Raw genomic sequence first — 235,988 nt, 5'->3', positions numbered from 1 at the left:
GAGGGTGGCAGAGTGTGTCTGCTTTTAGAGGCTCTGTTGGCTCGAGTGAAGCCAAACTGGACGCAAATCATCTGGAGCACCATCCAGAGGGGTGGGCATGTGGGTGGATGGGAAGGCAGAGCAGATAAAACGAATCCTAAAAAGCTCCTGGCAGCCGAATAAAAACAGCCCCAAAGGCTGTCTGTCATGGCATGGTGTTCAAGCGTTGGCCCCATCTTTCTGTTTTCTGACTTTGTTCGTGTCCTGGTTTCACACAGCTTTCATCTCCCCGCTCGCCGGCTTTCATACGAGCCCGTGTAATCACGACTGACACAAAGAGAAAGAAGACCTGAATCTGCAAACGTTACACACGTAATCATTTCCTCTGGATTCACTCTATCTTTCAGCTTATCTGCCAGTTTAACAAGCTTGCTTTTTCTGCACAATTGTTTCTCTTACTTACCACTACCACCATGCAACCTAAATTTACTGTTTCTTATCATTTACGGTATACCATTAAGTCACCTGTCTTATTTCCTGGCTCCTCTGCATACCTTAATTGTTGGCTTTATTATATCACATTCACAGTATTTAACAGCATGTGGAGCAGGATCCGTCTTCCACAGTGTCTCTCTGCATCTGCAGACTGAAGAAGTTGACGCCTTCTCTTAAAATCAATCAAGAAACAAATAAAACCTCATAGACTTCTGGAGAAGTGCATGATGGCTCCTATTTAACTTTTATATTAACAGCATGAAGAGAGGAGGGTGTGCAGAGGCCTCTTTCCATGTTTTGTAGCTGCGTTTGCATTTAATGGTGCCTTGGATAAGTACCAGTTTTAGTCATCTTATACCCACAAATTCTATGTGTTTGATTTAAATTTATTGTGAAAAACCAACATTAAGTTTCAGATAATTGTTTTGTGAAAGAAAATTGATGCATGAATTAAAAAAAGGTCTGAATGGTCTGCATTTTTATTCAGCCCTCTTTGCACTAATACATGCAACAAACTGCCCAAAGAGGTCACCTTATTATTGAACAACTGCAAACCTTTTAAGAACATGGCCATCCCACCTAAACTGACAGGCTGGGAAAGGAGAGTAAGTAGTCCCATGGTAACTCTGGAGGAGCTGCAGATTTCCACAGGTCAGGCAAGAGAATGTGTTGACAGACTCCCTATTGCTCATGCACTCCATAAATTTGGTCTTAAATTGAGAGCTGCAAAAACATTGCTGAGGAATTAGGTCTATTTGTAATTTACTAAAAACCGTGCAGGGACCACAAAAAACATGTAGCTTAAGGTTTTCAGGTCAGAGACCATCACACAGAGAGAGCATCATGCAGTGGGAATGTTTTTCTTCAGCAGGGACAGGGAAGATGCTGATGGTAAGACGGATTACAGGGCAATACCGTTAGAGGCTGCAAAGGGTTTTGCACTGGGGTGGGAGTTCTCCTTCTAGCAGGATAACAACCCTAAACACACAGCCAGAGCTACAACAGAATGGTTTATATCAAAGCATATTCGTGTGTTAGAATGGCCTAGCCACATTCCAGCCTAATTCCAACTGAAATTATTTTATTAGCCTTTGATCATTATAATAATGTTGAAACCATTAATAATTTACATTCCACTAAACATTTATGCCTTACATTGTGTTGCACTAAGTTTCATGAATACTTTTGTGAGGCATGCTTAGGTTGTAGTCACACCAGGAAAGTCCTTTGGTCCACTTGTTTGGTCCGGGCCAAAAGCGAACTTTATTTTTTTCAATTGGTGCGGTTTGTTTTCACATTGTACTTTTTACAAGTGAACTATTACTTGTAAACAAAGCCACGCGGGACAGAGCACAGACCCGGAAATGTAGGAAAACAGCTGTAGACGTGCTGCGTTCAGCACCTCTGTTCTCCATATTTGTGCCGTTACTAAAGCTGCAATATTATTGTGAGGCTGAAGAGAAGCTCATTCAACACAGACTTTGAAACGGTCCATTTATAATGTTGGGACATCGTCGGAGAATGTGTGCTGAACGCCGACGTTCTCTACGCGCCTTGTCCCACAACAAGCCAGTAGTGTTGCTAAGCAACACACAGCTTATCAGGTATGATTACCTTACAACACACACCTTTGCTAGCGGCTACGGTGGCTTTTTATGTCCAAAGAGATGTACGCTTTTTGTAGTTGATTCGGATCGGGGCCGGTTTGTATTCAGACCATAAGCGAACCGCACCAGAGTCCGTTTGGAAGCGGACCGAGACCACCTCCGGTTGTTTGGTCCGGACCAGGGTTCGCTTGAGTGTATTCACATCTGCACAAAAGGTCCGGACCAAGGGGGGAAACGAACTCTGGTCCTTTTAAAGCGGACCAAAAGTGGCAAGTGTGAATGACCCTTAATGTCCAATTCATTTGGGCTCCAGATGAATTATTTTGTCATCCCTGATTAAAATTCAAGTTTATTTACTCTGTGGTCATTCTTCAGACATTTATACCTACCAATGAGTCAACAGTATGAATTGATGTCAAAAGATGCTCTTTATCCAATCTATAGACAATAGGTATAGATCTTAGTGTCTAGATGACCCAAAAAGATCCAAACCTGAATTAGGGATGCTGAGTACCAATGCTTGCCACACTTTTCAGATTTGTATTTATATTTTTGTTTTTGTTGATCTATCACATAAAATCCAAAGGCTGTAATGTAGGTCTGAATAAATCAGTGTACAAACCTCTTACAGATAGTTTACATAAAGTCATTTTTGCCATCTCTCTGCATTCTTCTAAATTCAGTTCTAAAATTGTGATTGCATCATCTCTCACCTATCAGTTCTCCAGGCATGAAATCACCACAACAGCTGGCCTGTCAGAAGGTGTCATCTTTTGCAGAAGAAAACAGAGGAAAAACTGGCTGCAGGGGCTTTCAGACAACCCTCCTGGCGCTCAGTTGCACCTCTGTTGCTCTGCAATGAACTGCTCATCTCCAGATGGGGCTGACTCCTTCGCCTATTAAAGATTAATAGGTGAGTCTGGCATCTCGTCCCTGACCTTCAGTGCTGTGAGCAGGGCTGGTGCTTTTAAAAGGATGGTAAGTGGGGACTTGAGAGGGCAGGAAGTTGACAAATGACTTCGACAGTTGGCAGGTTGACCGAAGAGAGAATGCAATATCATTTTCAGTAATTTACCAGACCCCACAAAGTGACACAAGGCAGAGTTGCTCTGACAGCTGCTGCAGAGGCATTGCAGTGCAGAAGACCAGCACATAAAAAGTCAGAAAACAGCACATAAAGCAATTTCCCTTTTATTGGCTTGTGCAACAACAATAGACATTACCTAAATACACCTGTAGTCATACAACCCACTTATTGTTTTAAAGTAGAGCCACATTCACCTATTCACACTCACAAAGCCACACACATTCATACGCTGATTGGGAGGAAACTTGGGGTTAAGTGGCAGGAGAAGGCTGGTACTGAACCCGCAACCTTCGTATTGCAAGATGACTCTACCCACTGCAGCACAACAGTTAATAATAGTGTATAAAGATGTTTTTTTGTTTGGACAATTAAGAATAACAGACTTAATCTGTTTACATGCCAAAACTGACCAGAAAAGGGCAAGATAAATGGAGTGAAACAGCAGCTATAGAAGTCGGTGATTAAAAACGGCATCTAAGCAAAAACAGTACAGTGACGTGTAAGATCAGTTGTGACAGGCATGCCCTCCAGACAGAGCAGGCTGGTGTTTAAGAGAAGTGAAAATTAAAAAAAAAAAGTATCTGCAGAACATTTGATTGATGTGCAACGATTTACAGCACATTTGATACAGACTATTAGGGGTGTCTCATGTGAGATGAGTTTTATGTAACCACAGCATAAAAGGCTGGGGGAGGATTTACTGTAGGTGTTGTAAAAGAGGATCCAATCTCCTCTACTGACTGCAGCTCAGTCAGGTGGACAAAGTGTGTTCATCTGATTGGGAGCTTGTTGTTGTTGTGATTTCAAGCTTAGTTTTATTTTTGTTACCTGTTAATGCTGAGCTCCAGTTCCAGTCATAACTTTTTACCTTCTATATATTCTATATCATTTATTTAAACTGCACCAACAGTTTACACCAGTTTGAATTTCGAGTGAATCTTGTCTAATTCGCACCTGGTCAAGAATATACATACAGGCTTGAATAAAGTACACACAGTTTGGAGCCTTCCTTCATTTTTCAGTACAATTGGCAGTAAAACAGCCCCAAAGCATAATGCTACCACCACCATGCCTGACAGTTGCAAAAATCTTTTTAGGTTTGAAAGCCTCACCACAACTTCCCTAACATTCTTCTTGTCTTCTTGCGAAATTGCTCAATTTTTGTCTTACTTGATCATAAACCGTATCTCTTGAAAGCATCTGGTGTGTCCATGTGGACAGCTGAGATTTCTGTTGAACCCGAAGGTGTCAATTCTGGAGTAGGGCCTCTTTTTAGGTCTGTACCACCAGTTAAAAGCTGCTGTTAAACTTTCTGTATTGCCCACAGTGACACTGGTGTTTCAGATGTTTCTAAATTAATGGCAGGCTTAAACCATTGTAGTCTCTGGGTTGTTTCTGAACATAAAAACAATGTCCTTTATTTTGAGGGTGACTGTTTGGGTTTTCTTCCAGGTCTTGGCCAGGTGGGAGCACATTTGAATAACTTCTATACACATACAGTTGTTGTCAGTCCATCATCCATATTTGAGTGTGAAACTACCAGGATGTGACTATACACTGAAACTGACTGAAACTGAAGGGTGCCAAGAAGAAAGCCATCATTGAAAGGAACCCACAAAAAGTCCACAAGCCTATACAGCCAACATGTGCAAGAAGGTCCTCCAGTTAGATGAGTCTGAAATTAAGATGTTTAGGCCATCATGCAAAATGCTTTGTATGCAGGAAACCTAACACTGCACATCAACCTGAATACAACAATAAAGTTTGATGGTGAGGGATTATTTTCTTTAGCAGGGACAGGAAAGCTTGTCAGAGCTGATAAGAAGATGGATGGAGCTAAAGACAGGACAAACCTGTGCTGATCTGAGACTGGGGTGGAGGTTCACCTTCCAGAAAGACAATGACCCTAAACACACAGCCAGATATACAACAGAATGAATCTGAGCAGTGACTAAATTATTTTATACCAAGAACCATCTAAGTTAATACTACATTTGCCAAGAAACTCTTTCTTTATGGACTTTATAAAACTCCTGTACAGCAGAATTTGGACTTGCATTTTCTTAATTTTATGTTGGTAAAAATAACAGAAAGGTCCCAAGAAGTTTGAATTCAAAGCATGAAAGGTCCAAGGTTTCTCACCAGTGCCAGCTTCAAAATCCAATATGGCTGCCTGGCATATAAAACCTAAACATAGCTTAACTAACAAAAGAGCTGCTTGCATTTCTGACAATTTGTGTCCAATTTAATAAGTTGGGCACAATATTATATGACCTCTTTTTGTGATCATGTTGCTACAGCTTTGGAAGGTACAAAGATATTTGCTAATGTCAGGTTTCTGAACATAGAACTGGAGTATAGTTAAGTTTATCTTGCTATTATTCCCGGATCCAAGTTTGGGCTCTAGAAGTAAATAGAAGAAAGCATAAAAAGTTTAAAAACTTTGTAACCTTTTTCTTCCACTTTGCTCTACCTTATGTTGATCTATTTCATAAAATCACCTAAAATACAATGAAATTTGTGGTTGAGAAATTGTGAAAATGTTTAAGGGTTATGGAAGCTTCTGCAAGGCACTGTAAATCAGTAAAAGCCTGGAATAAACTCACACTCATGATGAATATATGTAAACTTCTAACCACAACTTCACAAACAGGTAATAACTTTAAATCAGACACCCATAAAAATCATTGTTGGAATTATTACATGTAATTATGTAAGCATAGAGAGGTGATAGAAAAATGCATCAACATTTCTTTAGGTGCAACCACAGAAGGAGGAGACAATGCAACAATCAAATGATGTGAACATAAAATCCAGAAACACTTTTAGGGCCCTTTAAACAACACTAGTTGTGTTTGATAAGTGTTGTGGACAGTGGCAGGATGTGGTTGCAAAGAGGTGGAAAGTCCAGGGTGAAAGCCAACAGTGGCCTGGGGACGAAGCACGCTATGTGCTCATGCTCCAGTAAGCTGCAGTTCACCAGAGGTTAAGTGGGTTTTTACATAACAGAAATATATGAACAGGCAGGGAAGGGTGGCAGCGCTATCCGACAGCTTCTCATGAATCCTGAACTCTCATATTGATTTTGAAGCCCACTTCCGGGCGACACACAGAGCAAAACAAACTCTGGTTGCTGCTTCTGAGATGAGGCTATGCACTGAGTAATCACTCGGAGAGACCCCTGGGACTGCAGGCAGACTCTCTGACTCTCTTGAGTCCATTTTACCGCTGGATACATGGTTCATGCCACTGACTAGGAGCTCTGCTTTAGTGCCCACACACGGCTCTCCAAGGAAGTGACCTCAATACATCCAATAACCCTGCTCACAGGAGTGCGGCTGCTGCAGAGGACTGGAGACGCACCGAGTTTCTAATCTTAGATACCACTAAGAGGAAAGGACGTTGTTTTAATTGGGCAAATGTCAGGGGGATGAATGATTGCAAGTTTTCACACCCTGCTGAGAGGAAACTGCAAAATTAGCTGCTTCTAAAGAAACAGAAATCATCATAACAAATATTTATCCAAACATACACTTCAAAATGTATTATTTATCTTTAAATGTATTAATTGACACAAAATGTTTCAGATAACATTAAAACTGTGCAATGGCAGTTAAATTGAATAAATAGGTGAGCCAGAAGATATGACAGATATGAGATATGAAATATCTTGTTTATGCAAATTTTTGGTCTCTCTGTTATTGTGATTGTTGAGGTAGCACTCTGAGCTGCAGGAGCTGATCTGCGCTGATTACTTGGGCCTCACCGGGTGTTGGCATGATTGTGTGAGATCTGCTCTTTGGCCACTGTGTCTGTTGTTTTCCACTAAGATGCTAATCATGCAGCATGTGCCGGAGGCATGATTAAATGTCACACACACCCCCCAACCCTTTCTGCTCCCACTCACTGTGAACAAACCTGGATCACAGCCTGAGGAGGGGTCTGCAGACATGATCCTTAACAGCTTAACAGAGCAACAGCTCCACCTACAGGTTTAGAATCAGAACCAGCTTTGTTTGCCAAAAATGTGTGCCTTTCAAGGGCTCACAGCGTTCAGACATTAAGTGTAAATATATATACTTTAGAGGAAATACAAATAAAGGACAAAAGGAACAGTATTTACATGTACAGTATGTGTACTTACAACCATTTTTCTTATAAGAAAGCAAGGCAAGTTGTAGTAGTGCCAATATGTTTTCTTTGCTTCACGGCAGAGTAGCTGACTACCCAGACTGTAAGGTGTTCATTGTGTTCATCAGAGATTAAGCCTGGGGGAAGGATATGTCTCTGTGGCGGCTGGTTTTTGCAAATACTTCTCTGTAGCAGTGACCTGAAGGTTAAAGTCTAAATAGTTAGTCCTAGACCTGCACAAGTCCTGGATGGAGGGAAGGTCAGCCTTGATGATTCTCTCTTCAGAGCAGATTTGTGAAGTGCACAACTAATAGTTATTTCTGCAGCACCTCCAGAGTTACCTTGTACCTCTTAGCTGCTTCTCTGATTAATGTTCTCCTTGCTTGGTCTGTCAGTTTTTTAGGATGAACTTGTCCTGGTAGGTCCCATACACTTTCCAGTCCAAAATGATGGATTCAGCTGTGCTCAGTGAGATGTTTACTATTGTTTTATAATGTAACACTGCTTTAAACTTGACCCGTCTACTGTGTGTCTTGGTCTCCATGATGCTCTTTCTTCACTTATCTTCTCTAAAAAACCTCTGAGGCCTTAAATGGCACACAAATGTACTCTATTTTCTGATTATGTCTTTTGAAGGCATTTGGCTGCACAAGGTTTTATTTTGGGGTAGCAGAGTACCTGGGACTGAATAAAAATGTACGTCAAACTTCTCAGATTTTTATTCTAAAAACATGTATACTTTTCTTTCTACTTTACAATCATGCTTCAGCGTACTTCTAGTAAATCAATAAAAGAAGATAAGTGCTATTCATAAAATTCAAATTTTGTTTTTCAGTGTTTCTATTTTATCCAAGACATGAAGAACCCATAAACATTCTGGGTGACCAGAAATCCCCTTCAAAAATGCAACCACTGGGTGCAGCAGTGGCGCCGTGGTAAAACGCGCAACCCATATGTGGAGGCTACAGTCCTCAACGCAGCCATCACAGGTTCGAGTCCCTGCCTGTGGACCTGTGCTGTATGTCTTCCTCTCTCTCTCCACCCTATTTCCTGTCCGTCAACTTTCAAAATAAAGGCCACTACTGCCACAAAATAAAAAAATGCAATCACTAAGCATCAACAGCAAGGTTGCATGTTTCTTTTATTACATTTTATGTCAAAAGCATAAGACAGAAACAAACTTTCCCCATCAGTATTACGTGTAATACAAATATTGGCACCATAAATAGGAAACAGTGTTGTTGGTCCTAATTTCAGGGTTACATAAGGTTGTATCAAATTTAACAGGAATTAAAATGGTTTCTCACAGCTGTAATGTCGTTTGCAGTACATTCATAGTCCCAACAAATTACTACAAGCTCGTTTTTTACGTCAAGGCACATAGGACAGCAGTAAAAAAAATTTTTTATTGACTTTTAAAAAATTATTTATTTTGCTGTAGGATTATTATTTAGAATAAGTTCATTGAAGGCATCCGTTTGCCAATTTGTAGCTGTATACAAAACATTTTGTACCCATCTACTTTACTATCATGTATAACAAAATTCTTTCCAAAGATTTTCAGGAAATATGAAGATAAATATGTTAAAAATGGGCAAATACTATGCATAACTCAATTCATCTGTGAAAATTTTCTGAACTTTATTTATATTACACCTTGTTTATATTGATTGTGATTCTGATCCCTGTTTGGGTTAGTAGACTTTTTTAATAAGCAGTTATGAAGCGTCTCCCAAACGGTTCAATTTCACCCAAAACAGCAAAAGTACAAAATGGCAGCATACTAAAGAGTGATTCTAACTGAAGTCAGGTCTGCCGTTAAAACGGAAGAAATTGTACTAAAAAAAAATGAAAGCTGAAACAAAAAATATAGATATTACAAATTTTTCCAAAGACCTGCCTGTTAGGTTAATTGATCACTCTAAATTGACCTTAGGTGTATGAATGAGTACATGGTTGTTTGTGTGTTACCCTTTGATGGACTGGCAACTTGTCCAGGGTGTACCCCGCCTCTCGCCCATAGACTGCTGGAGATAGGCACCAGCTTCCCCGCAACCCACTATGGAATAAGCGGTAGAAAATGACTGACTGACTGTAATTTTGTACTGTTGTTTTAAAACAAGAGCAATCTCTGAATGGTCGTTTCACTTTATATACAATAAAGAGCATCATGTTGCTGAAATTAAGGCATAATGCAAGTTCAATAAACAGTTTAACAGTTTAATAAAAATGCAGCCTGCTTTCTGGCTCCTTACCCAACAAGCCTGTCTTTGTTTTCTTTCCTCCAGCATGACCACGGTTCAATCAAGACAAACAACTTATATGGTTAATAGATTTTAAAATGCTGGAAGATTTTCAGAAAACAATAACAAACACCAGCAGTTAAACTCACCCAAAACATTATTATTTGAAATTGTCATTATTGTAACAAATTTTAAAATCATAATATATAGTTGTTGTTTTTTTTTTTCTCAATTGTCTGAGCTGATGGGATTTTTCATTATTTGCTTAAGGTAAAAACTTCTTCAAGATGCAGCATGTTGTCAACATTTCTTACAGATTATGTGAAAATACAGCATCTCCTCCTACAGCCCAAACAAACTCATTTTTTGTCAGTCAGACACTGTGCTTTTCCAGGTGCATATGTTGTTGTTGGTTTCTTTCCAGCACTGCCTTCAGTTCGCTTGCTTCAGGTCGATCTTCTGGGTTATTGCACAGGCAAGATTTGATTATTAGGCACTGAAATAAAAAATAAGGACAATGAAGCTCGTTTAGCAATGAGGCTCCACAACAGTTTTTATTATAAATGCACTTTGTTCATAAATCAGCAGAGATTTAAAAAGATAATAATGTACCTCGAGGGGAAACGCCTTGGAAAACTCTTTGGGAAACTTCTTGTTTCTTGTGTCTGTCCAAATCTAATAGTGACAATGTAGTTATGACATAACAGCATGAATTAGATCAGTTTGTTTTAAAGAATGATCTGTTTAAATTATTATTTCTATGTCACATGTTAAACATGTTTGAAGTAAGTGATTAATTTAGATTTTCTAAGTTGATGTCTTTATGAAAAAACTCACCATTGATCTTTCGTGGCCAGTTGAGATTTTCCAAAGGAGTTCAAAGAAGATCAGCCCCAAAGCAAACATGTCCACTCTACGATCATATCTGTTACTTGTCTGTTAAAACAATAAAAACGTTTTTGTAAAGACATGCACACTCACCTCAGAAGTCGATTTTAATTCACAGAACCGTGTTTTTATAGGACACTTCAAATGGCCTTTAGGATCACAGATTTTTTTTTAACATATCCATTTCATATCCAAAACTCTAGGACTCTACAGCCTTGTCACGGTGTTACTTTACAAGCTCACATCATGTGAGAGTGTTCCTTTAGTGAGATTTAGCAGGTTATTTAAGTTTTTCCCCTGAGCTGGTGTAAGTAGATTACAGGCTGATCAGACAGGTCTTCGTACTGTTGGGACCCACAGCCATGGTTACAACGTGAAAGGCCAGTACAGACTTTCCTGGAACTTTCAAAGTAAATTGCATTAACCTACTTCCGGCACAGCCAGGAAATGGGGTAACTGCGGACTTCATGTGACGTCACTGTCCAGATAAAAGCACCACTCTTCCTACATCCTGTCTCTTCCACACGGCCTCCAGAGGGACCGGATAGGGGGGACAGCGCGCTAATGTCGCTTTGCTGGCAAAAAGACATAAACTCTTCAAACTGGATCATATGCACAAGATAAGTACAAATGAATCACTGTCTGTGTATCCGGTAGATTCATTCATGAACGGGGTAATCAAGGTACAAGCATTGATTGACTGTTCTCTCTGAGATCTGCAGAAGCGAACTGTTTCCAGAGAGTTCCCGGCACGATGCAGAGTGCAGCAGTTTCCCACGGAGGACAACGGAGGCTGCATTACGGCAGTTAACGTGCAGTGTGGTCAGAGGACAGAACTGGACGCCAAGCCACGGTTAGCTGGAAGCTAACCCTTTGTTCTCAGAGCTTTCTTCAAACTTCGTTGTCGCCCGGACAACTCCTCAGCATGGTTCAGAGGTTAGGTTTGTGCAGAATAATAGAGAAGGATTTAGATTGAAATGATCTAAACGTTTTTCATTTTATGAGGTTTGGTTTTGTTTGTGTTGAACTCAGCTATCTGGGTGCTAGCAGAATATCTGCAGCACACGTGTTCAGGTTGTGTTCTTTGTTTGTGTGTTTTTAAAGTTAAGACACACTTTATTAAAGGGTGATTTTAAACACAGAAGATTGATCATAACACGCCGTCTGCGCTTAGGCATTTTAACCCTTTTATTGACGCTATTTTTAAAGGTGTGTGTTTGATTCTGGTGCTAAGCTATCAGCTTCCTTTGTTAGCTTCAACTGCTAACAGCTAAGAACACATGCTTGCCTGCTAGGGAATATTTAACAGAAAGGTTGTTAGTTTTCAAGCTAGTAAATAATAGTCCCTAAACATTATTTTACTATATTTAATAACTAAGTAAACACCATTAAGCACCATTTCTCCAGAAGGATTTGGCTCTTTTCCAAAATATTCCCTTAATAATATTTCTTTAAATATTATTTTAATAAATAAAGGCAGCTAATGAGACACCATTGAGAATTAGTCATCCAGAAGATTGGTTTTATTCAGCAGATCATTCTTTAAAACAATATTTTATTAAAATAATATTTTATCTGATCTTGCATTGTCAATAGTTGTCTAATTGTTGCTGATTATCGCCTAAGTTAGTTCCAAGACTAACTTAACTTCACTTCCAGATTCTTCAAGATAATCCTTGGTTCTCAAACATAAACATTGCATGGTAATGTTGCATCACTCTTTTGGTCATGGTTTTCAATCATCTTTAATCAACTTGTTTATATTGTACATAGCCCATTAATCTTCCCTATTCTTTAATTCTGCTTGGTAGTTTAGTTGGATTGTTTTAGCATAGTAAAGAGTTTGTTGATTGAAATATGTTTGACTTTGAGTTGACTTATTTTTGTTAATAAATTCTTGTATTTTAAAAAATTGTGTGAATTCATACCATATATGTGCAGAGTTTATGCTGTTCAATAATGTCAGAGCTCGTCTCACACCTTTCTATTTTGTCCTAATACCATCACCTTACTGGGCTGGTATTCACAGGACAACCCTTAACAGACCCAAATATTATTTGATAAAATATTAAATAATATTCTCAGATTCATAATCACAACAGTACCGAGACTCCGGATACCGGAACTTCACGCTCAGAACCGGAAAAGCAGCAAATTGGACCTTAAGTAAGGTGCTCCTTCTGTTCTACTGTAGCGGCTGTCTGGTGCTGATGAAGTTGGCGGATCACCAAGTTGACCTACCTCCCTTCCACTTTCACTCTTTAGATTAAAGCTAGCAATTAGAATTCAGATCATGGTGATAAAATGATTTTCCTGTCAGACTGTTGGAAACATATAAGCTCATTTTCCTAGTTTCTCAGTCAGTTTAATTATTGTAGTTTTGAGAGTAAATTTTTTATATTTCTTGCATTAATAAGTAGCTTGTATATTATAAGACATTTTGTTTAATCTGTTATTTCTTTTTGTTTCTTGCATTGTAGGTAATCAGTAATAAGTATATATCGGTTAACTGATTATAAAGTAGCAATTAGAATTCAGATCATGTTGATAAAATGATTTTCCTGTCACACTGTTGGAAACATACCGTCATGCTCAAAAAATTAGAATATACTTGAAAAGTTTATTTCAGTAACTCGGTCACTAAGTTAAACACAATATATAGATTAATTACACACTGACTGACGTTTTGAACATTTCTTTTAATTATGATGATTTTCCTCTTATAGCTAATGACACCATGACATTTAACATTCGAATATATCAGACTAATAAAATATTTTTTAATACAGAAGTGTGGGCTAAATGAAAAATATGTTTAATACCTGCCTAAAACTTATTTTCAAAAGTTATTTTTAATCTGACAAACGAGCCTCATCAGAATGCATATTTTAGTTTATTGAACATGACTGTAAGCTCCTAATTTTGAGTTTTCTCAATCAGTTTAATTATTGTAGTTTTGAGAGTTCCTTTTAAGATATTTCTTTTTTTAATAAGTAGCTTGTATATTAGAAGACTTTTTGTTTTGTCTGTTATTTCTTTGTTTTGTTTCTTACATTGTGGTTAAATGAATTAGATTCCTGATTTTACTGATTCCCTCCTCTACTCATGTTTAACATTTTAATTAATGTGTTACCTTTTTGTGTTGATTTTACATAAACTCTGCCAACTCATCATGTAGTTTTCATTTAGTGTGATAAATATAGCCGACTGGAAAGGAAAATGTTCACAATTCAGATTGATTTTAATAGTTAATAGGTGATTGATTTATGAAAATTTAATCTTGTTTAAAGTTGGATTAACTTCCATATGCTTAAAAAAATTCATAGAGGTTGTGATTATTTTCCTCTTATGTTATAATAAATTTCAGCCCTACAAACTAACTATTAGAACCGCCACAAGAATAACTTCAAGATGGGTAAACTTTGCAAAAAAGACAGAGTTAGATAAAAAATAGTAGTGATAAATGCTGCAATGTTCCTTTAACACTTGATAGATATATATAATAGCACTTTCCTGAACCTGTAAAATGAAACTATTATAAAACAATAAAACCAATGTTCTAGTAAGTTTTTAGCACATCATTTTACTAACTTGTTCAGGAGCCATGTAGGTTTTGGTTCCTGGTCCTTCTGTTCTGTCCATCAGGTTTTCACTTTTGTCAATAGTGACGAGACCAAAGTCCCCAATCTTCACCTTCCCATCTTTTCCAAACATTATGTTGGCAGGCTAAGCAGTGAAAAACAAATAAACGCATTGAATTGATTATCAAGCTTCCTGGATCAAACAAGTAATCTTGATGAAAACTGAAATAACTGTTGAGAAAAATGGGAAAAAAAACTGCATGCTGAAAAAAGGGCTAAAGACTCAACTGACCCTCTGACTGTAAAGTTTATAATCATTAGTCTTATAAAATTAACTAAAGTTTACAATAAATTACTGGCAGATATTTGTATGGTGGGCAGGGTTTAAATATGAAAGCTACAAAAACAAAAAGGAAGATATGAAGAAGGAAGGAAGGACAGAAAGAAGGAAGAAAGGAAGGAATGAAGTAAAGCTTTCTGTCAAACAAAGCCAGCTGTGTTAAAGCCCAAGCCTCACCTTAAGGTCTCTGTGAATGAGGTTGTTGGAATGAATGTATTCAACTCCATTGACTATTTGCTGTACAATAGGAAGACTTTCTGCTCCTCTCTGGGAGTGTTGTAGTTCCTTCTCATTCAGCTCATCAATCCATTGTCGGAGTGTTGCAGAGTCACATAATTCCAGCTTAATGAAAAGCTTGTGTCTACTTATGAAAGTTGCAAATACAGAAGGGGAAAATGTGTTATTGTTGTTAGTCTGTAAGAGGAATTAAGTTATTTGAAACTTAATTCTTGAATAAAACGTACTCTTTTGAATCCTCGATCCAACAGTTGTAGTATCTAACGATGTTTTCGTGTTGGAGATCTGATAACACCATCACTTCTCGCAAAGCTTTTCTAAATAATAATAATGATACAAATAAAATCACACTCAGTGTAAAAGTTTATTGTTCGTCCTGAAATGCATTTATTTCTGTTCTGGTGCCCAGAGTAGCACCGCATACTTACTCTGTCCCAGGAACGATCTTCACGGCATAATCTTTATCTAACAGTTTTTCCTTCACCATGTAAACAAGACCAAAACCTCCGCAACCAAGATCGTCAAGGATTATAAAATCTGATTTGAATCTGTAGACATTAGAGAATTGCTTAGGCACAAATAAATGCATTAAACTTAAATAATAATGAAATCTTCTGTTTTTAGTGCAATTAAATGTTTTTCAGTACCTTGGCTGGACTGATAGGGTATTTGCATTTGTAATTTTGGGGTTTTCCACATCATTCTAAAAAAAATAATAAAAACACTTGACTGTGTGTATATTAAACACAGAAAAGTATTAAAATAGAACAACAAAATGTAAATAATGTAAATACTACGTCTTCAGCCATTAGAAGCAATCCCTCCTCAGTGATTTGAAAAACAACCAAAAAACTGTTTAACTGCACCTAGATCTGTTCACTAGTGGAGCTTAAATATAAAGATTTTATTCCCTAAATTAAGAAACTGTACTTAGTACTTACATTTTTTATTACTAGTTTTTCCAACTTGTTAACACAGAAAATATGTGAGAAGCACACTTAAATAATTTCTCCTGCTCCATATTGTTGACTGGCAACATTCATGATAGCATGTATAGAGAAACAGCTTAGGTGTATGCAGTAAGAGCAGCTATCTGAAGGAAGAGTACATTAATGAAGTAACATCTACTTGACCTGCTATAGTATTTTTTTAATTTTAAACTTGGGCTGCATCATATCAGGAGAACATACCACAGACCAAATCTGTTATTAGCATGCAGAATTTGCATTCGTGGCCCTTGAAAGATAATAGCCCACCGATTATTGCATCCAAGCAGCTGTTTGCAATGGCAGTATTGCACACATTGATTCTGCAATAATTGCAATTAATAGCATGGTGTTAAACAAAGCTGCATAATATATCGAATCACAATTATACTGAACACAACATCCCATAATGACACATGGTAGTAGCAAGCTTCATGCTCTGGGAAGGTGTTTTTTTCAGTAAGTACAAGGAAGATGGTGGTGGGAAGTTGAATGGAGCTAAATACAGGGCAAAGGTGGAGGTGAATCCTGTTGGAGGCTACAAAATACTTGAGACAGGAGAGGTTCACCTTCCAGCAGGATGACCCTAAACATACAGCCAGAGCTACAATGAACTGGCTTAGATCAAAGCATATTGATGTGTTAAAAAGACCCTTGCAGTCGGCCTGAACTTGATACAAAAATAAAATATATGAACATCATCTACCTTGCTGTCGTAATCCGACTGTTCAAGAAGTGCAGACCACGCCAGCTTAGCTGCATTCTGTTTAGCTTCCTTGGCGCTCTTACCCTCAGCAACAGGGTATTCCTTCTTGTCAATTGTTAATTTGTAAAAAAATCTGCATTCCAGACAAAGGATGTTGGTATTTGCACATATGCTTAGTTTAGTATCAGTGAACATTTCAGGACTACAGTCACAGCCAAAACTGTTCCAGCTGAGAAGATGCTTACTGTGGATTATGAGGAGGTCCCCTTCTTTCTACTTTTATATAGTTTTGCGAGAGGCCTTTCCTTTGACAGTATATGTGGATAGGTGTACAATAGTCTTCTAACTTTGCACTATGACAGAGAGACAACATTTCATATTGGTGAAGGACACCTTAACTGAACAATGGACATTTATAAAATGATATTCACGATTTACTTACAAGATATCAGCTTCATTTTTATTTAATACTTCCTGGCAAGAGAAGAGCAGTTAATAGTCATTAAGGGACCTTAATGTATGTCATGTATGTTGTTTTTAATTCTCCCACACGGTTGTGTTGGGCAGAAAGAATGAATCTTACTGTATTCTTATCCTGGTTGAGACATACCAGAGCGTTTTGGGCTGCAACTTCTTTGGCTTTCTTCTTGGTGCAACCCACACCGCTGGGGTAGGTCTTGTCACCAAGGACAACTCTCAGAGTGAATCTGTGAGAAAAGAATTGTTAAATATTTTCTAAAAAGGTTTCTCCAAACCATTACAGTTTTCTAGAATTGTTAAAATGAGCGCACCTATAGTTACGATAACGTTTCTAATCTCTTAACCCAGCAGGATATCTACACCAAAGAACCAGCCAGATTGTGAACACAGCCATGGAGCTGGGAGCATACTCTCCCCCGTTCTGTTTTGAGAAACAGAAGATGACAAACTTGCAGAGCCCACTCTGAGCACTGCAGCTGTACATTAAGGCTACAGTTCCTGTTCGGCAAACTGATCCCCTGTTCATATGCCATGGTGGGAAGAACAGGGGACAATCACCCTCTAAGCACCAGCTTTCTCATTGGGTGGTTCATGCCACTGAGCTAGCATATACATCTGTGGGTTGTGCTGCCCCCATCCGTTGCCATTCTACCAGGAGCGTGACTACGTCCTGGGCAGCAATGAAGGGTGTCTCACTAACATCCTGGGCAACTCCGTGCATGTTTGCACATTTCTATTGCCTTATTGTGGGCCACAAGTCCAGACTGGCTTCAGCGGTCCTACCTCAGGGCTCTACCTCCTGAGCGGTGACTGTGCATCCTGTTTCTAGTGACATTGTTGGCAGAAGTCATTGACTTTGTTAACCGCTGATGTCAGTCAGGAAGGAATGAACCAGAACAGAGGTTAAGTAGTGATTATGGTTTTGTGAATTCCTGGATGACTACCAGTCACACCGGTCAGAATCAGAATTAGCACAAAAACAGGGAATTTGACTCTGGTACACTTTGCTTTAAGTGAAGGATGTAGCAGTAGTGTTCCTCTAAAAATGTATTCACACATATAAAACCACAATACAACATAGAAAGATATAAGATTTATTTGAACTGGTATCTTGGCCTCAGCATTAATGAGATGTTTCATTCTGGGTTGACTTTAAATGGCTGTTCTATGCATTTGTGGACATTTTTAGGGGTAAAAACTGGTCACAGATGATCCTAACAAAAAGAAGGGCTGTCAGGTAAGAAACTACAACATGATAAACACTGTATCTTTTAAATCTATCTTGTGTTATTTTAAATATAAAACTACTAAAACATTTGCAAAGGCATAGTACAAGTCAAAACAAACAAAAAAAGAAAAAGAAAATACAGCAGTGGACTAAATAAAGCGAGTCTTTTTGTAGGTTGCGTATGTGTAATCAAATGCTATTCTCTGCTTAAATTGATAATTAATTGCCTTTTAAAGATGATTGATGTTTTATTGTCCAACAATAACAAATAAAGTGAGTTGAATGTCATACCAAACTTTATTGTTAAACTGGGTGTGATTAAGACAGGAGCAGAAGGGTAGGAGCACATATTTTCTGTTAAAGATCATGGATCTTCTGCTTGTGTCTGCCCTTGCTGTTTACTGATTGGGTAAAATGCCCTAAAATCTAGTGGCTGAGCACTAATAAAACAGCCTCTTGATGATAAAATATGCATAAAACGCCACCACACCTTATTTGCGTCACTGCACATTGAGATTCACAGCGCATTTGCATGTTAAAAACGGCGCATCCTGTTATTTACAGATTAGTATGGCAAGCCAACTTTCACCACGCATCTGGTTAAAACGTCACACAAAAAACATTGTTTTATAAGTCAGGGCGACGTAAAATATGGCAAATTACATGCAAAAAACCCTTCACCCAATTACCTGTTGGGAACGCCTGTATCAGCTAAATAACTGAAACCACTCCTCCAAGCAATCACCTGAGGTGAACACCCATGCCACATTAACAAATAAACATTCACTTTGGCTCTTACAGTAACCGCTACCAACTGCGCCACCGTGCAGCCCTTCACATTTAGCCATGCACCGTCCATGACTGAATGTGAAGTGATGTCTGCATCTTATCACTTATTAAGGGTTCCATTTTGGGGAATATTTAAAAGGCCATAATACCCCGATCATGTCATCCCAGTCAGTCAGTTCCCCGTTTTGATTTTTTGTTTTTAAAGATAGCAAAAACAAAACTCTAAAAAATGTATATCTCATGGGTTCAAGCATGTGGTTACTACGTTTCATTCTATTGTGTAAAATATTAAAATTCAGCAATACTTCAGAATCTTATGTCAATGCACAATAACCTAACTTTCACCAGTTTTGTAAACCAGTTACACATTCATGTATTTTGTGTGACTGCAGGAAATAATAAAAAAAGAGAAGAAACTGCAGGTAGATTCAATAAATGTATTCAAGTCAAAACCTTGACATCCAGCAAACAGAAACATGTATAAACTTTGCACTGAAGAAAAACATGGCGTCTGCGTGGATTAAAAAAGCTATGCCTTGCAAAGCAGGCTTTACGTTTCCTGCACTGTAGTGTTCATCCAAGCAACATCACTGAGTAACCTTATCACATTAGGTCTAGATGAATCCCATATTTATATGAACTGAAGTCACATAAAAAGCAGTTATTAGCACAAAGAAGCGGTGTAGAATGGTCTTTATGGTGAAAAATAGGGGTCTCAATATTCTAGTTTTTAAAATGTGACTTTGGAAAGGTAGGTATTGGTCTCGAACGAACCCGCCTTGACTCCACCATTGGTTGTAATGTATCTGGTCATTTTGTACAGTATGCTGAAATTTTTGTTGTAAATTAGTCCTGTATAAATAAACAGAATTGATTTTCATATCCTCTTGTTACTGTACATTTTTTTAATGTCACTGCATGCATTACTTTCAGTCCATCCATATGCAATTCTCATTAATCACAACAAAATCGTATAAAGATGTTATCTTGAATCACATTCAGCAATTAAAGGAAACTGTCTAGGAGTCCTTGCAGTCTAAGGAATTTTCAGTCTCTAAACAAACATTTATTTGACATAAAATTTTTCAATCCCCACATGCTTGTCTAATTGGAAGCTATAAATGGAAGCCAACTTCAGCTTCATCGCTTTTTTCTAGGTCAAAAGAAGAGCCTCTGCAGAAGCCAACTGGTGAGTTTCGTGATCAAATGATCGTAATTTGATTGGCTAAAAGCCGCTCGACGACTCTTCTTGGATTTTTTGTGGCACGTGGCATCCAATGTTAAGATGCATTATCAGCCGCTTGACTCGATCTAGTGCTGATTGCTTTGGCATGAATCACCACAAGGTCAAAATATTTGCAGATGAATTTTTTCAGGCAAATTCTTGCAGGTGAAATTTTTTCTGGCAAATTTTAAGTACAAAAAAAAAATCACATAAATAATTGCACAGGATAAATATTCAGCTCTATAAATTCAATGTCTAAAAAATGTCTGATTCTAATGAGACTATTTTACTTCCATAGGGCAGGGCCCTGCTTGATTTAAGAAAACGTTTTTTTAGACACCGTCAAATAATGTCACAAAGCGGCGAAAAAAATGCGTTTTGTCAAGACATTGAATGCCATCGGGCATAAAAAGTCACGTTCAATGACCAGAAAAACACTGTTTTTTTCGGTGTTCAGTGGGTGCTCTTAAAAGGCTGCATTAAACAGCGATTTATTGGGATTTTCGAGGTAATTTCCACTATCCTGACTTATAAAAACGCGCTTTTTGGGTGACGTTTTAACCAGATGCATGCTAAAAGTGACGTTTTGTGGCACTGTTGGCTTGCCATGGCCTGGAACAACTTGTTAATATACTTGAACCTGCAAAATAAAAGTTTGTTTGAAAGCAAAATAAACTGAACCTGCAAAATAAAAGTTTGTTCAAGAGAAAAAACAATTTAACCTGAAAAATAGAAGTTTGCTCAAAAGAAACAAATTTGAATCTGAAAAATTATTTTGAACTTCCCCAAAAAAACTTTGAAAACTGGAAAAAAGTTTTGCAACTGAATCAAAAAGATGTGAAACTGGAAAAAAAAAAGTTCAAAACTACTTTTGAGATTCAAGTTTTTTTTTTGGCACTTGCTGAATTAATTTTTTTCGGCTTCAAACTTCTGGCCCTGTTTTGGCGTGGGGGGGTGGGGCCTCAGCTCACAGGCGTGTGGAATCATGACTGACAGCTCAACACAGCGGCTGAACAACATATTCCCAGCAGTTGCATTCAAGGACAGTGGGAACTGGAATTATCTGTAACACATCAACGATATTCTATATGTATGTTATTGGTTTTGAAAGATAACATGCTTCACCGATAGAAGTAGCTTACGTGAATACACGACACCAATCTTAAAGGATCTTGACAGATTTGCGCAGCATTTTAAGTCCGTGTTGGAGATGGGGTCATGCTTGTTTAATAGAATATGTGTCATGACATGACATTTTGTGTATGAAGCTACACCAGAGGGCTGTCACACAAAACTAGCCCTCTGGTGTAGCTTCAAACACCAAAAGTGTTCTTGCAATAAAATGACAACCAGCCTTTTTATTATTACCTGATCACTGCTCGTGCCCGCAGATGAAGATGAGGCCATGGCGACTAGAGCTCCGGTCGAATACTACTGCCGCTCAATCTGGTAGTTCTTCTGATTTATGTTGAGAGCATGGGAAATCTCCAACACGGACTTAAAATGCTGTAAAAATCTGTCAAGATCATATTTTCTCCTCTGGGATTTACGCTGTGTATTCATGTAAGCTGCTTCTATTGGTGAAGCATGTTATCTTTCAAAACTAATCACATACATATAGAATATCGTTGATGTGTTACAGATAATTCCAGTTCCCACGGTCCCTGAATGCAACAGCTAGGAATATGTTGTTCAGCAGCTGTGTTAAACTGTCAGTCATGATTCCACACCCCCTTGAGCTGAGGCCCCGCACCCCCACGCCAAAATAGTGCCAGACGTTTGAAGCAGAAAAAAATTAAATCTGCAAGTGTGAAGAAAAAAAAAACAAACACTTGAATCTGTAAAGTAGTTTTGAACTTCTTTTTTTTTTTTTCCAGTTTCATATCTTTTTTATTCAGTTGCAAAACTTTTTTCAAGTTTTCAAATTTGTTTGGGGAGGTTCAAAATTATTTTTCAGGTTCAAATTTTTTTTCTTTTGAATAAACAAACTTAAATTTTTCTGGTTCAAATTTTTTTCTTTTGAACAAACTTTATGGCCCCAATTTAGCTCCGTAGATTTTGATCCTGTTGGCTTGGCATACAATCGGGTAAAACACCCGTTAAGTTAACATGACATGAAAAGTATACTGACTAAATAAAGCAGGTATTTCTGAGCTAAAGATACACTATAATACACGTTTTATTATGAAGATTATGATGAATTGCCTTATAACAGCAAATTGACAGCATATAGTTCTATAACTATATAGATATTCTATATCAAAACACTCTTCTAAAGCTCCTCTAAATGAGAAAAAAACATGAACACTCACAATTTCATATGAGCAGCGCCCTCATTTCCAAGTTCCTCAAACGTTGGAATAAGGCCATGATCCTTTGCGTAAATGAATAATTTAGAAATGGCGTTTTCAGTATCCATTGTAATGACGCAGCAAATTATGACAAGTTTTAAAAAATGATTTAAAGATCAGCTCGCTGCTCTCTTCGTCTCCGAGCTCCGAGCTAAGGGTGACAGTATGGCTGACGGTTTAGTTATATTGCCTGCAGTAACAGCTGTTACGTCGATTCGCGTTTCCCCCATCAGATACGGTTTCCCCAGCGTCTCCTTGTTGCAGGCTCGGTACCGTCGCGATGTTCTCGCACCACAGGGGAACTACGGTAACCCTGAAAGCTCAAACATCGTGTTTCGGGGAAGTTGATCTACATTTGTTGAGCTAGTGTGTTGTTATTAGATTAACTAATATATCATCATTTTATAGATAGATAGATAGATAGATAGATAGATAGATAGATAGATAGATAGATAGATAGATAGATAGATAGATAGATAGATAGATAGATAGATAGATAGATAGATAGATAGATAGATAGATAGATAGATAGATAGATAGATAGATAGATAGATAGATAGATAGATAGATAGAGAGACTACAGATATCTATACTATTGTGATCCTATATGGTCCTATAAATGTACTATAAACCCCGTCAGATTTCCCCTGTATTAAACAGGGGAAACGCGAATCGACGTAACAGCGGCAAGTGCCACTAAAGCAGTGAACCGCTTCTTTCCATCAAGTAAATGTCACTTTATTACAGGTTTTACACGTGTTAATAAGCAATAATAACATAATTTCAAAACAAAAATGTACTAACAGGCAATAACAGTATTGAGTTGTCAATAATGATTAAATGTGCAATAAATCTTAATAAATAGGTGGTATACAGGATCCAATTCTGTACTTTGAGTAAGATGGGTGACACCAAGACTGAATTTTAACATTAGTGGTAGTCCATTTCATCATTTCAATGAGAACATATATACTCTTGGTGCATACTATCATGATTATTAAAGAACAGCTGGTTAAACTTTAGGATATGTAAAATAAATGTTGTGACCACATCAACAGATTACATGATTTCTTACTTTTTTTAGTGAACCAAATCATCCTCATAATGTTAAAATATTTTGTGGACTAAGCCCCTGATGATGAGAATGTCTGGCTCCGCTACCAGGCTAACGTTGATGTTCAGTAACCTTTTTCTCAGTAAAGAAAATGTAGAGATTCTTTGTTGATCCACCTGTAGCTGGCCTTTTGGGGCTTAAGTTTTTGGGGCTGTGTGTCACCAACAGCTTTGCACATCCAGAAATTGACATTTTTGCACATTCTTCTTTGCAAAATATATCAAGATCTGTTAGATTGGATGGTGAGCATCTGGTAACATCAGTTTTAAGATATTGCCAGAAATTCTGTACTGGATTTATGTCTGGACTTTGACTGGGCCTTTCTAAGACATGAATGTGCTTTGATCTAAACCATCCCATTGTGGCTCTGACTGCAATATTTATGACGTGATGTCGAAGGACAGCAGCTGAAATACCTCTAATCCGAGGAAGCACCTGGTTCAGCACAAGATTTCTCAAGGCTGAAGACTGCACAATTTTTGACAGCCTCAGATCTACGGCTACAACTCATGCATTTGGCACCGTTAGCACACCTGCATCCGTTAGTGACTCATCGTCTGCAGCCAGCAACATGGGAGAAGAGATGTTTGAAACAACTGAGATGTTACAATACAAACAGCTGGATGTTGTTTTGATATATTCCTTAAAGTTTATATATTGAGGAATAAATATGTTAAATTGAAACATTTTGAGATTTCATTATTAAATGAAATAACATTTATGACCACATAAACACACACAAATGTCCCGAAAACTAGCAACGTTGAGTACCGATGCCAATTCCCAGGCATCAGTACTCAACCGGGCATCGGTACCATACTGTTTCTAATGTGAAAGGTACCCATCCCTGATGATAGGGTTGTTATCCGACTGGAAGGTGAACCTCAAGCTCTGTCTCAAGACTTTGCCGTCCCTGACAAGTTTCCTTCCAGGATTGTCCTGTACTAAAGTCTATCTGTTATTTTGTATTCTCTCATCCTTCTTGCTCTCCTCTACACTCAAAAAAGCGATTCAAGCCCTTCTTTGAGCCAAAACATTTTATTTTGATTTACTCCACTTAAATGTTATGAGTGGTCAAACTAACAAAAATGAACTTGAAATGAATTGAAGGTGTGAAATACTGAACATGGTAAAATTGAGTGCCGTAAAAACCAACATGTGATTAATATCGCCTCGGTGAAAATTAGAAGCCGTGAATTTGGAGGTCATTAAAATAATAACATGGTAAATATTAATCTTATAAATATTAAGGTTATCAAATTTACCATTGCCTGTTTTCATTCACTGCCTTGATTTTAGCTCCTCCATTTTTACCACTTCAGTTTTATCATTCTGAGTTCAGTGTAATTTTTCATTTTTGACCGCGGAGTTTTGTTGTCCGTGACTAAAAATATCCCATGATTCATTGCGGTTAGAGCAGATTGGTCGAGCTTGGGCAACAATGGCGGATGACAGTGGCAAAAATTGAGTATAAAAATGAAATAATACTCTTTCAGTGACCTCAAATAAACTTTTAAGATGTTTTTAGGTGAGAATTTAGGTTTGTTGAAATCAAATATCAACTCGGTTTATTAATATTCCATTAATTTAAAAAAAGAGGATCGGCGTTTCTCGGCACCAGAAGTTGTCACTCGACCGGGCAGTTTTCCCTCTTCAGGAGAAGGCGCATGATTCCTGGCTCATCGTGTTGAACCTACCACTGGGTTTAACTGGAAGGGTGGGAACCCAAAAAATTTCATTGTGTTATTTCTTCTTTCCATGAAAATAAACTTTTGAAAAGATATACTCTTGTTTGTATTTTGGAATTTTTCAGTAACAGGCTACTGCCTAAACCGCGAACCCATGGTGTGCAACAGTGATTATTTGAGCTAAGTCCTTAATTTGTTTCTTTTGACAAAGAGTGACCACTCATAACCTGAACCCACTCACATTGGCAATTTTTGAGAGCGCTGTATACCGAGTTGTGGACCATAGAGAACTTACAGCAAATCGTTTATTGACCCATTTCCATACAAGGGCGAGCGATATCACTGACTCCTACTGAAAATTAAAAAGTACTCCGCTGTCGTGTCAAGGCTGCTGCCATATTCCCGTCTACCGAAAGTAACAAAACATTACACTGTGAACGCAATGAATGATGAGACTAAAGTGGTAAAAATCAAATGTCGCCGGGTCCAGGACTCAAACCCGAGACGGTCACTCTGAGGACTGTAGCCTCTGTACAGGTCCTTCTCAAAATATTAGCATATTGTAATAAAGTTCATTATTTTCCATAATGTAATGATGAAAATTTAATATTCATATATTTTAGATTCATTGGAAACTAACTGAAATATTTCAGGTCTTTTATTGTCTTAATACGGATGATTTTGGCATACAGCTCATGAAAACCCAAAATTCCTATCTCACAAAATTAGCATATTTCATCCGACCAATAAAAGAAAAGTGTTTTTAATACAAAAAACAGTCAACCTTCAAATAATCATGTACAGTTATGCACTCAATACTTGGTCGGGAATCCTTTGCAGAAATGACTGCTTCAATGCGGCGTGGCATGGAGGCAATCAGCCTGTGGCACTGCTGAGGTCTTATGGAGGCCCAGGATGCTTCGATAGCGGCCTTTAGCTCATCCAGAGTGTTGGGTCTTGAGTCTCTCAACGTTCTCTTCACAATATCCCACAGATTCTCTATGGGGTTCAGGTCAGGAGAGTTGGCAGGCCAATTGAGCACAGTGATACCATGGTGAGTAAACCATTTACCAGTGGTTTTGGCACTGTGAGCAGGTGCCAGGTCGTGCTGAAAAATGAAATCTTCATCTCCATAAAGCTTTTCAGCAGATGGAAGCATGAAGTGCTCCAAAATCTCCTGATAGCTAGCTGCATTGACCCTGCCCTTGATAAAACACAGTGGACCAACACCAGCAGCTGACACGGTACCCCAGACCATCACTGACTGTGGGTACTTGACACTGGACTTCTGGCATTTTGGCATTTCCTTCTCCCCAGTCTTCCTCCAGACTCTGGCACCTTGATTTCCGAATGACATGCAGAATTTGCTTTCATCCGAAAAAAGTACTTTGGACCACTGAGCAACAGTCCAGTGCTGCTTCTCTGTAGCCCGGGTCAGGCGCTTCTGCCGCTGTTTCTGGTTCAAAAGTGGCTTGACCTGGGGAATGCGGCACCTGTAGCCCATTTCCTGCACACGCCTGTGCACGGTGGCTCTGGATGTTTCTACTCCACACTCAGTCCACTGCTTCCGCAGGTCCTCCAAGGTCTGGAATCGGCCCTTCTCCACAATCTTCCTCAGGGTCTGGTCACCTCTTCTCGTTGTGCAGCGTTTTCTGCCACACCTTTTCCTTCCCACAGACTTCCCACTGAGGTGCCTTGATACAGCACTCTGGGAACAGCCTATTCGTTCAGAAATTTCTTTCTGTGTCTTACCCTCTTGCTTGAGGGTGTCAATAGTGGCCTTCTGGACAGCAGTCAGGTCGGCAGTCTTACCCATGATTGGGGTTTTGAGTGATGAACCAGGCTGGGAGTTTTAAAGGCCTCAGGAATCTTTTGCAGGTGTTTAGAGTTAACTCGTTGATTCAGATGATTAGGTTCATAGCTCGTTTAGAGACCCTTTTAATAATATGCTAATTTTGTGAGATAGGAATTTTGGGTTTTCATGAGCTGTATGCCAAAATCATCCGTATTAAGACAATAAAAGACCTGAAATATTTCAGTTAGTGTGCAATGAATCTAAAATATATGAATGTTAAATTTTCATCATGACATTATGGAAAATAATGAACTTTATCACAATATGCCAATATTTTGAGAAGGACCTGTATATGGCTGCGCGCTTAACCCCTACACCATCAGCAACGCGCGCTGTTTTAGTCACTTTTGAATGTTGGTGGTGCTTTCACACTCGTGGTAGCATGAGACAGACTCTACAACCCACACAAGTAGCTCAGGTAGTGCAGCTCATCCAGGATGGCACATCAATGCGAGCTGTGGCAAGAAGGTTTGCTGTGTCTGTCAGCGTAATGTCCAGAGCCTGGAGGCGCTACTACCATCACCATGTATACCCCTCCACCACGTTAAGGTGGTGAATATATATATATATGTATGTGTATATATATACGTATGTATACACTGCTCAAAAAAATAACACATCCTAGATCTGAATGAATGAAATATTCTCATTGAATACTTTGTTTTGTACAAAGATGAATGTGCTGACAACAAAATCACACAAAAATCATCAATAGAAATCAAATTTATTAACCAATGGAGGCCTGGATTTGGAGTCACACACAAAATTAAAGTGGAAAAACACACAACAGGCTGATCCAACTTTGATGTAATGTCCTTAAAACAAGTCAAAATGAGGTTCAATATTGTGTGTGGCCTCCATGTGCCTGTATAACCTCCCTACAAAGCCTGGGCATCCTGATGAGACGGTGGATGGTCTCCTGAGGGATCTCCTCCCAGACCTAGATTAGCATCCGCCAACTCCTGGACAGTCTGTGGTGCAACGTGACGTTCGTGGATGGAGCGAGACATGATGTCCCAGATGTGCTCAATCAGATTCAGTTCTGGGGAACGGGCGGGCCAGTCCATAGCTTCAATGTCTTCATCTTGCAGGAACTGCTGACACACTCCAGCCACATTGTCCAGCATTAGGAGGAACCCAGGGCCAACCGCACCAGCATCTGGTCTCACAAGGGGTCTGAGAATCTCATCTTGGTGCCTAATGGCAGTCAGACTACCTCTGGCGAGCACATGGAGCCAGAAAGAAATGCCACCCCACACCATTACTGACCCACTGCCAAACCGGTCATGCTGAAGGATGTTGCAGGCAGCAGATCGCTCTCCATGGTGTCTCCAGACTCTGTCACGTCTGTCACATGTGCTCAGTGTGAACCTGCTTTCATCTGTGAAGAGCACAGGGCGCCAGTGGTGAATTTGCCAATCCTGGTGTTCTCTGGCCAATGCCAAGCGTCCTGCACGGTGTTGGGCTGTGAGCACAACCCCCATTTGTGGACGTCGGGCCCTCATACCATCCTCATGGAGTCGGTTTCTAACCGTTTGTGCAGACACATGCACATTTGTGGCCTGCTGGAGGTCAATTTGCAGAGCTCTGGCAGTGCTCCTCCTGTTCCTCCTTGCACAAAGGCGGAGGTAGCGGTCCGGCTGCTGGGTTGTTGCCCTCCTACGGCCTCCTCCACATCTCCTGGTGTACTGGCCTGTCTCCTGGTAGTGCCTCCAGGCTCTGGACATTACGCTGACAGACACAGCAAACCTTCTTGCCACAGCTCGCATTGATGTGCCATCCTGGATGAGCTGCACTACCTGAGCTACTTGTGTGGGTTGTAGAGTCCGTCTCATGCTACCACGAGTGTGAAAGCACCACCAACATTCAAAAGTGACCAAAACATCAGCCAGAAAGCATAGGTACTGAGAAGTGGCATGTGGTCCCACACTTGCAGAACCACTCCTTTATTGAGTGTCTTGCTAATCGCCAAAGATTTCCCCCTGTTATCTATTCCATTTGCACAACAGGATGTGAAATTGATTGTCAATCAGTGTTGCTTCCTAAGTGGACAGTTTGATTTCACAGACGTTTGATTTACTTGGAGTTATATTGTGTTGTATAAGTGTTTCCTTTATTTTTTTGAGTAGTGTGTATATATATATATATATATATATATATATATATATATATATATATATATATATATATATATTTTTGTCAGGTTACAACTTCAAACATCAATTTACAGTACAGACCAAAGGTTTGGACACCTTCCCATTCAAAGAGTTTTCTTTATTTTCATGACTATGAATATTGTAGCTTCACACTGAAGGCATCAAAACTATGAATTAACACATGTGTAATTATATACTGAACAAAAAAGTGTGAAACAACTGAAAATATGTCTTATATTCTAGGTTCTTCAAAGTAGCCACCTTTTGCTTTGATTACTGTTCCACACACTCTTGGCATTCTGTTGATGAGCTTCAAGAGGTAGTCACCTGAAATGGTTTTCACTTCACAGGTGTGCCCTGTCAGGTTTAATACGTGGGATTTCAAGCCTTATAAATGGGCTTGGGACCATCAGTTGTGTTGTGCAGGAGGTGGATACAGTACACAGCTGATAGTCCTACTGAATAGACTGTTAGAATTTGTATTATGGCAAGAAAAAAACAGCTAGGTAAAGAAAACGAGTGGCCATCATTACTTTAAGGAATGAAGGTCAGTCAGTCCGAACAATTGGGAAAACTTTGAAAGTGTTCCCAAGTGCAGTCGCAAAAACCATCAAGCGCTACAAAGAATCTGGCTCACATGAGGACCGTCCCAGGAAAGGAAGACCAAGAGTCACCTCTGCTGGGGACGATAAGTTCATCCGAGTCACTAGCCTCAGAAATCACAGGTTAACAGCAGCTCAGATTAGACAACAGGTCAATGCCACACAGAGTTCTAGCAGCAGACGCATCTCTAGAACAACTGTTAAGAGGAGACTGTGTGAATCAGACCTTCATGGTAAAATAGCTGCTAGGAAACCACTGCTGAGGACAGGCAACAAGCAGAAGAGACTTGTTTGGGCTAAAGAACACAAGGAATGGACATTAGACCAGTGGAAATCTGTGCTTTGGTCTGATGAGTCCAAGTTTGAGATCTTTGGTTCCAACCACCGTGTCTTTGTGCGGCGCAGAAGAGGTGCACGGATGGACTCTACATGCCTGGTTCCCACCGTGAAGCATGGAGGAGGAGGTGTGATGGTGTGGGGGTGCTTTGCTAGTGACACTGTTGGGGATTTATTCAAAATTGAAGGCATAGTGAACCAGCATGGCTACCACAGCATCTTGCAGCAGCATGCTATTCCATCTGGTTTGTGTTTAGTTTGACCATCATTTATTTTTCAACAGGACAATGACCCCAAACACACCTCCAGGCTGTGTGACCAAGAAGGAGAGTGATGGGTGCTGCGCCAGATGACCTGGCCTCCACAGTCACCGGACCTGAACCCAATCAAGATGGTTTGGGGTGAGTTGGACCGCAGAGTGAAGGCAAAAGGGCCAACAAGTGCTAAACATCTCTGGGAACTCCTTCAAGACTGTTGGAAAACCATTTCAGGTGACTACCTCTTGAAGCTCATCAACAGAATGCCAAGAGTGTGCGGAGCAGTAATCAAAGCAAAAGGTGGCTACTTTGAAGAACTTGGAATATAAGACATATTTTCAGTTGTTTCACACTTTTTTGTTCAGTATATAATTCCACATGTGTTAATTCATAGTTTTGATGCCTTCAGTGTGAAGCTACAATATTCATAGTCATGAAAATAAAGAAAACTCTTTGAATGAGAAGGTGTGTCCAAATGTTTGGTCTGTACTGTATATATATATATATATATATATATATATATATATATGCACACCAAGCGTAACATTATAGCGTTAGCCGTAATGCTCCCCTTGTGGAGCATTACCCCTTCAAGAGTGCAATCAATGAGAATCAATGTTAAGGTTGCATATTTGTTTTTAGACTTTTATTACATTTTATGTCAAAAGCATAAGACAGTAACAGACTTTCCCCATCAGTATTACTTGTAATACAAATATCAGCAGTTAAATGGAAAACAGTGTTGTTGGTCCTAATATTAGGGTTACATATGACGATGCATCAGATTTAACAGGAATTAAAGTAGTTTCTCACACCTGTAATGTCGTTGATGTTTTTTATTATATTCATAGTCCCAACAAATTACTACAAGCTTGCTTTTTGTTTTTTTTGAGATTTTTTGCAGCACAAGTGGCCTTTATTTTTTCTGGTACTTGACAGTAGCTAGACAGGCAATGGGGGCACTGACAGAGGAGAAGACATGCACAGCAAATGTCGCCAGGGCCAGGTTTTGAACCTGGGACAGACTTGTCGAGGACTAAAGCCTCTGTATAAGAGTCGCACGCTTGACCCCGTACACCACCAGCACTGCACCACCAAGCTTACTTAATGTCAAGCCACATAGGACAGCAGTGAAAACAATTTTTTTATGAACTTTTAAAAAAAAATCTTTATTTTGCTGTAGGATTGTTATTTATAATAAATTCATTGAAGTTTGCCAATTTTGAGCTTTGGATCAGAATCACAGGTTGGTTGGGTTTGTAGACTTTTGTGATAAGCAGGTATGAAGCGTCTGCCGAACGGTTTAATTTCAACTAAAACAGCAAAAGTACAAAATGGCAGCATACTAAAAAGTGATTCTGACTGAAGTCAAGTCTGTCGTTAAAACAGAATAAATTGTATTAAGAAAAATAAAAGCTGAAATAAAAAATATAAGCATTACACATTTTTCATTGAATGTATTTTTGTACAAAGTTTAAAAACAAGAGCAACCTCTGAATGGTCGTTTCACTTTATATACAACAAAGAGCATTATGTTGCTGAACTTAATTAGGGCATAAGCAAGTTTCAGAGGGATAACAGTTTGATAAAAAATGCAGCCTGCTTTCTGGCTCCTTACCCAACAAGCCTGTCTTTGTTTTTTTCCTCCAGCATGACCATGGTTCAATCAAGACAAACAATTTATATTATCAAGAGATTTTAAAATGCTGAAAGATTTTCAGAAAAGAACAAGAACCTCATCTGTTAAAATAACCTAAAACGTAGAAGAAGCATGATTATTTTAAATTGTCATTATTGTAAGACACATTTTAAAATCATAATATATTGGGTTTTGTTTTCTCAATTGTCTGAGCTGATGTGATTTTTCATTATTTGCTTAAGGTAAAAACTTCTTCAAGATGCAGCATGTTGTCAACATTTCTTACAGATTATGTGAAAATACAGCATCTCCTCCTACAGCCCAAACAAACTCATTTTTTGTCAGTCAGACACTGTGCTTTTCCAGGTGCATATGTTGTTGTTGGTTTCTTTCCAGCACTGCCTTCAGTTTGCTTGCTTCAGGTCGATCTTCTGGGTTATTGCACAGGCAAGATTTGATTATTGGGAACTGAAATAAAAAATAAGGACAATGAAGCTCGTTTAGCAATGAGGCTCCACAACTGTTTTTATTATAAATGCATTTTGTTCATAAATCAGCAGAGATTTAAAAAGATAATAATGTACCTTGAGGGGAAACGCCTTGGAAAACTCTTTGGGAAACTTCTTGTTTCTTGTGTCTGTCCAAATCTAATAGTGACAATGTAGTTATGACATAACAGCATGAATTAGATCAGTTTGTTTTAAAGAATGATCTGTTTAAATTATTATTTCTATGTCACATGTTAAACATGTTTGAAGTAAGTGATTAATTTAGATTTTCTAAGTTGATGTCTTTATGAAAAAACTCACCATTGATCTTTCGTGGCCAGTTGAGATTTTCCAAAGGAGTTCAAAGAAGATCAGCCCCAAAGCAAACATGTCCACTCTACGATCATATCTGTTACTTGTCTGTTAAAACAATAAAAACGTTTTTGTAAAGACATGCACACTCACCTCAGAAGTCGATTTTAATTCACAGAACCGTGTTTTTATAGGACACTTCAAATGGCCTTTAGGATCACAGATTTTTTTTTAACATATCCATTTCATATCCAAAACTCTAGGACTCTACAGCCTTGTCACGGTGTTACTTTACAAGCTCACATCATGTGAGAGTGTTCCTTTAGTGAGATTTAGCAGGTTATTTAAGTTTTTCCCCTGAGCTGGTGTAAGTAGATTACAGGCTGATCAGACAGGTCTTCGTACCGAGACTCTTAGTACCGGAACTTCACACTCGGAACTGGAAAAGCAGCAAATTGGACCTTAAGTAAGGTGCTCCTTCTGTTCTGCTGTAGCGGCTGTCTGGTGCTGATGAAGTTGGCGGATCACCAAGTTGACCTACCTCCCTTCCACTTTCTCTCTTTAGATTAAAGCTAGCAATTAGAATTCAGATCATGGTGATAAAATGATTTTCCTGTCAGACTGTTGGAAACATATAAGCTCATTTTCCTAGTTTCTCAGTCAGTTTAATTATTGTAGTTTAGAGAGTTCATTTTAAATATTTCTTGCATTGATAAGTCGCCTATAATTATAAGACATTTTGTTTTGTCTGTTATTTCTGTATTTTGTTTCTCGCAATGCAGGTAATCAGTAATGAGTATATATCGGTTAATTGATTATAAATTTGATTCCTGATTTTAATGATTCCCTGCTCTACTCATTGTTTACATTTTAATTAATGTGTTACCTTTTTGTGTTAATTTTACATAAACTGAACCCTGTTTCATTTAGTGTGATAAATATAGCCGACTGGAAAGGAAAATATTCATAATTCAGATTGATTTTAATAGATTAAGAAACTAGATTCTGAAAATTAAATATATTTAAAAGTTGGATTAATATTTCTACATGTTCAATTACATTAACATATGTTGTGATTATTTTTCCTTGTATGTTATAAATAAAAAGTTCAGCCCTACCAGCTAACTATTAGAACCACCACTAGAGTAACTTCAAGATATGCAAACCTTACAAAAAATAGTAGTGATAAATGCTGCAATGTTCCTTTAACACTTGATAGATATATATAATAGCACTTTCCTGAACCTGTAAAATGAAACTATTATAAAACAATAAAACAAATGTTCTAGTAAGTTTTTAGCACATCATTTTACTAACTTGTTCAGGAGCCATGTAGGCTTTGGTTCCTGGTCCTTCTGTTCTGTCCATCAGGTTTTCACTTTTGTCAATAGTGACGAGACCAAAGTCCCCAATCTTCACCTTCCCATCTTTTCCAAACATTATGTTGGTAGGCTAAGCAGTGAAAAACAAATAAACGCATTGAATTGATTATCAAACTTCCTGAATCAAACAAGTAATCTTGATGAAAACTGAAATAACTGTTGAGAAAAATGGGAAAAAAAACTGCATGCTGAAAAAAGGGCTAAAGACTCAACTGACCCTCTGACTGTAAAGTTTATAATCATTAGTCTTGTAAAATTAACTAAAGTTTACAATAAATTACTGGCAGATATTTGTATGGTGGGCAGGGTTTAAATATGAAAGCTACAAAAACAAAAAGGAAGATATGAAGAAGGAAGGAAGGACAGAAAGAAGGAAGAAAGGAAGGAATGAAGTAAAGCTTTCTGTCAAACAAAGCCAGCTGTGTTAAAGCCCAAGCCTCACCTTAAGGTCTCTGTGAATGAGGTTGTTGGAATGAATGTATTCAACTCCATTGACTATTTGCTGTACAATAGGAAGACTTTCTGCTCCTCTCTGGGAGTGTTGTAGTTCCTTCTCATTCAGCTCATCAATCCATTGTCGGAGTGTTGCAGAGTCACATAATTCCATTTTAATGAAGAGGTACTGTCCACATTTGATACTTGCAGATAAAAAAGGGGGAAATGTGATATTGTTTTTAGTTTGTAAGAGGAATTAAGTCATTTGAGACCAGGGGAGAAAACACTTACTCTTTTAGTTTCTTTTGGAGTTTCTCTTGTTGCACTTCTGAATCCTCGATCCAACAGTGGTAGTATCTAACGATGTTTTCGTGTTGGAGATCTGATAACACCATCACTTCTCGCAAAGCTTTTCTAAATAATAATTATGATACAAATAAAATCACACTCAGTGTAAAGGTTTAATTGTTCGTCCTGAAATGCATTTATCAATATTTCTGTTCTGTTCTACCACATACTCACTGTGTTCCAGGAACGATCTTCATGGCATAATCCTTGCCCAACAGGTTTTCGTTTACCTTAAAGACACGACCAAAACCTCCCCCACCAAGATATTTAAGGATTTCAAACTCTGATGTGAATCTGTAGAAATTAAGGTTATTGCTTAGGAACAAAGAAATCCGATAAACATAAATAATAATTAAAACATTTTAGTGCAATTAAATGCTTCTCAATACCTTGACAGGGATGATGGGGTGTTCTTGTTTCTAATTTTGTTGTTTTCCACATAGTTCTGAGATAAAACAATAAAAACACTTTACTGTTTGTATATTATATTTAGAAAAGTCTTAACTCAGAACAATGGAATGTAATGACACATTAATGACAGGCAACAATCAAGATAGCATGCATAGATATTTTTAAACTTGGGCTCATCATATCGGGAAAACAGACAACAGACCAAATCTGTTATTAGCATGCAGAATTTGCATTCATGGCCCTTAAAAGATAATAGCCCATCCAAGCAGTTGTTTGAAATTGCAGTATTGCACACATTGATTTTGCAATTATGATTCGACATATTATGCCGAATTATTTAACACCACACTAGTTTTACACTATTGTGGCCGACAGGAGCTAACGCGCCGCAAACAGCTAGATGCGCTGCAAACACAAACGTTATGCAATCACATAAATGATGCAAACACAAAAAATAAATGCAACAAAAAAACATTGCAAAACAAAAATGCTGCAATCAGGATAGAGAAACAAGAACCTACTACCAGCAAAACAAATGCAAAGGAAAATGCTGCAAACTGCAAAAACAAAAGCAAGTTAAGAAAAGATGCAAACGCAGAAGTGCACCAGACCCCTAGACTGCTGATATCACAGACATACAAATGTTGCTGTTCTATAAAATTGTAAATAGATTACGACTACTTTTTAAAAAGATACGGAAAACCTACCTTTTCTTTCTTCCCTCCAAGTTTTGCCTCGCTCCGTGATGCCTCAGCAGACTCTCTTGAAGAAAAGAATGATAGAAATTATTGTTCGACAGCGTTCCCATTAAAACTCTACAAGCTGGTTTAATACAAGTTGATTGTGCAGAGTACAGACAAATCAATGATTTGCAGCAAACGGTGATCACAGCAATCTCAGTTTCAATCACAGAGAAGTTCCTGTAGGCAATTCAGGCTAAAACAGCAGCAGCTGCTGAAGAGCAAATTTCTATGTAACGCAACTGCCATACAAAGATTAGTCTAAGTTATTACTAATTTCTTAACCAAATCATTTTTGTGCTGATACACACATATGGGCTCACAGGAGCTGCCAATAACATTCTGTCATTTCTCAGATTTCTTGATGTCACCTAAAAACTACAACAACCACATATATTCTAATTAAGTCTTAATTAATCAGCACTGGGATATTCTTTAAGCACAGTGGATGCAGTTAGTAACGCTGTTATGTTCAGAAAACATTAAAAATGTAAAAAAACGTCTCAAAAAGACATGACAGGGTGTAAACATACCTTAAAGAACAAGCGTTTACCTGCTATATTCAGGTTACTTTAGATGAGTCAAAAATTTACTCTTCAATCAGCAATGATCTTAGTAGCTATTAGCTTTTTTTAGATGTAGCACTAGCGGCCTTTATTTGACGGTTTTAGAAGACAGGAAAGGAAGCAGAGGGAGAAGACAGGACCTAAATGACCCAGGCTGGGAATTAAACCCAGGTTAGGTGTGCTCCTATCTACATGAGGCACCTGTGCTCCCCAATGGCCCACACAGCACCCTAGTAGTCATCAGCATGGACCACCAGCAATTGAAGTAAGCTAATGACTGCTCATTAGTACTCCATACATCCACACAAAACATTTTACAGAAAACAAGGTGGCCTATCCTTTTAAGAGGACTTACTGTGATGAAGCATTTTCTCCAGGTCCAGTAGGTCTGGTAATCTAAAATCCACAAAAGATATTTTTCTTATTGTTACCATAAACTTAATAAGAACCATTTAGTTTTTTTCTTTTTGGAAATTTCAGCTGTGGTTTCTTTCAGTATCTCATTATTTACTATTAACTTTCAGTAACTACAGTAACTTGCAACCTTCAAACCACTTAATTCTTAATTCATGTAGTCACATTTCAACCCCAATTTTCAAAGTTTTTTTTGTAATGTCACGTTATAGACCAGCACAAAGTAGTGCATAATTATGATCTACACTGCCCGGCCACTTTATTAGGTACCTTGCTAGTACAGGGTTCGACCCCCCCTTTGCCTCAGAACTGCCTTAATCCTTCGTGGCATAGATTCAACAAGGTACTGGAAACATTATTCAGAGAGTTTGGTCCATATTCACATTGATGCTGCAGATTTGTCGGCTGCACATCCATGATGCGAATCTCCTGTTCCACCACATCCCAAAGGTGCTCTATTGGATTGAGATCTGGTGACTGTGGAGACCATTTGAGTCCAGTGAACTCATTGTCATGTTCAAGAAACCAGTCTGAGATGATTCGTGCTTTATGACATGGCGCGTCATCCTGCTGGACGTAACCATCAGAAGATGGTTACACTGTGGTCATAAAGGGATGAACATAGTCAGCAACAATACTCAGGTAGTCTGTGGCGTTGACATGATGCTCAATTGGTACTAAGGGACCCAAAATGTGCCAAGAAAATATCCCCCACACCATTACACCACCAGCAGCCTGAATCGTTGATACAAGGCAGGATGGATCCATGTTTTCCTGTTGTTGATGCCAAATTCTGACCTTACCATCCGAATATCGCAGCGGAAATCGAGACTCATCAGACCAGGCAACGTTTTTCCAATCTTCTATTGTCCAAATTTGGTGAGCCTGTGTGAATTGTAGCCTTAGTTCTTAGCCACCTGTTCTTAGCTGACAGGAGTGGCACCCGGTGTGGTCTTCTGCTGCTGTAGTTCATCTGCCTCAAGGTTCGACGTGTTGTGCGTTCAGAGATGCTCTTCTGCATGCCTTGGTTGTAACGAGTGGTTATTTGAGTTACTGTTGCCTTTCTATCAGCTCGAACCAGTCTGGCCATTCTTCTCTGACCTCTGGCATCAACAAGGCATTTGCGCCCACAGAACTGCCGCTCACTGGATATTTTCTCTTTTTTGGACCATTCTCTGTAAACCCTAGAGATGGTAGTGTGTGAAAATCCCAGAAGATCAGCAGTTTCTGAAATACTCAGACCAGCCAGTCTGGCACCAACAACCATGCCACATTCAAAGTCACTTAAATCACCTTTCTTCCCCATTCTGATGTTCGGTTTAAACTGCAGCAGATCATCTTGACCATGTCTACATGGCTAAACGCATTGAGTCGCTGCCATGTGATTGGCTGATTAGAAATTTGCGTTAACGAGCAGTTGGACAGGTGTACTTAATAAAGTGGCCGGTGAGTGTATAACTCAGGTAAGGCAACTTGTTGTCAGGACAATTTTAGTCATTCAAAGAGGAAATCTGGCATTTAGGGACATGTGGAAAGAAAAAAAGTCTGTAATTTGGCCCTAAAAAATTTGGTTTTCAAAAAGCAGTGTAGGGAACAAAACAAATGTCACAGGAGGTGTTCTGGTCAGATTATGACAAATATAAACATTTTTACCAACATGCAAAATGCTGTTCCTGGTAAATCTACAAATTATACTGAACACATCATCCCCACATGGTAGTGGCAGCATCATGCTGTGGGGAGGTTTTTCTTTAACGGGTACATGGAGGATGGTGGTGGGAAGTTGAATGGAACTAAATACAGGGCAAAGATGGAGGTGAATCCTGTTGAAGGCTACAAAATACTTGAGACTGGAGGAGAGGTTCACCTTCCAGCAGGATGACCCTAAACATACAGCCAGAGCTACAATGAACTGGCTTAGATCAAAGCATATTGATGTGTTAAAAAGACCCTTGGGCCACACCTATTTTCAATGTAATTGTTTTTTAAATAAAAAGTAATTCAAACGCTTTGACCTTCATTTCACTACAAATTGTGTAGGGAGAGTGTATTGCACTTTGATGTTGTAAGGGTAATGAATACTTTTGAGAGGCATGCACAATGTCTATTGCATTAGGGCTCCAGATGAACTATTTCGTCATCCCTGATTGTAAAATTCAAGCTTGATTATTTGTGGTCATTCTTCAGACATTTATACCTACCAATAATGACATATTTAGTGATTCAGACAAAGGGCCTGGCTCAGTGTTACAATGTTTTTAACAAAAAAAACTTAAGTAATGATATAAATAGACTACCTTTTTAGCTATTATACTTTTTAACTATGATGGAACAAACCTGGGCATTGGAGGGATTTGAGGGATCAGCAAACATTACAAAGTCACTTGTACTTGTTTCCATCCTCTGCTGTGATGGCTCACATGAGTCCCTGAAAGAGAGACACAAGTACGTACACGAGTGTAGTTAAAGTACTAAGCTCTACAATCTATCAGGCTATTTTTGTCGGGGAGTGCCTTACCGTGTGGCTGATTGTGATGATGATGCTCCATCTTCAGACACCGTGGATCTAACAGACACCTGAAATGCAAAGGAAGAGTGAAGAACAGTTTAATTTGCAGTCGGCCTGAACTTGATACAAAAAACAAATATATGAACATCATCTACCTTGCTGTCGTAATCCGACTGTTCAAGAAGTGCAGACCACGCCAGCTTAGCTGCATTCTGTTTAGCTTCCTTGGTGCTCTTACCCTCAGCAACAGGGTATTCCTTCTTGTCAATTGTTAATTTGTAAAAAAATCTGCATTCCAGACAAAGGATGTTGGTATTTGCACATATGCTTAGTTTAGTATCAGTGAACATTTCAGGACTACAGTCACAGCCAAAACTGTTCCAGCTGAGAAGATGCTTACTGTGGATTATGAGGAGGTCCCCTTCTTCCTTCTTCTATGTATGTATGACAGAGTTTTGTCTTCTGACAGTAGTGGTTGATAAGTCCAATGAAGTTTGTCCCCACACAGCTGTTGTCTTCTGAGTTTATACTCAGACTTTCTGTCTTTGTACTGTCACAGAAAGACAACATTTCACATCGGTGAAGAAACCTTAACGAAACAACAGGGGTGAGGGATAAAATCTGCTTCTCAAAGCATCGAGATGCTTTATTATCTGAATGTTAACCACCCAGACAGATTGTGGTGAACACAAAGCAGACAACAAGGTGGTCCTGAGAAAGAACTAGCACCTTGTCCACTACAGAGAAAATTCCTTGAAAAACAGCAGCCTGTGCAAAGTTAAGCTGAAATATGATTAAACATAACAAAATCCATCCATTGTCTATACTCCCTTATCCTGCAGGGTCCCAAGGGGATGGGGTTGTGGTGGGGACCATATTAGGGGTTTCCACCCCAAGGGGGAAGAAAAACAGCTGATGACACTGTTTTATTTTTGTACTGTTTTATTTTAATTAATTTTATCTGATGTATTTATTCTGTTTTTTGCTGAACTAAAAGTTATTGGGCTTTACATTATTAGTTCTGCATGGGGGTTTGGGGAAGTTGCATCATTGCCTTCAGAATCAACATGCACAAAGATTCCCACCCCTTTTAAACAATCCACTTATTTACTCACCTGACATCATTTAAGTTTTTATTTAACGTCTGATTTTGCTGAACTGCAGAATCTCCAACCTTTAAACAAAAATACAGTCATCAACAAAAAGGAATGTAAAATATCTAAATATTAGACAGTTATTTACACAGAAGTCTGGTTATTCAAACAGAAGACTAAAGTGGTCTCTGGTTTATAGCAATGTGTTGAAACCCAGAGTCTATTAGGTGTATCTGGAACTACATGAAGGAAGAGTAAGGAATTATAAAACGAGTATTCACGTGAACTGCTGCAATACTTCTCAGCAGGATATTAAATTGTCACAAAAATCACCAAAAAAAATCAGAGAAATAAAAACATAAAACAGAGCTTCACAACAACACCCCTGTATTACTGCGCTCTCTGACGCCCAATTAAGTTCACCAGAACTCTTGGATTCTCTACATATTTCTCGAGCATCCTCTAATTACACAAGATCAGGCATAAAATTATGACCACTAACTAGAGAAGTAAAAAAAATCACTGATAATGTATTCGTCACAACACCTATTAGTTGGTTGAAAATAGGTGGGAAGCAAGTGAATATTTAGTCCTTGAACTTGATGTGTTACAAGCAGACAAAATGGAAATAAGTAAGGACTTGAACAAGTTTGATATGGGTGATCTTCACCCATGTAATCTCCAAGCTTGTGTTTCTGGTATGCACTGGTCAGTTTCTATCTGAAGTAGTCGAAGGAAGGATCAGTCATGAACCAAAGACAGGGTCATGAGTTACCAAAGCTTACTGATGCAAATAACTAAAGTCAACTAAAGCTGGTTTAGATAGACATGTGTGATACAGTACATTACAGTTTGTAGCATATGGGGCAGCATAGCCCCAGACAAGTCAGGGTACCCATGCTGGTCATAACTTTTATGCCTGATTAGTAAAAAATCAACACAAAGTAGTTTATAGGTCTGAAGTGAAAACAAACTGTAACATTATAGATGCTCAGACATCTGACGTTTTGCAAATATATGCAATCTGACCAAAACCTGGGCAAAAACCCCTCATTATGACATTATGTTGAGCTGAAATAGTAATTTATTCCACAAGTTGTGCTTCTGAGACTGTCAGTACACTGTTTATGATCAGAAAATGTGTATTTAAATGAATATCCATACATGTCAACTACTACTTTTTAAGCTGATTCTTTTTCTGCTAGTTAGGAACTTAGTACACTTTTGCAATAATACAAATTTATCTGTTCCTGCATTAATATTTTAGCGCATTTTGGTTGCCTATGGGCTTTGTTTTGGAACAGTCTCTTCCTCAGAAAACATAAACATTAGGGTTTGGGAAGAAAATACCAGGATTTCTTTATTAATTGCTATCTAATAAGAGGTGGCAAACACAGGGCAGTTTTTCTCTGAGCCAAGCTCTCAATGCTGAGTCAGAGAACAGAGTTAGAGAATGATTTGTTTTTGTTTTGCCTTGACGCACCTGGAGTAGAGTAGTAGAGGAGAACAGAATCCAACTTGGCCAGCTAGATGACTTTTCATACTGCTTTACAATTGTGGCATTTTGCATTTCAAAGAAAGACGGACATTGATAATAACTTTGAACAATTCTTTGTGGTTACTTCGTGGAATCCCTGCTTATTTATATATAAATTTTTTTTGTGGCACTAGTGGCCTTTATTTAGTCAGTTGGTCGACAAGCAATGGGGATGGAGAGAGAGAGGTGGACATGCAGCAAAGGTCAACAGGCCAGGAGTCGAACCCATAACGGCTGCTTTGAGGTCCAAAGCATGTCTCGTGGTGCCGCACCGGGAATCCCTATTGTCCTCTAAGCTTGTTCTCTTCAGGTTGGAGGGGAGTTCCTGCCTCAAGTGGAGGAGTTTAAGTATCTCGGGGTCTTGTTCACAAGTGAGGGAAGAATGGAGCGGGAGATCGACAGACGGATCGGTGCGGCTGCCACAGTAATGGGGGCGCTGTGCCGGTCCGTTGTGGTGAAGAGAGAGCTGAGCCGAAAAGCAAAACTCAATTTACTGGTCGGTCTACGTTCCTACCCTCACCTATGGCCATGAACTTTGGGTCATGACCGAAAGAATGAGATCCCGGATACAAGCGGCTGAAATGAACTTCCTCCGTAGGGTGGCCGGGCACTCCCTTAGAGATAGGGTGAGGAGCTCGGCCATCCGGGAGGGGCTCGGAGTAGAGCCGCTGCTTCTCCACATCGAGAGGAGCCAGTTGAGGTGGCTCGGGCATCTATACCGGATGCCTCCTGGACGCCTTCCTCGGAAGGTGTTCCAGGCACGTCCCACCGGGAGGAAGCCCAGGGGACGGCCCAGGACACGCTGGAGGGACTATGTTTCTTGGCTGGCCTGGGAACGCCTTGGGCTCCACCCGGAGGAGCTGGAAGAGGTGTCTGGGGAGAGGGACGTCTGGGCGTCTCTGCTGAGTCTGCTGCCCCCGCGACCCGGTCCCGGATAAGCGGAAGACAACGAGTACGAGTTCTTTTTTTTATGTTGTTTTTTGTTTTTTTATGTAATGATTAAGATATAATTGTTACCGATAGGTTAATTACAGATTCCTTAAGTAAACAGTTACAATATAATTTTCACTTTCTATTGTAACAATTGTAATTCTGATAACAAATGTGTTTTTATAATATCAACGACATCAACAAGCTTCTGGCATAATTCTGGCAGGATATTTCACCACTTTTCTTGAGGGCCTAAAAGAAGGCATATGTTTTGGATTATTACCTTGCTAAAAGTCAAATTGACAAACAATTTTGAGTTTACTTGCAGAGCTGAAAAAAGTACTCGTATTGCAAAGAGGTGATGATGCCTTCCACTCTAGCAAGGTTCTCTAGGCATGTGGAAATGAAACAGGCCCATTACATCACATTTCTCCACCATACTTAACACTGGTAGTGTTCCATTAAACTGGTTAGTTTCCTAACACTTTTGGGTAGAGTGTGCAAATTTTCCAAATCGTTCTGTTTGGAGCAATCCCATACGGTTAAAGTTGTCTTGTTTTATCCTTTCCAAAACCAGTTCTGATTTGTCCTGCTGGAACAGACAAGTGTGTCCAAATTTCAACCATCTAACTGTTGATCAGAGGTGAAGTTAAATAATTTGGAGGTAGTCCTCATCCTTTACTATGCCATCTACTTTATTAAATGCAACTGCACAACACAGCATAATACTGCCACCACCATGACTGACAGCTTGATGTTCTTAGACATCAAACCGTTGGCAGTTTGGGTCAATCAGGATAATTTGATGTTCCACGACAGTGATCTCAAAAATCCATTAAAGCTGCTTTAAAAACGAATAAAAAACTGACCTCTTCCACACGGGTCCCTGCGAAACTGGACAGAGGGACACAGTGCTTATGTCTCTTTGCGGGCAAACAGACATAACTCTTCAAATTGGATCCAAGAGTGTCATACGATCACGCGGTCATATGCACTAAGTTAAGTAGGAATGAAATACTGTATGTGTATCCGGTAGTCATTCATGAACGAGGCTAATTAAGGTACGAGCGTGGCTTGACTTTCTCTCTGAGGTCTACAGAAGCAAACTGTATTCCAGAGAGTTCCCGGCAGAGACCCTGTCTCTACAACGGCAAGTGGAGCAGTTTTCCCGGTCCGAAGGAAGGACAACGGGACCGCATCACCATGGTTACAGCAGTAACGTACAGTTTGGCCGGCCGACAGAGCGAGCTGCCCACCCAACAGCTACGGAGGTTAGCTGCAAACTAACCCTTTGTTCACTGTGGATGCTTTCTTCAAACTTCGTCGCCCGTTAAACACGTTGAGAATTAGTCATCCAGAAGGATGGTTTTATTCAGCAGGTCATTCTTTAAAATATTATTTTATTACAATAATATTTTATCTGATCTTGCATTGTGAAGGGTTGTCTGAAGGTATGCAAATTATTGCCTAAGTGAGTTTCAAGACTAACTTAACTTCACTTCCACATCCTTCAAGATAATCCTTGGTTCTCAAACATAAATAACATTGCATGGTAATGTTGCATCACTCTTTTGGTCATGGTTTTCAACCTTCATTGATCAACTTATATTGTACATAGCCTATTAGTCTTCTTTATTCTTTAATTCTGCTTGGTAGTTTAGTTGGATTGTTTTAGCATAGAAAAGAGTTTGATTGAAATACGTTTGACTTTGAGTTGACTTATTTTTGTTAATAAATTCTTGTATTTTAAGAAATTGTTTGAATTCATTCCATGTGTTTGCAGAGTTTTGCTGTTCAATAATGTCAGAGCTTGGCTCATCCCTTTCAATTTTGTCCTAATACCACCGCCTTATTAGGCTGGTATTCACAGGACAACCCTTAACAGACCGAAATATTATTTAATAAAATATTTAATATATTCCTATTAAATATATTCATATTCATAATTACAACAGATGCATGTAAATTTATACTATATCAATACTTGCCTCCGTAGAATGATCAGCATTTATAATGTCATACACCGACTTAGCAGCTTCCTCCTTAGCTTCTCTCTTTGTTTTTCCCGAGGCTTCTGGGTATTCCTTGTCACCAACTCTAAACTTACACCATCTAATTAAAAAAGTATGTTTATGAATTTCAAATGGTAAATTCATAGTATAAATGAAAAGTGCACCAATGTGGTTGACTCACTGAGTTGCATTAAGGTGTCCAGGTCGTGCTCTCTCTACTGGTGTTACATTCACCCTGTTTCTTTGACCGTACTGATTAAGCCAACATATGTAGTTGATATTGGAATTACTAACAGGTGACAAAGATTCAGCTGAATTTCCTGCCTGTCAAGACAAGAGTTAATAGTCATTTAGGAATCTAAATGATTCTTTTGAATTCTCTCACGCAGTTTTGAGTAGCAGAAAAGTGGCACCTTACCGTGTCCTCATGCGGGTCCTTACGCAGACATTTCAGGGCATTTTGGGCAGCATTTAGCTTGGCATCCTGCTTGCTCTTTCCCACACCAACGGGATAGGGTTTGCCATCTAGGACAACTCTCTGAGTGAATCTTAAAAAAAATGGTCAAAGTTTAGACAAAATCTTTCTCTATGCCATTCATGTGTACACTACCTCTTTTATCCATTAGATGGAAATATTATTCAAAAGATTCATGACTGTGCAACGTTCATAACACACTAACTTTACACTTATTTCCTGTGAGAGTACAGGAAATAATAGACCAAGACAAAGTAGTGCATAGCGAAGTGGAGGAAAAACAAAACATGACACAGGAAATATTCTCTGATGTTCCCTGACAAACTTCTGAATCCTTCACAGAATGGCTGGATTTATACTGACATTAAATTACACACGATTAGGCGCTATTTACAAACTATCTGACTTCTGGAGGCAAGATTTTATTTAGGGGTAGTAGATTAAACTGGGTTAAATACATGTGGACACCACACTTTTTGATTTAATTGGTGAACACATTTCAAAACTATAAATAATTTTCATTCCACTTCACAATTACGCACTACTTTGTATTGGTCCATCTAAAAACAATGCAAATGTAACACACGGGGGTTTGTAGCAATACATACAAACGTTTTTCAGGGCACTGTACACTGAAAACCTCCACTGTCTGGCCTCTACTGATTTTGTGGGTTGGTCTTCTTTGATGGTGTAGTCAAAGGTTAAGTCTTTTTATATGAACTCACCTGGAATATGAGTTTATCCCACCAGGCTGCCTTTTGTGACTACAATACATGTCTGGAAGTAAGTGTTGCAGTGGGGACTTAGATAAGCAGAAGGTGAGTGAATGAACTCTTTTTGTTCATTGCATTATAATTAAAAAAGGACAACTGCTTGTTTTCGACTTTTCAACAGATGACAGTTTAATTGACTGGATATGACATAGTTATAAAGGTCCACTTGGATGATAAGTTTATTTTCTATAAACGTTTTCTATACCACGATGAGACAAGTTAAGTCACATAAAAATAGACAAAAACAACATTTATCTCTGAATGAATACAATTACACTACAATGAGTTATGATAAATTACCATATTAGAATGACTTGGACTGGCTGATTCCAGCAGTTCTGACTATCTTCCGCACTAAACTACACCGATTACCTGCTGGTAGACAGGCTTTAAATTACATCCTAAATGCTGCCTAAACGCCTCATTCCCCCAAAATATAATTATTAACACTTACTCTTTATTATGGTCGGGGCCCCTACTGCCAAGGTCCTCATAAAACAGCTTCAGACGGCCTTTCTGTGCATAGGTGTTGAGATTGGAAATGGGGTTTCCAGTGTCCATGAGGTCTATCATAGGCAGTAAACCGCTGCCTGGTTCTCTCTGTCTGTTCTCTGCTCCAGCGTCGGCCTATATTCGACATCAGTTTCGATTCAGCTGACTTTACTTTCAGAAGTTTCGATTCTGTCATCCGGCTACGTGGATTGATTTCACTAGAGGCACCGAAACTGAGCACTGCAGCCGTGAAAAACGGAACTTCTTTGAGTAGAGATGGATATATCTCCCAGTAATATGCATAAGGTTAGGGAATATATGATGTAGAAGTAAGAAAATATGTTTTTTCTATTTTCTTTTTTCCTTACATACCTAGATCTGGAAAAATGCTCAAATGTGTCAGGACGCAACTATTTGCCTTAAAATAAATATTGCTCCCCCTAAAACTCCAGTTTCTACAGAGTTTGCCTTATTCTCAGTACTATTAAACCAATAAGTCATTTACAAAGCCTATTTGATTGCATTTCCGGTGCCCTGTGGTTGAATGGAGACCAGACCAGAATATTAATTTGGGGACCCACCTCCAATTAAGCCGCCCTGCCCCTCCAACATTTCTGAAATAGAGGTAAAAGTTATAGTAAAATATAGTTCAATGCTCTATTAAATCAATTTTATACTTTTCCAGACTGAGTATGAACAAGGTGATGCACTTGGTACAAAAAATAACGACCAACTCCATAATTGCAGATGGTTTTATTCTCCAGTTTGGTCTTTAATTATAATAAGAAAGGTTGCGATGCAACATGTTAAAAACATTCAGACATTTTTTGGGTTAAAATTATCTTAAGCTAACATTTAAACAGCCAAAACATGATTTTTTTGTTCATGTAATTTATGTTGAAAGCCTCTCCTGATAAAACTGATAAATCCATTATTTCCCTCCTACACGTAAATTCCAGACACATAAAACTTAATAACAAAACACATTTTTTCATCATTGGTTCATGATTATCAGGGTAAATATTCCTCAAAATGCAAGAGCTTACTGATTTGATGTGAGAACATGTGAAACACTGAGGAAATGTAATCTGAACTTTAATGTTTAAATGTTAATTTGTATGACAAAATCATGAGCATGGTAAATTAATTTAATGGCACAGAAAATTACAAGATATGTAAGAAACTAAAAATTTTTTTAACTGAATTGTAAAATTTTCACCCACAGAAAATTCTCATAAAAATAATCTGAATGTGAAGTCACACAAAATGCTTAGGCAGGTATAATTACATTTACATAACAGTAAATTAGCTTAAAACGTATTTGAAATTTATATGGATATATTTATGACATGGAAATTCCCATCACTAAGCCTTGGTGCTATGCACAGATTAGGAGCATCATAAACACTTCTTGCAAAAAAAGTGTTAAAACTCAATTATATCTGGAGAGGTTCAAGCAGAGCAGGGGTGGGGATGTAAGCAGCGGTCAGCAGGGGTCATCTATCAGTCAGCCAATCAGAGACTGGCTCAGGTCTGCTTTTGCATGTCATTCATCTCACATTGTTGCCACTACAGCTCAAAACCGAAGCTTCACTGCAGAAATAATTACTATTGTTTGCAAAGAATATATACAATTAGTAATTTATGCAGTTTAGGACAAAGCATACACAGACTGCAGTGATAAAGAAAGCAAAACTATCATTTTGCATGGATTGTTTTGCAGCAAAAACACACCGGAGTGCCAATGAAAACACTTCAAACCCCATAGCAATGTGTAACGTCTTCATATTGTGAATTATTGGAGCTGACATGCCCTTTAAAACTGGCTGACTGATAGATAACCCCATTTATTGCTGCCCGCATCCCCACCCTCTGCTCTGCTCGAACCTCTTCAGATACAGGAACGTTTCCTTGCACATTTATTGCAAGAAGGGTTTCAGATGCCTGAATTTACATGGTTACAGGTTACTTTGCTCCTTTACAGCTGTTGATCTCTTTGCATCCACACTTTAATGAAAAGCATCTTCTTACCTGCTTTGACAGCCAATGCTCTAAAATAATCACGTTAAAAACCGCAACATAATAAAAGAGACCTACTGTTTAACCTGATAAATCTTTGTGCTATATGCTGAATGACCCAAACACAGATTAAAACCACAACAGAAATGGAAATATAACATATTCAGAAAAACAAAATAGAGTCAAATTAAAAGAAAGGAAGAATATTTAATTATATCTACCCAGACACAGAGCCAGCAGCAGGTATATATACACTCATCTACATAAATATTATTAATTTTGTTCTTTCATTCATTTATTCAAACCATTTTCCTGAGCACACTTATACAACCAACAACTTTGATGCATTTAAAAAAAGAACTGGCTGCACATGTTTGAATTTATTATGGATTATTTCCTCATATATACACACACAGGCATAGTTACACATGCAGACTCAAATATATACATACACCCTCATTAATACTAAGTTAAATGTCCCAAACAAGTTACACCTGCACCATTTGGTTTTGTAGCTATTAACAAGTTTCTCATATAACTACCTGGATATTTGACCCCATTTCTTATCAGAAATGAAGGTAATTTCAATTGGTTAGTTTTTTGGCACAGACCTGTTTTTAAGCATAGCCCAAAGATTGTCGCTAGGGTTGAGGACAGGCTTCTCCAGAAGCTTAGCGTTGGACCATCTTTATCTTTTTCCTTAGCCAGTTTTTATTTGTGTTTGGGGTCTTTTCTGGAAAATCCTAACCTGCCTAGTTGTTGATTTGAGGTGAAACTGAAGAATTTGGAGTTAGTCTTCCATTTTCATTATTACATCCACTTTGTAAAGTGCACAATTTCCCCTGGCAGCAAAATCAACCCTCAGCATGATGCTGCCACCTCCATGCTTGACAGCTGGTGCAGTGTTCTTTGGCCTGAAAGCCCCACCATGTCTCCTCCAAACAAACGTCTCGTCATTGTGGCCAAATAGCTAACTTTTTGCTCCATCTGACTACAAATGCTTTCTTAAGAAGGACTTTGGATCATCTATGTAGGAAGCTGCATATTTCAGTCAAGCTCAAACATTTTGGAGCAGATATGTGTTTCTGCCTCAGATCATGTTGATGCTAATCTTGCTTTACTGTAGACAAGGACACTGGTGTTCTAGCACTTTCCAGTTTACAATAGGCTTGTTTCCGTACATCCTGACCAATTTCAGAGGGTTGACTTTGGGCCCAACTCGACAATGATCCCAAACAAACATAAAAAACCTGTTTTTCATGTGTGAAAGGATAAAGAAGGCTTACAATAAGATTCTGGAATGACCTCAACTATATTGAAGATTTATGGACTTTGCTTAAAACCTGGTCTGTGCCAGGAAACCAACCAATTTAAATAAACTCAACTCTTTCTGCAAAGACGAGTGGTCAAATATCCAGGCAGAGTTTTACCAGAAGCCTGTTGATGCTTACAAAAACTGTGTGGCTGAGGGACAACTTTCTAAGAGACATTTAACTAAATATTAGCTATTATATTATATATTAGCTGGGTTTATGTATATATTTGAGTTTGTATGACTTTGACTCTGTTTGTTTGGATGAAAGAAAAACCGCAATAAATTCAAATTTTTGCCTCTAAATCTTGTTATTAAAAAAATCTGAAGTTGTGGTCATATTATCACTCCTCCCAGAAATGGTTCAAATTAATTATGAATCTCAAAATGCAAGACATTTCTGCAGATCCATGGTGTATGTAAACTTCTGACCTGCAATGTGTATAACATATAAAGGAGGTGCCAACATCTAAGGCACAAATGTGTCATATGTCTTTTTTACCACATTAAAATGATTTCACATGTATGTGATTTTGTTATAAAAGCAAATATTTAGACATTCAAGTTTAGATTTTAAATGTGCTTAAATAAAGTCAATAAGCTCAAGCATTAAGAAATATATTTTATCTTTTAAAAGCAGTTTCACTGCATGAGTTAAAAGGCTCTGAGTCCAACAGACTTGGGCGCTAAATTAATAATCGATCCTTGTGAAGGCTCCAAGTGTTCATGTGAAGTAATCAGACAGTTTTACTGTCACGCTGCTTGGTTTTCAGCTCTGCAAGTGATTTTTTGTACTCTTCTAAATCTGTTTTTATTTTACTTGCTTCCGGTCGTTCTTCTGCTTTATCACACAGCATTGACATAATCATGTGGCCCTGAAAGAAAAACATAACATCAATACTACATGGCACATTCAATGTATTATGTTCTCTTTTTTTTAAGTATTTTTTAAATCGTGTGTATTTGTAAGTGTATCTTTTGAGCCAGGTCTGAGATAAATTTCATTATGGTGACATAATGACAATAAAGAAACTTGAATACAGATATTAGGATTTATAAAGTTCCCATAAATTGAACTAAAAGGCTGTTGTGACCTTTTGCTAAACAGGGTTCCTACACATTTTTCATGCCCAAGTTCATCGAAAAACACCATCCACAAGTTTCTCACAATAGTTTACTGGGGTTTAGGCCCAGCCCTCCTGACAGAACTGGTTGAACTGGATCAGGTCTGTAGGGTGCCTTGGTGGCACACACCTTTCCACCTCTGAAGACTTCTTTTCTAAGGGACTGAGATCAGAGCTTTGTGATGGCCACTCCCAAAAAAAAAAAACTTTGCCCTTGTGTAAGTGATTTGATGGTATGGAAGGACATTTTGTATTCAAGCTTTAACTTTCTGGCTGATGACTTGAGAAGTTGCTTCAAGGTTTCCTCATACTAAAGCAACATCTTTCCTAATGATCCCTCCTGTAACAAAAACCACAACATGATGTGAGCTCTGGTCTTTTTGCTTCTGAATGTAACGATGGTCATTATGGTCAAACACTTCAAATTTCTATTGAAAATAAGATCTCTGTCTCTAAGTGTGTCTGCAAAATCTAATCTGTTTTTTTTGCATTGCTTTTGGAACAGAAAAGTATTTAATTGTTCCAGACTGTTTTGCCTTTAGTTTAGTAACGGACAAAACTCTAATCATGCTTTATAAATGCAGTGCTTTTCCATTGATGTGCCACAATACAACTTGACTTTAATATTGGTTGCATTTAGCAACCAATATTTTGGATTTTGAATTACTGTCTGAATGCCCACACCTTAAAAAAGGCCATTTCACTACTTTTTCGACTTTAGTCTACTTTAAATTCAGGTTGAAAATGTGGTTCTGTCATCCTTAACCCTCTTATGACCAGAATTACATAAAAACCACCAGGATTTATTTTGAATTAGGGCTGTAGAACTGAATGTTGCACCTTCAGGCATCAAGAAATTGTAGTATGAACCAGATTTAAGGAGGTCCATTGCTCTCCTCCTGATGTCATGTCTGATTTTTTTTCATTTTTGCATTATGTCACGCAAGGTTTGTTTGAAAAAAACATTCAGGAAGGAATTTGATCTTTCTTCCTTTTTTTGGTCTATCTCGATAGATAGATAGATAGATAGATAGATAGATAGATAGATAGATAGATAGATAGATAGATAGATAGATAGATAGATAGATAGATAGATAGATAGATAGATAGATAGATAGATAGATAGATAGATAGATAGATAGATAGATAGATAGATAGATAGATAGATAGATAGATAGATAGATAGATAGATAGATAGATAGATAGATAGATAGATAGATAGATAGATAGATAGATAGATAGATAGATAGATAGATAGATAGATAGATAGATAGATAGATAGATAGATAGATAGATAGATAGATAGATAGATAGATAGATAGATAGATAGATAGATAGATAGATAGATAGATAGATAGATAGATAGATAGATAGATAGATAGATAGATAGATAGATAGATAGATAGATAGATAGATAGATAGATAGATAGATAGATAGATAGATAGATAGATAGATAGATAGATAGATAGATAGATAGATAGATAGATAGATAGATAGATAGATAGATAGATAGATAGATAGATAGATAGATAGATAGATAGATAGATAGATAGATAGATAGATAGATAGATAGATAGATAGATAGATAGATAGATAGATAGATAGATAGATAGATAGATAGATAGATAGATAGATAGATAGATAGATAGATAGATAGATAGATAGATAGATAGATAGATAGATAGATAGATAGATAGATAGATAGATAGATAGATAGATAGATAGATAGATAGATAGATAGATAGATAGATAGATAGATAGATAGATAGATAGATAGATAGATAGATAGATAGATAGATAGATAGATAGATAGATAGATAGATAGATAGATAGATAGATAGATAGATAGATAGATAGATAGATAGATAGATAGATAGATAGATAGATAGATAGATAGATAGATAGATAGATAGATAGATAGATAGATAGATAGATAGATAGATAGATAGATAGATAGATAGATAGATAGATAGATAGATAGATAGATAGATAGATAGATAGATAGATAGATAGATAGATAGATAGATAGATAGATAGATAGATAGATAGATAGATAGATAGATAGATAGATAGATAGATAGATAGATAGATAGATAGATAGATAGATAGATAGATAGATAGATAGATAGATAGATAGATAGATAGATAGATAGATAGATAGATAGATAGATAGATAGATAGATAGATAGATAGATAGATAGATAGATAGATAGATAGATAGATAGATAGATAGATAGATAGATAGATAGATAGATAGATAGATAGATAGATAGATAGATAGATAGATAGATAGATAGATAGATAGATAGATAGATAGATAGATAGATAGATAGATAGATAGATAGATAGATAGATAGATAGATAGATAGATAGATAGATAGATAGATAGATAGATAGATAGATAGATAGATAGATAGATAGATAGATAGATAGATAGATAGATAGATAGAGACAATAGTGATTAGTACCTCTTGGGAAAAGTTATAAAGAAATCCTTGAGGAAGCTTCTGGTTTCTGACATCGTCCCAAATCTGTAATTCATGCAGTGATAAAAAAAGGACAGTTATTTATTTGGGTTGAAATTAACAAGCATGATCATTTTAAATAACAGCAAAAATCCCTCATAAATGATGCTCCCACTGCCTCTTTAATTAACAACAACTACAGCCTTCTTGGAGATGTAAACTGCTAATAAATAGAACATTTCTCCAAATATTTTCTCTGTAAGGTTTCATATTGTCCCAAACAGTGAATGGAAACATGTCATGTTATATTATAACAGTGTTATAATATTTTACAGTGTAAAACATTCATTTATAGATGAACAAATCCAAAGTTACAAAATATATATATTTTTTTATTTGACTTTGAAAATTATTGCCACACCTAAAATTCCTGCAAAATAAATGACCACAAAATAATTTATACTTCATTTTTTATGTTGATAAGAGTGTCTGGGAACTTTTATTTAATAATTATCAATGCATCATTTTCTCTTTCCCTAATGTTAAAATATGATGTGGCACAGAGACCCATTTCTCTGTAATGCTGTGGGCCTGTATCTCCTCCAAAGGACCTGGACAACTTATTCGACTGCATGGCATGCTGAAATCTTTAAAATACCAGAAGATTTTAAATAAAAACCTGATGAACTCTCCCAGAAACCTGAAAAAGGGTCATAATCTCCCAACCCATAGGTCCAGACCAACAAAGAAATTATTTAATAGATGCAAAAACAACCTTACCTCATTCTTCTCGTGGACAGTAGATATGTTCCAAAGGAGTTCAAAAACTATCAACCCCAAGGCAAATATGTCCACCTTTCGGTCATAAAGCATCCTGCCCCTCTGTTTTAAACAGCATTTAACACCATTAACAAAAAGGAGCTTCACCTACTGACACATTTCATGAAATATTGAAGTGAAATTGCTTCAGCTCTTCTCACCTGCTCAGGAGCCATGTAAGATGGAGTCCCTTTGTACCCTCTTCTCTCTTTCTGGTTGTCTTCATCATCTTCAATCTCAGACGTGACGAGACCAAAGTCTCCGATCTTCACTGTGGCGTTCCGGCTGAACATGATGTTAGCGGGCTAATATGCAGTTATATGAGACATGTACAAACGTAGTTCAGAATTTGCACAAATTTGGACCAAACTTTCACTGGATTTTATTGAGGAGTATCAGATTTCCCTCCTATTTTAGAACTAGGCAACACTTTATTTTGGCCTATCTCAGTGGTGTCCGCTTGTTGTATTTAGCCATGTTTAATATATTAATAAAAAAATAATCACTGGATATTTTACCAAATAGTAAATGGAATAAACTTGTATAGTGCTTTTCCAGTCATACTGAACACTCAAAGCGCTTTGTTCTACAGCTACATTCACCCAATCGCACTCACTAACCCACACATTTTCAACTTGAGGCAAAGTGCCTTGCCCAGGAGCACATCGTGGCAGAAAGAAGCTGGAATCGAACCCACAACTTTCAGATTGCATGATGACTACTCTTCCCACTGAGCCACAGTCGCCAAAAAGCAATGCAGAACATGTGGTTATTTACAAATACTTTGTGTTGTACCTTACATTTTCGATTGCAAGAAGATTTAGTTGTTAATGCTTTTTGTCTAATTAACACAAAAAGCCTCCATCTGCATCGACCACTTGCGCCAAAGAAGTATCCTTCTTTAAATCGCTGTTGGTGGGCCGCCCAAAATCAGTCCAGAAGCTGCAAATTGACCCAGGGCTGCACTTTAGAGACCCCTGGATTATCTCATAAAGTCAACTAAAGTCTGTGGCATGTGACAAAATATGAATAAAAGAGGTATGAATATTTTACAAGGTTCTGCATCACTGTATCTCTTTAGCTCCGTGTCGGCTGTAGTTTTAGGTTCAGGTGAAACCAACCATCTGCCTCACCTTCAGGTCTCTGTGGATTAGCTTTTTGGAGTGAATGTGCTCAACTCCGCTGACCATTTGCAGTGCAATGGTCAGACTTTCTTCTCTTCTCTTGAAGTCTCTCAGGGATTTTTTGGAGTTCTGGATGTTTTTCTCATCTATCCAAACCCTCAGTGTTTTAATCTCACATAACTCCATCTGAATGTAGAGGAACTTTGCAGACAAGTCAGCGGAAGACCTGCAGAGTATAAACAACAGAAAGGTGAAATGCCTGTTGTGTTCAATAAGTGAGAGAACTCCAGAGAGCAGAGGACTCACTGTGAAGCACTGCTGCTGTCAGTAGAAGTGTCCCACTGGTAGGCTGTGTCCTCCAGCCAACAGGAGTGGTATCGAACAATGTTACAGTGATTCAGGTCCGACAACACCTTCACCTCTTCCAGAGTTTTTCTAATCCAAAACAGTTCAATAAATAGGCTACATTTAGAAAACATTACTCCTTGATCTGTGTTTTTACAGCATATAATGTTTCTTTTTATTTTTGTTAGGAACAAATTCATTCTTAACTCACTCTCTGTAACGTACGACCTTTACAGCGTAATATTTTCCCTCCAGTTTATGTCTCGCCTTGAAAACACGACCAAAGGATCCTTTATCGAGTCGCTGTATGTTGTCATAGTCCGTTGTAAACCTGTTGAAACTAACAGCATTAGTAGTTAATATTGTTGAACTTCATGAGAACAAGTTTTATTCATTCCTATGTGATTTAAAAGAAGCAACGCATCCCGTTGTGTTGTTTTATTGCCTTTTGTCTTAAATTAAAATCATACATTTAAGAAACGCAAAGGTTTTAAATAAATTAGGACAAACTAACAACAAAAATAATTTTTACTAAGAAAATCCACAAATATGACCCAGTTAATTAATTTCAGAAGTAAAAATATGGCGACAGATGCCTGAGGAAATTAAAGAGGCTTCTCAACTGCTCTGTTTCCAAACTGAAATAATGATCCAACTAAAAATGAGCTTTAAAAATCTATATTTGGTTTCACAACTATGAATATTTTGAGAATTTTCTCCGCACATGTGAACCTACATATTGTCCAAAATGATACATCTAGGAAGCAGCAGCAAAGACATCCGTAGACAGCGGAAAATGACATTCATGGCCAAGATGAATGGAGATCAACTTCTGACCACAACTGAGATAAAATATTGTTTTAGCAAATTAAATTTCCATACCTTGAAACTGACTGGGTTGGTGTTTTTACATCCTGAGGTTTTCCCCTGTCGTTGTTTTTGAAATTTACCACATCCTTAATAAAGGTCATAATGAAGATTTGAGAATTTTGAACAAGAATCACAGAAACTGACATGATTACGGTCTTCTTTCTTTACCTCTTTGCTCTGCTCACAGACATTACGAAAATGTGCTGCAATTCTGGCAAGAAAAAATAAATTAACCAGGGACATGTGTTGAAAGAAAGTACAGTTTTACAGTAGGAATAATGGCTTACTTTATTTTAGGCTTCCCAATTGGACTTTTCACCTATGCAAAAAGCAGAGAAACAATAATTTTACTAAATGTACAACCTTTCAAAATCAATCATGTAGAAATTGAAAGAAAGTCCATCTTTATGTCTTAAAAACTCCTAACACAAAGCAAAACATAGGTCTGAGTAAAAAAAAAAAAAGAGTTAACCTGCAGAGAAATACCTATTTTAACTGCTGCAACACATTCTGCAAAGGAACAAAAGGAACATCCGAAATAAATGACAGACCTGATTTTTAGGAGGGTTAGATGAATCCCTAAAAACAATTGATTCGCTTGCGCTGGGTGCCATGAGGCCTGATTTTGTTTGACCAGAAACCCTAAAGGAATACAAAGAGCCACATGATCAACGGTATGTTTAACTTTATGTGTAACCATCTACTGTATGCCAGATGGTTACACTAAACATAACACTTTCATTATAAAGCACTTTCAAATTTCAAGCAAGGCTGATCAAAGTGCCGAACGTTAACATTAAAGAGAATAAAAAGCATGATACACACATAAGTATAAAAACAGTTGTTGATGTTTGACACAGGGTTGAAGGCCAAGAAGTAAAAATAGATTTAAAAACAGGCAATCAAGGAGGCTGCCTGATCTGGAGGGGCAAAGTGCTCCAACGTTTAGGACCTGCAACTGCAAAATCTGTCGCCTCTCAACTTAGATCATGTTTTTGGGATGTCCAAGAGCATCCACTGATCCACTGATCTAAGTGAAGGAGATGGGATGTACACATGCAGAAGTTCAGATAGGTGAGATGGCGCTCAACCGTTAAGAGACTTAAAAACACATAGAATGATTATAAAATTTAAAATGTATTGGAAGGCAATGAAAAGAGGCTAAAACTTGTGTAATGTGTTCTTGCATGTTTGTCCAGGTTAAAAATCAAGCAGCTGCACTCTGGACCAATCATAGGCGCCCAATTCCAGCCTGGCTGATTCCCAACTTACTGTGTTACAATAATCCAGTGTATAGATAATGAAAGCATGAATAACTGTTTCAAGATTGTTTTTGCACAGAATAAGCTTGAACTTTGGTAATCGTCTTAACTGAACAACACAACAACATCCCACTGCGTTAACCGGATTCTCAAGTTTTAACATGGGTCCATTTTTACACCTAAGTTTATAATGTTAGTTGTTTTTTTAAAGAAAAGAGAGATACATGGGTTGTGGCTGCCATCTGGTCTTAAATTACATGATTTCAGTCATTTTTGTTGAAATTCAAAAAGTGCCACCTTGTAAAGTCTGTAAGACAGCTCAGAAAAGGCTAGATAGAGTGTCCATCAGAATCAGAATCAGAATCAGAATCAGAAAAGCTTTATTGCCAAGTACGTTTTTGGACATACAAGGAATTTGTTTTGGCGTAGTCGGTGCAATACAGTACAATCATCATACTGTAGAGGAAAGTGGACCTGGCAATCGTGTGCATAACAGTGAAATTGAATGATCCGTTTTTGGAAAATAGTACCCAGTGGAAGGAGGTACAAGGAAAGCAAAAGAGAGCCATGTATGGAACCCCAAGGCAGAGCAGCTGAGGTAGAGACATAATCATTCATGGTGACACAAAAATGTCTTTCTGAAAGCTGGTAATAAAAGATTGTTATGCCTAAGCCGGTAATGCCTACCCAATGCTCCAGCCTTGAGATGTCCACATCACAGACTATAGTGTCAAAAGCAGCCATTTAATCCAATATCACTGACATCCATGTGTTGAGTGGTGAGTTTTAAACCACGACTAAAACTTCTCTAAACCAGAGGTTCAGCCAGGATTCAATTAAATGGAGTACAAACAAGTTTTTTAGTATCTTTGAAAAAATAGTAACTCCCTCACTGTATGCTTGTTGGAGGGGACTGCTTGGCTTGTGCGCTGTCATCAGACCCAGATACCTTAAAATACAAATAAAAGCAGTTACCAACACACAATAAAGTGCAATATTAATAGCTATAACAAAATAAAATGATTTAGTTTAAACAAACCTAGGATGTGCCCAGAAAACCTTTCAAATGGAGGAACGTAGGTGGCATCCTGTTTAGATGCCTGAACCACCCCACCTGACCACTTTTTAGACAGGGGAGCATTGGCTCTACTCCAAGCCCTCTCTGGATGACAGAGTTCCTCATCTTATCTATATTGCAACACATAAACTGGCTCACCTTATGGCTCAAATCTTACTACACTTCAACAGACCAGAGCAGTGCCCACTCTTATTACTGTCAAAGAAGCCGCAATCCTCACCCAACCATCATTTGTTACCAGCAGGCCAAGATATTTGAACTTCTCAGCTTGAGGCAGAGACTGAGTAAAACTTGGAGGTTCTCGATGGAGAACAACCACAGAAATTAGTAAACCGTGCCAACATTACAGAGACAGGTCTAGGTGTTTTTACTTTTCTACCTTTTTTGACAGCTTATGCATGCAATTATTTTGCTGTTGTATTTTCAGAGAAAATAAAGCTATTTAATTAAATACTGGTTATTTATATTACCCTTGTAGTGATTTTATGCAAGCATCCAATAATTTGAAAGGTTCTCCAAATCCATTTTCCTCAAAAGGCTTTCACTTTAGCCAGTCTGACATTTCACATGATAGTTGTTCACAATGACTTGGCAAAGGTGGGTAACAAAACGTGGAAAAGTAGTTCTCAAGGCGTCAAAAAATCAGAATAAAACCATGTGAAAAAGGAACTTAATGGTAAAAATGTCCAGATGAAAGGGCCTAAATAACTTGGACCTTTAATAAAACATTTCAAGCTAAATATTTTCCGTTTGGAGAAAGTGAAACATCTTTATACTTAAGAATCAACTGAACAACTAGTCAATTAGACTGTGGAGGCCATGGTCTTCCTCGTGCTTAAACAGATGCATCAAAATGTTAATGCATTTCAGTAAATCAATTCAAAAAGTGAAACTCATATTATAAAGATTACACTTTGAGTGGGCTAGTCAAGGGAGCAGTCTCTCCCCTCATAGCAGAACATCTGCATTGAAAAAGTATTTTATTGAAATTTATTTGGAGATGAATTTGGGGTTTTCATAAGCTATAAGCTTTAGACAACAAAACTAACACATATATGACTCTGTATGTAATAAACCAATCACAAATCAACTTTTCAGTGATATGTTAATTCATTAAGATGGACTAGAACTAAATCTCACATTGAAAACACTTAAGTGTCTCAGTACCTTGCTGTCCAAGTCTGACTGATCTTTTAGCGGATTCGGTTTGGCCTCCTTGACGCTTGAGACAACTTCCTCACTATGCAGACTTGATGTGAAGCTGTCTCGATCATCTCCAGTCTTCAGAACAAAAATACATGCAATAAGAAACAAACGTTTAAATCTAATCCATTCATCAGATATTTTAGATTGAGATAAACTATAACAAACTGATATTTAATTTCATACATCTAAAGTTTCATTGCCCATTATCTCATGATGCACCAGCCTTGCAGCTTCCTCCTTGGCTTCCTTCTTTGTTTTCCCAAAAGCAGCTGGATACTCCTTATGTCCAACAATAAACCTACAACACCTGATGTTACCAGTAGAAAAGAGTTTTATAAAACACGTGCTGCTGAATTCACACCTGTATGTCATTGGGTGATGTGAGGAGACCTACTGAGTTAAATTGTTGGATCCGAGCGTAGTTGTCTCAACAGTTCTTATGATAACCCGATTACTTTGCCCATATTCATTGAGCCAACACATGTAATTAGTTTTCAGCTGAACCCGGGATGGAGAAGCTTCTGCAACACTTCCTTTCTGTCAGGATAGAAAAAAAACAAACACTAGTATTTGACATCATTGCAAAAACAGTGCATTAAATAAATGATTCTTACAGAAACTGAAGGTTCGGCCAACAAGAGTTCCAAGGCATTTTTAGCAGCACTCTGTTTGGCTTCTTTCTTGTTCTTCCCCACACCTTCAGGGTAGGCCTTTCCATTAACAACAGCTTTTAAAGTAAACCTGCAAAAGGATCAAAAGAACTGCATTAGTTGCATTTAAAATGTGACCCAAGTGCAGGTGTGAAACTGCTAATTACAGGTAACCTCTAACAATAACCTCTAACAACCTCTGAGGCCTTCAGAGAACATCTGGATTTATACTGAGATTCAATTAGACACGTTTCACTTAATATTAAGTCACTTCACGGGGCACTAGCCTTTAATTCAGGCATCAGAGTAAAGGGGGCTAAATACAAATGCATTACTTTGAGCAAAACAGGCTGTACCTGTTACTCTACCCTACACATGCAGGTCTTTTGGTAAAGTTTACTGATTTGCATAAACAATTTAAAGAAGTGCTACGGTGATAACATACTTCCAGAGTCAGGTCTAAAGAAAATGGCAAAAACCTTTTAGCCAAATCAAATCCTACAGTTTCTAACAACTCACGTTTTAATGTTGTCGGGTCCAACAGATCCGACTTCCTCATAGTTCAGCGTCAGCCGCTCTTTCTGTGCATGTTCGTTCAGCTTAGCTACGTAGTTTGCAGAATCCATCTTGAATTAGAGATGCTTTTAAAGTGCAATAAAATATGACAAAACAGTTCTAGACGGCCTGTTAGCCTCGCCTGGTTTCATTTCAGCGCTGCTTTCACGGCCGAGGCGTAAGTTTCGATTTCAGCAGAGACGTCACCAGTGGTGGCTTCAGGGGAAGTCTGAAATATCAACTGCTGAGGAGTGTCATGCATTTATTATTTTTTAAAGAAAAATCTAACTTTTAAAGACAACCTTATGGTTTAAATTATTGAAATATTTGAATATCAGACTGAAGAGTGAATGTATTAAAAGTATTTTTAGGCCAAACTGAAGACATTTACAGACTGGTTTACATTATAATTTTTTTTTTAAATGTAATAAGCTTGCAGTTTTCGTAAATAATGAACGTTAAACCCATGGAGCTCAAATAAAGAAAAGAACTTCAAATCCCGTAATGTTTTACTAGAGTTCCAGTTGAAAGGACGTGTAGTTAAAAAAACAAAGGAAGGAATAAAGTAGGGTAATAAAGATGCAAGGCAGGAAAAAAAAAACAATCATTAAAGAAAAGTAATTTACTGACATGTCCAGTATAATAATATTTTGGACAAAGGATCACCGAAGGCAGAGATAAAAAAAAATGAAAACAAGCTAGAAAACTGGGACACTAAATTTTGCAGCCTTTTTCCAAGTAATTCAAGTTCAACAATTCAATTTCAATATTACATTACAAAAATCTAATTCAATTAACACAATTTTTTTTTATTATGACTGCTTTTGAAACACATGAAATACTTTTATACATCTTTTTAAAACATAAACTGTAAAACCGTATCTTTTTGTTACATTTCTGAAAAAAACTTAAGACCACAGAAAAAACAAGTGACAGCAGATTTAAACAAGAAATGAACCTTACTCAAATTCTCAGTGCAGTATCGTCTGATCCGGTTGCTCTATTAAACTCTGCAGATCCCAATTTTCAATATAGCTTTGTCCTTCTAACATCAAAAGTACTTTAAGGAAATAATATATCTTTTTTTTTTTCAAGAACGGAGTAACTGAATGTCATTTTTAATTAGGATCATTCGTGGTCTGCCGCTGTATCTCCTGGACAGTTGGAGCTCAGGTCCTCTTCATCTGCAGAAAGTGAATATATGCCTCAGCAAAGCACCATAAAACAGATATAAAGTACATGCATGATGTTATCAGCCTTACCATTAAATGCGGTGCCACACCACAAGCAGTAAAAATGGACTCCTCTTAAATAGGATGTAATGAATTGCAATTTATCAAAGGACTGTAAGAGAGAGAAACACATTAAATACAGTTTAATAGTAAAATTTAGCAGTAGACAAATTAACAACAGAGGGCTAGAGCATATATTTGATATCTTATTGATATAGTCAGTCAGTCATTTTCTTCTTCTATAGTGGGTCACAGGGAAGCTGGTGCCTATCTCCAGCAATCTATGGGCAGGAGGCATGGTACACCCTTGACAGGTCGCCAGTCCACAAACAACCAAGCACACACCCATTCACGCCTAAGGGCAATTTAGAGAGACCAATTAACCTAACAGTCATGTTTTTGGACTGTGGGAAGAAGCCGGAGTACCCAGATAGAACCCATGCATGCAAGGGGAGAACATGCAAGTTCCATGCAGAAAGACCCCCGGGCGGGAGTTGAACCCAGGACCTTCTTGCTGCAAGGCAACAGTGCTACCAACTTTGCCACTGTGCAGTCCATCCACAGTCCATCTTATTAATATACTGTTTAGTAATATTAATATTTATTTTATGACACTGGGATTTTCTACTGTTGGGAGAAATACAGATCCTAAACTAAATACTAACATTTAGCTCTGTAATTTCTTCCTCTTCGTCCTCTTCGTCCTCTTCTTCCGCAGGATCTTCCTCGTTGTCAGCGTCAACTTTGGGCCAATACCAGGGTTCTCTGGGAACACTTATACCCTGAGACAAAAAGATACATCAGGCGTTAGAAGCAAAGACACGCAAATCTTTATGATCACTTTAATTATGCCCATGAGTCTTATGAGTATCTTCTAAAAATATGAATTCCCCTTGATCTCTTTACATTTTTACACAGTACAGCCATAAACTTCATGGAGCTTATTCAGTCCCCTTCAATTTACGCCTAAATAAAATCTGATTATTGGTTCAAGGGCTGTAAAAACCTTTGCAAGGAACTTTATATTCAAATGGTTCCTACCTTCTGATTGTCAAGCTGCTCGCAAGATCGCTGACTCCTCCTCAAATCTCCTTCAATCTTACGCTCTTCTCTCTCTGTTCTGACTCTTGACCTGATGTGCATTGCAAACACAGATAATAAAACAGCTGTTATGGGAGGAGGGAGGCCCCTTAGAGGCATCTCAAATGCTCCTGCAAACTTCACCTAAAATCTTCCAAAGACTTGGCCTCGTTCTGCTGTTTGGCTCTCACTTTCTGCCGATAATGGTGGAGTTCCTCCTCAGCTTTTCTTTTCTTAACCTCTTCAAGACCAATACCCCCTCTGTCTGATGGATCAGCAACAGGAACGTTCATAAACAATAGATGGTACTGAACAGCAGAGTATGATATAAAAAATAAACAACTTACCTGCTTTTATAGTTAGAGGAATTGGATCAACCCTCCCTGCTCCTGAAGACACAAGACCGGAGCATTACATTTAATTTAAAAGCACAAAATGATTAAAACATGACTTATCCTTACCCTCTTTCCCAAGGCCTTGTCCAGCTTTATAACCCATCTTTTGAAGCAGTGCAAAACCCTTGTTCTCATTGCTGATGGAGCTCTGTAAAGCTGCTTCTCTGCTTTCCTTCTCCTGCTCCTTGTAGCTCTTCTGACGGTTCTGGATATTCTTCTCCTTTTGCGTTTCCTCCTTTTTGATTGCTTCCTTTGCCCTCCTCACCATGCTGACCCCTGGCTTCACATCTTGACTATAAACAGGAAGAACATAGAGAAAAGAAACCTTTTGCAGATAATTTGTCTATTAATATTTTAAATGAGTATGAGTGCTTACTCTCACTAGGCTCTGAGTCATGCCACATGCAGCAATTCGCTGGTTACTCTATAGTGAATGGGTGTCCAAGAGATGTCAAGTCAACGTTTATTTTTAAAGCACATTTAAAACAACAATCAGTTGATCAATGTGTTGCACGAGACATAAAATCACCAGACGCTGAATTTAACATCATATTCAGCTCGACTAAAAGAAAGTTTTTCTTCATTAAGCTAAAATACTTGGAATCAACTAACTTAAAATATATTATTATATACCTATATTGTTTTAGCTACTACTGTTTTGTTAAAGCTTGTTAAGATTACTGCTTTAAGTCAAGGTAATGTTTCTAAGTTTCATATTTATTAAGCTAATTTTAATTGCAATTTCTAAAACTCTTATTTATAGTACATATTTATAATTTGCTTACATTTTACTGAGGAATGCATCAGACATATAATCCTCCTCCTCGTCAGACATCGTGTATTGCAGAGGAAATGTAGTAAAATAAAAAATAAAAAATGGTTCTCAGCTTAAACAAATGCTCGCTGGAACATTTTGTTTGCTCCTTTCGTGTTTGGTTCGTTCGCAAAAAAAGTCCGACCAGCTACGAGGAAAGCTACGTGTCAATCGTTCCGTCATTTAAAACACATCATTAGATAAAATGTATCCATAGAATGCGTACAGGATTAACGTTTAATACAAAACACAATTTTCGAGACGTGTTTGTTTACTGAGCGAATGTTTACCACTTATGTTTGTTGTTTTCATGGTTTCTCACCGGAAGTACTTGTTTGCGACGCCGCCGTCGATAATTTGTCGTCATTCATCCTTGGTCATCGAAACACAGGTAGTATGTGTATTTTATTTCTGTTTAGATTATATTTTAGGAGGCTGATGTGTTTATAGGATAACCGAGCGTTGTACGAGACGTCAGAAACTGGCTTAAAGCCCTGGTCAGTGCGAGAGTGTCGTCAAAGTTCAGGTTGTTCCTGATGGGAGCCAGCTAGCTAGCTGAGGTTGCTACAAACAGCTACAACTGTCAGCTGCCGTCAAACACGAAACCGCCAAATGTTTATGGTACACTGCTTCAAGGTTTTACTTTCCCGAAGCACAGGCTGCATGTAAATATAGCTAACTGCCCAAGAAAACAGTAAACATTTCGAGCTCATATAACCGGCTTGTTTTGATTATATTCAGTTCAGAGTATTTATATGACGCCAAACCGAAACAAATCTCAAGACAAAAAGGTCGACTTCATGTTCAGATATATTTGTCCAAATTCAGTTCAAATAAATCTAGTTCAATCCGACATAATCTGGCCTGATTTTGTCTGGTTTGTAAAATAATTACAAACAGTCCACAATGAATCTAATTGTAATACAGTTCAAAGTCAGGAGGGTCATATAATACCAATTTGTAAAAAGTAATCTAAGGAAACCCAGCAGATTGCATCAAGTCATTGATTTTGTACCAATCCCTCATCCTAAGTAAGCATGTAGCAACAGAGGAGATAAACCATTCCCTTTAAACAGGAAGAAGCAGAACCTGATTTAAAATGAGTGTTCTTCAGCTCAAGGCTCAGCTCAAAGTGCTTTGCACTGGACAAGAACTACACTCAGCCAGCCGCACCCACTAACACACACGCATTCATACACCGAGGCACAGATCTGTCGGCAACTCGGGGTTAAGGGCCTTGCCCAGGGGCATATTGTCATGTAGCAGGAAGATGTTGGAGTCACACCAACAACTTTCAGATTCCCAGACGACTGCTCTTCCCATTGCTCCACAGTTGCCCCAATTCTTACAGTTATCTTTAAAAATCTGTTATTTTGATATAGCAAGAATGTAGAATCAACATGGTCTGCTGCTTAACAGACATGGTGCTCATAACTTCCCACCTGTAGTTTAAAAACAGTGTTACCTTGATAAAAGGAATGGATGGCTTCCCTGCAGCATCATGCTACCACTACCAAGATTGTTTTTTAGTTTTCACACCATGACTGTATATGTATTTTGCAACTGGAAAGATTTTCCAACAGATGAATTTGTTTTTCTTGTAAGTGTTGGAAAAGTATAGGAGCAGTCTTTCACAGCAATAAATCAGGAGGAGTGCAGCGCTGCTCTACTCTTCCCTTTGGAGGAAACTTCGGTCTCTCCAGGCTTTTCTCTGACACCTAATTAAAAGAACTTTTAACAGTTGAAATCGTGTGTTTGATCATTTTGGCAGTTTTGAAAACGTAATGTGTTAAAACCCTAGTCTACCCTTGGTGTCAGTAATGGTTTTGTATGTAAGAGGAATATTTTGGACATCACCAAGTAGCAATGAAGAGAAGCTAAATAATGTGACTCAATTACATTTTCACCAGAACTCTGCAGTGTTGTGGACAAACTGAAGACATTTCTATATATTTAAAACAAAGTAGGAAGAGAATTGGCATTTTGTATTGACAATGTACAGTTTCTAACAGACAAGGGTGTACAGTGCTGATCCTCGCCATGGAGCTGGCTCACAGTCTGCTGCTCAATGAGGACGCTTTGGCTCAGATCACTGAAGCAAAGAGACCAGTCTTCATCTTTGAATGGCTTCGCTTCCTCGATAAAGTGCTTGTGGCAGCAAATAAGGTGATTTGTCAATTTTAGTGTAGCTTTATTTAAGTAGTTGCCTTTTCAGACATTCGATGACCTTTATACTGTGCTTGAATGGCAGGTGGATGTGAAGGAGAAGCAGAAGAAGCTGGTGGAACAGTTAACAGGACTAATCAGCAGCGCCCCTGGACCACCAACCAGGAAACTGCTGGCTAAAAACCTTGCTACTCTTTACAGCATTGGCGATACCTTCACCGTTTTCCAGACGCTGGACAAATGCAACGACATCATTAAAAGCAAGGATGACACACCCGCGTACTTACCAACAAAACTGTAAGATCCCATTTAATCTTCTGTTGGCTAATTCTACACTAAATTGTCATATTTATAATATCCTTATAGCTTGTGAACATTTACATGGAGTTCTAACTTTTTCATTAATGCTTTTAAAAGTTCAAGCGTACACAGTTGACCCCTGTCGAAGGGTATTAGCAGTTAAGCCAAGCAATAATCTACCGATATATTTTGTTTTTAAGAGGGAGGATTAATAAGTGTTATGTTTTTTTTTTACATTAATAGAAGATTATAGCTACATTCGGCTTCAATGCTGCAGTTATTTTTTTTCCTGTGTGTTTGTTCATACAGTCTATTGTATTGGGATTATAAGTGAAAGACCAAGACAGAGTAGTGCATAATTGTGAAGCAGAAGTAAAATGAAACATGTGTTTTCTAATATAGCTGCAAGTCTTCTGGAGGTATGTCTCTTCCAGCTTTGTGCTTCTAGAGACACATTTTTGCTCAAGCTCAGTTGAATTGTATGTAGAGCATCTTTGAAAATCAATTTTCATCACACATTGTCATTTGGATTTAGGTTTGGACTTTGATTGGGCCATTCTAACAAGACTCAAGTCTTTTGAAATGTCTCAAGTTTTCTTCCAGTACTGTCCTGTATTTAGCTCCATCCATCTTCCCATCAGCTCTGACATGCTTTCCTGCACTTATTGAAGAAAAGCATTCCCACCACACTTCACAGTGGGGTTGGTGTGTTTTGGTATTATGGATTGCTAGTTTTTTGTTGCACATAGTGTTCTGCATGTAAGACAAAAATATCAATTTTGGTTTTTTCTGACCAGAGCATCTTCTTCCATATGTTTGCTATGTCCTCTGCATGGCTGATGGCAGACTGCAAACGGGACTTTTTATGCTGTTGTTTAAACAATGGCTTCATTCGTGTGAATTTCACATGTAGTGGTTGTCAGTAGAATTCCCCCCCTGAGCCGTGGTATCTGCAGCTCCTCCAGAGTTACTATGGCCCTCTTGGCTGGTTTTCTAAAATATGCTCTCCTTGCCAGGCCTGTCAGCGTTAGTGGTTATGTCTTTGTATATTTCAGTATGTGCCATATTTTTGCATTTTTTGAAAATTGATTGAACTATGCTGCATGAGATGTTAAAAGCCTCTGGATATTGTTTTAAAACTCAACCCTGCTTTAAACTTCTCCACAACGTTATCCCTGACCTGTCTGCTGTCTTCCTTACTAACAGAAGACTGTTGTTTGCGCTACATTTTATTTAGCCATATCATAGTAAAGGGGAATATACGGTATTCTGCATGTGAAACCATATACAGGGGTTGGACAATGAAACTGAAACACCTGTCATTTTAGTGTGGGAGGTTTCATGGCTAAATTGGACCAGCCTGGTAGCCAGTCTTCATTGATTGCACATTGCACCAGTAAGAGCAGAGTGTGAAGGTTCAATTAGCAGGGTAAGAGCACAGTTTTGCTCAAAATATTGAAATGCACACAACATTATGGGTGACATTCCAGAGTTCAAAAGAGGACAAATTGTTGGTGCACGTCTTGCTGGCACATCTGTGACCAAGACAGCAAGTCTTTGTGATGTATTAAGAGCCACGGTATCCAGGGTAATGTCAGCATACCACCAAGAAGGACGAACCACATCCAACAGGATTAACTGTGGACGCAAGAGGAAGCTGTCTGAAAGGGATGTTCGGGTGCTAACCCGGATAGTATCCAAAAAACATAAAACCACGGCTGCCCAAATCACGGCAGAATTAAATGTGCACCTCAACTCTCCTGTTTCCACCAGAACTGTCCGTTGGGAGCTCCACAGGGTCAATATACACGGCCTGGCTGCTATAACCAAACCTTTGGTCACTCATGCCAATGCCAAACGTCGGTTTCAATGGTGCAAGGAGCGCAAATCTTGGGCTGTGGACAATGTGAAACATGTATTGTTCTCTGATGAGTCCACCTTTACTGTTTTCCCCACATCCGGGAGAGTTACGGTGTGGAGAAGCCCCAAAGAAGCGTACCACCCAGACTGTTGCATGCCCAGAGTGAAGCATGGGGGTGGATCAGTGATGGTTTGGGCTGCCATATCATGGCATTCCCTTGGCCCAATACTTGTGCTAGATGGGCGCGTCACTGCCAAGGACTACCGAACCATTCTTGAGGACCATGTGCATCCAATGGTTCAAACATTGTATCCTGAAGGTGGTGCCGTGAATCAGGATGACAATGCACCAATACACACAGCAAGACTGGTGAAAGATTGGTTTGATGAACATGAAAGTGAAGTTGAACATCTCCCATGGCCTGCACAGTCACCAAATCTAAATATTATTGAGCCACTTTGGGGTGTTTTGGAGGAGCGAGTCAGGAAACGTTTTCCTCCACCAGTATCACGTAGTGACCTGGCCACTATCCTGCAAGAAGAATGGCTTAAAATCCCTCTGACCACTGTGCAGGACTTGTATATGTCATTCCCAAGACGAATTGACGCTGTATTGGCTGCAAAAGGAGGCCCTACATCCTACTAATAAATTATTGTGGTCTAAAACCAGGTGTTTCCGTTTCATTGTCCAACCCCTGTATGCTTTTCATTCACCTTGACAATTATGCACTACTTTGTGTTTTTGTATGACTTAAAATCCCAATTAAATACATTAAAGTTTTTGGTTGTAGTGTGGAAAGGTTCAAGGGCTTTTGCAAGACACTGTAGATTCAGAAAGATTTTAGAGTACGTAGGGAGGTGATGAAAATGTCACAGGACAAATTATAAATTAGGATTGGAGCTGTGGAGTTGAATGTGTCTTTGGGATCGCTGTGGTTATGTCAGCATCATCACCTTTCAGTTAGATAAAAGCCACTACAGATGCTGCCTAGGAGAAGATGAATTATGTCAGAAAAGGACAGACAAGAACGTTTACCTTCATGAGATAGTCCACACCATTTTTTTTTCTAATAATTCTCAGTTTTCATGATTTGGTTTTCATACTGTAATGTTATTGTTGATATTTTTCTCACAGTGCTGCAGTTGCCTGTGTTGGAGCATTTTATGAAAAGATGGGCCGGATGTTGGGAAGCTCATTTCCAGACACCATTAATAATCTACTGAAAGCGCTAAAGAGTGCAGAGGTATGACTTGGAAGTTGTTTTTACTGCGGCTTGGCGTCAACTGTGCATTACCGACAGGTTGGGGGGTCATTGTGATATATTTATTAGTTATTTTATTGCAACGTTATTGATGTAGTCCCAAGGGAGAGGAGAGATCCTGCTCAGCCTGCAGAAGGTGCTGAGTGGACTTGGTGGAGCTGCAGCTTCATGTCACAGAGACATCTACAAGAACGCCCGCTCCCTGCTCACAGACAGATCCATGGCTGTACGCTGTGCAGTAGCTAAGGTTGGTTTCTGAGAAACACTTCAGTGAAGGCCTGAAGGATTTAATAAATATGAGATTAGTGGCTGTATTCCAACAAAAAAAATAGTTTTATAACCCCAATTATATGAGGATTCTTTGTAACAACTGGAGAGGATTTAATTATTGTTATTTAAGCCAATATTAACATAACAGCCTCTAGAGAATTCTAGTAACTTATATTTTAACTTGTTCAATACGGCAAATTATTTCTTGTAAATTTCCTGTTAATGATATATTCCATATTCAGCTAAACCAACAACACTTCTGAATAATCTCTCATGTATAACACTTGGGCTCATGACCCATTTATCAACCAACCGTTGCATCCTAAATGCACAAATAAGAGCTGTTGGGGGGGTCTTTCCTCTCAGCAGCTGTTAGACTGTATAACCAGCACTTTTCCCAACAAACCATAACATAACAAATCTGAGCAGTATTATACAGGTCCTTCTCAAAATATTAGCATATTGTGATAAAGTTAATTATTTTCCATAATGTCATGATGAAAATTTAACATTCATATATTTTAGATTCATTGCACACTAACTGAAATATTTCAGGTCTTTTATTGTCTTAATACGGATGATTTTGGCATACAGCTCATGAAAACCCAAAATTCCTATCTCACAAAATTAGCATATCATTAAATGGGTCTCTAAACGAGCTATGAACCTAATCATCTGAATCAACGAGTTAACTCTAAACACCTGCAAAAGATTCCTGAGGCCTTTAAAACTCCCAGCCTGGTTCATCACTCAAAACCCCAATCATGGGTAAGACTGCCGACCTGACTGCTGTCCAGAAGGCCACTATTGACACCCTCAAGCAAGAGGGTAAGACACAGAAAGAAATTTCTGAACGAATAGGCTGTTCCCAGAGTGCTGTATCAAGGCACCTCAGTGGGAAGTCTGTGGGAAGGAAAAAGTGTGGCAGAAAACGCTGCACAACGAGAAGAGGTGACCGGACCCTGAGGAAGATTGTGGAGAAGGGCCGATTCCAGACCTTGGGGGACCTGCGGAAGCAGTGGACTGAGTCTGCAGTAGAAACATCCAGAGCCACCGTGCACAGGCGTGTGCAGGAAATGGGTTACAGGTGCCGCATTCCCCAGACCTGGGCTACAGAGAAGCAGCACTGGACTGTTGCTCAGTGGTCCAAAGTACTTTTTTCGGATGAAAGCAAATTCTGCATGTCATTCGGAAATCAAGGTGCCAGAGTCTGGAGGAAGACTGGGGAGAAGGAAATGCCAAAATGCCAGAAGTCCAGTGTCAAGTACCCACAGTCAGTGATGGTCTGGGGTGCCGTGTCAGCTGCTGGTGTTGGTCCACTGTGTTTTATCAAGGGCAGGGTCAATGCAGCTAGCTATCAGGAGATTTTGGAGCACTTCATGCTTCCATCTGCTGAAAAGATTTATGGAGATGAAGATTTCATTTTTCAGCAGGACCTGGCACCTGCTCACAGTGCCAAAACCACTAGTAAATGGTTTACTGACCATGGTATCACTGTGCTCAATTGGCCTGCCAACTCTCCTGACCTGAACCCCATAGAGAATCTGTGGGATATTGTGAAGAGAACGTTGAGAGACTCAAGACCCAACACTCTGGATGAGCTAAAGGCCGCTATCGAAGCATCCTGGGCCTCCATAAGACCTCAGCAGTGCCACAGGCTGATTGCCTCCATGCCACGCCGCATTGAAGCAGTCATTTCTGCAAAAGGATTCCTGACCAAGTATTGAGTGCATAACTGTACATGATTATTTGAAGGTTGACGTTTTTTGTGTTAAAAACACTTTTCTTTTATTGGTCGGATGAAATATGCTAATTTTGTGAGATAGGAATTTGGGGTTTTCATGAGCTGTATGCCACAATCATCCGTATTAAGACAATAAAAGACCTGAAATATTTCAGTTAGTGTGCAATGAATCTAAAATATATGAATGTTAAATTTTCATCATGACATTATGGAAAATAATTAACTTTATCACAATATGCTAATATTTTGAGAAGGACCTGTATTTCAGTTTATTTGCAATGTTTTTGTTGCTGCGGTAACTACTTTCCTGCAGTAGTTCTCTGCATAGGTGTGCCTGTGATCTTGTACAAGGCCCTTTTTTGCACAAAAATAAAATTCAGTTTAAACAAGTACACTTTATTTTAGAGCTGCACCGACCAGATATCTGATCTCCGGGTTTTGTAAAGCGTGGAGCTACCGATGCAGATTTTAGCCCAGTTCATTAAAACTACAACTTAAAGTGTTAATATTTCCTTTTAACCTTCTTGATGTGACCAATAATTAAATATTTGTATTAAGAGCAAAGGCTACACTGCTCCATGTGTAAAAACAAGCAGTTACAGTAATGTAGAGTTTTAAGGACAAATGACTACAGAGAAGACATTTAAGCTGCCTTTGGCGTTTAATATTAGCACTCAGCCGTTAGCATCGCTAACTCTAAACATCAGTTTCTGTGTGAATTCTCTGGAGAATGATGACCCTCACCTTAGCTCTGAGATTTCCAAAACGCTGCCAATATTTTCAAACGCAGCGTGTTTCATAATAGACAGAGGTGGAAAGCTCAAACGAATAAACCGAGTAACTTTGTTCTAATATGTTCAGCCTACCTGGTAACTATTGAAAGCAACTCCAGGTCCCTTGACCAGTTTGCCAAAACATCCTCAAGGCTGGTATGAATTAACGTGTGCTGGAATCCCCAAATAACAAATAAACAACTATTCTATTCTATTCTATTCTATTCTATTCTATTCTAGATTCTCTACGTAATGAATCAAATTACAAAGTAGCAGTAGCTTTCGTTCTTTGTTCCTGTCTGGTCAGTGTCTGCTGGAGCTGCAGAATGAGGCAGTTTTCATGTGGACAACAGAACTGGAAAATGTGGCCACTCTGTGTTTTAAAGCCTTGGAAGGCTCCAACTATGGTGTTCGGGTGGCAGTGGCCAAACTGCTGGGTACGGTCATGGCCACAGCCCTCATGCCCAAACAAGCTGCAGGTAGTTGAACTCGATTAACAGGACACTTTGTTTCTGCTATTTTTAGGTTAGACTGCCAAACTCGCTTTTTCAAACATAATTTGTGTCACTCACAGTGATGCGTCAGAATGTGAAGCGGGCTACACTGGATGAGGTGCTGGAGCTGATGGCCACGGGGTTCCTACGTGGTGGATCTGGCTTCCTAAAGAGCGGAGGGGAGATGTTAAAGGGGGGAGCCTCTGTCAGCAGGGAGGTGCGAGTGGGTGTCACACAGGTGAGAACTTGGTGGTTCTATCCATCCATCCATTCATCCATCCATCTTTTGTATTTATGGTTTTGAAAATGGGCTTAAAGGGACAGAAGGAAAGTCTGGAATTTGGAACTGAAATATGTATGGGGATATTCTGTTTTCTTCCAACTTATCTGTAGTCCTCTTCTCTCTCCTCAGGCTTACGTTGTGTTTGTGACCACACTGGGTGGTCAGTGGCTGGAGCGCAATTTCGCCAAATTTCTGTCCCACGTCCTGGACCTTGTGTCTCATCCACGGGCCACACAGACGCATGTCGAGGCTGTGTACTCGCGGCGCTGTGTGTCCTTCATGCTGCGCGCCACACTGGGGGGCTTGCTAGGAGAGAAAGCTCAGATTGCGGCCGGCAAAGAAATCTGCCAAGCCATCAGCAAACAAATGAGGGCTGTGGGTAAGGAGGATGGGGGGGAAATATCACGGTTCAGAGCATTACAGAGTAAGTACTCATCCATCATTTTCATATTTATTTCTCTCTGCGTTCAGAATCATTGCAATCATTGCATGTTTTGTTCTTGGGTGGACAGAGTTTGGCGTATTTTCCTTTTCTTTTTCTGGTTTGCCTTTCTGTCTTTGCTTCTTTAGGATACGTCTCATTTCTCTTTCCATCTCTTTTTAACCACAGGCAGCATCGTAATGTCAGTAATATCATTCATCAGCAACACAGCTTATCATTAATTCATTCCTCCATTATTTCATAGTCATCATGGCTGCTTGTCTGCTAGTTTATTCTGTCATTGCTTTATAATCCCTGAGGAGCAAATAACAATTTCTGATGGTAAACATCTGGCTTATATCAGCAAAAAAAAAAAAAAACACTGCATGTGCCTCTAAATTTACAGCAATACATTTTAACTACTGCAACATAGGTTTAGCTTCTCTCCTACACAGCATCCCATCCGTGTGTTTTATAAATCACCATTACACATTCGAAAGGATGATTCTTACTCTGATTTGCTATGAAACCTATAAACTCTTACAGGACATCATTCTGTTGTTCACTTTAGGACAGTTTTAACAGAGAAGTTCAGTTTGTTTCTCTCCAGACATGATTGTGGGCTCTTTGTTGTTCACTTTATACTTGCTGCCAAAGCTTTTCCAGCCAGTTTGATCTGTGAAACTTCTTGAAATAAAAATTCGACAAATGTTTGTGGCCAACTGGAAAAAAGCAATGAGAACTGGAGCCTGATGGGTTTCCAGGTGTCTCTTCTAAATTTGTTTCCCAGTGTATGAAGCACAGTTCTGCCACAGATCAAGAAGCAGCTTTAAATCTGACCCTTTAGACTTTTTTTCTTTGTGTGATCTCTCCTGATTGTTGTCTGTTTGGAGCTCAGAGGATTTCTAGACATTCAAAATTGCTCATTTTTGTTTTTGTTTTTGTTTGTGTCTTTGATGCTACGACTACAGATATTTAATGTTTCTGTGACAAAAATCCTCAGAGCTCCGAATTGTAACTCAGTCAGGCTTATAATATTTGGACAGTGACACAAATCAATTCAGTTTATTTATATAGCGCCAATTCACAACATGTCGTCTCGAAGCACTTCACAAAAGTCAGGTACATACATTCCAATTAATCCTAACCATTGAACAGTGCAGTCAGATTCAGTTATTTATTCAAATTGGTTAAAATGTTTTCTATCTAAGGAAACCCAGGAGATTGCATCGAGTCAGAGATTTGTAGCATTCACTCCTCCTGGATGAGCATGTAGAGACAGTGGACAGTCACTGGTGTTGCAGCAATCCCTCATACTGAGCATGCATGTAGCGACAGCGGAGAGGAAAAACTCCCTTTTAACAGGAAGAAACCTCCAGCAGAACCAGGCTCAGTGTGAGCGGCCATCTGCCACGACCGACTGGGTGTTTGAGAGAACAGAGCAGAGACACAAAGAGAACACAGAAACACTGATCCAGGAGTACTTTCTATGGGGAGGAAAAGTAAATGTTAATGGATGTAGCTCCTTTAGTCGTTTCACCTAGAAAGAAAGAACAGATAAACTCTGAGCCAGTTTTCAAGGTTAGAGTCTGAAAGAGAGCACATATAATTAGTTACAGTAAAAGCTCAGTCAATTGCTATATCTAGGAGAGAGAAAGGGTTAAACACTAAAAGACAGGGCTATGTGGATCATCGGTAGAGGGTGAGCATTAAGTTGTTGCCGGCAGAAGCTTTTACGATGCCCCTCTCCAGAAAGGTGTCACAGGTAGACACAGAGTCAGGCCAGGTGTAGCTTCTAGGAAGAGAAAAGAGAGAGAACATTTAGTTAAAAACTGAAATAACAGCAAATAATGCAGAATTGGAGAGTAGTGTGAGAATGTAGCGAAGAGGGTGAAAGTGGTCATTATGTCCTCCAGCAGCCTAAGCCTATAGCAGCATAACTACACAGATAGTTTCAGTTTATTTATTTATATAGCGCTTATTTACAACAATGTCGTCTCCAGGCACCCACAAAGGGTCCGGAACGACGCTGGGGAGGCCAGACCAAACCACCGAGTGCCAGAGCCCGGCCACCCCAGAACGGGCCACGTGTAGGGGCACTAAGTAAAATAATAAACTGATAAAGTTTGTCCATCTAGAGCTTACTGATGGCCATTGTTAAACTAAAAACGACAAGGATTGGGATACCTCTCTCTGTCTGACTGATTATAACCATTGGAAAAGAGAGGGGGTCATACAGGTAGCAGAAATGGAGGGTGTGTTTGCACCTCAACCTTAACTGAGCCGGTTTTGGCTAAACCTGACTCCCCCTTACTCCATCCAACAGGGAGGGAGGAAGGCGGAGGTAAAAAATAAGGAAGATAGCTCAGGATAACCTAAGCCACTCTAACTATAAGCTTTATCAAAAAGGAAAGTTTTAAGCCTAGCCTTAAAAGTAGACAGGGTGTCTGCCTCACAAACCAAAACCGGGAGCTGGTTCCACAGGAGAGTAGCCTGAAACTAAAGGATCTGCCTCCCATTCTATTTCTAGAGACTCTAGGAATATTTCTAGCTCAACTAGAATTAAAATCAAGTAAAAACTAAACATGAAAAATAATTATACCGTATCTATCAGTTGCAACTTGTTCAGTCATATTTAATAAATTAGAATCTGTTTTGATGAGGCTCGTTTGTCAGATTTAAAAGTACCTTTTGAAAATAACATTTAAGCACATACTTTTAATTAATCCTACATTTCTATATTAAAAATGTTTTTTATTTTTATCTAAATTAAATATTCTAATCTTAAATATTATGTTTTCATTACCTGTATGGAGAACATCATCATTATTAAAAGACATAAAGGCTTGAAAATATCAGTATGTGTGTAATTCATGTATATAATATTTTTAACTTGGTGAATTAAGTTACTAAAATAAACTTTTCAATAATATTCAGATTTATTGAATATGACTGTATAAACATAAAAAACCCCCAAAAAGACTGGATAATGGTGGTGCTTTACTATCAAGATGGTCTACACTGATGAAGATTCACTCACCTCAGCATGCTGAATGCTTGAAGTGTCTGACATTAGGGGAGTTTACCTCTTGGGAGCACTCATATCTTGTATGGAGAACATTGAACATTCATCCCAAGATGGTCAGACAAAAAAAAAAAGAAAGGATTATTGCTATCAAAAAGTAGCTGGTACACTGTAATTTTGTAGCCTTCACCCCCGGTACATGAATTATATATAAAATGGCGGAACATTATAAACTGGATGCATACTTTATATACGTATAAGAACATATTTCAAGGTCATCATGTTCTTATGTCTTTTCTTTACGTTTGATTCAGGTAAAAAGCATTTTATATATGCTAACATTAGTTAAGCCCACAATTATTAATACCTCTAATATATTTAATTATTTTCATTTAACCAAAACGACTGTTTCTAAATAATTCTTTTTTTTAAAATACAAAAACAATTAACATTTTCTTCCTATAAATCTTTATTTCCTACACCCTCTAATGCTGATATGATTATTTTAAGATTCAGACTCTATTTGATATTCAGTAATTTCCATAATCCTAAATATGCTTTATGTAGCTAAAATAAATTAGAATCTTAGTAAATCTAAGTACATCTGAAAATAAAATGTCAGTGTCCAAATATTTCCCGGGTCGAAAACCAAGTAATTGAAGAACCTAATCGCTGAATGTGTGACAGCAGTGTGTAGCCTAATGTGGTCGATTAGAACTACTTTTAAGCTGTTTTATTGCCCCTTTTGTGATATAAGGATTATGATTATCTTTATTAAATCAAAACCATTCAAGTTTTGCTGATTTTTAAGCCATTACATCCATCAGCGCTGCACACATTCTGAAGAAAATTACTGTTTTATGATATTTTATCAGTTAAGAATAAGCAGTATGTTTGAATTGCTTGTTTGTTTTTTCTGCTACGTTTGTCAAGAGGCAGTAGTGAACGACATCAGCGGTGAGAACAAGGCGGGAGCAGCTGACGTCTCTGCCAGTCAGCATGTTATGGTGTGCGCCCTGAAAGAACTGGGCAGTTTAGTTCAGAGCTTGAGTGCAACGGCTTCCCCGCTTATCCAGGAGCCTTCAATCGGTGAGACGCACACATAAACATAACATCCAACTCTTGTGTAACTTTGGATCGAGGATTTACACTAAATGTTCATGTTCCAGGACTTCTTGAAACTGTGACCTCAGTGCTGCTGCATCCAAGCATGGCAGCACGTCTGGCAGCCGCGTGGTGCCTGCGCTGTGTGGCCGTGGCTCTACCCTATCAGCTGTCTCCGCTGCTGGACCGCTGCGCAGAGAGAATCAACAACCTGAAGAGTTCTCCTGAGGCCGTGAGCGGCTACAGCTTTGCTATGGCAGCTCTGCTGGGAGGAGTACACCAGTGTCCACTGGGTATCCCTCACTCCAAGGGCAAGGTGTAAAAACAACCCTTTTATTTCTGTCATTTTAACTCCCTCAAGTGTCTTTAAATAAGGAGATGAATAATTACATGGTCTTTGCTCGATCTGTAGCTGGTGGTCAGCATAGCAGAAGATCTTCTGCGTACAGCAGCTCAGAATAGCCGACTGTCCCTGCAGCGCACACAGGCTGGATGGCTTCTGCTGGGGGCCCTCATGACTTTAGGTGAGTCTCATACAAAGGGTTTGAGCTGTTTACCAGCAGTTTCTCTTACCCGTTATCACTAATCTGTGTTTGAATACATTTATAGGTTCCTCACTCGTCCGCTACCATCTTCCAAAAATGCTGCTGCTGTGGAGGAACGTGTTTCCACGCTCCCAGAAGGAACTGGAGGCTGAAAAGGCCAGAGGGGACTCCTTCACGTGGCAGGTCACTCTGGAGGGCCGGGCTGGAGCCCTGTGTGGTAAAGACCTCTACTCCGTAAAGTTTTAACCTGCTCTATAATCTCTGCTTTCCTATATTCAACTTATAATTTCTTTCTGTGTCCTGCAGCCATGCGTAGCTTTGTGGCGCACTGTCCCGAGCTTCTCACTGAAGATGTCATCCGTAGACTCATGACTCCCATCGAATGTGCAATGACCATGATGTCACAGTGAGTTGGAAGTTTATTTACCAGTTGAAGATGTTGAAGGCAGAACCATGTGATGTTGAGTATTTGTTGCAATTCCTAAATGCCTTTTTCAGGGTCCCTGCCATCATTAAAGTCCATGGTGCTCACCTAAAAGCAAGTGCAGCAATGGTGAGACTCAGGTTGTATGACATCTTGGCCCTGTTGCCTCCTAAGACGTATGAAGGTAACACAGCTGCTGTTAAAAGATTTTTTGCAAATGTTGCAGGTTTTTGTTTTTTAAGAGCTGTTTTTAAATCTTTTTGTAGGCAGCTTTAATGCTCTCCTGAGGGAACTGGTGGCAGAGTTCACTTTGACCGACAACTCCGCCAACACCACCACCTCTCTGTTGCGCTCTCTGTGCCACTATGATGACAGCGTGCTCATGGGCTCCTGGCTACAGGAAACTGACCACAAGTCCATCGAGGATCAAGTTGGTTCAGATCCAGTATTCCTACAAAATCAATCATATATTACCTTGGAAAAGTATACCTTCCCTTTTTCATATCTGGTCTCAGCAAAACCATAAACCCTAAATATATGTTATTTAAGTAGTGCATAACTTATTTAGTAAGAAAATTATGCATAATTTTACAAATAAAAATTTGAAACTTGTGGTGTCCTTATGTATTTAACCCCTTTTAATCTCATACCCCAAAATAAAATCCAGTGTAATCAACTACCTTATTAAGTTGCCATACATGTGAACCTGTGTGATTTAATCTCAGTACTAATCCAGCTGTTCTCAGAAGGCCTCAGAGGTTTGTTGGAGAACATTCGTGAACAAACAGCATCTTGAAGACCAAGGAACACAGCATACGGGTCAGGGAGAAGGTTCTGGAAAATTTTAGAAATGGGATAGATTATAAAGAAATATCACAAGTTTTCAGCATCTCACAGAGCTCTGTTTTATCCATCTTCTGGGAACAAAGAGGATTGGAGAACTGATAAAATATCATAAGAAGTTCTGTTTAAGCCATGTAGGGAACACAGCAAACATGAGGAGGAAGGTCTGGGCAAATGAGACCAGAATTGAACCTTTTGGCCTCTGTGCAAAATGATGGTGGCAGCATTATGTTGCTGAAGGGCCAGGGAAACTGGACAGAAATTAATGGGAACAATGAATGGAGGTATATAAAGAGCAATTCTGGAAAGAAACTGTCAAGCATATTAATGTGTTTGAAGGGCCCAGTCAAAATGCAGAGGTAAAAAATTTTAAAATCTGAGGCAAAACTTGGAAATTGATGTTAAAAGATGCTTGAGCTATATTGCAATAAAATTTTTTTGTGAAAAATAATTGTGACACTGTTTGCCAATAGCTGCAGCCCAACAGCGCATCCGGCAGCGGCGCTCTGGAACATGACCCCTCGTCAATCTACCTGCGTGTCCCCGTCGGCGAGGCCATCCCAGGGCCTCTACCTCTGGGTGTGTCAGTCATCGATGCTTCAGTTGCTCTGTTTGGGGTGGTTTTCCCCCATGTCTCCTTCAAACACAGGTAAGCAGTTCTGCTGTTACGATGAACATTTGTAAATGGATTTTAACATGAAAACTGCATTAACTTTTGCTAGTATTGCCTTTCTTACTATTTAACTCTCTTTTTGTTTCTGTTTGTTTCTTTGCTTTGTGTATTTCAGGCTGCAGATGCTAGACCACTTTGCAGAGTGCATTAAGCAGGCCAAAGGAGTTCGACAGCAGGCAGTCCAGCTGAACATCTTTACTGCGGTGCTCAGTGCCCTCAAAGTAAGGAAACAGACAGTATGTCCTCTTGAAACAGGACCATTGATGTTATAGTTAAAACCTGTTACTTATTAAAGGGTTTGGCTGAGAACAAGAGCACTCTGGGCCCGGAGGAGGTCCGGAAGTCTGCTCTGGCTCTGGTGATGGGAGCGCTGGACAATCCCAATCCGATCCTGCGTTGTGCTGCCGGGGAAGCTTTGGGTAGGATGGCCCAGGTGGTGGGAGAGGCCACCTTCATCGCCAGAATGGCACAGACCAGCTTTGACAAGTAGGCATATTGTGTTTTTGTATTTTAATTTTTTAATTTGTCAAGGACTTAGAAATGTGGAGAAACAGAATCTGTTCACCAAAACATTTTTAGGTATTAGCTTAGAAATCTATTCATGAGAATGATCTTTGTTCTTGTCTTTTCTGATGTGACTGAAGGCTGAAGTCGGCTCGTGATGTGGTTTCAAGGACAGGCCATTCATTGGCTCTTGGCTGTCTACATCGATACGTTGGAGGGATCGGCTCTGGCCAGCACTTAAAAACCAGTGTTAGCATCCTGTTGGCTCTCGCTCAGGATGGATCTTCTCATGAAGTTCAGGTATTGGACAAAAACAGTGGATTTTAAAATCAGCATATAAATGTGTTCTTTTCTTTTGGGGCGGCGTGTGGTGTAGAGGTAGAGCGTCCACATATGCAAGCTATAGTCTTTGACCCAGCTGACCTTGGGACCTTTGCTACATGTATTCCCCTTTCTCTCTCTGCCCAATTCCTATCTGAATACTGCAAATTAAGGCCACTAATGCCACAAAAACCTAAAAAATCCCACAAATTTGGTCTGTATACACCTCTTTTCTCAGACCTGGGCTCTGCACTCTCTGGCTCTGATCGTGGATTCTAGCGGCCCCATGTACCGAGGTTACGTGGAGCCCACGCTCTCCCTGGTGCTCACCCTTCTGCTTACCGTGCCGCCATCTCACACAGAGGTTCACCAGTGTTTGGGCCGCTGCTTGGGAGCTCTGATCACTACTGTTGGCCCAGAATTGCAGGGTAAGTTTGGTCGATTAGGCTTTATTTCTACTATGCAACAACAACTGCTTCTATACTTGGGTCATATTTTCTTATGAAGCTGCATTTATTTGCCAGCAGGTGGCAGTGACAGAAATTTTAAACTTATGCAGGTCACCATTCTAAACTTTTTAAAAGGTTTTTAAAAAGAAATAGTTTTGATGGGTGTTTAATACACACTTCTCCTTTTTCTGGAGAAGTGTGAGATTGAGGACTGATGGGGAGAGAGTTTCTAAAGTCTTTCAAGTCTGTTGCATGTCAAAGAAAATCTGATCCAATGCAGAGTAGGCTAAGATTTGGGTGTGCTGTGTTAAAACCCCAACTGTGACCCATGAATTCCTGTTACCATAATAAATAAACACTTTAGCATCAGTGAATGTTCCCGATTTAACAGATTGTAAGACGATTATGGGGCGCTTTGCCCCTTTCTCCACTTTTAACCCCCCTATTGTACACTTGCCAATTCAGCGTTTCCTACTTCCCTTTTGCACCTCTAAACAAACCATGTTATGCCCATGTACTTATACCATTGTATATTAGTTTATTGTTCTGTGTAGTTGGGTTTTTTCATTAATTGTGAACATTAATAGTCAAAGAATTGCTCAAATTGTATATAGTTTGATATAATTATGTAAGATTCTCTAAAAACTTTGTATTTCACCCTGACCTACTGACTCTTATGAAGTATAAAAGATTGTGATCTTCTGCTGGTTGATATTATTTAACTCATGAAACCAGTTTTTCTAATGCTAGATAACTAATGCAAAGAACGTTAATTGAAAAAACATTTTGATTAGTCCTCGCCCGTCATCTGCAGTTTTCTGTGGCTTCTGGTTGTTAAAAACAGCTCCCGTCTGGTTTTCTAATTAATTGGGTTCTCAAGGAAATGGAGCAACTATTTCCACCATCCGCTCGTCCTGCCTGGTCGGTTGTGCCATAATGCAGGACCACTCCGACTCCCTGGTCCAAGCAGCCGCCATTTCGTGTTTGCAGCAGCTGCACATGTTCGCTCCTCGACACGTCAACCTGTCCAGCCTGGTGCCCTGCCTCTGTGTAAGTGAGATACAGGTTTTACATCACAGAAGAGTGCAGATTGCACTGATTTCAGTGGTGATTTCTCACTGTGCTGTGGGATTCCTTCAGGTGCATTTGTGCAGTTCACACTTGTTGCTGCGTCGTGCTGCCGTAGCGTGTCTTAGGCAGCTTGCCCAGAGGGAGGCTGCAGAGGTCTGTGAGTATGCCATGAGCCTGGCAAAGAAAGCAGGAGACGGCAAAGACAACACAACAATCAGTGAGCCTAAATCATGCGTTCGACAAGGTCAATTCTGTTTCATAATATTGGCTCACTGAGATACTAACTCATGCTGTATTGTCCTGATGTGTGGTTCAGACCTAAACATAACAGAAACTGGGTTGGAAGGCGTTCTGTTCGGCATGCTGGATCGAGAGACGGACAGGAAGTTGTGTTCTGACATCCATGACACTCTGGGTCACATGCTGTCATCTCTCGCTGTGGAAAAGCTTTCTCATTGGCTCAAACTCTGCAAAGACGTCCTCGCAGCAACAACAGGCAAGCTTACAAAAAACAAATTAAACTGTATCTTTTAAATCAGTGCCTTATTGAAAATGCCCATCTCCTCTCTCAGATGTAGGGGGGGCCGTGGTATTTGAGGTGGAGAAAGATGAGGAGGACTCTGAGAAAAAAGATGAGATGGACGACGACACCATGTTCACAGGCCTGGGGGACGATGACAAGTCCAAGCCATCTGTGGCGCCACGCTGGGTGACCCGGGTGTTTGCAGCAGACTGCTTGTGCCGCATCATCCTGTTGTGTGAGAATGTAGACAAGGCGCACTTTGACCTGGCAACAGCACGCTCTGCGCAAGCAAAGAACCCCAAAGGTACCATTTTACTGTGTCGCTGGTGTTTCCTAGCATCCTAATCTTTTTTTTATCCATACATTTTTTTTGCTTGAGTGTATATACAATAAATGGTCTTGCAGCCTGTGCGGAGCTCTACGGTCAGCTTGTAAAAAATTGCTGATCCACGTGTGTTTTGAATGAAGACTGAGCAATGCAAGAGATGAGTAAGTAGAACTGGGAGAGCGTTTCCACTGTGACAGATGGAGGACTGTAAAATATTACAGTCATTAATGTCTGTATTTTGATGGGATGTTTTTATGATAGACTAAAACAAAGTGGTGTGTAGTTGTGAACTAGAAGGAAAAGGGTGTTTATAAAAATCTGAACAATGTATTCGGCCCCATTGGAAAAGACTTTGTAGAACCACCTTTTGGAGCTACTACATCTTTAAGTCTTTTTGGGCAATGCAGAGGCTTTTATTGTAGGTCCTGCTGTATGTTCAGGGTTGTAGAAGGTGCTAAATTGTGAAAGCATAGAAATGACGTGGCATACCTGTTGTGTTACTAAATTCTCCTTCCTCACAGGAGACAGTCATAACAGCAGATAGATTTTCCCTTTCTTCTAGCAATACAAGAACCTGGAGAACAGCTGTTGCTGCAAACAGACTGGATAGACTGGTTCAGGCACTCACACACAGGACAGACATCCATTCAGAACACGCATATTTTTTGTAACTCGCTGCAATTGTACGAAAAATGCCCCTCGGTTGGAGCATGCATTCATTTTCAGCCTTAAAGACAGTATTGGGTTTGGTCTGCATTCACTCACTAAAATCATTCTTTCTTATGAAAAGGAAAATCTCAATATTATGAAATCAGACACTGGATTGTCAGAGGAGAAAATTAAAAGTCATTGTGTCATGAGATCTGTTTTCTTTGTTTCTTTGTTGACAGCTCATAGTTCGTGCTCCTGCATACGTTGTCAATAAATTGGTTTTTAAGTGGTTGTTGTTTCTTCCTCCGTGTCTGTCCATTCAGGAGATCTGTTGGTGCTCCATTTGTCCGACCTTATCCGTATGGCCTTCATGGCAGCCACAGATCACAGCAACCAGCTGAGGATGGCTGGCCTGCAGGCCCTGGAAGACATCATTAAAAAGTTTGCATCCGTATCAGAGCCTGAGTTCCCAGGGCACGTTATCTTGGAGCAATACCAGGCCAATGTGAGTCAGAAATGTATTCAGAAGTCCTCCATCAGTAAAATCTAAAAAAATAAGTTAAATGAGTAAAACTAGAATTCATGAAAGTTGTATGAACTTAGGTTGGAGCTGCCCTCAGACCTGCATTTTCACCTGATACACCGTCTGATATAACAGCGAAGGCATGCCAGGTGAGACACTGCTTTATTCAGAAATATTTGTTTTTCACATAATTTTCTTTATATTACTCTCACTAGAGCTCTGCCCCATAGAAGCAGCCTCACAGGGCACTTAATGGGATTGTGACCCTCCTCAAAGTGATTCACAAATCAGTTTGCAGCATTTTTAAGGGGTTTATGAGATCTGAATCCAACAGCTCCTCTTTTAAATGCTCCCATTTTTCCAGTTTTTTTTAATTTTATTTCCTTTGTGCCACATTGAGTCTGAGTCTAAACAAATATAAAGCTGGAGTGAAAAAGTTTCCGTACACTCAACATCAGCATGACTATCATGCAATGTTATCTGAAGAATTATTTTTAAGGTTGGAATAATAATGCAATACAAAACTTTTATATATTTCATAAAACAAGAATTAACAACTTTAACAGATAAATACATTTATTGTGAATGTTTTTAGCAGAATTGGTAGAACTTGTTTGGATTCCTTGAAATGGACCTGAATTTTAAGCATGGTTTGCACTATTTAATGCAGTTACATTCAAGGTTTGCGGCAGGCCATCCCAAAAGCCTGATTTGTTTGTTACGAAATCAATTTTGAAATGTCTTTGGGATCATAGTCCTTGTTGAACACCCAAATTGGTTTGAATCATCTCACCCAAACTGACCCTCAAAAGAAAGAAAATTGGTTATGGTGTAAAAAAAAAAAAAAAGAAAACAGATTCAAGCCTGCGATGACCTGGATACTTTTAGAACACCAACCTTACTGTCCACAATGAAACCAGTTTAAAACCACCATGGACTGACTGCATAAGACACCCTTAAGATCAACAGGAATTTGAAGATGTCCACATGGACGAGCCAAAGGACTGAAATAAAGATTGATGATTGGAAGAATATTTGGAGGCCCGAAGGTCGTAGCTGCTCAGGAGCAAGGAACAAAAAAGTAGGTACCGGTATGGAAAAATTAGCCAAGTGGAGTTCAGTAGGGCCAAATGGAGCCACTGGAAAAGGGGCATAAGGGACATTAACCGAATATTAGTGGGGGTGTTGGTTTATATGTGAGTCTGCATGTATAATTTTGATCCTATTAGAGAAACTCAGTCATCCCATTGTGGGCTTTAAAATTTATTGAAATTGTTTGAAGTATTCTTGCTCCACCCTGAGATAAGGAATACTTCAAATCCATCCTGAAAGGGACAAATTTACTATGACATTCTCTCAGATGGTAACTGTATTTAATTTTTTTACAAGCACAGTATGAGAACATATAGGGTCTCACACCTTGATTCTCTGTGTGTCTAAAGGTGTGTAGTACATGGATCGGTAGTGGTGTAGTCAGCGACCTCAATGACCTGCGGCGAGTCCACAACCTGCTTGTCTCATCGCTGGACAAGGTGCAGGCTGGGAAGGGCTCGTCCAGTCAGCTGTACAGTGAGAGTGCCACCACCATGGAGAAGCTGGCTGTGCTAAAGGCCTGGGCTGAGGTAAGTTTACAGAATTTTCTCATTTTTACACTGTACAAAATCTGATCGTGCTTGTTGTCTGTATTGGTCAGGTGTACGTGGTGGCAATGAAAATCAAGAAAGAGGCAGAGGCTAAACCTGCCAAACCGGTAGGAAGAGAAGATGAGGATGAGGACGAGGATGACCTGGGTGCGGATGTGCTTCCTCCAGATAGCCTCATTATCTTAGTGCAGCCAGAGCTGCCTTCTCTGAGCCGCCTCTGGCTGGCCATGCTGCGAGACTACGCGCTGCTTACTCTGCCTGCTGAGTTCTCCAGTCAGCTACCACCTGATGGTACAGGATGAATTATTTACCACAACAATTAATCTAAAATGTTCCATTTCAAACTTTTTTCTGTTTACTCTTCTGATTAAAGCTAATCCTAAAGCGTAATGTATGAGAACATCATAAGAAATGCTCTGGTCATCAGCAGGTCTTCATATTAATATCAGGTTCTTGTCCATGAATGAGAATATCATCAATAAGGCAATTTGTTTCAGTTATTCAGTTGAAAAAGTGAAACTCACCATTAGTGATATATTTCAGACTGCAGACTGGACAGTTGTCCAACAGACACTCATTGACACCCTCCATCCTCCATAAGGAGGATAAGCCACAAAAGGTAGTGTTTAAAGAAGCTAGCTGTTCAAACTGCTGTATCTAAGCTTATTAATGGAAAGTAAAGTGGAAGAAAAAGGTACACAAGTAGCCTTTAGAGGAATGTGAAGCAAAGTCCATCTAATAATTTATGGAGGTGTATCACGAAGACTTCCTTAACTCCTCAGCAGACGTACATGCTGATCCCATCTATGCCACACTTCATTGATAAAGTAATTCAAGCAAAAGTAGCCCTGACCAAGTATTGACTCAGGGCTGTATTCTGTAAAGTATTTGGACATACTTTTCAGTAGATCCACATTCATGTTCTAAAAAAACATTTTTTTTTTAATTGGTCTTATGTTGTATTCAATATTCTGAGAACATTAAGTTTGGGTTTTCGTTAGCTGCAAACCAGAATCATCAAATTCAGCAAAAATAGATGCTGCAATTATATCACTCTGTGGGGAATGAATCTTAATAAAATATAAGCTTAACCATTTTAGTTAAATTACTGAAATAAATTCACTTTTCAGTGATATTTTTATTTATTGAAATGCACCTATAAATACAATCTCAAACATATCAAATATTACAAGATTCACCTATTTACAACAGCTAAGCCAAAACAGGGCCATCACATGGTCAGTGTTACACATTAACCAACAATCTTGGAAGCCCTGGTTAGGATTTTTGTTTTAATTATATTATTAAAAGGGCTATACATGAAAAAACAAAAAAGAAATCTAAAAAAGAAAAACCTCTCACATCTGTAAAAGTATTTTGTTCCAAAAGATTAGAGGAGACAAACTGCTGTCACAACTAGATCAAGGGCATCACAAAATTGTTTGTTTGGTCACAAATTAAAATCATAAGTTGGTTTGTCCGAACCAACACTTTCCATTTGATATGTGTATTTTCTTAGGCGGCGCATTTTATACCCCAGAGACGATAGATACAGCAAGACTCCACTACCGTGGCTCTTGGGCCCCTGTGCTGCATGCGGTGGCTCTCTGGTTGAACAGCACTGGGTTTGGAGTTAACGATAATCAGGAGGATGTCTCATCGACTCCCTCCAAGGTTCCTAGCACCTTTCAGGGAGGGTCTTCCTCAACAAAAATGCTGGACGAGCCGGTTAAAGACAGAATGCATCTAATGCTGGGTAAGGAGTCTCACTCTGTCATATTCCGCTGTTTTTCGCAGCTAATTTACAGATGTTTGAAAAAATGAAAGTGAACAGAACTGTGAATGGTTAATAGAAAATGTCTGAACACAACTTGATTTTCATGTTCTGTCTCTCAGGTGTCAGTATAGAGTTTCTGTGCTTCCCACGGCCTGAGGAGCCCATTGAGCACGTGATGTCCTGCTTGCAGGCTCTGTCCACTCTGCTGGAAACTCCTTGTGCTAAGGCACATATGGCAGAAGACCAGGTATGCAATTGTTTTATACTGCTTTATTTTTATATTTATATCTTGAAATAGTTTTTGTGTGAATCTGCGTGCTTCGACTTACCTGTTCCGTTGCTGCTGGTACACCTAAATGTCCCCCCTTGTGAAAAAATAAAGGTTATTTCTATTGTATTCTAAAATCAAAGATGTTGCATTTAGTCTGTTTAACTGAGGCATAATTCATTCTTTCTGCTGAATTTAAGACCTTATTTTTCTTTTTAAATGTAAAATTTACATTTTCAAAATAAGTATGAGCCCATAAACTTCACTGTGTTTTATTGTTTTTTTTTTTTTTTTGTTATAGCCCACCATGAATAGTGAATATTTGTGAGGTGGAAGGATAATGGGAAACATAGTGTGAAAGTTTTTAGAAAAAGAAATATGAAAAAACGTGGCATGCATTTATGTTAACCGCCCCTCTGAGAAAATACATTTCAGAACCACCTTGCACTGCACTGACTGCTGCAAGTCTTGTTGCATGTCTCTACCGGATTTGACCATGTAGAGGGTAGAGTGCATTCTTGTTTGCAAAACCACGTACAAGTCAATCTGAATGAGAATCTGTAATTCAAATTAACTTTAATGGCCGAGGTCAACTTGATGCTACGTCTTCTCAGCATACAGATATTTAAATATTATTATTATTATTAAAACAACACATTTCAGGTCTTCCCACAGATTCTAAACCTGATTTGAGTCTGGATTTTGACTGGTCCACCCTAACACATGAAAATGTCCTGATCTAAACCATTTAGTTGCATCTCTGGCTGGATGTTAAGGGTTGTTGTCCTGCTGGAAGGTAAATCTCTTTTGCAACTTTTGACACGATGGCCCTGCATTTAGCTCCATTTATCTTCCCTTTTTACTCCTCCATTAAGGCCAGATTTGTAGAGTGCACAACTAATAGATTCTCCTAGTGGATCTCTGTAGCTCCTCCAGAGTTACTATTGTGGGCCTGGATTATATTGTGGGGAATCTGACTAAAGCTTGCTGAATACAAATTAATGGTTTTAGTTACTCTTTATGAAACTAAGTGGTTTGGAGTAAGTCAGATGAAGTGATTTACATTTTTGCATTTTAAACTGACATTTCTGATTAACTGTTCACTCACCCCTAATGTAGCTACTGGCAGTGGAGCTCCTGAATGTGCTCCACAGGCTGCTGCTGACGCGGGATCCTCTTGCAGTCCAGCTTCAGGTCACAACTGTTGTGCAGGAGACCATCAGAGCTGCACTGGACCATCTGCAACAACAAAGGGCCAACAGAGGTCAGGAATGCCCAGCATGAGTGTTTTTTGTTAACCAATGTCTGGAGTATCTGTGGGGTTTAATTTAGGTCACTGTTTTTTGTTTTGGTCAGGCAATGACGATGAAGGTGAGAAAGATTCTCTGACCACCCTGGGGGAAGGCGGGGACACAGGGGAGCTCGTACCTGGCAAGTCTCTGGTTTACGCAGCCATGGAGCTACTTGTGTTCATCCTGGTCCGCCACCTACCGCAGCTTAATTCACGAGTGAAGGAGTCACCCAGTCATGCTCCTCTGAGACCACAGAGACTGCCAGATGAAAGCGCACGCCTGGTGGCAAACACGGTTTCTATTCTGGCCGAGCTGCCTTCGCTGTGCTCTCCTGCTGGTGAGGCGGAAAGCAAACTGGACAACAAGTACAAATGCATCCTGAGGAAGTCCATTCTTACTTATTATTTTTGCCTTGACAGGAGCAACAACCATTCTTCCTACAGTGCTTTTCCTAATCACTGGGGTCCTAAAGGAAACGGCAATTAAAGCTGCTGACAGCTCTGTGCCTGTTCCTGTATCAGCCGCTCTGCAGGGCCTTAAGACCATCATCACGTCACGACTGACCCGGGAGGAGAGCATTCAGACACAGTGGACCACCCTCGTAAGGAGCACCCTGGCATCTGTGCTTGAGTACTCTCAGCCAGGTAAAGCGCATACATATCTATGTTTAATGGGATTTCTAATTTTTTTTCTGATCATGAAACAAAATGAAACGGTCCTTTTTATGCTCAGAATTTTACCTTCTGGTTTTCTTTATAGACGAGTCCCGATCTGACATGGATGAAGTCAGTATGTTGACAGCAATAACTCTGTTCCTGCTGTCGGCCAGTAGTGAGCTCGTTGGAGTGATCGTCCTGCAGAAGGGCTGCATGGACCGCTTCCGAAATGCTCTGAACTCTAGTGATCCCTGGGTAAGCAGCTGCACAAAAACAGGCAAAGTGGCAAATACAATGCCTTGCAACTGTATTTACACTCCTTGAACATTTTTACATTTTGCCACATTGCAACCACAAATTTAACATTTGTTATTTGAATTTAACGTGCTGGACAACAACTGTCTAGCACGTTAAATATTAATCTAGAAAAGTATGGGTTGCATTTGGATTTAGTCCAGAGACTGCTACAGTTCTTTTAGGGTATGTCTTTTCCAGCTTTGCACATCTAGAGATGGAAATGTTTGTCCATTCTTCTTTGTGAAATGTAGGGTCAGGTTGGATGGAGAATGTCTGTGAACATCGTTTCAGTCTTTTGGATCCTCTAACAGTTTTTCTTCCAGGATTACCCAGTATTTACCTCCATCCATCTGCACATCAACTCCGACCAGCTTCTCTGTCCCTGCTGAAGTAAAGCATCCCCACAGCATGATGCTGCCACCACCATGTATCACAGTGGGGATGGTTTGTTTAGGGTGATGTGCAGTGGTTTTAGTTTTCTCTGATCTGAACACCTCCTTCCACCATAGCCCTTTTCGCTGCTTCTCTGATTAATGGCCTCCTTGCCTGCCCTGTAAGTTTGGTTGAGTACTTTAGCTCTTGGATTATACGGAATCCAGAGGATGTATTGAACAGTGCTTTTTGAGATTTTCCAAGCTTGGGACACTGTTTTATAACCTAACCCTGATTTAAACTTCTCCATAACTTTATTCCTGACCTGCTTGCTATGTTCCATGGTTCTTATGATGCTGTCTGTTCACTAGTGTCCTTTAAGAAATATCTGACCCTTTATACTGGGATTAAATTACTGTAATGACTCTATTTACTAATTAGTTGACTTCTGAAGGAGATTAGTTGCACTATATTAGATTAGATGAGTTAAGGTGGATGAAAACAACTACACACGAAATTTGTTTTGCATTTTTATTTGTAAAAAAATATATTTTTCATTCCATTCTCTAATTATCCACAATTTTATTTAGGTTTATCATATAAAATTAAAGTAAAATACATAGAAGACTGTGTTTCAAACACAACAAAATGTGAAAGAAGTGTGAATACTTTTGCAAGGCACCGTATTAAATCCTAACACATTAACCTCAGATGAGTAAGTAATTTAACTCTTGTTGCCACAGGTTCAGGCCCGGTGTTACCAGTTGCTTCTATCAGTGTTTCAACACTCCAACCGAGCCTTGTCCACTCCTTACATCCACGCCCTTGCTCCACTCATGGTGGAGAAGCTAAAGGCGGTGGAACGCAGTAGGCCGGGAACTGCTGCTGAGCTGCAGGCTGTGCAAGAGGGCGTCAGGGTCCTAGAGAATCTGGTCAGCATGGGCGAGGAAAAGAACAGTGAGTATAGCTTTTTACCTAATGGACCTCTGAAGTGCCCTATGTAAGCATGTCTATATTTTATATGAAATCATTTAGCTTCAGTAGGTCTGCTAAAGAATTAGGCTCATTGCTTCTGAGTGTGTGCTTTCTAGAGCGTTCATGCATAGGATGCATTAAATTAAATTTGGAATCCCAGAGCCGGTTTACTGTAAGTTTATCATTGATTTTTACGTAACCTTACATCATTCTGTATATTCTATGTGAACTTTTATGACATCCTCTTCTAAATCTATGACGTCCAATTTGTTGATGGACCCACCTTTGCTAGTAGCTTTAACTATTCTGTAAACATCTTCCTCAAGGTTTAGGAGTGTGTTCATATTTAGATGAGAAAACCAGAACTGCAGCCTCCGCTCTAATTCATCCCAAAGGTGTTCAAGGTTAAGGTCAGGTCTCTGTGCAGGCCAGTCAAGTTTCTCCACATCAAGCGTTATAAACCTGCAGCCATGGAAGTGATTGGAACACTGGAACTCGTTGATTTGGTTTTGTGATTCCCCGCTGTTTTTTAAATTTGTTCTGATAGTTGAAACTGTTTATGGCCCAGCATTGTGTCCCTGATGTCCTCGTCTCTCTTCTCACATCCTGAGATTCAGCCATTGTTGACAAACCAAATCAACACATCAAAATGGCGCCTACAAATACACAATACTGCATTTGAAACCCCTCTTACGATGAATGACATCATGGACTCTTTAAATATAAGGATGTTGTAAATACAAATCTGGTGGTCTCTGCCAGAAAACTGAAAAAGGATCATCACTGGGTCTTTCAGAAGGTTAAACAACTAATGAAACAGTAGGTAATTTAACTTCCAGAAATTAGGCAAAAACTCTGGCACCAGATATATTGAAAAATTTGCAAACCACAGTAATCCCCAGTGAACACAGAATATGTGATTGGACAAACACGGTACAGTCTAAGCATAACTAAGGTTGTTTTGTTAGCTTAGTTTGCATCACAGTTAATACCGTATGGAATTGGTCTTTCAAACTTATTTGTGATTATTGTTATTGATGTTTAATTCATGTGTCTTTGCGTGTTCAACAGGAGTGCAGCTGTTGGCTCTTCTTGTTCCAACTCTCATCTCTTATCTTCTGGATGAGAATGCGATCTCCTCCGCTCCCCTAGTCTCTAGAAACCTGCACGATTTCGCCCTCCAGAACTTAATGCGAATCGGGCCCCTGTATCCAGCTGCCTTCAAGACAGTAATCAGTGCAGCACCTGAGCTTAAAACTCGTCTTGAGTCTGCCATACGAGCTAACCAGGCCAGCAGCAAAGCCACAGCAGCAGCGAGGCAAGCTCAGCCAACTGTGCAGGCTGCGCCAACTATTAAACTCAAGACGAGCTTCTTCTGAACACATCAGGATGTACCGTACTCTCTCAAAACAGTTTTTGCTTTTTTCTTTGTATTTCCCCTGATGACGATGTACTACGTACTGTCTGTCATTCATTACAGTTGGTTAAATGTATTTATTTATTCTTCATCTCATCTTTGTTTTAAAGTATTCTTAAGGTCTAAAAGGTAATTTGTAAATAGCATGAAAGAAGCCTTTGAATGTTCACTTTAGAAAGCTTGAATTAACATCTCAAATTTTTATTTGATGAATGTATTACATCCAGACTTGACTTTTTCCCCCATAAGTGATTAACCCCATTTAAAGGTGGAGGTTTAGCCGTGTTGTTTCTTTTGCGATTTTCACCACCATATGTTTGAAAGTTACTTTGTCTCACAAATTATAATTATTTTTATTTGTTAAATAGTGCAGGATGTGACCTTCAGGTCTGCTGATTTTATAAGTTATGTTTATTTAGTTTTAATTCTTATTATTTTTTACTCTAAACAGTGTCTTAACATTCCTCCTGGAAGTGATAGAATAAAATGAGAGATTACTTATCACTTTATCGAGCCAGTTTTGAGATTTTGAAGAATTGGTGGAAATATTTTATCTCTTTTGCTAATAAAAGGTGTAGGGGATATTTTGACATTAAATGTTTGCTTGAGATTGCATTAACCGTTTTGCCCATGAAGGAATTTGAACCCTCGCTAGTATTTACTGCTAATAATAATGCAAACATTAATTGTTTAAACAACTTTATCATATTTGAGGAGTTTGAATAAATTTTCTTTGACTCACTTCAGTTTCCTGAATTTGATGGACCTTACCTCATAATTATTATGGAAAACCAAATGTGCAACCATCCAATGAATAAATAAATTCTTATATTTAGATTTCTTATTTCAGTCTAAATTAACTGTAAAAATGATGTGAAATGTGCTAAGAAAAAGCTGAATTCATCATGTAACTATATAAATACTAAATATGAAAATATCAGTATTTATTTATTGTACTGGCAACAATGCTGCAGAGAAGCAATAAGTAATTTAAATGGTCATAGTAGCTTTTTAACAGATCATAATCTGATTGGTTAAACTGGACCACAGGTCTTCAGACCAATCATCTTGATTGCAGCAGTGTTAGTCCTGTGTGCTAACTTCAGTGGGAAAGGCTGACACGTAAAATACATTCATGATTTGCTACAGGGAACCATGAAAAAGCTAGCTGATTTGGAATTGTTTTGTGAATTAAATATTTTATTATTACATTTTTAAGTTAATATATATGTTCCATAAGTTGAATCACCAGCAGTCAATGGGCACGAGACAAGCTACTCAGTGACCCATTAACCTAACATGTATTTCTTTGGACTATGGGATGAAGCCTGCAATGTTCCCCATGCATGGGGAACATGGAAACTCTATGTCGAAAGGCTCTGCTCAGGAAAAGCCTTGAAAGTATTGTGAAGCAAAGCCCATTTATGATTTTGGGGAAGAGGCACATGGTGTGGACTGTGGCTGGAGTCACTGCTTAAAGAGCCACCACACACAAATCCAGGAACATGGGGTACAACTTTGGTATTTATGTGTTTTTAGTCACTCATGAAACAGAGGGCATTTCAGAAGCATCTTGCCTATGCTAAACTCATCTTAGTGGTCCAAAGTCCTATTTTCAGATAAAGTATATTTTTGATTTTCATTCTGAAGCATTTCAAGGATCCAGACTTGAGGAAGAGGCACATAATTCAAGTTGCCTAAGGTCCAGTGTGACGTTTCCACACTGATGATTTGGGAGGTCATGTAATCTGCTGGTGTTAGTCCACTGTATTTACACTAAAATCTATGCAGGTCTACGCAGCCATCTACTAGGATCCTGTAGAGCTCTTCATGCTTCCTTCTGCTAAAAAGCTTTATAGTGATGATGATTTAATTAAAACAATCGGGGCTTGTAAACACAACATCAGAGCAAACATCTCATCGCTTCAATGAGCCACACTAATGGAGTTTTTAATGAAAATGATTTTTTTTATTTTATTTATTTATTTATTGTGGCACTGTTGACTCTCAATATATGATCATGTTGAAAATATAAATACAGGTCCTTCTCAAAATATTAGCATATTGTTATAAAGTTCATTATTTTCCATAATGTCATGATGAAAATTTAACATTCATATATTTTAGATTCATTGCACACTAACTGAAATATTTCAGGTCTTTTATTGTCTTAATACGGATGATTTTGGCATACAGCTCATGAAAACCCAAAATTCCTATCTCACAAAATTAGCATATCATTAAAAGGGTCTCTAAACGAGCTATGAACCTAATCATCTGAATCAACGAGTTAACTCTAAACACCTGCAAAAGATTCCTGAGGCCTTTAAAACTCCCAGCCTGGTTCATCACTCAAAACCCCAATCATGGGTAAGACTGCCGACCTGACTGCTGTCCAGAAGGCCACTATTGACACCCTCAAGCAAGAGGGTAAGACACAGAAAGAAATTTCTGAACGAATAGGCTGTTCCCAGAGTGCTGTATCAAGGCACCTCAGTGGGAAGTCTGTGGGAAGGAAAAAGTGTGGCAGAAAACGCTGCACAACGAGAAGAGGTGACCGGACCCTGAGGAAGATTGTGGAGAAGGGCCGATTCCAGACCTTGGAGGACCTGCGGAAGCAGTGGACTGAGTCTGGAGTAGAAACATCCAGAGCCACCATGCACAGGCGTGTGCAGGAAATGGGCTACAGGTGCCGCATTCCCCAGGTCAAGCCACTTTTGAACCAGAAACAGCGGCAGAAGCGCCTGACCTGGGCTACAGAGAAGCAGCACTGGACTGTTGCTCAGTGGTCCAAAGTACTTTTTTCGGATGAAAGCAAATTCTGCATGTCATTCAGAAATCAAGGTGCCAGAGTCTGGGGGAAGACTGGGGAGAAGGAAATGCCAAAATGCCAGAAGTCCAGTGTCAAGAACCCACAGTCAGTGATGGTCTGGGGTGCCGTGTCAGCTGCTGGTGTTGGTCCACTGTGTTTTATCAAGGGCAGGGTCAATGCAGCTAGCTATCAGGAGATTTTGGAGCACTTCATGCTTCCATCTGCTGAAAAGCTTTATGGAGATGAAGATTTCATTTTTCAGCACGACCTGGCACCTGCTCACAGTGCCAAAACCACTGGTAAACGGTTTACTGACCATGGTATCAATGTGCTCAATTGGCCTGCCAACTCTCCTGACCTGAACCCCATAGAGAATCTGTGGGATATTGTGAAGAGAACGTTGAGAGACTCAAGACCCAACACTCTGGATGAGCTAAAGGCCGCTATCGAAGCATCCTGGGCCTCCATAAGACCTCAGCAGTGCCACAGGCTGATTGCCTCCATGCCACGCCGCATTGAAGCAGTCATTTCTGCAAAAGGATTTCCGACCAAGTATTGAGTGCATAACTGTACATGATTATTTGAAGGTTAACGTTTTTTGTATTAAAAACACTTTTCTTTTATTGGTCGGATGAAATATGCTAATATTGTGAGATAGGAATTTTGGGTTTTCATGAGCTGTATGCCAAAATCATCCGTATTAAGACAATAAAAGACCTGAAATATTTCAGTTATTGTGCAATGAATCTAAAATATATGAATGTTAAATTTTCATCATGACATTATGGAAAATAATGAACTTTATCACAATATGCTAATATTTTGAGAAGGACCTGTATAGGATTTAATCACTTCCTGTGAGTGAGCCCTCCGGATGGTCCGATGAACAAATCGAGCGTCAAAATTCAGTAGGTTGTGGGCGTGTCACTCCTGCTGACGTCACTTTCTGACAGCTAGCTGTCAGAAAGTGAGTTCAGTCCCCGAGTCGAGTAGACGGAGCGCTGTCGATAGTTTTTTATTTTTATTTTCTTTTGCTCCTCCTGTTGATATCTAAGCACATCGAGTCGGCAACAACGGATCGACCTCTCCACCGAGCCCGGCCATGGACGAACAGGCAGGGCCCGGCGTGTTCTTCAACAACAATAACAACTCTGTTTTAGCCGGCGGTGGGAAAGGACCGCTGCCCGATGGCGACGCTGGGGAGGCGGCCAGGGCTCAGTACAGCATCCCGGGGATCTTGCACTTCCTGCAGCACGAATGGGCCCGTTTCGAAGTAGAGAGAGCACAATGGGAGGTGGAGCGGGCCGAATTGCAGGTGAAAAACGCAACAGCTCATGTACACGTCACGTAGTTTTGTCACTGACGGTCAGTTGGCTGATTTGTGTGTTTTAACTCCCGCTGAGTTTCTCTGTTTGATTGTTCTGCTTATCAAGCTAGCTCGTTAGCTTTAGCTCAGTTAGCTACAGGAGCTGCAGCGCACCCCCCACCCCTCATCCAGCTGCACGACGGCTCTTTCCGACCTCTTTACCCTCCGTCCCAAATCTCTAAACCTGCCAGATATTTGGTAGATGTGCTTCAGAAATGACTAATATCGAACAAATGATATAGCGAGAACCGAGACGACAGCTATCCACGGTCAAACTAGTTGTGTAGCCACGCAGAACGGCTTTTTACCTTGTTATAGTCCAGCTAAATGTATAGCACGTCGCCCAAATGTTTTTTATAACTTAGTTCTTAGCGCAAAACACAAGAATAAAGGAAAGTAGTATACTTAATAATTTTTTAAATTTAATTCGGGGATGTATCTTACTGTTCTAGACAGTACGTAACCCTGCAAGAATTGGGAGTCAGGATTGTTTATCAAGCTAGCTTCCATGCTACTGCCACTCCTGAAGAGAGGACACTGTCCTGTCTGTCTTTTGTCCAACTTTTCTTGCATTGGATCCCTGTATTATTCACTGTGTATTTATACATTCATTAATGCTTAACAGATTTAGTTATTCTCCTGTCTAAGAAAACGATGGAATCCAGTAGTTTTTCGGATTGATCAAAGTGGTGGTAGTTTGGTAAGCCTAGTTTGGAGTAATCAGTCTTCAGCTCGATTAAACTACATGGTAATGTCTGACTGGTTTAACGCTAAGATTCCTTTGTTGGGGTTTAATCACCGGGCCAGGTAGACGGTTAACCCACGCTACTGCTTTTATGGCTTACAGTTGTTGATATTTCAACACGCAGGCAGAACACACCCTGAAATGTCTCAGACTTAATGGAGGAAAAACCTGCACAAAAGCAGCTGGTCAGTGGTACCTCAGTATATCCTTATGTTTTCCAAGTACAACCATAATGGCAGATTAAAAACAAGCATAAGAAAGATTCTTTTTCATTGCATGTTTGGTGGAAGGGTTTTCTTTTTTTTTAATCAAGTGGATAAAAAAATTATAAAATGAAAAAAAAAAACAATTAAAGAAAAACTTTAAAGGATCCTGTAGTCAAAGTTTCTAGTGGCAAAGTCAAAGTTTCTCACCAACCCGGACATCAAAATCCAATATGGCCGCAGCATATTTAAAGTACACCTGCAGTAATAAACTGTTTATTTGCACTTCTGTCGGTTTGTATCTCATTAAGTCGTTCGGCGTATACTGTGATGCACTTCTGTTTGTGGGTGTGTTGCTACAGTGTTTCCGATGCTGAAAAATACATTGTTGTTAGTCTAGTCACTTAGCACAGCAATTAGCAAAGATTTTATTTCTAGACCAGAATTTCTGAGGTTAATGGAGTGCATTATACCAACAGCACTTCTACAAGGGTCACTGTCATCCACTAGTTTCAACTTGTGGTTCTCAACATTTTTGGCTCTGCACCTCTCTTTTGAGTAGTTTCTGTTCGAAGCAAACGCTGCTGTTCCTGAACTGTTTATCTTATTGGCTGCTTAACCTTATTAGCTTTACATTGCACTCAGCTTACAATGTTTACTTCCTGAATAATTAGTTAATAGGCATTGGCAGTTCATCATTACCATTGTGAAAAAAAGGACAACGATAAGAACTTTGATTTATTTTTGACAATGAAAAACTCTAATTGGTTATGTTTGCAATCCCCAAAAACTGACAGTATGGTGGAAACTGTTACGTTTGTGCTTTAAACTGTTTTGATTCCCTAATTGCACTAATAAATGTCATTAAATTTGAAACTACAATTAAAGGTTAACACCAGTGTAACACCATTACACTTATAACCTACTAAAAATAAAAGCATGCACCAGTTTTTCTGTGTCCAGTTTTAATAGGAAACTCTTTATTCAAATGAAATAAAATCTTCTAATGCAAATCACAGAAATCTTTAACCTGGAAAAGTATGAAATTTTAAAATTATTGGAACCTTGCCTTTAACACTCCGCGTAATAGTTAGCTATGTTTAGGTTTAAGCTTTTCTATGATGCATGGAACATACTGATGTAATGCCCTACTACTGAACAAGCAGGTGAAAAGGAAATGTTTTGCACAATTGTGTGAATAAAAGCCTACAAACAGATCTAGAAAACCAGTTTGTAAGTCTGAAATTTTGAATTCGTAAATTTGAAGCGACCCTTATACTGAGAGCTGTTTTTTTTTTTTTTTTTTTAAAGAAATGATGAATATGTAAGCAAGTAACTTTTATTTATAAAGCACCTTAAACAGCTCAAAATGACAAAGAGCTTTACAAAGACGGAGCATAAAATGTAAAACATGATTTAATTACAACATGATTTTGAAAGGTAATTAATACAGATAATTAAATACAGCAATATAAAAAAAAAAAATTTGAGGATCTTAAAAAACAAAAGATGCGTTTGCCTGTTAGTTAAAGTTAATTAGTACCACTGAATCAGCGAACGTCCCACTGGTGGAACCTATACCGCAGTTTGAGAACTGTGGTATTGGATCGTTCCTTTTTTAAGACACGGTTTTCTCTCCACACTCAACAGAAAAATCTGACTTTTTCTGTCTTGACTGCAGTCAGCTCCATGGGCATCCTGAGCCCGACAAGCAGAGAGGGAGACACTGCATTGTTTGTACATCAATGACGTATACAGTGTTCTGTCTAGCAGGGTTTTGACTCAGCCTCATGCAGCATATTCAGCCTGGCTGCTGTACTCTGCTTCCTGTCTGTTCTTATGAAGAGAGCTTATCAGAAGCGCAGTTGCTGCAGCGGCGGCACGGCTACGCGGCTTTGTGGGTAGCTTGATTGTGGCGGCAAAATGGGGCGCGCTCAGTTAAAATTTTTGTTTTTGTTACACTAAACCCTAAACGTAACTGAATTGCTGTAGACCGTTTCCAGCAGTTGGCTTACTCATTATTGTACTATAATCCCTCTAACTCTAACTGGTCCCAGAAGGGATACATCTTTTGTCTATTATGGAAATTGGTCTTAGTCACCATTTCCTATCTTTATTTAGCAGTTCCTCAGAACAGTGCAGCAGGGGCGATGAATGCTGTAAAGCTTCCTTATGTGTTGTAACCTTGTGTTGCCCTTCAGAAATGTATATATACTGTATGCCTATATAGAAGATGTTGGTGGATTAGTGATGAATAATGAATGGTTGCATTGGACATGGTGGCATAATGGAAGACACAATCAGTATCTGTAGTTTGTTTTTAACTCATAACTTCCTGCTGCAACATCCCATGCCCACATACTGTGTTACGGTCTGAAACAACATGTTGTGCATAAAAAAAAATGACACCGTCCCAGTTGTTTTTCTTTAAAAATTAGTGGTTGCAATGTCAAGAACCAGCTGTCAGCTAAAGATGTGTCTCGGGCCAGAGTGCTTGTAGAAATGTTGCTCAACCAGCCTGTTAACTCATGCAGGGGGCCACTCCTCGTTACTGAGAGGGCAAAAAAATTTGTTGTCGTACCATTTCTCAGTAACTCATTCATGATTAAACTCAGGTGGTGTGAACCTTTCTTATCAGTTCACAGGCTAGTTAAAGGCAAGAACTGTAAGCGTTTGTAGTTGCAACTTTGTCCTGGTGATAAAAGCAACAAACCTAGCTGAATATTGTTTTATTTCAATTCAATTCAATTCAGTTTATTTATATAGCGCCAATTCACAACACATGTTGTCTCAAGGCACTTCACAAAAGTCAGGTACATACATTCCAATTAATCCTAACAATTGAACAGTGCAGTCAGATTCAGTTATTTATTCAAATTGGATAAAAAGTTTTTCTATCTAAGGAAACCCAGCAGATTGCATCCAGTCAGTGACTTGTAGCAGTCACTCCTCCTGGATGAACATGTAGAGACAGTGGACAGTCACTGGCGTTGACTTTGCAGCAATCCCTCATACTGAGCATGCATGTAGCGACAGTGGAGAGGAAAAACTCCCTTTTAACAGGAAGAAACCTCCAGCAGAACCAGGCTCAGTATGAGCGGCCATCTGCTACGACCGACTGGGGGTTTGAAAGAACAGAGCAGAGACACAAAAAGAACAAAGAAGCACTGATCCAGGAGTACTTTCTATGGGAAGAAAAAGTAAATGTTAATGGATGTAGCTCCTTTAGTCGTTTCACCTAGAAAGAAAGAACAGATTAACTCTGAGCCAGTTTTCAAGGATAGAGATTAATCAGGTACTAACAAAATTATTTTTTTGAGTAACATGCTAAATGTTATTCACCTAATCCTAATCCCAGTTAATGCATTTAGTTGAGAGAGAGCGGTTTGGAGTCCCGGACAGGACTGACAGGCCGATGTGTGGCCAGCTGAAGAGGGATGCATCAAATCGAATCTGATGGGGACATGTGGTTGAGTTTCTTTGTATCTTGAGGGGATGAAAAGAGAAACAACAACCCAAAAGAAACAAAAGGTCCTTCTGTTGTTGCAGCCCTGCTAATGTCAAAATCTTGCATCCAGAATTAGAGATGCAGCAATTACAAATTTGTGGTCTATTTCTTCTCTCTGGGTTTTGTAACAATTTGACCTGTTTCAAAGAAGTTACAAGAACAGTGTTGAAAATGTCGTTACCCTACCATATTAACTACTTGTATTAGGGGCAGGGGTTACGTCACAACATGTGTGAAAGAGCAGTTACTCTAAAACAGGATTTTAGTTTCAAAACTCAGATTTTAAACCATCTCTATTTTAGCGCTTAGCACAGCTAGCATTACTGTGGGTCTGGATGTTTTCCCTAAAACAATCGAAGAAGCCTCTGATTGGTTGAATTTGTTGCAAATCTATAAAATATACAAAGTTACGTCTTTCGGTTGTCTAGCTTATCTAACTAACTGAAAACGAGAAATCAAATTTTTTTATGTTTGTTTTGACTCTAAAAAGCTGCAGGTGAAAAATCAGGATATCACTCGATTAAAAATAAAATATTTTTATTATTCATAAAGATTTTTTTTATGTTGCTTGATAAATGCTGTAACCCTTTGACTTTTTAAAGTGGTGCAGATTTCTTCCCTAAGGAGCGCCCGAGGAAGAATTAGACATATAAATTTACAGTAACAGGACATGCACCGATCGATTTCACTGAAACTGGGTAACAGGTTTGGCACACAGTGGTTTGGTCTGTCAGAAAAATCTGAAAATCTAGCCTTCGCTCCGTTGTACTGATTAGTCCAAGATCTTTTCCAGGCCTGGGTCCGATTGCATCCTGTGAAGGCCAGCGATCCAGTGTGCTTCATCAGCTCTTTTTGCTATGGGGAAGCCCCTTGCTCCATGGGGATATCTCCTTGCTCGAGGTACCCATAATCAGACACCAAGAGAAGGTTGAAGGTGACTCAGGGTGTAAAACGTGGCTTTATCCTTTGCAGTTTGATTACTTCTCTCTCTAAGCACTGCAGCAGGCTGCATGGAGTTACCCTGTTATAGCTGGAGGTACGTTTTACAAATCGTAAAGCCTGCAGCAGAATCATCTCAGTGGTGCCGCTGCATGGATCAAACCGTGCGTGGACGTACACTGTGGCATTCAGAATCGCAGAAATGGGAGTCAGTGTCATTCCTCAGTCAGTACCATGTCCGCCCCCACGCTGCAGTTTATTTTTGCTCTTCTAGCGTTCACCTACTGCCTGGTAAAGCTTAAAAAAGGCTCTCGTTTCCTAACTAAAAAATAAACTGGTGGAAGTACTGGTTTGTCACTATATCCTTGTCTCAGAGGAGTTACTTCAGCTGATGTAACATACTCTGGAATAAAAAGGGTTTGTGTTTTCTTGTACGACAGCCCTCTGGGAGCTGTGTTACAAACTAAAGCATCTTCCTCCGAGCTTTGCACCAGAACCTTTATCACTCTGATGTCGAGATGTCTCGCTGTCAGCTTGTTAATTCCCTTCTCCTTCCTCCATTCACACTTAACAGCCGTCGTCTGGTTACGTGGGCGTGCCACAGTCGCCTGCTTCCTCTGAAAAAGTGACGAGCTCAGATTGATTGTGAACCCAGAGTGGTAAGCCGATGAGCTCATAAGCCCAAATTGTCATCTCAGTATTTCCCATTAGTTCCCAGTCTTTTCTACATGAACAAACAGAATATAGTATAAGTTTCACAATAACGTGCAGGTTGGTTTAAGTTGCCACTCATTGGGATTTTTTTTTAAAGATGTCTGCACAAGCTTAGATCCATGCACAAAATGGCAAATATTTTGAACAAGCTTGTTAGAAGCAGCAGCATTTTGATGATGCATGCATATACTGGTCCTTCTCAAAATATTAGCATATTGTGATAAAGTTCATTATTTTCCATAATGTCCTGATGAAAATTTAACATTCATATATTTTAGATTCATTGCACACTACCTGAAATATGTCAGGTCTTTTATTGTCTTAATACGGATGATTTTGGCATACAGCTCATAAAAACCCAAAATTCCTATCTCACAAAATTAGCATATCATTAAAAGGGTCTCTAAACGAGCTATGAACCTAATCATCTGAATCAACGAGTTAACTCTAAACACCTGCAAAAGATTCCTGAGGCCTTTAAAACTCCCAGCCTGGTTCATCACTCAAAACCCCAATCATGGGTAAGACTGCAGACCTGACTGCTGTCCAGAAGGCCACTATTGACACCCTCAAGCAAGAGGGTAAGACACAGAAAGAAATTTCTGAACGAATAGGCTGTTCCCAGAGTGCTGTATCAAGGCACCTCAGTGGGAAGTCTGTGGGAAGGAAAAAGTGTGTCAGAAAACGCTGCACAACGAGAAGAGGTGACCGAACCCTGAGGAAGATTGTGGAGAAGGGCCGATTCCAGACCTTGGGGGACCTGCGGAAGCAGTGGACTGAGTGTGGAGTAGAAACATCCAGAGCCACCGTGCACAGGTGTGTGCAGGATATGGGCTACAGGTGCCGCATTCCCCAGGTCAAGCCACTTTTGAACCAGAAACAGCGGCAGAAGCGCCTGACCTGGGCTACAGAGAAGCAGCACTGGACTGTTGCTCAGTGGTCCAAAGTACTTTTTTCGGATGAAAGCAAATTCTGCATGTCATTCAGAAATCAAGGTGCCAGAGTCTGGAGGAAGACTGGGGAGAAGGAAATGCCAAAATGCCAGAAGTCCAGTGTCAAGTACCCACAGTCAGTGATGGTCTGGGGTGCCGTGTCAGCTGCTGGTGTTGGTCCACTGTGTTTTATCAAGGGCAGGGTCAATGCAGCTAGCTATCAGGAGATTTTGGAGCACTTCATGCTTCCATCTGCTGAAAAGCTTTATGGAGATGAAGATTTCATTTTTCAGCACGACCTGGCACCTGCTCACAGTGCCAAAACCACTGGTAAATGGTTTACTGACCATGGTATCACGGTGCTCAATTGGCCTGCCAACTCTCCTGACCTGAACCCCATAGAGAATCTGTGGGATATTGTGAAGAGAACGTTGAGAGACTCAAGACCCAACACTCTGGATGAGCTAAAGGCCGCTATCGAAGCATCCTGGGCCTCCATAAGACCTCAGCAGTGCCACAGGCTGATTGCCTCCATGCCACGCCGCATTGAAGCAGTCATTTCTGCAAAAGGATTCCCGACCAAGTATTGAGTGCATAACTGTACATGATTATGTGAAGGTTAACGTTTTTTGTATTAAAAACACTTTTCTTTTATTGGTCGGATGAAATATGCTAATTTTGTGAGATAGGAATTTTGGGTTTTCATGAGCTGTATGCCAAAATCATCCGTATTAAGACAATAAAAGACCTGAAATATTTCAGTTAGTGTGCCATGAATCTAAAATATATGAATGTTAAATTTTCATCATGACATTATGGAAAATAATGAACTTTATCACAATGTGCTAATATTTTGAGAAGGACCTGTACATCTTTAAGAGTTGAGGTTGTGAGAGGTTTACGATCTCCATCATTTTCTCTTCATTCTGTAGAAGCTGCTGTAAACATAGTCATGCCATGCATTCAGCAGAGAAACTGCTAGCGTTGAAGCGTTTAGCTCTTTGCCTGCATGTGCCATGTGGCTTGCTTAAGTGTTTTGTTTGGTCCTGAAACATCTTACATCATGGCTGTACTTGCACCCTCAGTGAGGGCACCACAGTCAGGTGGAAAATGAGCTTTGAGTAAGAATCCCACAACTGGATGAGTGAAAAACCTGTTTCTTCAAAAAGCTGCGGTTCTGAGTGGTTCCTGGATGTCTAAGGTTTTTCTTTGGTTGTTTTCACAGTATTGTACCGGGTAGCTGATAAGGAATCAAACTCCCAGGGAGAGCAGCTCACCGTGTCAGTCTGCTTCTCTGAAATCCATTACTTGTGGACAGCTGGATTGATTTTCAGCATATGAAGGCATCTCACACTGTAATCTGTTGTTATTGGAGAACTACTTTGACAACTGGATTAAACTAAGTGACAAAGTGGGCCCTAGGTTCAGTTTTGCCATCCGTGCTTTCGTTACATCCCTTCCTACTTCCATTTGGTAGTCACCATTTATCAAATTATGGACATTGTCATAAAATGCTCAAGTCTCACATATCGTTTAATTCCTTTTTATTTTATAGTCCTTTTTAAAGATTTTTTTGGAACTAGTGGACTTTATTGAGAGTTACCAGATAGGAAGTGGGCAGAGAGAGAAGGGAGGAAGTTATACAGTAACGGCCTGAAGGTCAGGAATCAAACCCAGAATGGCCTCTGGGTTGGGGACGCCCAACCCAGAGGGACGCCCCTCTCTACCGATACTGTTTTTTTTGGAGGCACATAACCAGAAATGTCCTGATGGAGGGCAAGAATTGACACATAGCCAGCGTGAAACATCCCCAAGTAGATGGAAAAGCTGGTTGGTATAAAATTAACAATAATACAAAGAGGGGAAATGACCAGCACCCACCAAGATTATAGAACATTAAAAAACATCAGGATGGCAACATTTCATAAAAATATGTGATTGTAATACTTTTACCTGAAACTGCCTGAAAATGTACATCAGAATCCGTCCAACAGGCCAAATATAGTATTGCTGTACAAAGCGTGAACCACGATAATTGATTTATGGCATCCTACCAGATATTGCTTCCAAGCGGTCCTAGGTGGTTGCAGTGTTGCATCTGCTAAAATTGCAATGATGAATGAGATTCAATATGTTCTGCTGTTGTTAAAAAACGAATGAAAATGCACTGGCCAATAAATAAAAGAGCCTGATTTCTGTCCATTATCAAAGCTTTCAACAGATTTGGAGCAGCAACAGCGAATGTTCTGTCAGCTCTGAGTTAGCATCTGGTAAACCGGACCTGTTAACAGACTTAAAAACAAATAAAATAATTTAAAATGTTTGGTTTTTTTTAAACCACCTGGAAGCCAGTGCAGGCTTGCCAGAATTAGAGAAATGTCCTCTTGTGTACTTCTAAAAGTTACAAATCTCAACTGAAAGTAGTTTAATTGAAAGATTTGATTCTTCTTTGCTGAATGTCGATGGCCAATCTCAGAACCTGCTATCTGATGGATTTTCTCATTAGCAGATTTCACTTTAGACAATGAGAACAAGTAAGGCTGCTCAGACTTAATCTCTTTAAAGGTCACGCCTTTCCTTGTAACAGAAAAAAACCCTCCAGTCAGGTTCACTGGGAACAAGCTGAAACACACGTCCACCATTTCTCAGGCAGGTTTTGCTCTTCAGTTGTGGATATACGGTTTTAGTTTGAAGTAATAAGAGAAAAGAACATGACTGTAATCAGACCGCAGCAGTGTCCAGCACCTCTGCCCTGCCTCGCCTTGTTCTGCAGCTTTTTTCCTTCTGTTGCTGCTGGTGTAATGGCATGTGTGGAATGCACGTGGCTGGTTATCAGGTCAGTCATCGTGTTACTCTTTGCTTTGCGGGATCTGCAAGCGTAAAGCAGTGGTAACTGAATGGCGGTTCGTTTACATTGGAAATATGGGATTTGCACCGACAGCTTTCCTTTCTTCTCCCAGTCTGCGGCCAGTGGGCATGTGTAACCAGATTGTTTGTATGGAAGTCCCACAGTTGTGAAAAGTGTCCAGAGGATTTCTTGTCAAATGAAGGAAGCAGTGGTTTTTCAGTTTAATCCGTCTTGTTGTGTGGGAGCAGACTTTAGATGCTGCCGGATCTTCTATTCAAAAATGTCTGACTTATTTTAAATAGACTTCGAAATTGTTATTCTTCGTTTTGTCTTCCATTTACATTAAATGTAAAATAAACTACTAATCTCACGGAAGAAACATAATTATCTAATAACAATCTGCATTTCACATCGTTGGACAGTTTGCATTTTACTTTTGCTTTAAAAGGTTTGGTCATAATAAAAAAAAGTTTTACTCCTTTAATTCCTTTGCCCAGATCTTTAATTTGGGAATCTGTCTTTAACATCAGGTTAGTTTGCTCATTTCTTAATTCTAGTTATTTATTAAGGTTATTTATTATTATTTTTAATGTGTTTGAAGTCCATCCTTCCTGTATTTCCTGTCCTATTGACTGAGAGTTAACAGAAGATACATTTTTTGACTCCAGCACTGAGATCTGTCAAAGCACAAAGCACTTTTGCCAATATATTGAAAATAATCCACAGATAGCTTGCAGTTGTTTTTCCACTTTGCATAAAACCTGTCTTTTTTTGCCTCTTTTCCTTCCTCTGAAAGGCCCAGAGTAGCGCTGGATGGAGGCACCATCCCTCCATCAAACAGACTAAGGGGCCCTTATCCAGCAGAGCAATAATGCAGTCAGTGTGAGTCAGGGAATTAAACGCTTCCTGTGTCTCTTTATGTCCAGAGTTGACTCATTGCATTCTTCCCAAGGTTAATGTTTGATAGTGGCGAGATGCCGAGCCAGAGACTCACAGAGCCGTACTATTCTTCTTTATCTCTGGCACGGCAGTACGCCAACGGCCTCCCGGGCCAGCGCTTCATGTGGACGAGGAAGTGGAGGGTCATCTTGCTATCTCCATCCATGCAGATGCAGTTTCATCTACAGCAAAAAAAAAAAAAAAAAAAAAAAAGGGTCTTATGGTTTGTTTTTGACATGGGGTTTCAACTTACATATTTACGTTTCAATGAAGGTTGCCTTTACAGGTCAGGTAAGGCCCTAGCTGAGATCTATCACATTTATTTGTATCATTGTTTTGTTTTTTTCCTTCTTTGATTGCAAGCGTGTCTCTGTGCTCATCACAATGGAGGTAGCTGAGTGTGAGGTTTGCGCTAAGTTGTTTGGTAGCTTGGAAAACTGCTTCCTGGATTTCTGCTGCTTTACATTTGCCTCGAAAGTTGAAACTCTTTCGTTTGGAACGAGTCAGCTGCTGTTCAAGCAGGAGATGAGATTCCCACTGGATGATAACCTTGAGTACAAATACCACAGTGCCACAGTAGGAAAGCTTCAATTTAAAACCAAATTGTGTAACATGATCTAATTGCTTTATTAGAGGTCACGTTAGATGACATGTTGGATGGTCCCTCACTGCTCTTCATCTCAACATCTGATGTAGATGTCGGTGACCATTCAGAGTGATGTGGAAATTATGACGAGGACAGTGCGGAAAATGCCGATTAATTGCTACAGATATTGTTTAGGAGTGCACAGATTGTAGTTTTCTGGCCGATCACTGATCTTTAAAAAGCCTGACCTGCTGATTCTGATTTTGGCCGATACCATTTCTTTTTTTTCTATAACTGATGCTGTTAGGTCACAACACACCTTTAACGTTCGAATCTTATTTTATTGAAAAACATTGAACAATACCCTTTAAACTATACAACCCTGTTTTAACTGTACACGAGGTGCTCTCAAAAATAAATGAAAGCAAAAGGGGACAGTGGCTGATTTTCAGACGTTTGCGGAACTAGATAAGATCGGTTTCAAATCTAAGTATCGGCCGATCACCCACAATTAAGGATATTGAAGCCGACCGATCAATCGGTTTAGACTGAGTTATTTAAAGAGACACACTCTCAAAGACCAATAAAAACTGGTAATTTTCCATCCAACCTACTTTCCTATTGCCTTATTGATGGTCTAACAAAATAATCTTTTGTCTAGGGTACATTTCCTTCAATAGTATTATCTAACTGTATTTTCTGACTGCTGAACAGGGGACATTTTTGCATAGGTAGTCAGACTCCTCTTGACTTTGTTTGCCATCATTTAAACCATTGTGTCTGACTTAATAAATACACGCAATGTCTCCTGATGACATTAATTTGATTTAAATTCTACTTTTAGTTGACTTATGTTGGCACTAACCCATACTTTTTTGAAAGACAGAGGTTATATGATGTTTTAAATGCTGCTGATTTTAACTAGTTTAACATAGATCCAGCTCAGGGTAGATCCTCAAGAAACTTCAGACTGTGGAGATGCGGTGGGTGGAGTGGTAAAAGCGCGGTGCTGATCCGCCTTTTCACCATAGTGGCTCTCAGCATGTGATTGGTGCCAGCTTAATATGCCACTGTTTACACTGGCCAATGAGTGCCAGTAGTCATAATAATCCTGGTTGAACTGGAGCGGTTTCAGGGAGGTTGTTCTGAGGGCAGTGCTGTGCTGTGAATTGTGACGATGTTGTGAAGATGTCCATGTTCTTTCGAGGCAGACTGAGATGCCATGACTCATTTCTGTAGGCAGTAACTGATGTTAGGTGCAATTGCTGTGAAAGTGTGATCCAGCCTACTCCAACCTGCATTTTGAAGGAAATTTGTCTTTTTATTCTCTCTTTAGACTCTCTTATTTTGACATTAGACAGAAGTGTGGCTCTTGGAGCTTGTTTGCGATCTTATAAGATGGGTTTTAAAGGAGTGATTTTGATGGAGTGCAGAAGTGGAACAGCATGTTTATCCTCCTCTTCGTTCTTTGCCAGCTTTTTGGCCTGTTAATGCTTGATGGTTTTCGCCTGTTGACTGATGTTTTTGTTTTTTTCCTCTTACAAATCTACAGTTCCATAAAAATATTATTCATACACTTTAATGTTTTGATAATTTGTCCCTTTACAACCTCAAACTTCAATGTATATTTTTAGGATGGATTTTATCTAACAGAGCTACAGAAAGTGGTACATAATTGAGAAGTGTGAGAAAAATTATACATGGTTTTATGTTTTTTTTTCATAAAGAAAAATCTTTAAATTGTAGCATGAGTATGTTTTCTGCTCCCCTGAGTCAGTACTTCATAGCGATCTCTCACTCCAGTTACAGCTGCTGGTTTTTGTGGTTTTTTTCTCTACCAGATTTGCACATTTAGAGTATGCAATTTTGGCGCATTCCTCTTTGCTAAGTAGCTCAAGTTCAGTCTGATTGGATTGGGAGCATCTGAAAACATTGATTTTCAAGCCCTGTCAGAGATCCTTAATGGCATCAAAGTGTTGGCTTTTACTGGGCCATTCTAACATTTGAACAAGCTGTGGTCTTATTGTCCAACTCCAGTCCTTTAAGAGCCGGTGTCCAGTATGTCTCAGATGTGTGCCTTCTCCAATGGAGCCGATTCAAACGAATCAATTACTTTCTCAGTGTGCCATCAAGTTCTGCAGAGGCCTGGTAATGAGCCATTCATTTCATTCAGGAGCAGAGAAACGTCTTATGACCTGCAGAACACCGACCCTTGATGACTGACTTTGGACACCATTGATCTAAACTACTCCGCTGTAGCTCTGCCTGTATGTCTAAGGTTGTTGTCCTGCTTCCATCCCAGTCTGAGGTCTTTTGCAGTCTGTAAAAGGTTTTCTTTCAGTATTGTCTTATTTTAGCACCCATCATCCCATCACCTTCCCTGTCCCTGCAAAAGAAAAGAATCCCCACAGCATGATACTGCCAACACCACCATCATTAACTGTGAGATGGTGCATTCATGGTGATGTTTAGTGTTTTTTCTACACACGTAGCGTTTTGCATGTAGGCTAAAAGGTTCAGATTGGGTCTGACGAGAGTGGCTTCTTCCACATGTCCGCTCTGTTCGCTACATGGCTTGACAAACTTAAAATGGGACTTCTTATTACTTTGTTTGGAAGAAAAGGTACCCCTCTTCCATAACTGATAGTTGTCCTGTTGACAAGTTGTGCTGCCTAAGCTGTGGATCTCTGCAGCTCCTCCAGTTACCTTGACTGCTCCTTTGATAAAGGCTCTCATTACTCAGCCTCAACCTTCGGTGGACAGTCGTGTGTTGGTTGGGTTGCAGATATTACATAGTTTTTCCCCTTTTCAGATGATGAATGGAACAGTTCCTTGGTCTTCATGATGCTATTTATTTTTCTAGTGTTCTCTTAACCTCTGAGGCCTTCACAGAATAGTTGAATTTATACTGAGGTTAAATTACACACAGGTGGACGCTTCTCAGTAATGAAATGACTTCTGAAGAAGCCTAGTTGCTCGGGATTATATTCTAAGCCAACTTTGTTCAGATCTTCTGTACATGCTCAACGGAAAGATTGCATATAAAATATTTTCACAAATTTATTAGCCTTTTATATTTTGACACCCGCATACAAACTACAGTAGAAAATCCTTGTAGCAAAGCACTCTCAGACGCATACTAGAGATAATGTATCAGTCTATCCATTTGCTGACATGCAAACTTTAGAGGGATTTATGATGGCAATTTTTTAAAATCAGTATGTGATGCTGCTGGTAGGTAGCCTTCTGCTGCAGCTTGTGCTACGTGTGCTGGACTGGGCTTTGGAGCCTCCCTCACTATTGATTTAGGTGACTAGGTTTCAGCATGTGTAGTACCCAGCATCCGTAATGTAAGGTAATGCTGACTCAGAGAGAGTTCGCTGACAGCTGCTGCCTGTTACTGAAGAGAGACCGTGGTGTGAGGAGGGAGAGGGACGACTGGTGTGTGGGAGGGTGTGAGGAGGGTAGATTTAAATAGAATAGCACTGATGGACTTTTTATTCCCCATCGTGCCACACATTTGTATCTGAGACCATTCTATTTCAATCTTGACTGAAGGTGGTGTTTTCAGATTTTCCCTAATGAAGGTTTTCTTTGTGGTAAAGGCTTTGTATGAAGCTGACTTTTACCTAAGGTGCAAAAACTTTGGAAACGTTGCTTCTGTTATTAGAAAACATCCACTGTAAATATTTTAGTGCTTTAGTTTTAGCTGACAATCTTATTATTTTGTGGTTTCAGGCCCAGATTGCCTTCCTGCAGGGGGAGAGGAAAGGACAGGAGAACTTAAAGAAAGACCTCGTCCGGAGGATTAAAATGCTGGAGTACGCGCTGAAGCAAGAGAGGTGAGTGCCACCCAGGAACCACCAAGTATCTGAGCTGGTCTGCTCCAGCTACGGTGTCTCTGTGCTCTTTAAAAAACCCACCGTCTCAAATAAATCCGTAAGGGTTGCCAGGTCATTGGTCAGCAGATCAGCATCAGATTCCCCTTTACTGACCCCTGACCCTTAACACCTGAGACCACAAGTCTCAGTGCATCCTTACTACAGGATTTCATTTTCAACAGTAAGTATTTCAGGTTTCTATTTCCCTCTTGCTTCCTGCTTTGTCTAGCTGCTGTTTTCTCATTGGACAACACCAGGTGTTGGCATGGGCTGGTAGGAGATTTTCATGGTATGGTAATACCATAAAAATCATAAAATAGAAAACAGGAAAAATGATCTTATTGCATCAATTTAAACCTGCAAATCAGCAATTATTTGTACTGTTGCTAAAATATAGCATACATATATTGATTATCAGCTATAAGAAAGATTCAGTTGCAACAGTCAATTGGCCATAGATCAGAATCGGACTATTTTTCTCCAGATTGATTGATTCAGAATAAAAATATGGTATGTTGGTATGAAAAGGATTTATACCTTCTCAATAATTAAAGGAAAAATCGTTTTTAGCATTACAGCAATTAAACTTGCTGGTATTTTGATGATTTATTTAGGTGATGAGCTCCAAGTCTTTAAGGTTAGAAGGCCTCCTTGCCATCACCCTAATGTTTTGCTCCCCCCACAGATTCTCTTGTCAGATTCAGGTCAGGACTGTGCTGGGCCACTCCAAATTACTTGTAGAAATCAGAAAGAAACATTAATGAGTATAGGCTGGGGATTAAATGCCTACAAGATGAGAAAGATTGGGGCTCCCACAGATGATCCAGGTGTTAGCTGGTAGCTGGCCTCATGTATGGGTCATTGGTTATTATTTACACAATTCAGACACAGGGAACATATCAGCGTTATGCCTTCTTTTTTTATTAGGTGTGCTGCGTTTTTGTTCCCAGGTCAACCACTTCCTGGCTCATCAACCACCCAGGATGTTCATAACTTCTTTGTGGGTGATGTTAGAGGACTGAGACTGTACATGACATCCATCATGAGGAATTTAACGAATGCAAAGCGTTGCTGACGCAGGCGTAGCCAGTCATGTCAGATAAGGCAGTATCAAACTCCAAACTTGGAGTAGGGAGTAAATCAAACCTCTGGCTTCAGCTGTTTTTGTAAGATCTTGCAGCAGGATGATTAAGCTAACAAAAGCCTTAGAACAGCTGTTAGCCAAGTTTAAAAATGGCTTTTTTGCCTCGTCATCCCCCCTGTCAGCTCCAGTATTAGTAAATGTTTGCCTTTGAGGAACACCGTCATGGGGTGTTCAGCGTAGTCATCCTCTAACTGCTAATGGCTTATTTTTATCTACTTTGCCTCATTGAGATCACTGCAGGCTTTCCCTCTGGAGGAACCCTTAACCCAGAAATACTACCACGTCTCCTGGTTGCTAAGCAACAGGTCACGTCTCCAAGGGTAACTTGAATGCAATTTCAGAAATGGCTTTTCTCAATGTGGGATGTGCCCTGTTGGAAAGGGATCTAGTTTTAATGAGGTCTCTTCCTCTGGATCATCCCAGTGTTGGATGAAGAAGGCTGCTAAAAATGTTGTTTTCCTTTGTCCGTCGACCTCAGCTGGAAAAACGTAACATAATATGGTTTTGTTTGTCCTGCTTCATAAAATTGGAGATTGCTTGCAGGAGAATCATATTTGTTGTCTATTTGCTGTACTAATTACCCTTTGAAAATATGCTGGTGGATAAATATCCGTTCAAGTGAATATTTTATGCGATATTGATTTTATGTTATTTTTAATAATTGTTCAGCACATTTATCATGTAGTAAAAAAATCAAGGTTCAGAGTATGGATAAATATATGTATTCTCCAGATTTGATCTGTCCCGCATCCAACCATGCATCCAACCATGCATCCAACCATGCATCCAACCATGCATCCAACCATGCATCCAACCATGCATGCATGCAATTTTGAAAGCTTTGTATTGATTGCCTGTTCTTAAAAAACGAATCTGTTATAAATTCATAGTGAACCTTTATATTTATGCTTTAATGACTAGTTTATTGAGAAAACTGCTTAAAAAAAAGTCTTGAAAAGTAATGAATGAAAAATATGTAGGAATCCTGGATTGTTATTATAGGGTCTCTTTCTTGGAAGGATGCGTTTTGACTTTCTTTACTTTTTAAAATAAAATAATTACTTTAGAGTAAAAGTTATTTGCTCAAAAGTAAAACCTAAATGACTAAAATGATTGTAACACAGAGCCCTTTTCTGATAAAATGAGCACCATCCAAAACAAAAACTGTTTTGATCAGATTTGGGGTTATGAACTACCTAATATTGTTTTTTTGTTTCACATAAATCCATTAATTAAACAAGTTTAAATCTTTCTAAAACCCAGAGACACTTTCTTCTGACATGTTTTCTTAGTTGAGAGTTTGCTTATTTGTTCACCCTCTATTTCTATTTATTTTTTGTTTCAGAGCAAAGTATCACAAGTTAAAATACGGGACGGAGCTAAATCAGGGTGACATGAAACCTCCAAGCTACGACTCTGGTAAGTCTACAGAATCTCAAGTTTCCCTTACCTCCACGCACTAAATCACTGCGGTTGCCGAGCTCTCACATACCATGACAGCACTGTGGCGCACGTAAAAGGCAGCATTCATGTTGGATCTTGTCTCACTGCATTGCTTCACAGCGTCCTTTACCTTGGAATTACGAAAGAACAATCGCTGTAGATGTACGAGGCAAAAAGAGTGTCAAGCAGTCACCGCAGATCACAAAAGATTTGTTCACCTAAATTATACAAACCTCTTAGATTTTTACTCATCTCTGATTGGTTATTTCTTTTTCCACACTTTAAGTTGGAGACAAGTTTATTATGTTTTTGCTCTGAGCACTGAAATGATTACATTTGAGAAAAATCAAAAGCAGTCAGTTGGAAATATGTCCATGTTATTCTTTAATCCACTGAGCCTTTACAAGAAGAAGAAAATAGCTTCCATGAAAGTCTTCACTGTTTGCTTTGTGGATTATTTTGAGTATTGAGGACATTATTTTTAGAGCACAAAATAATTAATTTTTTTATGTATTGAGCTGAAACAGTGGGTTAAATGTCTATTTGGGTACAAACAAACAAAATAGGAGGGAGCTATAATATATTTTTAGTTGGCAAACATTGAAAACAAGAACCTACTTCTTGTTATTTTATTCTGATTTGATTTGATTTGGCCACTCGTGTTCAAGTGCTCGGCAGTCATCAAGTCTGCTGGTGATGTTTCCTCTCTTCTCCCCTCATCTCTATTCATGAGGACTGTTCAAAGCACAGAACCTTTGAAGTGTTGTTGATTTAGAGAAGGTGAAGAAGAGCGGTGTTGGATGAAAGTGGCGAAGAGGGGGGGAGACGAGAGGCGTTACTGGTTTGGTGGCTCGTCTGCCAGCCCATCAACCCTCTGCATTAATTCTGACCCAGTTTTTGGGACGTCTTCATCTCTGCCCTACCACACCCTGCACCACAACGCTCATGTGAACTACACTGTCTTGTAAAATTATCCACATCCCAACAATGCGAACCCCTTTGTCGTGCTTATTTTTATAGTGGAAGGAAAGTGATACACAGCTTTTACCAATAAAGATGGAAAATCTGTGTCATGCATTTGTGTTCAGCCTCTTTTAGTGTTATATTGTTAAATTAAATCTAAATTGCCTTCAAAAATAGACTCCATCAGCCTGTAATTTCATCTGAGTATAAAAACAGCTGCTCTGTGAAGTCCGAAGAGGCTTGGTAAGAAAATAAATAAATGAACAAACAGCATCATGAAGACCAAGGAACACACCAGATAAGTCAGGGATAAAGCTGCAGAGATCCACAGCTCAGGTGGAAGAATCTGTCAGCAGGACACAGGTTAAACAACGAAGACAGAAATAGAAAGTGCTGTTTATGGCTTGTCACAATACATGAAGGCGACACAGCAAACGTGTGAAAGAAGGTGCTCTGGTCAGACGAGAATTAATTGGCCTAGATGCAAAAGACACCAATTCCACTGTAAAACATAGTGGTGGCAGGATTATGTGTGGGAGTGCTGTTCTTCAAGCAGGGACAGGGAAGCTATTCATGGTGGATGGGAGCATTGATGGAGCTAAAACAGAGCAATCCCAGAAGCAAACCTGCTGGGGCGGAGGTTCCCCTTCCAGCAGGAAGATGAGCCTAAACGTACAGCCCGACATACAAGGAAACGGTTTAGATCAAAGTGAATTCACATGTTACCGGACTTAAATCTTACTGAGAACGTGTGGCAAGACTTAAAAATCAAAATGTTCAGACTCTCTGCATCCAATCTGACTGAACCTGAGCTATTTTGGAAAGAAGAAGATGTATTTATTTCTAAATGTCCAAACATGGTGAGGATGTACCTCAGTAGACTTGCAGCTAAAGGTGGTTCAGCAAAGTATTGACTCAGGATTTCTGAATACAAATGCACAACACACGTTTTATATTATTTGTAAAACATTTAGAAAGCTATAGCCATCACATAACACCCCAATAAAATACATTAGTTTATGGTTGTAACATGCCAAATGTGGAAAAGGTCAAGTGGCCTGATTGAGGAGCAGATCAAGTCTTGTTAACACGTTTATTTGCTCCTCGCTCTATTCCCTGTGCATTTATGAGCAGAGTGCTCTGGGTAGCATTGCTTGTGTTTCCTTGGTGCTGCTCACATGGCCCATCTGCTTCATGGTACACAGGTGGAGCAGACATCAGTCATTTCTTGGTGTCAAAATACATTACAAGATATCAGAGGTCTTGTTTTAGCTTCAAGCTTTTGTCTTGTGTGTCCTAAAGGTTTCTGCTGCATTTGTAGCACAATAATTTATATTGTGGGCAAATTTGTAATGTAAACTCGAAACTAAATTAGGGTTAGGATTGGATTTTAAAGTTTAAAGCCCCAGTTTTTACAGTCTGATGAGAAAATATTTCCTGCTCAAATGGAGGTGACATTTGGTTTTACTGAGTTGAAGAATGTGCGTCGTTTCCAGAGGGCAGTGATGCAGCAATGTTCTCGTTGTGTTTATGCAGTGGAAATAATGTCAGAGGCTGTGTTTGTGGAGCTCTGATTTGTGTCCTCCTTCTCTCCTTCAGACGAGGCCAACGAGAACGATTCTTCTGGATCTCTTAACAATCAGCTGTCTTGGAAACATGGCCGACAGCTCCTCAGACAGTAAGTGTCGAAGCTTTTTAAAATGTCCCTCAACCCCAAAAACAAACCGAATCCATTTAAAACGAATGAACGGCCGATGGTTAAATTTTTCTGTTGGGCAGTAAGAAGTCGCTCTTTCCAGACAAGCATGATTTGTAACATTTGTTGCTCGTCCAGCAGAAACAGAAGAAAAACAATGGTGAACAGCGCCCTCACATGGACAGCTGCAGTTATTACTACATCTGTGTTTTCCTTCGACAGTCCCTGTGTGCTCAGGAGGGTGGTTATTATATTGCCCTGTAAAGCCTGTAAGTTTTGCCTGCCGTGACAACATCGCGGTAGCATCGCCCTCCATCTGCCCCAACATGCCAGCCGATGAAAGGAGCCATTTTATTCAGCAGTCTGTGTGAAGCGATGGATCAATAATGTGCCAAAACACCCCTCCCTTTCTGTTAGTCACTCACTCATACTGTGAGTGCATATCCTCCATCGCTGTAGGGTTGTTTGATGAGAAGCCTGTCTTGCCTCAACAGCACCGACTGCCTTAAGCAAGAGATGACGGGACTAACATGTCGCCCACATCTTGTTAATAAGTTCATGTCAGGAAATTCTATGACAATTAATTGAATCTTATTACATGGGAAAAATTTTAACTTTAAAATAATAAAGCTGGAAGATAAAGTTTATTTCTATAAAATGTCTCCATCAAATTTTAAGGATGGTGTATTTGCTCGGTGCTGGTAAATTAGGGTTTGGGAGTGTGGTGTTCACTTTTGGTAATGGACACTGGAACAAGAAGAGCAGTGCCATCTATCTGCAACGAGATGCCGTTTCAAGTTGTGGGCAAGAGTAAACCTTGTTGTGGTTGTAGATGAAGAGAACGGGTCAGGTTTTCTCTGGAGTTGCATGTTACCGCTTTGGTTTTTAGAAGGTTTGTATTAAACAACTTTTTACATTGCTGCAGGTACCTGCAGGAGGTGGGCTACACAGACACCATCCTGGATGTAAAGTCGCAGAGAGTCCGAGCCCTGTTGGGACTCGCTGGGGACGGAGCCGGGAAGACCGGCGAACGGATGAGCACGGAGCCTTCGGTCAACGGGCCGAACTCGACACCAAAGGGCATGGGGACCAGAGGGTGAGTATACTCCAGTAATCTTACATATTAACGCTTAAAGCTATACTGTGATAATCAGCTTTGAGGGATCTCAGTATGCACAATTGATCCTTACATAAAGTGTTTATCTAGATCTGTCTATCTGGGACAGAACAGAACTGGACTGTCCTCTCCAGTTGGTACTTATCTTGGCGTAGTTGGACAGCAAGCAGATGCTTAGATCCTTGCTGCTGAACTGCTGCTGTCACCAGCGTCAGACTCCCTTTATGTTGTTGTATAGTTTCAGTTTTATTATGTGCTTCTGGCTGCAAACATTTAGTCACGTTTTGCTATTACGTTTAGAGCAGGTCTTTCCAGGAAACATACTCCCGTGTCTTTCAGTTTCTTTTTATGTGATCAAATATATTCGAAAACACCTCAGGAAAGTGAAAAACAAAGCCTGTAATGCTGGCCAGCAAACAGCCGCGTCGGACTGATCTAGCCACCCCCCCTCTGGACCCGCAAAACAAATCTGCTCCTCAAACTGGCTTCTACTAATCTGTTCAGGGAACTGAAGTCAGAATGGTCTTGTTACTTTATCCACTGCCAGCCGACCCATCAGTCTTAAAAACGTGAAGAAACCGTTAATATTATCGTAGTAAAATGATCAAATTCACTCTAACATGGCCTAAAAATAAAATAAACACATTTCTGTCGCCTGTGAAACGGCTCATTCAAGTATTTTAACAGGAAATTTGTACTGCATTAATAATAAAAATAATTCTAAAGTGTAAATTCGGTTTAGGTGTTGGTCTTGTATTCTGTACAGTTGCTTCTGATTTAAAACATGAGAGCTGGAAGGAGAACAGAGGGAAAAGTTAGGGAAAAGCTTTATCCATGCGTTATCGTAGAACGGTATCGAGTATGGAGTACTTTCCAAAGGACGGATATCGAGGTTAAAGTTTCCATCATGACAACTCGTGGGTATTTCTTAATTGGACATTTGAATTTGTATTGCACCATTTCCACCACACCATTTTCTTCCAATTGAATCAATTATAAACTCAGTAGTTAGGAGTAAATCCTGCACATTTAATCTATTTAAAGAAGCTGAGAAATGAAATTGCATAAATTTGTGTATTGTTTTCAAATATTTTCATTAAAGAGGCCTTGGATCTCAGTTGTGACCAGGCAGGCCTGTTATTGTTGAGGCTGAATTGGTAAATAAGACACTTGGTTATTGCGTGACCTCGTTGATGTGTTGGTATAAACTAACCCTTGGGACTCTGGACATCAGTGATCGCTGACATGTATTTTGGAAAGCGTGTTGATAAATGTATAACTGTCTGTGCAGAAAAGTTGAGCTCTCTGACACAAGCGCTGTGCTGGAGGCCTTCAAATTCATCGAGAACGCAGCGGTGGAGTTCAGCGATGAAGATGAGGAGGAGGATAGTGATGGGAAAGAGAGGACTAATGTGGAATCCAGGACTGTAAGAAATCGGTCTACCGTAACCTTTCAAAACAATCTAGTCTGGTCCAAGATGTTCACGCAGAGTAAAGAAAATGAAATCTTCCTTAGATTGTGAGAAAGAAACCCGCAACGTCATCATCATCATCTCCAGCCAGTATGGACACCAGTGAGGACCCTGACACAGAGGAGGCCCTGAAGGGCTTCGACTTCCTGTCAAATTCCGACGAGATGGACAACTCGTCAGAGTCCCGAGGGACCGGAGACGGCACAGACTGGGGTAAGTCAGATTTAGGCGCTACAAACTCAGTTAAAGTATCTAAAGTAGAAAAAAGCTGATGAGATGAGAAGAGACGACTAATTATTCAATGCAGTAATCCTTAAATGTTGTCTCTCACAGTTTGGTGGCTGTTCATGGTGTCCTCTTCATTCATATCATGCTGTGGTCATAAACCATGACATTAGGACTGTCTGTGTTTAACCCACGGTTTATGTGTTGCACTGTGTTCCCATAGCCAGTCCACTCTGTGTCTTCCACTCGTTTCCTGTCAGATCACCTGATTACCTTCAAGTAACGCTGAGCCTTAGAAAAATATATACACTGGCTCTTGTTACAACCATAAACCTCTGTGTATTTTATTGGAATTTTATATGATAAATCAATACAAAGTAGAGCATAATTAGTGGCTTTCAAACATTTTATTTTTACAAATGTAATTGTAAAAAAATGCATTTGTATTTAGCTCCCTTCACTGAGGTACCCCTAAATAAAATGCAGTGTGACCGATTGACTTCAAAAGTCTCTTAATTAGCAACTACACCTGCATGTAACTGCATCGCAGGTTTGTTGGAGAACATCAGAGAACATCAGAGAACCAACAGCATCATGAAGACCAAGAAACGCAGCGGACGGGCCGGGGAGAAAGATGTGGAGATGTTTTAAAGCAGGTTAAGAATATAAAACAATATGAAGGTCAGTTTAGTCCACCGTCCAAAAATAAAAAGATTACCTCACAACTGCTCACCCACCAAGACATGGCTCTCTACCTAAAAGAAACAGAAAATGCAGACAAGTAGAACCCATAGTAACTCTGGAGGAGATGTAGAGTCTCACAGCTCAGGTGGAAGAAACTATAAACAAGACAACTGTGGGTTTTATGGAAGAGTGGCAATAAGTCTTGTTCTCAGGCCATGTAGGAGATGCAACAAAGGTGTGGAACAAGGTTCTGTGGTCAGATCGAGCTTTCTGACCTACATGCAAAATCCTAAGTAGGGAGAAAAACTAACACAACACATCACCCCAATGGTGAAATACGGAGGTGGCAGCAGCATGCTGGTTCAATGCATTTTCCTCAGATAGGGAAACTGGTGAGAGCTAATGGGAAGATGGATGGATGGATGGAGATAAATACAGGGCAATCCTCGAAGAAATCTTGTTAAAGGCTGCAAAGAACCTGAGACTGGCCAGAGGTTCACCTTCCAGCCGGACAACGATCCTAACCATCAAACCAGAGATACAGTGGAATGCGTTAGATCAAAACACATTCGTGTGTTAGAGTGGCCTAGTCAAAGTCCAGACATACATACAATTGAGTTTCTGTGGCAGAATTTAAAACAGAGACTCTTCATCTGTGATTGTATAAAATATTCCCTCATAGGCGCTGAATACTCATACACCGCCTTATTAAAACACCATATGTAATATTTCTTCCACTTTGGTTACACACTATTTTGTTTTGGTCTATCACTGAAAATCCTAATAAAGTACATGGAAGTTTCTGGTTGTAACAAAATGCAAACAAAACAAGGGGTATGAATACTTTAGCAAGGAACTGTGTGAATACTTTGGTGGAGAGTTAATGAATTAAAATGATTTGAGAATTGGATGGGAAAAAACCTTTTGATGCTTAAGAATCAGACCGTTTTTAATGTAATAAATTCCTCACACGACATTATTTCTCTGACAGTCACACAGATGTGAAGAGATTCAGGAGAAGCCTATGAGTCCAGTTGTTTAACATCAATATGGACGAGAAAGCTTGTTTTAAAAAGCTTTGGTGCATCTCTTAAAAAAGTAAAACTATGAGCTCGAGAGAGGCGGGCATCTACAGCTTATCTGCAGGTCATCCTCTCCTCGACCCACGCAGCTGTTCAACAGCCTCTCGGTCTGGTTTTTGTTCCCCCTGTGTAGAGAAGGACGAGCAGGGTCCCGTTTCCGAGGCCTGGGACATGGACCCGGGCCTGATAACCAAACTCAAGGAGCAGTACAAAAAGGAGCGCAAGGGGAAAAAGGGGGTGAAGAGTAAGTGCTGCCAGACATCGCTGCCTCCTTCAGTCTCTTTTCTCTGCAGAGCTTGACTTTCCTGAGCTCGATCAAAACGCCTCAGATCAAAAAACGAGCATCTTCTTTTTTCCATTTCCTCCTCTAACCGCACCTTCTTTTGTCTCTCTGTCCTCTTTATCTTCCAGTTAGTGCTTGCATATGCAGTCTCCCCTCCCAAAATACTAGATTGCTTGATGCATGTCTGTCTGTTGCATTTGTTTTTTTCCCTTCATTTTATGTTGACACCATCATCTCGTCCTTGATGAATATTACAGTCTAACAGGACACTTTGTAGCAATAAGGCAGTTTGTCTCTCATCTGGGCTCCCAGCCATCTCTGCAGACATCTGTTTCTGTCTCTTTGTAGTCACAATAACATAAGGATCACCATCAGTGTCCTCGTCCATCTGCCATGTTCATGCTACAGTAGCAAATAATGTAACTGCTGATATAGATTAACAGCTAATGCAAGCTTTCTTCAGTGATTCAGAGAAGTGACTCAGCTGAATAATAAGATAGCTTTTGGATTAAGTGCCCACTTCAGCCTCGTGTACCAAATGAGAGCTTCTATAATTTACTTTTATTTGAACCTTCCCATCTTCATTGATTGATCGTGAGATCAACAACATCTCCGCTTTTCCCCACAACTCCAACGTCTCATTTTGCGCTTAGATTTCTCCTCTGATCTAACAGAAATCATGTTTTTTTCTTTAATCTTTTGGTGCTGTATCACTTCGGTGTTCATTTGGAGAGACTTTCTAGCAGAAAGTTGAGTTAAAGTATCAAAATCTAAGCCTTCCTTTGACCAAACCGAGATGCATTCTTAGTGCTTGTTAGAAGGTGTAAAGTTTAAACTGAGTCATCAAACCCTGATTTCCCACTAACGGGCAAGATCAGTAAACTTTCTGAAGTCTCTATCGGCAGTCTGGTAACTTTTCAGAGCCAAGCTATATTCCAGAAAAAGCATAGTTCTGGGCAGAAGCTTGCATAAATCATCATTGAGTATGAACGATTGCATATTTTTAGGCTTTTAATAAAATATTTAAGCATTTTGGGTGCACTAGTTTGAATTTAATTTGAATGTGATGTTTTCTGTACTTAATACAGGGTCAAACCTACACATACAGGCTCAAATATAGACATAAACCTCCACTGATATTAGGTTAAATCTCCCTTAGTTAGTTCAATAAAAACCACACTTTCTGTTGCCATTAAGCATAATTGTCCCAGAACATTTGGTCGCTCTTCTTCACAAATTTGGTAGAATTAATTTAAATCTGTTGTTTTCCTGAAAAAAAACTCTGCTTTTAAACATAGGCCATAAATGTGGGGACTTTCCAGAAGCTTAATGTTGACCTTGCTGTGTAGCCTCCATAATCTAATGTTGATGGAAGTTTGGGATCACTGTCATGGTTCAGTTTCAAGCATCTGGCTGTTAATTTAGGGTGACATTTAATACTGTGGATGTAGTCCTCTTTGATGATTTTGGACACTCTTTGCAGCGCACTACTACCAGTGCCTGCACAACCAACCCTAAGCATTATGCTGCCACCTTCGTGCTTCCCAGTTGATAAAGTGTTCTTCGGTCTGAAAGCCTCACTTTGACTCCTCCAAGCATTCTTCTTGTCTATGTGGCTAGATAGCTCAAAGTCTACTCAAACTTTACTTCAGATGGCATTTGACTCGTTCATGTTGGCAGCTTTAAATTTCACTTGAGGTTGAGGGTTGAGATTTTAGAGCAGGGGCGTTTTACTGGGTTGGGACCTTAGTCCATATTAAGTAAATCTGGCTTCACCGTAGACAGCGGCCCGGCTAAAAATAAAAAGCCCAAAATTCATATGACCTTCATGATGGTTGTATCATGCATCTGAACCTCTGACTGGAACTGTGTTAAACTGGTTCTGACCTTATTTTTAATGGCTCTCTCCACACAGTTCACCCTTAAAGATAAATGTGCCTCAACACATTTTCTGCCTTTTCAGGACTCTGCTGCTGGCCTCCCATCTTCTTCTGTTTTTTACTGATTTTTGTGTTTTCTTCCTTTTTCAGTGCTGCTATCCTTCTATACATATTTTCTGCTTGAGCACATTACCACTGCTTTCTGATTAAAACTAGTTTTTCCTTCTTTCATTTCTCCAACCCCTCAAACTTTATCAGTTGTGTGAATTTCTAACTTGACTCGTCACCAGGGCCCAACAGGTCTAAGCTGCAAGACATGCTGGCTAACCTGAGAGACGCAGAGGACCTGTCTCATATGCAGCCTCCGTCGACCCCGCAGTCCCGACCCAACGTGGCCCGCATCAGTGAACATGAGGGAAACAGAACAGATGAAGGTGCTTCAGCAAATACAAAACAGATTTCCCTCCCTTTTCCAGTTATTTTATGTTAGACTAATGGCTTTTGTTTCTTCCTGCAGCTGAGGCGCTCACATTCCCACCCACACCAGGGAAGTCGTTCATTATGGGCACGGATGAGGGCATGGAGAGCGTGCTGGGCCTGGGGGAGCTGGCAGGGCTCACTGTGGCCAACGAGGCTGACAGCATGGCCTATGATGTGAGAATTACATGACACACCCGAAGACAAAACTACCAGAGGAGATTTAAGTTTTAAAGATAAGCAGATTCTTACAGGACACCAATGTGTTGTTCAGTGATGTTTATCAGAAGAAACATTTGAAAACACAATAAAGAGAATATACATTTAGGACTCTAACCAACATCATTTTGGACTAAACATACTGTACAACTCCAGATAAGCGTGAAACACCTGTGAAATAAAGTATATTATATGTTATTATGTTGGTAACATGCATAGGGTTAGATTCATTTTAATTTTTTAATATTGCCATGATATTTTTATATTTTATTTTAATTATCTTTATTTATTTTATTCATTTTTGTTGTTTATTTGGTATCTTCCTCAGATTGGCAACAATAAGGATGCCATGAGAAAAACATGGAACCCTAAATTCACCCTACGAAGTCATTTTGACGGGATTCGTGCTCTGACCTTCCACCCTGTGGAGCCTGTCCTGATCACTGCTTCTGAGGACCACACGCTCAAGATGTGGAACCTCCAAAAAACTGCTCCTGCCAAAAAGTAAGAAAGCTTTAACTCTGTATTCACTCACCGTCAGATGGCTGGTTTTACCAAAAATGAGCAAACATATTATGTAGCTCAAGCCTTTTTTGGTTCCTTTGTCACTGCTTTTGCAGGAGGACCTAACACAGCATCCTGTAGCCACAACTAGGACTGGCATGATACAAAACTCATCACAGAAAACAAGCTGTTAAATAATTTTAGCTCCATAAAATGTGGCATTGATGAATATTAAAATGTAATAATTTGTCCCAGTATTAATGTGCAGATTTGTTTTATTTGTCCTTTAATTTTCACTCATTAATCTAATAATTAAGTTTTTTATGTTTCTTGTCATTTGAAGATGTTAATAACGGGAAATCCCAATTGTTGTCGTTTTTAGTTTAACAATGGCCATCAGTAAGCTCTAGATGGACAAACTTTATCAGTTTATTATTTTACTTAGTGCCCCTACACGTGGCCCGTTCTGGGGTGGCCGGGCTCTGGCACTCGGTGGTTTGGTCTGGCCTCCCCGGCGCCGTTCCGGACCCTTTGTGGGTGCCTGGAGACGACATTGTTGTAAATAAGCGCTATATAAATAAATAAACTGAAACTATCTCTGTAGCTTTGCTGCTATAGGCTTAGGCTGCTGGAGGACATAATGACCACTTTCACCCTCTTCGCTACATTCTCACACTACTCTCCAATTTTGCATTATTTGCTGTTATTTCAGCTTCTAACTTTATGTTCTTTCTCTTTTCTCTTCCTAGAAGCTACACCTGGCCTGACTCTGTGTCTACCTGTGACACCTTTCTGGAGAGGGGCATCGTAAAAGCTTCTGCCGGCAACAACTTAATGCTCACCCTCTACCAATGATCCACATGGCCCTGTCTTTTAGTGTTTAACCCTTTCTCTCTCCTAGATATAGCTACTGACTGAGCTTTTACTGTAACTAATTATATGTGCTCTCTTTCAGACTCTAACCTTGAAAACTAGCTCAAAGTTTATCTGTTCTTTCTTTCTAGGTGAAATGACTAAAGGAGCTACATCCATTAACATTTACTTTTCCTTCCCATAGAAAGTACTTCTGGATCAGTGCTTCTTTGCCCTCTTTGTGTCTCTGCTCTGTTCTCTCTAACCTCCAGTCGGTCGTAGCAGATGGCTGCTCCCACTGAGCCTGGTTCTGCTGGAGGTTTCTTCCTGTTTAAAAGGGAGTTTTTCCTCTCCACTGTCGCTACATGCATGCTCAGTATGAGGGATTGCTGCAACACCAGTGACTGTCCACTGTCTCTACATGCTCATGGATGCAATCTGCTGGGTTTCCTTAGATAGAAAAACGTTTTATTCAATTTGAATAACTAACTGAATCTGACAGTGCTGTTCAATAGTTAATTGGAATGTATGAACCTGACTTTTGTGAAGTGCCTTGAGACAACATGTGTTGTGAATTGGCGCTATATAAATAAACTGAATTGAATTGAAATAGGAATATTAATTGATCCGAGCCTGGGAATTTCAAAAATGAACAGCAACATCAATTTTCTTACTTTATGCAAAATTGTTTAAGTCATTAAGATGATGATGTTTCTTTTTGCCTTAAAAAAAACTATGTTCTCCTTGTGGAAACCAGTGAAAAGCGAAATTGTGAAGGGAATTCAACACCAAAAGATGGAAAGAAATAATAAAAATAGAAATTGCATTTTGAAAATGAGTCAAATGCACAAGGAATTGCCGACAAATATTTATGTAGATTCTATTTAGTTTAAAAGTACTTAAAATTCCCCCCCTACACATGGCCACATTTGATCCACCTGCATAACCACAGGCAAAGTTAATCCCTCTCCAACAAAACACAATAAAACAAACAAAAAAAATGTCCAGGTACTGGAATTTGAATTCATTGTTTTTGTTATTTATGTTGCATTTGTTGGATAGTAATAATGTTATCAAGCTTTTTATATGTTTCTGTATTTTTTTCTGGGTGGTGGTTTTTGTGTTAAAATAATTAACATATTAATAAACATTTTGTCAGCAGGAGTACATCTTTAGACGTGGAGCCCATCTACACTTTCAGGGCCCACAGGTAAAATACCGCACCTTTTATTAAAGCTATTTTTCTTTTCTTTTCTTTTGTTTTTTACCATTGAAACAGATTATTAAATGCTTGATATTGTTTTTATTATTTTCCCAAAAACAGGGGAGCTGTACTGAGTGTGGTGATGAGCAGTACAGGGGAGCAGGGTTTCAGCGGGGGGGTCGACGGTACTATCCAGTGCTGGAACACGCCCAACCCAAACATCGATCCCTACGACTCCTACGGTAACCTCAGCGCTGCTTCTGATTGCATCAGGAGGATTTTTAGCAGCAAAGCATGAAAAGTGACTGTGGGCATGCTGTGTTCTGTGCGACAGACCCCTCAGTGCTGCGTGGAGAGCTGAGCGGACACACTGACTCGGTATGGGGTTTGGTGTACAGCAGCGTACACCAGCGCCTCCTCTCCTGCTCTGCAGACGGGACGGTCAGACTGTGGGACGCCAACAACACGTCCCCTTCACTCGCAGTATTCAACGAAAACAAAAGTAACAAACTGATTCACATACCGTATTTTCCGCACTATAAGGCGCACTTAAAAACCATTAATTTTCTCAAAAAATGACAGTGCGCCTTGTAATCCGGAGCGCCTTATATATGGATCAATTGGTTAATTGGTTGATCCATACTGGTTGTACACGGCGCTCTGTCAAAATGTTTCAGTACGACTGGTAAACTACAAAGCCGCACCGCTTGCAGCATTACGGCTACCGTAGTCAGGGGTGTTGCCGAAGTAATAGCGGTAAACACCTGTACTGTGCTTACTCCTAGTCCAACACCACTTGTGTGTGTATAACGACCCCAAAATGGCACCTTTCAAGAGACACGCTTACGATGCTGAGTTGAAACTCAAGGCTGTCAGCTACGCAGTCGAACATGGGAATAGAGCAGCAGCGAGAGAATTCAACAGTTAACGCTACTATATTGTGAATGTATTAACGTTTGATTTAGTGCATCAAACTGTTTCTTTTACGTGTTTACTGAATCAGGGAAAAGTTCCCTTTCACGTTTTAACTAACGTTTGATTTCAACTTCAACTTCATAGACTCCAATGCATTCCTAACGTGCGGTTGGCTTTATTCAATAGATTTCTATGTAGAGGAGACCTTACCATGAGTGAATGGAGTTATCAGAACGCTGGTTTGTAGTGTATTAATAAAGTTTGACTGACTGACTTATCTCACTGTTTTGTTGACATTCTCTTTAGCACAGCTCCATCTAGTGGATGCATAACGCAACCCCAGTCAAACGTTTGACTGCAGTAGCTTCTATTCTATGCGCCTTATAATCCGGTGCGCCCTATATATGAAAACAGTTCTAAAATAGGCCATTCATTGAAGGTGCGCCTTATAGTGCGGAAAATACGGTACATTAGTTTGACCCTTTTTCTTGTTTTTATTTAAGAATTGAGAATTCAAACTGAAATTTGGGGGTTTTGTTTGTCGCTCTGCTAGAGTTGGGAGTTCCCTCCTCCGTGGACCTGGTGTGCAGTGAACCAGCTCATCTGGTCACATCCTTCACAAACGGCCAGATCGGTCTCTTCAACATGGAGACCCGCCAGCTGGTCCTCAGTATGGAGTCCAACTTGGAGCCAGGTAAGTTTAGGGCTGATGCTCACTAGACACTGACCCAAACTGGATTGAAAATGTACTGCAGATATTTCATTGTAGAGTTAGAACATTGATTTGATGTTTAAATTGATGAATGGGTAATTATATATGTGTGCAGACATTTTACTCTTCATCTCCCTGTGATTTGTGTCTAACAACAATAAGTTACATTTTTGTTAAAAAAGACAGATTAGTAAATTGAATCATTATTTAAAGGTTAATATTTCCTCCTGCAGATTCATTTTAACATGTTAAAAATAATACATTAAACACTTATGTTTATATTACGGACCGCCGTTTTGTTCTTTTTATTTTAAATGATTGACGATTGCAGCAGAAATATGAAAGAAGGTGCTCTGATCAGACGAAAACAAAAATGTTTGTGCAAAATATTAAAACTAACACTGCACATTGTGCTAAACACCATCACAGTGCTGAAGCCCGGAAGTGGCAGCAACATCCTGTGGGGATGCTTGTCTTGAGGAAGCTGGTCAGAGGCTATGCCAGCTGATGGCAACCTTGGATGAAAATCTATTAGAGACTGCAGGAGACTTAAGACTGGGGCAGAGAATGTCCCAGTCAAAGTCTAGACCTAAACCTAATTGAGAATCTTTGGGAAGACTTTTTGTTTTTTGAAAAACATTTAAACTCAAGTATTCTTTTCCTTCCAGATCATAGTTTTGCACTACTTTTTGTTCTAACACATAAAATCCCAGATATAAAAATTTATAGGGGTGTCAATACCTTTGCAGGACACTGTCCTTGTGTTGTAACTTGAACATTTATTCTGTTGTGACTAATTCTGTCTCAGGTTGTCACATCCTTGTTGTGTGCAGTTAAATATTCAACAGTGCTGTTTATTTTTATATTTTCTGTAAACCAGGCACTCCTTGTCAGATCAACAAGGTCCTCAGCCACCCGACTCTTCCAATCACCATCACAGCGCAGGAGGACAGACACATCAAATTCTTTGACAATAACAGCGGGAAGCTGATTCACTCCATGGTGGCCCACCTGGATGCTGTCACCAGCTTAGCTGTGGATCCAAATGGACTTTATCTCATGTCAGGCAGTGAGTATCTAATGTCCTCTTTTGCTTTCTTATTCTGTGGGCCGACTGGTCGACTCAATCCCAGTCTAACAACAACTGACAATGATTTATATACCACACCCAACCCTAAAGATGTGCAAAAAAGCCTTAAAATATTATTTTGCCTTAAATTGTGTTGCAGCAGGATAATAATGTGGCAAACAAGTTACACTCATCACCATGCGCAGGATGCAGGAGGTGGTAACAGAGGTCTAAAAAAATCAAAAATCTACAGTTCACTGTTAGGGAGCTGCAGCAAAGACTGGCATCTTGCAGTCATTCGGTCTCCATCACAGCTGTTAAACGCTATCTACAAGCCAACCTACTGGGAAAAGTCACATCCCTCCTACTGTAACAAATCTAAGATGACTGAGCTTTTCTGCAACAAACATTCCAGTTTAGTTTAATGTGAAACATAGGATAAACATGTAGAAGAGCACTTCATGCCCACTATTAAACAAGGTGAAGGATGTATAATACTGTGGGCTTGTATCCCATGTTTGCATGGCATCATGAACTGTTACCCGGACACCTCCTTGGCCAGTTAGTTAAAATGGGCCGTCAGCAGAACAATGATCCAAAACATATGGCCAAATTACCACAGCGGTGGTTCACCAGGTGCAAAATTCACCTTCTCCCATGGTCATTTCAGTCCCCAGGCCTAAATCCTATAGAACACCTGTGGGGGGAGCTGAAGAGAGGACGTAGGACTATGGATGATCTAGAGAGACCGGGCAAAACCTGCTTGCTTTTATGTAGACAAAATGGGAATGTTCAAAGTATTAACAGCTGGGCCACTAATACTTGCCCTGCCTGATTTAATGTAAAAATATAATTGAATATACTTGAATTAAATGTTTGATTATGCTGATTATGATTAAATTAGATTAGATTATGCGGCTTCAATAAAAGAGGAATTTATTTTAAGGCTTTTTGCACACCAGGAGAAAGGTGCTGTGTTACTAAATCTGGCAAAATATATTTTTTTTCTCAACCTGAAAACAACATAACAAATTATTAATTCAGAGACATATAACCTAAATAGAAGAAGAATTAAAGCCTTAAACCTTTTTCAGATCTACTCATAAATATTTTTAAACATTTCTCGTGCAAAAGATTAAATTTCTTCAGAGTCAAATAACACAGTCACACAATGTCTCGCCTGTGGTTCTGTCCTCAGGTCACGACTGCTCCATCCGTCTGTGGAACCTGGAGAATAAAACCTGCATCCAAGAATTCACGGCTCACAGAAAGAAGTTTGAGGAATCGATCCATGATGTGGCGTTTCATCCGTCTAAATGCTACATCGCCAGCGCCGGAGCGGATGCTCTAGCCAAGGTGTTCGTATGACACGGAGCAACACGTCCCTCCCCCCCTCCCCCCCACAGCCTCGCTCTCTGACTCAGTCTCCCATGATCAGGGACCAATAGAGACACAGCAGGGGAAGGACCGTCGGGCAGGGGTCCAGTCCCACCTCAAACTACCTACTGGTCTCCTGTCGGACTCCCAGACTATGTAGCCAATAGCCTCAAATAGGTTGTAAGGAGGAGAAACTCTGGTCCCAACCCTCTTCCCTCCCACCATCCAGGCAGGCCTGGGTGTGACTGGCCACAGCGCCCTCTGCAGACAGACTCAAAGTTCACCTCCACAGAAAGCAGTGAGGCTCAGGACAAGTGGCAGTGAGGAGTGGAGATATGAGGTCCCATCAAACCCCCTCTTCCTTCTCCCCTGTGACTTAATGCTCATCCCACATCTTCCTAGCATCAACCAAGTTTTGCTCCTGGTCACGTTTCATGTTGCGTTTCAGAACCGCTGGGTGCCGAAGATTCGACCAGAGCTGACACAGAAGCCTTCCAGTTCCTCTCCTCCACTTCCCAGACTGACTCTGCTTGCTTGACCTGCCTTTATTTTTCCTTTTTAAAAACCTATATTGACGAATGTGCCTTTGCTTTAAAAAGGTCTTTAAAATGTTCTTTTAACAAGCTTGGGGTTTTTGTTTTGAGGGGAGGGACAGGGGAAACGGGGGAAGCTGGTGGTCGCAATGTTGTCGGTTTTAACATTGGATGTAAAATTATAATAAACAAAATATATATTCAGTCTTAAAATTTACAGTGCAGCGTGAGTTTGAGTTTTTGTTTTTGATAAGTGTGTTTGGGATGTCAGTTCTGTGTGTTTTGAGGCAAAGCTAGTAGAGCGATACAAACCATTAAACACCTGTTTAATGGTTTAATTGCCTGTTAGTTTCAAGCAACTGTATACTTCAGAAGATTACAAGCATATGTGTCCAAAGTAAACCATCTTGGTTATTTAATTAAAATTAAACAGCCTTGATTCTAGATGTCAGTTTTTAGGCGTATCTAACACATTTTGGCCAGTTTGCTCTTGTTTGAATTGAATGCTGTGTACTGTATATAGTTTGTTTTTTTTTTCTGCCCCACCCCTCAGCTGTGTGGACATGCTTGACTACAATGTGATTTATCATGTTGAGATATTTGCATTAGTCCAGTGTTTAGCAGGAGATAAGTGCAGTACTTTAGGACTATTTCACACAATGATTTAACCAAGAGAAATGTCCTGCAGTTCCAGTTTACTGTAAATCCATGAGCTTTGAAAGAAAACCAAGATTAAAAAAGGCAGATGGGATGTTGTAGGAGGAGAGTACAGCTTTACATGAGCCATTTTCTCAGTCACTGGTTTGTAAATGAGAGTATGTTCGAAATAAAACCTGCTGTAAAATGTTAATTGGGCTCAGATGTTGGTCTTTTTTAATGCTGTTTTTGACTCCCCAGATCCAGGGAAATTACCCTGAAGCATAAGCTTTAAAAAAAAATAGATGTATTTAATTGAGATGCTCTGATCAGTAGTTTACATTCACCCATAATAGTTTAATTAAATGTTAATTATTTTTTTGAAACTCTGCAGAGTGGAACGATTATTTAACATACTAGAACCTTATAACAAAAAATGGGTGCAGAGGTTTGATATTATTGATTCTGTCTAATCCAAACAGGGTTAAAATATCTGAGTTTCTGCAAAGGTTAAAAAGTCAAATTCTGTAATTCAATTTAATGCCTTTTAAAAATGTAAATATTTTTCTTATTAGATCTTAAATGGGTACTTTGCATTTTTTGACGTGAGGCTGTGTGAAGTCATTACCTGTAACAGTTCCCTTACCTGTATTAGACCGATGTTCTCTCATTTCAAGCTTGTTGAAACTGTAAAATGCACCTTCCCATAGGTGACAAGCTAGAAAGCTAAGCGCACGTACCGCATATCACTCTGCCTTATCAGCTGGTTGTTAGGGTAATTTTCTGACTATCACGTCTGGAAAGGACACTAACATACATTTATCGACGCTACTTGCAAAACTAACCCAAAATTTAACAGCTGATTCTATTTTTGTAGAAGCTATTCTACCGCTGGGTTCTATATCTATCTATCTAGATAGATATAGATATATCAGTCAGTCAGTCATTTTCTTCCACTTATTCCATAGTGGGTCATGGGGGAGCTGGTGCCTATCTCCAGCAGTCTATGGGTGAGAGGCGGGGTTCACCCTGGACAAGTTGCCAGTCCATCACAGGGTAACACACAAACAACCATGTGCACACTCATTCATATACCCAAGGGCAATTTAGAGAGACCAATTAACCTAACTGGCATGTCTTTGGACTGTGGGAGGAAGCTGGAGTACCTGGTGAGAACCCACGCATGCACAGGGAGAACATGCAGAAAGACCCCTGGTTGGGAATTGAACCCAGGACCTTCTTGCTGCAAGGCAACAGTGCTACCAACTGCACCACCGTGCAGCCCTATATAGATATATCTATCTATAGATATCAATATATAGATATCTATAGATAGATATCTATAGATATCTATAGATATATAGATATATATCTCAATTAAATATTCTCATTGAAAACTTCATTGTTAACACAATGATTGAGAAGAAAATAACACAAAGTTATCAATGGAAATCAAAAGTATTACACCATGGAGATTTGGATTTATACTCTATATGAAAGTGGAAAATAACATGACAGGTGGATTTAACGTCAGTGAATATTCCTTAAGACAAGTGTAAATGAGGCTCAGTGTGTGTGGCCTCCACGTGCCTAAATAACCTCCCAACAACTCCGGGGCATGCTCCTGATGAGACGGCGGATGTTCTCCAGAGGGATCTCTTCCTAGACCTGGATTAGAGCATCAGTTAGCTCCTGCACAGTCTGTGGTGCAATGTGGCGTTGGTGGATGGAGCAAGACATGATGTACCAGATGTGCTCAATTGGATTCAGGTCTGGGGAACAGGGAGGCCAGTATATAACATCTATGCCCTCATCATGCAGGAACTGCTGACACACTTTAGCCACATTAGGCCTAGCACAGGGTGCTAGCAAACGGCAGTTGTCCTGCACGGTGTTGGGCTGTAAGCACAGACCCTATATGCGGACGTCCAGCCCTCGTACCACCCTCATGGAGTCTGTTTTTGACAGTTTTAGTAGAAACATGCACATAAGTGGCCTGCTGAAGCTCCTTGTTGTAAGGCCCTGGCAGTGGACCTCCTGTTCCTCCTTGCACAAAGGACAAGGTAGCGCTCCCGCTGCTGGGTTGTAGCCCTCCTACGGCCCCCTCCATGTCTCCTGGTACCTATTCCATGCTCTGGACATTGTGCTGAGAGACGCAGCAAATCTTCTTGCCACTGCTCACATTGATGTTTCCTCTTTGATTAGCTTCACTGCTTGAGCAACTTCAGCAGGTTGTAAAAGATGCCTCATGATGCCTCTATGCATGACAGCACTGACAAAATGAAAAAGGGTCTAGAAGTTCAACCAGAAAGGACAAGAATGGAAAAATGATCTGCAGAATCACTCTTTTATAGGGGTTGTCTTTTCCACCTGTTGTATGTTCCATTAGCACAGCAGCAGGTGAAATTGATTCACAATAAGTGTCACTGCCTAACTGGTTACATTGATTCTACAAAGGTGTGACTGATTTGGAGTTGCATTGTTTTGTTTAGGTTTTCCCTTGATTTTTTTGAGCAGTGTGTATATACATAACCAAACATACGTGGCCGTGTAGGCATATTTATGAGCCTGTATGTATAGTTCCATAATACATTTAGGGCTCTGCACCAATCCTTGTTTTTAAAAATTATTCCATCCAGCAGAAAGAAAAGTTTTAATGTAATTTTACATATATGCATTCATGAGTGCATGTAAATCTATGACTGAAACTGTAAGATGTTTTATAATATTTGTAAACAAATGACTAAAAACTGATGAAAACAAACAAAAGGCCTTCAAATCAGGTTAAAAGAATCAAGAAAAATATTAAGTTCTCTTTGTTTTATTAAAAATCGCCAAAAAAAGGATCAATTATTTGAACATGATAAGCAAAGCGTTTTAATAAGCGTATGTACAAATAGGAAAACAAAGGCAAAACAATTCATAAATACTATTAAAACATTGAAATGCTTGATGTGTTAGAAGACACTCGCTATTACAATACAGGAAGGGATGAAATAAATTGCTTTAATTCCTGAAAAAGCATAAAACAGACTTACTTTTCACACATCCATGCTGGTGATTTGCTTTTTACACCCACATAAGAATCAGATAAATAGCACCATAGTCTCTGACTTGAGTACAAAACAGATCTTTGTTTGGAAGATCAAAATGCACCAGCTGTAAGAGAGGGTATCCTCTTTCCAGGTAATTATATAAAAGCACCATTTTAACAAGTTTATGAAGTATAAGAAGCCATTAGAGGAAGTGTTAGGCATGCTTTAATCATTTGTCTGCAAAGTTTATGTTGGAATCTCTTTTTAGTGACACACAAAAGGGGTTGCCTTCTAGAGGTTTTTAATTGTAATACATCCTTTTAGTTTTCTATTTTATATCAGTTTTTAATTTAAAAATGATAAACTTTTAAATGAATGTATGTTTTACACCCAAATGTTGTGCAAAAACTCATGAAAAAGGAAATAAATTGAACTCTAGAGGGAAATCCCACCAATTGGCAGCCCTAATTTTCACTTTTAATGAAAAAGTTGACTTATTTGTATTATTTGTTTAACAGAACAAGATTAAAGTGTTTTTTGTGACACCGACAAATGGTGCAACACTGTCAATCTCTATGCCAATTGTTTTCATGAGCATTTTTCTGTGTTTTGAAGTGTTGATACATTTTAAGATTCAACTCCGAATCTACTATCAGATACAGTTACAGTAAAAAGTTTACATCAACTTACCATTGGCATAAATGCCGTATAATTTTGGGCCTTTAAAGATGTGCTTGAATCATCTTTTTTCATGGTGGATTGATTACACCTCAACAAACATCAAGGAACTTTAAAAAACAAGAATTAGATGCACAGGGTTAAAATGATCAATATTTAATATATCCTGTTAGAAACCCTAGCTTTATCAGAGTTTCAACCATCTTACCCAAAATGTCAACTGCAGATGAAAGGAAATCTGTTAGGATGTTCTGAAAGCCCAAGCATGAACTGAATTTGAAACCACTAGAAAACCAGTGTGATCAAGAAATAAACTCCTGCTCTATAATCAGTACCTTCAAGCTCGAATTAAGTTTACATCTGTCCACACGGACAAGCCAAACTCCATTCTGGACGAAAACAAAAGTAAATAAGAGACAAAGTGTGCAATTTTGCCACAATGATGAGACATATTTTTGGAGGAGTCAAAATGAGGCTTTAAACCAAAAAGCACCAAATTGACTGTCAAACATGGCGATGCCAGGGGTACTGGTATATAAAGTGGGCTGAGTAGGAAAAATTCAGAAACTTTAACTTCACCTCAGGTCAACAGCTAGATGGTTTAAACCTGGACACAATTAGGTGTTCCAACAGGACAAAGATCCCAAACACACATTAAATGGGTTTGGGATTGGATAAAACAGGCCAACGTTTTCTGGAATGGGACCAACCTCACCCTAATCTTGATGTAAATTAACTTAACCAATTCTGCTAAAAAGAGCAGTCAAATATTCAGGCACAGCTTTTCAGCTGAAGCTTATTGGTGGCTGTAAAAATCATGAGGGTGTGGTTAAACTCAAATATTATTGGAGATATATATATTTGAGCCTTTATCGTTTTGAACATCTTTTACAATGGAAAAAATCCAAAATGAATTAAAAAACATGCATTTAATTCTTATTTTTGAAATTCCCTGAAGTTACTTGCTGTAAAATCTTTCTACTCTGAATCTCTGGCTCATATAACTTATTGAAAGACCCAAATTGATGTGACATTCATGCTTATGGTGTGTATGTAAACCTTTCACCAGAAGTGTAAATTCTAACCCCTCCCTCTACATCTGTGTGGCCCTGCGGCCCACCCAGCAACAACACCTGTGGGGTCGCAGAGTGGGAACGTTTACGGTCAACGTTCTGTTAAAGACGACCCTGATCCAACATGCTCCTCTCGACACCTCACCCTCTTTCACACATACGACCTCAGTTTCTGGGCTGCGAGTTGAACTCCTGGCAGATGTTGTGGATGATCTTGGGGACGAATTTGTAGAGGTTGTCAAATTCATCTACAAAGAAGGAGTGCTCTTTGTCGGGGTCTGTGGCGATGTACTCCAGCTCATCCTGGGCTGCCCATGCGATGCCGATGGAGTAGGCGATCACACCTGGATCATGGGAGGAGAAGCCTGGTTACAATCAAAAGAACTTGATGTGTATCTCTTTGGGCTAATGTGAGATTTTACTCCGCCCTTTAAAAGAAGGGGTGACGGACCAGGTCCTTGTTTATGCTGTAAAAAATGTCTTGTATGTGCCAGTTCCATGTTTGTTTTGAAACGTAATCTGTTTTAGTTTGAATAATCCTTTATTTGTCTCTCAGTAGCAACATTTATTTGTATAAACGGCAAATTGACAGGCAAAGATAATGAAACAACTGCACGACTGAATCAAAGGTACACACCTATACCAAGACCCAGTTTACACAACAATCCATTGAAAATGGGAATTTTTTCAACGTTTTAATTTCAATCTCTGTTTACACAGTAACATGAAGTTGGTGTAATGCCAGGGCTTCCCCATAAGGATTCTATTTTTCCCGCCTACACAATGACGGAGACCAGGACGTTTTAAAACTATTCTACTCTGGAAGCCTTTCTCAAATTGTGCCATTTTCACAGAAAACGTGCGCCGTTGTCGTTTAAACGAACAGTAGAAACGCAACTAAACTTTTCCATTTTTAATAGAAAACATGTTTGTGTAAATCGGGCCTTTGTTATGTTGTCTACTGTTTTGCCAAACTTGGAAGTGACATTTTTAAATTATATACTTTCTAAATGAGGGATGAATCTTATTGGTTTAGCCCTAATTAAGGAAGTTAAAATATTATAGGTTTGTAATTAATAATTTTTTGCTATTAACTAGAAAGAATTCTGTGCCATAGAAAAATGTTGCTGCTGTATCGGAAATGGTATCGAGCATGTTTCTTAGCATTGGTTTTGTAGCGACAACCCTAGTAGAGACTAAAATGTTTTTGCCCATTATTCTTTATGAAATAACTTTAACTTGGAGTGGATGTAGAGTCTGTAAACAGCAACAGATTCTCAATTAGATTGAGGTTTGGACTTTGACAGGGCCATTTTAACACATGAATATACTTTGAACCAAAGCCAGCATTTAGCTCCATCCATCTTCTCTCTGTTCTGCTGAAGAAAAGCATGATGCTGCTATCACCATATTTTGCTTAGATGGGATGGTGGACTCAATGTGATATAATTTCCCTTTGGGATTAATAAAGTATTTTTGAATTTTTTGTTTTTTACCCCCAGAAAATAATTTTTTAATCCCGTCTGACCAGAGCACCATCCTACCCCTACATGTGCACTTCTTTGTGTTGGTTCATTTCTGTTGCAAGTTTGGATAAAATATTTTTCATCTGTTCTAACAAAATCACTGTGACAGAGTTATTTTTGAGAGATGTGCACATGTTCCAAAAATATTCTCAATAAATCTCCGCCAATCATATTACAGGGAAAATTGAACCACTTTAAAAAGAGGAACGTGTCTGAAAACAAAGTTATTCTTTATATTATAACTTTATGGGCAACACTGTAAATTGAAAATTGTGGTTTTAATGTGACAAATGCTGAAACGTTAAATAGGTTAGAAATACATTTGCAAGACACTGTAAAGGCAGATTTCATGTACATCTCTTCTATTTCAAACTTTGTTTTTGATGAGCTCTCACCTTGGCGATGGACAGCCAGCGCAGGCGCCCTGACGTCATCATAAGAGCGTCCGTCTGTAATAACGATCATGATCTTGCGTTTGTTCGGTTTGGATTTGCTAAAGAGCTGCTCTGCCGCGAAGGTGATGGCGGCCCCGGTGCTGGTCCCTCCGCTCCAGTAGTTGATTCTCTTGATGGCGTTCAACAGCTCAGCCTTATTGTTGTACTGTCCAAAGGCAAATTCTAGCCTCTGCTCGTAGGTGTACTGCACAGCTCCCACCCGGGTGTCCGTGTCCGAGATTTCAAACTCCCGAGTGACGTTGGCCACGAACTGGAGCACCGTGCGGAAGTTGCCAGTCCCCACACTACTGGAGCCGTCGATCACAAAGGCGATGTCGTTGGCGTTGAGGCAGGTCTTGCTGCACACCAGACGATCTGTGTCACATACACGCTTCACCAGCGGCTGCACAGCCTTTCTCAGAGTGAACCAGCTGTTCACAGGAAGGGAGAAGAAGCCGTTTGTCCGGCACACGGCCTGTGGAATGAAATGGCAAACAGTGTTTTAGACTGTTTTAATGGAAGCACTGACAAATCTGAGCAACCAAACACCACCTTGTCAACAAAGTTGGCCTCAACTAGGTTTTGTTTCTCATTCTCATCGGGGCCCTCGATGGTGACGAAGAATATATTAATTCCAGATTCTCGGGCAAGTCGAGAAGCTTCCTCCACCTTGTCTGTGGGCCAGCCATCCACAAGCACCACGGCTACGTTAGGAGCGCCTCCACGGTTTCCATTTGCATCACTGAAGTACTGCTTGTTGATGTAGGAGAGGGCCTTTCCTGTTTGAACACCAGACGACAACAGGGAGACAATTACCTGATGCTGATAAAAGACCCTTGACCTTTTTACATTTTGTCACGTCACAACCACTAACTTCACTGTGTTTTATTGGGATTTTATGAGATAGATCAGCACAAATGTGTGCAGAATTGTGAATAGCAAGAGGTCCACTACATCCATCATCCAAACGTTGGGGTCCAAACATTTTAAATCAAGTGAGAAAAATATTTTCTTAACAGTTAATTTATACTAGAGTTTTTGTTTTTTAACTACTGATCAATTATTTATATGCCCATGAAATTATCTGCTGAGCAGAAAAGTGCAATCCAAGTACCCATATTAAATGCACTTTGAAATGGTTCGGTCGAGCAGGGTCAGTACATCTGGGTTTAACAGTTCTGATCTCCTTGCTGTGCTTGTGACAGGCATGGCAATTTGCTTAACCTTTTCCTTCAGTTGTTGTCCTTCTTTTCCATCTAAAAGTGTTTCTGCCAAAGCTTCCGTGCACTTTGATCATTTCTCAGTCTGTGAAAGGCTTTTTGTCTTTTCCTAAAATCCACTGTACTCACAGTGAACGCTCGTATACTCGGTGTTGTGCCGTAAACAGGAGAGTTGAGGTGCACATTTAATTCTGCCATGATTTGGGCAGCCGTGGTTTTATGTTTTTTGGATACAATCCGGGTTAGCACCCGAACATCCCTTTCAGACAGCTTCCTCTTGCGTCCACAGTTAATCTTGTTGGATGTGGTTTGTCCTTCTTGGTGGTATGCTGACATTACCCTGGATACCGTGGCTCTTGATACATCACAAAGACTTGTTGTCTTGGTCACAGATGCGCCAGCAAGACGTGCACCAACAATTTGTCCTCTTTTGAACTCTGGTATTTCACCCATAATGTTGTGTGCATTTCAATATTTTGAGCAAAACTGTGCTCTTACCCTGCTAATTGAACCTTCACACTCTGCTCTTACTGGTGCAATGTGCAATCAATGAAGACTGGCTACCAGGCTGGTCCAATTTAGACATGAAACCTCCCACACTAAAATGACAGGTGTTTCAGTTTCATTGTCCAACCCCTGTATATACAGAGCTAACCAGAGCTAGCCTGTATGAAGTTGCACGAGAAGCGCAGAATGAAGGTAACACAATTATCAGTCATTAAGTTAATTTTCGAAATTATATTTTTAATGTTGTCAGTGTGTATTATGAAGCCTACATGTATAAATTTGTATGTAAAAAAAAAGTACAGGTTTAAAATATAGGTGAAGAAAGGTAATCTATCGTACTTATGTTTCAAACGTGATCGTAGCGACACCGAAGCAGTGAGGTTGACGAGTGAAAAAAATAAAATAAAAAGACTAGTTATGCTAGTTTCAAAGTTATTTATACTTAAAAAATTAACACATTGGAGAGACATTGACCATAAACCTCTTAATGTAATGTGTTGAGGTATATTACTAGCATGTCACCATAGCAAAAATACACCCATGTGTAGAAAGTTTTGTATCATATCGTAGCTTAGCTACATGAATTTGGCTGATATGTTGCGTTTTGCGGATGAATTAATATTTAACTACACATAGTTTTGTAAATTTAGAGATGTGTGTAGTATTGATATCGAAATTGGGGTTTTGTGTGGACTTGCAAATGGAAAGTCGCCATTTTGTAATCACGGTCTTTGACTATGGGACCACAAGAAAGAAGTGTTAGATGGCAGTGGAGAACATGACAGAATTTAAACAGACTGTCATGTAAGGTTGATATTAAACTAAATATTTAAAAATAATTTTCTATAAAACTCCTTTCTTTTATTGTTTTGTGTTGCTTGATTTGTTCCAAAAAAGTTGCATGAAAAAAGTTTGAGTTGGGGCGTGTTCATAAGCCCATTGCTTGACTTGTGTCAAACAATGTAAGAGAAGGTGTTAAATTTGTTTTCTCTTAACTTCTCTTAAGCAATATATGTCAAAAGCTGTGTCCTGGACTGTGGACACAGTTTACCACTGAGGATATTGAGGTATGTGTGCTGATTTGCCACAGTTTTTGTTTTTAATACTGAAATGTGGTTTGTATTGCTGTAAAATATACTACTTTTATCTCCACTTGACTCTAGGATGTTCCCAGACAAGGACTGTCCCATAACTGTGGCATTTTCACATTGATGGTAAGTGCTGTTTCAAGCAATGCTTTTACATGACTATTTCAGTTTCATAATATGATAGTAGTTTTGTTATTATACGTCTCTCTAGTATGCTTTGTACATCACTCTTGGTGGGCAGTTCGACTTCTCAGAGGTACGTAATTATATGTCATTTAAAACTTATTGGTTCCCAAGCTTATATTGTGTTTCTGTCCATAAACCGGCTGACATGCCAACCATTAGGCTATGGTGGTCTGTTCTCCTGCTTGAGAACTTTCCTGCAAGGTAAATGTACAGCTCATATGTTGACATGAATGACTAAAAAATGTCCAGACAATTTAGAAAATGTGTGTTATTGAAATGTATGGAATGAATGTAATGGAAATTAAATCAAAATTACATTGCTGTACTTCAGTTAAAGGATGTAAACTCTGTTCATCAAATGTTTTTTTTTTCTTAAAAAATTTAGCTGTGATAGAGTTCAGATGGTCCTAAATTTCTTTTGTCTGTTCAAGGTCCACGATTGAGAGACAGTGTTCCAAGAAAAGACTGTAGGCAGCTCAACACCAAAGCGGGCAGACAGGTAGTGTTATGCTTCCTTCTAAAGGATGGATTTTGTATTTCGTGCAAATCAATAATTCTCCACCTATGCTTGAGCATTTATCATTTGTTTCCCTTGTAGAAAACAACAGTGAAGAGGTTAGCATTTTGCAGGTACATATCTACAACAGTCTAAGTGGTACTCACACAAGAATAAAATTGTACTCGTACTCGTCGTCTTCCACTTATCCGGGACCGGGTCGCGGGGGCAGCAGACTCAACAGAGACGCCCAGACGTCCCTCTCCCCAGACACCTCCTCCAGTTCCTCCAGGGGGAGCCCAAGGCGTTCCCAGGCCAGCTGAGAGACATAGTCCCTCCAGCGTGTCCTGGGCCGTCCCCTGGGCCTCCTCCCGGTGGGACGTGCCTGGAACACCTCCCGAGGAAGGCGTCCAGGAGGCATCCGGTATAGATGCCCGAGCCACCTCAACTGGCTCCTCTCGATGTGGAGGAGCAGCGGCTCTACTCCGAGCCCCTCCCGGATGGCCGAGCTCCTCACCCTATCTCTAAGGGAGTGCCCGGCCACCCTACGGAGGAAGCTCATTTCAGCCACTTGTATCCGAGATCTCGTTCTTTCGGTCATGACCCAAAGTTCATGGCCATAGGTGAGGGTAGGAACGTAGACCGACCGGTAAATCGAGGGTTCACTTTTCGGCTCAGCTCTCTCTTCACCGCAACGGACCGGCACAGCGCCCCCATTACTGTGGCAGCCGCACCGATCCGTCTGTCGATCTCCCGCTCCATTCTTCCCTCACTCGTGAACAAGACCCCGAGATACTTAAACTACTCCACGTGAGTCAGGAACTCCCCTCCAACCTGAAGAGGACAAGCCACCCTTTTTTGGTCGAGTACCATGGCCTCGGACTTGGAGGAGCTGATCCTCATCCCAGCCGCTTCACACTCGGCTGCGAACCGCCACAGCGCATGCTGTAGGTCTTGGCTAGAGGGGGCCAGCAGGACCACATCATCTGCAAAAAGAAGAAACGAAATCCACTGGTCCCCAAACCCGACCCCCTCCGGCCCTTGGCTGCGTCTAGAAATCCTGTCCATAAAAGTTATGAACAGGACCGGTGACAAAGGGCAGCCCTGCCGGAGTCCAACATGCACTGGGAACAGGTCCGACTTAGTGCCGGCAATGCGGACCAAACTCCTGCTCCGCTCGTACAGGGACCGGATGGCCCCTAATAAAGGGCCCCCGATTCCATACTCCTAGAGCACCCCCCACAGGGCATCACGAGGGACACAGTCGAATGCCTTCTCCAGGTCCACAAAACACATGTGAACCAGTTGGGCAAACTCCCATGAACCCTCGAGCACCCTGTAGAGGGTATAGAGCTGGTCCAGTGTTCCACGGCCGGGACGAAAACTACACTGCCCCTCCTGAAGCCGGGGTTCAACTATCGGTCGGACTCTCCTCTCCAATACCCTGGCGTAGGCCTTACCAGGGAGGCTGAGGAGTGTGATCCCCCTGTAGTTGGAACACACCCTCTGACGAGTACGAGTACTTCTTGTTGTGCTGGAGGAAGGAGATGCAGCGATGGGAAAATTATCACTGACATGCAAGCGGTTTCTGGACGTTGTGTCTCAGACATCATTCCGCAACAAGGCACATTTCCTGTGGTTGGAAAGTACGTAATCAGAAAGTTCAGCATTATTTTTCACATGTTGCTCCTGTACTAACATGTAATGTATGGATTATAGCATGTCTTGTGTTATTCTGGCATCACACAGTAGTTTGAACTAACATTAAAGACACAGTACTTCCATGCAGACAGAAAAGACAACCTTTTTTGGATTTTTTTTCCATATTAGTAACCTAACAAATATCATCTTCGTTGTCCTATAATGTTAGGTTTGTCTTCACCAAGACTTGTGTTTTCATTGAATTTTAATAACTTCAGAGGTTTTGCAGACATAAAACAATAAATGTGTTATTGGCCTTAGCTACACAACATTAAAAAGTGAAACTGTTTTACATGGATCCACAAATTACTTCATTTATAGTTAAATGTTTAGTTACATTTTAAACATCAGGCGTTAATTGAAATTTTCTGTCACCAAGGACTTTTGCACTGCATGTTGAATACATTGGGAAAGGGAAAGGCCTTGTCCTTATGCAAGTGCTACTTTGTAAAATGTTGTGTTTGGTGATTTTAATCATTTCTTTTTACAATTGAAGGTGTCGTTGACTGGAAGAAATTCTCAAAAGAATTTCAGGCTGAGTACCGGAAGCCGTACCTCATATCAACCTGCTTAAGTTGTGGAACCACATTTAAAGATTGTGGTGCAGGTTACTGGGGCAATGGGAAAAAAGGACCGCTGAAAGGCTTTTATTCTGAACCCAGTACTCCGGGGTACTGCAGCCACTTCTGTGCCTTGGATGCAGGGTTAGTTTCCCAGATTCCTACTGTAATTTCCTCCATCACATGAAGTAACACCCTAATGATAATATGTTGTTGTGTTTTTTTTCTTATTATTAATAGATGCTATGAAGAGTTTTAAGATGTCTTCAAAAGTTAAATACTTCAGAAGTACACCACCACTAAGTGATGCCTGCACATGTTTTTTTTATGTAAAATAAATTACATCTTTAACCTCATGTTGTCTCTTATTGCTGCCTTTGTTGTGGGCTGTCAGTGAGTCGAAATGTGATGATTTCTAGACTTTGTGTATAATATACTACAGTTTTTCAGTGTAGAGCAAATGGCTTTATCACTACGTTTATTTTTGGCACATTAAGAGGTGGTTCTGCATGGTCATTGCTGTTAGAAGATATTTCTGAAAGATAATCTGCCTTTACCCTGAGATAAAGCTAAGTACATTATGAAGTAAGTGCATGCGTGTGAAAAACGTTTTATTAATGAACAAAACAGATTCACAATAGTTTATGCAGTTGTCAAAATTTACAAGAGGTTCATAGGAATGCATTTTTCTGCAGTAAATAGTTTTATGTTAATGAAAGAATAATAGGACTGACAGCAAAAAAACATTGTGAGCAACCAATGAAAACAAAACCGCATGATTTACAGCATTTAAAGAAAATGCAGATTGTTTATAAATATATATATTTATATTTGACAACTACCCACTAATCTAGACATGTAGACTGATTCACATCCTGTTTGCATTAGATCGTAGACTAATGTTGTGTGTGTAGTTAGGTGGGGAGGCTTTTTCATTCCTATTTATGCTGATGGTGTGGTTCCTCAGCTGAGACATCATCGTATGGTCAAATGACACAACACTGGATCTTCTGGCAAGTTACACCAGCTATTTGTTCAAATTAAGCTTTCCAAGAAAGAACTGACATGTTGCTAAACATGACAAGATTCACTTCTGTTATAGGTTTGTAGGATGTATCTGGCACAGGTTGGCTTGAACCTGTGAAGGGTGCAATAAAAGATCATGGCATATAAATCAAAGTGTGCTGCCTGGTCTCAGTCAAAGGTCATAGGTCCTCCATAAGATAATGACCCAGAACAAAAAGCTAAAACTAAACTTTCTCTCGTGTTTTAGCTGAAACATGGTGTGGGAAGAAGGGACCTTTCAAACCTGAGAAAGCCGGAGCAGTTTACTAATGAGATGTGAGCCAAAATACCTGCTCCAGCTGCTGAAATCTCATGTTTGCAACATGCTGCATATCTTCTATAATATGGAAGCAAATCGTTACCATATTTCAAATGAAAAAGCATTTTCAGAAATGCTTTTTCATTTTAAGAATGTGGCTGCATTATTTGACTCATAAATTAAATTAGTAATCAATAATCCTATTTGCTTTTTAATTTTCTTCTTCAAGACTGCTCATTCTTTCACTTAATTAAAATGAAAAAGACATTTGAGATTTATTTTTCAAAATGTACCCCAGCAAATAGATACCAAAATTCAATTTGAAATGTAAAATTTGAAAATGAAAAAGCATTTCCAGAAATGCTTTTTCATTTCAAGAATGTGGCTGCATTATTTGACCCATAAATAAAATTAGTAATCAATCATCCTATTTGCATTTTCTTCTTCATGACTGCACATTTTATGCCATAATCAAAAAGAAAACAAAGCAGACATTGCTTTTTCGTTTTCGTGGTCTGCCCGCAAAGTAGTGCCCAGAACTCGAAAACGAAAAAGCATTCCGAGCGGCGGGCGCAGCAGAGTGACGTCAGCAGCCGCTCTTCCTCAGCTCCCTGCTGACCGAGCTACCCAGCTTGTTCGGTAGGGGGCGCTGTGCACGTCTGTATTGCATTACATTGCAAACGTGCCGAGAAATTGATTGAATTGCAGCAGGGCCGAGCTCAATTTGTGGCAGTGACAGGCAGAACTGGTAGTTCCGGTGGCAGCCTTATGGCCTGGGACATCCAGCGTGTTTTTAAGCATTTATTTATAATTTTCTGTGAGTGACAATTCAGAATAGCCGCTCGTGCTCTATAATAAACCGGCTGTTTGTGCAATAAATCTTCGTCATCCTTTCAACACGTCACACATACACATAGTGCTATTTATTTTCCATGTCAAGTAAATACAATCACCTTATGTTATGGGTCTAAAGCTGTTTATTAAATAATAATCAATAATGAAATCATTATTTAAAGGTAACAGGCTATAACAACAATGACAGGGCGGATCTTATCCACCCCCGAAGCCTTGCCACTGCGGAGCTTTTTAACCACCTCGGTGACTTCAGCCTGGGTGATGAAAGAGTCCAACCCTGAGTCCAAAGCCTCTGTTTCCACCACGGAATGCGTGATGGCAGGATTGAGGAGATCCTTGAAGTACTCCTTCCACCACCCGATAATGTCCTCAGTCGAGGTCAGCAGCCTTCCACCCCCACTATAAACAGTGTTGGCGAAGCACTGCTTCCCCCTCCTGAGGCGCCGGACGGTTTGCCAGAATCGCTTCGAGGCCAACCGGTAGTCCTTCTCCATGGCTTCACCGAACTCCTCCCAGGCCCGAGTTTTTGCCTCGGCCACAACCCGGGCCGCAGCACACTTGGCCTCACGGTACCCGTCAGCCGCCTCAGGAGTCCCACAAGCCAACCACTGCCGATAGGACTCCTTCTTCAGCTTGACAGCATCCCTTACTGCTGGTGTCCACCACCGGGTTCTGGGATTGCCGCCGCGACAGGCACCGCAGACCTTACGACCGCAGCTACGGGCAGCAGCATCGGCAATAGATGCGGAGAACATGGTCCACTCGGACTCTATGTCTCCAACATCCCCCGGGATCTGGTCGAAGCTCTCCCGGAGATGGGAGTTGAATACATCCCTGGCCAAGGGCTCCGCCAGACGTTCCCAGCAGACCCTCACTATGCGCTTGGGCCTCCCAAGTCTGTCCGGCTTTCTCCTCCTCCAGCGGATCCAACTCACCACCAGGTGATGATCAGTGGACAGCTCAGCCCCTCTCTTCACCCGAGTGTCCAAAACATGCGGCCGAAGGTCTGATAATACAACAACAAAGTCGATCATTGACCTCCTGCCTAGGGTGTCCTGGTGCCAAGTGCACTGATGGACACCCTTATGTTTGAACATGGTGTTCATTATGGACAATCCGTGACTAGCACAGAAGTCCAATAACAAAACACCACTCGGATTCAGATCGGGGAGGCCATTCCTCCCGATCACGCCTCTCCAGGTGTCACTGTCGTTTCGCACGTGGGCGTTGAAGTCCCCCAGCAGAATAATGGAGTCCCCGGGAGGGGCACTATCCAGCACCCCCGACAGGGACACCAAGAAGGCCGGGTACCCCGCACTACCGCTCGGCCCATAGGCCGAGACGACAGTCAGAGACCTATCCCCAACCCGAAGGCGCAGGGATGCTACCCTCTCATCCACTGGGGTAAACCCCAACACGAGACGGCTGAGCTGGGGGGCGACAAGCAAACCCACACCAGTCCGCTGCCTCTCCCCATGGGCCACTCCAGAGTAGAAGAGAGTCCAACCCCTCTCAAGGAGATGGGTTCCAGAGCCCACGCTGTGCATGGAGGCGAGCCCGACTATTTCTAGTCGATATCTCTCGACCTCCCGCACAAGCTCAGGCTCCTTCCCCCCAGCGAGGTGACATTCCACGTCCCTAGAGCCAGCTTAAGCATCTGGGAATCGGGCCACAGAGGTCTCCACCTTCGTCCACCACCCAATCCTCTTTGCACCGGTCCCTCACGGTTCCCCCTGCAGGTGGTGGGCCCACTGGGGGATGGCCTCGCGTCTCTCGTTCAGGCTTGGCCCGGCCGGGTCCCGCGAGGAGCAACCCGGCCACCAGGCGCTCTCCGGCGAGTCCCAACCCCAGGCCTGGCTCCAGGGTGGGACCCCGGCTCCGCCATACCGGGCGACATCATGTGCCTCGATATTTTAGTCCTCATGAAGGATTCTTGAAGGATTCAATTAAAATTCTTGTATCAGAGGTGACTGCTTCAAAGGGTTGAACAAGAAAATATGAAGTCATGGGAACCATCCTTTGTCTCCAAGCTACTCTCATTACAATTATTATTTTTTAAATACGTTTTTATGTCTCCATTATGATTTGTTTCAAACTACTTTTGTGAGTTTCACATTATTTTCATACCCAAAACGGATATTCTTTTAGAAAATAATAGCAGGGTATCAATCATTTTGTCCCAATATGTACTTTTAGCCCTCACAATATCTCTGAAAAATCAATACCGTTGATCATTAAAAGATCAACTTTGTGAAAATAAACAAATAAATAAAAGTCCGAAGCCAGGGAATAAGCTACTGAAATTAGGAAAAAATAGAACAAGTTTGTAGAGAGAACTTTTTGTTTATTTTCTTATTTTGTGTTATTCAAACAGATTCGTAGATTATAAGTAGAAAAAAAAACTCCAGTGGCAAACGTCAATTAAAAAAAGAAATAACTTCCTGTTATCGTCCAATCATATGTTGCGGTTGAGTTACGCCCACAACGGCTCGTCCAATCATATGTTGCGGTTGAGTTACGCCCATATTCATGTGCTCATCAAATCCTGTGCTACGCTTGATTTCGTTTGTCCAATCAGTATTGGTGGTTGAGAAACGCCCTGATTGAGAAACGCCCACTTTGTCTGCAGAGACCCCTACTTGAGTCTTTCACGTCAATCCCACCAATCAGGAGGCAGAGCCCGAGACTTCCGGTGTGTTCACTTTCTGATTCAACTACTTGTAGTTTTAACTGTGTTTGGTGTTTGTAGAAATGGTTTATATCGGCTTTTAGCCAAGATTCTGATGTTTCAGAGGATACCACACATGTCTATTTTTAACTAAGGGAAGTTTGAGCAATAAACATAAGAAAAAAAACAAAAAAACTGGGGCTTCCCCGTTTGCGGGCGGTGAGCCCTAAGTTTAATTATTTCTTGTGGGGCCCGATACCAATTGATCCACGGACCGGTACCGGTTCACGGCCCAGGGGATGGGGACCACTGCCGTAAGAGACGCGTTAGCAGACGTGTAGCTCGCTCATACTGTCCCTTCAGTTTATATATTTTCCTCGTCTTACCGTCAGACACAGGCTGACAGCTTTGGTTGAAGTTCTTATGTTTGTTTTCATAATGTCTCTTTAGATTTCCACTCTTTATAAATCCAACTGATTCAGAACATAAAAGGCAGACTGGCCTTACACAACACGGAAGTTAAAAGTAAAATCTGTGCTTCTGTCCATTCATCTTAAAATGTGTAATTTTCACAGTCCACATATTTTTGACAAAGCCATTCTTTTACTCACTCATCTGTGCACCACCAAGTCATTGTACTGTGAGCAAGCATGAGCTCCCTAGTTAGTAACTTAGTAGCTATTAACAGTAAGGTTAATACCTCCACAGCGCACTACGCTAACAGCTGAAGCTCCACCTCCAGCCGCCATAGCTCCAGCTGTCACTAGAACCAGTACGGTATGGAACTGGTACCGTACCAAGTAGAGCGAAACCAAATGGAACGGAGCTGCTAAAACGAGCCACTGGAAAAGGGGCATTAGCAACCTGCGTTTAAGGACCCCTCATAGCTTCTTCTTTGTCGTTTTCTGGCAGTTGGCATACAACAACAATGAGATGTGGTGCATCACTGCCACCAGCTAGCTTGGAGTGTAGACTAATATTTGTCCTGTCAACAGTCACCCTGTCACCAACCTTAGCCAATTTCTGCAGCTCCTCCAGATTTACTACGAGCCTATTGCTTCTCTGATTAACGCTCTCTTTTTAGTTCAGGTGGGCAGCCAAGTATTGGTGGGTTTACAGTTACAGCATCATAGTCTTGTGATACTCCAAGTTTGGCATATTGTTTTATAACCTAACCCGGCTTTGAACATCTCCATAATGTTATTGTTGCAGTGGATTTTATCTAGACGTATCAGAGTAAAGGGGGCTGAATATGCTTTTTATTTACAATTATGCACTACTTTGTGTTGGTCTGTCACATAAAATCCTAATAATAAAAAACTTTAAAAGTTTTGGTCTGTAATGTGACAAAAGGTGAAAAAGTTCAGCAAGAATGAATACATTTGCAAGGCACCATGTATCTACTTTGTGTACAAGTCTGCAGCTGAACAGAACCTTACAATAAGGTGGAAGAAATCCTGCACTGCCTAAAGAAAAAAAACCTTTAGGCAGTGGACAGGCAGTTTATTCTGCACACAGATATCTCTAATTGAATACTGTGATAACCTATAATTTCCTTTGTCAATGTCTTGTTGGTGGTCTTTACAATAGCAGGAGTGGTTCTGATTGAGATTATAGTCGTTATCCTTCACCCACATTGTGTTATTGTGCTCAAACCCAAAACTGTATTTCTATCAGCAAGCCACATTTAGCAGGTCCTAAAAAACACAAACTGCAGCTAATGGATGCTGCCACACCAAACCCAAGCAACAAAACAGCACTTGCTTTTTGAGAACTGACCCCCGCAAGCTTGTAAAAAGCAAACGTTTTCTGGTCAGAGCAGAAGAAAAATATGCCTTACCAGTAGGAGAACTGTAATTTAGCTCGCTGGTCTCCCTGCAAATTTAGATTTAATTCTGTCCCTCCATGTGAAAATGTGCCAGGGCAGTAAAACCCACTCGTTAATTGTAACCCTTTTGCTTTCACGCTTGAGTTTGTGATTTTTTTCACAGTTGGCAGCCACTAGTAGGGTCACTCACCCACGTTCGACAGGCCACCCTTCTGCACAATCTTATCTATGGCGGACTTCACGTCCCTGGAGGTGGAGTAGGTCCTCAGACTGATCTCTGTCACAGGCTCGTCGCTTCAAACAAAACAACAAACAGTGACTTTACATTTTTTCTCCCAAACTGGAACAAAATGACAGAAACTGAACAAAAAAGTTACCCATATTGGATGATGCCCATCATAGGCCCAGCCATGCCCACATTGATGACCTGAGCCACCTCAGCCAGAAAGTCTTTCTGGATCTTAAAACGTCGCTTCCCAATGCTCCAGCTGCCATCCATCAGGAAGGCAAGATCAACCTTACAGTCTGGAAGAAAGAAACACCTGCATGGAGTTGGATTGTCTTTTTTTATGTTTCTCCATAAATAGGATTTTCAGACTTAAGATAAAGAGAAACAAATATTTAACTTTGTGCCTCTTAAAAACATTTGATGACATGTCTTAAACTTTAGATTTAAGTTTACTGATAAATTCAGATTCCACAATCAATAAGAAAAGTTGTTCTGGGCAAAATCTAATAAAACAAACCCAAACTATAATGTAACCTTTGTCCTATACACAAAACATTTTTCCGACAACGTCTGTTTTGCCCATTTGTCCTTAAAAAACAGAAGGCAGACAGTAATATTCTTTATGAGGAGCTTTGGTTTTGTGCTACTCCAAACACACCATTGGTATTCAGTTTGTCTGATGGTAGACTCAAGGTGGGAGAGAGCGAGTCTAATTCCTAAGAATATAGCCTGACTTCTCAGATTATATCACACCTTACTGGTGTTTCTAAACAATACACATACTGTTAAAACCAGAAGTCTGCATATTGTATGAAAAGACAACAAATGAGAATAAACGTTTCCTGGTTTTATACAGTGCATGTAAACCTTTTGTAAATCTTTTGTTTACATAAACTTAAATATGTAAATATCAGACAATAAACCCATCACTACCTTAAACAGGGCCATCACTCACATCTAGACTTGTGTTCAAAACAATAGCAGTCCAGCATCACTAACCAGATCAATCACTGTTTTTGATATAAATTACTTTGCTACACGGCAAACGGTTTACGAGCAGATGTAGTAGTGTAATAGAAAAACAACAGACCCAGCAGTCATGCGTGTTGCATATTATGTGTAATTGAATTATTAATTGAAAGGGCTGTGTCCTAAATAATAGCAGTAATGAAGAAATGGAAAATTACCATTTTAAAAGGGTCCAAGAATTGCTAAAATCGCAAAGATTAAAACAATGAGCAAAGGTGTACAGCTTCCTGTCCATACTGTGAAACCAAATTATCGGCAAGGGATACCAGGAAAAAAACCAAACAAAAAACAAAGAGTTACAAATTTCTAAAGACATTAACTGGCCTTAACAGAAATGGTTCAACATTTTAAGGTTGACTGAAAGCAAAATTGTTGTTTTTGGGTGTAGTTTGTCAGACGACTTTCAAATACTGAATTTAAGCCACAGTACATTTTGAATTATGGGGGCTCCCTGCCCCTTAATCCAGTTGGAAACTTGGGTAAGGTTGGAGGGGTTTCTGAGGGAAAACCAAGAAATGCAGAGAAACTGTGAAATGTGGTTCAATAGTCTTTGACTGGAATACCTGCTCACTAGTACTAAAAGCTGGTCGACAGTTTTCAGAAACAGTGGTTAGGACTGCTGATGCAGATGCACGCTGCAGATATTTTAAAGGGCCCGATATTCATTTTTCCTCACTTTCATTGGATTGATTTAAAAAAAAGATTTTTTTTCTTCGTGTTTTGATTTGGTAAACAGTGTACATTGATCTCAATGCATTTTTATGTATGGAAATAAAAAGCATTATGAGGATTTTGAGGTTCACCCTTTTTAAACAAATCGCTTTTATCTTGAACAAAACTACATCTACCAAGCTTATACGAACAAACGTTATGTCTTTGGAAAAATCTGTTTGCCCATCAGAAGAAGACAGGTGTGGTAAGGTTTGCAAATAAAATAGACATTTATTCAACCGTATACTTGTTAACATTTCTGAACTTAAAAGATAACCTGCATTAGCTACAGGAGGGACCACCAGGGTAAAAAGGACTTTTCCTTGTTAAGTGTTTCATGTGCAAGAAAATCTTCTGAATATGCAATCTCTCTCAGGTATGCATACTAAAAAGTACTATATGCTTTTATAAGACTGAAGCTGGATGCATACTGGAGTGCTTGCCACAGATTTTTAGCATTCCCTACCAAATGAACAGAGTTAATAACTTGAAAGATGCAAGAAGATCAAGAAAGAGGAACACACTTGGGTCTCCCTGTGTTGTTGGGAGTTCAGGTGCTCTGGGTAGTGGCTCTTGTTCTCTCACGCTAAAACCTAAAATAAAACAAAAACAGATAATTAAAAAAGTAAGAAGTTTCTAGATCCATTTGCTGTTTTAAATACTACAGAATCATTGATTTTATCCTTTTTTATCTTGGTTGCATTCATGTGGGATAACAGAAGGCAATACAATCAGTTTAACCGTTCATCATCCAGGAAAATGCAGTTGGTCTTCGTCACCAAAATAATACACTCTACTCACTAACAACAAAGACAGCTCAAACTCATACTTTTACCAAATTACATTGGAAGTTTGCAGGCATCCTCTTTTTAGTGATCCCAAATGTTTCCAGTCACAAACATCATGCCTTTAGCCACCGTGCCATTTGACTTTCGGTCCAACTCCCTTCAATTACAGGCCAAGCCAAAACCCAGAGTCTTTCCCTTGCATAGCTTTGGTTTGGATCGCACTTAGTGGCAGAGCTGAGCGTTTACAGCCAAATTGGCAAAATGAGAAGTGGTGCAACCTACCTGATTCATAGGGGGTTGCTTCTGGTTTCCAGGCATCTACTGGCTCCACTGCACGGATGACATTATACAGGCTCAGCGTTAGTACGTTACTGCCACAAAGCAGCAAGAGTCATTGCATTTTTATTGGTCAGAAGCATTCAACTACAGGGCTTTGAAAAAGTTTCACCCTTACAGATTGATTAATTTTTCCTTTAAAGATTACATTCAAATGTTTCAGATCATCAGTCATTTTATATCAGACAAGGAAAGTCTTAGCAAATGCAAAAAGTAGTTTTCAAATTATTATTTCATTTGTTAAAAGGAAAAAATATCCAAACAACCTGACAATGTACAAAATTTTATTTCCCTTGTTAAATCATTAAATAATTGTGATTTTATCACTTTATCAATAGAGATAGGAATCATTAATTGACATCTCTGTCTGGAAAATAAAAAAAACATTTCTAAGACTTTGGGAGTCCACCAAACTACATCAGTGAGAGCCATTATCCACAATTTGAGAAATGGACCAAAACCAAAATTATACCAAGAAAGCATAAACAATTCATTCAAGAAGTCGCAAAAGAAAGCAAGAAAACATCTAAAGCAGACCTCACTCGCCTCAGTTGAGGTCAGTCTTCAAGTTTCAGCTGTAAGAGACTGGGGGAAAATGGCATCCATAGGAGGGTTTCAAGGCCAAAGACCAAAAGAACACATAGACCCATTTTACATTGACCCAAAAACATCCAGATATTCCCCAAGATATGGGAAACTCCCCAAGATATTGGGAAAATATTCTGTGTATTGATAAGACAAGAGTGGAACTTTTTAAAGGGTGTGCGTCTCATTGCATCCGCTATAAGACAAACAGTATTTCAGAAAAAGAACATCGTACCGGCTGTCAAACATTGTGGTGGTAGTGTGATGGTGTGGGGCTGCTTTGTCGCTTTGGGGCCCAGGCAACTTGCTGTAATTTATGGGACCATGAATTCTGCTCTGTTGCAGAAACTCCTAAAGGAAAATGTCCAGCTATCAGTTCATGACCTTAAACTTAAGCGTACCTGAGTTATGCAGCAGGACAACAATTGATGGTAGTTGTTGCTACAAAGAGTGCCGCAACCAGATATCAGCTTTTTTTTTGCTCAATAGATAAGAAAAATAATTTTAAAACTGCATTTTGCATTAACAGAAGTTTCTTCGTCTTATTATTATATTAAAACAAGTTTAATGATCGGAATTATTTAAGTGTGACAAAAAAGGGATAAAAATCTGCACGGAAGCAAATAGTTTTTCAAGACATCTTACAGCTTAAAACTACATTTCAACAGCGTTCTGTTCAAATGCTGTGTGATCATCTTTAGCACCTCCCTGCATGTTCACCGTGATTGCTCACCTTTAGCATGGGGTAAATCCAGGGGCATTTTATGGCTGCCATCTAAGTCAGTTGATCGAGGGGCTAAAAATAAAGACATTATCAAATAAGAACAAGCTGTGACCAAAGAAAACACTGGCAGAAGAGCCAGCAACCCACTCTCTTTAAATGTTTAGTTTGGCTGAACTTTTAGTTGTATTTTATGGCAGATGCTTCAAAGGTTTCCAGACCTTAGATTTGAGTGCCAACCTGTGTCTCCAAAAAAAAAAAAAAAACAAATTTAATAAAAGTACCATGTATGAAATATAAGCTTCAGGGCTTTCTGCTGCCCAATTGTGTCTTGTCAGCTAGCCATATTGCAAGTGGGTTATATTGTTAAATGTGAAGGCTTTCCAGTAAAACAAATAAAATGTGGTTTCCTTTTACTGCACAGTTTAGGTATTTTAGGTTTTTAGTTTATGTGCAGCCAGACAAAAATTGACCAAACTATAATATTTGTGCATTGTACAGAAACTAGAAAAGAAACGGGGAAACGGCCAATCTAGCTCAGTTTATGCTCTGAATTAAATACAAAGAAGAAGTGGAATATAGTCCAAGTACCAGAGGAATAAAAGGAAGCAGACTACTTTTACGTCTACAGAGCTTAGAAAGGTATTCATGCTCCTTGAACCTTTCCACGTTTTGTTACATAACAACCACAAACTTCACTATATTTGATGTGGATCTTATGTGATAGACAAATACAGTTAAAATCTGTAAACTGTTGTGTGCATTTTTTTCATCCTCATTTACTCGAAATGAAATGAAATCAAGGACAACTGCAATTATTCTGAGAATAAATCACACACACACAAGGGTCCTATAATTATGAAGGCTGCCCTGTAATTATGAAGGCTAGTTTTATTTTAGGGTCTGTGAATACAAATGCACACGATACCTGTCAGGTTTGTATGGAAAACATATAGGGGTTGGACAATGAAACTGAAACACCTGGTTTTAGACCACAATAATTTATTAGTATGGTGTAGGGCGTCTTTTTGCGGCCAATACAGCGTCAATTCGTCTTGGGAATGACATATACAAGTCCTGCACAGTGGTCAGAGGGATTTTAAGCCATTCTTCTTGCAGGATAGTGGACAGGTCACTACGTAATACTGGTGGAGGAAAACGTTTCCTGACTCGCTCCTCCAAAACACTCCAAAGTGGCTCAATAATGTTTAGATCTGGTGACTGTGCAGGCCATGGGAGATGTTCAACTTCACTTTCGTGTTCATCAAACCAATCTTTCACCAATCTTGCTGTGTGTATTGGTGCATTGTCATCCTGATACACGGCACCGCCTTCAGGATGCAATGTTTGAATCATTGGATGCACATGGTCCTCAAGAATGGTTCGGTAGTCCTTGGCAGTGATGCACCCATCTAGCACAAGTATTGGGCCAATGGAATGCCATGATATGGCAGCCCAAACCATCACTGATCCATCCCCATGCTTCACTCTGGGCATGCAACAGTCTGGGTGGTATGCTTCTTTGGAGCTTCTCCACATCGTAACTCTCCTGGATGTGTGGAAAACAGTAAAGGTGGACTCATCAGAGAACAATACATGTTTCACATTGTCCACAGCCCAAGATTTGCGCTCCTTGCACCATTGAAACCGACGTTTGGCATTGGCATGAGTGACCAAAGGTTTGGCTATAGCAGCCCAGCCGTGTATATCGACCCTGTGGAGCTCCCTATGGACAGTTCTGGTGGAAACAGGAGAGTTGAGGTGCACATTTAATTCTGCCGTGATTTGGGCAGCCGTGGTTTTATGTTTTTTGGATACAATCCAGGTTAGCACCCGAACATCCCTTTCAGACAGCTTCCTCTTGCGTCCACAGTTAATCCTGTTGGATGTGGTTCGTCCTTCTTGGTGGTATGCTGACATTACCCTGGATACCGTGGCTCTTGATACATCACAAAGACTTGCTGTCTTGGTCACAGATGCGCCAGCAAGACGTGCACCAACAATTTGTCCTCTTTTGAACTCTGGTATGTCACCCATAATGTTGTGTGCATTTCAATATTTCGAGCAAAACTGTGCTCTTACCCTGCTAATTGAACCTTCACACTCTGCTCTTACTGGTGCAATGTGCGATCAATGAAGACCGGCTACCAGGCTGGTCCAATTTAGCCATGAAACCTCCCACACTAAAATGACAGGTGTTTCAGTTTTATTGTCCAACCCCTGTACTTTGAGATCATGTATCAACTTAAGTTGACTACTTAACTACTTAAGTGTGCCCTGCATTTGTATTCAGCCTCCCTGAGTCAATAGTTTGCAGAATCACCTTTTGCTGTATTACAACTGCAGGTCTTTGAGGGTGTGCCTCTACCAGCTTTAAATGTTTGGAGAAAGAATTTTTCTTTGCAAAATCTATCATCGTTAGACTGAATGGAGAGTGTCTGGGAACATTAATGTTCAAGTTGTTACAGATTCTCAGTAGGTCTGGGCCATTTTAAGACATCAAAATGCTTTGATTTAAACCAGTCTTCAAAAATGACGTAGTGACCCCTAGTGTGTCCGTGGAGGTACTACAGGGGGGTCATGAGATTTCTGATTAATTAGAAGTTTTTTTTATACTTTTTTTTATTTCAAATTTATGTCTTTAAACACACATCAACATGAATCAAACCTGCTGTAGCAAGTTGATCAATCTCTGTGTGCAGAATATTCCCAAATGATCACATCTAAACACAATCAGTTGCACTTACTTTTATTTTGGGGGTATTAGAGTGAAAGGGGCTGACTGAAACCCTAATATAATCTATTGACGTTTATGGGTATAGTGTGAGAAGATGTGAAAATGTTCAAGGGTGTGAATACCTTTGCAAGGCACTGTACACGTATGCGATCCCAACCCATTTATTGACAGTCTACAACCTGGAGATTTGTTAGTGCCCAACAAAAAGAAATGCATGAACACTTACGGTATGGTCCAAAGCTATAAAGCCAGCGTTCATACTTTGAGATATCAGGCCTGAGATCCCGAGCTAGAGGAGGACGTTATGAAACCCGTTAGTGTGGAGGAAACGTCAGAGGGAAAGTACATGTTTCCATGGTTGCGATTGGTCGGAAATCCTTCACGAACAATCCCAGACTAGTGAAAACAAGGGCTTTTTTTTGCTCAATCATCACCTCAGAGTACATCACTTTCACATGCATCTATATCCTGCCCCATTTTCCTTTTCTACACTTCAAAGAGTCTCATATGGCAGGCAGATGGCATGTAAACACAGAGATTCCTTGCATGTACGTACGTACACATGGAGCCAATCCAACAATTCATGGTCAGCAGATACCGAATAATACCAGTCGCACGAGCGTGCTGTATTTACACATGCAACACAGCTGGATACGAGGTGTGGTAATACGGTGCAGAAAAGGGTGCAATGCACACCAAAACTGCAGCATTCATGCAAAAAGGAGGTATATGTACTTACCTGGATTCTCAGGTGTTTCCGTCTCACTCCATGTGTATCCTGAGTCTGGAACAGCATAACTAACATCTGAGTGTACAGTGGAGAACATTGATGTGTCAGCAACTGTTCCAGAAAGCTTAATTAACTCTGGATATTTTCTTATGCTTGTTTCTAAAATGTCAAAAATGCTGCATTCAAAGCCCATCTTAACCTGACAAAAACATGTATCGCAGTCTTTGCTAAAGGATTACTGTTTGCTACCTGCTGGCCGTCGTGCTCCTGGGAACCAGTCGGGACGAGCATAAGAGGTGGGCCAGTCCCTTCTGGGAAAAGCTGTGCACAGGAAAATTAGAAAGCTGTTTTCAAGACAAGCATCAAGGAGGAGAATACCTGTGATCTCCACTAAAGTGACATTTATTAGTAGAGTATGCACAAGATGTTCAACACAACACTAAACAAACAGTAACCATTCAGAGACTCGAGGACTGAATGGCCACCAGTTGTTTTAGTGAAATTTTGCCATTTCTTTCTACCTTTTGGTTAGAAAGGTAAAAGAAGCTTTAATATGAAATGTTTTGTTTTGTTTTGTTTTGTAGTGGACGTAACACACCAGGTCTGACATTTCACACACGTTGAACTGCTTTCCCCGAGGCCCTTCAAAACACCCTTGCCTTAGATGTAGCCAAAACAACGTCTTATCCTACATCCACAGTTCAAAATATGTTTTTATGACCCTGAATAGTTACTCTCAGGGTGTCTTGTCTAAATATATACAGTACTGTGCAAAGGTTTTAGGCATGTGTAAGAATGCTTTCAGAAATATAAATGATTGTTTATTTTTTCAATTTACAAATTGCTAAGTGAGCGAACCCAAACATACAGCCAAAGTCATTAAGAACTATGTTCAGTGTAAAGAAGAACAAGACTCACTGGAAGTAATGGTATGGCCACCACAGGGCCCTGATCTCAACATCATGGAGTGTGTCTGGGTTTACATGAAGAGACAGAAAGATGTGAGAAAGCCTTCATCCACAAAAGATCTGTGGTTAATTCTCCAAGATGTTTGGAACAACCTACCAGCCGAGTTCCTTCAAAAAAAAAAACTGCACAAGTGTACCTAGAAGAATGGATGCTGTTTTGAAGGCAAAGGGTGGTCAAACCAAATACTGATTTGATTTGGATTTATTTTTTGTTCATTCACTTCATTTTGTTGATTGATGAAAATAAATGATTCACACTTCCATATTTGAAAGCATTCTTTGTTTACAGCATTTTTTCACACCTGCCTAAAACCTTTGCACAGTACTGTATGACAAAGTGTCTCAGTTCTGTTTTGTCCACTTAGAAATCCAGGAAATCCTTTTAAAATGAATGATTATTAGTTTATATAGCTTTATTTACTTTTCTTTATTTAGTAGAATAAGTACATGGCTGAAACAATTAATCGTGATTAATTGATTATAGAAATAATCTTCAACTACAACCCCTGGCAAAACTTATGGAATCACCAGTCTCTGAGGATGTTCATTCAGTTTAATTTTGTTGAACAAAAGATCACAGACATGACACAAAACTATAGTCATTCTAAAGAAGGTAAATCTTCACGCAATGTTACAAAAGATGTTGGTCGTTCACAGTCAGTTGTGTCCAAAATCTGGACCAAGTGCGAATAACATGGCTGATATATCTTGAAAACAGAAAATGATCAACAAAACAAATTAGGAACAAATGGGAGGAAACTGTAGTCAACTTTTATGACAGTTAGAAACCGGCTAAAGGAAATGGGATTTACATACAGAAAAGCTAAATGTAAGCCATCATTAACACCTAAACAAAAGAAAACAAGGTTGCAGAGGGCTAAGGAAAAGTAATGGTGGACTGTGGATGACTGAATTAAAGTCATATTCAGTGATGAATCACAAATCTGCATTGGGCAAGCTGATGATACTGGAACTTTTGTTTGGTGCCGTTCCAATGAGATTGATCAAGATGCCTGCCTGAAGAAAACATGCAAATCTCCACAGCCATTGATGATATAGGGCTGCATGTCAGGTAAAGGGCCTGGGAAGATGGCTGTCATTATATCTTCAATAAATGCACAAGTTTACGTTGACATTTTGGACACTTCTTATCCCATCAATTGAAAGGATGTTTGGGGAATGATGAATCATTTTTCAAGATGATAATGCATCTTGCCACAGAGCGAAAACTGTGAAAACATTCCTTGATGAAAGACACATAAGGTCAATGTCATGGCCTGCAAATAGTCCACATCTCAATCCAACTGAAAATCTGTGGTGGAAGTGGAAGAAAATGGTCCATGACAAGGCTTCAACCAGCAAAACTGATCTGGCAAAAGAAATCAGAGAAAGTTGGAGCCAAATTGATGAAGACTACTGTTAGTCACTCATGAAGTCCATGCCTCAGAGACTACAAGCTGTTATAAAAGCCAGAGGTGGTTCAACAAAGTGGTGTGTTGAACTGTTTTTCTTTTTTCATGATTCCATAATTTTTCCCTCTGCTTGACCTAAAACAGTGACTGTTACTGACTACCACAATGTTTTTTCTTGATTTCCTTTAGTGTTTCTTAAAGCCAGGAAGATGCCACTTAGAATGACTGTAGTTTTGTGTCATGCCTGTGATCTGCTTTTTTTTTTCCCCCCAACAAATTTAAGCAACTTAATAAACAGCCTCCGAGACTGGTGATTATTGTTGCCAGGTTTGTAATTTTAGAAATCGAATAATTGTTAACTGGTACATACAGACTAAGACATACCATTTGCTGAAAGAATAACCCACTCAGAGCAATAATCATGAAAGATTGCACAAAAAATAAATACATTTTGCATTTACACTTCTTGTCTGTAAATATGCTGTATCCAGGACTCCTGAAGTGGCCTAGCTTTAGCTTCACCTGGTTTAAATTCGGTCAAAAATCTATTAGGCACCTTTTGCCATCCGATTATTAATCAATTAATCGAAACAGTAGTCAACAGATTAATTCATTAGCAAAATAATCGTTAGTTGCAGCTCTAACATTCATGTGAACCTTGAATCTAAAATACATTTCAGGCGTGAGATAGTATTTTATCAACAAAGATAATTTATTTAGGGGTGCATGTTGGTGCAGTTGTTAGCATTGTTGCCTTGCAGCAAGAAGGTCTGAGGTTCAGTTTCCAGCTAGGGCCTCTTTGCATGAAGTTAACATGCATGGGTTCTCTGGCCACTCTGGCTTCCTTCAACACTCCAAAAATGTGCATATTAGGTTAGTTGAGCTCTCTAAGTTTCCCTCAGGAGAGTTAGTGCACATCTGTGTGCATATGGTAGTTTGTCCTGTGATTGGCTACCTGTCCAGGGGTGTAAACCGCTTCTTGCCCAATGACTGTTGGAGATGGGCACCAGCATATTATATTCTGTTCTCTATTGAAGTGCAAGAGAAAAAATAAAATATATATATATATATTTTTTTTTTGCTGACTTGTGGAACATTCTCGCATTTCCCAAAATTTGCTTTAGATTGGCTGATCTGGACTTTGCAACGACTCTGGAAGCTGCCAAGCTGACAGTGGGGTTAAGTTCTGAGAGACAGAGAGAAATCGGGCCAAGTCAGAACCCAGGCTTGATCACCCTCTTGAGATTTTGTTGAGGTAAATGTTTTTGTCTGCAATGTGCAATTTTATATTTTCAGATTTGTTGGCTTGACGTTTCTGCAAGGTTTTCTGTTTTCCCTGCTCAGCACCACTTGGTGACTTCCTTTAACAACAGTTTTATTTTTGTGTCCATATTCATTCCAGAGTAATTCAAAGTGGAAAGCATCTAACGACCTAGCCCAGAAAAAACAGCCGTCCTGCCTTAAAACGACATCTACTTTAGGCTGGTTCGGACAGCTGTTGTGTTGAGATTTTTCCCGTAAGCCATTTTCGGAGACGGGCTTTGAAACCGTAGCTTAAGAGACTTAATCTGGTTCATTAAAAGGTGACACAAGAAGATCCGAGCCACAGTAAGTCATTTAGCTTCTTCTGCTTTGGTGGTTTTCTGGTGCTTGGAAAATAGATGTGGAAACTTTCAGAATCCTCTGTACTCCACTACTGAGATTAATCATAAATAAAAGAGCTCCGAATACTTGGCTAGAAAGCACTTAAATGCCACACTTTGCTGTCTATGTTTTTAGAACCTGGTCACACATATGCAAACTTGATTATGCAAAAAGCAAAGTATCAGGATAGTCAATATTGTTGATAAGTTTAGGCCAAAACCAGAATGGCAAAGGTCCTTCTGTCACAACCAACCAGACCATGACTGCACACTTCAGTTAAAACCACTCTGAGGACAAGCAGCTTGCACAAATAAACAGTGTCGGCTCTGAAGTTCCCATACAGCGACGGCTGGAGAGCAGGGCCATTGTTTGCAATGAGAGAGTGCCGCCACCAGTCCACCGAAGCGTGGACGTATTATTATAGAACCGTTTCCACACCAGGGACCTTTTTGCTGCTTGTCAAAGACTGTTGTGCTGTTGATTTTTGTTCTAAAACTGCTCCTTTAATGGATTGAAAGTGGTGTAATGTGCAGCGCTGCTAAAAGGCAATCCAAATGTCTCTTAATTTTCTACATTTTGTCAAGTTACAATCACAGACTTGAATGTATTTTATTTGACTTTTCTGTGATAGATCAGCACAAAGTGGTGCCATAATTATGATTTTGAATGAAACCGATACATGGTTTTCAAATATTTTTACCAATAATTATCTGAACATCTTGGCATACATTGGTCTTCAGCCCCACGTGGTCACGGTTACTACATTTACAAGTGTTTGGGGGTATGTGTCCACAGCCTAAACAGAAATCTTAGTCAAACTTTCTTTGCAAAATGGCTTAAGTTCAGTCAAATTGAATAGAGAACATCTGTGAGCATCAATTTCTCAGGTCATGCCACAGATTCTCAAATGATTGCAGGTCTGGGCCATTGTAACTCAAGAACCTACCCTAATCTAAAGCATTCCTTTGTAACTCTGATTGTATGTTTAGGGTTGTTTTCCTGCTGGTGAGAATACCTGTAGCCTGATCTAGCTACTACTATATTTCTCTCTGGTGATGGTGTATTCAAAGTAATGTACAGTGTTAGTTTTGCATGTTAGACAAAAAATTATAATTTCAGTTATATCTGATTAGAGCACGCGGCTTCTGGCTAACTTTAAATAGGACTTCTTGCTTTTTTCACAGAAACCAGATTTGTTGAGAGCACAACTAATAGTTGTGTCATTTGGCTCTCCCACCTGAGCTGCACCTCTCTGCAGTTCCTCCAGAGTGATAGGACCTTTGGCTGCTTCCTTGATTAAGACTCCCCTTAGTTTTGCAGTTGTGCCAAAGTCTTTCCATTTCCTAGTGATTGCTGATGCTCAGATGTTCAGAGCTATGGATGTTGTTTTAGAACCCAACTCTGTTTTAAATTTACCCACAGGTTTATCCCTGATCTGCTTTCCTTGGTCTTCAGGATGTTTGTTCGCTAATGTCCTCTAACAAACCTCTGAAGCCTTCGCAGAGCAGCTATAAATGTTTAAGATTAAACACAGGCAATAGGCAGTTGGTTGCACTGGATTGAAGGACTGAAAGTCCTCAAATATTTCTGAGTAAGAAACGTAATTTTTCCCCCCAGTTCATAATTATTTGCTACATTACGTTCGTCTGTCACACAAAATCCTAATAAAATACAGTACAGACCAAAACTTTGGACACACCTTCTCATTCAAAGAGTTTTCTTTATTTTCATGACTATGAATATTGTAGCTTCACACTGAAGGCATCAACACTATGAATTAACACGTGTAATTATATACTGAACGTAAAAGTGTGAAACAACTGAAAATATGTCTTATATTCTAGGTTCTTCAAAGTAGCCACCTTTTGCTTTAATTACTGCTCCGCACACTCTTGGCATTCTGTTGATGAGCTTCAAGAGGTAGTCACCTGAAATGGTTTTCACTTCACAGGTGTGCCCTATCAGGTTTAATAAGTGGGATTTCAAGCCTTATAAATGGGATTGGGACCATCAGTTGTGTTGTGCAGGAGGTGGATACAGTACACAGCTGACAGTCCTACTGAATAGACTGTTAGAATTTGTATTATGGCAAGAAAAAAGCAGCTGAGTAAAGAAAAACGAGTGGCCATCATTACTTTAAGAAATGAAGGCCAGTCAGTCCGAACAATTGGGAAAACTTTGAAAGTGTCCCCAAGGGCAGTCGCAAAAACCATCAAGCGCTACAAAGAAACTGGCTCACATGAGGACCGTCCCAGGAAAGGAAGACCAAGAGTCACCTCTGCTGCAGACGATAAGTTCATCCGAGTCACCAGCCTCAGAAATCGCAGGTTAACAGCAGCTCAGATTAGAGAACAGGTCAATGCCACACAGAGTTCTAGCAGCAGACACATCTCTAGAACAACTGTTAAGAGGAGACTGTGTAAATCAGGCCTTCATGGTAAAATAGCTGCTAGGAAACCACTGCTGAGGACAGGCAACAAGCAGAAGAGACTTGTTTGGGCTAAAAAACACAAGGAATGGACATTAGACCAGTGGAAATCTGTGCTTTGGTCTGATGAGTCCAAGTTTGAGATCTTTGGTTCCAACCACCGTGTCTTTGTGCGGTGCAGAAGAGGTGCACGGATGGACTCTACATGCCTGGTTCCCACCGTGAAGCATGGAGGAGGAGGTGTGATGGTCTGGGGGTGCTTTGCTGGTGACACTGTTGGGGATGTATTCAAAATTGAAGCCATACTGAACCAGCATGGCTACCACAGCATCGTGCAGCGGCATGCTATTCCATCTGGTTTGTGTTTAGTTGGACCATCATTTATTTTTCAACAGGACAATGACCCCAAACACACCTCCAGGCTGTGTAAGGGCTAAGCATGTCTGGGAACTCCTTCAAGACTGTTGTAAAACCATTTCAGGTGACTACCTCTTGAAGCTCATCAACAGAATGCCAAGAGTGTGTGGAGCAGTAATCAAAGCAAAAGGTGGCTACTTTGAAGAACCTAGAATATAAGACATATTTTCAGTTGTTTCACACTTTTTTGTTCAGTATATAATTCCACATGTGTTAATTCATAGTTTTGATGCCTTCAGTGTGAAGCTACAATATTCATAGTCATGAAAATAAAGAAAACTCTTTGAATGAGAAGGTGTGTCCAAAGTTTTGGTCTGTACTGTAAATTGATGTTTGAAGTTGTAACCTGACAAAATGTAGAAAGGTTCAGTGGGTTTAAAAACCATTCTTTGGCCTGTAGCGATTACTGAAATATTTTCATGCATCTTCTTGGCTGTCACACTGACATGTTTCATAATAAATGCCAGACTAATTTAGATCATAACTTAAAGAAAAAACACCTAACATCTGCTTTAAACTGTTAGGTCCCAAAGTTACGGAGAAAAAATTCTTTTTAGCTCATAAATCAGAAACTGAAGGGCCAAAGTCAAAAAAGCATCCATCTTGAAGTCTCCAGAGGCGCTGCTCGCCCTTACCTTTAAACTCTGACTTCCACCTGAAGGGACGGCTTCAAGGGGATTGGGATCAATATTTTCTTTAGTAAATCACATTGTTATTCCCCCAGCCTGAACAGCAGTGTCCTCCACAGATCAAGAGCGCAGCAGCAAATGTTTCGACTCAGTTTACCCTGCATTTCATACATCAGATCTTACAATCAGCTGTCATTTAAACAGATATAGGCCTGTCTAATTTTAGGGGATTCAAGGTTTTGCAATCCACAGAAGGAAAAACAGAAGCACATTCCTAAGAGGGCCACTCCTTGGCTGGTTTGTGGAGTACTCAGAGATTGGACCCATATGCTGTAATTGTTACAGACTGGGTGCAAAACTGGGCCACTTGGCGCAGCTTTTTCATCTCTCTGAACCCTCTCTGCCAATGTCCACAAGTGTAGCAACTACCAGCTACTTTAAATGACTTTAAAGTCCATAATTCTGCTGGTCTCATTAGTTATAAAAGTATAAAATCAGTCTCAGTCATCAAAACCATTAATTCCACGTGAAGCACTCCTTACACCTTTGGAGGGCCTTACAGCTACAATTAAAAAGAAGATTTATAATCTTTATGATAAGAATGCTTTGAGAGAATTTCCTTGTAAAGTCTAACAGGCTACCAGAGATTGTAGAAGAGTACAAATACCAAATATTAATTTACCTAATTGCTAATGGACTAAAGAAAATGAAAAAGCAATCCTAATTAACGATAACCAAAGCAAAGACTAAACAAAAAGACAAACTGACTGCTACTTGGCTGCTACTTAAAGTTTTTTTTTTTTCTTCCAATTAGAATCAAGCTGATTAAAACCCCTAAAATTATGATGTATCTATTTAATTTTGAGATATCAGCAGGAAAGGTTATTTGGATGATATATTTTGGAGTTCTGATACCTTTTAACGAGAAAAAAAAAAAAAGGTTGGAAAAAAGTTAAAGCACCCTCTCCCTACCAAGGCCTGTTTCTCAGGTAAATTTCAACCCAGGTGATTTATTTTCACCCTGGTAAGGGAAACCAAGATGCAGGTGCAATTTTACTAATGTGCTTGCATTTTGGCTCATTGATGGCATACCACAGTGGGTAAACATTTGTGCTGCTTTGTAGAACATTTCACCGAGCCCTTTTATAGTCCTCTTTACTGTCTTGTTTGATCTGACCAGTGAGCGTCAGTTTGGTTGAGGACTCCTGCTCAGACTCACCAGAGTTCGACTGGCTCATTGTCAGAGTCCGCTCGGGTGGAGCCCTGTTGAAAGCTGTTTGCAGCGATGAGAAAAGCGCAGATATGAGAGGAGAAGAAAATCAGGGGAGAGGAAGGAAGGCAAAGCAGAATCTCAGTACTGAGCCTCCATCCTCAAATGCAGCCCAGCTGTTTTGCTTTGATGGAAGTAAAAGGCTTTTTTTCCTCCACAGCATGCTATCAAAAACAAAAGGATGTACGACAGGCGTATTTACAAGCACTAGCTCTGCTTCATTTGCCTCTTTTCATCTTGTAAAATGAAAATATTACTGGGAGGGATGCTCCTGATGACAGAAAACAGCAGTTATGTAGAGAGGAATGTTAGCTGGGACGCTCAGAGAATGGAATTAGAGGTGACCCTGGGGGTGAAGATATCAGGGGCTTATGGGTGTGAACAGTGGGGTCAGACTTACAGCAGTATGCTGACGTTGACCTGCATTCCTTCTGTCTGCCCCACCATACCTACCTGTTTTATTATGGGTGTGTATGGATGTAAGTGTGCTAATGAGGAGGCTGACCTGGGCCGACTGGAGATGATGGTTGCCTCCTGATGGCTGAGCCCGCCTCTGGCCGGCGCAAACCTTGGACCAGGGTTAGAAGGAAGACATTTTTCAAAATAGCAAAACATTGCTGAGTTTTTCTGCGCTGACATTTAAATGAAGTACAAATTCTGTTGCTCACATGTTAAATATTTGCTTTATTTTGCATACCTTCTGGAAGATGGTTCAGGTTGTTACTGAAATTAGCGGATTGCACTGGTGTCTAAATATCAGCACAGATTTTAAAAAACAGCACCTCCCGAAAGTATCGCTACCTCTGGTAAAGATGTGAAAAACCCTTAAAATAAATGAAGATTTTATTCAGTAGCACTGTTTTCTTTGGCTCACCTCACAGGTTTCTGTTCTATTTAACTCTGATGACTAAGAAGGCAGGGAGAAGCATGGAAGATTTTTCTATTCTTCTGAACCATTTCTGTTTATTTGGTCTTGTGGTTTTGATCATTATCCTATTGAAAGGCCCACTGACCTGTTTCCATGTATTTCCTAGAGGCCACCAGATTTCTAATGTTCTTCATGAGTTCATGCTCCAAGGGCCCATTTCATCACAGATCCTCCACCATACTCACCACGGGCTCCTTATGAACAGTAGGCTTGAGGTGCTTTTGCACACAGACTTCCTTTGTTTCATACCAGACCCCACTTGGAGTGTTTGTTGCAGAAAAGCTCAATCTTGGTCTCATTTTAGCAAAGCATACGGTTCTAGTTGAGGTTCCAGCAGAGTTGATCAAATTCTACATGTTTATGTATGTGACAGTAGAGCAGAAAAGACTCCTAATGGTAGATATAGTGACATCCAAGAAGCTGCTACTTGCTGCAGTTCTCCAACAAGGAGCTTTGGAGGTTTTTTTTAGCTCCCTTACTATCCTTCTCATTGTTCATGGTGGCAGGATAAATAAAGGAGCTCCAAATCTGTTAATTTTCGTTACTGCTCTGACTGGATGTGAATAAGTTTAATTGAGTAGCTATTTTCTTGTTACCAATTCCTTAAAGATAAAGATCAACACATTTGCTTTGGCTGATTGGCTTATTTCTTGTCTTTCCCATTCTGAAGAGTGATTAAGAAGAATAAAAATCTGTGTCATGCATATTTATAAACTAACAAGGCAATAAGTCACAGATGACCTATTATATGTTCCTAGAGACTCATCAACTTTAAAAGGTAAAGTATGAATAAAAAAATACTTCAGTTACATGTATTTAACAGAAATTGTCAGGGGTGTTATTAATCAATGACTTCTACCTGCTGAATAAACGTACTCAACCCCTTGCTGCCTGAATATATTTGCAATTATATAAAAATTGAGTGAAACATATGCTCCATTAAGCATATGAAACAGCTATACATTTAGATATGATGCAAATTAGCATCATTAGGCATATTTGTGTATAATAATAATTAAATAAATTATCTTGTTTCCGGTATGTAGAATATGTTGTTGATGCTCCTTTTACCAAATAAGGCTTTGAGATTGGCTTACAACATAGGTTTCTGTACAGTCCATTCTTTTACAGCACACCGCAGTGCTGGGAAAAGCTCAAAAACTTAAGAGAAACTACAAAAATATTAGGGGCCATAGTGGCCGGAGTGGGTCAAACCGCAAGCCATGGCAAAGGTTCAAAATCACCTTTTGAGGACATGATGTGCAACAGTGAGTGTTTATTTGCATGTTTATACTTGAAACTTATTTTATGTTTGGTAGGCTCACTCTGAGCCATAAGACAGGTAAGGGTTAATTGTGGAACAACGCATGACGTTAATGGCTGGTGGCGGGGCTTCAAGCTAAAACTCCAGCCATTAACAAATCAATGGAAACACAACAGCTTTCGTGTGGAGTAGAACAAGATCAATTGGAGTGGAGCCGTGCGGTGCTGGAACCATGAATGGAAAAGAGGCATAAAATGCCTGTAGGAGTGAATGTGCATAGCCCTGTGATGGACTGGTGGCCTGTCCAAGGTGTACCCTGTATCTCGTCAAAGGACCGCGGGAAACAGGCACCAGCCCCCCTACAACCCTGCATGGATAAGCGGATATAGACAATAGATGGCTGAATGGATAGTCTGAAAAGAGTTAAAGGTTGGATTCTTAAATGTACAATTATGCTACTGCAATAAAGGGTCAATTTATTTTAAGTCTACATCTTTACCAGGGGTTCCAATATTTGCAAAATCTGGAACTGAACTGAAAATTACACCATAAGCACCACTTCTGATTTGCAATTAATACAAGTCAAGCAGCTCTGTAGATACAGAACAGAGATGGCATGCAGAGTTTATGTGCACAAGTAAAAAAGAACTGTGTCTGATTGTCAGTGTAAAAGAAAAAAACATTTTACAAAAAGCAAAGGTTAGTGGGTTGTTTCTGGAACTTCATAGGTGGATTTTTAGGTTGATTTACCTGCACTGGCACGTTGTGGATACCTGTTTGGGTAGGAGCTACCTCTGAACACTGAGGAGATGGTTTAGTCAGACTGGAATTGCTTTGTGTGTAATAAATATTTCAGTTGCTGGATCTTGGAGTGTATTTACCCACCTTGGCTGGGACTCTTTCCTTGTGCACCCTGAGACTGTCCTACACCAATCACACAGTTCATTCACAAAACATTTAGATAAAAATTAACATTCGTAACTGATAGCAGTTTCATATTTGTATTTCAGCTGTACAACCAGAAATGGCTGTATAGCGTAAAGTTTTTGAATTAAAGCAACTTGTTGGTAAATATGCAAGATGCCACTACCTTTCACACAAAACGTGATAATTCCTGAAGCAGACCATTGTGATGTACTGAAAAACACCATGTCCACCCTAAACATACAGCGCTTTGCAGAAATATTCATAATGGTTCACATTTTTACACGTATTTTATTGGTATTTTATGAGATGAACCAACAAGTACCACAAAATTATAAAGTGGAACTAAAATCATTTTAACAAATAAAAATCTAATATTTGTGGCCTGCATATGTATTTATTTTATATCTCATTCCTTTGTATCATTCAGTCCACCAATGTGTAATTGAATTCAGTATAAATCCAGATGTTCTGTGAAGGCCTCCGAGGTTTGTTAGAGAATAAACAGCAAGTAACACAGCAGACAGGTCAGGGATGAAGATGTGGAGATGTTTAATGAAGGGTTAGGTCATAAAACAATACCACAGTCTTTAAACATCTCACCTGTGCACTGTTCAGTCCATTATCTTAGAATGATGATGGTTTGCACAACTGCAAAGCTACCAAGACTTGGCCATCCGTCAAAATTGACAGACTGGGCAAAGAGAATATTAATCAGAGAAGGGCCCAGGAGGCTCATGGTAAGGCTGAGGAGCTGCAGAGATCCACAGCCCAGATGGGAAAATCTGTTGACAGGACAACCATTAAGTCAGGCACCGCACAAATATGGCCTTCAGGAAAAAGTGGCAGAATGTTTTACAAGTCCAGCTAGTTAGCTACAAGTCATGCAGGGTCCGAAGAGACCAAACATTTTGGCCTACCTGCAAAATGCTACAAGGGTGTGGCAGAGTACCAACATTGCACACATCACCCTGGACACAATCCCCCACATTGAAACATGGTGGTGGCAGTATTATGCTTTGGGAATGCTTTTCTTCAGCAAGGACAGGGAAGTTGGTCAGAGTTGTTGAAAAGATAGATTTAGCTGAATACATGGAAATCCTGGAAGAAAACCTGTTTGAGGCTGAAAAAGACTTGAGGCTGCGGCTGACGGTCACCTCCAAAAAGGACATGTACCTAAAACTACAATAGACAGTTTATATCAAAGCATATTCATCTGTTAGAATGGTCCAGTCAAAGCCCAGTCCCAATTCCAATTGAGAATCTGTGGCAAGACATTCTCCAAAAGACTGTCAGCTGTAATTGCAGTAAAGTTTTGTTCTGCAAAGTGAATACATACGCATTTTTTGTTGAAACCATTCAGCAATTTTTGTGTTGGTTTACCACTTAAAATTCCAATAAAGTACATTAAAGTTTGTAGTTGTAAAGTGACAAAATCTGAAAAGTTATTTTTGCAAGGCTCTGTATATCCCAGAATACTTCCTCATACACGATCACGTATTCTAACCCTCCTATATAAAATTAGTCTCTGCCTTGCTTTACTTACTTGAACTTGTGGCAGAAACATGGGCAAGGTACGGGTGACTGCTGCCTGGATGGAAGAAAAACAAATGGTGTGCCGGTGTGGAGACAAGGAAGATGATGTTACAGAAAATGAAAGGGAGAGGGAACGCTCCAGAGCCCATTTGGCACACTGCCCATCTCATTTCAACACATTCCTTGAGGTACGGTGGCGCTGTGTACTCACCATGGCTGCACTTCCATGCAAAATGATGCAGACTCAGCGATTACCGCCTGATTGTGTTTTCATTTAATCAGTGATGAAAGCTTTGGTGATCTACAGTTAAGACAGTCTGTACTGTATTAACTTAATCACAGAGGAGCAGTAGTTGCTCCATAATTGCAGTTGTAATTACCAGCTGCACTCATTCATCCTCATCACTCATTACAGAAGAGAAGGCTTGTTGCGGCAAGCTGCAGGTTCTGATTACAAGCTGCTAATGTTGTAAGTGAGATGTCAAGTAGAGGAGGCAGGCTGCTAGCTTACCTTTTTAAACATTTTTAACTGCTTGTTTTACTCACCTGCATCCCTGACTTTATGGGCTGCAGCCCGGGCTTTGGTGGTCGTGGGTGGTGGTGGAGGTACAGGGGTGGTGGGAGCAGTTGTGGTGGTTGTCGGTTCAGGGGTCGTCGTGGTGACCTCAGGTGCTGTCGTTGTCGGTGGCAGCGTAGCTAACACCGGTGATTTGCTGTCTTTTTGACCTGAAAAGAGATGAAGGCAGTCACTAACAAGGAGGATGAATGAGGGAGGACAAGCGTCTACAGAGTAACCTCTGTGTTGTAATGCATTCTTGTCATTCTTAGCAGACTGCAGCAATCCAAATCCTCGTTCTGGCTGAGTGAAGTTCAGCATGCCAGAATCAAGTGTGTGGATGTTTATTCTGTCACCTTTTGACCCCAGAATGCACTGAACCACACATGTGAAGCCTGAAAGAGTTGTAAGTACACCGCCTTTTGAAATTTTAAATATTTTACGAAAATGTCTAAATAAAGACCTGAAAAGTGTGGTGTTTATTTGCATTCAGCCCCTCTGAGCGTTTTAAGGAATGTTTCAAACCAGATTTTCATATCTAGAGACTGAATGTTTTACCCATTTGTTTTAAAATAGTTCAAGCTCATGCAGATTTTATGACCATCCATTTTTAAGTATTTCGTCAGATTTTATTTTAATTTAGGTCTGGACTTTGACTAGGCCATTATAACACATGGATATGCCTTTATCTGAACTATTCTAGCTCAGGCTGTATGTTTAAGGTTGTTGTCTGGCTGGAAGTTGAACATCAACCTAACAAGTTTTATTCCACAATTATCCTGTATTTAGCTCCATCCATACGAATGAACTCTGGACATCTTCCCTTTTTCTGTTAAAGATGAGCACCACCACAGCAGGATGCTGCCACCACCGTGTTCTACTGTTCTGTTCATGGTGACGTGCGTCGTTACTTCAGTAATGTTCTCTAGTAAACCTCTGAGGCCTGCACATTACAGCTGATTCTATGCTGTGATTCAATTTCACAGACTCCTGGTTTCACTCAATTTTATTAAAACAAGGGAGGGCGAATACAAATGCATGGCACAGGTTTCAGGTTTTTATTTGTAAAACCTTTAACAATTATGCACTAATTTGTGTTGTTCTACAAAGTACAATCCCAGTAAAATACAACCCAGTTTATTGTTGTAATGGGATAAAATGCGGAAAGTTCCCGGGACATGGATATGTTGTCCGGGTAAAATGTACAACTAAAACTGGACTCTATATTTCACTTCCTTTCCACAATTGTTTCTTAAAATCTAGAGGTAAATTGTCATAATTACTACATTTAAATAAGAAAATCAAAATAAATTTAAACCATGGGGAAAATGGTAAAATGTTTATTATTTTTTTAAATTGAGATACTGTATCATTGCAGTATTTGCTATATTTAATTTGTACCAGTGCTACACTGTAAAAAATGAAATGCATTTAAAATCTTTGGTATTAGTGTAAAAATAATACTCCTACCTGTCTTCACATAGGTTGGTCTTGAAGGAACATAGTCCAAAGTGGAGGGGTAGATGACTCCTTTCTTAGGTTTCCCGACTGAAACACAACAAATCCAGCTTTTATTTGGCTAATTTCTTCTAAATATCTGCTTTTAAAGATATTTAATCCGGCATCAGTACCTGAGACCACAAATGACTCCCTCCACTTAGGTAGGGACAGTGATCGCACCCCATTAGAGTTGCTGCCTTTGTAGACGTTCTGTCCAGCCATCTTCCTCACAATTACTTTCCCCCCCGCGTTTGTGATGACTCCGCTGTGCAGGCAACATGTTTGTCAAATATAACTATTACGAGACTGTTTTGGTGATATTTATTTCCCTGTCCTAACACCTGTGGATGGCTGCATTGCAGATGCTGGAGATGGAGGCGAAAATGTTTGTCCCGTAGACCTGCTGCTTGGTTTCCTTACAGTGTGCAGGACACCTGGCAATGAACTCTGGGAGGTTAATCTTCCCTGCTCGGACATCACACTCTATATCTGGAACAACTGTGGACAGTGGACGATAGAAGTATACAAAGGTCAAAGTAGGTGGAAAAGTCACATTACCTTACAATAAAGTGAACAACTTCTCAGGAGGTACAGTGCCTTGCGAAAGTACTCGTCCCCCTTGAACTTTTCAACCTCTTGCCACATTTCAGGCTTCAAACATAAAGATATAAAATTCAAATTTTTTGTGAAGAATCAACAACAAGTGGGACACAATCATCAAGTGGAATTAAATTTATTGGATGTGTCAAACTTTTTTAACAAATAAAAAACTGAAAAGTGGGGCGTGCAATATTATTCGGCCCCTTTACTTTCAGTGCAGCAAACTCACTCCAGAAGTTCAGTGAGGATCTCTGAATGATCCAATGTTGTCCCAAATGACTGATGATGATAAATAGAATCCACCTGTGTGTAATCAAGTCTCCGTGTAAATGCACCTGCTCTGTGATAGTCTCAGGGTTCTGTTCAAAGCGCAGAGAGCATCATGAAGACCAAGGAACACACCAGGCAGGTCCGAGATACTGCTGTGGAGAAGTTTAAAGCCGGATTTGGATACAAAAAAAAATTCCCAAGCTTTAAACATCCGAAGGAGCACTGTGCAAGCAATCATATTGAACTGGAAGGAGTATCAGACCACTGCAAATCTACCAAGACCCGGCCGTCCCTCTAAACTTTCGTCTCGAACAAGGAGAAGACTGATCAGAGATGCAGCCAAGAGGCCCATGATCACTCTGGATGAACTGTAGAGATCTACAGCTGAGGTGGGAGAGTCTGTCCATAGGACAACAATCAGTCGTACACTGCACAAATCTGGCCTTTATGGAAGAGTGGCAAGAAGAAAGCCAGTTCTCAAAGATATCCATAAAAAGTCTCATTTAAAGTTTGCCACAAGCCACCTGGGAGAAACACCAAACATGTGGAAGAAGGTGCTCTGGTCAGATGAAACCAAAATCAAACTGTTTGGCCACAATGCAAAACGATATGTTTGGCATAAAAGCAACACAGCTCATCACCCTGAACACACCATCCCCACTGTCAAACATGGTGGTGGCAGCATCATGGTTTGGGCCTGCTTTTCGTCAGCAGGGACAGAGAAGATGGTCAAAATTGATGGGAAGATGGATGGGGCCAAATACAGGACCATTCTGGAAGAAAACCTGTTGGAGTCTGCAAGAGACCTGAGACTGGGACGGAGATTTATCTTCCAACAAGACAATGATCCAAAACATGAAGCCAAATCTACAATAGAATGGTTCACAAATAAACGTATCCAGGTGTTGGAATGGCCAAGTCAAAGTCCAGACCTGAATCCAATTGAGAATCTGTGGAAAGAGCTGAAGACTGCTGTTCACGAGCGCTCTCCATCCAACCTCACTGACCTCGAGCTGTTTTGCAAGGAAGAATGGGCAAGAATTTCAGTCTCTCGATGTGCAAAACTGATAGAGACAAACCCCAAGTGACTTGCAGCTGTAATTGCAGCAAAGGGTGGCGCTACAAAGTATTAACGCAAGGGGCTGAATAATATTGCACGCCACACTTTTCAGTTTTTCATCTGTTAAAAAAGTTTGACACATCCAATAAATTTCATTCCACTTCACGATTGTGTCCCACTTGTTGTTGATTCTTCACAAAAAATATGAATTTTATATCTTTATGTTTGAAGCCTGAAATGTGGCAAGAAGTTGACCAGTTCAAGGGGGCTGAGTACTTTCGCAAGGCACTGTATGGTATATTCTGCTAGAATTTTAAGGTTGCTACCAACACAGAATCCAACCTATATTCAACAGAGCTTTGACAAACTGCATCTCAGTGTGATACTTCAGCTGAAATAAAGCCAACAAGAGGACCCTGCAAAAGATATTGAGGGGAGCTTAAAGTACAATTCTAATTTCCCTACTCCCTGTCCAGGATCTGTTTCAGATTCACAGAATTTACATCTGATCTGATCCAAACTGTCACCCTGATGTAAGGAAAAAAATACACTTAAGAATCCAAACACCTGATGAGCCACCAAACATCAAACCTGCCATGAACTGAGTCACTGCCCACAGTGAAGCCAGCTTAACGTCACCACGGTTGGGAGGGCGCCAACCAAAAAATAACCCATCAAGTTCAATTGAAATCTGGGTCTGCTTGGATGGACAAAAACATGTTTTCTAGAAAAAAGTAATGTACATCTTTCTACAACAACAAGATGAATGTTTGAAGGAATAAAGAAGAAGCTTTACTACTCAAGAGGACTGCACCAACTGTCAAGCATGGTGGTGGCAGCATCATGCTTTGTGACTGTTGCATTGCAAGTGGCTCTAGAGCATCTGCAACTAAAATATTAACTTTTAGTTAAGATTTCTTAAACAAATAAGCACGACAGAACAAGTTTAGAAGTACAAAAAGCTTAACTTTCCTCCTCGACCAGCTCTAACCCCGCTGCTTCAATATTGGAAATTTCCTATATTTTCTCAACCTCACTGTCTCACTTCTTGTTACAAACTGGATGGGATGGAGTCACATGACTACAGACTGTACACGTAGAGCCTTAAAGTGACGTGAACATAGCCTTCTGTACACAGCTAAAAAAGAAAAAACTTCATTTCTTTAAAACATCGAAAATAAAGACTTGGTCAAAATGACATGTCATTGTCAAAAATGTCAGTGTCTGTAAATTTTCAGTTTATCACCCATGTCTACTAACTACTAATTATTTCTCCTCAGCTCAAATCAACAGCTGGATGCATCAAACAATGACAAATTTTGGTTTTACAACAATAATTCCAAAGGCACATAAAAACTGACTTTGAACAGGTCAACTGCATCATTAAAAGCCCAAAATAAACATGACATTCGTGGCCTTGATGAGTGAATTTGACTATATATTGAGTTTCACCTTCCTGTGAACCTCAGTTAGCTCAGAAAAGACTGAAAGCATTGAAGATTACAGGCTTTTGGCTGTCGATGAAGATGTATACCTTGTTTTGGTTTCTTGCTCTTTGATCCATTAGGCTTGGCCCAGCATGCCCCAGACAAGAGGAACGCTGGGGGTGAAGAAGAGGGCGTTAGACGTATTAGCAGGCACAGAAACATAATCATCAGCATTTTCCCTGCATCCACAAGGATGGTGGTGTGAATTTACTGCAACCTGATTCTGATGGAGATACGAAACACTGTAGACAAGACTGAAACATTTTAAAACAAGGATATCAGTGTAATGCAAAAAGACAGACTTCTCACCGAAGAAGATGACAGTAATGGATCTTATCATGATGAATGATGTTCTGGTTCAGCAGCTCAGCCAGATGTTCTTGAATTATTGTTCACACTTAAAAAGAAAGCAAACAAAGAAAATGTTTAGTTTAGTTTTATCTTCTGAGCTCATGTTTTCCTTCTTGCTAGCTTAAAGAAAAAAACTCTCCACACAACATTGTTGAGAAAGAAAAGTGTTGTCTAGAGATCCAATGAGATATTAGCTGGTTATATTTTTTGCTTGAAACCAAAAATAAGTGCTAAGTGCTACCAGGTCATACTGGCCTCAACTCTTTTTCGAGTCGATGTCGTTACTGTGGGAAGAATCACCAAAGTTTGTTGTTTTTAGTATCAGCGGGGTGTTTAAAATTCAAGTGAGAGGAAGCCTAGAGATGTGAGAAGCTACTGATTTTCTACAAGTTGGTTGTTTATTTGGGCTTTGGGAGGTTGCTTGTCATTTCACTCCTTTCCCCATTTCATACTTTTGCAGTTTTGGTCATTTCATACTCATCATTTTTGGGTACAAAATGGCACCATCACATCTGGAGGATGATTGGTTAAATTGTGGAAGGAGCAAATTGATCCAGAACCGACTTCAATACCAAGAAGTTATTACAACGTATTACAGGAAAGTTGCTCTGTTTTAGCTTTTTGAGTTCCTTACCTGTGTCATGAAACATGCTGCATTTAGAAAGGTTGGAAAGGTAAGGATCTACATTCGCTAGGAAAGGTACACAGAGACTGATGTTTACAGTCTAAAACATAAGCATCAATACATTTTTCATTTTAGTATTTGAGCATATTCCACATTGTAAGTGCGCTGTTATGTTAAATAGATGATCCTTTCTATCCTTTTTAAAGGCTGAACGCTGATTAGCTTCAGTGTTTAAAAAGTCAGCTCTGGTAACGATGGTAAGAAGAGGAGAGGAAGAGCAGCAAAGGTACCCCTTGTGGGTATGAATTGATGCAAGGTCTGTACAAAACATCCCACGATAGACGGCACCCATTTTGTGTCGGACATGGAAAAGCCAAAACTGCATTAATGGAGAAAAATCTGTGCCCGCAACAGAGGCAGTATTGAATAAAAGAAAGAGGTAGTATTAGTTTGTGAGGGATTTGAAAACTCAGATGTGCACCAAAAACACATAATGTGCAAGATTGGCTACTCCATGGTGTCAGCACCACTCAGCAACACAAGGAATGTGTGCAAACATCTGATATTTAAACACAGACTGATCTGTGAGCAACAAACTCACTGGAATTTACCAAATATGATTTTCCAGAACGTGTACTTAAGCCCAACATGTTTTATACACCTGGCAGATTTAAGTTTAAAGTATTTTTTAATTATTTCTCTGACTGGGAGTAAAACCATTTTTTTGTGGTTCAGCCAGAGTCACAACTTGAACTTCATGGAGAATCTGTGGAGGGAGCTAAAGATTAGGGTCATGACAAGGAGGCCTTCCAATCTCAAAGACTTGGAAACATGCAAGAAGCTGGTCAGCAATTATAAGAAGGATTTGACTGCTGTAAAGCCAACAAAGATTGTTCCATTGATGATTGAGTAGGGTATTAAAATAAATAATTTTTGTCATGCCATTGTTAAAATAAAATGTTAATAAAAATGTCTAATTTTTATTTTAACTCTTTTTACATAGTTGTATTACCTGTTGAGAGATGCCAATCTCATTTCCTATCAGAAATGAATTCCTAGGTTGAATGTCAGTTATTTCAAATCCAAATCTAAATAATTCTGAGCTCAGTTATAGCTATAGGATCTTTCAGTAGCTCAGTGTACCAAAACATGTGAGCAAATTTATTTGTCTTTTTTATTAGTTATACAACTTTTATTTAACTAATGTTACATTTATTTATAATTTATTTTGTGTATTTAAATTTTAATATATTTTGTAATTTGTTTTCTAGATATTACTGAAGTAAATTTTACTTCTGATTTTATTTTATTCTTTTAATATAATGTACATTTCAATACATACTTTGTTTGCTATTTTATGAGAAGATTCAACAGGAAGGTATGATGGAAAATGCCATGTTTAAGGCAATTCGCTTCACTTAAGTGCAGTAGTTGCATTGTTCTTCCAAACTCAGGTTGTAATTGTTTTAAATAATAATTGTTTAATATTTACTAAAATCATTGTGATTATAGGTTTTTATTTTTAATTCTTTTCCATCAAACATTTGGAATTGATGATATAAGATGCTAAAGATAAAATGTCAACTTTAAATCATTTTACCTTAGTTTAAAACTTGTTTTATAGGAGCTGATCTGTCTCACACATACAGGATGTTGCCTCTGATCCTGATAATAATAATTAATGATTCCTCATGGCAGGAAGGCCTAATTTTACCACTTTTCAACAGGGCAGTTCAAAGTTTTACAAAAACTGGAAACAAAAGTCAGCCATAAATCTTTGATCAGCGCATCTTTAATTATTTCTGCTGGAAACAAGACCAAACAAAACATTTCTGTTGGTTACCGTAGCCTGAAACCACTCTGAAAGCAAAGTTGTGCTCAAGCAGCTAAAATGACCAGTTTCACATTTTTCTTTTATTATAAGTCATGTTAAGCTTCAAATATCAGTCATTTAACGTAAAGACAGTATTTTAGCCAACCGCAAACTCACTGTCTAACATGTGAGATAAAACAGCGTAAAGAAATCCACCCACCAACGTCCATGCAGTCAGTTTTATTAGAGAGCACACACAGACATAATCTAATGAGAAAGGAATGGAGGACTGCCCTTACAGGGTTTCTTTGTTAGAGGGTGACAACCACATCAAGCTGGATCCTGCTTGGAAATAGTCTGTTTACAGCAAGGAGAAATTCTCCCTCAGCATCTGTCATTTAGATGCACAAGTCGTACACACATAAGAACATCAAGCATGCTTGTGGCACGTGTTGCATGTTAGGAAGAAAGTGGCTGAAGCTTTGCTCCATGCACTGTAATGTGTCATTATTATGCTGTTACTGCACAGCAAATCATGAACAGTGACATACAGCAAGAAAAAGCCTCCTTACAGCATATGAGAGCATGACAGAGCAACATCCCAGAGTTCCTCCCGAGAGCCTGGCATCCTGTGTGTTCCCATCAGCAACTCGAGCTGGTGTTTACTTTATACAGCAGCGTGATGCGATCACTGTTACTTTCAAATATTTGTTGCAGCTGGTTCTGCCACCATGAAAGAACTAGAAACGAACAGTTGCTCCTGCTGACAACACATCTGACTGTAGGTGTGATTAGCTGTTGCTTTGTTTTTGTAATTTTCTTCCATCCACCCATCGTCTTCCACTTATGAGATATTGGTTTACGGGGGCAACAGGTCCCAGAGGGAAACCCAAGACATCCCTCTCCCCAGCAACATCCTCCCAGCTAATTCTTGGGGTTCCATGGTCAGAAGGCATTTATAGTCCCTTCCAGCGTGTTCTGGTTCTGTCCCGGGTCTCCTCTCAGTATCACGTTGCCAGAAAACCATCAAAGGGAAACTCCAAGGAGGGATTCTTATCTGATGCATGAACCACCTCAACTGACTCCTTTTGATGCCGATGAGCAGCAGCTCTTCTGAGATTCTCTGACTGATGCAGATCCTGACCTTACTCCTAAGGCCAGGAACCCTGCAGAGGAAAGTTATTTCAGACAGAGGTCATGATTCATATCTCATGACCTTAGATCAGGGTACAAATGTAGATGGACCAATGCATCAAGAGCCTTGCTTTTTGGGTAATCTATTTCTTCACCACAACAGACAAGAGCAGCACCCGCAATTACTTGAGGCAGTGACTGATCCCTATACTGGAAGGGACAGTCCACCTTTTCAGGTTGATTACTGTGCCCTCAGACTTAGAGAAGTTGACCTTAATCTTGCCTGCTTCACACTTGGCAACAAAATGCTCAAGTGCACTCTGAAGGTCATGGTTTGAAGACGTCAACAGAAGCACATCATCCCCAAAAAGCTCAAGACAAAAGGTTAGACCCTAAGGTGTCCAAAACCAGACACCCTCCTATCCATGCATACGCCTTAAGGCCTTGCCTTTGAACTCCACAAACAGGACCAGGGACAAGGGGGAGCCCTGGTGGAGTCCATCCTGCTACTGGGAACTATTCAGTGCTGTGAATGTGCAGCTTTTGCCTTGGTGTTAGGACAGGTTGGACCTTCATAGCAACCCTGGAATCAGAATCAGAAAAGCTTTATTGCCAAGTACGTTTTTGGACATACAAGGAATTTGTTTTGGCGTAGTCAGTGCAATACAGTACAAATTAAACAGTATAAACATATCTACAATATAATATAAATATATGTGCACAGTTTTAAGTGAGTGAGAGTAAATATAGAGCAGTATAAGATTCAAGAGCAATACAACAGTGCAGATGATCAGTTTGCAAGTATGGCAGTGCAAGTAAAGCAGGAGTCCAAGCTGAGCGTTAATGTAATGCATAGAGTTACAGGTTACAGGTGTCCTGTCAGCAAAAAAAGGAGGGGTGTGGGGGTTGTGGGGGAAAGGGACAGTGTCAGGGTGGTTTCCAGGCTTTGTTAACAAGGCTGGTGGCAGATGGGAAAAAACTGTTCTTGTGGCGTGAGGTTTTGGTCCGGATGGACCGCAGCCTCCTGCCAGAGGGGAGAGTTTCAAAGAGTCTGTGACCGGGGTGGGAGGGATCAGCCAGAATCTTCCCTGCCCGCTTCAGGGTCCTGGAGGTGTACAGTTCCTGGAGCGACAGTAGACTGCAGCCAATCACCTTCTCAGCAGACCAAATGACACGCTGCAGCCTGCCCTTATCCTTGGCTGTAGCAGCGGCGTACCAGATGGTGATGGAGGAGGTGAGGATGGACCCAATGATGGCTGTGTAGAAGTGCACCATCATAGTCTTTGGCAGGTTGAATTTCTTCAGCTGCCGCAGGAAGAACATCCTCTGCTGGGCTTTCTTGATGAGGGAGCTGATGTTTGGCTCCCACTTGAGATCCTGGGAGATGATGGTTCCCAGGAAGCGGAAAGATTCCACAGTGTCAATTGTGGAGTCACAGGTGGTGATGGGGGCAGGTGGGGCTGGGTTCTGCCTGAAGTCCACAACCATCTCTACTGTCTTTAGAGCGTTGAGCTCAAAGTTGTTCTGGCTGCACCAGTCCAACAGATGGTCCACCTCCCATCTGTACGCGGACTCCTGAACACATCCCAGTCTGTACAGCCTAAACACGCCTGGAGATTCTCCACAGCCTCACTGATCCACTTCCTTGTCGTCCACACAACAGGTTTGCAGAGCTTTAGTTTCTGCCTGTATGCAGGAATCAGGTGGACCATGATGTGGTCGGATTGGCCCAGTGCAGCACGTGGGACGGCGTGATAAGCGTCTCTGATGGTGGTGTAACAGTGATCCAGAATGTTGTCCTCTCTGGTCGGACATTTAATAAACTGTCTATATTTGGGGAGTTCGTGGGTGAGATTACCTTTGTTAAAGTCGCCAACGACGATTACTAAGGAGTCCGGGTTGGTCCGCTCCACACTCAGTATCTGGTCGGCGAGCATGCGCTGTGCGACCTGCACGTTAGCTTGCGGCGGGATGTAAACACCAACCAGGATGAACGAAGCGAACTCACGGGGGGAATAGAAAGGCTTACAGTTTATGATGAAGGATTCCAGGTCTGGAGAACAGTGCTGCTGAATCACTGTCACGTCGTTGCACCAACCACTGTTGAGGTAAAAACAGATTCCTCCACCTTTCGCTTTGCCGGAGAGTTCCGTGTCTCTGTCCGCTCTGTAGAGCTGGAATCCTGCCAGCTGCAGCGCAGAGTCCGGTATTAATCCACACAGCCACGTTTCCGTGAAGCACAAAACTGCAGATGAATAAAAGTCCCTGTTTTTCCCCAACAGCAGTTGTAGTTCCTCAATTTTGTTGGGAAGTGAGCGCACGTTAGAGAGAAATATTCCAGGTAACGGTGTTCGTAGTCCACGCTGGCGAAGTCGTACCAGCACCCCAGCCCGTTTCCCTCTCTTCCGGCATTTCACCGCGTGAACAAAGGTGAGCGCACCTTTGACCAGAATGTCCAAAAATTCCAGAGCAGTAGGCAGAAAAGTTGGAAATAACTCCTCTGGTGTAGTAGCCCTGATGTTCATGAGTTCTTCTCTGGTGAGAGAGCTCCGGGTACCATCACAGAAGACCGTTTAAAAAAAACAAAAAACAAAAACAATGCGCACCAACACGCCGAGGCGACCATCTGCGGCGCCATCTTGGATATCCCATATTCCTCCAGCTCCCTCTCAGAATGCCTTGAGAAAAATTGTTATAAGGCTTCTCCAGGTCCACAAAACACATCAAGAGTGAACAACCAAGCTCCCATGACCCTCTAAACTACTACACAAGGTTACGGGTCTGGTTCACTGTTTTACAGGCTAGAGGAAAGCCACACTGCTCCTCCTGAACCTGAGGTTTGACAGTTGGAGCCTCGTTTCCTCAACTGCAACATAAGCTTTTACAGAGAGGCTGAGAACTGGGATTCCTCAGTAGTTTTAATGCTTTTTACAGTCATCCTTCTTAGAAATTGGGGCTAACACCCAGGTCTGCCACCTCATAGGTGGTGTCTCAGTCCTCCTTGTGATGCTGAAGAGGTGTATCGACCATAACAGCCCCACAAAATCCAACAACTTCACGGGTAATATATCAAAAACTGCGATTTCAGTCATTCGATTCAAAAGAGAAACTCATACAGATTTATCAAACACAGAGCGATATATTGTGTTTATTTTTGTTAATTCTGATGATTATGACTTTCAGATAAATGAAAAATCAAAATTGGGCTTCCCAGGAAATTAGAAAAAGTGCTAATCAAGCACTGTGATGCCATGGTCATTAAAAAAGGTATTGGTATTTTTGGCAGTGTGATCAGGCACCAATTCCTGCTGCAAAATGAAATCAGCATCTCCATAAGGCTCGTGAGCAGGAGGAAGCATGAAGTGCGCCAACATTTTCTGGTAAATAGTTGCGTTGACTGTGGACTTGATAAATCCCTGTGGAGCAATACCAGCAGATGACATTGAACCACAGTAGTTCATCACTGAACTACTGTGGTTTTCTACTCGTCCTCCCAACTGTGGAACCTTGATTTCCAAATGAAATGCAAACTTCCCTTTGATCTGAAAAGATGACTTCAGACCACCGAGCAACAGTCTGGTCCTTTTGCTCCTTTGTCCAGTTAAGAGGCTTCTGACGTCACCAGTTTAAGAGTGTTAACACAAAGAATGCAACAGTTTTAGCTCATGTGCTGTTGCTTGTGAATCTTTTTATACCCCACTTTCAGTTACACTCAATTTTCCATTATTATGCTTGGAAACAGCAGTATGTGTACATCCATCTTATTTAATACCCTTTGTGACTTACCCTCTGTGTGGACGGAGTCCATAGCGGTTTGCTGGACAACTGTCAAGTCAGCAGTCTTCCTTGTGATTATGCAGGCCATAACATGGCCAGACAATCCATTTTTAGTGGTCTTCAGTGATATATTTTCTGAAGATCACTTATACAGTGAGGAAAATAAGTATTTGATCACCCTGCGACTTTGCAAGTTCGCCCACTTAGAAATCATGGAGGGGTCTGAAATTTTCATCTTAGGTCCATGTCCACTGTGAGAGACATAATCAAAAAAAAGAAAATCTGGAAATCACAATGTATGATTTTTTTTATCATTAATTGTGTGTTGCTGCTGCAAATAAGTATTTGAACACCAGCCAATCAGCAAAAATTCTGGCCCTCAAAGACCTGTTAGTCCACCTCTAAAAAGTCCACCTCCACTCCAATTATTATTCTAAATTAGAAGCACCTGTTTGAGGTCGTTAGCTGCATAAAGACACCTGTCCACCCCACACAATCGGTAAGACTCTAACTACTAACATGGCTAAGACCAAAGAGCTGTCCAAAGACACCAGAGACAAAATTGTAGACCTCCACAAGGCTGGAAAGGTCTACGGAGCAATTGCCAAGCAGCTTAGTGAAAAAAGATCAACTGTTGGAGCAATTATTAGAAATTGGAAGAAGCTAAACATGACTGACAATCTCCCTCGGACTGGTGCACCATGCAAGATCTCACCTCGTGGCCCGTCTTAAGTTTGCCCATAACCATGTGGCGGATCCAGAGGAGTCATGGGAGAGAGTTCTGTGGTCAGATGAGACCAAAATAGAACTTTTTGGTCTTAATTCCACTCACCATGTTTGGAGGACGAAGAATGATGAGTCCCATCCCAAAACACCATCCCTACTGTGAAGCATGGGGGTGGAAGCATCATGCTTTGGGGGTGTTTTTCTGCACATGGTACAGGATGACTGCACTGTATTAAGGAGAGGATGACCGGGGCCATGTATTGCGAGAATTTGGGAAACCCTATAGAAAATCATAAGAGGGAGCTCAAACTCCGTGTTTCTCAGCAACAGCCCAGAAACCTGGCTGATCTGGAGAAGATCTGTGTGGAGGAATGGGCCAAAATCCCTGCTGCAGTTTGTGCAAACCTGGTGAAAAACTACAGGAAACGTTTGACCTCTGTAATTGCAAACAACGGCTACTGTACCAAATATTAACATTGATTTTTACAGCCAGATGTAATAGCACGAATGTTATGTTTTGACATTTCTAAGTGCTGTTTACTCTAAAATACTATGTTCTCATAGACATGATGTGGAAATAGATGCTGTTGTTAAGTTTGGTAAATAGGTTTTATGACAAGCTGCAACTTGTGTTTTAATATATTAACATTGGGACTGAAAACAGTGAAAATCAACCTATTGTCTGTGCAACAAAACTCCTTGTGGTACAGTGTAAGCATGGATCTGTTCAAGAGAAACTCCAGAGCATGGAATAATCAACTGGACTATTTAATAATTAAACTTCCTGAAATCTCTGCTGGCTTTTCCCCAATCAAATAAAATAAATTGTTCCAAACGTTTTAAGTGTGTAAAGTGTTTGATTTCTCATCCTCTGCAGGAAACTATAAACATTACCTTCCCCGCTGCAGCACTGGTGTGCGCCAACGTGTTTTTTCCAGTGCGCTGAGCTGTGACATGTAGGCATATGACTACAGCACTACAATTTGTCCTCAGAGGGAGGACGCAGACTGTGAACAAGCTGGAACAGATATGTGCATCTAGAGCAATATGAGACAGGAGCACAGCAGACATCATCTGCACACCCATGGGAGATAAGCTGCCCGACAGGAAATATTAAACCTAATGTTTCCTAAATGCAGTCACGTTCAGTAAATGCTTCTAAGAAAGCATCAATTTGGCTATGATGCACCTCTGCAGGGAAGGATGACATTAAAGTAACAAAATAATAATTTCACCCCTCTTATTTTGTGTTTCTAAAGTGAGGCTTCCCTGAGTAATTACACAAAGAGAAAATGATGTCTTCTCTGGAAAAAGCAGGGAATTTCTTGCACTGAAGATAGCTGATTCTAAAGGTTTACACAGAGAATGCAACCTCAGATGCACCCAAGCATTCAACAAACGAACAAAAAACTGACAGAGGTTTAGGACAGCTTATTACGTGCTTGTCAACTTTGCTATTTATAAACACAAATGGGTCACATTTACACTGTGTTGCACTGTGCAAGTGTCATGTCTCACATTTAAGAGTTAGATAAGGGGTACGATGTTGCACCTCTCTCACTTCTTATGCCTTCTACAAAGTAGTGCATAGTTATCAAGTAAAAGGAAATGAATACATGTTTTTCACAAATAAAAATCTGAAAAGTGTTGCATGAATTTGTAGACTATTCCAGTTGCTTTACTCTGACACCCCTAAATAAAATCCATCACAACTTTCTTCAAAGGTCACCTAATTAGTGCAAATCTCAAGATCTTAAAATCTTATGGAGCACTGTTCATTCCAGAAACTGGTAATTCATAGTCCTGCATAGTTTACATATGTCCTTCCTCCACTACACCTGAGTTAAATACGGGAACTATTTCTTTGGCAGTTTACCATCTTCTGCAATAGGCTTGTTATTGACACATTCGTTCAAATCAGGTGTCTTAAGCAGGGACGCATCAAAAACATATAGGATGCCTCCCTACTTAATCCATGAGTACTGGAAATGTTTCCTCTGTAAGAAAAAAGCCATGCGTGTTGAAAACAAACAATGCACATCAGGCTAAAGACACACTGTCAACAGTAGAACACAGTGGTGGCAGCATCATGCTGTGGTGTTGCCTTTCTTCAGCAGGGACAGAGAAGCCGGTTGGAGCTGAAGTGAAGATGGATGGAGCTAAATAAGGGAGAATCCTGGAAGAGAACCTGTTAGATGTTGCAAGAGACTTAAGACTGGGCAGGAGGTTCACCTTCCAGCAGACTGATAGTAAACATACAGCTACATTGGTATGGTTTAAATTAAAGCATATCCATGTGTTAGAATGACCTGCTCGAAGTCCAGACCTAAATACAATTTAGAATCGCTGACAAGATTTGTAATTTGATGTTTACAGTTGCTCCCCATCCAACCTGACTGAACTTGAGCTACTTTGCAAAGAAGAATGGGGAAAGACTGACTTACAAGTGTTAGTGCAGCAATATGTGGTTCTACAAAGTATTAAATCAGGAATGCTCAATATAAATGCATGCCCCACTTTTTAGATTTTTATTTGCAAAAATATTAAAAACCATGTATTACCTTTCTTTCCACGTCACAATTATATGCTGTTTTGTGTTGGTCTGTTACATATATTCCCCAAAATGGAGTTTCTAGTTGTAACGTAACAACATGTGGAAACATTTAAAAAAGGATATTAACACTTTTGGAAGGTGAAGAAGAATCATACTGATAAACTCCAGCATCCTTGGGCTGATTTTTCAGTAGACTGAGGACACAGATATACTACACAATAAACACTGATGTGCAAATATATGAAGTTAATTCTAGGTTATGAACTCTGGCTTCGATCACTTTTTAGAAAGTAAATAAGCCCAAAGAGATCACATAGTTTTGGGAATTAAAGTGCAGCTCAGAATGGGAAACTATTACATGTGCAGCACAACTTTAGGTGGGTTCATACACATAGCTGATTATTCTATTCAAATGCTGTCTGGTTGGTTTTTCTCAGTGAAATCAACATTTTTGGTGTTGTGCCTAACCAGGGCAAATCAAAGAAAGCAGGATGCATAACATACCTGGCAGGTGTTTCAAAGGTATGCAGAAGCTACACTCCAAACAGGATGTGCACAATATGGGTTGGGAGACCACACATGTCTTACAAAGGCTTGAAAGTTCATGATGAGCTCTAAAAACACTGTGCAATTAAAATTGTGTTTCCACACATTAGTGGGATCTTTGCATACAGATTAATGCTAAAAATAAGGAGTGTTATTCCCTACTTGCACACACATTCCTTCTCTGCAGTGGTCAGAGCAGATACATCGAGGGTTAAGAACTGGAAGGGATTGGGACTTATTTGAGAACTTGGTATTACCGTGTTCCCGAGAAAAAGCAAACCTTAAGCCAGACTATTTACACACATTACCAGGGAGTGTTAAACCCCACCATTCAAATGTGTCAGTACTGAGCTGCAGACATGTTAAATTCCCAAAAAACGCTGCAGCAACAGAGGAAAAAAAATAAATCTTATTCCAGCATGTCTCTACAGTCACTCCTGCTGCTGCTTTTTGTTTATTGCACTCCTCACAGGCTGAACTACTTTAACGCTTGGCAATCAGCGCAGTGCAAGCTACAGCTTGTTGCTGGACATGTTATGATGGGACCACCTGTGCTTAATCATCTTCCTTCAAAACATGAAGAAGAATCAGGAGAAATGCACAGAGACGTCAAACTTAGTTCAAGATAAAAACGTTCCTCTCTGTTACAGTCAGAAATAAATTAAAATAAAGATTTAGGAGACTAGATAGAAAAAAATACATATCATTTCACTTGTTTTTAGCCATTTTCAGTATAGTTATGCATTAAACATAGCACATTGGTGTCATGGTGAACCAAACAAGGACGCTATGGGTTTATTTAAGCAACCTTTATATATTTAACTTCATATGAAATTAACAAGCATGAATTTCAAAACAAACGGTTTTGGTTAGTTTATTTAAAAAAAAAAAAAAAAGCAAAACCTCCAGTTATGTTGGTGAAACGTCCATATTGAATACGTTTATTGAGCTAGTACAAAGCGATTTATCTCAAAATAATGATGCATCATCTGGCAAATTGACAATTCACTCAAGCCGGACAAAATCAAAAGAAACCGAAAATCAAATCCTCCGTCCACATGCTGGAGCTGCCTCTCAGCTCCTGGATCAAAACCTCCCCGGAGAGCAAAGAAGGAGCCTTTAGCCTACCTGAGGAGGTAACTTAATCCCGTCCGCGTTAAAAAGTAATCCCATGCGGAATCTTTTCCAGGTAGTCCTCCTCTGGATGAACCGAGGAGCAGCGATCCTTCCACCTGGAGTTTCGGCTGGATAGCTGTGTTGATTAAAAGCGGAGAGCAGGACGGGTCCAGAGTTTTCCCCCCTATGTTTGCCCGTCCCACTTCAGGCTTCAGTTTTTCACCCAGCCAGAGAGAGATCAGCACACCGCGGCTGAGAGGAGAGGGCTGACGCAGCATGGGAAGCGCCTTGCAAAAGTATTCACACCTCAGGAACCCTCTCAATTTGTCACGTTAAAACAGCAAAATGGAAAAAGGATTTACCTAATTAAAACCTGACAGACCCCAATTTAACTGCAACAAAGTCACCTGATTAGTAAATGGAGTCCACCTGCGTGTAATTTTATCTCAGTACAAATCCAGCTGTTTTGTAAGGGATTTAGGGGTTTGTTAGAGAGCATTGGTGAACAAACTGCTTCAATCAAATCCGAGGAACACAGGTCTGGGATACAGTTGTGGAGAAGTTTGGAGCAGGGTAAGATTAATAAATAATATCCCAAAATGTTATCTCTAATCTCCCAGAGCTCTGTTCAGTCCCTTATCTGCAATGGTTTAAGAGAATGACAACCACAAATCTACGTGAGTAAGAATCAGACAAGCAGCCAAAAGGTAACTCTGGAGGAGCTGTAGTGGTCCACAGCTTAGATGGGGGAATCTCACAACAGCACTAGTAGTTGTAAACTTGGACAAGAAAGCGGGCTATTGTTGTTAGCAAGATTGATGGAGCTAAATACAGGGCAATCCTGGAAGAAAACATGTTGAAGGCTTCAAGTATCTTCATTCAATTCTGGACCTAAATCTTGTGAAAAATGTATCTCATATGCATTAAAAAGCCATATTCATGCCCAGCCTTCCTCTTCTTTCACTGCATGTACTTGTGTAGCAGCATCCTTGGCTGGGGATCATGATGGGTCAGGAATGTTTCTTCATTTACCCATCCCACTTCTGGCTTCAGCTTCCCACCCAGACAGAGAAGCAAACCAGAGCTGTAAGAAAAGGACAGAAGCCACAGATGCACATTGTTTTCTTTCACACATTATAATGCTCAGTCAGAAAATAGGTCTTATGTTGCAGTCCTGACCAAAAGCTCTGAGAAGTCTTGTTTGTTATTGGAGCAAATCGCATCAAGTCCAGGTTGCTATGAAGAGTGATCACACAAAATGCTTTTACCATCTCCAAGCAAAATGAAGTGTCCTCTTCACTTTGCATTAAAAGGCCAGCATGATGCTGCTTATAGTCAATCATTTTCTACCGCTTCTTCCATAGTGGGTCTCAGAGAAGCTGGTGCCTATCTCCAGCAGTCTATGGGGGGGGCAGGTCGCCAGTCCAGTGCAGGGCAGCACAGACACACACAGGACAAACAACCATGCACACACCCATTCACACCTAAGGGCAATGTAGAGAGACCAGTCAACCTAACAATCATGTTTGTGGACTGTGGGAGGAAGCCAGGGTACCCAGAGAGAACCCACGTATGCACCGGGAGAACATGCAAACTCCATGCAGAAAGAACCCCAGCCGGGAGTCGAACCCAGGACTTTCTTGCTGCAAGGCAACAGTAACTGCGTCACCGTGCAGCCCGCTGCTCATAGTAATTTATCAAATTTTTAAGAACTTCAAAGAGCGAGTTTGAGTTGCTGTGAAAAAAGCTTCAAAGTACACAAGAAAGCCCAGGAAGTGCCAGGACTGGCTCATGTAGATTCAGCTATAGGTTGTCACCACTGCAGAGCTTGCTCAAGACTGGCAGCAGGCAGCTGCAAGTGTCAAGAAGGGGATGAAAGAAGCCACTTGAAGGTTGCCTAATGTACTAAGTACTGGGATTGGACTGCAGGGGCTGGGTTAAAGGTATTTTCTCTGATAAGAACCCCTTTGGACGTTTTGGGTCGTCTGGAAAAAGGACTTTCCAGAGAAGAAAAGGTGAATGGTACCCTGAGTCCATTGTCATACAGACAATTAAGCATCTTGAGACCATGCATGGATTTGCTTCTCATCCAAGATAGTAGGCACTCTCAGACTAAAAACACTCCAAGAAAGAACAGCAACTTTGCCAAATGATTCAGGAGTAATTTGGCAATGATGAATGCATACTAAATGGTTTAGAGATTAAACCTAGCGAGGACTATTGATAAGTTCCATAAACTGTGGTTATATGTCCAATGACAGCTTTTAAAACTAATAGTTTGTTGTTAAAGTGCAACAAAAAAGGAAAAACTATTACTATTAAGGTATTACTGGTAAAATGTTCTGCAGAATATTTATCCGGAAGATGTCTGCAGCTCATAGCAGAGCAGTTTCACTAGATAGGACAATCCCAAGTGTTTTTGCAGACAGAATCATATCTACGGTCACTTTGGTGTTAATGGCCTTTTGTCAAACTATTGTACCAAACCCTACAGGCCCTCCTAACACATAATGCCAAATATCAGCTTTACATGACTCCCAATTGCTAAGATAAAGTTGGTTTATGCAGACTGTTGACACATGAGGTGTTGTGGATGCTTGCCTTCCATTCAAAGGTTAAGGTCTGAAGTACTGCTGTGAAAGAGCTCATTGTGTGTGCAATAGCAGTCTCTGCAGAAGCCACTGGGGAGCTTTGTTCAAGATTAGTTCCCTCTGCTCCAAGCAGATCAAGAGAGCAGACTGAGTTTCAGGGTTGCTCCACTGCCCTCCTCTTGACATGTTGTCAACAGAGAAAATCTGTAATTCACATCTCCTTGGACTGGATTTCCTGAGAAAACAGAGCCACTCTGCTCCTGTTGTTAGCTGGCCGACACAATGATGTCGAGACAGTATAACACCACCAGATACTTCAGGCAAGTCAAGTATGTTTCAGTGGTTCCAGATGTTAGCATCTCATCTCATGTCTCGCCACTTTACTGCTTCCACATTTCATCCGCTGGGTTGCTCCACAAAGGATTTAAACAGGTCGGTTATGCCTTCCTCTGCAGGCAATGGCTGCCTTTCGTGCTACTCGCAGAAAGTTTTGGGTATTAATTATTTGCAAGGTGGAAGCTAGGCTAATTAACTGAAAAGTAGCACTAATAAGTTCTAACAGAGCTGTTCAAGCACATTCGTCTTTGGGTCTTCAGAGACTTCGTAGAGAAGAAGTGCAATGGAAACTGCCATGTCAGAGTGAAGTGGAAGGCAATGAACCAGGAGCACTGGTGGATACTTATGGTTATGGTGCTTACCTTGAATTCAGAATTTGAAAGATAATAAATCAACTTAACTGTCTTCCAGTTTCCAGTTCAAACACCGCATGGATTTGCTAAATATTGTGCTCAGCTACCAGGCTAACTGCTATTAGCAACACAAGCTAATACCATTAACAATATATTTCTATGAATTTTTGAACTTTTCAAGCAAACAGCTTTGTACTGTAGCTTTCACCAGGTCAGGTTTCACAAATGCAGCCATAATGCACTTTAAGGTCAGGGTTGGTGAGAAACTTACAACCTTCCTGACTGAAATTGTAACTTCATAAGATATAATTTTTCCATTTCACCTTCTGAATATGAAGTAAATTTACTCCAACCTCTGCTTATTATAGACTGATTGGGAGATATTGTATTGTATGTTGTATGCTGATGAGATCTATTTGTAACAAAATGTTTAAAAAATGTACTTCAACAAAAATGTCAAAAAATCAATTTGAGCCTCAAAAGATAATTTATTAGCACACATACTGATGACAAACATGGGTACATCTGTTTATGACCATGGGTAAGCTGAAGAAAATAAAAAACACAGTCAACCCTCCCCTTGTCCTGCTGGTTTAAACAGTCTTAGAGTCTGTCACACCAGTACTCTGATGTTTCAATGTGTGAGGGAACATCAATGTGGAAGATCTCAGGAGGTGTCTCAGAAGGACTGTTGACCCCTGAGTCGCTGTCAGGGTTGGACCGGTTCTGCTCTCTTGCCAAGTATTTCTCCTCAGGTCTCTGGGTGGGAAGGGATCCAGCTTGGGGCAGATTTTCAGCTTTGGGTTTGATGTTTTTAAAGTGTTGCAGATGCACCACTTCCCTGCTCTCTGCCGTGCATGGAAGCAGCAGTGAGACCTCCTTGCGGAACCTGGAGCTCATGCCGAAGTATATGATCGGGTTGTAGAAGCTGGCGGACTTGGAAAAGAGGCGGGTGACGATGCTGGTTGTACTCGGCACGTGGAAGCCCCAGGCCGACCACATGGAGACCACTGCGTACGGCGACCAGGCCATGATGAAAGCAGTGCAGATTACAATAGAAATCTAGTGGGGGGGAATTATTAGTATTTTTATTAAAAAGCAATAATTGTGGTTTCCCTTTAAGGTCTGCAAACCAATTATTTCATGATTCCACTCTGGACCTACCCTCGTGACGTCTCTTTCCATCTTCCTTTGTCGTGCGGTCAGAAACCCTTCAGCGGACATTGCATTTGTGTTCTTTACAGTTTTTATGATAGATACATATGAGAAGAGCATGATCATCACAGGGACGAAAAAACAGAAGATGAGGATGGAGATGATGTAGGACTTGTAGATGGTGGAATAATTGGCTTTGGACCAGTCCACCTCACAGGTGCCATAACCCCGATCTGTGAAACACAAGATGCAGACAATGAGGGTATGGCTCAGTAATTATAATAAATTAACTTATATTCTCTTTTGATGTTGTTATTTTTGTTTGGGTTGCATATGGAGCACGCAGGTACTGGTTATTTGCCCTTTTGACATTTTGTGCTTTCCAGTTTTGATTGCTTGATACCAGCCATCCATCGGTTCCTACCTATTGTCAGAATCTTTCATACCTGCTTTGATAATTTAAAGTATTTTTTGATAGTCTACTCAGTCTACAGTTAGGAAATGTGGTTAATATCTACTGGTAGGAGGCTATTTGTATTTATTTTTTGGTTTGATCAGGGGTCATAATATGTCATATTTCATAGAAGTCCACTGATTCAAACATTAATAAGAGAAAAAGAAAACAAACAGTTGGCACAATTAATTGAAATTATGTCTGAGATTCAAACATTTTTAGTATTATTTTGTCCATAAAATATCTAACTGCAAACAAAAACTAAAAAGGAATGGATACGAAAAAAAAACTAAGAAAGTACATGGATACGAAATGGTTTTGTTAAGGGTACTAAATAGAAGTAGGCGGTTGCAAAGAAAGAGGTAGTTCTTGGTGAAGGGCCATCATGACCCAAAGCTGAAACACACCTGTGTAGCTGCCCCATCCCAGCAGCGGAGCAACAGACCAGAACAATGCTCCGGTCCAAATGGAGATTAGAGATATTGCAATGGTGTTAATGCTGATGCAGTTTGCTGCAAAATACACAGGAAAAAAAAGGTAGCATCAAAACAACAATATATAGATTGTGAGCCTGATTGGAGGGTTGATTTTAATTTAAAAAGGTTAAGAGTTGGAACTTTGGCAAACACTGAACAGAAACAGTGAGAGACTTTGAAGAAAGCAAAATTCTTGTCACTTCTTATGAATGTCAGCACTCTCATTGACATTTGTTGAACAATGAAGTTCTTTCTTATATTGACAGCTTTTACCAAACATTTGCATCTGAAAAGGACCTCTGTTGGAATGATTGTTCAGACTAAAAAAGGTCAGTTCCTTCTTTTGCAGCACTAAAATATACTTCAGCACTGTTTTACAGTGAATTGCAAAAGTACTCAAATACCTTGGACTTTTTCACGTTTTGTCAAACACTTCATTGTATTTCAGAGTTTTTCATGACAAACCAACACAAATCTGTGCATAATTTTGAGTAGGAAATAAGATTTTACATGGTTATTATTTTTTTTTGCAAACAAAGATAAGAAAAGTGTGTAATTTTCATTCTCATCTGAGTCAATACTCAGATGTCATTAGAACTGGAGGTCTTTTCCTGCATGTCTCTAACAGCTCTAACACGTAGAGATTGACATTTCTGCTCATTCCTTTCATAAAATATCTCAAGCTCAAATTAGGTAGCTCTCTGGACATCAATTTGAAAGTCTTCCCATAGATTCTGTGTCAAATTTTAGTCTGTTGCAGCCTCTAGAAGGTTTTCTTCCAGCATTGCCCTGTATGTAGCTCCATCCACCCTACAATTAACTAATTGGCTACCCTGTCTCTTCTTAAGAACAGCATCCCCACAGCATGATGCTGCCACCACCATGTTTCACTGAGGAAATGGTTTATTTTTCACCTCACACAGGGTATTGCATGTATTAGTTACATTTTGGTCTCATTTGACCACAGCACCTTCTTCCAAATATTTATGGCAAACAGGAATTCTCGTGGTTTTCTATAAAACAGCGGCATTCTTTTCATAAAGGCAAGATTTGTAGAGTAAAAGACTAATGCCTGTCCTTGTCCTGAGTTTAGGATTCCTGCAACTCCTCCAAAATGACCATTGCTTATTGGCTGCTTCTCTGATTAATGCTCTTATTACCTGCCATCCAGTTTAGGTCAACAGCCATACTCTTTCTGTTTGGATAATGGATTGTATTGCGCTCCATGAGATGTTTTAAAGGTTGGGATATTGTTTTATAATCCAACCCTGCAATAAACTTCCTTCACAATGGGTCACAGACTGGGTGAGAACTTTACAAATGCATCCCTGACCTGTCTGGTGTGTCTCTTGGTCTTATTGATCTTTCTGTGTTGATCTGTGTAAATTGTTGGGACTCTATTTACTTTGTGTTGGCCTACTAGATAAATTCCAAATGAAACTGAAGTTTGTGGTTGTAATGTGACAAAATGTAGAAAGGTTCAAGGGTTAAAAACGGTGTAAACTCAAATAGCTTTTGCACAAACTCACCTCACAGACCAAGTGGTTAATTTACATCTTAGATTGTTTAAATTGCTCTATTCAGTTCTAAATAAGTTGTTTTCTGTGACTACTTTATGGCACATAATGGCAATATCCCTCACTTACCACTAATTGGCACAGCAGTCACAGTGTTTTAAAAACAACTACCAACACCGTAAAATCAGATACAGTTTTTTAACCTCATTTCCATGTAATTAGGACATTCTTTGACATCTCCAAAATAGAAAATGTTACCTCAAATTGTCTTAATAACATGCTGAAGAAATATAAATGGAAATGCTGGAGACGAATGGTAGTTATTTTCCCAGCTAAAAACAGAAACACACTTCTCTGTCAGATAAGGTCAGTGGGATCTGAGAGATGGCAGCCATGCTGGTATGAAGCCTTCTTTGTGTTTTCACACTTGCACCCTGAGAAGGTAGTCCTGACCTTTTTGCGGGTGGCAACCCTTGATGTATCTGGTGACGCTGATAACTGTCAAGGTGTTGATGCTGACAAGACCGAAGAGCAGCGTGAGGAAGCCGTCTACCTGGAAGAACACAGATAGAGGTGATTTATCACATCGCATCTTCAAAGTGTCTTCTTTCAATTAAAGATGGGACAAATCCTCTCTTTTCAGACCTGATATTTACGTCATTCTTTGATCAGATGTTAGACTGAGGCCACTGATCCAGACTCCATGGTCCAGTGTTGCTATAGGTCATACTTTGGTTGGTTTTACTCTAGAAGTTAGATGTATCCACATCAGATTGCAGATAATTTTGCAAAATTTTATCATCCATTTGTAGACATTTATGCTGCTTTTGGTCTCAATCCATTGTCTTTCAGGTTTATGGTTAAAATGTCATCTTTATATGTCTAATGTTTTAAACTGTGTTTTTTGTGTTACAAAAGAGATCTTTCAACTCAATGAGTCCTTCCCTGGTAAAATAAAGGTCAATAAGATTAAAAAAAATAAAGTTTACAGCCAACAAGCTCTAGCATACTTAAATAATAAAATGTACAAAGATTTACTGTAAATTATATTTAAATAAATGTTTTCTATATATGTAAATAAATCTGCAAGATTTACCAGAAAATTAAACAAATTTTAAGTTTAACTAGTTTAAATAAATGAGGGGAAGTCAAATGTGAACAGTCTACTGCTTAGCATGGCCTTCTATGATATTTTATTGTGCAGACAGAAAACACAAGCTAGATAGCTAGTATACTGTAATTAGATAGCTACTGTTTTTTAAAAGCATTGGCAGCAGTAAACGTTGTGGTGGACTGTTAAGGTAATAAAAACTGAGAAGAAAAACCTTCCAGTAACACTCGGGGCTTTATCAAGCGTAAGCAGCAAAGAGCTTTAGCAACAACATGAAGGCTAACTAAATTATTTTTAGATTTATATTATTCTTTTCTGCCTTCGGCCTCTATCTGCCAAAAAACATATATGATTTGAAGAAGATGCCTGCCTGCTGCAACAATTTGATACATGGAAGGACAATTTACAAAATAGAGAATATATAGAGGCTGATGTTTCAGTTACTGATGTTATCGCTGTGTTAACGGTGTTAATCAGAGCCCTCGAGCAATGAGAGTTTGACACATGCATTTTGATGACTTAACATTCACACATGACATTCCTCACGCTGAAAAACAATAAACCTAGAGGTGGGCGGATCGATCCAAAATATCAATGCCAACTCAGGATCAGTATTGGATCAATACTAAGTGGTGAGATCAGAATCAGCTTTATTGCCAAGTTCGTACATACAAACAGGGAATTTGACTCCGGTACACTTTGCTCTTTGGTTTTGTTTTTGTATTACAGAATATCCATAGTTACAATGTACAATATACACATCGATACTTTAGTTTAAAATTCTTATTTATGTGTCCACCAAATTTCTCGAATTAGGCCTACTTCAGCAAAGTGCAGCTTCTCTCCTTCTGCTCTCAATCTTTCATGTACACACACAGACATCTGAGCTCATTATTAAGCTGCAGTTAGCAATACTAACTGTGCTAAAAGTGCAAATTGCTTATAGAAGTTCTTTAAAACTATTAGAAAATGTCACCATTATGTATCTTGACTTTTTCTCACTAAAATAGTGAACTCATAGCATATTGAACTGTTTGGTGTTACTCATCCAAATCTCTCGTAGTATCGTTGCCTCATTTCAACAATAATTATCAGCCGGTCACGGCAGAAATGCTTGTTAAAATACAGTGTTATGAAGTAACAAAAAATTTAAAGCAATTCCCATTAATACCCATACTTTGACATGCAGGTTGGAAGATTCAGAGATCCAAAACCTGCCTTTTAACAATTCAATGCTATACGCTCAAAATATGAGCTGATGACAAATAATAACAGCAATCAAAAATAGGTAACAATCAACAACAAACAAATAAGGTGACCTTCTCACCCAGTCTGTAATCCATTGTTACTTGTACCTTTAACTTACATGTTGATAACCCCTATGAACACTAAAAGAAACACAAAATATTAACATAACTTTATGTTACAAGCTATTTTGAAACTTTTATTGTTGCTTATCTAAGGATTGGGTTATTTATAGGCTGATTATCTCAGAATCACAAGCTGTTTTAAAAGGTTTTATGCTACGGTGTTTCAGCTCAGCTCCAAGTGTGCAACACCCAGCACCCTGCTGGGTCACTTCCAGGTGACACACCTCATTTCAGGTCTTTTGCTGATTACTTTCTTGATCTTCCTTTTTCTTAATCCAATTACCAGCAGTCATCACATTTTTCACATTCACATTCTGGTTCCTGCATTTCAGACGACTGTGATTTTAATTCAAAATTGGTGTATAAGAATGACAAAAAAATAAACAACAATTTGTGAACTACGTTCAAGTATGCGTTTATTTAATGCCCTTATATATTCTGAAGTCCCAGCCAACTCAGACCACCTCCCAGGGGAGGGTAAAATAAGACTGGCACGCTACAGCTTTTCAACACCTTGTTTTTCTATGATTTTTCAGGGAGTTTCCTTTTACGCTTCTGAACGGATATCACCATTTCTACCAGAGCTAGCCTTGAGCAAGAAAAATAGCCTGCTTGAATTCCAAGCGAAAGAATGACAGCAATTTAATTTTGAGCTGTGGCCATGAGGGGATAAGAAAACACATGGATGAATGGTGCACTCCACAGCTTACACATAGAAATTTGTTTTAACTTTAAATCTTTCAGATGCAAATTGCCCTAGTGCTGAAAAATAAGAGCAAATAATTAAAATGTGCAAAAATATCAATGCCCAAGCTCATACGTGTTCTCCATTTGGTTACTGACTTGCTACTAAAAGAGTTTGCCCATTGAAATGTCTCCACCATGCTAATCTTATTACAGGTTTAACCTCTTGCCTACATGGCTATTACCAAAATCCCTTGTATATACATTAGCACTCAGTCACACACATGCTCTGTTCATTGCAAAACATCTGCTGCTTTGTAATGTAATGCATTAACTGGGATTGCCCAAAGACAGATAATTTACCCATTCTTGCTTACAGCTCAGAACATTGTACAATAACATTTCTATCTTTATAATTGTTTTTAAAGCTTTATTTTGTTGCACAGTTAAAGGTTTACCTAAAAAAGACGTGGATACATAAAATATCTTAGATTTGTTTGCATTTATCTTCACATTTCTTTTACCTGGCAAGTCCAGATCCATGTGATCAGATAACCATCATCTTTCAGGATGTTAAATATTTCCAGGATTCCTCGAGAGTAGCCAAACACTGAGATACTGGCATCAGAGATAGCGAGGTTTAATGTGAAGAAATCTGTTGGTTGGAGTAAGGCCCGCTGCCGGTACAACACAAATATCACCAGACTGTTTCCAAACCATGATAACCAACCTGCAAAGAGAGACATAATGAGGCATTGAGGGTCATAGTGCAGGTAAAAGTAGTTTACTAGAATATGCAAATATAGATGATGTAATGTATTGCAGAATTAACGATCAGCAGAAGAGTTGCTCATAGTTCAGTGTTTCTAGTCTGAATCTCTAACATATGAATGTTTTTATGATCTCAGTGCAGCTCCCAAAATAAATTGTCTGTCAATAAATTATATCAATTTCTTATATTGATTATCTTGTTTCAATAACTTAGAGATACAGAAAGCTTTTAAATAATAATTTAAGTACGAGTTCATTTCTGAGTACTTGTCTTTTAATGAGATTTTACTTACAGTAATAGTTTTTTAACCTATGAGGTCTCTCTAGTTGTATGAATGTGGTTTTTAAAAATAATAGAATCCTTTTTTAATATTGGCTGTATCTCTTGTGGCATCCCAAGTCTGCTTCTGATTGGTTGAAGCACCTCATGATGTCTCCTTCCACAGGAAGTTCGGAAACTCAGGGCAGAACACAGAACCAGTAAACCCAGCAAGAATGTCATGCTGAACCTAAAAAGAGCAAACACTAATCACCTTTTTCAGATTCAGTTGAGATAAATGTTTGGTTTAAGTATACGCTTCATGTTCCTGCAGAGATTTTTGTTTTGCTTTTCTTCTACTCCTGGGACTTGTTCATTGACCTGCAAAAATTCTTTTAGGCATGTCATACGGTCCAAATCCAAAGCAAAGAGCCTCTGGATAGCTAAAACCCAGTAATTGGAGAAACCAGAACTGCTTGACATTCTGAGCAACCTCCAAACAGCCGGGGCATAGGTAGGAGCAGAAAAGGCTACTTCTCCTGCCGGGACCAGGAGATTAGAGCAACAGAACGGATGTGGTTCCGAGAAAGTATGCGGCTGCCTCTGACCAATAGTAGATGCTATTTTTGAGTGAGAGTCTATTACCATTTTTAGATTTCTAGCTTTGATTTCTAATCAGTTTATTGCTTATTTAAATGTGTGCAGGAATTTGCAGGAATATACATCATCCCTCAGACTCACTTTTGATGGATTATTAGACTGATTATAATGCCATGAAATTTATACTGTAGAGTAAAAACAATTAAATAGATTTAAAAACTACATTTGAGAAGGAAAAAGGTTTAGAGTAGCAGATCATGTTTCCTGACTTGGTCCTGAGTTTTAGAGCAGAAGGCACTTATAAAGATTTGGTTTAGACATTTTAATTTAAGGTTAGATACTGTTGTTAACAAACCAATCCAAATCTCCATTTGCCGTTTTTGCGGGCACAAACTTTTAGCAGTAGCCTGGCGTTTGGAGGAACATGACTATTTGAAGAATAGCAACCTATCCCTAAGGTTAGATGGTCTCTGACTTACCCAGCACCAACAGGTAGACTCCAACGATGGTTTCTCCTTGTTCAGAGAGAGGAGGATCTGTATGCACAGTGCTAAGGTTATTATTCCTCCATGGAATATTCACCACCTTCAGTGGAATCCCCTTCAGCGTTATTTCCATGGCCTGAACTTTGATGCCTCGGCATGAATCCTTTCTGTCCTCGACGACGGCTCTGTTCTCCCCTGCTTTCTGCAGACGCTGTCGTCTTACACCAGTAGGGATGACTGGTTAGTTTGTTTTAAATCCAGCTTAGACACAGTTACTAATACCTGACTGCTCTCTTGTTTCATCTTCTGCACTAGTAATCCTATCTATTTCTTACGACCAAGAAGATAGGGATTTGGGGTGGAAATCCTTGTCAAAAGCAATGAATCCAGTGAGCCTAATACAGTCGTTTCATTTAGCTTTAATCAAGTAAAGTACCAGGATTAATCAAATGTCAAAGACAATCAATGGACATCAGTAGAGTCTAAGCAGATACAAATCTTGAGCAGCTGATCAAATCCAAAACCTTTGCCTTATTTGCTATTTCTTCTACATTAATAATGATTTTTCACTATGGTTTTATCATTTGAACAATGAATCCTCTGAACCCTACTCTAACAATACAATATCTCCACATTTTATCATTTGCTTTATGTTAACTTCTTTATCAAAAATATATTGATACCGTTACGCTTGATCCTAAACTCTTGGACGATATAACATCCTTTAAACTCATTACGATGTCCTAAATTTAGAAAAGATAAGTTAGAACTTTACCTTTTTTACTGAAAACAAGTTTTGACTAAGGCTACACGGTGGCGTAGTTGGTACCAATGTTGCCTTGCAACTAAAAGGTCCTGGGTTCGACTGTCGGTATGCATGGAGTTTGCATGTTCTCCCCGTGCGTACGTGGGTTCTCTCCTGGTACTCCAGCTTCTACAGTCTAAAAACATGACTGTTGGGTTGATTGGTCTCTCTCGATTGCCCTTAGGTGTGCATCCTTGTTTGTCCTGTGTGTCTCTGTGTTGCCCTGCGTTGGACTGGCGACCTGTCCAGGGTGTACCCCGACTCTCGCCCGTAGACCCCGGAGATAGGCGCTAGCTCCCCTGTGACCCAGTATGGAAGAAGCGGGAATAGAAAATGGATGGAGTTTTGACTAAAAGGTTTCTAATTACAGATGAAAAATATGATAGATTGCCTAAATGCATTACCATGCCTGAACCTTAAATAAAGCGTGTCCAAAGTGCAACCTGTAATAAATGTAAATTTCAATCAGCCCACCAGCACATGCATTTAATGCAGATAGATACATATTTATGGAGATTTTCACTGACAGATTCAAATATTTTTAAAATGGAAACATGTGAGGTACAACACAAAGTATTTTTAAAATTTTATTTCATAGTAAATGGGAGCACAAACATCAAGTGATTTTCATAGACCTGTTCTAACTCGTTCATTGAACTTGGCTAAGTATAAACAAGGAGAAACAATGACCCATACCCTTGTTGCGCTTTGCATTAGAGCCACATTCACCCAGTCACACTCACAAACACGCACACATTCATACACCAATACGCAGATCGGTAAGCAACTTGAGGTTAAGTGCCTTGCCCAGGGGCACATCGACATGTGGCAGGAGGAAGTTTGAATCGTGCAAAGTCGGCTCGTGCAATAGAAAAAACAACTGGCCCAAAAATATATCTTTAATAAAGTGAACATATGAGACCATTTTATGTTTTGAATCTGCAATGATTCACTCATCACCTTTCTACAAAAGGTCAGACTACTTCAATGAGTTTCATTAAAATATGGTATATTTATTGCTGAGCAGGTAAAAAACAAACAAACAATAAAATTTATTTTTTATTTTTAATGTGAAAAAAAATTGTTTCTTGCAACTGCTTTCAGCTTGGTGATTTTGACCAACTCGGCAAAAACTTTGGACCCCATTGCCTTATATTGCAGTGCTTTTGGTCAACAGTGCAGTGAATATAAAAGTTTACACATATGCCGTGTTTTCCAGATGTATAAAACATGGCATATGTTTATGTCCTCAGTTATAATGATACATATATCGTGTACAAAGCACTTAAAAAATCTGTAAAAGAGCAAAAGGAGAAACAAATAGGTGTCTAGTGAAAGTCAGGAACAAAACCTGACAGATAATCTGTGGGGTCTCCTGAGGAGGCTTGTGGACAAGAGGTGTCCTCACCTTGGCAAGTTACAGTGGACAAATACAGCTAAGACAAGTGGTCTCGATAGAGTCCTACCAAAGAAGAATGAATGCTGAAATTAAAAGGTGTTAAAGCAAAGTAACAGTTTGAGGGTGTGCACACTTAAGCAACCAGGGTATATAGTATATTAAAGGTAGAAAATGTTAAAAAGTGATTTACTGCGGTCTCTGTATTCACATAACAAAAACTTGACATTTTAACATGGGCTAAACTGTCTTTTTATATCCACTATATCAAAAGCAAGATTGCTCCACATGATTGAACTCCTATGACACACGAAGCAATATGAATCTGTTTTCAGCAGACGTTTAGCCTGACACTGTTGGTGGACATGAACTGTATATAAGCTGGTGGTGGTTTAAATCATTTGGACTAAAATGAAAATGTCTTCAGGAATAACCCTGTAAAACTGTCTGGACCCCCTTCGCTGTCTCTCCGGAGAGATATTTGACTTCCACTAATAGATTCCATTTACATGAAGCTGTGGAGGCGGCCATTCTACTCCTACAACTGTGACTGCTCTTTGATGTGTCATATGATCAGGCCTATGCATGCTGTGCCAAGTTCAATGTGCAATGATGTCACTGTTAGAGCATCTGGCACTTCAAGGCAATAAGGAGCAATACCATATGACTTACAGAATTGCACTGAAAAAAGTTTAATTCGACTAATTCTGTCCAAATGAGGCTATTTCTATGTTATTAATTAAAATACTTCTGCAAACGTCCAGTTGCAACACATTTCCCCTCCTCCACTCTTCTCTTTACAGCGAGCTTCTCTATGGAAGCACATCTACTGAAGTGGAAACCTGAGCCCACGCCCTCCATGTGCTTTTAGCTTACAGTGCGCACCTTGTTTTCCTGATCGGGCTGCCACAGATCAGCTCTACTGACCCTCAGGATGTGGAAGGAAGGGCTGCTGCCAGATGCCTCGATGCTTCTAAATCCTTCTCATGAAACCCTTTTTAGAGCCTCTGAAACCCAGACGTAGCCTTGGGGAAACCAAGCCTCTGATCCTAACTGTCACCTGTCCAGCAGCTAACAGGAAACCCAGTCTTTGCTCATTTAAAGCAGAGGATTCTGCATGACAGCTTCAGTGAAAAGGGCACTCAGTATCTTCTGTGTAATTATTAGGTTAAAGCGGAAATCTTGGTGATGTTTGTGCAAAAACCTTGTGCCTGACAGTGCTAAAGTGTGACACCTGCTGTAGTGAAACCTCTTGCGGTGAAAGTTAAGAGATTAGACTCTTTGGTAACGAGTGGTGGGTTTCATGTTGAGGACAGATGTTACTGAGATTATGCTGCGGTTGGGTGAAAAGGTCAAAGGTCAAGGAAAACCCTGCATTCAGCAGATGCTAAGTATAACAAAACATCTGTCAACAATTGACACAAAACAAAAATGTGAAGGCAGTGCTTATGTTCACTGGAAAAACAGCATACCCTATTTGACTACTGAAGCTTTCAGAAGCTTATACCAGAAAGAAGTGAAACCTGCAGTGCCTGCATTTTTCTTATTTTATCACACTTTAACCACAGATTTCTGCTTGTTTTATTGGGGGTTTATGTGATAGACAAACACACAGTAGTGCATAGATTACTGCTAATAAAAAGCATGATGCTGGTCATGCCTAATAATTTCAGTGTCAACAGATTCTCCCATCTGAGCTATAGATCTTCGCAGCTCCTCCAGAGTTACCATGGGGGCTCTTTGCTTCTTCTCTGATTAGTTCTGTCCTTGCCTGGTATGTCTATTAGATGAAGGATTGAACACTGCTCACAAAGTTTGGGATTTTGTTTCATGAACCTGACCCTGCTTTAAACTTGTCCTTCTTTACCCTTGACCTGTCTGACGTGTTTCTTTGTCTTCATATATATTGGCAAACTCTACGTTTACTTTTGTGATGGTGGGACAGAAAAGGCTTTTATCTGGCATCAATCCCAAATAACAGGTCAGGATGTAGATAATGAGATTAATGAGATTATGACGTGTTTCTTTGTCCTCATGATTTATTTATGTTCTCTAACAAACCTCTGTTTATAAGGAATTTAAATTACACACAGCTGGACTCTGTTCACTATTTGGTGGACTTTTTTTGTAGGCAAATGCTTGGATTGGATTTTATTTGGGGCAATCAGAGTAAAGTTTGGACATATCTTTGTCATTTAATGGCTTTTCCTTATTTCTTTGTTCCAAAAGGATATAGAATTATGCGGCAATTGTGAATTGTGAAATAACTCAAAATATCTTTTATATTTTTGATGTTCCTAAATTTTCTTTGATTAATGCTTTGCAGACACTCAATGACCTTCATTAGATAGTCACCTGAACTGGTTTTCCAACAGTTTAAAAAGAGTTCCCAGAGGTAGGAATAATAAATAAATAAAGACAAACCATTGTGTCTAAATGTTTGACTGGTAGTATTTATATATACAAGCTACATAATTCTGATTCTTATTTGTAAAAGAATTGAAAACCATTTTGCATTTTCACAGTTAGGCACTGCTTTCTTTTGGTCTATCACACAATAAACCCCAATAAAACAGACGTTTGTGGTGTGATAAAACTGAAAAAAGGTTTACTGGGCATAAATACTTTTGCAAGACAGCATAGGTTAGCTTCACACTGTCCGGTTTACTTTAGCATGCTTTGTGTGTTCACAGGAGGCCACTGTATTATCAGGCTCATGATCACTGCTGTCAAAGTTTTTAGGGAAAGCCTGCTGTTTGCTAGATGGAAAGTCACAGACACATGTACTTTTGTAAAAGTGTGTGTTATAGGGCTACAAGTCTGCCTGAGGGCAACAAAGTCTCTCTTCACAGAAGACATGGATCACGTCTAAAGACCAATACAGGATCTGCTTTTGGAAAAACATCCACAGACTCTCTTTCCTTGTCACTAATTAAGAGACACAGGGACTACTTGTCTGAAAGGTGCATAGAGTATTGAGCTAAATGGCTTGCTTGTCATTTTGGAGGTCAGGCTGCAATACATTTTGTGTGTACTTGTAGCTATGGGGGTTCGCCCAAATAGTCATCTGAGACAAATGTTTGTTCAAGGTGGAATGTTGAAGTCTGGCTTCTTTATTATATGGTATCAAAATAAGGTTTGTTGACTTGTGCCGGCACCCCAAAACCAATTTTTTCTACATAGATGCTCAACCCACAGGCTTTCTATGGGACTTTGGTCTGGGGACTGAGATGTCCATGGAAAAAAGTTGTTTGTGTCTGTGAGCCATTTCTGTGTTGATTTGGCCATATGTTTTGGTTCATCATTCTGTTGAAAGACACACTGATGACCCATTTCCTAAAGGTTTTGATTAGAAATCTCTTTGTATTTCAATGAACTCATGATGCCATGTACTCTGATATGGTTCCCAGAGCCTTAGAAATAAAAATATACCCACAGTATTACAGATCCTCCACCATGCCTAACAGTTTGCTTCTCACCAGACCTACCTGGATTTTTATTATCAAAAAAACTCAATCTTATACTCATCTGACCTAAGCACAGAAATATTGGCAAACTCTATGTTTACGTTTGTGATGGTGGGACAGAAAAGGTTTTTTTCTGCCATCAATCCCAAAAAACAGGTCAGGATGTAGATAATGTCTGTAGTTATTAAGACTTGGTGACACCAAGATGCAACTCTGCAGTTCCTTATATCTGCTGTCACAATGTTTCCTACACTACATTGCCAAAATTATTTGTCAGTCTACTTTTACATGTACATGAACATTGATGACATAATATTCCTAATCTATGTGGTCCTATTTGTTTTTGGACCCACCGTTGCCAGCAATAACAACTTTAACTTTTCTGTAAACATCTTCCACAATGTTTAAGTGTGTGTTTATAGATGAGAAAACCAGAATTGCAGCCTCTGCTCTAATTCATCCCCAAGGTGTTCAAGAAGGTTGACGTCAGGAGCCAGTTTGTTTCTCCACACCAAACTTTATACACCTGCAGCCATGAACGTTAGCGTAACATTCATTGATTCGGTGGTGTGACCCAATACTTTTCCAACATAGTTTATCTTCCTATGTATGTTATGTAGGTCTAAACATAAGGAAATTAAAGGGAGTTTCTGTGTCTGTGCTCCCGTTCTGATTTATGCATGTTTATTGGAATCAAAGGTGTGGAATTCACAGTGTTCTGCTGCTTCAGGACAGAGCACGATACTGTTGCTGTGATGTCAGTGTCTTGTTTTTTTTTTTTTTTGATATTTAAAGATCAACTGACTGTTGGGGAATGACCAGATAGCCTCCCTACATTATTGATTTATTCAGGTACTGGTTGTCTGACATCATTATACTGTCACTGCCATATCAGACAACTAGCACCGAAATTAATCAGAAAGTAGGTCATGCCATTATTTTGTCTTCAGTTTCAGGAACGCTGCATCCTGAGGTCAGTGAATCTTTAGCAGCAAAACACAGCACAGCATGAGATTAAGTGACTTTAAATAGGTAATTGCTTTGACATTGATGCAATGCTCAGTCTGCAGAACTTTTCATCATGTACAGCATGGCTTACCCAAGGCATCCTCTATTCCTAACCTGTTGAAACCAAAGAGAAAAGCACAATAGTGTGACGGGGACAAAACAGTGAGCTTTGGAGACATTTTTACTTCCCTTACAATCCTACTCACAGTGCTTGGTTGTAAGATAAATTTGGATCCTTGTCCAACCTTGCTTTTCAATTACTGTCCTGTCTGTGGAAATGGTAAAGATCAAGTTAGTGGTTCTATTTTTTTACCTGTCACCTGGCTTGTAAAAAGTAATGAAGATCTATTACTTGAGTGCCATGTTTTTTTTTATCTTCCCCATTTTGAAGAGTGACTTCAAGTGATTTGGGAGGCCCAAATCACTTGAAGTCACTCTTCAAAAGTGACGGATTTACACCCCAGGGGGGAAGGAAATCATACAAAGACACACTGTGCTATTTAACAATAATGAATTTTTATTTAGAAATTTTTTTTAAAGAAATAATAGTAGTTAAGACAATGTTTTTTTATAATTAAATATTTTGTAATGTTACCTTTTCTTCACAGAATAATTGTATCCAAATTAGGGATCTTTTTTTTTAAATGTTTGTCTTTGAGATTATGCTACTATTATGACTATTATTGAGGTTTTATTAGGTGTGGAGGATTCTGTAAATCACTGTCATCATAAATGTTTTATTGATTGTACGGAAAATATAACCATTTATGTTAATTGAAACATTTGTGCATTAAGTAACACATGTCTAGAGGGGTATTAATTCCTGTCTTAATATATTTGATACAAACACTGATGCTTTATGGGTGAAGGAGACAATAACTCATGGTGCATGACTTATGAAACAAAGGTAGACCTTTGGCTTATGCAGTGAAAAGTAAAGTTACCGTGCAGTTTCCTTTTTTCCCGTCAGTATTACAACTCTATGACTCAGTATGTTTGTTGCACCGCGGAATCATACAGTTATGGTTCTGCCATCCAGGAGAGCTTCATTAAAAACACTTTATATTATTAGTCCTAACAGTGGCTACTATTTTTATTCGAAAAGTCCTGTTGTCTTGTTTATAATAGCTTACAAAAACCCTACAGGTAAAAAATGAATCGTGTAGTGTGCATATGAAATCAAGTGGAAACCAAAGGTAATGTAGCTTGGTTCTGTGGCTCAGAATCTCTGACTCTGAACCACATGCAAACATTTTTTTGGGCACTCTTACCTGTTTGCTGTTTCTGCTCCCGATTCTGTTTGTCTAAGCGGTAACTTATGCAAGCATGCTACACTGAGGGAATAGTATTAGATTTTACCAGATTTGTCCCCGCCAGCCAAATGTCAACAGATAACATTATGCCAAAACATGGACGGAGAAATTTGAAAAACTTGCGTTTCTTCATTATAAGTATAGTTTTTAAAAAGCTGTTATTGGGACTTTTAGAGATTTGAAGCATGGTACCCTTCATGTGTTGCTCACTGTGTGAAAGCATCTGCTTTCATTAAAGATTGCACTGAAAATCATGGTGCCCTGCAGCACAGTTGAGAGAGTAAGAAGAGCTCTTTGCATCAGGCTCTTATCTGATTGAATTTGTTGTGTTCTGACACGGTTACTCTCCTGGGGGCTTATGGGGATCAACATGTTTAGTGACCCTGCACATCTTAAGAGCTGCAGCTGCAGATCTGTCTGAACATCTTAAGGGAAACAAAGCTGTCCACTGACATGATGTGATGTGATGCATAAATGCCTTTGTCAAGGGTGAACAGGTATAAACAAACTTAAAACTGTCACTCAGGAACAAAGACAAATGTTTAAAATCTCTATAAACGGACTGACTCTTTAAGTGGCAGAAATGTTCTCAGCTGTCCTGAAGCCCCAAAAGTCCTATTGATGAGCTGACCTGTGCTGACAGCAGGTCAGTGGGATGCCTCATTATTCTCTCCCCTAGTTTACCTGTTGACTCTGGTTTCAGGAGGTTCGGTAGGCCTCTCTGTTTACTAAATGAATGTTAGATGCTACACATGGCAGAACAAATGTATTTGACTACAATAAATATTGTGTTCACATCCACTTATTCAGTCATTCCCAAATCTGTTTCTAGTTTCTTCTTAGTCTCATTCAGGGTCACAGAGCAGGGTGGTATAATAAAGTCTGTTAGATGTGTTAGAACATTCCTATAGAATCAGCTTGCAAGAGGATTATTGTCCCTTCAACTTCCTAGATTTTGTCATGTTACAACCACCAACTTCAGTGTATTTTGTTGGGATGTTATGTTACAGCAACACGCAGTAGTGCATTGTTAAATCATAGTGAAGACATCAAAACTATAAACTAAATGTACATAGTTATGTAATATGAAATAACTCCAAACATCTTTTATATTTTAGATTGTCCAAAATAGCGCAGTTTTGCTTTGATTACTGATTTGCACACTGTTGGCATTCTCTTGATGAGCTTCATGAGGTGGTCACCTGAAATGGTTTTCCAACAGTCTTGAAGTCTTAAAGGTTGTTATTTTCAAAAGATACGTTTAATCTGAGGTTCAGGAGGAGCGGTGTGGTTTTCGTCCCGGCCGTGGAACACTGGACCAGCTCTATACCCTCTACAGGGTGCTCGAGGGTTCATGGGAGTTTGCCCAACCGGTTCACATGTGTTTTGTGGACCTGGAGAAGGCATTCGACTGTGTCCCTCGTGATCCCTGTGGGGGTTGCTCCAGGAGTATGGAATCGGGGGCCCTTTATTAGGGGCCATCCGGTCTCTGTACAAGCGGAGCAGGAGTTTGGTCCGCATTGCCGGCACTAAGTTGGACCTGTTCCCGGTGCATGTTGGACTCCGGCAGGGCTGCCCTTTGTCACCGGTCCTGTTCATAACTTTTATGGACAGGATTTCTAGATGCAGCCAAGGGCTGGAGGGGGTCTGGTTTGGGGAACAGTGGATTTCGTCTCTTCTTTTTGCGAATGACGTGGTCCTGCTGGCCCCCTCTAGCCAAGACCTACAGCATGCGCTGTGGCGGTTCGCAGCCGAGTATGAAGCGGCTGGGATGAGGATCAGCTCCTCCAAGTCCGAGGCCATGGTACTCGACTGGAAAAGGGTGGCTTGTCCTCTTCAGCTTGTCCTCCTGCCTCAAGTGGAGGAGTTTAAGTATCTCGGGGTCTTGTTCACGAGTGAGGGAAGAATGGAGCGGGAGATCGACAGACGGATCGGTGCGGCTGCCACAGTAATGGGGGCGCTGTGCCGGTCCGTTGTGGTGAAGAGAGAGCTGAGCCGAAAAGCAAAGCTCTCAATTTACCGGTCGGTCTACGTTCCTACCCTCACGTATGACCATGAACTTTGGGTCATGACCGAAAGAACGAGATCCTGGATACAAGCGGCTGAAATGAGCTTCCTCCGTAGGGTGGCTGGGCACTCCCTTAGAGACAGGGTGAGGAGCTCGGCCATCCGGGAGGGGCTCGGAGTAGAGCCGCTGCTCCTCCACATCGAGAGGAGCCAGTTGAGGTGGCTCGGGCATCTATACCGGATGCCTCCTGGACGCCTTCCTCGGGAGGTGTTCCAGGCACGCCCCACCGGGAGGAGGCCCAGGGGACGGCCCAGGACACGCTGGAGGGACTATGTCTCTCGGCTGGCCTGGGAACGCCTTGGGCTCCCCCCGAAGGAGCTGGAGGAGGTGTCTGGAGAGAGGGACGTCTGGGCGTCTCTGCTGAGTCTGCTGCCCCCGCGACCCGGTCCCGAATAAGCGGAAGACGACGAGTACGAGTACGATTAATCTGACAAACAAGCCTCATCAGAACATATATTCTAGTTTATTGGATATGACACGGATATATTCATTCTCCTTGATTCAATGCTTTATATATCCACCTATCACTGAAATTACAACTTAGGTTGTGTCTCTTCCAGCTTTGTACATCTAGAGACAGGCTGAAAGTAGAACATCTGTAAACAAACCTATCAATGCTTGATGGGTTTGCAGTTGCACCATACTTTTTCCATTTTCAAAAAAAAGCATTGAACAGAGCTCTGTGGGATGTTCAGAGTTTGGTAAATTGTTTTATAACCTAACACTGCTTTGAAGGTCTCCACAACTTTCTCCCTGACCTGTCTGTTGTGCTCTTTGGTCTTCACGATGCTATTTGTTCACTAATGTTATCAAACAAACCTCTGAGGGCGTCACAGAAGAGCTTGATTAATGCGGAGATTGAAATACTTACAGATTCTATTTACAAATTAAGTGACTTCTGAACCCAATTAAGGGTATCAAAGTAAAGGAGGCTGAGTAAAGAAAGCTTATCAAGTATGGGATAATGTTGTCGGTCAGTATTTATATCACCTTTGACCCCTTTTCCTTCTTTCAGTCCATATATAACCCCCTGAGCTTGAGTTGAATGTTGAAACGTCAGCTTCTTCATTCATCATGCAGCAGCACCCTGAGGAGAGTCATCTTCTTTTGGACAAAACATAACTGTAGAAAAATGTCTGCCCTGAAGGCCATGACACATCTTTTCTTAAACTGGATGAATCTTTGCTCAAATTCTTGACCTGTGATCTGCTTTCCAGGGCGAGGCCAGATGTTTCCCTTTTCTTCGTGGCTTTTATGATAATATGATGGTGTGGTATTTTGATCTCCAATGGAGTTTTCACCAAAATATTGAGAGTGATTGGAAATAAAGTTGTCAATTCCAGAGAATAAAAGAAAATTACATAATGCAAAAATGGCGAGTGATTTCTTTAGAAATAAAAAAGAGGGAACAACAATTCAAATCTGAATCTGTAAAATCTGCAACCTCGGTGTGACGTAATGGAAAACGTGATGCATTTGGCTGTCTATTAATTAGACACAGCTCCAACAACCCATATGGGGGTAAAAATGAGGTCATGCCAGTGACAGAGTTAGAGTAAATTTATTCAAGTAAAAGGACGGGATTAAGATTAATAGTGAACTCATCAAACATGAATTTGTGCACTGAGAACTTTGGTACTGGTCCACAAAGTTCTCAGTCTATTCTCTGTGTTGTCTTCTGCTGTGATGATGGCAGTTAGAGCAATAGAAAAAAAAGTCATGATGCATGATTTAATAACTTATTGATATATATATATTTATATATATATATATATATATATATATATATTTGCTTTAACAATTTCCTATAATTGTTGTAGAGGCAATTAGATCTTCAAGACCTTTGACACCTTGAATGGATGTGGTAAGTTCTCCGTTACGTCTCAGAGGTCCTTAAACCAAGGAATGGTTAGTGGAATTGAGTGCGGTGTTTATTCGACTCACGTTGGAGAGTGGGCAGGTTCGTTTGCTGGTGTTTGGAAGTTCCGGAGCTTGGAGGGCAGCCAGCCTTAGTGGATCCGCGGACTCAGCCAGAAAGGTACTGAGGACTGGATCAGAACTGGGGTCCTCTTCCAGGGCCAGAAAATAAGATGCCGGCAACCACTTAAGGCAAACACTCAGGTGAAGAAGTGAAGGCTGCATCTCCCTTTTAAAGCTCCAGAGAAGATTAACAATGGGAAACACCTGTGCCCACCTCACCAAGGTCCTTGGCTCCAGCTAGTGACTGAATGGTTAATAACAACTAACAGGACAGAAATCCCCAGAACCCCGACAGGTTTTAGTGGAGGTAAGAGCAGTGAGGGTGGCAGCAGTTTGACTGTAGTTCCTGATAAATCTACGGTAGAAGTTGGAAAAACCTAGGAAACGTTGAAGCTTCTTGCATGTGTCTGGAGTAGGCCAATTCAGAATGGCTCTGATCTTCTCTGGGTCCAAATGAACCTGCCCACCCTCGAGGATGAATCCCAGGAAGGTTACTGATGACTTGTGAAACTCGAATTTTTCTGCTTTGACAAAAAGGCGATTTTCCAAGAGGCGTTGGAGAACGAGTCTTACATGGTGACGGTGTTCCATGGTGATGGTGTTCCATGGTGACGGTCTCCACCTTCGTCCGAGACCTTAGCAGTCCGATCCCCGGATGCTTAGGCTGGCTCTAGGGACGTAGAATGTCACCTCGCTGGGGGGGAAGGAGCCTGAGCTTGTGCGGGAGGTCGAGAGATATCGACTAGAAATAGTCGGGCTCGCCTCCACGCACAGCGTTGGCTCTGGAACCCATCTCCTTGAGAGGGGTTGGACTCTCTTCTACTCTGGAGTGGCCCACGGGGAGAGGCGGCGGGCTGGTGTGGGTGTGCTTGTTGTCCCCCAGCTCAGCCGTCTCGTGTTGGGGTTTACCCCAGTGGATGAGAGGGTCGTATCCCTGCGCCTTCGGGTTGGGGAGAAGTCTCTGACTATCATTTCGGCCTACGGGCCGAGTGGTAGTGCAGAGTACCCGGCCTTCTTGGCGTCCCTGTCGGGGGTGCTGGATAGTGCCCCTCCCGGGGACTCCATTATTCTGCTGGGGGACTTCAACGCCCACGTGGGGAACGACAGTGACACCTGGAGAGGCGTGATCGGGAGGAATGGCCTCCCCGATCTGAATCCGAGTGGTGTTTTGTTATTGGACTTCTGTGCTAGTCACGGATTGTCCATAACGAACACCATGTTCAAACATAAGGGTGTCCATCAGTGCACTTGGCACCAGGACACCCTAGGCAGGAGGTCGATGATCGACTTTGTTGTCGTATCATCAGACCTTCGGCCGCAGGTTTTGGACACTCGGGTGAAGAGAGGGGCTGAGCTGTCCACTGATCATCACCTGGTGGTGAGTTGGATCCGCTGGAGGAGGAGAAAGCCAGGCAGACTTGGCAGGCCCAAGCGCATAGTGAGGGTCTGCTGGGAACGCCTGGCGAAGCCCTCGGCCAGGGATGTATTCAACTCCCACCTCCGGGAGAGCTTCGACCAAATCCCGGGGGATGTTGGAGACATAGAGTCCGAGTGGACCATGTTCTCCGCATCTATTGTCGATGCCGCTGCCCATAGCTGCGGCCGTAAGGTCTGCGGTGCCTGTTGTGGCGGCAATCCCAGAACCCGGTGGTGGACACTGGCAGTAAGGGATGCTGTTAAGCTGAAGAAGGAGTCCTATCGGCTGTGGTTGGCTTGAGGGACTCCTGAGGCGGCTGACGGGTACCGTGAGGCCAAGCGTGCTGCGGCCCGGGCTGTGGCAGATGCAAAAACTCGGGCCTGGGAAGAGTTCGGTGAGGCCATGGAGAAGGACTACCGGTTGGCCTCGAAGCGATTCTGGCAAACCGTCCGGCGACTCAGGAGGGGGAAGCAGTGCTTTGCCAACACTGTTTATAGTGGGGGCGGGAGACTGCTGACCTCGACTGAGGACATTATCGGGCGGTGGAAGGAGTACTTCGAGGATCTCCTCAATCCAGCCATCACGCATTCCATGGTGGAAACAGAGGCTGGGGACTCGGGGTTGGAATCTTTCATCACCCAGGCTGAAGTCACCGAGGTGGTTAAAAAGCTTCGCGGTGGCAAGGCTTCGGGGGTGGATGAGATCTGCCCTGAGTACCTCAAGTCTCTGGATGTTGTAGGGCTGTCATGGTTGACACGCCTCTTCAACATTGCGTGGCGGTCGGGGACAGTGCCTCTGGACTGGCAGACTGGGGTGGTGGTCTCCCTTTATAAGAAGGGGGACCGGAGGGTGTGTTCCAACTACAGGGGGATCACACTCCTCAGCCTCCCTGGTAAAGCCTACGCCAGGGTATTGGAGAGGAGAGTCTGACCGATAGTCGAACCTCGGCTTCAGGAGGAACAGTGTGGTTTTCGTCCCAGCCGTGGAACACTGGACCAGCTCTATACCCTCTACAGGGTGCTCGAGGGTTCATGGGAGTTTGCCCAACCGGTTCACATGTGTTTTGTGGACCTGGAGAAGGCATTCGACTGTGTCCCTCGTGATGCCCTGTGGGGGGTGTTCCAGGAGTATGGAATCGGGGGCCCATTATTAGGGGCCATCCGGTCCCTGTACGAGCGGAGCAGGAGTTTGGTCCGCATTGCCGGCACTAAGTCGGACCTGTTCCCAGTGCATATTGGACTCCGGCAGGGCTGCCCTTTGTCGCCGGTCCTGTTCATAACTTTTATGGACAGGATTTCTAGACGCAGCCAAGGTCCGTAGGGGTCTGGTTTGGGGACCAGTGGATTTCGTCTCTTCTTTTTGCGGATGACGTGGTCCTGCTGGCCCCCTCTAGCCAAGACCTACAGCATGCGCTGTGGCGGTTCGCAGCCGAGTGTGATGCGGCTGGGATGAGGATCAGCTCCTCCAAGTCCGAGGCCATGGTACTCGACCGGAAAAGGGTGGCTTGTCCTCTTCAGGTTGGAGGGGAGTTCCTGCCTCAAGTGGAGGAGTTTAAGTATCTCGGGGTCTTGTTCACGAGTGAGGGAAGAATGGAGCGGGAGATCGACAGACGGATCGGTGCGGCTGCCACAGTAATGGGGGCGCTGTGCCGGTCCATTGTGGTGAAGAGAGAGCTGAGCCGAATAGCAAAACTCAATTTACTGGTCGGTCTACGTTCCTACCCTCACCTATGGCCATGAACTTTGGGTCATGACCGAAAGAACGAGATCACGGATACAAGCGGCTGAAATGAGCTTCCTCCGTAGGGTGGCCAGGCACTCCCTTAGAGATAGGGTGAGGCCTGGGAACGCCTTGGGCTCCCCCTGGAGGAACTGGAGGAGGTGTCTGGAGAGAGGGACGTCTGGGCGTCTCTGCCGAGTCTGCTGTCCCCGCGACCCGGTCCTGGATAAGCGGAAGACGACGAACCAACGAACCATGGCGAATTCTAACCAGGTCATATGCGTTTCTGAGATCCAACTTAGTGAACAATTTGGCATCCCGAACGGGTTCAAAGGCTGAAGCGAGGAGAGGTAGGGGATACTTGTTTTTAACAGTTATGTTGTTTAGGCCACAGTAATCAATGCAAGGTCTCAGAGAACCATCCTTCTTTCCCACAAAGAAAAATCCTGCTGCTAACGGAGATGAGGACTGACGGATAATACTTGCAGCAAGTGAATCGGAGATATATTTCTCCATGGCTTGTTGCTCAGGTCCGGAAACATGATAGAGTCTGCTGGTGGGAAACGTAGCCCCAGGAAAGAGTTCAATGGCGCAGTCGTACGGTCTATGTGGTGGCAGGGACAGGGCTTGTGACTTACTAAACACTGTTTTTAGGTCATGATACTCTGTGGGAACTAATGAAAGATCTGGAGGCTCCTCCTGTCCCTCCTCGGTGATGGCTGCTTGAGGTGCAACAGCAGACTGTAAACAATGAGAGTAACAGTTAGTTGACCAGGTTTCCACCCGGTTTTCAGCCCAGTTGAAGTGAGGATTGTGTTGTTTCAACCAGGGGAAGCCTAAAACTAGGGGATTATGTGTAACTGGAAATACAAAAAAAACAATACTCTCGCGATGGTTACCTGAAAGAATCAGATCAAGGGATTTGGTGCGATTTTTTACTTTATGAAGTATTCGTCCGTCCAAGGCCACTACTTTTTGGGGAGAAGTGAGCGGTTCAATTTCAATTCCTGCTTGTTTAACTAGCGATGGATCAATAATGTTTGCTCAGAACCAGAGTCTATTAAAGCTGAATCCCCCAGGGCCTCCAGATTGCACAGTAGGGTGGCTGGAAGAACTAGTCGGTGCGTCTGAGTGGGATTGTTTTGGTCCACCGGCTCTCCCACTAGAGTCGGCGGACTCTGCCTTTTGGGCACACATCACAGGAAGCAATGAATTGTTCAGCTGAACCACAATAGAGGCATAGATTAGACAATCTCCTTTTTAAACGTTCCTCCGGGGTTAATCTGGTTCCCCCTACTTGCATGGGTTCAGGTTCAGAATGAGGATGAACATCAACAGGTCGTCCTGTAGGTTGGACCCAGGCTGTCTGGGCAGGTCTGTGCACGGCTCTAGACCTGCGTCTTTCCCTGATTCTTCCATCTATTCTTGCCGACAAGGCAATGTAGGCATCTAATCCCTTGGGTTCCTCAAGAACCGCTAATTCATCCTTTAAAGATTCATCTAATGACTGGAAGAATGCAGCCTTAAGGGCTTCTTCATTACATCCAGAGGCTGCAGCTAAAGTGCGAAATTCAATAGCGTGCTCCGGCAAGGGGCTATTTCTCTGTTTTAACGACCACGTTTTACGGGATACGCTAGTCTGATTGGATTCTGTTGAAAAGGTTTGGCAAAACTCTTGAATAAATTGATCAAAGGTGCATCCAAATTGGTTATAGTTAGTGAATTGTGCCTTAGCCCATCTTAAGGCCTTTCCAGTGAGAAGTCCGAGTATAAATGAAATCTTTATATCATAGTGGTGAAAAGAATTGGGTAAACGGTTGAACACTAGAGCACACTGTAATAAGAACCCAGCACAGTTATTTCCCTCACCAGAAAATTTGTCCGGATTAGGGGATATGTCGTCACTTGAGTGAGGAAGTTGTTGGGTTACTGCTGAGCTTGCATCGCCCCCAATAGGGGAGGAGGAGGTACTGCTGAGGGTTTGCTGCAACAGTGAAGCCATCTGGTCAATCTGTTGGTTTGTTTGTTTCTGTTGTTCGAAAATAGAGCGCAGGAGGTTTTCATGGGATTGGATCTCGAGGGCATGATCAGACAACGTTCTCCTGAGAGGATCTGCTGGGTCAATTTGGCCTGAGTGTTCTGCCATCTTAACGTTAATGCTCTGACCCACAAGCAGAAAGACTCAGGAGAATGTGAAACAGTTCTTAAATTAGTTTATTTTGACACGAAAACAGGTCATCTGGATCTGGGCTTGAAAGTGGCGGGGATCAGCTGCACAGGAAGAGAGAGTGGTGAGTTTGTTGCCTTCATGAAAATAGTGAGGATTTATTAACGGAGTTGTTTGCTTACAGAGTGAAGACTTAGGAATCTGCCAGAGGAGGGAACGGGGCAGGAGGATCTCTCCGAATGGATGTGGTAAGTTCTCCGTTACGTCTCAGAGGTCCTTAAACCGAGGAATGGTTAGTGGAATTGAGTGCGGTGTTTATTCGACTCACGTTGGAGAGTGGGCAGGTTTGTTTGCTGGTGTTCGGAAGTTCCGGAGCTTGGAGGGCAGCCAGCCTTAGTGGATCCGCGGACTCAGCCAGAGGACTGGATCAGAACTGGGGTCCTCTTCCAGGGCCAGAAACAAGATGCCGGGAACCACTTAAGGCAAACACTCAGGCGAAGAAGTGAAGGCTGCATCTCCCTTTTAAAGCTCCAGAGAAGATTACTGATGGGAAACACCTGTGCCCACCTCACCAAGGTCCTTGGCTCCATCTAGTGACTGAATGGTTAATAACAACTAACAGGACAGAAATCTCCAGAACCCTGACACTTTTGCATGAGCAGGTTTAGGTCAAGCTTTAGTTATGTGATACCATGTTCAGCCTCACGGTTAGCGTTCACAGTGGACTTGATAACTGTATAGGGGGACATAAATCACCCCTCAGTTGGTCGGAGGTTTGGCTTTTTCCAAACATGGTGCTGCTGTCCCATCAGTTCAAAAGCCATTGTTTCAGAGATCTTCTGTTTCTCTTCAGATGCAACTTTGCAAACCTAAAGCAAGTTGCCAAATATTTTTTGAGGTATAAGAGATGTTCTCATGGCACACCTTCTAAACAAGCCAAACGTGTCCACTCTTTTAGATTTTCCTGAACCATGACTCATGAACCATAACATTTAACAAACAAAATGAGGCTTGAAATTAAGCTCTTTTCTGTTTTTTGGTAATGACTCTGACCTTGAGGTGAATTTACTCCTAGTAAAGCTGGCAACTGTCTTAAAATAGTTACCTGAATATTGTTTCTCTCTGTATCTTTTCTCTGAGGGTCTTCAGATAGTTTGGTGATGTCCTTATAATCCTTCCCACACTGATGAACACCAACAACTGATTCTCTTAGGTCCCTAATGATGTTTTTCCTTCTTGGCATTGTGTTAACACACACCTGTATGTCCCAGTGCTTTCATGGTGGTGACCACACCTTCTGATGATCATTTAATCAAATGGAAGTTACTTCTTCTTCTTTTAAGGGTGATCCTAGTTTTATAATGTGTGTTTCTGTAATTCTAATTATTAATTTGCTCAATAATTTACTAATCCCCATAAATAGTTTCCGTCACTCATTCTCTATTCAATCTTTTGAAGATCATTGTACTGAAAATCTCAGAAGAAACCTGAAGTGTTATTTCCTTGTTTAAATGCATCATGGGACTTCCTTTTAATTTACTGTCAAGTAGGTTTTAGGCCCATAAAAACTTTTTAAACAAAGTAAAAAAAAAAAAAAGACTATTGAGTTAATTTTGGTGACAAAAATATTTACAGTGATTATTTGAAACAAATCACTTCCACGTCATCTGCGCTTTTCATCCTGGACTTGCTGATAATTAGTTGGGGGTCGATTCAGGGTGGTGGCGGGACCTGAATCAACACTGGGTGTCTCTCTGGGGGCCTGGCACCTGTTCCGGGTTGTGTGTGGCCCACTTGGACTTCAGCTGGCTTGATTGCCAATCACGGGGAAAGAAATCTCTGTAACTTAGTTTTTACTTCACTTTTTTAGTTTTACATTATTAAAATGAAGATGGAACCACTATTATTTTGTTACCTAGACCTGTGGTTACAAATTTATTATTATTAGTTGTAATTTATTTATCTATTTTGTCAATGTTGTTTTCTTCTTCTAGTTCTAGTACTAGTGTAATTTTCACTATGTTAACCAAAAATGCTTTTCAACGTTCAGTTTGTTAAAACACAGAAGAGATTGATTATGGTCTGTGTGCAGCTCCATCTATTGGCTACCCTCGGGGTTTAAAAGAAAAAGCTGATTGTAAATTGTGCTGGTATTTCCAGAAGGATTTGGAACTTGGCCTTTTCATTACCCCGAGTTAAAGGATGTGGTTCTGGCCTTACACAGTCAAAAGACTTTAAGGGACTGACTTGTGCCTACTTTTCAGCACTGACTGCTACTGTTGCAGCAGCCAGCCGACCCAAAGCATTGCTTCGTTTAACCATGAAAATGTTTTGTTTCTCTCTCATGGGAGGCTGGCAGCCAAGGCCAGTCTTCTATCAAATGGCAACATCTGTCTTTTATGAGCAAATTTATTGTTATTTTTCCCCAATGGTTATTTATAGTGTGTGATGCAGTCAGTGTGTGTGCCTACTAGAAATTAGGTAAATGCTTGAAGATATCTAAGTACAGTAACCTATACAGTACAGTTCATAATTTTTGCAAAGCTAACCTCAGTTTGGACAGAACACTTACATTGAGTAGTTTGCATACATTCACCATGGCATTGAACCTCCTATCAGTTCTAGGCCTTTGGTGGTTAATTTGAAGCATTTGTTTTCTATTGTTAAATGATCAAAAAATACTACTACAATGAATTTCAAGAACCAGAATTGGGTGCACCAGTTTGATTTCATTGTGGACTTTTACAAATCCACACAGGGGCAACATTTTTACACAAAGGCTCAAATCTGCACACATGCAGCCAATCATTATAGGATACATGTCCTTTAGCAAATTGGTCTTTGACCACATGCTTTTTGTAACCACCGTCAAGCTTCTGACATAGTTCTATTTGGACATTTGACCACTCTGTTAGGTTGAGTTTGTTTAAATAAACATGGACACAGCTTTAAAACATAGTCTATAATTTTTCAGCAGACTTGAGGTCAGGATTTTGGGAATGCCATTCCACAAAATTAATATTTGCATGCTTTATCCATTCTGAAACAGTTTTGGTATTTTTTTGGGATCATTGTCCTGTTAGAACACCCAGTTATTTCCAAATTCTACCTAGCTGACTGAAACTGTTACCTTAAGATGACAAAAACAAGAACAAGCCAGGAACCACCAAGGCTCAAGCCTACCATCAACAGCAAACTGCTGAAACAGCAGGTGTCGCCCCAGAAAGAACCTCCAGCTCCAAAACTGACATCTTCACGCTTGAGTCAAAGATTTAACTGTTTGGCCACAATGTTAAAGAGAACCACTGAAGGAATCAAGTGGATTATTTTAAATCTAATGAAAATGTACCAATCTAAAGCATAATGGAGGCATTTTTATGCTGTGGGGCTGTTTATTTGCCAGTGGTACCAGTTCCCCTCACAAAGATAGTACCTAGTGTGTTCTGGGGAGGTACCATATTACAAGTCACCGCTTAATACCACCTGTTTCCTACAAGTAAGTTCCAAGAAAGAGATCCTGGTCATTTCTAGGAAAGGTTCCTTGAAAGTTCTACAAAAGTTCCATAGCAGATCCAAGAGTACCTGTTAAGTTTCAGAAAGTATCTGGTGAATTCTAGTACCTAGTAAGTTCTGGGAAAGTATTGTGCCCTATAAGAAGTCAACTCATAATACGGCTTGTTTACTAAAAGGACCTTGTAAGTTCCAGTAAGGTTCCGATAACTTCCATGAAACTTCTGAAAAGTACCTGGTAACTTTTGTAAAGTACCCGATAAGTTCCGAGGAACTTTTCAGGTACTTAACAAAGGTCGGGTCAAAATACAGCCTGTTTCCTACAAATAACAAGTAAGTTCCAAGGAAGTTCCCTGTAATTTCCAGGAAAAATTCAAGTAAGTTCCAATAGTTTCTACAAAAGTTCCATAAACGTTCCTGGTCAGTTCCAAAAAGTACCTAGTAAGTTCTGGAGAAGCACCCCATTACAAGTCACTGTTAACATTTAATTTCCTAATAGCACCTAGTAGTTTCCAGAAAAATTCAAGGTAAGTTCACTGAAAGTTCTACGAATGTTCCACAAAAGTTACGAAAGTAGTTCAGGAAAGTACCTGGAAAATACTAGACAAGTTCCTGGAAAGTAACGTCTAAGTTCTGGGACAGTATGGGCTTTAGTATGTAGTGTTAACAAGTTTCTTAGTTCATTATTCTATACCTGCTAGCTTTGAAGTGACCAAATACAAGCTCATGTATTTCTTCTTTACTTCTACTGCTGCCAACAAAAGTGGCAAAACATTAATATAGATGGAGTCAAGCAAACTCCCCGTCATGCCAGCACATGAGCTGCAGAGCCGGTATTTTCTGAAACATCAGGAGCCACACTGTTGCCCTGGACTTTTTCAGCAACAGATGTTCTGGACTTGAAACCAGCACATCTCTGAAACTCATGCAGAGCAGTGACATTCTCACCTGTATTTTGCCCCAGCCAGATGATGCTTAAAACAGATATTGGACAGAGGTAGACATGTTAAGACATGGGTTTGATGCTGGCTGGGGAAAGTGAACGGTGCACTTTCAGAAAGCTGCAGGCTGCCCTGCGGTGAATTCCTTAAGCCCGTGTGCATCCAACACACTTGATGAAAAGTGAAAGTCCACTGAGGACAGAGCTCTTTCCCAATAGTAATTATCAGTCATGACTGTCTGTCATGGTGGTTTTCCTCCTAATTTTGGTGTCCTCTCTTTGAAGACCTCCATCTGAGGACTGGAGTTGTAGCTCTTCTCTCTGATCCAGGTTGGGGTCACAGAGCATCAGTTTCAATCTTACAATACTTGGTTAGTGTGAGCTATTCAGCTCAGAGTTTCACATTGGGATTTTATTTGAATACATTAAGTGTTTGTGCAGTACCTAATCATTGAAAATAGTAAATGTTTGGAAACAAAATGTCCAAATCTATTTTGTTGACAACATAAAGCTTTTAAAACTTACTAACGTTATGTTACAGTTGAAGTACTTTTAATGACAACATATAGTGTTAACTGTTTGTTCACTTGACCTCCAAATGGCACAGCAGGCTCAGCAGATAGAAAATAACATTAGAATAATTAAGCTTTTGTACAAACAAGAAGTCTTACTTTAACATAAACCTAAACTGTCTATCTATAGTTACAATATACTTGTTCTTCATTGAGTGATATAACTACAGGTGAGTAAGGTGCCCAAAAATTGTAGCAGCAGAAAACCTGTATACAGAGGTCTGCAGAGTTCCTCAACACAGCCGGGTTTGAGTCCCAGTCCTGGGGACCTATGCTGCATGTCTTCCCACTTACTCCACCCCACTTCCTGTCTGTCTACTTTGGGAAAATAATGAAAAAATAAAGGCCACTAATGCCACAAAAAAAAGGAAACAAAAAACAATTGTACTCAAGCAGAAACAAAAATGACAGTCTGCAGTAAAACTGGATCTTATGTTAATAAAAAAAATTCTAATTAGAATATGATATGATAATGTTATTTATTTCTGTAAGACCTGCTTAAAGGTACTTTTAATCTGACAAACGAGCCTCATCAAAATGCCCATTCAAATTTATTGACTATAACCATATGTCTGCAAAACTCAAAGAACTTACCTAAATGTTACATTTGATAAGTGGCTTTGTACTGCTGTAGGTTTTACATGGTTGCATAATTATAACTTTTTATGCTATATTTATATGTAGTCTCAGCTCTTCCAGAAGAATAGTTGAAGTTTGACAGACCCAGACACATTGTGCTCCTCGCTGTTTGTACAGCTTGTCTGTAAACAACAACGAAGGACAAAAGTAGGCATAAAATCAGCTGGATTACATAGAGACACAGTCGGTCATTGAGGAGACTCTGCATCCAGCTGCTTTAGGACCTTTGTGAACATGCCTATGCTTTGATGTAGCGCTCAGTTTGTTAGGATTAATCTGTCCAGATGTTAATATAAGTCAGGCGTTGTTTAGGAGTCTCACTTCAGAAAGGATTTTTGTAAGATAGCATCCAAACATTTGCTTATTAGCGCTAAACAAAATGCAATACTTTTGCAGATGGACTAGAAGGCAGCACTGCTAACATCAGGCCCTATGTTAATAAAAAACATAGATAAAAAAACATGGACAGCAAAATGGCGCCATAAAGACGGGCAATATCTTTTTTCTGCTTGACAAAACAACATTAATGTGCTACTGGCTTCCTAAGGCAAGTGAATCAGGATTGTAGAGCATACATAGCTGCTCTTATCCAAACAGTGTTTTACATGGTAGACTAGTTTTGTCTGGATCAAATGTGAGCCTTTTGAAAATGATTTGCTTGGGCAGGTATTGAGGGAGTTAAACTCACACATTCCTGCTTTGGCATTAGCAGTAGACCCAAAACAACAAGGCTGTTTGAAGAGCTGCCTGTTGTCTTAAAATGCAACATACCTCCCTACCACATTCCAATTGGAAACAAAAACCTTATACAGTCAGGTTTGGACAGGACATCCAAAACAACTCCCAAAACATAATCCAAATGCAATTAAATGCCATTTTCCATCTCTCTAAGATGTCCTGATGAAATTTGCCTACTGAGAGACTTAGTTTCATCAGGATGTTTCAAAGCAGAATACCTTGGCCATCTGCCCAGAAACAGACTTCATCTCTTCAATCTCTGTGTTTCCTACAGCATCTCCCAGCCATACTTACATAACCCATACTGCTGTAGATCCAGGATAGTCACTATGGGGTATGCTCCAGTTTCTCGGTGTTTTTTTTTTTTTGATAGCGAATAATTTAGGAATGTAAACATGTATTTCAGGTACCAATGGTGTGAAGAACTCTGTGTCACCAGGACTGATAGCAATGAGTTTAAACTGAAGTTGCTTTCTAGGAGCACTCAGTCCAGGAGCAGACTGTCCACGTAAGCTGTAAATCAGAGGTCTTGTCATCCAAAAGAAAGGCTCATGCGCTGCAATTTGTTTTGGCCAAGTAACAAAGAGTTTGGTTACAATGGGAGTGGTGATTTTGAGATCTGTCAAATGCTGATACTAGAACACACTACAGGCATTAGAAGGTAACCAGCACTAATGTTGAGAAACAATGAGCTACCCCTCATTTAAATATTTTAACTCCAAGAATACAGAGTTTCTCAATTATAATATTCTTGCGTTACAGTTTTCCAGACTTTCTGAAGGTCTCGGTATTTTACTAAATACTGTTGCAATAAATTTTTTTCAGAGTCACATAAATGCATTAAAGATGCACAAGCTACTCTTAGATCCTCTTCTGGTACACTGTTATGTGGAGTCCCACAGGGCTTGATATGTGGGCTTCTAATATTTGTTTTGTATTTGCTGCCCCTCAGTTACATTCTTTGCACAAAATTGCTTTTTATTGCTATGCAGATGATACTTGAGTTTATATGCCCCTAAAACAATTGCAAGAATATTCAAAAGACCGTCAGGACCGTATAGTCTGGATGACTCCTAATTGTCTAAATTTCTCCAAAAAACAAAATAACATTAAAATAAATAAACTCTAATTGTTAATGATAATAAGACAAGGGCAATTGTTTTTGGTCCTGGTGTCACCGGTGGTACTTTTCTCATTGACATGGGTAGGGGTTTCAGGACAATACAGAAAGCCTACTGTCTCACACTTGGGTTTTAGGATGAACAAAGATTTCACACTGGATGGTCAGGTCAGTTCATTCAAGAAATACAGCTTTTTTATAAAAGACAATAAAATCAACATCCTATAATAAATCAATTTAAAACAATTATTGATGCCTTCATTATGCCTTCATTGTTGGATTATGGTAACTCTTTTTATGTTGGTGCTAGCCAGTCCTGTTTCAGCTGGTGTAAAATGCTGCTCCCCAGATTTTAACTGCAACACAAAGGAGAGAGCATATTATTTCAGTGTTATCTTTGACCTGTCAGACTATTCAGTTGAGAGTTTATTTTAAAATATTTTCTTTTGTTTTTAAGTCCTTTAATGGTCTTGCCCCACACGCTGAGCCATGGCTCAGATCATCTCACCAGCTGTTCCTGGACAAGCTGAAGACACGGTGGAGGCAAAGGGGGGACAGGACTTTGCTGCTGCAGCCTCTAAATTGTGAGACTCTTTGCTGGTACTCAATAGAAAAACCTCTTCACCAGTCATTTTTAAATCTGCTTCTAAGATACGCTCTGTTGCTTGGCTTTAGAGCTAATATGAGATTTTATTTTGATTTTAACATTTTTGGTCAGATGAGGGCAAATTTGGTGGCACTCCAGGTAAAATAAAAGTCTTACAATAAATGTTTGGGGTTTTGTTTGTAGCAGCAGCAGCATCATCTCACACAGAACAAAAATCCAACCTTTAATTTGAGTACATTTATTTAGAGGTAGAAACAAATCCAATGTCCAGAAAAAATAGCTTGTAGCCTGACTTAGTCTTTTCATTTTTCATTTCACAGGGTTAGATCTTATTTATAAAGGGATCTTTAACCATCCCTCTTTTCACAATCATACTGGATCCTCAACAGTCCCAAAGCTTCGCTCTTCATTCCCCTGCACAGGTTTTCTCAAGGATTTAGATCTGGGGACTGAGATATAAATAATGATATTAAGAGAAGGAACAAGAATAAGATAATACCTGAACACCTTAATGGCAATAATAACCACAGAATATGGCAAGACCTCTAAGAACATAAACAACAAGGAACTGATGAAAACACAGAAATAGAACAAAACCCAAGCTGCTAAAGATTGTGACACCTCCAGTTCTGTGATGCATCTAAACATCTGCTTGTAGCATATGCATGCAGTGGGGCATACAGCCACAGCCACTAATAAATAGGGAATGCATTTAACAGGAAAAATGCTATTTTCATACATGTTAAATAAACAATTTTGCTTGTATAAAAGGTTTTCTGGCGTCAATTTGAACCCAATCTTCACCGGTGTGCATCCTGCCGGTCTCTTTTGACATAATAGAGAGAAGGAGATCCAGTTACTGCTGATCAATAAATGCCCTGATGTGATTCAAAGCTTCATTTATGAGCCATATGCCACTGAAATCCTCAAAAGGATGGGCAAATTTATCATATCCTTCCAGACTCACAAACCAGGTTTATGGGTGCACTGAATTTTATGGACTGTAACCTTTCTGTTTAAATGAAAGCTATCTGTGTTTTCTATCGCAGAAATACAAAGGATTAGTAGGAAAAAAAGACTTTCCACTGGATGGTTTTGCTTTATTATTTAGCTGTTCTATGACACTATGCACATTTTTATATAACAAAGCAAAAGGCAGTGAAAGCCCAGATAGTGGCAGGTGTTTTACAGCTGGGTGTTGAAATGCTGAAGTGAGTCACTATATGGACCATCTGTCTGGTATGAGAGAGGGACGCTCTCTTTTAAGTGAGAGCTAACCTATGGGTTAAACCTTCACATGTGTGAACTGACAGTTATTCCATTTCCAATAACCATGTTTTCTTTGAATCTGTCACTTTCTGCACATTAATTACATTTATGACCTGTGTACATGACTTGTACATATTTACAGACATCCTGTATTTCGCCAGAGCAGGGGTTTGCAACCTGCGGCTCTTTGGACCTTCCACAATGGGTCTTAATAACTGACTAAAAAATTATAAAGACTAACTAATGTTTTTAAATATATATTTTTTCATGTAAAAATTACATTGAATTTTCATTATTTTCATTAGCTGTAAGTGAAAAACCATCATAATTAACTAAAATAAAGGCTTGAAAATACCAGTCTGTGTATAATTAATCTGTGCAATGTGTTTCACTTAGTGAACTAAGTTACTGATATAAATAAACTTTCAATAATATTCTAATTTATTGAGATGTTGCCTGTATTATTCGTGCACTACAAAATTTGCCCTTTATGGAAGCATGGGAAGAAAAAAGCTATTACTGAAAGAAATTGATGTTGCCTTCAAGCCTATCTATAATAAAAAGAGATTGTAATCTAAACATTACATCTAATAATTTTTATCTAGATAAAAGAAGAACTTTATTTTAATAAGAAGTATTGTTTGTAGTTTGTAGCCACAGGCCATGTAGGAGACACAGCAAACATGTGGAAGAAGGTGCTTTGGTCAGATGAGACCAAAAATAAACTTTTTGGCCTACATGCCAAATGCTTTTTGTAGGATAAACAAATAAACAAACATTGCACTTCACTCTGAACACGTCATCCCCACTGTAAAACATGGCGGTGGCAGCATTATGCTGTGGGGAGGTTTTTCTTCTGCAGGGACAGAGGAGCTGGTCATAGTTTCTGTTTGCTTTCCAAACTGTCTGACTGAGCTTTAGCTACTTTGAAAAGAATGATGGGGAAAATGTCAGTTTTTAGATGGTCAAAACTGGTAGTGAAATACGTAAAACTACTCCCATCTGTAACTCAAACAAAAAAAGAGTAAATATAGTAAAGACTAAGTTTTATTTCTAAAAACCTTTTTAAAACCACATATCGTCACAAGGTTAGATAGACTACTTTGAGTTGGTCTGTCTCATAAAATTCAAATAAAATATGGTGAGGTGTGTGGTTGTCACATGACAAAGTGTGGAAAAGTTCAAGTCATTCATAAACTTGAATAATTACTGAAACTTTCCCTGCTCTACAAAAGATGCATGTTTTCCCCCATCAACATGCTGTTCTCATAGTGAGCCACTCAGGGAAAAACAATCACAAAGTTTTGGTCCTGGTCATCAAGAGACCATCATGGTGTCAAATGTGTTTTCTCTTGAGTGGATGTCGTGGTCAAAGCATCATTGCTGATGCTGGAGTCTGGCACACTACTTAGAAAGAGAAGCTCTCTGTCACTTATAATGGTCAGAACAGCTCTAATCTTCTAATATTGTTGTAATAACAGCTTGTTACTGCTGTTACATGATGATTAAATTATTTATTTGCTGCAAGAATGTTGCTGTGGGATATTCTTTTCACCAATATGTATTTTCTTACTCAGACAGCAAGTACCTTACAATTAGTTTATCATGCAAGAAGCCTTCAGTGTCAAGTAAACAGAATAAAGATGAAGACTAAACCCTAATCCAAGAGTTGTCATTCCCGTCTGGTGTTATGAAAGAAGCTCTTCAGCCATGACATGTAAAAAAAAAAAAAAACACTATCCAATATCTGTCCCCGGAGGGAAAGAGAGTAGGTGTGGTTGCACCAGAGAGAGAGGGAGCGTTTTACAGATTGATCTCATTTAAAAGGTCAACAAACTCCATGAATTAGAGAAAAATGTTTCAATTGTAGAATCATCTTTTGTTACAGTTACAGCTGCAAATCTTTTGGTTATGTCTCCGCCAGATTTGCCCATTCTTCCTTATAAAATGATTCTAGTAGGGGTGTAATTGTGCACATAATCGTCCTGAAAATATCCGTTGCAGCCCGGTCAGTTTTGCTATGCACAAGTTTTGAACAATACAGCGTTGTTTTATATCTGAACACATGAAGAATGTTTATATGAGGAACTGAGTGCAAAATGCAACATTCTGTTGTGCAACTTTAAAAAGTGACACCAAAACAAAAGAGAGAAGATTCCCGGCTATGACTAAACTCTACTATTGGGGAGCATTGAGGTTTCTCTCGCAGCAACAGTGGAGAAAGAAAGGTGGACTGAACTAAAACTTTGTGTCAGTGTATGCATCTGTCAAGAGTAATGCAAGGTATTCAGCTCTTTGCACGTGCCTGAATTACTCAAAATGCTGCACAGCATGAGATGCAACAACACATTGGTACTGGGTTGATGAGTCCCTCTGACCAGATGGGATTTACCAGCAGCAGCACTTGTTTGGTGCATTTAGGTACATCTTGTACAACAAATTGTTGAAATATCAAAACAACTAAATAATTTATATATTCTCAAATATCTGCAAACATCCTAAACATTTTCAAGTGGTTATATTGTTGTATAATCCATCTATCTATCTATCTATCTATCTATCTATCTATCTATCTATCTATCTATCTATCTATCTATCTATCTATCTATCTATCTATCTATCTATCTATCTATCTATCTATCTATCTATCTATCTATCTATCTATCCATCCATCCATCCATCCATCCATCCATCCATCCATCCATCCATCCATCCATCCATCCATCCATCGATCGGCTGTACCTGCTTATCCTTTATCAATTAGAACAAATCAAATCAAATCTACAGTCAATTCTATATTGGCCACTTTTTACTTGTTTCTCTTGTTGAAGCGAACTGAACTGTGAATTCAAAAGTACATACCAAACTGTGATTTTTATGTATCATTACACCCCCATGTTCTAGTGTAGTCAGATGAACACCATCTGTAAAACATCGGTTTTCTAGGCTTGCCACAAAATTTTAATTGCATTTATGTCTGGACTTTGACTAGGCCATTCTAACGCCGAACATGCTTTAAGCTAAATGATTCCATTGTTGTTTAGGCTGTATCGGAAGGTGAACCCCTGCCCTAGTCTTAAGTTTTGCCAAAAATGGCTGAGTTGAGCAGTGGATCTCAGGAGCTCCTCCAGAGTTACCATGGCCCTCTTGGCTTCTTCTCAGACTAATGTTCTCTTTGCCCATCCTGTCAGTTTAGGTGGATGTTTTGGCAGGTAGGATGTTGTGTCATACTCTTTCCGTTTGAGCTCATCATCTAATAACCTAAGCTCTCCAGAGCTTTAGCTCTGACCTGTCTGCTGTTCTCATATCACAATATCTGATGGTGGACAGTTTTGCAGCTGAATTATGCAAGGTCACTGAAACATCTACAGTAAGTGTATATGCTTGACGAAAACAGAACCGAAGATTTAACCAGTATGTCAGTTAGCCAAACAGTAAATAAACTTTTTCTTTTTACTAAAAACACTTTATTAACTTGAATACATCTGGGGATGTTTGCTGGGTATCAGTCACATCAAACAGATACAACTTAGGCTTAGACAGGAATCACATAACTGATGGAAGAAGAGCTGCAGCACCATCTATCTACAAGAAAAATCACTCCTTTCTCAGTTTGCTTTGGGACTGGAGGGGAAATGCTTTTAATTAGTTTAATTTCTTTCTAATCCTGCCAGTAATAAACAATTTTAGTAAAATTTTTTCTACAGATGAAGTTTGTGCAGATGTTGAAAATACAGTTTTTTTTCCTTCTACAGAGGTTTACTGAGGGGTATATATGTGACGTATATAAAGAAAATGTGATGAGCTACATTGTATCCATGAGACATTTTGGGAATTGATTTCAGTCCTTCATGTTTATTAGATCAGGGACAGAAAATAAGCAATGGTACACTGCATTACAAAGCATTAACTATTTCACGTACATAGATTCCCTAGTCAAATAACTTATTTTCTGGCCCAGGCTCTTGTTCTACTATTTTCTTTTAAAGAAAAAAAAAACAACTTTTTGAATAAGCCTTTAAAATTAT

General features: G+C 40.0%; 7 protein-coding genes and 1 long non-coding RNA gene across 18 annotated transcripts; 3 read left to right on the top strand and 5 right to left on the bottom strand.

Annotated features, from left to right (window-relative positions):
- The first annotated feature begins 2,041 nt into the window (after window positions 1-2,041).
- Window positions 2,042-4,960, top strand: LOC124858846. The gene is made up of 3 exons (XR_007035953.1): window positions 2,042-2,078; window positions 2,802-2,994; window positions 4,621-4,960. It is a non-coding gene; the product is annotated as an uncharacterized LOC124858846 (long non-coding RNA).
- Window positions 4,961-8,423: 3,463 nt separating this feature from the next.
- LOC124858844 (interferon-induced, double-stranded RNA-activated protein kinase-like) lies at window positions 8,424-22,637 on the bottom strand. Of its 3 annotated transcripts, none has more exons than XM_047351118.1 (13): window positions 22,315-22,637; window positions 16,864-16,987; window positions 16,723-16,754; window positions 16,526-16,633; window positions 16,281-16,413; window positions 15,236-15,291; window positions 15,017-15,136; window positions 14,816-14,905; window positions 14,529-14,715; window positions 14,022-14,156; window positions 10,380-10,478; window positions 10,155-10,217; window positions 8,424-10,038 (listed from the first exon to the last, which is right to left on the bottom strand). In XM_047351118.1, the coding sequence occupies exons 1-13, from the start codon at window positions 22,419-22,421 to the stop codon at window positions 9,916-9,918; spliced, it is 1,377 nt and encodes a 458-aa protein (XP_047207074.1). In that variant the 5' UTR covers window positions 22,422-22,637; the 3' UTR covers window positions 8,424-9,915. The 3 variants fall into 3 exon arrangements, with proteins under 3 accessions (XP_047207074.1, XP_047207075.1, XP_047207077.1); XM_047351119.1 differs by having other exon boundaries at window positions 14,529-14,712; XM_047351121.1 differs by having other exon boundaries at window positions 16,891-16,987.
- An 8,355-nt stretch (window positions 22,638-30,992) lies between these two features.
- On the bottom strand, window positions 30,993-61,938 carry LOC124858948. The gene is made up of 36 exons (XM_047351291.1): window positions 61,713-61,938; window positions 61,158-61,284; window positions 60,938-61,080; window positions 60,727-60,850; window positions 60,505-60,618; window positions 59,153-59,208; window positions 57,549-57,639; window positions 57,285-57,316; window positions 57,166-57,208; window positions 57,010-57,083; window positions 56,339-56,467; window positions 56,089-56,217; window positions 55,792-56,008; window positions 54,820-54,963; window positions 54,620-54,721; window positions 53,843-53,905; window positions 50,993-51,124; window positions 46,881-47,053; window positions 45,597-45,726; window positions 45,360-45,502; window positions 45,155-45,278; window positions 40,721-40,779; window positions 40,006-40,155; window positions 39,761-39,893; window positions 39,615-39,673; window positions 39,434-39,524; window positions 37,038-37,078; window positions 36,084-36,138; window positions 35,355-35,410; window positions 35,140-35,259; window positions 34,909-35,031; window positions 34,625-34,820; window positions 34,118-34,252; window positions 32,810-32,908; window positions 32,585-32,647; window positions 30,993-32,468 (listed from the first exon to the last, which is right to left on the bottom strand). The coding sequence occupies exons 1-36, from the start codon at window positions 61,817-61,819 to the stop codon at window positions 32,346-32,348; spliced, it is 3,900 nt and encodes a 1,299-aa protein (XP_047207247.1). The 5' UTR covers window positions 61,820-61,938; the 3' UTR covers window positions 30,993-32,345.
- Window positions 61,939-62,536: 598 nt separating this feature from the next.
- Window positions 62,537-65,430, bottom strand: gpatch11 (G patch domain containing 11). Of its 2 annotated transcripts, none has more exons than XM_047351123.1 (8): window positions 65,241-65,430; window positions 64,522-64,748; window positions 64,408-64,449; window positions 64,205-64,325; window positions 64,022-64,112; window positions 63,646-63,762; window positions 63,011-63,092; window positions 62,537-62,932 (listed from the first exon to the last, which is right to left on the bottom strand). In XM_047351123.1, exons 1-8 carry the CDS (start codon window positions 65,288-65,290, stop codon window positions 62,877-62,879), a joined length of 786 nt encoding a protein of 261 aa, XP_047207079.1. In that variant the 5' UTR covers window positions 65,291-65,430; the 3' UTR covers window positions 62,537-62,876. The 2 variants fall into 2 exon arrangements, with proteins under 2 accessions (XP_047207079.1, XP_047207078.1); XM_047351122.1 differs by lacking the exon at window positions 65,241-65,430 and adding an exon at window positions 64,832-64,867 and having other exon boundaries at window positions 64,522-64,780.
- A 99-nt stretch (window positions 65,431-65,529) lies between these two features.
- On the top strand, window positions 65,530-95,264 carry heatr5b (HEAT repeat containing 5B). 2 transcript variants are annotated; one of them, XM_047351117.1, is made up of 36 exons: window positions 65,530-65,660; window positions 67,282-67,435; window positions 67,521-67,732; window positions 70,731-70,839; window positions 70,955-71,104; window positions 73,952-74,123; window positions 74,219-74,376; window positions 74,551-74,800; window positions 78,801-78,956; window positions 79,037-79,287; window positions 79,384-79,495; window positions 79,581-79,733; window positions 79,823-79,922; window positions 80,015-80,124; window positions 80,207-80,370; window positions 81,257-81,432; window positions 81,572-81,677; window positions 81,752-81,942; window positions 82,101-82,260; window positions 82,520-82,709; window positions 83,611-83,780; window positions 83,871-84,018; window positions 84,118-84,297; window positions 84,374-84,628; window positions 85,627-85,808; window positions 85,907-85,975; window positions 87,269-87,448; window positions 87,520-87,760; window positions 88,989-89,225; window positions 89,366-89,493; window positions 90,634-90,778; window positions 90,871-91,143; window positions 91,226-91,450; window positions 91,566-91,717; window positions 92,875-93,088; window positions 94,178-95,264. In XM_047351117.1, exons 2-36 carry the CDS (start codon window positions 67,310-67,312, stop codon window positions 94,483-94,485), a joined length of 6,153 nt encoding a protein of 2,050 aa, XP_047207073.1. In that variant the 5' UTR covers window positions 65,530-65,660; window positions 67,282-67,309; the 3' UTR covers window positions 94,486-95,264. The 2 variants fall into 2 exon arrangements, with proteins under 2 accessions (XP_047207073.1, XP_047207072.1); XM_047351116.1 differs by having other exon boundaries at window positions 74,551-74,845.
- A 3,017-nt stretch (window positions 95,265-98,281) lies between these two features.
- On the top strand, window positions 98,282-134,697 carry LOC124859167 (striatin-like). Of its 4 annotated transcripts, none has more exons than XM_047351763.1 (17): window positions 98,282-98,650; window positions 113,854-113,957; window positions 116,486-116,559; window positions 119,146-119,224; window positions 120,168-120,338; window positions 121,651-121,786; window positions 121,876-122,044; window positions 123,956-124,066; window positions 126,276-126,419; window positions 126,503-126,639; window positions 127,010-127,185; window positions 129,200-129,247; window positions 129,362-129,483; window positions 129,576-129,743; window positions 130,710-130,850; window positions 131,749-131,937; window positions 133,136-134,697. In XM_047351763.1, the coding sequence occupies exons 1-17, from the start codon at window positions 98,438-98,440 to the stop codon at window positions 133,303-133,305; spliced, it is 2,352 nt and encodes a 783-aa protein (XP_047207719.1). In that variant the 5' UTR covers window positions 98,282-98,437; the 3' UTR covers window positions 133,306-134,697. The 4 variants fall into 4 exon arrangements, with proteins under 4 accessions (XP_047207719.1, XP_047207718.1, XP_047207721.1 ...); XM_047351762.1 differs by having other exon boundaries at window positions 129,197-129,247; XM_047351765.1 differs by lacking the exon at window positions 123,956-124,066.
- Window positions 134,698-137,288: 2,591 nt separating this feature from the next.
- vit (vitrin) lies at window positions 137,289-193,413 on the bottom strand. 4 transcript variants are annotated; one of them, XM_047352253.1, is made up of 22 exons: window positions 193,076-193,413; window positions 180,731-180,818; window positions 180,469-180,534; window positions 177,346-177,502; window positions 177,136-177,269; window positions 176,975-177,052; window positions 175,495-175,674; window positions 174,959-175,003; window positions 173,374-173,412; window positions 173,239-173,289; window positions 170,802-170,864; window positions 161,778-161,849; window positions 161,538-161,603; window positions 161,025-161,087; window positions 158,074-158,136; window positions 156,702-156,749; window positions 156,156-156,224; window positions 154,040-154,187; window positions 153,853-153,956; window positions 141,782-142,008; window positions 141,191-141,704; window positions 137,289-139,613 (listed from the first exon to the last, which is right to left on the bottom strand). In XM_047352253.1, exons 2-22 carry the CDS (start codon window positions 180,759-180,761, stop codon window positions 139,435-139,437), a joined length of 2,397 nt encoding a protein of 798 aa, XP_047208209.1. In that variant the 5' UTR covers window positions 180,762-180,818; window positions 193,076-193,413; the 3' UTR covers window positions 137,289-139,434. The 4 variants fall into 4 exon arrangements, with proteins under 4 accessions (XP_047208209.1, XP_047208211.1, XP_047208212.1 ...); XM_047352255.1 differs by lacking the exon at window positions 161,025-161,087; XM_047352256.1 differs by lacking the exons at window positions 158,074-158,136; window positions 161,025-161,087.
- Window positions 193,414-196,811: 3,398 nt separating this feature from the next.
- LOC124859295 (opsin-5-like) lies at window positions 196,812-205,461 on the bottom strand. The gene is made up of 6 exons (XM_047352008.1): window positions 205,220-205,461; window positions 203,635-203,840; window positions 200,399-200,498; window positions 198,360-198,464; window positions 197,508-197,731; window positions 196,812-197,405 (listed from the first exon to the last, which is right to left on the bottom strand). Exons 1-6 carry the CDS (start codon window positions 205,356-205,358, stop codon window positions 196,947-196,949), a joined length of 1,233 nt encoding a protein of 410 aa, XP_047207964.1. The 5' UTR covers window positions 205,359-205,461; the 3' UTR covers window positions 196,812-196,946.
- Between the last annotated feature and the right edge of the window lie 30,527 nt (window positions 205,462-235,988).

The sequence above is a fragment of the Girardinichthys multiradiatus genome, chromosome 22 (genome assembly GCF_021462225.1).
Source record: "Girardinichthys multiradiatus isolate DD_20200921_A chromosome 22, DD_fGirMul_XY1, whole genome shotgun sequence".
NCBI classification, from domain to species: domain Eukaryota; kingdom Metazoa; phylum Chordata; class Actinopteri; order Cyprinodontiformes; family Goodeidae; genus Girardinichthys; species Girardinichthys multiradiatus.
The sequence above is the reverse complement of the archived record's forward strand: the minus strand, read 5'-3'. Positions and strand labels throughout refer to the sequence as shown.

Excerpts from the sequence above, each read along its gene's own strand:
- LOC124858844 (XM_047351118.1), bottom strand. The coding sequence starts at position 22,421 with ATGGATACTGAAAACGCCATTTCTAAATTATTCATTTACGCAAAGGAT. Across the intron at positions 16,414-16,525 it reads GGACCTCCTCATAATCCACA|ATTTTTTTACAAATTAACAA; the intron begins GTAAGCATCTTC and ends TCTGGAATGCAG. Across the intron at positions 10,479-14,021 it reads CCTACATGGCTCCTGAACAA|ACAAGTAACAGATATGATCG; the intron begins GTTAGTAAAATG and ends TTGTTTTAACAG.
- LOC124858948 (XM_047351291.1), bottom strand. The coding sequence starts at position 61,819 with ATGGATTCTGCAAACTACGTAGCTAAGCTGAACGAACATGCACAGAAA. Across the intron at positions 53,906-54,619 it reads CTGTCCACGAGAAGAATGAG|ATTTGGGACGATGTCAGAAA; the intron begins GTAAGGTTGTTT and ends CATGAATTACAG. Across the intron at positions 45,279-45,359 it reads GGACACCTTAATGCAACTCA|ATGGTGTAAGTTTAGAGTTG; the intron begins GTGAGTCAACCA and ends TTTTTTAATTAG.
- gpatch11 (XM_047351122.1), bottom strand. The coding sequence starts at position 64,852 with ATGACTCAGAGCCTAGTGAGA. Across the intron at positions 64,113-64,204 it reads AAGTCTTTGGAAGATTTTAG|GTCAAGAGTCAGAACAGAGA; the intron begins GTGAAGTTTGCA and ends AATGCACATCAG. Across the intron at positions 63,093-63,645 it reads AAGAAATTACAGAGCTAAAT|TCCTTTGATAAATTGCAATT; the intron begins GTTAGTATTTAG and ends TCTCTCTTACAG.
- heatr5b (XM_047351116.1), top strand. The coding sequence starts at position 67,310 with ATGGAGCTGGCTCACAGTCTGCTGCTCAATGAGGACGCTTTGGCTCAG. Across the intron at positions 87,449-87,519 it reads TGCTAAAGGCCTGGGCTGAG|GTGTACGTGGTGGCAATGAA; the intron begins GTAAGTTTACAG and ends TGTATTGGTCAG. Across the intron at positions 93,089-94,177 it reads CATGGGCGAGGAAAAGAACA|GAGTGCAGCTGTTGGCTCTT; the intron begins GTGAGTATAGCT and ends CGTGTTCAACAG.
- LOC124859167 (XM_047351762.1), top strand. The coding sequence starts at position 98,438 with ATGGACGAACAGGCAGGGCCCGGCGTGTTCTTCAACAACAATAACAAC. Across the intron at positions 129,248-129,361 it reads TACACTTTCAGGGCCCACAG|GGGAGCTGTACTGAGTGTGG; the intron begins GTAAAATACCGC and ends TCCCAAAAACAG. Across the intron at positions 131,938-133,135 it reads ACTTTATCTCATGTCAGGCA|GTCACGACTGCTCCATCCGT; the intron begins GTGAGTATCTAA and ends TTCTGTCCTCAG.
- vit (XM_047352253.1), bottom strand. The coding sequence starts at position 180,761 with ATGATAAGATCCATTACTGTCATCTTCTTCG. Across the intron at positions 175,675-176,974 it reads ACCAACCTATGTGAAGACAG|GTCAAAAAGACAGCAAATCA; the intron begins GTAGGAGTATTA and ends ATCTCTTTTCAG. Across the intron at positions 161,604-161,777 it reads AGGAGCACGACGGCCAGCAG|ATGTTAGTTATGCTGTTCCA; the intron begins GTAGCAAACAGT and ends CTGTACACTCAG.
- LOC124859295 (XM_047352008.1), bottom strand. The coding sequence starts at position 205,358 with ATGGAAATAACGCTGAAGGGGATTCCACTGAAGGTGGTGAATATTCCA. Across the intron at positions 203,841-205,219 it reads AGTCTACCTGTTGGTGCTGG|GTTGGTTATCATGGTTTGGA; the intron begins GTAAGTCAGAGA and ends CTCTCTTTGCAG. Across the intron at positions 200,499-203,634 it reads CATGGATCTGGACTTGCCAG|GTAGACGGCTTCCTCACGCT; the intron begins GTAAAAGAAATG and ends GTGTTCTTCCAG.